At 41.7% G+C, this 288,358-nt stretch overlaps 3 protein-coding genes and 1 non-coding gene across 9 annotated transcripts; all 4 read right to left on the bottom strand.

Annotated features, from left to right (window-relative positions):
* Window positions 1-27,011: 27,011 nt before the first annotated feature.
* CD1H11orf96 (chromosome D1 C11orf96 homolog) lies at window positions 27,012-28,323 on the bottom strand. The gene has a single exon (XM_045485035.1). The coding sequence runs from the start codon at window positions 27,966-27,968 to the stop codon at window positions 27,597-27,599; it is 372 nt and encodes a 123-aa protein (XP_045340991.1). The 5' UTR covers window positions 27,969-28,323; the 3' UTR covers window positions 27,012-27,596.
* Window positions 28,324-48,722: 20,399 nt separating this feature from the next.
* ALKBH3 (alkB homolog 3, alpha-ketoglutarate dependent dioxygenase) lies at window positions 48,723-82,334 on the bottom strand. Of its 6 annotated transcripts, none has more exons than XM_045485029.1 (11): window positions 82,061-82,189; window positions 80,810-80,958; window positions 80,400-80,503; window positions 78,914-78,948; window positions 75,537-75,584; window positions 74,053-74,156; window positions 72,465-72,553; window positions 68,675-68,731; window positions 67,134-67,343; window positions 49,820-49,918; window positions 48,723-49,086 (listed from the first exon to the last, which is right to left on the bottom strand). In XM_045485029.1, the coding sequence occupies exons 2-11, from the start codon at window positions 80,886-80,888 to the stop codon at window positions 48,994-48,996; spliced, it is 918 nt and encodes a 305-aa protein (XP_045340985.1). In that variant the 5' UTR covers window positions 80,889-80,958; window positions 82,061-82,189; the 3' UTR covers window positions 48,723-48,993. The 6 variants fall into 6 exon arrangements, with proteins under 6 accessions (XP_045340985.1, XP_045340987.1, XP_045340986.1 ...); XM_045485032.1 differs by having other exon boundaries at window positions 48,975-49,086; window positions 49,820-49,940; window positions 82,061-82,190; XM_045485031.1 differs by lacking the exon at window positions 68,675-68,731 and having other exon boundaries at window positions 82,061-82,334.
* Window positions 82,335-96,693: 14,359 nt separating this feature from the next.
* On the bottom strand, window positions 96,694-264,549 carry HSD17B12 (hydroxysteroid 17-beta dehydrogenase 12). The gene is made up of 11 exons (XM_045485027.1): window positions 264,116-264,549; window positions 204,151-204,197; window positions 200,980-201,055; window positions 158,167-158,274; window positions 142,493-142,557; window positions 141,383-141,427; window positions 122,982-123,016; window positions 115,275-115,356; window positions 113,145-113,210; window positions 98,345-98,494; window positions 96,694-97,958 (listed from the first exon to the last, which is right to left on the bottom strand). The coding sequence occupies exons 1-11, from the start codon at window positions 264,273-264,275 to the stop codon at window positions 97,854-97,856; spliced, it is 939 nt and encodes a 312-aa protein (XP_045340983.1). The 5' UTR covers window positions 264,276-264,549; the 3' UTR covers window positions 96,694-97,853.
* Window positions 128,502-128,607, bottom strand: LOC123602788. Its single transcript, XR_006714559.1, has one exon. It is a non-coding gene; the product is annotated as a U6 spliceosomal RNA (small nuclear RNA).
* Window positions 264,550-288,358: the final 23,809 nt, after the last annotated feature.

Here is a 288,358-nt window from a genome sequence, read left to right as displayed (position 1 = left end):
TGGTGGCTTGAAACAACACAAATGTATCATCTTAGAATTTGGAAGGAGGTCAGAAGTCTACAATAGGTCTCACTGGGCTAAAGTCAAGGTGCTGGCACAGCTGTCTTCCTTTCAGGAGGCTTAAGGGAAAATCCACTTCCTAATCCTTTCTGCCTTCCAGAGCTGCCCTGTCCTTGGCTGGTGGCCTCCACCAGCATCTACAAAGCGAGCAAAGGCCAATGGTGTCTTTACACGATGCCTGTTCCTTGGTTCTCATTCTTCTGCTCCCCTTTTCCCATGTCAAGACCCTGCCGTTACATTGGGCTATTTAGGTAATCCAGGATAATCTCTTTATTTCGAAGTCATCTGATTAGCATCCTTACTTCCATCTGCAGCCTTAATTCCCCTTTGTCATGGAACAGAACATATTCTTCACAGGCTCTGGGGATAAGGTCCTAGACATTTGGTTGAAGGGGGTACATTACTCTGCCTACCACGCTTAGGGAGGCAGTGACTTCAAGGAGCCACCAAACTCGGGGTCTGGTTTTCACCCACCCAGTGGAGAAACTGACTCATCCTGACGACAATGCCCAAGAGACTGATTCCTAGGCCGGGAACATCAATGATCTGTCACAGTTGGAAGCATGCCTGTCCTGGTCCTGATAGGTCAGAAAGACCCAGCATGAGGATTATTTACCCAAAGCTATTTATGGTTACTTTACAAAAGTAGTATCTGCTCACGCAAAATAAACATTATAGAAGCATGTGACTGCAATGCACCGTAATGCATTCATTGGAACAAGCCTCACAGTCTCAGCAGGCACACAGCTGGCCCTCTTTTCCCAATCTTCCCTGTAGTCCTGTGTGGCCATGTGACACGTTCTGGCCAATGAGGACACACAGGGGGGTGAAGGCCACTGCTTGCAAGCCTGGCCCCGGGAAGCCTCCTCCTGGGACGCCCTATACGGAAAATGGCAGCACTCGGGATGGATCTGGAATTCTGCATCACTGCTTGGAGGAGAGAAGTGCATGGGTCGGGACACCTGCTTTTGACTTGGAGCCAGAGATGAAGTTCTACTGTGTAGACTTTGCCAGACCTGCCAGTTTTTCATACTAGCTACTATTAACAAATACTTAGACATTTAAGTTTTGTTAAATCTTTCAGAATGACTTATACTGGGCAAATATAAAGCATATACCTTTGGGACAAATACTGAAACCGTACCTTGATATAAATGCTATTTTGTAACCTGTTCTTTTCACTTAGCAGTACACCAAGGGCATCTTTCAGTACATGTAGATCTACTTAGTTGTGTGTGTGTTTTTTTAACAGCTTTATTACAGTAAAATTGATATACAAAGAACTGCACATATTTAAAGTGTACAATTTGAGGAGTTTGGAAACATGCAAACACCTGTGTAACAATTAAAGTAATAGACATACCCAGCACCTCCCAGAGTTCCCTTTGTCGCACGCGCGCGCGTGTGTGTGTGTGTGTGTGTGTGTGTGTGTGTGTGTGTACCTGACATGAGATCTACCCTGTTAACAAATTGTGAAGTGGACAAAGCTGTGCTGTTAATTCTAGACACTATTGCTTCTCAGATGTTTGGTTAAGAGTAAGTGTATCTACTTAGTTTTTTTTAATGGCATCAAATTTCTTGGTGTAGGGCTGCCCTGGAATGTCCTTTGCCAATCCCCCCCCCCCATGGATGTTTCAAATGATTATAGCTATTTGACATTATGAATAACACACTACAGACTTTGCTGCACATACATCTTTGCACAGCCTCGTGCGGCTTTCCGGAGGCGATGTTCCTACAAGGAGAGCTGCCAGGATCAAAGACCGGCTCATATACCCATTGTGAAGGGTTATCATCAAATTGCCTTCCCCCAAGTTTGTACCAGCATCAACTCTAATGAATAGTGAATGGAGGTGCCTGTTTTCTCAAACCCTTGCCAATACTATGTGCCATCAAGCAGTTTCACCTCTGCCAACTTGTCAGATAAGAAATGGCAGCTTATTTCTCTTGGCATGCCTTACAGTGCCTCGTTTGAAATAAGATGTATTGGTGGTTTGTATTTCTGCTTTCCTCATGAGGCATTTTGGTGAGCACAGTATCAATGTGGGGAATGGGGTGGCCCTGAGGGACATCCATGCCATGAAACACTCAAAGGACTATCCCTAACACAGCATGGAGCCCACATCTGGTGGCAACATGTTCATGGATGCTTACAGAAGGGTAAAGAATGCCACATCCTCCCTTTGGGCTTGTGACACCAATTAACGAATAATTATTAAATGCCTATCATATACTAAGCACTAGTTATGCGCTGGGGATACAGAGGAGACTAAGAAATAGCCATTTCTTCACTCCTTCCTTTCTTAAACATGATGATTTTGTTCATCCTTCATGCAGCACTGTGCTGGCTCCTTCCCCATTCCGCAGGGGGTGGGTCCCTGACTGTTCTGTGTATTCAGCATAATCTCATTCCCCAGGCCATGTGACTAGCTGGGGTATGAACATGTGATGTAATTCCAGCCAATGGAACGTCTGGGGATATCTGATAGGGGGCTTTTGAGGAGGTTTTCTTTGTGCCTAAAAAGACACCTAAGGCTCCATCCTGCCTGGAGCTGCTGCATCTTGGCACCATGAGGGGAGCGAGGCCAAAAGGATGAGCTGATTGCCCGAATATAGCGGAGGGGAAAGAGGAAGGTTTTTGGGGACTTAGATGCCATTCCTGAGTCACTGAATTAACCAGTCCTCAACATCTGTGATGAGACAATAAACAGTCCCTCCTAATCAACCACTGTATATTGACTCTTCTGTTACTTGCAACTGAAAACAAACTTTATAGCAGTTAAACCCTCATGCAGTGAGGCAAGGATTCAAAGGGCAGACTTGGACTCTGAAGGATGAGTTGGAATCTGCCCCAAGAAGAGGGTTCCAGGCACACAGAGTTGTAGGCACCTGTGCATGATGTGTTTCACGACTCAGAAGAGGCTGAATCCAGCTGGCAAGAGGACTGCTAAGAGATGGGAGTGGAGGTAGGATAGGGTTGGCATGAAGGGTTGTGTGAACCGTCGTAAAAAGCTTGAACTTTATTAGGGGTGCCTGGGTGGCTCAGTCGGTTGAGTGTCCGACTTCAGCTCAGGTCATGATCTCATAGTTCATGGGTTCAAGCCCCGCATCAGGCTCTGTGCTGACCGCTTGCTCAGAGCCTGGAGCCTGCTTCAGATTCTGTGTCTCCCTCTCTCTGCCCCTCCCTTGCTCATGCTTTGTCTCACTCTGTTTCTCAAAAATAAATAAATGTAAAAAAAAAAATTTTTTTTAAAGCTTGAACTTTATCCTGAGGATACTGGGGAGCTGTTGAAGGTTCTGACGTGGCCATCTTTGCATTCGCTACAGCTGGAAGGAGGGATGGGAGGACTAAGGGTAGAAGCCGTGGGGGCCAGTCAAAAAGCTGCTTTCACCCACTTTGCCTTGGATTTCCCTGGCTTCCTTCTCGGCGTGGTGGTGGCTTCTCTCGCCTTCTGCGCTCATGTTGCTGGAGAAAAGCTCTCCAACTCAGAAGGACTGACATTGCCTCCTGGGTGCCAGGCTCTGCCAGGAGACCCAGTCTTGCTCCTCCAGACATTCAAAGACCAGTAGATGCAACCCAAGTGTCTGTCCACCAACAGACGAATGGATAAACAAAACGTGGTGAACACATACAGTGAGAAAGGGCATTCTGACACCGGCTCCAGCCTGGATAAATCCTGAAGGCATTACGCTAACTGAAGCCAGTCACAAAAGGACAAATACTATACGAATCCTCTAATATAAAGTTCCTAGAGTTGTCAAATTTATGAAAATAGAATAGTGGCTGCCAGAGGCTGAAGGGAGAGGAGGGAATGGAGAGTTAGTGTTTAATAGGTACAGAGTTTCAATTTGGGGACATGAAAAAATTCTAGAGATGGCTGGTGGTGATGAATGCACAATGTGAATACACTTAATGCCATTGAATGGTATACTTAAAATAGTTAAAGGATAACTTTCATGTTATGTATATTTTACCCCAATAAAAAATGATTTTTAAAGCCAATAGAGTAGGCTAAATCTAGTAGCAATGGCTACCACATAAATGATGACAGAGAAGAGAGGAAAGTTTCCAGTGAGAAAAATACCAACAAGGAAAAGGAAACAATGGTCAATAAGTGTAGATTTTGAAAGGAGAAATGGTTCAGCAGATGTGGGGAAGGTGAACTCACGTTGACTGAACAACTGCACACCAGGCTCTGGGCTGTTCCCACACCCTAGATGTTCTCTCATGGATAACATGGATTCCTCACCAAGAAGTTTCAGTTCTAGTTTATTCCCATTTTACAGATGAGGACACAGAGGTTCAGAGACTTGAAGTGGCTTTCCCAAGATCCTCCTGTGAACAGACAGTGGCCTTGGCTCTGGAATTCAGGAGGCAGAAGGCATGCCTCTACGCCAGCCTCTAGAAAGCCAGTGGTCTGGCTTGGTGAGAGCACAGAGCTGTGGTAGAAAGTAGCGAAGAGGCTGGAAAGGCAGATTAGGCGTCTTGAATGCCAGGGTAGGTGTCTGTACCGAATTCGGTAGACAATTTGGGAATGGTTGAAGGTTTGGATCCAGAAGGCTGCACTGAATTAATTAGGACTTACATCATTTTTATTTTTAATTTTTTAATTTTTTTTAGGACTTGCATCTTTAGGTTAAGTGCTGATCTTCCCTATTAAATACAGGTGCTGGCTGAAAAGGTAAGGTTTTTAAGAACTGGCACTCTACCGACCTGTTGCTAAAGATGCACGTATTTAAACTATTATTTATTATTTGGGGGGGGGGGCGGGGAGAGGGGCAGAAGGAGAGAGAGTACTAAGCAGGCTCCACGCTCAGCACAACCCTGGGATCATGACCTGAGCTGAAATCACGAGTTGGACCCTCAACCGACTATGCCACCCAGGCGCTCCTAGAGATGCACGCACTTAGAAGACCCTTTGAGGGGCTCAGCCAGTGGCTGCTTTACGTTTTGTCTGCAGCACTTGGCCCCCTTCCTCTCCAATACCGCTTTTGTGCCTCCTCCCCGCACTCCTTGTTTCTCTTGGCAGGCAAAGCAAGCCCAATGAAGCAGAGCTGGCCCAGGCAAGCCTTGGCCTTAGAGGCCCTTAAACCGTAGGCTGATGCTGAAAGGGAGGAGGAAGCTGAGAGAAGGTATGGGGCCCAGCTCTGCTTAACACACTAAGGCCTGGCTTGGGTTGGAACAGGTCAAAACAGCCTTTTGGGATGACAGCCCCTGCCCTCTGCCAAAGCCTGCCGAAACAAGTTAGGTGTGAACAAGGGACTTCGAAATACCACCCATCATCTATAGCTAAGGCAGGATTGACACACACAAAAGGCATCTCCCTGCTGTCCGTGCAATTCATGCTGCCTTCCCACCCAGACACACGCCCGCCTTACTTAAAAGCAGCCACCAGCTTGAGAATGACTCACTGGAGTATAACAACCTTCCCTTTGGAGGTGACTCAAGGAGATCCACGAGATTAGTAACCTGAGCCAGAGTTGATACCAAATACTGCCTGTGAACTGGAAGCACATCTGGGCATTGCAATATCTACCAGATCATTTTGTTCCCTTAAAAAAAAAAAAAATGACTTCTGACTCTTAATTCTGCATCATTTCAAAGATACAGAAAATAGGAAAAACAGCAACCTCCACACCCCACCACCTGGATGAAACAGATTTAACATTTTTATCATAGGAAGAAAGCAGTATAAATACAGTTAAAAGCTCACCCCTACTTTGACCTCTCGCACCTCCATCTGGTGCCAAGACACATACCCACACGTAAATTAGTCTTTCACTTCCAGTGTGCAGACACATACTAATAAATAGCATCCTCTGCGATTCTGTGGATCTACGTGTGCTGGAGGCATCCATTTGTGTCTCAATCACTCCATGTCATGTATTTGCAGTGTATCCATGTGGAAATGTACATCCAGCTCGAACTCATTCATTTCTGACTACCGATTAGCTCTTTGTTCTGTGATTGTGATGACAGTCATGTTACATGATGCAACCTTTGACAAAGGTTTGAGCCACTGAAGGGTGACAGGGTTGTCTTCATCTTGTTTTGTTTTGTTTTGTTTTGTTCCCTTACTTCTATAGCATGCAATCCACATCTTGTGCGTGTTTCTTTACTTACTGGTGAGCAAGTTTCTCCACAGACACCGAAGAATAGAACTGTTAGGTCATAGTGCAACAACCATTTTCAATTTTAGCAGGTATTACAAAATCCTCTCTGACATGAGTGCACCCATTTACAGACTCACCTGCAACTGTTATTAGAGTATTTTGGCCACCCTGATGGATGTGAAATTTCATTGTTGTTGTAATTTGCCTGTTTTGATTTCTAGTGAGGTCAAGCATCTTTTCAGTAAAGTTGCCAGATAAAACACAGGAAGCCCAGGACATATGTGGTGCATCTTTTAACTTGATATATGAGATATCTTTTGGGTTTTTAAAAATTTCAATATAGTCATAAAGACATAAAGACATTTCTTCTATGTTTTCTGCTAAAAAAAGGTCTTAAATCTGTCTGAAATTTATAACTACATGTGGTGTGAGTTAGTAACTTAGCTTTATGTTTTTCCATATGGATAGCCATTTTCTCCAACAGAATATATTAAATTGCCCATACTTTCCTCACTGATTTGTAATGTCTCCCTACTGATTCTATACTCCCATACTTATGTGGGTCTGTTTCTAGGTCCTCAATTCCATTCCCCTAAAAGACAGTGCTTAGCAATTTTTGCTTTAATAAATACTAGTATAGGATTATTTCTCCATTTTTCTCCAAAATTATCTTTGCTCTTCTAAGCCAATTACTCTTCAATATGAATTTTTCTCCAATCTGATAGCAAAGATTCATTTACAGATATAAAAATATTATCAGTGCACCCGAAAGCCTCTTTCTTTTGTTTCCAGAGCGTGGTAAGGACCATGAAGTGCTCTTCTGGCACAGAGGCTCAGAAACTAGACTATATGTTCCAGTTCTCACCTCTGTCCCTTTCTAGTCTCTGACTTTGAACTTAATGTGTTTGCCCTGTTTCCACATCTTAAAATGGGGATGAAAAATAGAATCTATCTCATAGGGTCATTATGAGGGTTAAATAAGTTAACACATCTGCAGAGCTTTACTTATCATTAGGTAATTAGTAAGCACAGAATTAATGTAACTAAAGGCTTAAGCTTTGACGGCAGGCTGCCTGGGATGGAATCACTCTCATCATTCATTCATCAACAAAACAAAAACTAACTCTTGGGTGAAATACAACACAGAGAGGAATTAAAGCAAAGGTACATTGTGTCCTATGTACAACAGTTATAAAGCAAACACCCATAAGATCACTATCCAGCAGAGAGATTGACCATTGTTGGCAACCGTTAACTCCCCCGACCAGTCCTTATGGCAGCCCCTCTTTTCATCTATCCCAGAAATGAGCACCTGCAGCCTGCTACTGTAATCAAGATGGTGATCCTTCTTTTTTTTTTTTAAAAAAAATCTTATTTTAGTTTTGAGAGAGAGCGAGAGCGAGAGCGTGCGTGGGGGAGGGGCAGAGAGAGAGGGAAATACAGGATCTGAAGTGCACTTGGCATGCTGATAGGAGCCCCATGTGGAGCTCCAACCCACCAACTGGGACATCATGATCTGAGCCCAGGAGCCGAAGTGGTTGCTCAATAGACTGAGCCACCCAGGTGCCCCAAGATGGTGATCCTTCTTTTAATTGCCATCTGGATTTCTATTAGTCTCTGCTTTTTGTTTTAAAACCTACTTTATCTGATAGTCATATAACCATGCCCACTATTCTTTATCTTTTAGTTCTTTACATGGGATTGTTTTTTTATTCTTTTAGTTTTACAGGATACATTAAATATTTGGTATTGGAGGTTTCTCATGCCAGGGCATATCATGTAGTCTTTTCTCTATGACACTGGGCTTCAACGACTAGTGTGAGTCAGTGTTCCTTTGGGTGGATGGACACTTGTGAAAGAGAAAAACTCCTTTTAGAGGTTGTGACTTAGCATTATTGAGGTAGAGCCCACGAGTCTGCATTAACCAGCTCCCTCAGTGATTCTGCTCCAGAGAAACCCCACTCATGGGTATTCTCCTCCTGGTCCTGACTCATTGCTTGGGTTTTAAGTGACTTTTTTCTTTGAATTGATATTCACCCTTTATTTGGCCCTGTTGGTACACCTGATACAGAAACTCCTTTCTTGTGCCCGTCAGTGACAGCACATCACCTGTGCCCTAGGGTATGTCTCCTCCTCTGCTGGGTTTAGTCTCAATCTTCTATTACCAGCTGGGTCTGGACTTCATGGGAGGCATAAGACAGTCTTCCCAGAAAGGTCTCTTGTGGTCACCTGCAGAATTGCGCAGCCAAGGATAGCTGTCAATTTTAGATGGCTTCTAAGGCCCCTCCTGGTATTGCCATGACTCACCAGAAACACCTCAATTATGTAAATTTCAAAACCAAGTATTAGAAATATATATAGCTCCATTTTCCTGAGAACTAAATACTACCCAGAGTCCTTCTGGAAACCCAGAAGCCCAGAGCTACTTCCTTGGGGCTGGGAATCTGAACACTGAGGTAAAGGGCAGTGGGGGACACAAGTCACAAAGGTGGAATGGGCTTGGGTCCTAGCTCTGTTCCTTGCCTGGTGTGGGCTTCTGGAAACAGGTCCTTTCTTTCTCTGAACCATCAAAAGTGCCTTCATCCTTTCTTTATTTTATTTTTTATTTGAGAGAGAGAGAGAGAAGAGAGAGGGTGCAAGTTGGGGAGGGGCAGAGGGCGAGAGAGAGCCGATCTTAAGCAGGCTCCCCGCCCAGCACAGAACCCAACTCAGGGCTCAATCCTATGCCCGGGATCATGACCTGAGCTGAAATCAAGAGTCAGCTGCTCCAGAGACTAAGCTCCCCAGGCGCACCCCCACTTTTTTTTTTAATGTTAGAAGAGTACCTTCATTCTCTATAGCTGAGGACATTCTCTATTGCAGGACTCTGGGGAAGAGTCAGGAGGAGAGTAGATGAGAGAGGAAAAGGCTGTAGTCATTCATACCTTTGACATGTATTTACTGAGCATCTACTGTCTGTCAGATTGGCCCAGCAGACACAATGACAACCCCTGTTTTCAGGGGGCTTACAGTTTATCAGGGTAGACAGACATGAACTGACTAATCAAATAAATAACTGAGGCTGTGACAGTGATCGGTGCTAAGAAGCAGAAGGTCCAGCGGTCAAAGTCATGGACGCATGTAGGCACAGGGAGCTCACTGTCCAGGAGCACTGGTGAGGGCTAGGACCCAGAGCTGCTGCCTGTGAGGCGCTGGCTGGTTGGGGGAAGGCAGCGGTAGCAGGACTGGAGGAAGGCAGCACAGAGGCCAGAAGGGTGAGGATAGGAAAGGACTGCTCGGGTCCACAAGGTGACACCCAGGGAGCCAGGTGGGAAGGACTCCTCAGGGTCTGGACCTTCACACCTTGCACGATGCCATCAGTGTGACATCCCTTTTCATCCTCAATCTGTTGCAACCCTTTCCGTTATGACTTCATCAGTGTACCTGCCTCACTCTCCTGACAGGTGTAAGGGGGCAACACGTCACAGTGGTCGGAGCTCAGGCTCTGGAGCAAATTGACTCAGTTTCAGTCTTGCATCTACTGCGTATCGCCTGTGTGACCTTGGGCAAAATGCTCCGTCTCTCTCAGCCTTGGTTTCCTCTTTTGTGGAATAAGGAAAGAGTACTCCTTACCTCACAGGATCAGTATAATGAATTAACGTGTGTCAAAGTTTGTAGAATGGGGTAAGTGGGGAACAAATATCAGCTATTAATGTTCATGGTGCTCTAAGCACTTTGTGCGCAATAGCTCAACTCACTTCTTGCAAAAACCCTACGATAGTTACTATTATTACTGACACTTTATACATAAGTGTTCTATCGTTCGTTAAAAAAAATATGTTAAGTTTAGAGAACAGATGGTTCCAGGGGAGATGGGTGAAATATGTGAAGGGGCTTAAGAGTCCACTTACCACAGCGAGCACTGAGCAGTGTAGACGCTTGTTGAATCACTATGTTGTACACCTGAAGCTAATGTAACACTGCCTGTTAACTACACTAGAATCAAAATAAGAGAACAAAAATATGTTAGGTGCCGTGCTAGGAGCTAGGATTGGCAATGAGCAAAACAAACAGAGGCCCTGCTCTTTGATGCCAGAAGAACAGTTAATACGCTAGTGGGCTCCCGCGGACCAGGCCTGGGACGGTTTGAGCCCCCACATAAATAACAGTAACAATTATAAGAAGTTGAATAAAACAGAGATTCGTGAGTCCATACTGATACAAATGCATGCGTGCACAAATAAAGGTGTGTGGGGGGGATTCTTTGTTATGTTAGAATAGCAACTAATGAATGCAGAGGAAATGGCGGAGTTTTTGCTTTTTGTCTTTGTTTTTGTCTTTTTTTTTTTTTTTTTTTTGGCAAATATCATAGTAGAAACTGATTCAGGTAAGAATTGTTAATGAATGCTAAAACCACAGGGTGAAGTTTGATGAGGAATGAGGTATTTACCTGCTCTCAAAATAGTTATTAATTACAATGAAGAAAATTCTTTTCTTTCTAAGTAAACTGAAGCTTTATTTTATTTGTTTAGTTTTTATGTAAATTCCAGTTAGCGGGACGTCTGGCTGGCTCCCTCGGTCGGTAGAGCATGTGACTCTTAATCTTGGGGTTGTGGGTTCCAGACCCCCCATGTTGGGTGTACAGATTACTTAGAAATAAAATCTCGGGGTGCCTGGGTGGCTCAGTTGGTTAAGCGTCCGGTTCTTGATTTTGGCTCAGGTCATGATCTCACAGTTTGTGAGATCGAGACCTGCTTGGGATTCTCTCCCTCCCTCTCTCTATCTGCCCCACCCCCACTCACACTTTCGCATGCTCTCATGTGCTCTCTCTCGCAAAATAAACTCTAAAAAAAAAATAAAATCTTTGAAAACATTTAATTCCAGTTACTTCACATACAGTGTGATATTAGTTTCAGGTGTACAATGTAGTGATTCAACACTCTGTCTCTCTCTTTTTTCCCCCCCATGCTCATTTGTCTTAAAATCTTGTCTTTGTGGTAGAAAATCCGGGCTGACGCCACCTTAACCAAGTGATTAAAGTTAACATCACCAGTGAGGGACAAACCGCCACTGCGTGCCTCCTGGTGTGATGTGCTGAGAAGGACACAGTATCTCCTTTGTGGTATTCCCGCCACATTTAATCATGAAGGAACCGCAGACAAACTCAGATTTAGGGACATTCTACAAAATAACCGGTTTATACTCTTCAAAGATGTTAAGATCATGAAAGACAAAGGCAGACTGAAGAACTTATTCCAGGTAAGAAACCTGACAGCTAAGTGCTACGTGCAATTCTGGATCTGGAACCAAAAAAAAAAAAAAAAAAAAAAAAGTTTCTCTTCTTTGCTATAAAGGACCTTATTGGGACAATTGGAAAAAATATGAATGTCTATCAATTACATCATAGTATCACATTTATATTAATTTCCTGAATTTGAGAACTGCATGGGAGTCATGAAAGACAATGTCCTTGTTTTTAGGTACACACACAAAAAGGCACTATAGGGTGAAGGAACTCCATATTTGCATCTCTCATATGGTCCAGAAAATAATAATAGTAATGTGTGTGTGTGCATGTGTGTGTGTGTGTGTGTGTGTGTGTGTACAGATAGATAGATAAATCAATTGATAAAGTGATAAAGGAAATGTAAAATGTGGACACTTGGGGAATCTGGGTTAAGTACATACAGAAGTTCTTTGTACTATTTTTATACCTTTTTTCCCCAAATATGAAATTATTCAAAAATTAAAAGCTATCAAAAAATCAAGGAAAACTTCACCCCTGCCCCATGTCTGTTTTGGGGAGGGGTGAGGGGGTGGAGGGGAGGGGAGGGAAATGAGACCCGGTGGGCAGAACAGGCTAATCTGCCCAGGTGGCTGTGCCTCTCTGTAGACGGAGCTGTTTCCGGCTGGCTGGGGAAGGTGCTGACAGCCAGAAACATTATTCCTGGCCCTTGTCCAGTGCGGGGAGGAAAAAGTGAGAGGAAACAGTGAAAGCTCCGGAGGGCTGAGGGGCTGGCGCCAGGAGCAGAGGCGTGGGGCAGGAGGTGGGGTCCTGGCGGGATCTGTGAGCCAGTAGGGCTTGCTGGGGACCAGGGATTTGCTGCCCCAGGACTCTCTCCCACCGCAGGGGAAGGGTAAGGAGGGACTGGAAAGAAGACAAAGGAAACAACTAACCTTCTCGAGGCAACCAACCTACTATCTGCCAAGCACTGTTCTGGGTGGTTTACGTTTATTACCTCACTAATCCTCACGGAAAGTTTTAACATAACCTTTGTTATTATTCCCATGTTAGAGATGAGGAAATAGAGGCTCAGAGAGGTAAGGACAGAGATTCTGTTTAGGGTAGGACGGTGGCATAGAGATGGTTTCTGATTTTTGTGCCGAGCAACAACAACAACAACAACAAAGCTGGTTAAAATAAGACTTTAAAAAATTAAATGGGTGCCTGGGTAGCTCAGTCGGTTAAGTGCCAACTTTGGCTCAGGTCATGATCTCGTGGTCGGTGAGTTTAGAGCCCCACATTGGGCTCTCTGCTGTCAGCACAAGAGCCCGCTTTGGATCTTTTGTCTCCCTTTCTCTTTGCTCCTCCCCTGCTGGTTCTCTCTCTCTCTTCTAAATAATGAAATAAACTTAAAAATTTGTTAAAAAAATTAATCAGTGATCTGGCAAGAAAGTATAGAACACTCAGAAGCCAAAATACAGGTGAAATCAGGTACCCAAAGAGGTGGGCAGGGAAGGAGGTCGCCTTTCACCTTGAGAGCATTTGTCTGATCATGTGAACCTTGGCTTTGTTTCTTACGGGCTGATAAAGATGAGAAACAGGGGCCAGCCCAAGGTGGAAGACTAATGGAAGACCCAGCCCCACACAAAGCTGACCTCCATCCGGAGAAGGGGAACCAGGAGCAACCTGCACCCTTCCGCCATCATCGCCACCAAAACCTACAAAGGGATCTTAGCACTGAGTTAAGGGGAAAAGCATTTTCCTTAAGAATTCATAACCCCTAGGGGCGCCTGGGTGGCGCAGTCGGTTAAGCGTCCGACTTCAGCCAGGTCACGATCTCGCGGTCCGTGAGTTCGAGCCCCGCGTCGGGCTCTGGGCTGATGGCTCAGAGCCTGGAGCCTGTTTCCGATTCTGTGTCTCCCTCTCTCTCTGCCCCTCCCCCGTTCATGCTCTGTCTCTCTCTGTCCCCAAAATAAATAAACGTTGAAAAAAAAAATTTTAAAAAGAATTCATAACCCCTTGGGGCACCTGGGTGGCTCAGTTGGTTAAGTGACCGACTTCGACTCAGATCACAATCACTGTTCATGAATTTGAGCCCCGTGTTGGGCTCTATGCTGACAGCTCCGAGCCTGGAGCCTGTTTCAGATTCTGTGTCTCCCTCTCTCTCTCTCTGCCCCTCCCTTGTTCACACACACACACACTCTCTCTGTCTCAAAACACACATTAAAAAATTAAAAAAAAAAAAAAAAAAAAAAGAATTCAATACCCCAAATGGGCTATCAGTCGTTTTGAAGCCTGAATTCACATTCCCTGGTTAAACTAAAACATCTCAAGCTCAAATTCTAGATATAAGTATCCCCCCCTCCAGGGATTTTGGGATGGACTTAACAGCAGGAAGCATCAAATTTCCTCTTCTTTCCCGGATGTTCAACAAGCGAAAAGGTAAACAGAAAAAATAATGCCATCTCCATTATATAAACCGCATATTCAAAAATATACAAAGACTGGTGAAAATAAAGATTTCACACCAAAGCCATGAGAGTGAAGTACAACAGGAATTGGTTGGTGGGGACTGGGGGGGAGGTGAATAAATAGCAGGTTAGCCCAGGAGTGGTCAATTTCAAAGAACTCTGGCCAAAATATTTTACCTTTAGCCAAAGGCTGAGTCTAAAGATGAGTCACTCAACCTCAGCACTGCTGGCACTTGGGGTCCATAATTCTTTGTTGTAGGGTGTTCAGCAGCATCCCTGGGTTCTACCCACTAGAGGCCAGTACCATCAAGACCCACTCTAGACTGTGGAACCAAAAATGTCTTCAGACATTGCTAAATATCCTTTAAGGGGGGAAATTGCCCTTAGTTGAGGACCAGCGACCTAAAATAATGAACCCAGGTCCCCTGTATACAGCATGGGCTACAGATCTGAGAAGCAAGGGTAGAAATAGAAAAGCCTCACTGTAGGTGGTGGGAGGTGGGGTGAGGCAACCAGCGTGCAGAGCAAATAGTACAATAGCCCAATGGCGGCAGATGTCAGAAAGAGCCAGCAAAATTACGCTCCCTGGAAGAACCTTCCACAAATATCTGGGGCATGAAAATCCAACTCATTTCATGGCACATAATTTTTTAAATGGAGTTAGCCCAAAATCAATGCAAAGGTGCTAAGAAAAAGGGTGGGAAAGGTCAGCAAAGCTTAACAGATGGAGTTACCACAGACCAGATGAAAGTCTGAGGGCCCCTGGGGGGCTCCGTTGGTTGTGTGTTTGACTTCGGCGCAGGTCACGATCTCAGGGTTCATGAGCTCAAGCCCTGCTCTGTGCTGACAGCCTGGTTCGAATTCTGTATCTTCCTCTCTCTCTGCCCCTCCCCCACTTGTGCTCTGTCTCTGTCTCTCTCTCGAAAATAAAAAAATATTTAAAAAATAATAAAAAAAAGAATAGATGAAAAGTCTGACCAAAGTCTTCTATGAATGAACAAATTTTACTAAAACGATTACCTCTGAGGGAAGATCACGAACCAGATATAGAACGACTCAAGGAAGAGACAGCTATGCAATGGGAGGAGACGAAATGAGAACTGGAAGAAGGGAGAGATGAGAGAAAACAAAATAATTTCAGAAATGAGGATGCAGATGGGAGGAGGGCTTAGACACAACACGATAAAAATGGAGGACAGACCTAGGAACGTGAATAAAATGAGACAAAATGGAAAAAAGTGTGTGTTTTAAATGAGAGAGAAAATGATAGATATTATAAAAAGACAAAAGAGAGCCAATATATGCATAATTGGAGCCTCTGGACATGAAAAACAAAGCAATGAAATACAATGAATACTTAATAGAAATGAGGGAAACGTTCTTGAAATAAAATATTTGAATCTAGGTGAAGGATACTATGTGTGTCAGAGAAACTGGACTGAGGACAGTCAATTCCAAGACTCTCCTGATAACATTATCAGACTTTAGAGATAAAGAAAACAGCCTTTGAGCAGCCAGGCCAAACAAACAAACAAAAATCAGAAACCAAATCTGGTCACTCACACAGGAATAAAATTGAGCCAGCCCCACCAATACTCAAGGGCAAACACTCATGGGATATAAGGAAAAAAAGTGTCAGCCAAAGGATTTGCTATGCCATTAAGCTGTCCCTCAAGTATAAAAGCTACAAACAAACATTGTTAGACATGCAAGAACTCAGGGAGTAATGTGTGCACGGACCCTTCTTGAGAAAACTACCAGAGAACCAATTTAGATCACCAAGAGGTGACTGGGGAACCCACAGCAAAAGGACGGCCAGGAGAAAGCGCTGAAGATACTAAAATGTAGAGCAAAGACAAAAGGAGATGTGGACATCTGAGTGTAAATCTGTACAGGCTGAGATCATGTAAACACATCTAATACAAAGTGAGAGGGGAAAGTAGAAAGAAGACGACACAAGAGAACGTCCCTAGACAGCCCTGTCTGTCTGTGGTAGTTAGGAGTTAAAGAACACCATCGAAAGCTGAGAAATAAAACAATAGAAGTATATTTAATATAGCATATTTAATAATACAAAGTTAAACATGTATAGAGCTCATTTTGCATCGTGTTGAAGAAAGGGATGGGGGGATGGGAAAACGTGTGCCAATTTTTCATTGCTCGTTCCTGGACGTTATTAGAGACTGCCTAGTCAAGTAGGGAACTGAGGTCGCTATACAATGTTATAATTATAACAGTAAACACGAGAAAAATAGAAAGAAGCCTTCCTACATAAGAATCTTCATTGCTCTGGCTAGGACTTTCAGTGCAATGTTGAATGGAAGTGGCGGGAGGAGGCACTCCTGTTTTGTTCCTGATCTCAGGGTAAACTTCCATTCTAGACCATTAGGTATGGTGTTAGCTGTGGGTTTTCCATAAATGTCTCATATCGTGTTGAGGAAGTTCCTTTTATTCCTAGTTGCTAAGTGTTCTTAGCATGAAAATATGTAGGATTGGTTGAACCACCCTTGCATTCCTGAGATATATTTCATTTGGTCATGGTGTATAATTCTTTCAATATGCCGCTGGATTCTGTTTGTTAGCATTTTGTTGAGGATTTTTGCATCTATATTCATAAGGGATACTGGTATGTAGTCTTCTTTTCTCATGGTTTCTTTGTCTGGCTTTGGTAGCAAAGTAATACAGGCCTCATCAAATGAGTTAGGAAGCGTTCTTTTGTCTTCTAATTTTTGGAAGATTTTGAGCAGTATTGGTGTTAACTCTTTAACTGTTTGGTAGAATTTACCAGTGAAGCCATCTGGCCCAAGACTTTTCTTTGTTGGACAGTTTCTGATTAGTGATTCAATCTCTTTATTTGTTATAGGTCTGTATTTAACTAATTTTAAATAAACATATATATATATATACATATATATGTGTGTGTATATATATATATATATATATATATATATATATATTTCTTCAGATTAAATCTCAAAATAAAATCCAACTCTCCATGGTGTGCAAGAGACATACCTAATACAAACTCAAGAGGCTGAAACTGAAAGACAAGCAAAGGCAAACCAGGCAAATAAAAAATAATAATAATGATTAGCCGAAGTCATGATTTAAGTAGCCAGCAGGTGCAATTCAGTCTAAAGAGAATTAAGCACAGTGAAAAGCAGCTGTTATGTGCCACTCAAATGCAGCTATAACTATGAATATCTGTGCAGCAGACAACCCAGTAGCTACATTCACCAGAATTAATCACAGCGCGGCAAGGAAAATCAGAGCACGTGAGTAGCAGGAGATTTGAACTCATCTCTCACGGCGGATCAATGGACCAAAGAGCAGGGGTAGTGTAAGTAAGAGAGCTCTGCTGTAATACAAAAGACCTGCAGCACGGTACCTGAGAGAAGAAAGAACTTTATTTTCTCTCCTGGAACAGTCCAGGATGGTAGATAGCCCTGCTCATGCAGTGGTTCAGGGACCTAAGTTCCTTCCCAGCTGTGGCTCCATCATCCCCGAAGATCATGCCATCCTTTGCTTGCTGGACGCTAACCACCACTACAGACCCAGCTTGATCCTAGCAGGAGGAAGGCGAGATTATAGAGCTAGCACACCCATAACCTCAGGCCTGGGTTCTGAAGCGGCAAATATTACTCGCACGCACGTTTTATTGGAGAAAATTTGTCATTGGACAAAACTAAATCCAAGGAATGAGGTGGGCTGGGAGTGACCTAGCCTCATGCCTAGGACAGAGGATGGAACGGCCCTTAGGGCATCACTACCAATGTATGGCCACTAAACACCTGAGTGTGCTCATTCCCTCACGGGTGGGACACACTCAACCTGTCTCCATGAGGGACACTCAAAGTTACTGTACCTTTGAGTGATGCACAGACCTCTCTGCCAGGTTCAGATGTGGTTCCTTGTGGTCTAACGACCTGTAGGCTAAAAGACAATTCATTTGTTCCACCGACCTGACCAATAGACAAGAGCGAAGCAGAGAAAAATAAGACTGCAATACATACTGGCTACAGAAGACAGAGCACGGGCAATACACAGCAGTCCTGGGCAGGAACTGTGATGACTCTGCCCTGGGAGTGGAAGTGCAAGCCGCTCTGGTTTTGTCCTCTGGAAGATTCTCCCTTGTCTTCCATCCTCATCGGAAGTGGGTGTCAGAAAATACGTCTTCCGTGGGGTTGTTTTGGGGCCTAAACAATTATGGGCTTTTAAAAAAATATTTATTTATTTTTGAAGGTGGGGGAAGGGCAGAGGGAGAGGGCGTGAGAGAGAATCTCAAGCAGGCTCCACACCATCCGCACAGAGCCCAACATGGGGCTCAAACCCACAAACTGTGAGATCATGACTTGAGCCGAAACCAAGAGTCCAACGCTTAAGTGACTGAGCTACCCAGGCGCCTCAACAATTATGGGCTTTTGTGATTTCTTTGGAAAAACAATTCCCTGGATGATTTATTAGGGATCAGAGTTTATTTGCTTCCTGTCCCGTTCCTGAGCCACTCCCATCCTCCCCCACCCCCACTGCTGGAACACGTTTGGGGTGGGAAGCTGATGTCCCCACCCCAGTCAGGAGAATGGGACATTTTTCTGGGTCCGATTAGTGAAGAACACCCTCTCACTCTGCTGCGGGTTGAGAGTGAGGCCTCGCTGATACGAAGAGACCCAGCAGGAATGCAACGGTTTAAGGAAGACAGGAGTTCCTTTCTCTCTCAGCTAACGGTCCTTCTTGAGTCTACATTTCACCTCCATAGGCAGCTCAGTGTCATGAGGTTCCCAGGCCTTATGCTCATGCGTGGTCAACGACGGCCTGCAGGCATGCCTACATTCTTCTGGGAAGAACAAGAGGGCCATGCCCACAGTCCGAAAGCCTAGGCCTAGCATGGTATGCATTGCTTGTTTGCTTATTCCAGAAAACTTGGGCACGTGGCCACACTCATTGCAAAGGAGGACAAGAGACAAATCTCTTGTCCTCCTTTGCAATGAGTGTGTTCCCACAATAGAACACACTGCCCCCTTTCCAAGGAGGTCAATTCCAAACTCCATATGGCTACACTCCAGGTCAAAGTGCGGTTTATCTTGGAGAAGGGAAGTCCTCTCCAGAGCCACATATGGTTCCTCATGGCCCAGGGAGATGTAAACTGCCAGATAGCTCCCCTGTCCCCCCAACTACCACCCCAGCTGCCCCCTCCCCACACACCCAAATACAGTGGTGGACAGGAATGGGGAAACCACAATAAAAACTCCCACGTGGAGGCACCTGGGTGGCTCAGTCGGTTAAGCGTCCGACTTTGGCTCAGGTCATGATCTCAGGGTTTGTGGGTTTCAGCCCCACGTTAGGCTCTGTCCTGACAGCTCAGAGCAAGGAGGCTGCTTCAGATTCTGTGTCTCCCCCTCTCTCTGTTCCTCCCCTGTTCACACTCTCTTTCTCTTTCTCTCTCGCAAAAATAAATAAACATTAAAAAAAAAACCTTCCATGTAGAAAAAGGAAGAGAAACACTCAAAAGTCATTAGTCCATACATGAAGATGCTCAATATCACTCATCATCAGGGGAATGCAAATTAAAAATCAAAAATCAAAATCACATCTGTCAGAATGGCTAAAATCAAAACACAAGAAACAGTAAGTATTGGCGAGGATATGGAGTAAAAGGAACCCTTTCGCACTGCTGGTGGGAATGCAAACTGCTGCAGCCAATGTGGAAAACAGTCTGGAGGTTCCCTAAAAAATTAAAAACAGAACTACCCTAGGATCCAGTAATTGCACTACTGAACATTTACTTAAAAAATGCAAAAACGCTAATTCAAAGGGATACACATATCCCTACCTTTATAGCAGCATTATTTACAATAGCCAAGATAAGGAAGCAGCCCTAGTGTCCATCAATCGATGAACGGATAAAGGAGAGGTGGTACATGTAGACAATGGAATATTACTCAGTCGTAAAAAAAAAAAAAAAAAAAAGAATGAAATCTGTCCATTTGCAAGAAAATGGAGAGAGCTAGAAAGTATAATGCTAAGTGAAATAAGTCAGTCAGAGAAAGACAAATACCATATGATTTCACTCATATGTGCAATTTAAGAAACACAACAAGCAAAGGAAAAAGAGAGAGAGAGAAACCAAGAAACAGACTCTTCTTTTTTTTTTAATGTTTATTCTTTTTTCTAGAAACAGAGTGTGAGAGGGGAAGGGGCAGAGAGAGGGAGACACCGAATCCAAAGCAGGCTCCAGGCTCTGAGCTGTCAGCACAGATTCTGATGCAGGGCTCGAACCCACAAACCGTGAGATCGTGACCTGAGCTGAAGTCGGACGCTTAACTGACTGAGCCACCCAGGCGCCCCAAGAAACAGACTCTTAACTATAGAGGAACACACTGGTGGTTACAGAGGGGAGGTGGAGGGATGAGTGAAATAGGTGATGGGGTTAAGGAGTGCACTTGTGATGATCCCCAGGTGATGTATGGAATTGCTGAATCACTACATTGTATGCTTGAATCCAACATAACACTGTATGTTAACTATACTGGAATTAAAATTAAAAAAAAAAAAAAGAAGTCACTGGTTCACTGCAAATTGTTTTGACAACTGGTGAGGAGTTGCTCTGACAGATGAAGCTAATATGGTCAACCCAGTTCTGGAAAATTCTCCTTTCCCCATCATCCTCTGTGGCCACTTCTGAAGTGAGGGTTAAAAGGTCTGACATCCTTGGGGCTCAAACAATCCTAATCACCAGTCAAATCCTACTTTCCTTGGCAATTTCCTCAAAAGATTTCTGGTCTAGGTGCTTCTAGCTAGTTCCAGGTGCCAATAACCACACCCCAAGATGTTTTCTCAGCAGTGTTCTGAAGGCTGCTTTATTACTTTGTTTCCTGCTCTGCCCCAGCTCACTTTCATTTGGGCTACACAGGGGGATTCTAAAACAATAAGTCTGAGTGGGAAGACAATACCCTTAACCTAACCTCGCTTCAGGGCTGGATCCTGTTCTGGGGCTCCTGGGTAGTGTTCCAGAAAGACTCTGAGCTACAACAACTTATCTCCTTTTATGAAGGTTACAGAGGGTGGTGGATTTCACCTCTCAGGCACCACGTTTTTAGATACTCTCTATTCCTTTCCAGTTCTCCTGTGTCTTTCTTTTCTTTCTTTCTTTTTCTTTCTTTCTTTCTTTCTTTCTTTCTTTCTTTCTTTCTTTCTTTCTTTCTTTCTTTCTTTCTTTCTTTCTTTCTTTTTCTTTCTTTCTATGTTTATTTTTGAAGGAGAGAGAGACAGAGTGTGAGGGGGGAAGGGACAGAGAGAGAGGGAGACACAGAATCCTAAGCAGGCTCCAAGCTCCGACCTGTCAGCACAGAGCCAAATGTGGGGCTTGAACTCACGGGCTATGAGATCATGATCTGAGCTGAAGTCGGACGCTTAACCGACTGAGCCACCCAAGTGCCCCTCTCACGTCTTTCTTTAATAATTTGCTGAAAGCCACAAAGAACAACAACCAACATCTACTAATATTCCACTTCTTTCCAACCACCTTCTCTAGAGCTGTGGGCTCAGCCAATATATGTCCAAAGCGTCATAAAAACTATTTTATCAGATGCTTTCCCAAGGCATAACAAGAGTCTCCAACTTTCCAGCGTGCAATACCTGTACCCTTCCCACCTGCAGCAAAACCATGAGGTCAATGACTCATATTTTAGGGCTTCTGTTAAAACAGTAATAATAAACTGCCAGTAATTTTTTTTTTTTTTTTTTTATTCAGGGTAAGGGAAGGCTGCTATAATAATGAGATCCAATAATCATTTAGTGACTCAAAGAAGAGAGAAATGTGTTTCTTTCACACGTAATAGTCTATGATGACCATTCCAGATTGGCAGGCTGTTGGTTTCCACAAGGTCATCCAGGAGCCTGGGGTGTTTCTCTGCCATCCTGTAGGCCATTGGCCTTGGCAGCTTGATCACCACTGGGTTACAGACACATCCATGTCCCTACTTGTGGGAAGGGGAAGGGAAGGCACGGGGGTGGTGGCAGAATACATCTTAAGGCCAAGGCCTGGGAGAAACACACTTCTGCTCCCAATATATGCCATTGGCAAAAACGGAATCCCATGGAGAGACCTATGTGCACGAGCGTCTGGGACAAGGAGTTTGGCCATGTGTCCTGGAGGAAGGGGAAAATCAGTATTGGTGGAGACTTAGCAGTCTCTGCCAGGGGCCTGGGAGTTGAATGGGCAGGTGGTCATTATGAGTCACGTGGCCTTAAGTATAAGCTGAGAGGACATTTGTCTCTGTGGGAGGCCCTGGCCCTCCTGCCCTGGGCACAGGCCACAACATGCCCATTGCCAATCCAGAACACTGGGCCAGCAGACCACCATGACGCACGTTTGCTTGGGAAATTTGGCCATATCCAAAATGTACTCTACACTACTCTCTAAAATGACGCCCACCATCCTGTGCCAGTAGGTGCCTGAGAGACGCATGGCAGCCTCAGGAACCTGCTGGGGGATGGAAGGGTGGGCTAGCCGGGGGGTCTCCAAGAAGCAGACATCAAGGTGTGAGATTGAGTGTGCAATGATGTCATTAGGAGACACGCACGTGTGAAATGGACTGGAGAGGGAGACAGAGAAGGCCTGGGGGAGGCAGCAGGGCAGGCAGAGGACGTATGGAAAGGTAACTGTGGCCATCCAAGAAAGCCTCAGTAGAGCCACTGGGAAATCATTGAGCCAAAGTCGGCCAACAAAGAGACTGTGTCTGCTGGGAACCATTCTGCCCCAGTGCCCAGGTGCACATGGTCATCGGTGGGGAGCCGCTCGTGGGAGGCATGGGATGGATTTCAAAGCCAGGGCTGCCCTGCACAGGTCATTTACACCCCCCTGTCATAGGATGTCTGACAAGGCCCATTCTCATGGCTGCCACAGGGGAGTGGGGGCTACAGAAAGAACTAGGATTCACATTCTAGTCAGAGCACAACATTTAAAAATTCTGGAATGAAAAAATATATATATGAACATACACACACACACACATCTATCTATCTATCTATCTATCTATCTATCTATCTATCTATCCTGGATTGAAACCATGCTCACCACTGATAAGCTGTGTGGCATTGGGCAAGAAACTTAATTCCTCTGATCCTTATTAGTTTCCTCATCTGTAACATGCCTGGGAAATGTTATCAGCATGAGAGTAGAGAACCCACAGGAGATGCTCACTAAATGGTGGCCTTTATCCCCTCCCCATTTGCCCAGAGCTCAGCGGATCTAGGGGCTATTCCACATGCACTCCCTGAGGGAGGAATCCCAAGTCCCGATGCTGACCTTGATTCCCTGGGACAGAAGACAGCCCCTCCCTCCAAACCCCATACCGAGTGGGCCCAGAGTTAGCACCGAGTGGGCTGCAGAGGCCAAGCTGGCTTATAAACCAATCCAAGAAGCACTCTGATAGATATCTCCCCCAAGGCCAAAGAGAAATATCTAGAAAAGACTGAGGGCCAGGGCTGGGATGGCCACTTGTTACCTCCTCGGGGCTCTGGCTTGTTTGAAAACTCATCCCTCAGGCTAGGACTGTGGGCTGAGGCCCAGGTGGGGAAGGGAAAGAAGGAGGCGGCTCCTTGGACAGGCCTGTAAATCCCAGCGGTAGACGGCAGGCACATGCCTGCTCTACAGGTCCGGAAAGGCTCCCGCTCTCTGGTTTCTCTCCTTCAGTGCCCGCTCTCCAGAGAGCACTTTCTCTCTTGCCTTCCCTCCCTCCTACTCTCTGTGGCGCCCCTCTCCTGCTTTCTTCTCTCTCTCCAGTGGTGGCTCTGATTCTTCTCCATCTCTTGACACCTTCGGGGTCCTGAGTTTGTACCTCTCTGTACATCCCCCTCTCTCTGGGTCTCTGAGTTTCTCTGTCTCCCCCAGGGGCCTCATTCCTCTCTGTTTCTCATGCTCTCTTGTTCCCTCAGCCCTGGTTCTCTCCCTCTCTTTCCTCCTCTTCCACCCTTTGGCCTCCCAGCCCAGCCACTTCCTTGGAGCTGTGTGCTGCCTTGGAATGCCTTCAAGGCACAAAGGAGCAGCTGAGCTCCCGAAGTTCTATAGGGACCTTGGAATCGGACCCCTATCTCCCATCTGCCCTCTTTCTTCCTCTGTGCAGGGTAGACATGTTGAAAACGAGACAGTGCCCCCAGTGCAGCCCAGGGTCCATGGCACCCCAGACCCAGCCTGCTCCCTCTAATAACACAGCATCCCAACCTCCCCCTCCCTCACCCACCCCTCTCTGTATCACTGCCTCTTCCAAACTTCTCTCTATATTCCTTAGAACTCACTGCTAGTTACAGGCAATACTAAGAAACTGGGACAAACAGGACATCATTTTTATACCAGAGTGAGAAATTGGCTTAATTAAATGTGGAGTATCTATTCAACAGAACTTCATAAAAACTATGATGTAAACCCATATATACTGATATTATTATTATTATTATTATTATTATTATTATTATTATTTTAATTTAGGGTTTAAAGCATTTTTAAAATTTATTTTTATTTTTTAGAGAGGGAGAGAGAGTGTGAGCCAGTGGGGGAGAGGGACAGAGGGAGGGAGAGAGAGAGAAAGAGAGAGAGAGAGGGAGAGAGAGAGAGAATCTCAAGCAGGCTCCATGCTCAGCATGGAGCCCCACACCGGGGGCTAGATCTCAAGACTGTGGGATCACGACCTGAGCCAAAATCAAGAGTCAGTGGCTCAACCAAGCCACCGAGGCACCACATACATACATACTGATATTAAATACAAATCCAGGTAAGCCAAAAGCAGATTTAAAATAGTATTTAGGGGGCACCTGGGTGACTCAGTTGGGTAAGCGTCCAACTTGGACTCAGGTCATGATCTCATGGTTGGTGGGTTTGAGCCCCCTGCCGGGCTCTGTGCTGACAGCTCAGAGCCTGAAGCCTGCTAGGGACTCTGCGTCTCCCTTTCTCTCTGCCCCTCCCCCGCTCATGCCGGCTCTTTCTCGCTCTCAAAAACAAATAAACATTAACAAAAATAGTATTTAGGACATAAACTCATTTTGTAGAAGAAAATACATATGCATAATGTCCAAAATAACATATTTATTTCAGGGTGGTGGCAGTGGCTTGTTTTGTATTGTAATGAACAAACAAAACGAACCAGGATTTAGGCAAGATGGGTGCCAATCTTCCTCACTGCCTCTTTATTGATTTTAACCCAACAAATATTTCTGAAGAGCAGAGACTAGGGCGATCCGATATGCAACAGATCCTACAACAACCCCACACATTGACCAGGGAGACCCAAGGAGACCCTTCAGGTAGGTCTTCAGCTCAGGCAGGGGTTGAAGGCGAACAGAAGAGGCTCCCTGTGGCAAAGTTACTGGAGCTGCCTAGCTAGGATCTCAAGCCTGAAGGGTATGAACCGCACCCAGGAAGGCTTGGGGCACTCACCACTGGGAGAGCAAAACAGGACCTACTGCTAAACACCTAAGATAAGACGGGGGAGGAGGATGAGGACACAGAATAGGGTCCCGTGTGGGTGTGGTTCTAAGCTTCAGCCACCCTCCCCCTACCCCAAGGAGCTCAAACCAGCTTAGCCATGACAGCTGCAGAGACTGGAATAAAAGCCTGGCTACCTCCCCAGGTTGAGGCCTTTGAAGTTAAGGAACCCCAGCACAGTGAAACTGTGGCTGAGGACTGCAATAGGCCATTAGTCCCCATGGGTCAGGCACCTCCAAAGACCCCAGCCCCCAACGTCCTGAGCAGGCTTCCTCCCTCTGAGACAGATGGGAGGGCATTCTTCCAGGCCCTTTGGGTTCTATTTTTGTTTGTTTCATTTCCTCTTCTCTTTTCTTTTTCTTTTCTCTTCTTTTCTTTTTTCTTTTCTTTTCCTCCCTCCCTCCCTCTCTCCCCCCTCCCCCCCTCCCCCCTCCCCCACCTCCCTTCCTCCCTTCCTCCCTTCCTTCCTCTCTCATTTTCTGCAGAGTCCAATGCTAGGGAGAGATACGCACTTCAAATGCCCTGCGGGGCCGAGCTGAGCATCAGCCCCCACCACCAGAGGGCCCCCGAGCACAGAAACTGGCAATCTCCAGAGAGAGGGGTAGGAACAGCACTCAAACTCTCTGCGTGTCTCTGAACTACTCTGCCTAGGGTTTGGCCATGGTGGGTCAGCTCTGAAGTGACCCTGGAGGGGTTGACTGGGTGGGGGCCCCAAGCGTGGGGGCCTGCCCTTCTCAACTGAATGTTGTTTATTACACAGATCGCCACCTACTGCCAGGTGATAGTGTTATATGCTGCTAACCCAGAGGGTTTAGGGTGTACACAGAAGCGCAGGGCAGCTGCTGGAGAGCACTGGAAAGGGACTCGGTGTGATAGAAAGAGCACCGGATGCGGAGTCCAGACAGAGGACTGCGACGCCACTACTTTCCATGTGACCTCTCCCTCTCCGCTAAGTTTGTTTTCTCATCTGTAGACAGAGGGGGTGCGGTGGTACCCAAGCGCCCTTCAGACTCGGACCAAAGCCATGCCCCACCCTCCTTGAAGAACGCTGAAGAGGGCATAGGAGGCTGGAGAAAGGGACCAAGGAACCGAAACGGCCGCGGTTGGCTGGGACAGTGCTGGGGTGCCCGGCACTGCGCTGAATCAGCGCGGCGGACGCGAGGCCTGCGCTGGGCGCTCTCGCCCAGCCCCGGCGTTACGCGCAGCACTCTGTCGGTCCCACCACCCAAATATCCCAGCCTAGGTCTCCCACTGATGGCTCGGGTATGTCCCCACCCGTCGCCCGGAAGGGGAACCGAGTGAATGGGGTCTCCTTCGGTGAATGCGGGCCGATGACCCTGCCCCCGGCCTCGCTGAGTGGTCAACTGCACCAAGGAAGGTTCTCTCTGTCCTCACAGCGCTGACCTTCGCCGAGCCAGCGGCTACACTCCATCCCGGACGCCAGCGACCGAGAACAGACCAGGGAGGCAGCAGCGCTCTGGGCCAGGTGTGGATCGACTTGGGGAGGCGGGTAATGGCCCGAGGCACCGTGGGCGAGACCTCGTTCCGGCGACTGAAGCTTGTGGGGCTACCTCCACCGGGGATCCCTGCCCCCCCCCCATTCCAGCCACATCCTTCTCCCACCTCCCCCAGTCTTGGGAGCCTGGTCCCCGAAGGTTCAAGAAGTCAAGAGCCTGGAGAAATGCACTGTGCAAATATATTGACTTTATTTGTCTCCGTTCGGGAGCCTCACAGACATATCCAAGTAAAAAGATCGTTAAATAAACGCCGTCAGCCATCGCAATGCAAAAATAAATATCCATCCTCCGGCCGCAGCAGCAGCTGCGCTGCGCCCCAAGTCCCATCGGCCGCGCCTAACAATTATAAAAGTGTTCAGCGAGAGTGTGTTGGCGTGAGTGTGAACGGGTGTGCGCTGGGGGGCACGGTGGAGCGGCGTGCAAAATCGGAGTTGCAAACCATCGGACAAGGGCGTGGAGCGGCCCTCCGGGAAGCCCTGGCGACCCGGGGTCGACTCAGCGCGGGCGCGCCTCCCGCACACACTCACAGCAGAGTCCGTACTGGGAAGAGTTAAAAAATAAACATTTACAAGGGCAAAGAAAGCAGCCCCCCTCCCCGGCACCCTCGCGTGCTCGGGCCCCGGACGAGCGCAGCGCGGGGCGCACCGAGCAGTTCGCGGCCGCGCGAGAGGTCCCGGTCCTCGCGGGTCCCCGGAGTGCGGGGCGCCGGTCCTCTGGGGCTTCGTTCTCGGTCCCCGGGCGGGCGGCGCCCCTCACAGGGCCGAGTCGGAGTCGCTGGAGTCCAGGCTGTTCCTCAGTTTGCAGCTGCTGAGCTGCTCCCTCTGCAGCGACAGGCTCTGCGTGCTGCGGCGCAGGCACTCCAGGCTCTGCAGGAACGACTTCTTGGCCTTTTCCTCCTCCATGGGGGACACCCCTTCCTCCTCCACCTCCTGGATCTCGTCGAAGGTCACCGGCTGCGTCTTGAAGCGGGACTGGCGCGGCCGCCGCAGCCGGCCCTTGCCCTTGGACAGCTTGGCGGGCCGCACGGGCTGCGGGAACTCGTCCGCCAGGCACACGAAGTGCGGCATCACCGCCTGGTAGCTGGAGCAGATGCCCATCAGCTCGCCGGGCTTGGCGGCCGCCATGGCGCCGCCCGCGTCTCCGGGGCCGGGCGGCGGGGCGCCGGGGCTCTCGGGGGGCGGCCGCTGCGCCGGGGCCCCCCGGGAGGCAGCAGCCTGGGGCTCGCCGGGCGGGGGATCCAAATCTGCTGCGGGGTGGCGGCGGCCCTCGCGGGCCCGGGTCAGCGTTCCTCGGGAGGGCGGGCGGGCGGGCCCGTCGGGGGGCGCGGGGCTCGGCGCGCGCTGCTGGGCTGCGCTCCCGGGCGCTCGCCGCCGCGGCTGTCACCGTCTGCCCCGCGGCGGCCCGGCCCGCCGCTTATATAGCCCGCTCCTGCCCACACGGCCGCGAGCTCGGATGACAGCGAATGCCATTTAAAGCGTGCGCGCCCCGCGCCCTTCCGCCTGACGTCGCCCCGCCGCTCTGGGAAAGTAACGGCCCTTTCCCCGGCGCCGCCCGCCCCCAGCCAACCCGGCTCCGGAAGGCAGGCCCCGCCCGCGGGGTTCCGGGAGCATCCGAGGCCCCGGGAGCACGCGGCTGGGCGGGGTGGCCGGAGAGCAGGCAGGAGCCCTCGGATCGGCCCCGCTGGGCTGCCACTGGCCGTCCCGGGATCCCCAAGTTCGTGCCGACAGTGGTGGCCGCGGCGGCGCAGGTGCCCATCCCCCTCTGTGATCCCAAATGCACACACTCAGAGACGCTAATGATTCCGCCGCGGGTTCTGTGTTGGGCGCATGGTGGAGGCAGTTCCCAGCCCTCCTCGCAGCTGGGAGAGAGCCGGGCGCGGGGAGCGCCCGGGCGCCTGGTTCCCCAGAACTGAGTTCGGAGAACGGGTTGGGTTTCTTCTCTGGATCCTTGCCACCCCCTCCCCAGACAGACACAAATGCATACACACACAAACACGCAGGGAGGCATTCACGTAGAAAAGTACACCCTGATGATCCCATCCCAGTTCTTCCCTCCCCTAGCTGTCTTCTGTCTCCTCACAACCCCACCCCCAAGTCCCTCGGGCACCAGCCCCCTATTCATGCTCAGAAGAATGACACTTGCATAGGCACTAATAACAGCGATAATAACTACAATCTGGAGAGCTTCACTCCAAGCCAGCCAGTGAGCTTCGTTTTACATATATTATCCTATTTAATCTTCATAATAGCCCTGTGCGGTAATTGGTATTCTCCCAACTTTACATATGAGATAGTGGAGGCACAGAGAGGGTAAGTAACTGGTCTTCTAGTAACTGATGGAACCAGGCAGCACGGACTGCACAGTCCATACTAATATAGACCCTTGCTAAAGGAGAGTACTCACCTGTGCCCCCTAGGGCTTCTGAGAGCAAGTCCCCTAGTTTTCCTGACTCCCAAGAAGAAACTGAGCACTGCCCCAGACTACATGGGCCTCAAGTATGGCAGGCACAGAGCAGAGCTCCCCATCACCATCTTCCCCACAGGTGCCCAGCAAGGCTCACAGGGCCGCTGGGAAAGGAGGGAATCCATGGCTTTGGTCTCCATTCCTTCTACAGCCATTCAACAAAGATTCACTAAGGACCTCCTGTGTACCAGCTCAGGATAGTCCGTGTCCTCACGAAAGTTACATTCCAGTGGGAGGGACAGACAGTAAGCACCTCAACCAGAACATGTACTTGGGTGGTGTGATAGGGACGCAGATGGAGAAATGTGCAGAAGGGGTGGCCAGGAAAGGCTTCTCAGAGTGGGTGATATTTAAGGTGACCCTAAGGGACAATAATAACACTGCTAATATGCTTAATATGTGCCGTGCTCTGAGTACTTTTTACGCATTAACACATTTAATGTGTTTAACTATTGTATTTAATCCTCTCAACAACCTTGGATAACAAGCACTTTTCTTATTGCCATTTACAGATAGAAAAACTTACCCAAGGTCACGCAGCTAGTAAGCAGCAGATTTGAGATTCAAACTCAGGTGACTTAGCTCCTAAGCCCTCACTCCTATCTTACACGGAAGCCCTTTGCCCTGTGGCATACGAAGAAGGAACCAGAGTGTGACCAAGTGAGAGGAGAGCGTTTCAGGCAAAGGGAACCCTAGTGCAAAGGCACTAACTAGGGCAGGAAAGAGCTTGGCTTATTCAGGGAACACTGAGAAAGCCCCGTGTGGCTAAAGCAGAGTGGGTGAGGGCAATGAGAAGAAGGGATGGTCACAGAAGGCCTGGACAGCCATGTTAAGGTTAAGGAGACAACATTTTATTCTTTTTTTTTTTTTTAAACAGCATTTTATTCTAAGGGTAATGGTAAGGCACTGAAGAGTTTGGGGCAGGCAAGCTACATACTCCATGTTTTTTTTTAATTTCATGTTTATTTGTTTTTAAGGGAGAGAAAGAGTGTGAGTGGGGGAAGGACAGAAAGACAGGGAGACACAGAATCCCAAGCAGGCTCCAGGGTCTGAGCTGCCAGCACAGAGCCCGACACGGGGCTCGAACCCACAAACCGCAAGATCATGACCTGAGCCAAAGTTGGACGCTCAACCGACTGAGCCACCCAGGCGCCCCTCCAATTCATGTTATTAAAAGCTCATTCTGGCTGCCATGTAACGTGTGGACTGGAGAGGGGTGGGGAAGAAGCAGGGAGCCCACTCGCTTACAAGATTGTTACATCACCCCCAGATACAAGACACCGAAGACATGGATTGGGTGAAGACAGTGGGCATGTAGGGAACCGGTCAGATTGGGGATTTGTCTGAGGAGAGGATGAGAGTACTTGCTGATGGATTAGATGGGACAGTGGGAGGGATCAAGGTTGACTTTAATGGATTTGGCCCGAGCAATGCTCATATCAGAACTGTATTATGTGAGAGAAAAGTCAATTTATATAATCTTAAGGCCACTATATCTGGGATTTGCTTTTAACAGCAACTTAGCAGTATACTCTAATACAGAAACTAGTAACAGGAATGCAAAGCTGCCATGTGTAAAAACCCTAAAATATGTGGCACTGGCTCAGCCAACAGGTGGTAAGCAATACGGAAACAATTAGTGAGGATGGAACGTTGGTGACCCTTTTTACACTATGACAAAACATTTATTGAAAACATTACCTGTGCTAATTTGGAAGACGGACCACATGCCTGCTGAGCCTGTATTTCTAGAAAAATAGTTGGAAAGAGCTAAAAACATTTGCACATGTTGGCTGCCCAGTGATGCTTTGAGCAAGACGCTACAGGAAAGAGATGGGCTCATTTGCGAGAAGAGATGAACAGAGGAGGAAATAATACAGAAAACTGCTGTTGTCAGGGTTGGAAAAACCAGCTGTTGTTGTCCAAGGAGCAGGAGATCAGACTGTTGTGGCTTGCAGCCTCTCTTAAAGCCTGTCTGTTAGGCCGAACGCTAGGCCGGCAAAGGGATCAGCCCTGTAGCGAAGTATTACGTTAGCACTGTTGCCTTGTCATTCAAGTCTATTACTTCAGATGCCCTTAGGATAACTTTCATTTAAAATGAGAAAGAGATGAGTTGGGCAAGGCAGACAGACTTAATAACTCTGACAAGAAAGGAGCTCTAAGGTGTGGTTGCTGGCCCATGGAACTGACTAGAAGCAGACAGACGTCCTAGGTTTTTGAAGGAACTATTATTACCAACAAAGTTGCAAGGCTGGACTTCAAAAGCCCTTGATTGTTACAGCCCAGATATGTGCTCAAAGAAAACAGACTTTCAATACGCTGTCGGGTGGTAGTGAAGAGTAATAAACAAGAAGGAACTTGCTAGGGGCAAAGCCAAGGATCAGGGAGACACCGGACATGGGTATTGCCCCAGAGAACCTCCCCCACCACCAAGACAGGGAAGTGCTCACGGTTCTAGAAGGGACTGTGGCAGAGACTGCTAGCTGTCCACCCAGCTGGGTCACATTTCCCAGCTTCCCTTCCAGCTGAGGCGGGGCCAAGTGTCTAAACTCTCAAGTGTGGAATGTGAGCAGAAGTCAACTTCTGCCCCAATTTGCGTAAGAGGAGAATCCTGCCCCATGCTTCCATGTTTTTCCGCACACAGACTGGAAGACTAATCACCAGACAGACCCTGGATGCTTCGTGTTAGTCTAGATCCCTAATGACCCTGTCAGGCACAGCTATCTACCAACCTGAAACACTTCCCTTGGAGCTATTATATGAGAAAGCAGTCAACTGAATATTTTTAAACTTCTCTAATTTCAGGTCTCTATTATATCGACTCAGCATTGTCTTAACCAAGACAGCCATTAGACATCCAAGTGGAGAGGTCAAGCGGGACACTGGGAGAACTCAGGGGAGAGGTGAGGGACGGAGGGGACAGTTTGGGAGTCTTCAGGGGACAGATGGGAAAGTGTGGGAAAGCCCACTTTCCAGAGAAAGAAGGGTTGGGACCAGTCAAGGGCTCGGAGAAGCAATGTCCAGCAGTGTAAAAGGGAAACCAGGAGAACATGTCAAAATGCAAGAGAAGGATGTTTCTAGAAGGAGGGAGAAGATTACAATGGGAGTCCAGAGACAGGTCCTAGCCTGGCTCTCCCAGAGCTTCCTGTGTGGCCTTGGGCAAGCCACTGTGTGCTCTGCACTGCAGAGGCCTCAGCTCAAAGCTGCCTCGTCAGAGCAGCCTTCCCTGGCCACCCTATTTAAGGTTGTCCCTCAGTCACTCTACACCACTAACTAAAAGGCCTTCTCACTTGTTTGTCCCCCTCATCAGCGTGGTCTGCCTTCCCCGCTGGACTAGACTGCCAGTCTCTGTCTTTCCCCAGCAGCCAGGCCAGTGCTCCAGGTTCCTCCTGAGGAACTTCTAGAGGAACTAGAGCACCACCCTGTTCCTCTTCTCCTCATGACCTCTGCCCCCACGGCTCCTGGCAATCAGCAAGGGGGCAACGTCATCTCCACCAGGGCTTCTTCCCAACACACACACAGCTCCTCCAGACCCCAAATTCCCATGCCAGGGACTGGGGTACCCTAGGTCACTCCTCTCAGCTTCCCTGGATAGAAGACTCCCCTAGCCCCAGCCCCAGGGAGGTTAAAGTAGGAAAGGAGGCCTGTGCTTCACAGCAATGGTCCCAGGTTAACAACGACATCAGCCCTCTTTGCTTCCACTCTGTCTGGAAGTCTGGCTTTGGGCCCTGCTCACAGGGGGCTTCCAGGAAGAGAAAGGAGGGTGGAGAGATGGCCCTCCCCCCAAGGATGGAATCTGGGCTCCCACATGACCTAGATTCCTCTGTTCTACCACTGAACCCCTGCCTCCCCCATCCACCGCTCTCTACCTCTCAGGATGTCTTGAGGACCAACCCCAGGCCTCGGTGGCCTTTTCAGATGTTCTGTGTCCTTCTAGATCCACAGGAGTCAGCCAAGGGCCACTGTCAGGTCAGGAGAACACAAAACTAGATACTAACCCCACTCCGCCCTGAGCTCATTCTGTGACCTTGAGCAGGTCACACTCTCTGAGATGCCTTTATTTGCACCTCGACGCATAAGCTACGCTGCTGGGAGTCCACAATTAGTGTATGGAAAGCACCTAGCACAGTGCCCACCCATCCTGTCTTAAGCATGAAATACAAGTTGCTTTTGTTTTCATTATCTCATACTCAAACCTCCCCAGCCCCCAACATGATTGAGAAGAGGAGGGAAAGGCACCAAGGAGCTCTTGCTCCAGAGGGCATGTGAGGGTTTGAGTGACTTATGCTCTCTGCCTGACTCACAATGTCAAGGGGAAAGCCAGACAGAGCAATGGCAAGCCCTCTAAGTAACTAAGCAATGTCTCCACTGTCAGGTGTTACTGCCAGTGCCCAAAGGTGGCCCTAGGGTGTTATCTGGGGATATCGGCCTCTTTCAACAGAACCTCCACCCCCTATCTACCTTCCTCCAAGGGTGCATGGGGTGCACGGGGTGAGAGAACCAGTGAGAACTGCATGTGTGAAGGAGGGGTGTGCAGATCTGGGGGTCCTGGAGGCCTGCCCAGGAATCAGGGCCTGGGGTCTGTTGCCCTCTGGGCCTTGCTGAGTTTGCTGGGTCAGTGTTGGCTTTCCAGGACAATCTAAATTACCTCCCCCTGGCTAAGTGGGGCAGAGGGTAGTCATTAAAGGGGATGAAGGATGGTTCCTTTTCTTGGTAGGCCTGTAGACCTGGGATTACAGAGGGACATAGAAATGTCACCTGTTGAACATTTACAGATATGTAATTTACAGAACGTGTCTGGCATTCTGCCAATGGTGCTTTGCAAGAGCCTTACCTAAATCATGCCCATGGCGTCCTTTAAGGGGGAGCCTAGTTATCATCCCCGTTTTACAGATGAGGACTCAGGGTGCTTTGTAGCTTGCCAGGGTCCCGCTCAGTGCTAAGTCGGGTCGACTCAAAGTCGGGTCTGCCTGACCTAGAAATCAGTGCTCATCATTTGGACCACCGCATCTCACTGTCCCCCTGATGTGATGTGAGCAGCACTGGACCAGTCAGACGTGTGGGATGTGGTATCAGCTCCATCACCCATGTACTGTGGCCTTGAACCAGTCGCTTCCCACCTCCCGCCTTAATTTCCCTATCTGTGAAGTGAGGAAGCAGACTCATTGACTGGGGGCCTGTCCAGTTCTGACATTTTAGAATCCTCCAGGGCATCAGGGATGAGGTGGCCCATTCAGAAGAAGGAGATGCTTCCTCTTGAGCCAGAGAGTGGCAAACGGCCCAGGCTAAGGCTGCGGGGGAAGGCTCTCTTCCATGGTGGGGGTTGCTGGGGGAGCAGATGGGGCAGGAAGATGGTAGCAGACGGGGGAGGGGCTTCTGCCACCACCTCCTCCACCTCCCCCGCCCACACTTTGGCTTTTGGGCAGAGCCTGGGTTTAAAAAAAGCAGCCACCAGTTCTTCAGCTATTAACAGGGCTTTGTTTCCAAGGCAGCCTGCAGTACCCCAGCCCGGGTCAGATGGGAGCAGGGATGCCAAGTCTGGCTGGGGATGCAGAGAGGCAGAGCAAAGCGGAAAGAACCAGCTTGGGGCAGTTCTGTTCACAGATGCTCCTCTGCTTCCTGGGGTTCAGGGGACAAGAGGGTCAGGCCCCTTCCTGTGACTGGTTTGCCACCCTGGCACAGACCGATTGCCAGCTAGAAGCCTCGGTCAGGTGGCTCTCCCCCTAGACTCACACAGAAGTCTACCCAGAGTTGATCTCAGTCCTCCAAGGGCCGAATGAGGCGATATTATTCCAGATGTTGCTGTTTGGGTCAATCTGCACTATGGGTGTATTCGGCCCAGCCACTGTGTGTGTGTGTGTGTGTGTGTGTGTGTGTGTGTGTGTACAAACGTGTGTGCGTGCATCCAGGTGTGTGTAGGTGGGGGAAGGGTCAACAAAAACACAACCTCTGTGGCAGGACCTTTCTTGCCTCCTGACCCCACCCCTCACCTCTAGCTAGTGCCCATTCTGCCCCCCAGCAAGCCTTCCATACAAAGCCTGTGACTTCAGCATCCTACCAACTGCTTCTGCCTCACTCAGAATTAGCACTTCGTCTGGTACGAGTGTGAGCATAAAAGTGTTTTGATAATTTTGCTGGAGGGTTGCCATGACAATCCCCAGCGAGCTCCAAGAGGGGGTGTCAGTGTGCACGGGAGGGAGGGAGAGAGAGAGGGAGAGAAAGAGAGCCCGAGAGACACAGAGAGGGAGAGACAGAGAGAGCAGGGAGAGGATCCAGGGAGACCCCCCAGTGAGATCCCCAAGGCAGACCTTCAGCCTTCAGCACCCACACCCCAGTGGCCCCATTCATGCCACAATGAGCTCACGATCTAAATCTGGGCCTCACTGTAGACAGTGCAATGGGATACCAGCTGCCGGCAGGCTGGCTGCCAGAGCTGGCATGGCAGGGCTGGTCCCACTGGTCCCACCGCGGGAGGCACCCCGGCACCCTCCACTCCCAGGATGAGTCCCCGGGAATAGCAGGCTGGAGTGGAGGCAGGGAGACACTGCCTCAGGGACTCAGAGCCCAGGGAAGTCTCCCAAGAATCATGGCCAGCCTGTGGGCCTGGCTCTGCTGATATGGGTAATGGGAGCACACTTCCCTGCCAGGGCCTGCTTCCTGGCACAGCTTGGACGGTCCAGAGTCTGTGGCTTTTTCTCGTGTGCTTTCTTGAAGGCCTGAGTGTCCCTCTCCAAGGACCACTGGTCTGAGAACCACTACATGGGTAAGGATGAAATCCCACACAATCTGTGGCCCTTTAGCTTTGCAGAGCAGTTTTTTCCTCCCTGTGGCTAAGGCAGGGATATTTCTGCTATCTCTTGAGATGAGGTCATAGAGACCCAGAAAGGGGCGGGAACTAGACCAAGTGCACATAGCAAGTAGCAACGTGGAGGCAGAGTCAGGATGGAACCCAGTCCTGGCCTTTACTTGGCCTCACTGTCCTCAGGGAAGACAGGTTTTCTGGAATGGGTCTCTTTGGCATTATCCCTTCACATATGGACTGGGAAACTGAGGCCCAGAGACATCCCCAGCTAGTAAGCGTAAAGCCAGGGCTTGCAGCCTCAGATCCTAGGAAGTTTCACTGCCTCTAGTGAACCACGAGCCAGCACCATGCGCTGTCTAAAATAAGCCTCAGGGACTCATTTATGTTCCAAGGTTAAAGTGCCAGCCTCTGCCTTGGAAGGAGAGTCTTCTGGTTATTGCCAAAACAGAGCAGAGGGCAGCGGGAGCTGGCCAGGAACACAGAGGCAAGGAGGTCAGAGGTTCTCCCAGGCACCATCAAGTCCCAGCTGCATAAGGAAGTCTTGCGAAGGGCCTCCCATCCTCTGCTATTGGAGCCGTGCAGCCTTGGGCAAGTCACTTTGGCTGTCGGAGCCGCAGTTTCTGTAGCTATCGAGAGCCAAGGTGCACAGGAGCCCTCAAAGGAACTGCTTTCCAAGCTCTGGGAACTGCAGTCTCAGATGACAGAAGTATCCTGATGCCTGTCTCCAGCCTGGCTTAAAGCTACTTTTCAATTATTTACCAGCATGGAGGGAGGGGTTGGGCACCAAGAAAGTGCTGTGGGCTCTGAAGACACCCTGCAAAGATGACTTTCCTGCAGCCTTGGTAATAGGCAACAGCATGCAAATAAGCCAACAGCTTCTCAAGACTTCTCAAAACTACCCTCGTTCTGGTATTTGCTAGCAAGTTCTTCTCACTACTCTGTGATAGTGGAAGCCTCGTGCCTGCCCCATCCTTCTCCCTGACCAAACTAGATGATTTATTAAAACATACTGAGGTTAAACTAGCCCTGTAGGAGGGTGAATTTTTTTTTTTTTTTTTTTTTTTTTTTTAATTTTTTTTTTCAACGTTTATTTATTTTTGGGACAGAGAGAGACAGAGCATGAACGGGGGAGGGGCAGAGAGAGAGGGAGACACAGAATCGGAAACAGGCTCCAGGCTCTGAGCCATCAGCCCAGAGCCTGACGCGGGGCTCGAACTCACGGACGGCAAGATCGTGACCTGGCTGAAGTCGGACGCTTAACCGACTGCGCCACCCAGGCGCCCCAGGAGGGTGAATTTTTAAACAGATTCCAAGAAATCAGTGTTGAAAAGATGCCCTTCCGTGTAATGTGTTTTGAGCCTGGCCTTGAGACAGGGCACACCATCAGCCTTGTAAACAGCTGCTGGCCCATTCTGGGGGCCCAGAGAGTCTGTTGTCCTCAAGCCCTGCCTATCTTCTTCTTCAGACACTGCCTCAGGCTTCCCAGTAGACACGAGATGCCTGCGGGGCGCCAGTCTCTTTGCATACTTTGGACATGTCACAAACACAAAGCACATTGAACCTATCACTGCAGCCTCATGCTTATCCTCTGAGATAGGTGTTATGATCTCCAAGCTTCAGATGAGGCAACAGGCTCAGAGATGTTCAGGAACTTTCCCAAGGCCACACAGCCAGGCAGAGACAGAGCTGGGATTTGCTCCCAGGTCTATGAGTTGCTAAACCTCTTCTCATCTATCAGTCATTCCCATGACAGTGGCTCCTGAACGTGACCAGGGAAGGGCTCAGTGGGAGGAGGGCCAGGGTGAAGAGGGTTGGGCCCAGAGAAGAGCCTGGTACTCTAACTGGGACAGGCTCTACTCCCCAACATTTGGTGTCCTGTGGGCCAAGCAGTAGAGCTGGGTGGGGGAAGGAGGGGAGGGTGGGTGACATCCAAACCCACTCCTTTGGAGATGCAGAAGGCCTGGGAGCCCTTCCCCACTCACGATGCCCCAGCATGTGAGACACAGCGGCGGTGCACAGGCAGACAGTGGATGAGCCAGGACCTCACGTGGTGAACTGAGGTGGGAGGCGCCCAGAGCAGCACACTCCAGCACCACAGCCTCACGACGACGCCTGCAAAGATGACTTTCCTGCATCTCTTGATGACGCCAGTCAAGAGTCTCTGGCACCCGAGACTTGAAACCACTGTTCGCAGATACAGAGAAGAAAACCACAAAGGCTCGGCTGATGAGGGTCGTGAGGCCAGAGGAAATGGAACAGAACTGCAGGCTGCCAGAGGAGAAAGGAATCTTCCAGATGAACTGGGGCAGTGTTTTGAGACCAAGAGGCGTGACTCATTGGTGGGCCATGCCAACAGCTAGAGGGCCATGACCAGTATTTAAAAAAAAATTTTTTTTAATGTTTTTATTTATGTATTTTTTTATATTTTATTAAAGCTTATTTATTTTTGACACAGAGAGTGAGCGAGCGTGAGCTAGGGAGGGGCAGAGAGAGAGGGAGACACAGAATCTGAAGCAGGCTCCAAACTCCGAGCTGTCAGCACAGAGCCTGATGCGGGGCTTGCACTCACGAGACGTGAGATCATGACCTGGGCCGAAGTTGGACGCTTAACCAACCAACTGAGCCATACAGGCACCCCTGTTTTTATTTATTTTTGAGAGACAGAGAGAGAAAGAGGCAGACATAGAATCCAAAGCAGGCTCCCAGGCTCCAAGCTGTCAGCACAGAGCCCAATGCGGGGCTCAAACCCATAAACCATAAGATCATGACCTGAGCCAAAGTTGGACGCTTACCCGACTGAGCCACCAAGGTGCCCCCAAGACCAGCATTTTTTAATGATATACAACAGAACAAAAAACATCAGAGTAAACACATGTAATAAAGTACTGTTTCATGAAGCTTTAGTTTTTAAACAGGGAGTGTGTGCGTGTGTGTGTGTGTATGGGTGTGCACTTTTTTTTTTTTACCATGGGCTTTGGTCAAAAAGCTATAAAAAACATTGTTGGTTCAATCCCTGTATTCTGCAGATGGGAAAGTGGGGCCAAGGGTAGGAAAAGGCTTGGCCCAGGGGCCAGAGACAGGACGGGAACCCAGTCTCCTGACGGTTGGACACTACTTGCCCAGTACCCACAGGCTGTCTGTCCAAGGCCTGATTCCTTGCTCGTCTTTCAACCTTAGACACCCTCAGCCTTGGCCACTCTTATCCTATGTTGTTCCCAGGCTAGAGTAGAAGAATCTGTGGCTTCATGTGGGACTGCTGTGACAGGACATCCTCAGGCTCTCCTTCCTCTAGGCTGGTCCTACTCTGGCTCTTTCCCTGCCTCCTTTCATCCCCCAACTACCCCTCTGTGGGAACACTCCAGAACCAGGGCCCTTTCCACACTCTCTCTCACCTGCCTCCACAGAGACCCCTAAGCAGCCATCACCCCAGTCTCTCTTGGCCATGCTGGGCCTGTCGCCCCCGAGGCCTTGTCCTAGACCCGTCTACACATAAGTCATCCTACCTCCACTGGCAGTGAGATCTGCCCCAAGCCCACTGCGAGCCCCTGCCCACCCCGCCCCCAGGGTGAAAGACTTTCCTTCACATCTATACACTATTTGGTAATAGTTGCCCTAGAGATACACATCACACTCAGTTCTTACAACAATCCTGTTTTATAGGTGGAAAAACTCAGGCCAAGAGACTTGCCGAAGATCACACAGCTGTCTGTGGAGGAGCCTGCTCTAGAAGCAGGTCTGTATGACACCAAAATGTACACCTTTGGCACTACCCTGCCTGGCTGATTCCTGGCGGACTGTCCCCCAGAGCATCCCGGGTTGAGGGGAAGACGGCAGCAAGGGGATAGGGGAAGTATCTCTCACCTCACACTGCAATGAGGAAAGGCAGCATCCACGCTTCTCCTGACCCCCTTCCCTTCCCCAGGAGGGTGGCAGGGACTTCTCTGATAGGAAAGCTTAGAGGAAGGAAATGGGGAATCTCCTTCCTTGCAGGCTTGGGGAGGGTGGGGGGAGGTGGCAGCTAGCAGGGACAGCCTGCTGTACTGTTTCCCGAACAGGGTGCCCCAAGTGCCCAGGGTGCCCCTAGACTTGGTGAAGGAGTAGCAAGAAGTCTGCCCATCAAGGTCTCCCATCTAGCTTTCTCAGTTAAGAACGCTGCTATTTTGACCTCACAGCTGAGTCCTCTGTTTCTCTTTTGCTTCAGCACTCATGGCGAGAAAGGGTGTTATCAGCACCAGAAAACCCAACGTCTTTTCTCCTCACCACTCCCAGGGGTACCCACCAGGCCACACACGTCAATCTCTCTGCTTGGGCTCCTGCCCCACAGGTCTTCCCACCTCCGGCCCCATGCTCTCACTCCCTCCTGGTAAATGCAATTTTTCCCAGCCCTCCATGGCTCCCAGGCCTCTCTCACTGTCTCTCCTCCAGCTCACACTCCAGCTAGACAAGCCCTGGACACAAGCTACCTAGGAACCCTAGGACGCCCCCACGCCTGCTCAAGAGCCTTCAGGCTGTCATTTCACAGTCCTCCTTCCCATCCTGCAAGTGCTCCCTCCACTGGGCAGCCCTTCCTGACCACCACCCCAAATTACATCTCGTGCTCCTCCAAGCCCTGCAGTACTCATTGTCAGGGCCCCTTGTTTTGCACCGTCACTGAGGTTTTCCAGGTGTGTGTCTTGTTTTCTCAACAAATGACACAAAATATAACCTTGATGCTAATGCTGGCTACAATGTACTGAGTGCTCACTTGCTCTGTGCAGGGCACAGACGGCGTGGCTTCTCTTTCGGGGAGAGAAGCTCTATAGGATACTGAGTGCAGGGCCTGGCACATTACTGGTGCTCAAAGCACAGCATGAGCTCAGATATGCTCCAACACCAATGGTAGGAGGAGAAGTTGGTGTAACCTTTGTGGAAAGCCATTTACATTATAGATTCAAGGCCTTAAAAATATGCACAGCCTTCCAAATCCCAGCCAGGACGCCACTTTTAGGAATGTATTCTAAGAAACAATAATAGATGTGCACAAAGGTTTAGCCACAGGACAGAAGCGTAAGTGGAGGGGTGGTGCTTCTGTTTCCTGAATTGTTAAATGGGGATAAAAATAGTTCCTAGTCCATGGGCTGCTGTGAGGGTTAATAAATCATGAGTTAATATACATAAAGCATTTAATACAGTGCCTGACACCATACTTAGGCTCTATAAAAATGTTACCTGTTCTTTTTATTTGAATTGAGGTCTGAATGAGGCCAAATCCTGGGCTCTTAGCTACACCACCACCCTGCCTCCCACCATCCACTCTCCTGATTTCCAAAACCAACAGAACAGTTACTAATACTAGCAAAAACCACCCCAATACCAACAACAATCTAAATATCCAACATAGTGGGTCTGGTTACATAATACCACAAGCACATACAATACTATGCAGCCATTCAAAACCATGTTATGGAACAGTAATTAATGTCATGCACTAATGTTCATCTTAGATAGGAGAAGGCTAACGAGTTCGGTATGAAGCTTTTTTTCTTAAAGTATACAAATATGTGGAAAAAATACACTGCAAAACATGAAGAGCTGTTCTCTCTGGTCGTAAAGTTAATAATGATTTTCCTTTTTCTTTTTATCTTTTCTTTTCAATTTCTTGCAAACAACACATATTCCTTCAGGAATAAAAACTAATTCTGAGGAAGAAATTCAAAGCCCTGCCGGCTTACTTCTATCTGTAATGGAAAGGATTGTGTCCTCCTTTTATATACTCCCCACTGCATCTAATAAACAATCCGTGGACATAAAAGCCCTAGTCTTGAACAGAATTCCAAACTGGCAATCTTGTTTAATCTTCCAGGCCGAGGCGTTCTGTACGGAATTTAGAAACTGCCGGCAAGGACAAGATAACAATGTGACCGGCGGGGTGCGTCTGGGCCTGGTTGGTGACCCGCTCGCTGGGCTGGGAAAGCTCGAACGCTGCCCCAGGGGGAAGAGGTGGTGGAATCGGGCTGGGGGCCGGGGACGGTGCATTAGGAGACCAGTCACCCGGGGAGCATGTGGTGGGGCTGCAGAGAGTCAGCAGAGCCTTGATGGGAGGCCACTTTGGCATCTGGGAGCTCTCGTCAGCTTGGTCTAAAGAACTTCCCAGGAGACACTTAAGTGCAGCTGGATCTTAATATGCTCAGCCTCGCTCACAGACCATTTCATTTCGCCACTCCTCCCAAGCAGGGCCTCTGGGCCTCCCCTCGCTGACTGCAACAGAGGTGTGGGCACCCAGGGAGCCTGCTGAGAGGAAGGGAGGGACCACAGGGCCACTGGGCAGCCACCCCACGCCAGGGTCAGGGCTGGGCTGAACGTTCTACTTAAGACAATTACGTTACTGAGCACATTACTGTCAGGAGTGTTGCATTCATGATCTCGGCCCTCACGAGACCTGGCAGAGGTGGTCTTCTGTGTCTGCTGTGCCACTGAGGGAACTGACGCTTGGGGGCTCACTGACTGGTCCAAGGCGTCTCGGCTATAAAGGGGAGAGTGACACTAAAGCGGAGGCTCTCTGGCGGCAATTCCGACAGATGTGGAGGCTGCGGCAGGAGTGGGGGTGTCGCGGCTGCTCTCTAATTCCCCCCACCCCTGCAGGCAGCGCTGTAAGTGGAGGCACACCCCCTTGCAAGGCCAGATCCAGGCCGGTCTCACTGGAAGTTGCCCTCAGCACTTGGTGCAGAGCTCGGCTCGCAGTATTTTCGGCAGGAGGAGGCTCCCTGAAGCTGCAGCAGGGATCCTTGCCATGAATCGAGCCACCTGGCTGGTGCGGCACCGACACCGCCAGGACCACTCCTCGGAGGGCTGAGCCCAACGGGCACTGTGACTTTCTGGGCTGTGCCCATGTTCCCTCTTGTCACCAGGTGCTGCTTTTAGCTAGAAATCTGAGAGAAGGCCACAGAACCTCTGAGTGGTAGAAAGAACAACGGCCTACGCACTTGATACGTCTTCATGCCTGTTCTGCCTCACTCCCTGGGTGCCTCTGGGATGAGCACCTCTGCAACTTAGTTTCCTCATCTGTCCAATGGGGAGAGCAGCTCCTAACTTACAGCCTCGGAGTACTCTGTGAGACCGAGGGCAAGGCGTGCATGTGAGCTCACTTGCTCTCCTCTCTGGCCACCTGCACCCAGCGCAGGGCAGGAGGCTGCAGGCAGAGGCAGACTGGGGGAGAGGGAGGGCAGTGAGAGGGAAGCCACACACCCACACTCCCCCGTGATTTCTACCTCTAGGCTAGCTGTCTTCCTTTCCCCTTCACTGCAGGTGAATGGAGACTAAAAGCTATCAGAGAGAGGGTGCAGGGAAGAAATTGGGGGTTGGTTAATCCCTTAGACAAGTTCAGAGGAAACATTCCAGGAGAGTTTTCTCTAACCAACAAGGGTGCAGGAAGACACTTCAGAGTCCTGCCTGGGTGGTCTGCAGCCTGAATACCCCTGGGCCAGAATTTGCGAAGCATCCCCCATCCCCATGGCATCCTTCATCCACCCATACCAGAAACATTCTTTAGGCAGGGAGGATACAGCCCTCAAACCACAATTGTTTTTGGAGGGTGTGGATTCCCATCCTAGGGCCCCACCCATGCCCATTCTCAAGTACAGACAAGAAAGGCAGGACAAGAGCCACTGTTGTGGACAAACTTGGTCATCACAGCACCTGCAGAAGGGCCTGGGGCATGCCTTCTCAGGGCGAGGCAGCCCTACAGTCTCTGCCACTTGCTGCAGCAGGAAACCTTCGGGCCACATCTAGCAGGAGGGTGCGTGCATCCTGATGGCCTTTCCAGGGGCATCTGGATCATCACAGGCGCTGTGTGGCAGGTGCTTGTCACAGTGCGTTTGCCCACGCCTTTCCTGCCGTGGGCGGCTAATTGCAACCTGATCACCCAGCCCCTCTTGAGAGCCCCATGCTGGCCCACACTTCCTCCTGGCATCTCTACAGTGCTTCCAGGTGAAGGCACCAAGAAAGCCCCAGCCCTAGGAGACACTGACTGCGGCTCTTCCCCCCATGCCTGGAGCCAGGGTCGAGGTGGGGGAAGCCCAAAGACAACACAGAAGGCTAGCTGACAATTAGCCCTGCAGGCCTTTTCCAGCCCACCCTGGGACACCAGGTATCAGGATCTGACCAATCTTCTAGGTACACTTTTCCCTATCTGGTTAAAAAACAAAACCACCACCTCATTAGGATTGCATTTAGGAAGAAATCAGAATTAGGGACGTAGTAGGCCCAACACAGTATATACACATACATGCACACATACACATACAGTCTGCACACTCCCTTCTGGGTTTCACCTTTCAACTTTCCTTCCCATTCAGAAACTTATAATTTGTGTCCAGAGTTAAAAGCTAGTGGGGTCAGAGGCCAGGGTCCTGCCTGAACATGCCCACAAATTCTGGAGGCCCCACGAGAAGAGGGACCGTCCCTGGTGTTCAGGGGGTGTGACATCACCCGTACAATGAGGGGGAGTGACAGCACAGACATAACTGTAATGACAACGCTGTCACACATACGTTGGTCGGCTCTGAGTCGGCTTATCTAAGAAAGCAATCTCTCTGGTGATGCAGGCTACAAATGTCCTGCCTAACTTGTCCTGTTTTCCTACACGGCTCTCTGACACTGGGCTCCTCGCCCAGCTCTAACACTAAAAAAATAGCCCAACATGGGGCTCTGTTCACAGGCTGGAAAGGCACTTCTAAATGGGCGTAGCAACTAAGCCAGCTGGAAAAGGCACCCTCGGTCTGTGTTCTGCTCTAATAAACAAACATCGATGCCATTTCCCCAATGACCCTCAGACACGGGAATCACCATATTTAAGAATGGATTCCAGGAGCACAAAACTGACAGGGATCTCCTGTGAGAGTTCTTTCCAAAGAGATAATGGGGAGGAGCGATGGGGACGGCTGCAGACTAAGTCCTCCTGAGGAGAGCATGTGGGTGGAACCAGGTAGAGGTTACGATTTAAACAAACAGAATGCATCACTATTGAAACATCCGGCTTTTTCGAAGGCATTGTTAAGAAAAATAAAGCCATCGAGACTTTAGATTCAACACTTTACAAGTACTATGACCAGAAAAGGCAAAGCGGGTCTTAGATAATCTGCAGCCAAGTAAAAGCTGCCAAAATTCAAGAAAGAAATATTCCCAGCAGGGCAGGCACCCTTCATGTGTCAGGGACTTCTCTCAGGTCCCCCAACCGGGGCATTCTGCTCAGTGCAGAACCCACTCAGCTCTTGAGGGGTTTGCCATGACACAGTTCAGGAGACGGTGCCACACACTGACCAGGCCCAGAGAGACCTGCCACGCACGAGGAAGAGGTCATATCAGCCATGGAGGCCACAGAACGCGAGCACCACGAGGAAATGTCAGGTTTGTGAGCCGTGATCCGAACTTATGAGCAACGGTCAATGCCGTTTGAGTTAGTGGCTTAGTCAACAATGCGGATCGCGATTTCAGTACTAAGGATACCATCTGAGGCTGGGGGTACAGTGTTCTGAGGCAAGTTCTGTGCTCTGAGGCAAGCTGCCTGTTGTGAAGACATCTTTGTATTTTATTTTTATTTTTTGAAGTTTATTTTGAGAGAGAGAGAGAGAGCGAGCATGAGCTGGGGAGGGGCAGAGAGAGAGAGAGAGACAGGATCCCAAGCAGGCTCCACACTGCGAGCGCAGAGCCCAGCAAGGGCTTTGAACTCACAAACCATGAGATAACAACCTGAGCCGAAACCAAGAGTCAGCCACTTAATTGACTGAACCACCCAGGCGGGAGCCCCCTGTCAAGACATTTTTAGTGTACAACCTGACCCGTTTCTTTGGGCTGTCTGCTGACTGGAGTACGGCTGTCGGGAAGTATCATGAAGAAGCCTGATGCTGAGTTTGGGCATCATTCAGAGCCCTCAGCTGGACTCACAGGTTAGAGTGAAGAGTGGAAGGGACCATGCATCTACCTCAAGAGTTTCCTGGGATACGACCAAGAAACATTGTTCTGGGTCACTTGGCAGGAAGGTTGGATGAGAATTACCTAAATTGCCAGAAATTGGGTTCTGTCCCCCCAAAAAGAGCTTCCCTAGTTAAACGGCCAATTATTAGTCCAGTTGGCAGGACGGTTTCTGACCAGGAGCTGCTAGTAGTGAAGAGAGATGAGCTACAGATGCCTGCCTTCACGTACCGGAATGCCAGAGGACAAACAGGGTGGCCTGGCAGTCAGCTCTGCCAGCAGGGGACCAGGGCGAGCTGGGTGGCCAGCTGTGCAGGGGCAGGCCCTGAGGCTCCGGCTCCCAGGGATGCCCAGTAAACTATTCAGCCTAAATTCATGACGGCACAGGAAAAAGCACACAGTTTAAGGATTCACCTGTGGTTGGAATTCTGCTTCTGCTGCTTACAAGTCCTATTAAATCACTTAACCCTTCTTGGGGGCTCAGCTGCCTGGTCTCTACAATGGAAATAGTATGTCTTTCTTGCAGGGCTGTGGGGAGGATTAGGGATTATGTATAAAAAGCTCCCAGGACAGTGCCTAGCAGGTTATTAAAGCTCAAAAAAAGGGAAGCAAAAAACTAAAGCTGTTTTTCTTCATGCCATGTTGTTACATTTGCTTCCTCTTGCTTTATAAGTAATGTCGGCAAAGTAGTTTTCCCCCTAGTTCCTAGTTAAGATCTACGGCCAGGAAAATACAGCAACAAGTTGGCACAGTGACTGAGCAACCTTTGCCAGGTTCTGGAATTCCCGTCCCAGTCCTAAACCCTATACTTTAACTCTACGGCAAGTACCTACCTTCTCATTTCAAAAGGGACATTATCTTAGTGGTAAAAAAAAAAAAAAAAAAAAGGCAGTTCTAGCACTCTCGCACTGGACAGCAAGCAACAAAAGTTAAGACTGCTGCTCTCAGATGAAGAAGCCCAGGTGGTGGCCCAGGCTGTCAGCTGTCGAGTAGGAATTCATTTCCCTGACAGACATGGCAGTGATGAGTGAAGAGATCAAATCTGCAGCTGACGCAAGGGGAGATCATGACCCATTAGGAGGGATGCCGTAAGGCTGGGAACCATCTGCCAGTTCTTTCGTTTGTGGGAATGGAAGAGGAATTTCCCAATGTCATGCATCAAACTCAAAACCAAAGCTGGCTGTACCACCCTGGCCAGATTTTGTTTAATAAGAAAAAAGCTAGGAGGGGCGCCTGGGTGGCTCAGTCGGTTGAGTGTCCGACTTCGGCTCAGGTCACGATCTCTCGGTCTGTGAGTTTGAGCCTCGCGTCGGGCTCTGTGCTGACAGCTGAGCCTGGAGCCTGCTTCAGATTCTGTGTCTCCCTCTCTCTCTGCCCCTCCCCCGTTCATGCTCTGTCTCTCTCTGTCCCAAAAATAAATAAACATTAAAAAAAAATTTTTTTTTTAAAGAAAAAAGCTAGGGATCAGAGGTTTTATTTTATTTTTACGGTGATTTGTATTTCCCTCACTGAAAAGCGCGTTATAATGCCCAGATTTTATAAAGCACTTAGTGTTTTTTACAAAAAGGAGCCATCCACATGTGAAACATTTAAAAAATGGGGTGGGGAGAACCCCAACGCAAGAAGCCAGAAAGACTGTCAAAGAAGAGGGCCTGGCCAGGCCCGGTATTACATCTGAGTTGCGGGGAAGAGCCTGCCCAGTCTTTGGCACTTCACCAAAATCACAGAGGCCATAAATCTTGGAAACAAGATCAAAAGCAAGAAGGCTCTGTAAATTTTCCCCACAGGCAGCTAGGGAAACTCTAATTCTCTTGCCCTGTTTTCATCCATTTTCTTTCTTTCAAGTATCTCTCCATATCTTGTTTGGAATCAGTCTGGCACAGTGCTCCTAAGTCAACAGGTCAAGAAGACATGTGACTTTATGATGCAATAAAGGGCAGCCACTCTGTTCTGTTTGGGGAACCTGGTGACATCATGGACTAAGCGCTGAATCTCGGGAACTTGTGTCTAAGACAGCACTGAGTCAGAAGAAAATTTTCATCATAGGGCCCCTGGAACTCAAAGTAAAGACAACTATTAGGTAACTGAGTCTATCCCCGTAGGACGGCTCCCGCTTCTATCTGGGTTCAAATGACTCAAGTTATTCTCTAGGGGAAATTCATCTATGTGGGACAGCTGTCACCAGCAGGACATTTGCTGTTCTTCAGCCTAAATTTCTCATGACATCACTCACCTACTTCCGCCTTTGAGGGACAGTTTTCTCTCATGTGACAAGTACCCAGGCGGCTGCCTGAAGATGGCTGGGCGAGAGAACATGGCCTCCACTCTTCGTTCAGAGGCCGGTAACCTGTCTGTGTCCCAGGAAAGAGACTCAATTAAATAAAGTGCTCCCAGAGCAGGCAGCTTTCCATGACAAAAGCACACAAGCCAAGATGCTGAGGAGTCAGGGCAGCCTTCCACAAAGCTCTGAGAAGCCACCTCTGCTTGGGTCTCAGCAGCTGTGGGCCTGCGGGGGCTCCGGAGTCGCGGACACATATTTGTGGCTCTATTTCACCAAGTCACAAGGAATGAACACGTGCGGATTTACCCTGGAGGCAAAGCACATTCACGTTTCTTCCAGTGAAGCAGGGAGGGCAAGAGAAAAACTGCTTACGGACAAAATCACTCGTGAGCACAGCCACAGCAGTTTTTAATTTGCCTAAAGAACATATCGTGTACGATTTCAGGATGTGAGCAGGGAGCACTGTCCCCACAGTACGCATACTGTGAATGGGAGAGGCCAGCTGTCGTTTAACAGGACTCCAAGCTGGGAAGCAACCCACACCCTCACCCTCCAAGCAGCTGCACCGCGAGATCAGCTGGACCAGCCTCTGGAAGTCTCTTCAGGGTGGGAGTCTCAGCTCAGTCTCAGCAGAGCTCCTCACAAAGACCGCCCGTCACCAGCGCGCCCCTCTGGGGTCTGGATAAACTGTCCGAAAGGTCAGGTTTATTCTCGGTTCTCTGGAGTGGTACTCTTTGGGCACTCGATGCTAAATGGAAACACAGACAACTCTGACATAAACACATTTATGAGGAGACGGACCCCCGTCCCGCGACCCCCGTAAATACCAATGAGCTCTTGGAAGTCTTGCGGAGAAAGGTTTTCTTCTTTGAAGAACACTTCCCCCACCACCATTGCTCTGATTGGCCAGCACCCTCGCAGTGAAGTATTTTCACCTCTTCTACCTGTTCTTCCTCTCAGCTTCCTGCCATTTCCCCCAATCTCCTAAAACAGCATGTAAATGGCTGAGACCAAAGACAGGCGTGAAATTCCACTCTCGTGCCAAGTGCTCTTACGTGAACCTGCACACCTTAAACATGACCTTGCTTTACGGTCTGGCCTGAGCCGTGGAGCTGTGCGGCCCAAGGTGATGTGCTAGCCACTGGCTACCTGATGCTATTCAAACTTAAGTCCTTCCACACACTAGCCACATTTCAAGAGATGAAGAATAGTCGTGTGTGTCTAGAGGCTACTACATGGGGACTTAAGAGATGCAGAACTTTTCTGCTGTCACAGAAAGTTCTGCTGCATATTGCTGCCGCAGAGGTCCGTTCTGATTGTCAGTAGCATCAAAACTCCTTGCTAATGACATCACTCTACCGCCTCTCGCTCACAATAAAAGCACCTTGCTTTTCACCACATCTGTTACAGAAATTAACAATCACAAGCTGTCAGGACACTGCCTCCATAGGAGTGAATCCAAATCACTTGCATGTTCTCACCTGCCAGTCAGCCTGCGTAGCTCCTTCCATGATTAACAAGGTCCCATGATCCAAGGGTATCTTCACTCTTTCCACATAGGTGTAGTCTCCATTCTCTTCCTAGAAAACAGCATTCATTGCACTACATTTTTTGTGGTGTGATCAAGACGCAACAGAAGCTGACGATGGTCAAGAAATGCAAACCTCTACTCAGCTAGACTATAGGGGCTCGTATACTGGTTCTGTCACTTGGCAGCTGTTTGGCCTTAGGCAAGCTGTGTCACCGTCGGTACCTTAATTTACTCATCTGTAGAATGGGGATGATGACAGGACCTGCCACACAGGGCTGTTATGAGCCTCCACCGATCGAATATGTGTAAATTCCTTGGAGACTGGCACATATTAAGTACAGTATAAGTGCCAGCTATTATTATCAGCATCTAAAATGCAGAACAGCCCATTCTGACCTGTGAAGAAATTAAGTCATTCATATGAGAACTCCTTACATCTGCTTTATGCCATGCTCTGTGTTCTGACATAGTGTGGAAAACAAGGCTTTTAAACAAGATGTGGTGTGATGAGTTCTCACTGCTTTTTCAGAAGTTATGATAATTCATTAATTGGTACTAGATAATTCATTAATTGTTAAACTAGTCACAACTCTTCCTATAGCTCCTCTGGTGTCTTGGAGATACATTCTTGTTTCTTTCCAGAATAGTCAGCAGCAGGATTTTCTTAAAGAAGGGAGCTCTGGCTTGACCAGAACAGTGTTGCAAACTGAGACTGGCTATTTAAGCCTGAGAGCATAGATCACAACACTTCGGATACAAATGCCTTGTATTCACATTGCCCCTCTCTTCCAGAGAGCTCAAAGTCCATTCATGTCCAGTCCTCTGATGGAAGCTTCACAGAGTGGCCTGCGCAACAGCCAACAGGTGGGGGTCACTCTTCCTTCGCAGCCGACAAAGGGGTGCGTTTAACAACTTCCATGCTCACAGCAACGAAGAGCTTATCAAGAGCTGAGACCCAACCTTTCTGATCTTTCCACTTCCGTTCTGGGCAGATCCACCCATTCATCTGCTTCACTTCGGATGCAAGGGACTGCATTTAGGTTGCTGCAGGATTGATTTCACTGCAATACTGTGTTTATGTTTATTATTGCAGGAGTGCTTCGGAGAATGTAACTATTTACAATGATTTCCTTCAGGAAAATCAAAATCAAAACAATAATGAACTTGCATAAACAGTTTAAGTTCTAGGTCCCAACCCTTGGCAGTGACTTTGTCGAGCACAGTCATAACTTTTCCAGGCAGAAGATAAAAGCAATGTTTAAACATAACTTTTGGTTTCAGTGATTGATTTTAATTGTGCCTGCCACCTTTTCTTTTTCAGTAGCAAGTAAGCGTGAAGCATTAACCTCTGACCTGTCAGCCAATCAGAGAGCAGTGGGAAGGTGACCCTGTTGTCGGGTGGCCCAGCTGCATCTCAGAAAAGCTGAGCGGCTCTCTATAAAAAAGGATTCCAACCACAAATGTATGTCCTACTGGAGAAAAGGTATCAGAAGGGAGTGCATCGGCCATGAGATTAGAGGGCTCAGGGCTCCTTGATTTGGGCTGTAAAGTCAGTTGCCAAATCAAGATTCAACACAGCTAGGAGCAGACCTCTTGCCCTGTACAGGAGGAGTGCCTACACACAGGGAGTGCAGCAGAATCTTTGTCTATAACTCAAGCACAGACACAAGGACAGGGCAGAAAAATGAAGTAGAGAGGAAAGACACTGAGCCAGACACAAAGACAATTCTGAGACGAAGATCTCTTAGAACAGTAAAAACATTATTAGGGAAGAGGGAGTACCAAGGCCAATGGAAGAGACGGGGTGAGCACTGTAATTCTGCCTGGAAACGTGCACCGGGAATAGACGTAACAAGTGAGTGAGAATTCCAGACGCAAGGGGAAAATACCAGCACTGACAGAAAGTGATATTCAACAGAGCCACGTTTCACTTAATGTTCCTAAGATCTGAATTTTTCAGATGAGAAAAAGCCTCAAGTTGATTTTAAATACACTACCTCCAATATAACCTTTAGTTGTACATAAAAGCAGAAGGGGGTGATCCTTCACTTGCGATGGAGCTACTATTTTTTTTTTAATGTTTATTTATTTTGAGAGATTGAGAGTGCGAGCAGTGGAGGGGCAGAGAGAGAGAGAGAGAGAGACAGAGAATCCCAAGCAGGCTCTGCACTGTCTGTACTGAGCCTGACACAGGGCTTGATCTCAAGACCGTGAGATCAGGACCCAAACCGACATCAAGAGTCAGCTGCTTAACCGACTGAGTCACCCAGGTGTCCCGGGGATGGAGTTACTCTTTTTTTTTTTTAACGTTTACTTTTTGAGAGAGACAGAGTGTGAGTGGGGGAGGGGCAGAGAGAGAGGGAGACACAGAATCTGAAGCAGGCTCCAGGCTCTGAGCCGTCAGCACAGAGCCTGACGCGGGGCTTGAACTCACAGACCGCGAGATCACGACCTGAGCCGAAGTCGGACGCTCAACCAACTGAGCCACCCAGGCGCCCCATGGAGCTACTCTTAATCAGTCTCCGAAAGAGACAATGATACCCAGTGCACCCAGTGAAAGAGGTGATGTCATTACTTTGCTGGTTGTTATTTATTCCTTCCAATCCCTTGGCTCAGAAAACACATTCCTAATTTGCGGAAGGAGATAGAAAAGAGGGCAAGGGGTTCTACCAAAGCAACACAGAGCTCACAAACGCTTTCTTCTTTTCTTGAGGCCAGAGTGCCAGCAGACCCCAGAGCCACTCTTTAACTTAACCAAGACACGCAGAGACTTCTTCCAGTCAGGAAGCACGTGAAAGGCCAGTGGAGCTCACGCGGCAGTGCATAAAGGCACAAATTGATAAATGGATAAGCAACACTGGAAGCACCAGTCAGACTGTTTAGACCATTAGGCATGGTAAAGTTACCAAAACAATGGTTCTGTAACCCTTTTGATTTACTTAGGTCTTTTTTCGAGACAAAAGAAAAAAAAAAAGAAAACACCCCTAAAAAAAAACCATGGCATAGGATAAAATTTTCCATCCCTGACCCTGGTGAAAAGAGGCTTTTTAGAGGCGCTGGCTGGCTCAGTCAGTAGAGTATGCGACTCTTGAACTCAGGGTTGTGAGTTCAAGCCCCACAATGGACACAGAGCTTACTTAAAAAAAGAGGCGTTTAGGGTTATAATCAGTCTACAAGGTGGGTTTTGTTGTTGATGATTTGGTTTTCCACCCACTCAAAACTTCACAAGCAGATAAAGCAAAAAATATATACTTCTATATTAATTATGATCAACACTCTCCCTCCATCCTTGCCAAGCACAGCCAGTTTATCCGAACACTTGATTAGGATTCCCAAGGTCTTCTGGGCCCTCCCAAAGTTCTACAATCTCACCTCCACCTCCTGACACAAGCCTCCCTAGTTTCCTTTAGAAAAATGGTATTTAGGGGAAAAAATCTGGGTGTATTTATCATTCTATCATTACTAACTATCCAACAGACAGGAAACCGCAACATTTTTTTTTCCATTGGAAAGGTTAAGTTCACATTTTACAAGCTCTATATAGAGTTTTCATGGAATCGCTCCTTTCTCATCCTAATTAGAAATTATAAGCAACCATCAATGCTTGAAAATCAGCAGCAGCATAGTTTTTCTTCCTATTGTAAGAGTAACACAAGTTCACTGAAGTAAACGACACACTTGTGAATTACTGGTTCAATGTCTGCCTTCCTACTCTCTGATAAGTTCTATAAAGAGGATTATGTGGGGGCGCCTGGGTGGCGCAGTCGGTTAAGCGTCCGACTTCAGCCAGGTCACGATCTCGCGGTCCGTGAGTTCGAGCCCCGCGTCGGGCTCTGGGCTGATGGCTCAGAGCCTGGAGCCTGTTTCCGATTCTGTGTCTCCCTCTCTCTCTGCCCCTCCCCCGTTCATGCTCTGTCTCTCTCTGTCCCAAAAATAAATAAACGTTGAAAAAAAAAAATTAAAAAAAAAAAAAGAGGATTATGTGGTCTTGCCCTTTTGAAATATGCTATCACACATATCAATAAATATGGGAATGACTGAGGAAAAGTACCAGGAAAACATAATCCTATTACCCAGAATTCATGCAATGCATGCTCAGGAAACACTGTATAAATATAATTACGCACTTTACATTTTTATCATTATATTGTGAGCATGTGTTTACATCTTAAAGGTACAGTATTCGCAAATGTGGTTCTATAATATTCCTTTATATGAACATATCTTTCCTTCTTCAAACTCACAAATATTTTTTGACCACCTATATTGTGTCAGGCACTGTGCCTAATGCTAAGAATATAGCAGTAAGGAACCTACTATTAGACACTGAGATTTTAATATGCCGGTACTGATAAGAAAAAAAAAAAGAGAAAAGAAAGGGAGAGAAAGAAAGGAAAGAAGGACGGATGGATGGATGGATGGAAGGAAGGAAGGAAGGAAGGAAGGAAGGGAGGAAGAAAGAAGGAAGGAAGGAAGGAAAGAAGGAAGGAAAGAAGGGAGGGAAGGAGGGAGGCAGGTAGGCAGGCTACTGCAAGTAGATCCTGGGCAAAACATTTCTGGGTGTTTTTCTAAGGATATATTGTCAAAAGTGGAATTACTGGATCCTTAAAGCAGTTTGATTTGTTGTACCAAAATGCTTTCTTAAGAAGGTTGTGGAAATTTCTAATTCCATCAGGAAAATAGGGCAGTACTTATCCTCCCCTAAAAAATTTAGGGGGAAAATGACAACTCATTATTCAAACAGAGAGTTCTTTAATTACTAACCGAGTCCAACACTTTTTCACATGTCTATTTGCTGTTTGCATTTATTCTGTTGTGAACTCTCTGCTCACGTTCTTTGTCCATTGTTCTACAGGATGTTGTATTTTTCTTACTGATCTGTAACCACAGATAGTGAGATATTTACCCTTTGTCATAGTTTCTGCAAATATTTTTCTCATTTGCTATTTGTCCCTTAACTGTGTTTATGATATTTAATGTAGAGTAGCTCAAAAACTTTTAGAGTCAACTCTGACCTTTCTTTGGCTCTCCTTCATGGTTTTTATGCTTAGAAAGTCTTTTCTCATCCTGAGGGAAGTTAAACATACAACTACATTTCCTTTTTGGTTAATAAAAAAAAAAAAAAAAAAAAAAAGTCTACATTTTTTTAGATTTAACTCTTTAATCTACCTGGAATTTGGTGCTTTTATTTCCCCCAGGCTTCTTTTTATAAGTTTCCAAATACTTTTGGATAGGATCAACCACAGTGTATGCTGCCCAGGGGCCAGGCATGTCAGGAACTATGTGTATGTCATTGCTAATGCTCATTACAACCCTGTGAAGGAGGTGATATTGCCCATTTTATCTTAAGCAAAAGGAGCTAGAGGGAAAGCACATCTCTAAGGCAGAAGACTGACAGGAGGCAGGCAGGGCTAGTATTTGAATTTAGATCTGCCGGACTCTAAAGCTTCTATTCCTTCCACTGTGCTCTCCGAAGTGATCTCTACTCCTTTTGGAATTCTGTAATATCTCCCGTTCTAATTACAAGGCACAGGACTGAACCGCAAGGGTCACAAACAGCAGCAGGCAGCATAAATGAGGAGTGGCGGTAGGACACAAGACAGTGGGGAGTGGGGAGCGGGGGCCACGGAGAACCGGAGAGCACGGGCCTGCACACAGGTGTAGCCACTCCGCAGCTCCAGCTCACCATTGCCTCAGGGTTGTCTGATTTTCTGGGTTTTCCAGGGAAGATGAGAAATGGGATTTTTTATGAAAAATCTCCCGAGTTATAAATTTTGGCAAGTAATACAATTTCTTTTCAAACGCTGGGCAGCATAAGCGAGTCTGAGAACCAGATTCACCTCAGGAGCGGCCCAGCTGTGCTGCTGATGGACCCATCGCCTGACCCCTTTTATGCCCACATCTCGTCATTCTACCTAGCCCGGAAGCTCCCGAGCAAGGCCGATCTGCTGGGCTTCTTTGATCCTGCTTCGCCATTCCACATGGTAGTGCTTGACAGAAAGCTCAGGACACACATGTCACTTCAGGCACACATTCTTAATTTCAGCGACCCAACTCAAGGAGAAAAGGCCCTTGAAAGCAGAATATAGTTCCGAGTTAGTGGTCTGAGTCTACAGTGAGACCTTTGATTCTTCAAGTGATCCCGATCCTGGTAAGTCGATGAGCTATTTATGTGAAAATTTTCCATCATTTTACCAAGAAGATGCTGATAAAACCAAACACAAATGAGCAGAAAGGACAAAGTGGGGGCCCGCAACCTGTTTCTCATTTTCCGAGCTCTCAGGAAGCCCTTGACATGCAGTAACTATGATTAGTTTCTGCACTGGAGGCTTCAAGGCTACAGTGGGCCCTTGAATCCCGGAGAGGAGCACATTAATGAGAAGTCAGAGAGCGAGCGCAAGGGAGAGCAGAGAGATGACCTCGCACAATGGGGCGATCACACAGGGAACAGCAAGACACCAGGGCAGACTGGCCACAGATTATGTAAAGATTTGACAGTCTGGCTAAGGAACTGACATTTTATCTTTTGTTCCAGTAGGAGCAAATAAAGGCTTCTGAGTTGGAAAACAAAGCGATGAAAGCAGTGAGCTCAATCTTGGCTCTGTGCTCTTCTTTTGCTCTGAATGATGACGTGCAATTCCATAGCTTTCCATATTATCTACATTACTAGTTCTAACTCAATTCAACAGTTGTCTGAGCCACACTGCCTAAGTGATTTAACAGGATGCTTCAGCCACCTCATTTGTACAACAGGGATAATAGTGGTATCGACTCCATGGGATTCCTGGAAGACTGAATATAAAGCACTTAGAACAGGGCCAGGCACAGAGTCAACACTACACATTTGTTATTTATCATCATCACTTTCCTGTTGTTATTCTGACAATTTCCAGATGACGTCTCCAGCACAGGCCTGTCATCTGAACCACAGACCTATACAGCCAATGGCCTACTTCCCACTGGAAGTCTCAGGCTTCTTCAACCTAGCATGTAGAAGAAGAACTCTTAACTCCATTTATGAATCCTCCTTCAACAAGACCACAATCAAATGCAAAAGTCCCTGCTCCTCCTCCTCCGAGGAGCTACCCACCAACTGCTCAAGCCATGAACCTAGGAGTCACTCTCGATTCTTACCCTTACCTCTAAAGTAGAAATGCAAGTTTTATTGGTTCACCTTCAAAATCATGCCTCAAGTTCATCCTCTTCTCTTCATCCCCACTGCCACCACCTTAGTCCAAACCAGCAGTACCACAGAGTCTCCCACTTTCTATTTAAGTTGTGACCGCTGCTCTTTGTTCATTTGATTGTAGTCCAGCTCCTATGACCTCCATGAGAAAGGCCCCATACTTGTCATATTCACTGCTATATCCCCAGATTTGAGCATAGCACCTGACACATAGTAGGTGCTCAGTTAATAATTGTGGGACAGAGAAGAGAGGAGATAGAGATAGAGAGAGAGAGTGACCTATTCCTGAAAATAGCTGGCATCTGGGCATCAAATAGAACTGGGAGAGAAAAGATTGAAATTAAAAGACATTTCAGAGCCTTAGGTATGTGGTAAAAAGAGCCTGGGATAAAGATGGCCACTAGGAGAGGGATTCAAGAACAAATTAAGAAGATCTGGGAATTAAAACAATTAAGAGAACAGGAAAGAACTAAAAATAACTTACACGTGAACCTGACCAAGAGAACAGTGATATCGTGAACATAAATGGACTTATTAGCAGATGGAACTGTGGAGTTTTCTGAGAGAACAATAAATCTGATTTTACATTTTCAGGTCAAGCCACATGTGCTATTATAGGTGGCAATGTCCTGTGAATATGTACATGTAATGTATAAATGAGATAAAAGTCAAAGCTGGAGGTAAGAGATTCAGAAGTCACTCCACCAAAGGAACAGTTGAAGCCATAAGAGCAAGTGAAATCTTGTTTATTAACTTATATAACCAACACACACACACACACACACACACACACACACACATACACACACACAAAATGCTAAATCCTGGAGACATAATAAGACAGAAACTGACCTTGCCCATATGGCATTTACAATTATTGCCAGTTTATAATCTCCTAAAAACTCATATAAACAAAGATAACAGAATCAAAGATAATCTTGTATATCCACACTTTAGAGGCTGAATGTAAAGGAAAAACCTTTAAAAAGGTACGGAAATAGCAATGAGAAAAGTGTGAGAATAGGAAAGGAAAAGGGAGCTAAGAAATGGCCGAGTTTCCAGCAGTGAGGTGATGGATACGGTATTACAAGGAAGAACAGAATGACAATCGAGAAAAGGCTTTTTTGGACAATGGTATCTGTATATTAGCAAAGTGGTGGGGTGGATCTATAGAACAGGTGTTTTAACAGTGAGTTAAGTTGTAAGGAAAGGGAAACTGCAGACATAGAAAACTTACTCCCGAATTTGTACTTCAAGAGCAAGTAAACAAACCCCAAACCACCCCAGGTGTAAGAAAGAAAGCCTGCAGAGTCAAGCACAGGGTTTTCTCAAGATGGTAACAGATATAAAGAGATTTCCCCAGCTTTCTGGTCCAAGGATCAGATACATGGTAGAACTGATTGACAAGTATGATTAAGGCTTTTTTGCAGACTGAAATGATTATTGAAAACTGAATGTTAGCCCATGTTACAGCCGCTTAACCTGCTGAGGGCCAGTTGTCCATTTACTTGCCCTTTCTCCCAACTTACGACTATGCCAATAAAGTTTCCCTCTCTGCTTTTTTAAAGATTTTTTTTCGGCTTGTTTTCCCAATCAAATTGTGGTGTTCCTTTGCCTTTGAGAACCTGGCTGGCTTCTAGACTGCTTCATGGATCACCTAAACTTGCAGCTGTATTTGGAATACGAAACTGTTCCTACAGTGTTGATACAAGAACACAGCTGGACTTACTGTTCACAGTGGTAACATTTTTTAATATTATTTTTTATGGAAAGAGAATAAAGCTAGGACCCGACAATGTCATCTCTAGTTATTCTGCTGACTCAAACCACGCTTTAAATGATGGCATCCTCAATATTGATCTGAAATACATTACTTTAAAAAGAAAAGCAGCTCTTTCTGAAATAAGATCTGCTAAAAGTAAAAGGCTGCTGGAAGAGCACAGATCTGAAATCGCCAAGATTATCTATTCAAAACCGGTTTTAAACTCCTTTGCCAGATACAAATCTTTGGGTGTTTACCCAACTCTTTCCTGATTTTTGGTACTGATTTACCATGGAAGGTTCTGATGAGGTGAGTGAGAATACGAAGTAAGCATGAGGGACTGGTATGGGCAATCAATCACCCTATACCAGGGATGACCAGTGATCTCAATAGTTCAGTAAGACCTCCCGACCTCTTGCTTGGGAGGTCTGGGCAATTGTTCAATGCAACGGAGGCTCTCTCTGCAGGCATCTAAAACTTAGCACTGTACATCAGACTAGCATGAGAACTCTTGCCTTTCCTTCTGGACTGGACAGACACACTGAAAGGCAAATGGAGTGAAATGCCTGCTGACAGCGTTTGTTGTTCAGCTTTGTTGTTGACATAGTACTGGGGGGTAGCATGGGGGCAAGAAGGTACTGAATTTCGGCAAAAATAAACATGGCTTTACACTTACTGTTACAGTCATTCTAGAGACACTGAATGTGCATTTAAAATCAGAAGACTTCATGAAATGATGATTCCGTTCTTGGTAATATATTTCCAAGAAATGCAACTTAAACTGCTATCTTGAAAGAGCTCCCCCACCCCCAAGACTGTAGAAACAGAAACTAATGTTCTCCTTCCTCTAAGAGCATATGAGGACAAATTCCACCATGTCTGACATCCAGCTGACCTCAGTCACTAGCAAAAGTGCAGGGTTCTCTAGTCATCCATTAAAACAAGACAACTCATTCCCAACCCGTTCCTGGACATCACCTGATCAGACACAACTCCCCCTTTCCCACCACCTCCCCAAACTCTCTCCTTCCTGCCCCTGTGCACTATGTCCTCTGGAATTCCCAGTCAGTGATGAGCAAACACCCTTAGATCCCCAACCTCATGTGCTCTGAACGTTCCCTTGACTTGCCTGTCTTAATTGAAACCTAGCCATCTCTAGGATTTCAAATCTCTGAAGACTTCTCATGTGGAAAGTGATCTTGTCTGTCCCATCCAGAGAGCCAGGAGATAATCCACATTAACACTTTCAGACCACTATTGCCATACCTCTCTTAAAAATCCCTGCTCCAGGGGCGACTGCGGGGCTCAACAGGTTGAGCGTCCGACTTCGGCTCAGGTCATGATCTCGCGGTTTGTGAATTGGAGCCCTGCGTTGGGCTCTGTACTGACAGCTCGGAGCCTGGAGCCCGCTTCGGATTCTGTGTTTCCTTCTCTCTCTGCCCATCCCCTGCTTGTGTTCTGTCTCTGTCTCTCAAAAATAAATAAATAAGTAAATGTAAAAAAAAAAAAAAAAAAAAATCCCTGTTCCTCTGAGCTCATGTCATTGACCTGGCCACCTCTGTCCTTCTCTGCCTTGGTCCCAGGTATGCACAAGGTATAAAAAGTTCTTAACTGGTCTCCTAGCTTCCATTCTTGCTCCTTTTTAGTCCAGGCTCCACCCAGCAGCAACTTACTTTTATAAAATTATCCATCAGATCATGTCATTCTTCTCCTTAACACATTTCCATGGCTTCCTGATGTACTTAAAATCTGCTCCTTCCTGAGGCTCCTGAGCCTCTGCATGATCTGGCCCCTGTCTACTCTCCCCATCTTATCACCTGCTCTGCTCCTCGCTTGCTCACTCTGCTCTGGTGTAGGGCCTCCTTCTCCTTCTTCAAACTCACTAAGCTCTCTTCTGCCCAGCTAAGCAGTCATCTACCATGAAAACTGCACTTGGGAAAGAGGAGAACATCAGCAGAAGGGTTAGGAATAGTTTTTATGAGTATGGCAAAGGGAGGAAAAAATTCTCACATTGGGACACTGTTTTAAAAAGACAAGTTTGGAAGCAGACCCCATTCCTAATCACATGCAAATTTGATGAATCACTTTGGAAAAGGTTGTTCTCCCAAGACTAAAAGGACCATTGGCGGCACTATAAAACTAGATGGTCCTTGGCAAAAAGTGAATTCTTCCCAGTGGCAGTGAGGGTATGGATTCCAACTGAGACAAGGCCCCAAGGCAGCAAATGATGATTCCAACTCTTAGGGGATTTCAAGTCTGAAGATAATTCAGTCTTACTAAAACTACTTAGCTTTATCTGCTCAAACATGCACATTTTTATCTACCCACCCACTCACTCACTCACTCTCTCCAAACCACTAACTAGCCCTAGAGAAAGCAGCTCAAAAACTCAGTCACCATTCCCGTTCCACAGGCCACTTCACCCTCTGCGAGTCTCCCTTCTGCTCCATTTCACAGGCCAAGGGAATCTTGGGATTTTGGTTTCACTACTACTCATTTCCTTTTCCAATTTTCCACATCTGGAAAGTCACTGTGGCATCTACTATTCTTTTTTTTTTTTTTTTTTTTTTTTCTCAACGTTTATTTATTTTTGGGACAGAGAGAGACAGAGCATGAACGGGGGAGGGGCAGAGAGAGAGGGAGACACAGAATCGGAAACAGGCTCCAGGCTCTGAGCCATCAGCCCAGAGCCTGATGCGGGGCTCGAACTCACAGACAGCGAGATCGTGACCTGGCTGAAGTCGGACGCTTAACCGACTGCGCCACCCAGGCGCCCCTGGCATCTACTATTCTTAACAGCTTAAAAATTCACTGATTATTGCAAAAACTTTCATAGTGCCTTTCATGGGGTAACTTTTCTATTGCTCTGATAAAGTAGCTACCAATCATCACCCCATTTGCAAAAAAAAAAGAGATATAAATGAGGAAGATAGGTGCTTTTTACCATCAGTGACAGATACAAAAAATAAAAACTGACTTTCTAGACTTCATTTAGGGATATATTGAAAGAACAATGATTATTAACAATTTCTTTCCAGTATTTCTTGTAACTCCTCAGAATAGATGCTGTAATCCGAAGAGGGGCTGATTAAGAAATATGGATGACTGGGGGCACCTGGGTGGCTCAGTGGATTGACTGCCCGACTCTTGATATCGGCTCAGGTCATGACCTTATGGTTTGTGGGCGCGAGTCCTGCATGGGGTTCCATGCTGAGCACGGAGCCTGCTTGAGATTCTCTGTCTCTCTCTGTCCTTTCCCCATTCGTATTCTCGCTCTCTCACTCTCAAAATAAATAAAGTTAAAAAAAAAAAAAAAAGCAATATGGATGACTGGGCCAGCAGCAGTGGGGTGCTAAAGCGGAGGTTCAGTTACCGCTCCATGAAATACTGCACAGTGTAATTTAGTCACCTTTCAAATTTAAGCTAGTCAGTATTACAGTATTTTGGATTCTAAGATCTTCATTTCTTCTGAGGTTCTGGAAAAATATCAGTATTTATGACCAAACTGACCTTTTCATACTCCACTCTTCCCAGTAGTGGGCAAAAAATCAATTAGCAAGATAGGTAGTAGGAACTCCAATTCACTGGGGACTCTCAGAGCCTCCACCATAGGAAGTGGTTTTTACAACCATCTCTTCTGGTGCTACAAATAAGGTTCACATTCTTCAGAAGGTGTTAGAGAGAGAAGTGGCTACAGAAATGGTGAACTTGCCTCAACTCAATCACCCTGAGGTGGATATTTTTTAGGATTCAGCTGATCAAAGACAGAGCTTATCCATACATAATGTGCTACAAAAACAAGGCTTTTGGCATCTAAACCTCCAGCACATCACAAACTTCCTGCTATTATCTAATATCCCCCCAACTCAGCCATCACTGTTTCCATGGTAACCGACAGAGAAATAGCAGCCTGCCAAATGGCTTTTGTGGTTCCTTTTCTGGCTTGTTTTTCAGTATAGAATTAAAGCTAGCTGGGAAAAGAACGAGACTAATCTTTACAGCAGGGACACGATGCATTTTGGAAAGTACAACTAGGTTTGGGACAAGGAGTGTAGACAAACTTTAATGAGCCCAGCTTGATAGAATAAAAAAAGGTTCTTGGTTTCTAAAAAATGTCTACTCAAGTATATTTGGTAAGCTTTCTGTCTTGAGATAGTATATCCTGATATTGTCTGGAAGACAGATATGGTGCCATCCACTCTGTCTTTAACTGAATTAACAAAAGAACGGATGGGATGAATGGAACGGCAAGATCAAGCAAGTCTACCATGCCCCCAGGTACCTTGTTACCATTAAAGGAAATGTAAGTTACTCTGAAATCAAACCGAACGGGCAGGAGTTGCCTGACTTGGACTAGAGGACAGTGAAGAAGGATCTCTTCGGAGAGAAATGTCTGTCCTGGGGATGATGCATGCATGAAGCTGACTGAGCCAACTGTATGAATCAGAGGGGCCCTCATACTTAGGAAAACAAAGATCTCCTCACCATCTCGGCACAGGGAGAAATTGTGAGGAATGCAATGTGTAGAACTGGGGCAGCTTTCAGAAGAGCAGCAGCTACAGAGATCTGCCTAAAGTGCCAGACTGCACAACAAACAGCTGCTGCAGGGGTGGAGGAGACTGAATGTTTAAAAAAAAAAAAAAAAAGAAAAAGTGGCCCAAAACATATGCTTTTCTGTCTCGAAACTGCATACTTGAATAAAGTACACAAAAATCTTATGATTCTTCTATGTCATTTCCAGATGAGAAACTCTGACTCAAGTCAACCAGGTATTTAGATTCCCTTCTGATAGGTTAAAATGAACTGGATTTTGACAAGAGATGCCCTCCCACAACCTCTAACATTCCGAATGTCTTGTTGACAGACATGAAAATTACAACCTACAGTGGCATACTAAGTTAGGTTCCTAAGAGTTTCCTGACAGAAAGTCAGACTCCTACAAATTCTACACAGAAGACTAACGTAATTTATGCTTTTTAATTTATGCTTTTACCTTGAGTTGTATGAATCATGAGTCATGTTCTCAGAGCTCTCACTGGAGTTTAGAAAGAAAAGTAGACACAGATTTGCAATAACCACTTCCTTTCAATCCTTCAGAAAAGAGATCATTATAATAAGATAAAGATGATGCACCCTAAGGCTGTCAACTCAAAGAAAGGCTTCTGTGCACTTCTAGTTTAGCTAGATTTGTGGAGCCCTGAATTTTTTGAAATCTATGTTAAAAAACTTGAACAAGTCTTTCCAAAAGTTTAAACTTGGGTCTTGTTTACCCAAGAATGGAACTTACAGGTTCTGGGGGAAAAAAGCCATTTTTAAATAAACTGGGTTCAGTAATGCATGATTATAATTCCCAATATATTAACCTTCAATTTTCCCATAAAAAAACCTTTTTTTTAATGTTTTTATTTATTTTTGAAGGAGAGAGAGATAGAGCATGAGCAGGGGAGGAGCAGAGAGAGAGAGGGAGACCCAGAATCTGAAGCAGGCTCCAGGCTCTGAGCTGTCAGCACAGAGCCCGATGCGGGGCTCGAACTCACGAACTGTGAGATCATGACCTGGGCCGAAGTCGGACGCTTAACTGACTGAGCCACCCAGGCACCCTTCAATTTTCCCATTAAAAAAAATTTTTTTTTAAATATTTATTTATTTTGGACAGAGAGAGACAGAGCATGAGCAGGGGAGGAGCAGAGAGAGAGAGGGAGACCCAGAATCTGAAGCAGGCTCCAGGCTCCAAGCTGTCAGCACAGAGCACGATGTGGGGCCTGAACTCACAAACCGCGAGGTCATGACCTGAGCTGAAGTCGGATGCTCAACTGACTGAGCCACCCAGGCGCCCCCCCCCCCACCTTTTTAAAAAATTTGTTTTAATATGTATTCAATTTTCCTATTTTAAACAAAAGCCAGAATTGAAAGGACATGCAATTACTTCAAAATTAATCATAATTACGATGACGCAGGAAGCCAAAACTGATTACAGTCAATAGTCTGAGGTGAGGCATTGACACCTTTATATTTCTTCCCAAATCTGTTTTCTCAGCCAACTTTAAGATCTCAGACGAATTTTCTTACTTATTAGGTCTATATTTTTATCAAATCTGCCATCATGAGTGTAGTGCGGATTCTCTTGCTACTAGCAATTACAGGGACTTTACCACATCTTTAGTATTTCGTGACCTGTGCTTTCACTACCCTCATCAAAATAAACTGTAAGACTTCAGAAGATAAACCTTCAGTATGGGCCATCTCCCTCAAATAGAGATCTTTATTCCAAATGGTTGCTTTCAGACACAAGGCTGTGTGGTAGTTGCATTACCCATCTACTCGTTAACCTATAATGTAAGTGAGCCTTATTACCAAGAAATAGCTCTTGATGGCCACGAATAATGTTTTTATATGCGAAAATGAAGACCTTCAGTTGCCTGGAGGGGAAATGGAATGGGAATATTCTGGGCACAAGAACACTGCTAATGCTTAATGACTGGAAACTGCTTCTACAGTAAAACTAATTATCCAGAAAGCATGCTTTGGGAATCCTTAAGCTTCAAATCTGTAAATAGGCCACAAGTGTTTTTAAGAAGGGGGTGGTGTGTATGTGTATGTGAATGTATGTGTGCAAAGAAACAGTGATTGCACAAGTAACTACCTGGCAACAAAGAAAATACCTGTAAGGCTGCAAGTGAGGATTATCCCAAACATCATGCTGGCTCTACCAGCGGACGTGCCACTCGGAGAGATGGAAGAGTGACTTCCACAGGAAGGCACAGCACCAGGAGGGAAAAGACAACTTCATCTTACTCAATTACTGCTACAGCCAGATCCCGGGACCAGGCTTGACAAAAAGTTGGTGTGGTTATGTCCGGCTTGAGAAGAGGATCTGAACTTAAAAATGAAACATGTGGTGTTCCTCTGCTATTCACATAACAGGAGCCTTACCAAGGGCAGGATGAATTATTCATGTAATTTATCTGACTGGGTTTTCACCGAGTAGAAGGCCGCATATAAAAGCATAACTATATCCAAAGAGAGTATGGCAAAGGTTGAGTCGTCTGCTTCTCAAGTGGTACTCCCCCTGGTATAGGAGAAGGCTAATCAATCACCAATGAAACTGGGAAGGCCAGTCAAACTGCTCAGAAGCAACTTCACTCAATACATCACTGGCAATTGACAATCCCCTGCTAGCACAGACCAAAGAAACAAAGCAAAGAAAACCTAATCAAGGGAAATTATACCAACAAAAGCTGCCTAATGGCATAAATGCAAAATAACACAATATGCTTCAAAATACCATGCTTGGAAACCGAAATACATGTCAGGAAAGCAGCCCAGTCCATTAACTATGTTCTTAGAGGAAGCATATCTGATGAAGAACAGACATGAGCACTGGCAGGCTAATAATTATTTGGTCTGGATTAGGTCATATTCTAAACACAGCCTTATAAGCCTTTCCACACTGACTGGCTCTGGTTTACTGTTATAAACTAAATGACTGGGAACCTTGGTAAGAGAAAGACACAAAGATAATAAGATCATTTGGTAGAGGTTTGCTCTTTTCTTTAAGTTTCTACTACCTTTCTACCTATCTTAATCCTAGGGTCTTATACTTTTTTTGATTTAAGAAAGTCAAAACTCCTAGTGTCCCTGAAATATCCTGTAACATACGTAAAACCCGGGACGGAAAACTAAAGTTATTATGTTTAGTTACTGCTTCTCTCCCTGAATTTGGACAACCATCTCTGAGAATTTGGCTTGAACTTCATCTTTCTGAGAGAATTACAGGTTCATCTGTATTTCAGAAGATGGTTAAGAAGGCAGTGAGGATGCTCACGATGTTCCCTTCCAGAAAGGTGGCAACACTGCCATGGAGAAGACTTACAATGAAGCCTTCCTCAGGGGCGTCTTCCTCATGCCTTCTTCCTTTCCAGTCTTGTACCTCCCAGCTCGAGTCTTCCCTTTATAACCCCTCCTTCACAGCACTTATCATAATTTCAGTCATTTCAGTAATTAGTAACATCTGTCTATTCCCTGTATCCATGAGGACAGGAGCTATCTCTGTTCTTTCCACCAAAGGAAATGAGCCCCCGAAGCCTGGCACATGGCAAGCAATTTCTGTTGGATAAGTGAATGAATGAATAAATGGCCACTCTGGGAGACAAAAGGTAACCATGGGGTAGGCGATCAGTTGAACATGTTTCAACAACAAAACATGTACTCTTACCCTCTAAACCTGAAAAACAGCAGCTTTTAAGAACTCTACTTTTTTCACAGAATATTAGAAGGCAGGAAGAACATGAAAAAAAAAAAAGAGAGAATACTCACTGGTGGGGGCTTCCTTCTCATCTCAAAAGTGCGTGTGGCACCAAAACTCAGCGAAGCAATGATGGGACATCTCCCTAGCGACGGTTCATCGTCACTATGCCAGTCAACACTGTCTTTCTCATTTCGGTAAAGGTTGCAGAGCAAGGAGTTGAAGGTGTGGCCAGTGTTCTTTTCAATCTGGTCCTTCAGTGTGAGCAGCACAGGATGCCACTGCAATCATCAGGCCAAGAGAAGGGACAGCCACATGTAAAACAGAAAGTGCAAAGTCAGTCTTAAATCAACAGGGCCATGGAATAAGCAAAACACACTTGGAATGCAATAACCAATGGCAAGAGGAATAGTTTAATTCCCTCCCATTATTTCTATTTTGAAGCAAATTGACCTCTATCATTTTATTAAGGTACTAAAATTTGGTACAGCACTATCATGAGGACCAAGCCTTTCTACCCATCTCAACTGTTCTGTGTTAAATACATGACCCCAAAAAGAAGCAAGTATCATTATATTCAGGGCAGTCACCTCAGTGAGTCATTAAGAAGGCGAGTGGAATAGTCTGGGCTCTGCCGCCATGGCTGATGGGTTGCCAGGTAGTTGGCAGATACAGACCGAAGTCTGAGGAATCAAACAACTTCTCTGCTGGGTGGCTCTCTGTTCATTCGATTTCTATTTTATCATGAATGACAGAATTGCTTTTAAAAAAGGTATTTAATATTTCCAGAGTGGCTATCTTCCTAAAAACAGAACCTAGAAGGAAAAAACATTGTACAGAATGGAATCATGACGTGGCCTTGATAAATACATGGGCTGTGAACTACATACAGTTTAAACAGATTCCACAGCCCTGTCTCCTGAGCACCCAGTTCTCGTATGTAGTTTATATCTGGAACACAGTCTTGCCACATATACTACAGGAAGCTATGACCCCTGACCTTATGCTGTACCTGGGGAGTTACAATCAGCATGGCTGTATTAGTTGTTAGAATTCTGTCCTTTCTCCAAGAAATCCCAAGTGCATTACAGAGCTTCCTTTATGACAGTGGTTCTCACACCACTATCAAAAATGATTGAGGACCCCCAAAGAACCTGTTTATACGGGCTGCAGCTATGATGTTTATCATGTTAAAAATTAAAACTAAAAAAATTAAACTATTGGTTAATTCATTAAAAAAAATACAAACCCATTATATGTTAATACAAATATTATCTTATGAAAAATAACTGTATCTTCCAATACAAAAAAAAATGGCAGGAAAAGTGGCACGGTTTTGCATATATCTTTAATGTTTGTTTCAAGAGAATTGATTCTCCTATCTGCTTCTGCATTCTATCTGTTACAATATGTTGTTTTTGTTGAAGTATATGAAGAAAATTGGCTTCACACGGATATGTAGTTAGAAAATGGAGGAGTCTTTTCCAGCCTTTCCAAATAACTGTGGATATTCTTTGATATTACACCAAAACTCAACAAGTACTGATTTCTTAAAGGTTAGTTACAGTGTGGAATCTGAAACCATATCAATAAACTTCTCATATTCTCTTACATTTAAATCCACTGGGCCAGACTGCACTTTGAATGAGTCTTTTAATCTTGCATGATTCTGTAATATCAAGTATTGGTCATGTGGAAAATATTGATCCAATGAGTAATGCAGATCTCCTGCTGACACATTTCATTATACGATATAAAAAATCATATCCGTTAATATTACCAATGATCTCATCAGAAAAGTCTAAGTAATAGGAAGAGGTCAGGCTCAAAGTGACAGATATGACTTTTTCCAAATTAGTAATTTCGCTTGGAAACTCAACTTTTATAAGTAACAAATCATATGTACTGTTCCCCTTGAAGTGACAGTCACTTCATTCATTTACGTCTGCCAAATACTCAAGTCTGAATAACTACAGTTTGTCTGTTAGTTGTTCTTCCAAATAAATGTGGTCCATGATAAAAGCAGATAGTTCAGCTATAGCTTAAACAATCACACAAGTGTTTTTCCTTGACAACCATTATACTTGGCTTTGTAGCAGGAGTGCTTTATGCATACTTTCCATTTCATCAAACTATTAAAGAGATGAACTCAAATATTGAGACTTAATAAAAGTAGTAATGTTTACTGCTTCGAGGAACATTCTTAAATGAAATCAGCTTTTTTTTTCTTAAACTGGAAGTGCATGGTGGGGAAGAATACTGTGATTACTCATAATAGTCTGGCGACAACACCCTGATTCATGCTAAGGTACCAACAGTTCTATCCACCATTACTTTTGTATCGTCAACGCAAATTAGACACAGTGAAAGTGTCACGTATCATATAGTTTTAGTATTATTACAGAGATAGTTTTGACCTGTGGACTCCCCAAAAGGATTTAGTGGACCCTTCCAGGTATCCACAGAGTCTACTTTAAAAACTCTACTTTAAAGAATCCCTTCAAAGTCATGTTCAATGTATTGCAGTGAAGGAATACATGTTCAGCAAGGCAAGCATAATATTCTAAGTATATCCCATGGCTACTGTCAGGTAAAACTGCCAAGGAATCACTCAGCTTTGCTGTGATGTAGAAATTGTGGTAAACTGGGGTTCCTTATTATGGATATGAACATTACATTCTAAGCAGAGGATTTTTTAAAATAAACAACGACAACAACAAACCAAACTCACATCAGTGAAACATAAATGTTATTAAACTAACCTATGTTCAAGAGAATAAATGTCAAAGTGAAATTCCATAATAATGTTAGCAAGCTGTATTTCCTATTTGTTTTATGGCTATTATCTTCACGGAGATAAAGATCAGATGCTAGAATTATACACTTAGCAAGAAAAACAAGAAAGTAAAAGAGGAAGATAGCTTTTCTGCAATGTGACTGGGAAACTAATTAGCACTTCCCTGACTTGCTTAGGGACTGAGCACTGTGATAACTCCAAGTTTGCATTATGTTTCTAAGTGGGTATATATTTTTACTGGCTATTTTTGGTGGTGAAGTAAGGAGAAAAAAGGGGATAATGAACTAGAGGATTAATTTAGACTCTCCAACCAATACTCTATATACAGATCCCTCAGAACTGAATGTCTAAATTAAAATTCAGCATCATCTCACCGTTCAGTGAAGGCATTCTATCCTTAAAAGACATTTGAGGAAAAGAGTATGAGAAAATATGAATCACAGAAGTAAAAGGACCTATTCAGTGGATTTCAAAGTGTTTTGCACAGTCCTAGGTACCACAGAGGTGTCTCTCTGGGATTATGGGAGGACAGAAGAAAAGGTCAAGCTGGGGGGACCCCAGCCAGTCAAGGCACTCCTTGGTTTTCACACATCAGGTTCATATAAGATTTAGGTCAAAAAAGACTAAAGGAAGTTTAATAACCTCTGACTGAATTTGCCTCTGTGCTTTGGGTTATTAAGCTTGAGGTAATAATAATTTTTAAAGTTAAAATTAAACAAGAACCCCCAACACACACATATACCCTTAAAAAAAACCTATGAAAAGAGGCATCTCTTTTGATTTTGTTCAAGATGGGATATAAACAAACTAAATCTGTTAGCAGTAAATACAAAGTTATAAGCCAGCCAAATTCAAATTAAAGAATTCTAATTTGACAACCTTAACATCTAACAAAAAAGCTTGCTTCAATAAATTAGGGTATGTACACGTAGATTATGGAATATTATGTAGCTATTAAATATGATGTAAAAGACTATTCAATGATATATGTTAAGGATATAGTTAAATGAAATGCAGTACACCTAAATGCTATTTTTATAGAAAAACTCTATATATTTACCTAAAAAAAAAAAAAAAAGACTGGAGCCAAACATTAGGTGGAAGAATTATCCAAAATTTTAATATTCTTCATGCTTATCTGTAGTTTCTAAATTTCCAATAATAAATTCATATTACATACATTATAAGAAAAAGACTGTCATTAAAAAATTCTTTTGAAGGGTTGTCAAAAAGTCCTCAAAGCGTAAGCAGCCATTCTATCAGGATATCTCATGTGCCTTATGTTTATTCTAAAGCAGTGGTTCTCAGCCAAGGGTAATTCTGCCCCCCTCTCCGCCCGCCCCCAGCAGATGCCTGGCAATGTTTGGAGTCGTTTCTGTTGTCACAACTGGGTGAAGAGTGCTTCTGGCATCTACTGGGTACAAGTCACGGATACTGCTAAACATCCCGCGACGTACAGGACAGCCCAACAACAAAGAATTACCCAGCCCAAAATGTCAGTAACACCAAGGTTGAGAAATCCTGTTTTAAAAGATGAGCTAAAATGATGACAAAGAACTTCTTCCCTAGAGCCTGTTTAATCCTCAACTTCTCTGCTATGGCTGTTGACAAGAAGGTAAATTAATTCTGACAGAAACGTGGCCAGCCATCTGTTGGATTGATCTAATTTCGTTCTCTTCATGTTTCCAAATCAACCTCAGATATAAAGGGTCTCAGCCTTTCCCTGGGTCACATTCTAAATGCAGCCCTACAAACAAAAGCATGCAGCTATCTCCTTATGTGAGAAAGCCACCTCCCCACTCCCATCCCCATCAATGTTCTGTCCCTGAACATGTTAGTAAAGTGGTAGTTTATTACAACAAATTACTAGAAGCTCTAAAATGTGTCATATTTCTATGTATCCCAAAGCCATTAAGCAAAACTCCATTTTCTTCAAAGTCTCTTTCAATAAAGCATAAAATTATTTGCCAAAGGGCAAGATTCCAGGAACTAAACAGGGAGCTATTTCTTGGACCTTAACTCTATCCTTTGGACAAGCTTAATTTATATACTAGAATCTCTTTGTCTACTGTCATGGAAACTTTTAAAAACAAAAGATGTGAAATAAGAAATAAGCCAAAGCAATGATAAGATGTAAGTCTAAGAACTACAGCCACAGAATGAGTACAAAGTCAACAAGAAAAATACCAGATTTTTTCACAAATGGCAAAAGAGCCTGAGAAATGGAAGGAGATGTTCTGACCTCACTGGCCAGTCCTAAGAACTTGGCTCCACAGCAAACGTGTACAAGGATGTACACAGAAGGCTATGGCCAGAAAAGCTGGGGGAAGGGAGGGATGTGAAGAAATGGTTCCTCTTCCTGAAATCCTTGAGTCTGGTTCCAGTTTATTCTAGTTCCAATTTTTTTCTCATCCTCAGAGTTTATCTCTAGATCAAAAAGCACATCAAGAGTAACAAGCACAAAGACTCAGTGTTTGAACCCAGAGGATTTTTTAAACTAGGAACCATGCAACTTTGCAAGCTATTTTATAGTACTGTTATTTTATAGTACTCTACATTTATAGTACACAGTCCATAAAACCATACCAACAACATTCCAACATACGTGAGCATTTGGTTCCATAGTGATTCTTGAATAAGTGTAAGGAAGTTCTCCATACCATGCTGTAAGTCTTGGTTGCTTGTAAGTTACATCTGAGAAAGAAAATACAGGGCCTTTGAAATGGTTTAACGCTATTTAAGGTGTACCTACTGAGCACCATGCAATGTGCAAGAAGCTATGAGAAATACAAAGGCAGAGTAAAGATGGGCTCTGACCCACGGTTCCACCTTGAGGACACGGGATTTCAGGAGAAGAATGGGTAAGAGCTCAAAGAAAGAAGACAAGAGAAGGTATGTTGGCAGAAACCATATTGGCAAAGCTCTGAGAGTACGTGTGACTCGTTTGCATCAGTGATGACATACACAAGGGTGGAGTCACACTTCAGAAAGGTTCAGATTAGAGAAGGTCTAAAAAGCAGGATATGGAGTCTGAACCCTCATAGGCAGGAATCTGTGGCACCAACATCCATATAAGAAACAAGATAAACTGTTCATCCATGTGCCACCTTTTGATTTTGATGAAGAAAAAAGTGCTCTGACCAACCATAGCATGTAGCTGACTGTCGTCAGAAGTTTTTGATGTTCAACGTATTTAGTAGGGGCTTATCCACAATCTACTATTTTTTCCCACAATTGATATCAATTGCTACAATAAGAACAATAATTATAAAGGCAGCTAACATTCACTGAGGGCTTACTGTGTATGCACCAGTCATTCTACTAAGCACTTATCATGCATTACCTCCCTTAATTATCACAACATAGGTATTATCATTAGTCCATTTTACAGACCAGAAAACCAAGAATTGGAAAACTATGTAACTGTAATTTGCCTAAAATTGACAATTACTTGAATGACAAAGCCAGCAATCAAAGCCAAGTCTGCCACTGCTGTGGAATCTCTGGGAGTTAGGAGAAAAAGCAGACTCCTATTCTGACTTCCAAGTCCCACAAATGAAGCCAGTATACTCTGCCTCTTTCTTTACAGAAAATCTGAATTCACACAATGTGCCCGACAGGAAATTTTACGCTAGGGCATAGACGCCCTCCAGTGGACACCTCTGGTCCAGCAGCTGTGCTGCTTGTGGGTGACCACGGAGGAGCAGGCTCCGAGTCCTGTCATCTTTACAAGTTCAGGAGAGTACAAATGCTGAAATGGAAAGACACTGGACTGTTCTACTGAAACTAAAATGAGGATAAAAAGCTGGCAATAAGGATCATACAAGAACATATGCCGAACAGATTTGGAAAAAAGAAAGCTCTGGAGGTTTCTATGAAGAAAGAGGTAAGCTGTCACTATTGGAAGAAATAATGTAGCAAACAAACTCAAAAAGATAGAAGTATGTCAAGCACAGGTCAGCCAAACCACATATCCTCTGGTTCCTTGAACTCCCGCCTCCTGGCTCCTGCCCTGTTCTCTGACCTCTGGGCCTTCCACCTGCTCTGTCATCTGCCTCGAACACTCTTCCCTGTCCCTTTTGGCTGGCAAATCCCTACTCTTCTGTTTAATTAAGACTGGCCGTGGTGAAAGAAGCAACGTTGTCTCTAGAGAGACCAAGTGGCGACAAGGGCCATCTCAGACACGTGCTTACCCTCTCTGATGCCGGTCCTCTGTTTCCAGGGAACAACCTCACAAAGTTGTTCCAATACCCAGTCGGCTTCTTTCAGGTCAACAAAGCCAGGATACAAACACACCCTTGATGAAGAAAGAACCATTATTAACTAAAGAACACAGAAAAGACGGGCTAGTCTCTAACCACTAGTGAAGTCAGTTAATTTGGATGCTTCCTTTCATGGGTAGATGAACTCATCTTGCCATACCTCCCACGGCAAGCAGGACATGATGTTCCAGATGTGAAACAAACTTTCACGTTAAGACAAGTAAGAGGCAATAAAGGAAAAAGAACGCATGAGGGCTTTTACAGACACACTTCAAATACTGCTCCCCTACCACTTGCTGTGAAACTTTGGGTAAATTACTTAACTTCTATGAACGCTAGTTTCTCTTACCTGTAACACAAAAATGATATCCCCCTCACAGGCTCACTGTGAAAAGTAAACTAACAAAATGCCTGGCCCCGTGTTATTCTAACAATTGGTTGTCTTCTGAGACTATGTCAGTTGTGCGGAAAACGATCATTTATGACTGTATCAAAATAAACACTTCCAAATGAGGGTTCTTTCTGTCACTGAATATATACTTATTTCATTAATGCCAAGTCAGCTCAAAATCATTTTGGATATCCTTCTTTGTTCTGAAAGCCCTTGGAACATTCTGTCAAACTTCACTCTTTGAAGGTGTCTTTGATTTTTTCAGAGCCAAAACGCACCTGAAGTCATACCTGTTTAACAATGAGATGCGACCAAAATAATGCAACTGGTTTTCTTGTGTGACTGCTAAACTTGCTTTAAAAGAGATTCTGAAGCTCTTTCTAAGCAATTCATTTAGATATGCAAGTTCTGATATATTTATTTTAAATGGCCATTCAAAATAAATTATTTTATAGTGACTTAGCAAACTCATGCATTAAGGGGATGCTTCCAAAATTTTCATTTTAATAATGATTAATGCCTACTATACCCTAAATTGCACATGCTTTAACTTTAATGAAATCTACCTTAATGTAGATTAAGATATTAACTTACTCATGTAGATTAAAGATTAACATAATGTAACACATATAAAAATATATGTAGTAATATGATTAACGCGATAATAAATGAAGTGATATATATAATGTAATATAATAGTAATAAAATGGAGCATTCAAAGAACAGAAGTAGAGGCTAGGTCACCTGTAATTTTAAGTTACTATGTGGTACTAGGAGAAAGTACTTAATCTCCCTGGGTCTCATTTTCTCACCTGAAAAATTGCAGAATAGTTACTACACCTGACAGAGAGGCTATGAAAATGTTTTGGAGTCAGAAATGTTATATAAAAAGAGATATTACCAAAGTCTCACTCCCCAAGATTTTCAGAGGCAGAAGTTACCTATCTCAAGTAAGGGAGTAGAACATTTTAAGAGACTATTAACTGAAAAATAATTATGAACTTTCCAGGGAGGATTCACTTACCTAGATACGCCTGTGGGTGACACGCTGATATCATACACACCTTCTCTGCTACATAAATCAAGAAAACAGACTCATTGGGATCAGGCAAAATAATGCACTCCACCCAGTGGAAGGGCTGTGCTTTGCAGTTCCCAAACTCCTGATCACCAGAATGATTTCACAACGAGGGTGCACTATGAGGGAGGCCTAACCCCACCTTCTTCCACCAGCGAGACGAAGAGTAAGATGGAGGCAGACCACTGATGTCACTGGGAATTGAATCCTGATGGAATCAGGCCATGGAGACAAAAACTGAGATAAAATAAATTCTGATTCTACCCCTCTGTATGTCATCCACAATTGAGGCTGCTATGGTCCAGAAATCTATCACACGAAGGGGTACCAAACAGCACATCCCTTTGGAGACCCTGGAATAGGTGCATTTAACAGGAAGCAAGTCCATCTCAGGGCTATGAGCTGCTGTTGCTTTCAGATACATGTCTAATGAGGTTCCTGCCTGATTAAAAAAGGTTCCCCACCAACTTTTCAAGGGTCCCGTGATGTGGCTCCACTTCCTGACAGCTCCCACCCGCTCGTGATCCTCCCATTGCTATTTGGAATCTCCTGAATACACTACCGTATTTCTTTTTTTTTTTTATATTAATTTTTTTTTTCAACGTTTATTTATTTTTGGGACAGAGAGAGACAGAGCATGAACGGGGGAGGGGCAGAGAGAGAGGGAGATACAGAATCGGAAACAGGCTCCAGGCTCTGAGCCATCAGCCCAGAGCCCGACGCGGGGCTCGAACTCACAGACCGCGAGATCGTGACCTGGCTGAAGTCGGACGCTTAACCTACTGCGCCACCCAGGAGCCCCTACACTACTGTATTTCTAATCCTGCTTTTCTACAAGCTGGAATACCCCCTCGCCTTCCTCCGTCATCTGGCACCCGCAATCCAACCCACCCGAGCTTTGGTCCCACAGAAAATTCTAATTCACCCTTCAAAATCTCAGCTCAGTCTCACCTCCTGTAGCGCTTTCCTGACCATTAATCCACCCAAATAATGTTAACCATCTCATTCTCCATGCTACCAGTAGACCTTACTATAAGTCTACTGTTTCAAGATATACACTACTGCAATTTACCTTATTACATGTGTATTTCATTTACAAGACTGTGGGCTACTGACGGGCAAGCAATGGGTTACCGTTGTTTCCCAGTGCCTAGAACATAGTAGATGGGCAATAAAAAGCTCAGAACTTAACCAAATGTGCAAAAGTACAAAACTGTTCCAGATGTGCAAGGTGGTGAGGTCCACTGTGAGAAAACAGACACCCGGACTGCATAGGTTCCTATGCCAGAATAATGGTGTCAGATCCTCCCAGACAGGGGTAAGTTACAGAAAATAATATAAAGGGACAGTGTTCACATCACCCTCTGCCATGCGAGCCAGAAGTTCATGATCTGTGAGCTGGGCTCTCAGGCAGATTGTGCAAGCCCCTCTGAGCCGAAATGTAGGCAGGGTTATTGTCACATACATTTATCAGGTCTCTAAATGAGCGGCCTATAGTTTCCCATAGTGTGAACACAATGTTTCAGTATGATATATTTGGGGCCACATTAAGAAACTGGCTCAGTTCAAATGTGGGTGACATTTCTGGTTATCAGATAAAAATCTAACATAGCTAACTTTACATAACCAGAATTAACAAATGCTGGGATCAAACAGGAAGTTTTGTAATTTTGCTATGACCTGAATATTCACAACTGCCCATTTTTTCAGCCTGCATGTCCCACATGTACCTCCTAATAGGTTTCATGGTTTTGTTTCTTCTCTTTATCACCAATGGAGGCAATGTCACATTGGTACTTACAAACAATCAAATACTGTTAGAGCCACCACACTCTGCCTTAAGTGACTATGTGGTCCAAATCCTAATATCACAGACAAGGAAACTAAAGTCCTGAGAAATGGCCTTAACTTACCTAAGGACTCGTTACATAGCTAACTAGTGGTAAGGCCACAACTTTGATACCCTCTTTCAAAGTATGATGACCTCGTGTTAGTTTCACATTTTTCTAAGCTATACAAGTCGACCTGCAAATAGCCAAACAGACTAACAGACTGTTCATGAGCAATAACATGCAAACGCTAATTTGTTAAAATAAAAGGATGCTTGGGGCGCCTGGATGGCTCAGTCGGTTAAGCGTCTGACACAATCTCGCAGTCTGTCAGTTTGAGTCCCACGTCGGGCTCTGTGCTGACAGCTCAGAGCCTGGAACCTGCTTCGGATTCTGTGTCTCCCTCTCTCTCTGTCCCTTCCCCACTCACACTGTCTCTCTTCCTCAAAAATAAATAAACATTAAAAAAAAATACATAAGTAAATAAATAAATAAAAGGAAGCTTTCTACTGGCAATTTACGTACATCAGATGGAAACTGAAAAGCAGGAAAAGAGAAGTCAAAGCATCTTTCGTTAATTTTGGAAAAGAATGTTTTATATACTGATCAGTATAAGAGGAATTATAAATTAAAGAGGTTATTTTATATACAGATCAATTTAAGAATTTAAACTGCTCTGGAACAAGTAAGTAAACATTTAAAGCCCTCTAGATTTCTAACAGCTTTCATAAGCATTGCTAGTCGAACAGTACCTAACTAAAGTCTTCTCAAATATCCAGGTTTTAATGACTAGGAAAAAACCTCCCTGTCTTTTTTTTCTTTTTTTAAGTAGGCTCCACAGCCAGCATGGAGCCCAACATGGGGCTTGAACTCACGAACCTGAGATCAAGACCTGAGCTGAGGGGCGCCTGGGTGGCGCAGTCGGTTAAGCGTCCGACTTCAGCCAGGTCATGATCTCGCGGTCTGTGAGTTCGAGCCCTGCGTCAGGCTATGGGCTGATGGCTCAGAGCCTGGAGCCTGTTTCCGATTCTGTGTCTCCCTCTCTCTCTGCCCCTCCCCCGTTCATGCTCTGTCTCTCTCTGTCCCAAAAATAAATAAACGTTGAAAAAAAAAAAAAAAAAAAAAGACCTGAGCTGAGATCAAGAGGTGGACACTCAACCAACGGAACCATCCAGCTGCCCCCACTCTGTCTCTACCTAGAAGGTATTTTCACTTACTGTCTGCAGATATCTTAGTGAAACAGGGTCAAGAAACCTACACAAGTCAGAGATCAACGTACAGGCATCTTATGGCATTTTCCACACCATTAACAAATTGTGAAAGGTTTCCCAAAAGACCAAGTTTAAAGATGTCTAAGATACAAATACCCCAGCCTAAAATTAAGACAGTAATTGGGCCATTAGCTTCCTTCCAGCTGGAAAAAAACTGGGTGAGTTATCTGGGCTCTCCATTTTACTGTGGGCAAAAAATACAGAATGGCAGCAAATTACTTACTCAATCACTCGTGGCTCTGGGGCTCTGCGTACTACCTGCAAGGAACAGGCAGATTTTACTTCTGGAATGATCCCTAATCCTCAGAAAGACTTATCTGCAGGATTATCATATCCTCTCATTACTGGTAAAAATAAATCAAGTTTAAAACTATCCTTTTTTATTCCAAGCTCTTACTATGCCACTAGAGACCCGTGTCTGCTTTTCTTAGAACTACTTCACAGTTACTAGTGGGGCAAGAAAAAATAATAAAAGTAGAATCAATCCATTTTCCAAGCACCCAGTAATTCTGGAAAAATCTTTCCAGGAGATTTTTTTTTTAATGTTTATTTATTTTTGAGAGAGAGAGAGAGACATGGCATAAGCGGGGGAGGGGCAGAGAGAGAGGGAGACACAGAATCTGAAGCAGGCTCCAGGCTCTGAGCTGTCAGCACACAGCCCAACAAGGGGCTCGAACTCATGAGCTGTGAGATCATGACCTGAGCTGAAGTCAGACGCTCACCGACTGAGCCACCAGGCGGCCCAGGATATTTTTAAAAATAGAAGATACATGAAGAAATAAGTCTTAATCGTTATTTTTACAAGCACTACTAAAGCAAAATGCCTGATTTTTAATAACATGTTCCCATGCTATTAAAAAACAGTGAATCTTCACTATTTCCTACAACTTTTCCCCCATGGGGAAAAAAAGCTAAAAAATCAGGCATTGTAGTAGTTGAAAATTTCAATCCAATTCCAGAGACACCTGCTACACTAGTACTAAAGACAGCAAGGGTTTAGGACTGTTAGAACTCAGACAACCAGGGCACATGGGTGGCTCGGTTCAGTTGAGCGTCTGACTTCAGCCAAGGTCACAATTTCACAGTTGGTAGGTTTGAGTCCCCTGCCGGGCTTTGCACTGACTATGCAGAGCCTGCTTAGGATTCCGTCTCCCTCTCTCTCTCTGCTTATTCCTTGCTCATGCATACGTATTCATTCTCTCTCTCTCTCTCTCTCAAAAATAAACATTAAAAAAAAAAAGGGGGCCCCTCGGTGGTTCAGTTGGTTAAGCATCTGATTCTGGATTTTGGCTCAGGTCATGATCTCCCAGTTCGTGGGATCAAGCCCCACAGAGCCTGCTTGGGGTTCTCTCCCTCTCTCCCTCTCTCTATGCCTCTCCCTGCTCACTCTCTCTCTCAAAATAAATAAATAAACATTAAAAAAAAAGTACTCCGATAACCAACGTAAGCACTAGTCATGCAAGCACTAGTCATGGTATAACCTCCTTGCCCCCAAAGTGGGAACTTTATACAGCCATGAGTTGGGAGCAGACTATAAAGAAATCTTCAGATACACTAAGGAGCTGATAGTCCACATTTCATTATTATTATTATATGCCTTGCATGCTCCTTTTATTAGTGAATGTATTCAGTCACTATTTGAGGATCTACTGTGTGACTACAGCTTTTACAAGCAAACCTCTTAGTGTTGTGAGAGAAAAAGAATTTACCTCCTGGGGTTCTCTGAATACGAACTGTCTATCCAAAAGATGATGCTCCTTGTTTGTCCAGGTCTGACCAGGCCTCTGGTGGAGATGGCTCTTAGCAGTGGTAGCTAAAGTAAGGCAAGAACAGACTTAAATTAGACTCCAAAATGTCTGCTCTACTGAGCAAGAGTCAAGAGAGTCTACTTGAAGATAATCTATATTACATCTAGAAATTAATTAGTAAAGTCTGTCGAAGACCCCAAAACACACACTGTAAGGTTTGAGAGCAGGCACTAACTATGAGGAATACTAAATATCAACCCTCAATAAAAGATCGCCATCAAGAAAATCAAAGTACCAGCTACGTTTTAAATAATTCCTTAACATCAACTGAAATGCAGGTGCATTCACACAAGGTCCCCACAGGTTCTTGCCTGGCTGAGTAGTGGCCTGGCTCTTAGCAGGGCCAGCCCAGGCTCCCTGCACTCGGGCTCGCCGTCTTTTGTCTTCCATGTTGACCAAACAGGCTTCTGCTCTTAGCTTTCAGAACATTTCATTCCTGATTAAAACCATCCAATGGTATCTGCTTAAAAAAAAAAAAAAAAGGAAAATGCTTTTAGTTAGGATTATGAGAGCGCAGACTACCTAAGGGAATAATTATAATCCTTTCAAGCTCAATAGCAGAGATTCTACATCAAAACCACTTTTTTGGCATTTTTGCCAATGAAATTTTAGCTCACAGCCCACATACAGGAGCACAGGTACAAAAAGACAAAAACGGGGAGATTCACAGCACATGTTCTGAACCTATGATCCATTTCTTTACTGATCTAAGAAGGCTTCACATCCCAAGTTCTCAAATGTTACCAGCTCATTTTATGACTTACTTAGCCCACCAATTTCCAGACCTTCCCAGATCTTCCGAGCTGAGATGGGCCCAGGAATCTGTACATTTAACAAATTTCCCCAGGTGGGTAAGGGCGTGTAGCTCCTTCTCATTTAATAGGTGGGGAGACGACGGAGACTGCCATCTGCCCAAAAAGAGTTCATGGCAGAGTCAAATACTAACCCTCCACTCCCACCAGATGTGTAGAGGAAGTTTGTATTTTCTCTCAACTGAGACCATAAAAGCTCTTAACACGACCACTGCTCTGTTCACAGGGGAGTAATATTATGTGCCAGGGGACAGCTGTTGAAAATAACAGATTTCGGAGCTTCATCCTAGACCCAATGATTTTGTGGCGTCCCAGAAACTGTTTAACTAACCCCACCTTCCACCCTGGGATTCTTTACCCCATAGAAAGCTTGAGAACCCTGCAGAAGGCAAACAAACAAACAAAAAAACCAAAACACGAGGGCTCTGGCGCCAGCCTGGCTCGCTCTGAACCTAAATCTATCAGTTCCCAGCTGCATGACCTGTGTCAGATGACTTCACCTTTCCGCGCCTCAGTTTCTTCCTCTGTTAAGAGGGGAACCAATACCTCTCTCACCGCTGAAAAAGGCTGGTCCTCAAGAAGAGTGCGCAACTTTCCCTATTATTAGACTCTTCTCTTCCAGGAGCCCCGGGATGCGGTCCCAGAGGTAGGCCGGGAAGGGTCCTCGGGGGACGGTCCCCACACCCCCAGGCACCGAGCGGGGGGCCGGGTTGCCACAGCAGCAGCGGAGCCGGGCGCGCAGGTACAAACCTGCTCGGTCCCGAGGCGAACCCGCCGTCCCGGAGCCGCTCCGCCGCCTGCGCTTGGGGAACCTTTAGGGTGCAGCACCGACTCCAACAGCTCGCAACCACGGGCCGCGGCGTCAGGCATTTCCTCTTGACGTCACGCGCCGCCGCCGCCGCTTCCGGCGCCATCCGCCAGAGGCCGGGCAGCTTCGCGATCCCTGCGCAGGGAGGGCCGGGTCGCTAAAGGCGCCGGTGGGCGGGCCGGGATTGGACGGGAGCACAGATTGAAGGTGGTGTGGAGCCCGGTGAGGAGTGGGGCGTGGTGAGGGTGGGAAAGAAGGCGTGTTTGCCAGGCCCAGGTCCCGCTGGACATAGTCCCCCCTTCACCCCCCCCCCCCCCCCCCGCCTCCGAAAGCCAAACTGCAGAAGTCTAAGCTCCAGCGTCCTTGGTCTATACGGAGTGACAGGGTACCTGCGGGGCTGGTGGAAGGGCGACAGGGTTGGGAAACCAGGTAGTGACGTGCTAAGTAGTAGGATTTGAATTCTACCCTGAAAGCTCTGGAGAATGTAACATGCACTTCCTTTGTGCCCCCATTGCAGCCTGTGCACACTTCCATCAATAACACAAAGAGGCATGGGACCACACCTTCTCCGTGACTCTCCACTGCTAACCAAATTTTGCTTGAGTTAACAGACCTCAGTTTCAGTCCAGACGACACCATTTACTAGATGTATAATCTACGGCGAATTCTCCATTTCTTTATGAAATTGGCATAGCTCTTGTTGGGAGGGCTAAATGTGGTAATGCATTTAAAGAATTTAGCAGGATGCTTGAAACACAGTAGAAATTCAATTGATACTAAGAGTGTCTTCTCTTCACCCCATCTGAGTTTTTAAGAAGCATCTTTAAACTGGCCATGTTAAACCATGTGTCTTACACTGTGAAAATAGCAAACGTAGCACCGAACTGACTGTTTTGTGTGGCTTATTCTCTAAGACCTACCAAATAGTAGTCACTGTGGAAGTCTTTGAAATAAGACTTGTATTATATACTGCTGACCTAGAGAAGTTCAGTGTACCCCACCAATCTAATCTTCACAGCACCCATCATTCTTTGTTATACTTTGTGACAATGAAGGAAAATGATTTATCCTAGAACTGAAAGGAGAGAAAAGTGGTAAGGCCAGACTATAATTTTTACCTTTTTTTTTTTTTTTTTTTTGGTCCCCATCAACCAGTAATTTGTCAGTGTCTGTTTCTGGTTCAGGAACCTTGGCTGTGTCTTCTAAATTTTTTTTTTTCAACGTTTATTTATTTTTGGGACAGAGAGAGACAGAGCATGAACGGGGAAGGGTCAGAGAGAGGGAGACACAGAATCGGAAACAGGCTCCAGGCTCTGAGCCATCAGCCCAGAGCCCGACGCGGGGCTCGAACTCACGGACGGCGAGATCGTGACCTGGCTGAAGTCGGACGCTTAACCGACTGCGCCACCCAGGCGCCCCGGCTGTGTCTTCTAAAGAATGCCATTCTTTCTTTTCAATGATTATGGTTTTGGAACAGGAACAAAGAAGTTTGGATTGAGGAGTCCCTAAAAGTAGTGATTAACACATCTTCAGCCTCCAAGTTGAACATTTCTCAAAAATCAATCTACGGCCTGCTTGCTTCCAAAATAACTGCATTTTTAACAATCACCTGCATTTTTACCAAGTGCTCAAGGTGATGCGAATGCAGAGAAAGTTTAGAAACCTTTAGGATGCATGTCAGTTGACAAATCATTCCCGTTTGTCTGACACTAAGAGGTCTTCCAGGAGATAGGACTTTAAGTGCTAAAGGCAGGACAGTACCGGGCAACTGAGATGGCTGGTTACCCTAAATACGTGAGATTATATAGCATTAGAAAGATGTTCTTTTGAATCTTACTCCCTGGGTTTCCCCCATTTCTATTTGCAGTATTTGTGTTTTCATCAGGGGGTGGTGGTGGAGACCGTGGGAGAGGGAATGAAAGCGAGGTGCGATGCCAGTTATCAGCCCACTCATTCTCAGCTCCAAACCCATCCTCCAGAACCCTGCTTGCAATCCTGGAACATTTCTCCCTTGCAGTTTGGTCTGACGTTAAGCGTCAACAGTAGAGGGTGCTGGAGGGACATTAGAGGAGGAAGTGGTTCTTCCTGATTCCAGAGTGCTCCTCCCAGATGGCTGGGCAATGCAGAGCAGCCAACGGTGTTTGGCATCTCTTTGTGGGCTGGACTGGAATGTTAGTGGCATTTACAGCCTTGTTAAGTTCCTCTTGTGAAGTTAAGGCATCGATTGGGAAGGAATGGGATCCCCAAATCTGAAATAGTGACATCTACTTGGACTGACATTCTTGAACACCCAAGTCACCCTGAACCTCCCTGGGCAGGGGCAGTAGCTTGCTCTCCTGTGTCTGAGGAGGCTTTTGCTTGAAAACCCTGTGAAACGCTCACCTGGAGCAGATAACTTGAAAAATGCAGCCTAGATCTTAACTGTGGGGGGTGCTTCCACAGTTGTGCCTTCCTTGGTGGTTGTGTATGTGTGTGTGTTGTGTGCACGCACACCTGCCCGGACCTAGATGTGGTAGTGGCTGTTCCCTATATCTACTGTTTTCTGTATTCTTATTACTTTCCTTTCCCCTTGTAGGTGATACCCTATAACGATTATTTTTTTCCCCTGAATTATACTGTATAGTTTCTGTCTCCCATTCGATTCCTAACTGTTACAGTGTGGTTGTGATATCAGGGGTTGGGAGCAATAGCGGGCAAGTGGCTGGCTCCAGAGTTGGTCTCGAACTGTAAGTAATCATTTTGGCTCTCATTTGGTCTCCCTTGCTCTCCCTGGCCCTTTACTCTTGTGCCGCTCTCTTGTTTCCCTTCACCTGAGACAGCCTTCCCAAAATTGCAGATCGGTTGTGCCGATCTGGTCGCCTTGCCTCTACTCTGAAACCAGCATTTCAGAGTATGGTTGGAAGACCATCTGCATCAGAGTTGCTAAGGGATGCTTGTTAAAAATGAAGATAAAAGGGGCACCTGGGTGGCTCAGTTGGTTGAGCATCTGACTTCAGCTCAGGTCATGATCTCACGGTTCTTGAGTTCGAGCCCTGCATCAGGCTCTATGCTGACAGCTCAGAGCCTGGAGCTTGCTTCGGATTCTGTGTCTCCCTCTCTCTCTGCTTCTCCCCTACTTGCGCTGTCTCTCTCTCAAAAACAAATAAACATTGTAAAAAAAATTTGTAAGTGAAGATTCCAGGCTGCCTATCAAGATTGTGGCTTAGGTCTGGGGCAGGACCTAGCACCTTGCATATTTAACAGTGCCTTGTTTCATTTTCCAAGAACCTGCCAGAGCGCAGCCTTTCCTAACTGCCTGCTTTCTGCAGGTGACCACTTTTTACTCAACAGATACCTCATCCCTTGGATGGCAAAACTGATAGATGCTTTAAGTGCTGGTAGCCCTTACCAGAATGATTCTGAGCGAGCTACACACTGCACCTATTTTCAGTCGCTGATTTTCACACCAGACTCTTGCCAAACATTGCCTGTTTCGATCATATGCTGCTCGTGGAGTGCCTGCTGCGAATTCCGGAGGAAATCCAATCCAAGGAAAATAACGGCACATCATGCTAATAGCTCTCAGCGAAGGTACTGTGTAGAGAAATTCCCGGCCCGTGTCTCACTGCCAGAGGCTTAGCGGTTCCCAGCTGGAGGGAGGAAGGTGGGGCAGGACCTGCCAACTGCAGCGTGGTGGCTTGGAGGCTTTCAAGTCTCCACCAACTCTAAACAAGTGTTGAGGAAGACAGGATGCTTCCCCAGACTCTACACAGGAACTGCTCCCATTTGACGCCCAGCACAAGGGCAGATGCTGCTCGAGATAAAATCTTCCAGTAAGCCATAGTGTATGCTGTGAGGAACAATTAAAGAACAATATAATTGGAGGGGAAATTGTGGAGAGCGGACAAAAATCCGGGACAGGAGAGGTCACTGGAGGTTACAGTCATCAGTGAAGGCTTTAAGGCAAATAGGGAGTTATGTCAGAAGTTTTGTTTGTTTGGGGCGCCTGGGTGGCTCAGTTGGTTAAGCGTCTGACTTCGACTCAGGCCATGATCTCAAAGTTCATGAGTTTGAGTCCTGTCGGGCTCTGTGCTGACAGCTTGGAGCCTGGAGCCTGCTTCGGATTCTCCCTGTCTCTCTGCCCCTCCCCCACTCGCACTCTGTGTGTGTGTGTCTCTCTCAAAAATAAATATTAAAAAAATTTTTTTAACAAAAAATGTTTTGTTTGTTTTTTAGTTTATTTACTGATTTTTGAGAGACAGAGTGTGAGTGGGGGAGGGACAGAGAGAGAGAGGGAGAAAGAGAATCCTAAGCAGGCTCCGTTCTGTAAGTGCAGAGCCTGATGTGGGGCTCAATCTCAGGAACCTTGAGATCATGACATGCGCTGAACTCAAGAGCCGGATGCTTAACCAACTGAGCCACCCAGGCACCCCATGTCAGTCTCACACAGTATGGAGCATTCCGTGGCTGAAAGATAGTGATAGTCCTATTAATCCTAAAAAGAGTAGTGGATTTTCTTTCTAAAAAGAAATCATTTTACACATCTGATTTCTAAGTAATAGCATATAATATTAACACTTCCTGAGGGCATGTCAAGGGATACTGTAGTTATATGCATACACTGATCCAATTTTCTAACTATTAGTCTCATTGACAAAGGAAAAAACTGAACCATATGCTACATGAGGCCACGATGCCACTTCTCTGCAAATACGTGGCAGAAGGAAAGCCAAATTAGGAAAGACAGGACTATTCCTAGAATGATATATGGAGCCATTTCCTGGGGCCTAATAGCTGGGTTCTTTTAGAGACTTTAAAAGTGAAGGACTGGTAGCAATGTAATCCATCAGACCCTAGATTTTAAATTGTTCTTGATGACTTTATCTAGATGGTTTAGCAGATTCTCCTTTAGCGTCACGGAGTTCTCCGAGCCGTGTGAACCACATTATTTCAAGTGTATGAACTGTGATGTCAGGTAAGGCTTTATTCAAATGTCAGCCTCACTACTTCCTTGGTGGGTAACTTCAGATATCTGGGTCATATCAAGACACAAATGTAGGGGCATCTGGGTGGCTCCATCGGTTAAGTGTCTGACTTTGGCTCAGGTCATGATCCCGCAGTTGACGAGTTCGAGCCCCGCATCGGGCTCTGTGCTGACAGCTCAGAGCCTGGAGCCTGCTTCAGATTCTGTGCGTCTCTCTCTCTCTGCTCTGCCCCCCCCCCAAAATAAACAAACATTTAAAAAAAATACACAGTGGTTACCGTTGTCATATTTGATACAAGACTGTCATGGGAACTTAACCTAGTGGAGTAATCTCCCCATTGTGTGCTGAGTCTTGTGTTGGCTGGGAGTTCTGACTTGGATTTGATTCAGCTGGTGCATCAGCAGCTGGTGGTTGGCTGATCTAGACTGGCCTAGACCCCGTGTGCTGTCTCATCCATGAATAAGCTCACCAGGCATGTTCCAACGGTGCTGTCAGGGGAGGTGTGGACAAACACACAAGACCTCTTAAGGTCTAGGCTTTGAAGTGGCACAAAACCACATTTATTGGCCAAAGCAAGCTAGCCCAGGTTCAAGGAGTGGGGAAATAGACCTCACCTCTTGATGGAGTTGTTGCAAAGTCACGTTGCAAAGAGCGTGGATACTGGGAGTAGAATATTGGAGCGACTTTTGCAATCACTCTACCACACTAAGTGAAGGGGTGCACTGGCGAGACTGAAAGAGGGCTCCTGTGGGAATAGAGAAAGAGGGGTGCTTTGCAATGGAGTAGAAAGAACTCAGACCAGGCAGGCCTTGAGAGGCATAATAAGCATTCAATGTTTATATATGGTATGAAGCCTAGGATCAACATTTACATTCCTTCTCTTCCTTTCCATCTTACAGAACACTTTGAAACTGTTGAGTCCATTTGTTTTTCGTGTGTGCCTAAGGCAGGGATTGTTTTCTTTCAAGTGATCAGGATGCTGATAAGCAAATATGCAACAAAAGCATATTTCTAAAGTAATTTAAAAGCACCTGAAATATTAAGTTAATGACTTGTGGAGTCTTTCCCCTCATGTCTTAGAAATAAATGATCCACTTTTTAGAAGCAAATTCATTATGTAGAAAAAGCACAAAAACTAAACTGATGGGTCTAGGTTGTCCTTTGCTCTGAAAGAACCAAAGACAGCATAGCTGTTAAAAAAAAAAAAAAAAAAAAAAAAAAAGTATTCATATGAGGTTCTCCTTAAAGCTTTTCCTTAGGTTATGTAGTGCTTGGTGGTCAAACGCAGCCAACATCTGCACCAGGGTGGGTGCACGGATGAAAAACATAATAAGCCCAAGTTATTCTCATGCATGGAATAACACTAGATAAATGGGCATGTTAAAAATTGGTCTTAAATCTTTCAGACCTCTAAAACCACTTGCTAGGAAGCACATTTTTAAGGTGGAGTTTGAAAGGATTTTTCCATGCTTGCCCTGTTGTTCTCCTAGGGGCAGAACAGTGGCTTTGCAGAAGTGATCTAGTCAGTGGTACAGTAGGTAGGAGACAGACTCAATGTATTGGAAGCACAGAGTTTCCATTTCTAGAAATCAGGTTGGAGATCCTAAAGGCTGTTTGCCACAAAATACTTACAAATGAAAGATAAATCACTCTTTTCAGGGGCGCTTGGGTGGCTCTTAAGAGTTTGACTTCAGCTCAGGTTATGATCTTGATCTCACGGTGGGTGAGTTCGAGCCCCACATCGGTCTCTCCGCTGTCAGCGCAGAGCCCACTTGGCATCCTGTCTCCCTCTTTCTCTCCCCTTCCCCAGAGCACATGCTCTCTCTCTTCCCCAGAGCACATGCTCTCTCTCTCTCAAAAATAAACATTAGGGGCGCCTGGGTGGCGCAGTCGGTTAAGCGTCCGACTTCAGCCAGGTCACTATCTCGCGGTCCGTGAGTTTGAGCCCCGCGTCGGGCTCTGGGCTGATGGCTCAGAGCCTGGAGCCTGTTTCCGATTCTGTGTCTCCCTCTCTCTCTGCCCCTCCCCCGTTCATGCTCTGTCTCTCTCTGTCCCAAAAATAAATAAACGTTGAAAAAAAATTTTTTTTTAATAAATAAATAAATAAATAAATAAACATTAAAACACACACACACACACTCTTCAATAAATGAATTTGCCTGCCTGTGTGAAAGAAATTTCCTCTGAGACTAGGAATAATGTGGGAACCAGAGTCCAGAGTAAGCTGGGACACATACATCTCCTTCCTGGTGGCCTTAACTGCTTGGATATTCCTGGGAGAGGAGGGTAGATGGCTTGGGACAGAATGGTGACGAAGCTGGTTGAAGGGGAGTGTGGCAGAGACCTTCTGCATAAAGCAGGACCCAGGGAGGACTCCATACTCAGAGAAAGGATGAACTGGGGCTGTGGGGTGTGACAGAAGAGAAATCTCACAGAGGCCAACAACAAGAAAACTTTTTTTGTTTTGGCCTTAACTCAGGATGGAAAAAAGTCACCCCTGAGAATTCAAGGCCACTAGCCTAACTTTACATAGGGGCTGAATTAACACCATTTACACAAACCCCCTGGCCTTTTCCCCAAACCCAAGAACAACAAAAACCCCAAAACTGCACAAAGTAGGAATTTTAAGGCAGATGAAAACTGGTAGTGCCCCCATGTCTAATACAAACACAAATCCCACCAGGCAAATTTACACTCAATAAGGCCTTGAATAATTCCCATACAGTTCTAGTGACCATAAACACACGTGTACACACACACACACACATGCACACACACACACACACACACACACACACACAAATCATGGAAAATACAGGGAACTAAAGCACCATTAGCAAGAGTCAGCAGAAACAGTAGAAATATCTACAAAAAAATTGTTGGATTATTGGGAACTATTAGATACACAATATAAGGATGCTTAACATTTAAATAAATACAAGCATTAATTCAAAATCATCAAAAAATGCAAAGCTATTTTTGAAGAACCAAATGTAACAACGAAAACTAAAACCTCAGTGAAGACACTACTTTGCGGGGGCGGGGGGGGGGGGACATGTTAGTAGCAAGCAATTACTCCATTGTACATAGAAAATAAACAAGTACATGAGTTTTGTTTTTCTTTGAAGACTCTAGAGATCTGTGATACAATGGGCTTAACTAAAATGATAAAGAACCCTGGTCAAGTACGTTGGCCATGTTTTTCTCTGGGGACATTTTCTAAGTGCAAGAGCTGAGGATTGGGCTTGTTAAAGGCAGTGGCATTTCTATGAGGCGAAGGAGAATCCAACAGACCTTTTGGCAGCCATCAGGATGGCATGATGGATTGGAATCTGGAGGAACCCCCAAATGCAAGAGTTTGCCCTTTGAGACATTTGCTGAGTATTAGAACAACAGAAGGGAGAGGAAGGGACTGAGAAGACAAGGTGAAACCTTCTATAGTCTTACTGTGCTTAAAAAATAAAGTTCTGAGGAGGAAGAGCCCACAAGAAGCATGTGACAGGTTTCATCCCGCTGACATTTGGAACTGCAGGGGCACTGAGTCTAATAAAGAGGCAACCTAGCCTTAGCTCAGGCTCAATACCTGTTTGGATTGGAGTAATCAGTTCTCACCCTATCCAACAGGGAAGAGGCAAACCCTCTCTGGAGAATAACACTGACTTCAGTCTTAATGGTTCTTTTATATGGAATGTCTGGCATACAAAAAAAAAGGAAAAAATTATGGGACCTGCAAGGATGCAGAAAAATGTGACTGATCATCAAAAGAAAAAAATAAGAAGACCCATGGATGATCCACATGCAGGAGGAAGCAGATAAGAACTTTAAAACTATTATGAAGACTTATAAAAACAGAGGAAAGGAAGGTGAAAAAGGTAGATTTTCAACAGATAATTGGAATTTACATGAAAGATACATAGAAAAATAGTAAAATGATTGAAAACTAAATACTACTAAATACTAACCAAAATAAAGCAGAGAGAGCTAGTTGGGTACTGCAGAAAACAGGCTTTAAGGCAAAAAGCATTACTAATGAGATTGTCACTACATGACCAAAAAAGAGTCCAACTCACCAGAAAGGCATGATTCTAACTTTATTCATGTAACAAGATAGCCTCAAAATGTATGAAGCAAGAGCTGATAAAGCAGGGGAATCTGACAATCATCATTACAGTGAGGGAATTCAAAACACTTCTCTCAGCTATTGACAGGTCAGGCAAACAAACGTTAGCAAAGATGTGGAAGATTTGGATTCAGTTAACAAGCTTAATTTAATGGACATATATAGAAGATAACAATTAGTAAATAAACATTTTTCTAAAGCACGTATGGTATGTTTTAAAAATTGGCCATAGACATAAAATACATCTCATATCTGAGAATAGTAATAAAAAGTTGACATTTTTATTTTTTTTCTATGGCTGCTGGAACATTACCATAAACCCGGTGGCTTAAAACAAGATTACTCCCTCACAGTTCTGGAGGCCAGAAGTCCAAAGCCAGGTGCTAGGCCAAAATCAAAATGTTGGCTGGACCCTGAATGCTCTAGAACCTCTGGGGAATAATCCATTCCGGGCCTCTAACAGTTTCTGGTGGCCAGTGGCATTCCTTGACTTGTGGCTGCAACATTGCAATCTCTGCCTCTGGGGTCACACTGCTGTCTCCTCTTCTGTGTGTTATCTTCCTTCTACTAAGGATATCTAGGATTCCATGGGGCCCATCTGGATAATCTCATCTCATCTCAAGACCCTCCATTAACCTACAAAGACCTCTTTCCACATAAGATAATAGCATTTACAGGGTACAGGGATTTGGACCTGGTTATCTTTGGGGACCATTATTCAGCCACTACAACAGGTGTGTGTGTGTGTGTGTGTGTGTGTGTGTGTGTGTATGTATGTGTATGTGTATATATATATATATTTGTAAAATATGCCAGGCTAGATTCTGAGTACTTTAAAAATATGAATTCATGCTCACCAACAATCCACAAGATAGGTGCTGTTACTATTCCGTTTTCAGAAGGCAAAACTGAAGTTGAGAATGGTTCCGACTTGCCCAAGCTGTGTCGTACTCACATGTTCTTTGACCACAATGCAATTATTTAGAAATCAGTAACAAAAATTTAACTTTTGTATTCTGAAACAATTTCAGATTTATAGGAAATCTGCAAAGCAGTACAAAGAATTCCCAATACTACCTTTCACCTAGATTCTTTCAACGTTAACATTTTAACACATTTGCTTTATCGTTTTCTGTATACATGATTTTTTATGAACCTTTTAACGTTGCAAATATAATGTCCCATTATCCCTAAATACTCTAGTGTGTATTTTCTTTTTTTTTTAATGGTTTATTTATTTTTGAGAGACAGAGAGAGAGAGAGACAGAGAGAGAGAGAGAGGGTGCGTGAGTGGGGGAGGGGCAGAGAGAGAGGGAGACACAGCATCCGAAGCAGGCTCCATGCTGAGCTGTCAGCACAGAGTCTGAAGTGGGGCTTGAACCCACGAACTGTGAGATCATGACCTGAGCTGAAGTCAGATGTTTAACCGACTGAGCCACCCAGGCTCCCCTCTAGTGTGCATTTTCTTAAAAACCACGGGCTTTTCCTTGAATAGCCACAGTACAATGATCCACCTCAGGAAATTCACATTGATACAATGCTATTATATATTCTACAGACCTTACTTAAACCTCACCCATTGTCTCAAAAATTTCTTAATCAAGATTCAATCCAAGATCATGTAACATTTACTTGTGACATTTCTTCAATCTTCTTTAATCTGAAGGTTTTGACAAATATAAGCTGGTTATACTGTGAAATATCCCTCAATTTTTCTGATATTTCTACTTGATTAGGTTCAGATTATAAATTTTTGGCAGGAATACCACATAAGTGACATAGTATCTTCAGTCCATGATATCACAATGCACAAAATGTAAAGTTGTCTTATTAATGATGATACCAACACAAGCTCTTCAAAAAGGAAATAGCATTTATAAAAACTTGAATTTGTGCTTTTAAAAACATTTCTAGGGGCGCCTGGGTGGCTCAGTCAGTTAAGCGTTCAACTTCGGCTCATGTCTTGATCTCACTGTTCCTGAGTTCAAGCCCCACGTCAGGCTCTGTGCTGACAGCTCAGAGCCTGGAGCCTGCTTCGGATTCTGTGTCTCCTTCTCACTCTCTGCCCCTCTCCCACTCGCACTCAGTCTCTCTCTCTCTCTCTCTCTCTCTCTCAAGAATAAACATTAAAAAGTAAAAATAGGGGCGCCTGGGTGGCACAGTCGGTTAAGCGTCCGACTTCAGCCAGGTCACGATCTCGTGGTCCGTGAGTTCGAGCCCCGCGTCGGGCTCTGGGCTGATGGCTCAGAGCCTGGAGCCTGTTTCCGATTCTGTGTCTCCCTCTCTCTCTGCCCCTCCCCCGTTCATGCTCTGTCTCTCTCTGTCCCAAAAAAAATAAATAAACGTTGAAAAAAAAAAAAAGTAAAAATAAAAACATTTCTAAACAATTCATAGGTCAAAGAAGTCTTAATGTAAATTTCAATATTAGCACTCAAAAAAATGTGTATATACATGTTTATGTATACACACACACACACAAATTGTGGAATGTAGCAAAAGATAATTAAACCTGGAACAGTAGATGTTTATGTCAGAATAGAAAAAAAGATTAAACCTGAATGAAATGTTCAATTTATGAAATAAGAAAAATAACAGAATAAACTGCCAAAAATCAGGAGACCATAAAGTGAAAAGGGCAGAGAGGATCAACAAAGCCAAAAGATAGTTCTTTAAAAACTAATAAAGGGGGTGCCTGGGTAGCTTAGTCAGTTAAGCATCTGACTTTGGCTCGGGTCATGATCTCACAGTTCATGGGTTGAGTTCAAGCCCCACATTGGGCTCTCTGCACTGACAGTGCGGAGCCTGCTTGGGATTCTCTGTCTCTCCTTCTCTCTCTGTTCCTCCCCTGCTCACATGCTCACTCTCTCTCAAAAATTAATACATAAACATTAAAAAAACTAATAAAGGAGACAAATTTCTAGCAAAATGGTCAAGGAAAAGAAAATGAGAGGACACAAAGATTATTGGTAAAGGAAAGAGAAAGCTTAAAAAATACAAAGATACCTTGAATTACATTATGTTAATAAATCTGGGGGGGGGGGAATATGAGTAAATGTTTAGAAATAATTTTTTTTTCAAAATTAACTCAAGAAAAAGTATAAAGCTTGAGTTGTCTTATTTACCATTAAAGCAACATAATCGGTAGTTAAGAATCCTCCCACAAATAAATACTAGGGCCAGATGGTTTTATAAGCTTTGACGGAAAAAGATCGCTCCAATCTTTTACAGAGTCTTCCAGAGCACAGTAAAATAAGCAACGCGTCCCAGCTCATTTAATGAACTTGTAACACTGATATGAAAGCCAGACAAGTAGGAGAAAGATTGCAAAGCAATGTTCTCAATAGAGATGCAAAAATTCCAAATAAAATACCAGCAAATTGAATTCAGCAATACAAAGATCGTGAATTATAACCAAGAACGAAAAGGTGATTTTATGGTAGAAAGTCGTAACTAACCCAGATCTCTGAAATCTTCAAGGAAGAGTTCACCTAGCATACACTTTGAGCATATGTATGCACTCCTAGCTATTCTTGGAACATACCAGGCACACGCTCTCCTTGGGTTCTTTGCACAGGCTGGTCTGCCTGATATGCCCTTCTCCCACATAGCTGAAAGGCTTCCCCAGGACTGTTCAAATGCCACCTTTCTCCACGGCCTACCATGAGTACCTTATTTAAATTCACAAGCCTCCCACTCTTACCCTACATACGTGGATTCCCCCTCCTCCTTACCTTGCTTCATGTTCCCCCCATAGCATAAAGCACTTATACTATGTTATTATTTTTCTTTATTTGCCTGTTTTCTAACCTGTCTCCCTAATTTGCTCGCCTCCCCTTCCCCCCGTTCACATGGAAGCTCTACAGGGGCAAGAGTTTTTGTCTGCTTTGTTCACTATAGTTTCTCTGGCATCCAGAAGAGCACATGGTTAGTGCTCAATAAACGCACACAACAGTATGTCTAGAAACTTTTGTAATTAGGAAGACAAGCCTGCCTCACATCCTTTTGTCCTACCCATTTTGCTTGCTTTTCAGTGACACATGTAAAAAAGGAGAGTGAACAAGCTGTAATATGCCATCATCACATCAACATTGATGTAATATGTTTATGTACATGCTACACAGTGTTCCATTAGTAGATGTCTCCATATAACCCTCAACAGAAATACATTACACAAGGGAACTTAAATTGTGTCCACATTTATAAGTTTTCATCATGAGAGGAGTATCAAAGTACAAAGTAGTGAGTCCTTAAAAAATTTTTTTAAATTGAATTAGTTTCCAACATATTCAATAAAAAGCTCTGATGATTTCTTTTGATGCTGGTAAACTCCAGAGAAGGTAGCAGAACCCAGGACCATCTCAACCTCAGGTAATTTTTGGTGTCAACAGACTTAAACACTTAGAGTGCTACTTAAAGTTCATTTCATTGTCATCACAATAAAGCTCTCTCACACCACATAGACACCGTCTGTGTGGTGTCGCACTAATGTTCGCGCCCTAGAAAATTCAGTGCTATCGGATTTTCTTGCACTAAGTATCAAATGAGACGGCCTCCTTCATTTAGGACAGGACCACATCTGAGGAAGTTGAGAATGATCAGAACATCTGTATTCATTCCCAGTGCACGTGGGATGAGCACAAAGACAAATGAGAATGGCAACGTCATCATGTGTGTAGGGCAGTTCCTCCCGTGCCCCCCGCCCCACCCCCGTGCTACCATGTGGGAACAATGAAGAACAGGAAATGAAAATCTGGCTCACTGTGTGGTGAGGTGATTCTATCTGAATCTACATGTCTCTTTTATTCTCCTTTTTTCGGGTTCAGACCTTACCTGGCACATATCAGACTATAATATCAAGTTGATATAAAGTTAGGTCTAAAAATTGTGCTCTGCTATTTTGAAAGTTTGGAATACGGTGGTTTCTCTTTTCATGAGCTTTTTCTTTCCATGTGCCTGGAAACAGACTTTCATGCACTTATCTGCAAACCTGAGTGTCAAATATAAGAGATACTGGTTGCCAAGTTGAAGTAGCAAAAGCTATAGCTTCAGAAGTTTTGAGATTGCTAAGGGATTTCCTAATCAGAATGCAACTATTTTCTAACTCGGACAGAAGAGGAAGTATTTTGTACGCTTGTAAATCAATCCCTTCCCGGTTCTACCAACTCTCCACTGAAAGCTATCACCTGCAACCATTAACCAACCAATGTGTAAAATAAAATATTGCCCAGGTCACTGTGGCTTCACCTTTCTACAACAAAAGGAGAGCAAAAAAGGCAGTGTGTTTTTCATAAAATTAAGTTAATTCAATTTAAATGATTCTGAGATTATGTTCTTACTATTTTTGGTACTAAAATGCCTTTTCGACTATATAATGATGCTAACAGCAGATAGCACTTTGGATCTTCCTGTTTTTATTTTACGTCCTCAGCTGGCAAAATTAAAAGCTAGAAATGCCTAAACACTGCAATTTACTTTTTTTTTTTTTTTTTGTGACAAATCTCCTAGTGCTTAAAACTCAGAGCCTAAGAACCACAGCCTTGGTAAAGACCTATCTTCTGTATTGCATGTTTCACAATATTGAATTATTTCTTGATGATTTCCTTCAAACAAGTTATGGAGCAGGATAAAAGTAAGTCTCAATTTATATTAAGCCAGTGTAAAAACAGCCTTAATTTCGAGTATGAAAGAAATAATTTTTTCAATCAACACCATGGTTCTATCACCTTTTATTAAAACTAATCATATTGCTATCAATAGGGTATCAGTTTAAAACTACAAGGCCACTTCTCTGTTATCATTACTGTTGTGGGAATAGCGTGTGGTCACATATGTGAGCAGTATTGGTGCAGTGCAGAAACAGAAGAGGCTGGGGACAAGCAAGCCACTTTCCCGGATAACGGTTTTAGTGACACCATAAGCGGCTGCCCATCTCAGTGTACTTTCTGGTCCATTTACCTTTATAAATAATACCATATAGCCTTCAGTATTTACACGCATTTAAACTGAAAAGAAATATGTATCAGAGGAAAGCATATTTTAGCAGGCTTCATGTGTCAAAAAGAACTGCTTATTTCATGTCTTATTTTTATGTGATCAGCTACCTTTGAGCATAAAAAGTTCCATATAAATGTACAAGCCGGGACATACTTTTAGAAAACCTTCTAGTGATGTATATTGCAATATGTCCTCCCATAAGTGAATAATTCAGCTCCACTCCCCCGAAGTGTTTAAAAAAAAAGGGGGGGGGGGGAGCTGGCCATTACTTTTTAAAGTATATTTCAGAGAAAATACAAAGATCATCATCGTTGGCATTTTGGCCAGACGAAACCACTGAAGCATTACGTCTGTCTCTGTCGTTCTGTGATTTGCTACAATCATGTTCCTTCCCATTACACTGTTCTTGCTAGTATTAGTTCTATGTCCATTTGATATGAGCATTTATATTAAACTTCAAAATAACTCCTGGTAGTATCCAGAATATATGTCTGGAATTCCTGAAAGCAACTTCTGCTCTCCTCCCAATTATGACAACATTTAGCCTTATTAGTAATTGATAAATGACAACCGCAGATTTTGGAGAGGGGGGTGTCTTGCTGTAATCCTGTGTAGGTTGGTGCACCCAGCCAAGCTACTCAGAGCAGTTATCAATGCTTAATTCTTCTTGGCTTTCTTCAGATAGCGAGCCCGCGTGGATTTGCCCATATTCGTGGTTATTTTAAAATACAGCCAGGTAGGCATGACTGAAATTATCGAGCCCTAGGGAAAGAAATGGGGAGATAGGTAATTACAGCCTATAATTTGAGCTAACTTAAAGCATCTGATCTTATGTTTTACTTTATTGTTGTTTTCTTTGTAGGTAACTTCTAAAATAAAACCACGCTGACAGCGTGGAACCTGCTTGGGATTCTCTCTCTCCCCGCTCTCTCTCTCTGCACCTCCCTGGCTTGTGCACACACCCACACCCACACACACTCTCTCTATCTCTCAAAATAAATAAACTTAAAAACAAAACACAACACAGATGCCTTGTTAGTAAGTCTAGACAATGCATATATGCTAATACATCACATGCTATTTTGTGACTCAGTGGGAATGAAAACCCCACAGCAAACTACTGATTTGAGACTTGAAAATCTACATACCATAAGAGAATGGATCAGGTATCCAGTGGTTCGGGACTGCAAGCCCACCGTTTTAATCGCAGACTTCACGAAGGTCTCTGCAGAGGGCGTATCCAGAGTGGGCTTTCGGATTTTAGACAGCTTCGTAGCTATGAAGAATGGCAGGACACTCTAGAAAGGCAACAGCCCCCGCCCCCCAAAAAAACACACTGGTAATTAGGAAAGCAACTAATCCAGAATCTAATGACGCCTGATTGCTCTCAGTGGCACAAACGCAGAAACCTTTTGGTGAAATCTAAAGTGTGTATCTTGAGAGAGAGAAGCACATGGAAAGCCAGCTTGAGAGGATACATGACAGATAAAGTAAATTGTAACAAGGCAATCTATCAATGAAACAATATGAGACCGAAAAAGTATTAAATATAAGCAGAAGTAAACGTCTGTGAACCTTTCAAAAGAAGGCAATGAACAAATCTAGAGGGCAGAGATTCCAGATAGGATACTCTTTCTACTCTGAATTGAGCACCATTACAAAATCACCAAGTAGATTTTTGACATCTGATCCTCCTCAAGAGATGATGCTAATTGTCTTCACAATTTGTGGTTCATTAAGATGGTTCTACCAGCTTTGGTCCCTCTAAACTAAGCATTTCCCTTTCTCAGCCGTTGACAACCACTCTTCTTCCCTAGTTTATTATCATTCTGCATCTGAGCTTTATAAACTTTGCTACTAATAAGACAGGGCCACCTCGCCTTTTCTTTCTTTTGTTCTTTGTGGGGGAGACACTATGACCATATGGCAACAGCTTGGGTAAGCAAGGGACACTTGATGGGGGTGGTGTGGGATGACAGGTCTGAATACTACCTGTTAGAAGAACTTAACTAGTGTCAGGTTCTCTACTGCTTATGTTTGATACATTTGGACAGGATCCAACATAGAATATAAAGGAACCCTATTACAATGGTACTGAGTCATGATGCAAAAGGACCCTTGTAGCTTGAAGTAACTTGGGCTTGTCTCTTCACCAAAGAGGGAATGTATTCTGTTTATCACACATGCATGAGAGGAAAGAGTACAAATTACAATGATACTTCTATTAAACAAAAGGATCCAACACCTGGTGGTCAAAATAAAAAACTTTACTAGAGGTACAGAAGTAAAATTGAGATGTGCACTAAGTAAACTAACGTCCCCAAAGTACCTCCATACCTGGGCAGACTTTGATTAGGTGACTCTTGGTTTTTGAGAATTTGTTTGTCACTATCCACCTATCTCCCACTTACGGAGCAAAAATATTTTGTCAAAAAGGCCTTTACTTTTAAAGCCATATTGCAGCAAGGATACAGTATATGAGAGCACAAACCGAAGAGAGATCTCAGACTAACACAGTATGAAATGTTTGCTGAGGCTCATACAACGGATAAGGAAAGAAAACGTTGTTCACCAAGCTGAGTAGCAAAAGCAAAGCAAAAGAAAGCATATGCACTGTGCTCTGTCTCAAATAATGAAGGCGCATAAGCAAGCCATGTCACATCTCTGTCTCGGGTTTCCTGGTTACAGAAAAGTAAAGATCAAAAACACTTTCCCATTTACAGATCACAAGCCTGCCAAGGATACCATAAAGTTTTAAGTGCCTCAGGATGAATATGGTCTGATAATCATACCTCCCGATTACACAATGAGATTATCACCCTCCCTCTCTCTGTAGATACATGGCAGAAATCGGACTAGTTTGATCTTGCAGAAGAATTAAGTCGCACTGCCTGGCTGAACCACTTGATGGCAGCACAAGTTAGCTCACCATTCAGATAACCCATCCAGATAGCCTAGGGAGCCCCCCAGCTCCAGAGGTGGAGACAGGAGACACATGCCTAGGAATCCCAACTTAATCAATGTTCTTCCAGTAAAGAAATGCAAATCCAATTCTGGAAAGGGTATTTATTAATTTCTGACAGTGGTTTAAAGTCAAGGCAATTAACGTGGGCTGGCAGAAGATGCAAAGGATTCAGAGATGAAATAACTTTAGAGCTCCGTCTTAAATAAAGTCGAGGAGTTTGCCAGGTAAACAAACAAGTGGAGAGTGTTTCAGGTACTGAGAATAGCAGGGGCAGAGAAAAGGAGAGAGAGAGAGAGAGAGAGAGAATGGGCGTGATGTTCTCAGGGAGCTGGGAGCTGTGCAGTGCGGTTCAAGTGTTGGAATTGTGTGAGGCAGGGGCAGGAGGAAAGCTACACTCAACAGAAAACTAAACCCAAGCACTGGACAGTAGTGATTTCTAGAGCACAAACCCTAAGAAAACATGGCGTTAATCACCACTCTATTGCCAGTACTTAGAGCAGACCTAGCACACAGGAGGGGCGCACAGATTTCCTGAGTGACTTAGCAACAGAATACCTCAGTGTGCACAGCACTGAAGAACTGTAGTGGGGTCCCCTTCCACTGCTGCAGTCCAGAAAATTAATTATACCAGAAAGTTGACAGTGTTAATATGAGAGGTTAGACCAAAATTTTAGATATTCTGAAGCTTAAGCAAGATCATCTATCTAAACCAAGATAAATGTATAGGTCTAGTTACTTGCCAAGAATTTAAAAAGGATATTTCAAAATGCTCAGCATCACTCATCATCAGGGAAATACAAATCAAAACCACAATGGGATACCACCTCACACCTGGCAGAATGGCTAACATTAACAACTCAGGCAACAACAGATGTTGGCGAGGATGCGGAGGAAGAGGATCTCTTTTGCACTGATGGTGGCAATGCAAGCTGGCGCAGCCACTCTGGAAATCAGTATGGAGGTTCCTCAAAAAGTTGAAAATAGAACTACCCTATGACCCAGCAAATTGCACAACTAGGTATTTATCCAAGGGATACAGGTATGCTGTTTTGAAAGGGTACATGCACCCCAATGTTTATAGCAGCACTATCGACAATAGCCAAAGTATGGAAAGAGCCCGAATGTCCATCGATGGATGAATGGATAAAAAAGATGTGGTGTATATATCCAATGGAGTATTACTCAGCAATCAAAAAGAATGAAATCTTGCCGTTTGCAACCACATGGATGGAACTAGAGGGTATTATGCTAAGCAAAATTAGTCAGAGAAAGACAAATATATGACTTCATTCATATGAGGAATTTAAGATACAAAACAGATGAACACAAGGGAAGGGAAGCAAAAATAATATAAAAACAGGGAGGGAGACAAAACATAAGAGACTCTTAAATATGGAGAATAAACAGAGGGTTACAGGAGGGGTTGTGGGAAGGGGGATGGGCTAAATGGGTAAGGGGCATTAAGGAATCTACTCCTGAAATCATTGTTGCACTATACGCTAACTTGGATGTAAATTTAAAAAATAAATTAAAAAAATAAAAAGGATATTTCAAGTTATTGTAAAAGAAATGTAACTCAAAATGTCATCTAGGTCCCTCCTTAAAAACTTCAACAAAAACACAATAAACAAGGGGGCGCGTGGGTGGCTAAGTTGGTTAAGCATTCAACTTCAGCTCAGGTCATGATCTCACAGTTCATGAGTTTGAGCCCCACGTCGGGGTCTGTGCTGACAGCTGGGAGCCTGGAGCCTGCTTCGGATTCTGTGTCTCCCTCTCTCTCTGCCCCTCCCCCGTTCACATTCCCTCTCTCTCTCTCTTAAAACAACAACAACAGCAACAACAAAAACAAAAGAAACCCCAAACAATAATTAATCCATTTTCCTGTCTACTCATGCAAACATTACAGTGAACTGGTCGAGTGTACTCACCCTTCTATAGTTAGTATTTTGGGCAGAACAAATTTTACAACTTGCTTAAGCTCAAAACTTTGCCACTATAAACACTACTCCTTGGAAACAACCTGGGTCTTCACAGCCATAGGTGCAGGCAAGTGCCCTGGTCTTCCAACTTAGAATCCCAAAGGGAAAATAACTAACTAGGCCATAAAGCAAAGCTGTTGATGTTTTGTCCTTATTCAGCCTGTTTACAAGAAAAAAAAAATCCCTGAAGACAACTTGGTATCCCTTTTCTCATGCACTGGAGTAGCTTGCTTAGGTAATTTGGTCTTTACAAGACAATTTAGGGGGCCTTGCTCAGAATAGGAAGGAAGGCCACTGGAACTTCATATCATGGAGTAACGGAAAGATGGAGACCAACACTGTGTGGCAGATATTCAAGAATCAACTACTGAACCTTGTAATTTCAGGTGATAAAGTATCTCTCATACCGTCACCCGTGTACTAAACACGTCTTCTTGAATTTATTTATTTATTTTTTTTAATTTTTTTTCAACGTTTATTTATTTTTGGGGGGACAGAGAGAGACAGAGCATGAACGGGGGAGGGGCAGAGAGAGAGGGAGACACAGAATCGGAAACAGGCTCCAGGCTCTGAGCCATCAGCCCAGAGCCTGATGCGGGGCTCAAACTCACGGACCGCGAGATCGTGACCTGAGCTTAAGTCGGACGCTTAACCGACTGCGCCACCCAGGCGCCCCAACGTCTTCTTGAATTTAAAAATGACCAGAACAGGGGCACCTGGGTGGCGCAGTCGGTTAAGCATCTGACTTTGGTTCAGGTCATGATCTCATGGTTTCTGGGTTCAAGCCCCGCGTCGGGCTCTGTGCTGAGAGCTCAGAGCCTGGAGCCTGCTTCAGCCTCTGTGTCTCCCTCTCTCTTTGCAGCCTCCCTGCTCATGCTCTGCCTCTCTCTCTCTCTCAAAAATAAATAAACATTTAAAAAATTAATAATAAATGAGTAAAAACGACCGGAACAACTCACAACCATGCTTTGGCAAACATGGATCCAGAGGGCACCGGGCTCCAGTCTATTTGCACAATATGGAATTCTAGACACGATGTCTCATCTGCCTTTTAGGAGTATTACGTTCGACAGTGTGACTGGCTCACATTCTTAAGGCAGAGGCTGTGGCTCCTATGAGGCATTTTAGAGAATCTTTTCTCCTTACATCTGTGTATTCATCTTCCATTTCAGGATCTGATATCCTCCAGAAGATCTAACTCTATACTTAGATCCTAGCTTTGGAGTTTGTGTTATTTTACTTGCAGACCATGAGATGAGCATTTCCACAAAAAGGCTGTTGCTTTTTACCTGGACTTCCTAGAAAATGTTAGGGAAAAGGAATCACTCTGATGATGCAGAGATCCCTGACTACATGGCATTGAGCGAAGGCCTCACAGTAACATTACCTATAAACCTTAACACCTAAGCCCCATATGAAGGGGTTAAAATGTTGTATGTTCTGTACAAAGAAAATCCTCCCCCTTTTTTTTAAAGTTTATTTATTATGAAAGAGAGAGAGAGCAAGCAGGAGAGGGACAGAAAGAGAGGTGGTGGGGGGAGGGAGGGAGAGGGAGAGGGGGAGGGAGGGAGAGAGAGAGAGAGAGAGAGAGAGAGAGAGAGAGAGAGAGAGAGAAAATCAAGCAGGCCCTGCACTGTTAGCATGGAGCCCAATGCAGGGCTCGAACTTGTAAACTGTGTGATCATGACCTGAGCCGAAACCAAGAGTTGGACCTTAACTGACTGAGCCACCCAGGTGCCCCTGTACAAAGAAAATAACTTGATAAACACTGACTGTCTGATAATCTTACAAATGGCCTATTTCTGAATATGTGGAATTTATATGTTAACATTCATAGAACAAAAGGAGAAACAGAGTAATATCACAAAAAGCATTTATTTAACAACAAATATTTCCTGAGCACCTGGCAGGACACTGTTTTAGGCAGTGGAATATGGTTGTGAACAAAAGGAAAGTCCCTAATCTTACAGAGCTCACATCTAGGGCGGGGGTGGGGACCCACAGACTACAAACAGTAAAAAATGTATGCTATATTGGGAGGTAATAAAAAAAAGGAAAAAGAAAAGTAAACTTGAGTAGTGACAGAGGTGACAGCAGCTGTTCCTGTAGGTGACCAAGAAAGACCTCTCTGATGTGGTGACAAAGATGTCAATCTTTGCTTATATGAGCTAGCAAAAAGGCGATCTGGGTAAAGATCCTTTTAGACTGAAAGAACAGCAAGTGCAAAGGCCCTGAGGTGGACATGTGCTTGGAGTGTTTGAGGAACTTCGAGGGGACCAGAGATATAGCGGCGTGGGGAGGGGTTGGGAGGGGGCGAGATAATGTGGAACGTCTGAAATCAGAACATGGTAGGTCCTAAGAATTCATGCTTTTACTCTGAGAGAAATGAAAAGCCACGGGAGAATTTTTTTTAGTAGAGAGGTAAAATGTCCTTGATTTAGCTTTAAAGAGATGACTGTGACTGCTGGGAGCAGACTGGGGCTACAGGCAAGGATGGGAGTAGGGAGGCTGAGGAGGAAGGGACTACAGAATGTCTAGGGCAAGAGATCGTGACAGCTTAAATTACTGGTAGCAGTGGTGGTCACAAGAAGTGGTCAGATAGTGGATAAACCGAAGTTGGTAGGATTTCCCATTGGAATGAATTTGAAATATGAGAGAAAGAGGCAGCAGGGTATGAGGTGGGAGAACGTCAGTGTTGAAACCAGACAGCCTTGACCACATACCAGGTGTCTGATCTTGACCAAAATACTGAGACTCAGTTTCTTCCTTTGCAACTGGGGGAGACAGCATCTTCCTTACTGTGCTATTGTGAGGATTAAATAAAATACTGTCAGGTAAAGAATGTGGAATTTGAACCCTGGTATGTATTTGCAATTACTTTCTAAGTTTTAGAATATGTATATTTTTCAGGATAAATTTAGAAAGAAAAACTTGGCTGAATTTTTATAGCTTGTAAGGATGCCGTATTTATAAAGAATGACTATTGAGGTAACCACCTGGATGTGTCAGTTGTTTCTGGACTTACTACCTCTTACGTTTTAAAATTATTGCCCCTTAAGTTTTTACTTCTTGTGAGGCAACACTGTTTTAAGGGGCCAAGCAAAAAAGATGTTACCGATGACAAACATGGAGAGTCACCTGGCTGGAAGGGACTGGAGACCACGGATCCCAACAGGACTAATGTTACTGTTCTTACGCCATTTCTCAAAGTTGGTGCAATTGACCAGATATGATTATCTCCTGGGAGAATTATATTGCTTTATAGTTCTATTTAGATTCCATCTGCACTAACAAAGACACACTCCATTACCTTCTTTTATTGGCATTGGCAATTAAAAAGAAGAATGGATGAAGAATTCTGTTTTCAATCCCAATAGCCACTTCTTAGTATTTGGCTTGCTAGCTCTTTGAAGCCCAGCATATCCATATGATTACTCTAAGCTATAAAATATTTAACAGAATTTAAAAGAGGAAATATCTTCTTTCATTTAAAAAAAAAAAACTTGAATTTTGTCTTCTCCCTCATCTCTATGTTTCTTATTTATTTTCTAAATTTATTCTGATTACTACATTTAGCTGAATTAACAAAGCCACCAACTCTTATCACCCAAGAGGACCAAAGCACTGGAAGGTGGTAACTTAAGAGAAGGGGGCCAGGTGAATGTCCCCATTATGGTTAAGTTCACCTCGAAACGGAGCATTCTTCTGCAATTTCCTGCTAAAAAAAAAAAAAGAAAGAAAGAAAACCCATTTCATTTTCAGGCCAGCTGAAACCTGCAACTGTCTTCTCTGGGTTTAGTGGTCTCAACCTGTGTCCTCGTTTGTCCTCTGATAACGAGACAGGTAAACTGAACCCTAAGGGATGGCTTTAGAGACTTGGCTTCCCAGGAGGAGGACTGTTATGGTGCAGAGAAACAGAAAGAACACAGACTCCAGAGTGATTCGAACCCAGGCTACAAATCCAGAGCTCAGTAAATTCCCCGCACTCGCCAACGTTCTTGAACACGTCACCCTTCTCTAGTTTCTTCGTAGCGCTTATCACTCTGCAAGGTCATCCCATTCATGTATTTGTTTACTTGTTTATTGTCTGTCTCCCCACTAAACCTAAGTTCTACCACACCCATCTGTCTCTGTCTTTTTGCCACTGTATCCCCAATTACCAGACTACTAGGCACACTCTAAATATTTCTTGATTGAAGAAACGTGGCACACAATATATACCTCTAGTTTTGGACCTGCTATCCCTCGTCTTTGTAATGTGCTTTCACGATCTGTCTTCTCGTTGTGTGTGTGCCTTGAGCCTTGAGGACAGGGTGTGTCTGATTCACCTTTGCTGCCTCCCTGCCTAGCTAAGGACCTGTCAAATAGCAGGCATTCGCTGTCTGACAAACTGGACTGACCTTAGGCGAGTGACATGACTCCTCTTGATTCTTAGTTTCCTATTTGTCAAATGGACCTAGGTTAATGTCCACTTCAAATAAGATAACAAAATGGTTGAAAACTTGGAGCATATTGTAGATATTCAAAACATGCAAATGTCTTTCTTCTTCACACTTGAGTGTCATTTCAGTTTCCAGTGTTCTTACATATGCCCCATCCTTTGTCCCCATTTGCCAGAAGGGGAGGCTAAGGCTCAAAGTAATGAAGCAGCTTTCTGTAGGTCAGATGACCACTGACTGGCGATATCAGAACTAAAACCTTGGTTTGCTGATGCCAAGCCCAGCGTCCCTTCCTCACTGCCCTTAAGCATACCAGTCAGTAATTAACGTGATCTGTATAAAACCATGGCCTGGGGCACCTGGATGGCTCAGTCGGTGAAGCGTCCGACTTCGGCTCAGGTCATGATCTCAGGGTTCCTGAGTTTGAGCCCTGCATCCGTCCTCCTCTTGCACTCTCTCTCTCAAAGTAAATAAAAAACATTAAAAAAACAAAACAAAACCAACAAACAAAAAACCATGGCTTGGATTGAGGAAGCTGTGACTTCTTGCTTCGAAATGACCAAATATCCAGACAGGGCTTCATGAATTCCTTAGCATCAAAAACCCCTTTCATACGGCAGGTTTGCGAGGCATCACCACAGGATGCTAACTCTAGGGGCAACTGTGATAGGGTGCAGGGTATCTGCGTGGTCTTACAGTGTCTCCCCACAGGTTGCTTATTAGTGCAAGGGAAAAAGACAGTAACTATACAGCAGAGAAAGTGGGTAACACCTTGACTGAAGCAACAAAATCAACACCAGCGGTGAAGGACAGATGGATATTGTGTGTCCCTAGATGTGAGTCCCTGAGAAAGATACAAACTCACATGTATAATTTTGGCTAGGAAAGCATAACGTGAATCCAACCATGAGGAAACATCAGATACATGCCAAATAAGGAATGTTCGATCAAAAAGAGCAGGAGAAATACGGTGCTCTTCAAAAATGTCAATGTCACAAAGGCAAAGAAAGGCCGTGGACATATTCCAGATTCAAGGAAACTAAGGAGACAGAACAACTATGTACTATGTCATACCCGATAATGTAGATGGAATTCTTTACTGGAGGATAAAAAATGCTATAAGGATTATTAAGGAGTCAAAAACTGGAATACAGATCGTAGATTAGATAAAAATGTTACATCCGTGTTAACTCTGAAGTGGATAACTGCGTTGTGGTTACACAAAAGGATATCCTTATTCTCTGGAAATGCACACTGAAGTATTCAGAGGTAAAGAACCATGATGCATGCAACTTACCTTTCAATAATAAAGCAAACAGTAAAATGCATAACGTTAAGTGACTCTGGGTAAAGGGGATTGGAGTGTCCTTTGTATTATTCTCTGACAACTTTTCTGTAGATCTGAAATTATTTCTGAATAGAAAGTTTTCAAAAAAACAAGAAGCTTTGTGAAGATTTTCCAGAAGAAGAGTTCAAGAAGGTGGCTGTCCTGGTCTTAGCTATTTCTTACGCTTTTTCAGCATCCATGGCTAGTTGGTACATGGCATACAGAAGGAGCTGGTCCTGGGGCCCATCAACTAGCCGGTCAGATCACTTCGGATTTTGCCCTTTGAAAGAGTTAAGCATAATTCTGACTGGGCTTTAATTACAGGACAATAATGAGAACAGATAGTCCTCACCAACAGAGCACGCTTTTGATAAGGTTGACTCAAGAATGAACTTCTTACCCTCAATTCAAAACTCAAAAGCATAGATGGAATTTATCAGGTCCCAAATTCACCTTTTTTTCATTTATTGTCTCTACTGTTCATTTGCCTTTCCGGAAAATGCTTATTTAATGGCAAATCTGAATTCATGGAAGGAAATGTTAAATGCTCTCACAAAATTATAGGAAAGAAAAGAGCAAAAAATATGAATAAGGAATTAATATAAAAAAGCTAAATTCAAAAAACAGACTCTCTTCCTCTCCCTAAAGAACAATCTAATATATATTCACACAGAGGTAGACCTGAAAAGACAGCTTTCCTCCCAAGGATTAGAAGAAACTGAAATTTGGCGACATGGCATTAGCCCGGAAACCCTCTAGATACAGAGGTTGACAATTCAAGACCAGAGGCATATGGCAGCAAGAGAAGAAGCTCAAAAAAGCCCTTAAAACGAATGTCTGTGTATCGCAAAGCATGGCCATGTACAACCAGAGTCTCCCGTGATACCAAGCAAAAGGCAGGTCCCTAGTATGCCCCCAATTACATGTGCCATTAGCAACACAGAGGCAAACAAACAAACAAACAAAAATCCAGATCTCAAGAATACATTGAAGCAGGAGGGTGGGCGGGGGGGGGGGAGAGCAGGAGGGGGCCAGAGCGTATCAGGCTGAAGTATATAATAAAAAATAGGAGGGCAGAAGGAAAGGCACGTCGCATGCTGACATTCGCTTTCCCAGGGCTGGTGAAGTGTGGCCTGAGCCCTGAACGACGGATACGGGTCACAGGCTCTGGGAGATGGGGAGATGGGGAGATGGGGAGATGGGGCGTGAAGAGGGAAAGGCGTGCCTGCAGAGAAGGCAGTCCTGGACCCTGCTGAGGGCAGAGCAGGTCCCGGGCAGCACAACGTCCACTCTGGCGATGGCCCCGTGGAGCCTGGATTCAATCCTGAACCTTGCGGGCAGCCACGGGAGGACTATGAAGGAAGCAACATCGCCTGCCTAGGATTTTAGCAAGATCACCCAGCAAACAGTACGTGGGATGGAGTGGAAGAGGAAATCGTTGATAAACACTCCTGGGCCAAAAAAATGTGCAGACATAAAACGGCACCGATGAAAAACCAACAATTTTTAACTCAGCTCCATTTAGACCAGATGTCTTTGTCCCTTTGGTCAGAACGAGTACAAGATTCTGTTCCATCTACTTCAGCATTCTGATGTGCTCGCACAGAAATGACAACTGTACTTTCTGTCACAAACATGTGAGTTTTTATTTTTTCACCAGATTCACACTGCATTTAAACCTTGATTGAATCTATTTGAAATGATCAATGAAATTACATAATTGATATTCATTCCTGGGGAAAAACAAGTTTATCAAAGTTAAATATTTCAAAAAACAAATGCTAATGTGTTTTTGCAGTAGCTTCTAGACACAGCAGATTAATAGGCAGAGAATATGGAGAAAAGATCTTTGAGGCAAGCAAGCTGTGGGAATGAGAGAGGAGGCAGTCTTGTCTGTTCAGAGAATTTTAGAAACCGCTCATCTGTGCTCACAGAGTGGAATATTCCCTTTTGTCATTCAAACACTTCCAGCTTCCGGCCTTGCTGCCTGATGGTCACCCGCCAATGGATCTGTAAGATTTCTGCTTAGTCTCAGTAGGTGTTTAAAAATTACTAAATTAATAACTTGATGACAACCGATTCCTCAGCATGAGAAAATGGCACAACACTGTGTGGCATGTGGCACCTTACCTCCCATGGATACTCTACTGGTTTCCTTGTTACCAAAATATACCACATTCTACACAGCAGATTTCAGCTATGAGCACTGACATGACAGGGTCAAGGAGGGAAGAGGGAGTATGGCAGTTGGGTATAAAATTCAGGATTCTCGAAAACCCTGTCTTCCTCCTCAGTGTACCCGACATTTATGGGAAGCTGCAAATCAAAATAACACCACAGGGCTAGGACATCTAAGGACTACTTGGGCGAGACCCCAGGTCAGGGTATAGAAGTAGCAGACTGTAAGATGGTCCCGGAAGATGAGGAAACATTCATCTAATCTTCCCTTAACTACCACTCCCTCTCACTGTGGGTGACTGAGCTACTATATCCACTCATAGAAGAAGAGGGTTTAGAAGCTAGATTCAGACAACACTTTAGGGATCTTTTTCTTTTTTCTTTAATATGAAATTTCTTGTCAAATTGGTTTCCATACAACACCCAGTGCTCATCCCAACAGGTGCCCTCCTCAATGCCTATCACCCACCCTCCCCTCCCTCCCACCCATCACTTAGGGATCCTGACTGTCTAAAGATCCAAGGGAGCAAATGGAACTAGGCAGCCAATCACATTCTGATTCCATAACTCCCTGAGCATAGAAGGATCCAATGTGTTCAATGCTGTCCTAAAGGCCTCGAGGAAGGAGGCCACTGATGAAGAACAATGGCTTTTGGTGCCAAACAGACTTGGATTTGAGTCCTGGTTCAACATGGATGGGTGGCTTAACCTAACTCCAATTTCCATAAATTTAAAGAAGATGATAATCACACCACCTTATGAAGTCGTTATGAGATGAAATGAAATAAATGGATGCATATAAAGGGCTTAGCCCTGTGCCTGAAAGTAACGCCTCAACTACTAGCTATTAGATGTTTGATCATCTGGGGCTTTGGAATGCAAAAATCTAAATACTAGGCTTGTAGTAAGGAAGCCATGAAGAACAATGGGGTGTGTGAACCAGTAGGGACAGGTCGTGGGCAGGAGCAGGAAAGGGGGAAGAATTGCAAGCCTCTCCCAGGACATTGTTGAAAACGTGCCTAAGCATGGAAATACTGTGAGCCATTACTTCTTTGTGTTGAACAATAGCTGATTGGAGACAGATACTCATGAAAACTCCTACATTTGCTTCCTTTCATATTTTGTATTGTATGTTCACAGCTCTGTATCTCTTAGCTATATGATCAAATCAAAGGTCTCTACAAAAATTAACTCAAATTGGATCAAAGGCCTAAATGCAAAAGCTAAAACTATAAAACTCTTAAAACAAAACACAGGGGGAAGCTTCATGACATGGGATTTGGCAATGATTTCTTGGATAGGACACCAAAAGCACAGGCAATGAAGGAAAAAATGGATAAACTGACTACATCACAATTAAAAACTTTTGTGCATCAAAGGACACTATCCATAGAGTGAAAAGGCAACCCACAGAGTGGAAGAAAATATCTACAATCCATATATCTAATAAAGGATTAATATCCAGAATATATAAAGTACTCCTACAATTCAAAAATCAAAAGCAAGCAACCCAATTAAAAAAGGGTGAAAGACTTGAATAGCCGTTTCTCCAAAGAATATATAAAATGGCCAATAAGCGGCTGAAAAGGTGCTCAACGTCACTAGTCATTGGGGAAATGCAAATCAAAACCACAGTGAAAGACCACTTCCTACCCATTAGGACCTCTATTATTTAAAAACAAAAACAGAACAGAAAATAAGTATTGGCAAGGATATGAAAAAATTGGGAGCCCTGGGGGGCATTGCTGTGGGAGTATAAAATATGTAAGCTACTATGGAAAAAAGGCAGTTCAGAGAATAGAAATATAGATATAAATAAAATTACCACCTGATCCAGTGACTCCACTTCTGGGGACATATGTACAAGAACTGAAAGCAGGGTCTCAAAAAGACAGGCGTACCCCTCACATTCACAGCCACATTATTCACAGCAGCCAAAAGGTGAGCGCAAGCTGAATGTCCAACAACATATGAATGAACAAACACAATGTGGTGTATACATACCGTGTAATTTTATTCAGCCTTAAAAAGGAAGGAAAGTCTGACACATGCTCTACAACATGGATGAACCCTGAAGATGTTATACGAAGTGCGATAAGCCAGACATAGAAAGACAAATACTGTACGATTCCACCCATAAGAGGTACCTACACTAGTCTGATTCAGAGAGACAGAGAGTAGGACGGAGGTTGTCCAGGGCTGGGAGAGGGGGAAGTGAGGCGTGACTGTTTAATAAACACGTTATTTCAGTTTTGGAAGATGAAAAGTTCTGGAGAGGATGGTGCTAACGGCCGCACAACAATGTGAATGTACTTAATGCCACTGAAACAAATACCTGAACGTGATTGAAATGCTATTTTCTGTTATGGACTTTTACCACAATTAAAAAAAAAAAAGTTAGGGGCGCCTGGGTGGCGCAGTCGGTTAAGCGTCCGACTTCAGCCAGGTCACGATCTCGCGGTCCGTGAGTTTGAGCCCCGCGTCGGGCTCTGGGCTGATGGCTCAGAGCCTGGAGCCTGTTTCCGATTCTGTGTCTCCCTCTCTCTCTGCCCCTCCCCCGTTCATGCTCTGTCTCTCTCTGTCTCAAAAATAAACGTTAAAAAAAAAAATTAAAAAAAAAAAAAAGTTAAAACTCACTACCACACCTAAGGCATCCTGGTACACGCGGTCGTCCTTGCTCTGCACAGAGTGAGTTTTACTCAGCCCTCCACCTTCCCCCGTGGTTATTACCCAGTGGCTCTGGGAACACAGTCACCACACGCCTTGAACACCTGGCAGCTAAGAGATACGGATGGTCTAATTTTCTCAAAATAAAACTGTAAAAAAATAAAACCGTGCGTTTAGTTCTACTTTAAGTACCCCTACTTAAGAATTCTAGGGGATAACTTTTTTAAAATCTAGACTTAAAGTGCATAAAAGAAAAAGAAATCATGTCTTTAATGGTGTGCTAACGTCACACTTTCCTGAGGAATGTGATTTTCTTTCGTTGCCAAGACAGCAACAGTTGCTGTGGAAACCACACAAAAACAGGGATATGCAACTGAAACATACCCCACTCACCTGCACAAAGATGCCCTTGCTCCTGTACTCCTCATGGAGGCACCGAGAGAAGAAATCCACAAAAGCCTGGGATGGGGTGGGAGTGGGAAGGAAACACACACATTACACCAATCGGCCTGATTTGTAGCCATGGCAACAAAAATAACAAACTAACCATTTAACACTCGAGTTCCTAATCATTCTTTTTATTTCACATACAGAAGAGACCTTAAAAAAAAACACCTCAAAACCTCAAGTCGTTTTTATCTGCCACTAAATTAAGTATTCTCTTACCAACTAGAATCTCCAGATCAAATTGTGACTTAACCAGAAAAGGGTCTTCTCTTTCCTTTTTTCAGAAAATGACTTTCCAAGAACTATTTTATTATATAACAAAGGACACATTCCTCCTCCCCACTTGCCATTCAAACAGAAACACAATATGAATTCCGTTCAACTCTCCTCTATAGGGATTTTGTTGTCAGTAAAGAAAAGAAAAGAGCAAGCTTCCTCTTGGTCCTTGGGGATGGCAAGATCCAAGAAGCGTACGGATGAATGTGACAGCCCATCTTCTTCTGCTAGTACAACTTTAAATCTATTTGTAAAATATAATGTACCATCTTTCAAGTATGGACTCAACCTCAGGCTTAAAACGCCAAGTATCAATGATGACTCTTCGAGGCTCCCAACTAATAACAGTCTTGTGGCCACATGGAGCAGAACAGGTGAGAAGCTAGAGTTCAACAATTACTTCAGGAAACAGGGTGTTCATTTGAAACCTCCCTCCTGTATGTTTCAGATACAGAAAGCAAGTAGATTGCAGGAGTGGGGCGTGGAGCCAAGCTTTTTCAAAACAGTAGTCACTGTTCATGATTTTCCCGTGGACAAAGGGCCAAATGAAAAAGAAAGCAGTTTTGCTCTGTTCCTTCTCTGACATATCGCAAGTTCTTAGAGTATTAGATCGTGCTCATTTTTCCCTAAAAGCTAGTTTAACTTGAGCGTCTCAATGGTCATTTTCATTTCAGGGATGTATCCTGTGCCTCAACAATGTATATAAAGATGCTATGGACCTGGAGGCAGCAGGAAATGTATTCTAAATGATTTTTCCTACTAGTAATGTGAACAGGTGAATGGTGATAGTGTATAAAATTATGACATCTTACAGAGAGTTCTAGAAAATTCTTGTCTCACTCCAGAAGTGACAATTCATATCTATGAATTCTGAATAATGTGGCAAAATGCTCACACTCTCATCCAGGCTTATCTTGCGCCTACTATGTGTATTTCTATCCTGACCGGCTGCAAATTCTTCCACTAAGCTCTGCAGAGTGGCAACTTTTGCTGGATGGAGTGGACTCTCATTCATGGACCAAATCCTCAATCATTAACATCGTGTTCTGATCAACTGATCTAACTGGCCCAGACCAGCTCTCTCTCTCTCTGGGACGTAGAAACACAGGCATACCGCACTTCCTTGCATTTCACTTTACTGTACTTCACAAGTGCCGTATTCTTTACAAAATCGAAGGTTTATGGCAACCCTGCCTCAAGCAAATCATCGGCACCACCTTTCCAACAGCATCTGCTCACTTCCTGTCTTTGTGTCATATTTTGGTGGTTCTCCTAATATTTCAGTCTTTATTATTGTATGTGTTATGGTGATCTGTGTTCAGTGATTACCACATGTTGAAAGCTCAGATGACGTCATTTTCTAGCAATAAAGTATTTTTAATTAAAATATGTGCACTGCTTCTCTAGACATAACGCTATTGCACACTTAATAGACTACAGTATAAACGTAGCTTTTTTTTTTTTTTTCACCTTGACCCTAGTGTAAACATAATTTTTATATGCACTGGAAAACTAAAACACTCATTTGACTTGCTTTATTGTGATGATTCACTCTATTACGGGGGTCGGGAACCAAGCTGGTAATAACTCTGAGGTATGCCTGTACCAGTTTCAAAACCAGTCGACTACTAGGAGAAAAGAGCATCTGTGGATCGGAGATCACGGTGCCCCATTCCTTTTCTTCCCAGTCCATTTGAAAACAGCCAAGAACAGAACTTCAAGAAGCTCCCACGCTTATTTCTCAGACCGAAAAGTATTCCTCATTCTCATTCTGACATGATTCACTAAAAAATTGTTCACCTTGGTCGCAGAGTACACGGCCAACAGTGGAACAGGGACTAGGCCGCTGGCAGAGGAGATGTTCAGAATGGCCCCTTTCGATCTAAAAAGGAAAATGCACCAAGTCAACAGAATGAAATCGTACACGCAACCATTTGTAAATTACAGATTGAGATACAGAACTACCTGAAACAGAAGAACATAGCTGTTTTTCTAGCACACATCACTCCTTGCCTTTCATCAGCACATGATACACTCGGTCAGTGAATGAGGCATAACTCAATCAACTAAAAATAGCTCCTGTTTGCAATTAGCTCATTTCTGTTTTAGCAATCCAGGGCATGACCAGATCAGAGCTACAGTCTCCTGGAGTTAATCTCTCCTGTCTGAGGTCTTCTCTGGCCACATCACCAAGAATCCTCATTCTTGGAAATGCTCTCATAATCTTCTGATGCCTTTATTCTGGCGTATCATCCATCACATACTACCTTACTGTAGTATTTAATCACTGTATGTGTATACATGCTTTTCTCCCTCAACAAAACCATAAGCTTCTGGACACCATAGCCCTTGTCTTACACTTTTCCTCAAAACCTCCTGCACAGTCATGAGCATGTAACAGGTACTTAACGAAACCTCCTGGCAATGAGTGAACAGTTATGTGCTGCCCTCCTACTTCCTCTAGGTTGTAGATATTCAGGCACTAAACAAAGAGCTGACTGAAAAGTCATGTGACTCTACAGGAGATCAAACCATATTCTCTGCCAAAGGGCAAAGGGCAATTCTACAGTAACTCCTAGAGATTACTGAAAACTAAAAGTCAGAAAGTTACCAGGAATTACTAATTTCATTAATGAATGAATATTAATCAGAGAAAAGCAATGCTGTAAATACACTAGTTGTTAGCAAGTACATAAGGGTTGGGTAACATGTGGAATTAGGGTTTTAGGAATTTTAAACAGAATTAACAACCAACTCCTCCTCTCCAAACACATTCCTCCCAGAGGAAGGAACAGGGGGCGGGGGGGGGGGGGGGGGGCGCGCTGCCAGTCCCCTCCAGCCACTGCAAACAACCCTACCTACTTCCTATCCTCCCAGTGAGGTTCCTTTTCTTCCACACAGATTCTCACTGTTCTCTGTCTGAGTTTACCTCCCCCAAGATCTATTTTTTCAGTATTTTTTTTTAAAAAAGGACTATACAGACCCTTTTTATGCAAAATAATAAAAGAAACATGATTAAATGGCATCTAAGTTATTTTAGACACAAATCTGAAAAGAAATAATCCCCAAAGGTCACCCAGTCCATCTGCCAGCCTCTAGGCGAGATGCCACTTCAACCATCAAACAGAAGTCTGGACCCTCCGTTTACTGTGTCGCTGGAAACAAGGTGTCTTTGGTTTTAGATTTTGAACTGAAGTGCTTATTAGTAATATTCCTAAGCAATGAAATCCGCTCACATTTTGGTCACAGAAATCAAATGTCAAATCTAAAAACGTTATATTAGGGTTTTCAAGAAAGTTGGAAATATTTAGTCAATGTATTGGTTGTATCATTCTTGTGTGTTTTGCTTGTGTCTCAGAGACAGAAAAAGCCTTTTCGTTTTAAAATTGATAAGAGAGTAAGAGTGTCTATCAGGAGTTAGAACCCTATCACCCGAAGATAAAAAACCAGTAATTAGCAACGACTATCTAAGATTTTGATTTTATCTATATTTGTGAGAAACTCCTTTGATCAAATTTGACTAAAAGCCACTTTGGCTACTGGAGACTTTTAATGGAGAATTAATTTATGATGTTTAGAACATCTTTATCTTTTCAGGGTGTTAAAAATGTTCTCAAATTAGATTCTGGTGACGGTTGCACAGCTCTGTGAACATACTAGAAACCACCAAATTGTATACGTTAAGTGGGTGGGTTTTAGGGTATGTGAAACATATCTCAATAAATCTGTAAAAGAAAAAGAGAGAGAGAAGTCTCTTTATGATATATTGTAATGTGTCACCTTTAAACTCAGAGAGTGTCCCAATCAAGTGCATGCTAAGAGAGCTATGGTATCTTACACATCCCAGAATGCTTCCTGAGAAGTAACCCCAGATCCCAACAAGTTGCACCCCCTTCCTGAGCCCTATGCATCCTTCTAGCTTTTAGGTAGCATTTTCCTTTAACTTCTCATACAACCAGGAACTGCTACGGCCTCACTCACTCAGAGCAAACGAAGAAAGAAGCTAGTTGCAGATGATGTTGTTTTTCACCAAAGCTGTAGTATATCACTGTTGTTTTCACCTGGATTATGTGCTCCCTTATACTTAGATTGGCTGGAGTGATTACATGTGCCCTTGAACAAAAATCTTATATTTTTTTTATTTCGTTCCTCACAAATGAGATACAACCTAAAAGTCTTCCAAAATTAAAGTTTAACGTTATCAAATATATTTTAAAAATTAAATCTGGATCTCATCAAAACACACTCTTAAGACTTCACTCACCAAAGCCATGATTTCAATCCAGGAAAATGTGTTTAAAGACAGTAAAAACTTCTTTCCCGTTTTCAAAAATAATAGACTAATAGTCAAATATGTCACAATTGTGCAGGGATGCTCCTTTAATTGTTTACTCCTTGAGGCAACTAACATCTTTGTTTCGCCAATAATATACACTGATTAAAATTTCTGGGAGGTAGAGTTAGTTTGAATTCATGAAAAGTCAGAATTTGAGGGAACGTTATTCAAAACAAAGTATTTGCACTCTAGCATGTATTAAACAACCCCAAGACCAACAAAGTCTCGAGCAAGAATGCACTAGACCTCAGGAAATACAATGATGACATTTATAATTGTATCATAATGACAGCAGTGAGACACCTCTCTACGAAAACTCTGTGCTAACGAGAAGCACACGGTGTTTGTCTAGCAAAAACCTTCCTCCCACACCCACACCCACAACAGCACAGAATTCTCTCTTTCTCTCCAAGGGTAATAATATTCAACTGAGTTTTGTCTGAATCATAAACAACACGCGGGAGGAGCCGTCTTAATCCTTGTACTGTATACAGTATCTATCCTTCATGTAGAGATGGGGATGAACATTTGGGGCTGCGAGGCACAAAGGACTCGTCTTTAAAATCAACTACTTTGTCTGGCTCTAATCCTCCATCTAAGCAGAATTAGTGACGTCAAACCAGTTTCCATGGCACAGGCCGACTCACGACAGCTCTGTTATATCAAGCAGAAGGACAAAATGGGCTGCGCTTAATTGCACACGAAAACAAACATAAAACTGAACCTTAGTTAATCTCTCATTTTCCGGGGACTTGGGGAACAATTCTAAGATTGGAAGGTACATTAACAATATTTGCTGAAGTTCCATAATGAAGACTCATGTTGCTCATACTTCATACTTTCAGTTTGTTATGACAAACATCCACATAAACAAGTCAAGTAATATTTTCTGTGATATAACATTCTTCATTCATCACACTGGCTTACTTGCTAACAGCCACACGATGGTGTCTCAGTGGTACAAATTACTGAGGGCCCACCAGAACTAAAATACTGCAAAAACAAAGCAGAAACACCACTGCTGATAAGGAAGCACCTTTTCATAGAAATATATTCTCTTCAATTACTAGCCCTTTCACAAGCCAAACATTAAACTCACCCAACCCTATAAAATTCAGCATCTTGTAATTACAGCTTCCTGCAGCTATGCTGTCTGGTAGAATTCCCTCAGACCTGTGAAAGCCCCATCCTAATACTCTCCTTCATTGTCACTTGGATAAAAAAAATTGCCAAGCAGTGGCACCTGGGTGGCTCAGTCAGTTAAAAGTCCAACTTCGGCTCAGGTCATGATCTCATGGTTCGTGGGCTCAACCCCTGCATCGGGCTCTGTGCTGACCTTGTGGAATCTGCTTGGGACTCTCCCGCTCTCTCTCTCTCTCTCTCTCTCTCAAAATAAATAAACTTAAAAAAACAATTGCCAAGCCTTTATTTTCCTATAAATGCTCCACTACTCCATCAGACTGTTGCAGTATCCTTGTCTACAGCTCTATGAAACTACTACTGCCATAGAGGAAGTGATAGGTCTCCTTTGAATAAGTCACTGATTTCCACCTTCCTCAGGTACCTTCTGCTCCGCAATGCAGGGGAGAGAGACAGGGAGGTGTTACGTGCTACCATGAAGAAGTGGGACACGGGGTTGACTCCAATGGAGGGAACTAACTGTACTCAGAGAGTTTGACGACAGGCAAGGGAGATTGTGCAAAAAAGACTCCATGATGCTTCTTCCTATTTCCATTTCTTATCAAGGAGTGCATAAATGTACTCCGGAGAGCCATAATTTTTTTTTTTTTTTTTAAGCTTAAACACAACACTGAAATTGGTAAAGACAATTCACTAAGAGACTCTCAAGAAAACTAAGAAACATATCAAAACAGAGTCCTTGGTCAGAAAAGAATCCTGGAACAGAGGGGTCAGACATATAATTAGAACCAGCAATCCAAATACATTATACAAATCCTGCTTTGCTGGAGAAAGTTTGCAAACATTTACCACATGAAAGAGAACTGCCTGCCCTAAAACACCATAACATGTCATAATTCCACCTTAAGCAATACAGTATGAAAGGGGCTATTTTTAGCTTTTCCATGGTTGTTATGGCAACCACCTCCTGGCTCCAGCTATACACAATGTTTATAATTCCAGAGAAATGGAAAGAGCAAGTTTCCTCTATAATGTAATTATGCACTTTCTACTTCTATGGTAATAATACCTTAGTTTAATTATAGATACTTGTTTAGTGATAGTCAGTTGGCCCTAGGCTATAGTTCTAGAGGGTTTGGAAAATCTCATACATCAGAGGTAGAATCAGTGAAAGGGGAAAACAACAACAACAACAAAGGATCTTTATAAAGGACTCTGCTGTTACTGAATGGAAATAAGAATCCCATGGAAACCAACCATAGGAAATACGCCATTTGAGGCTGGTGTAAAGGGCAGGGTATAATAAAATCATTTATATTGTGTAAGTAAGAAGGCTTTCAGATGATTGTTTACCTTGGAGTTATTCCTCTCCTCTTGGGCACACGGCTAACAACATTTCTGGCCTCCTCTGCAGTTAGCTGTAGCCGGTGACTGAGTTCTGGGCAACGGGATGTTGGCGGAAGGGATGGACACTACTTCCAGGCCTGGCCCGTGAAACCTCCCGTAAAATCACCCTTATTCTCTCTTCCTTCATCTGCTGGCTGGATGCAGAAAACGCAGTGGAGAACTGCAAGACCCAAGGGAAGAGCAGCCCTGCATGGAAGGAGCCTGAGATAATGCCTGGGTAGAGCACAGCCCCAACCCCTGATACACACCGGCTGTGTATGAGAGCGGTGGTCTCTTACAGCCTGCCCTAATTAATACAACTAGTAACTCCTTTAGTTCAAGGGGACAGAGCTATTCCCTCTCCTAACCAAAACTAGTGATTCATAAAGTCCACTTACGTTTCTTACTAGTTCTTGGCAAATGCCACATTCACCCTATGGTGTCGGTTTCAGCCCATAGACTACGATGGCTTTCCACCAGATCATTTCTCAACCTTGGCGTAAAATCCACTTGATTTCCTAAAGGCAAAGATCCAGTTCATCTTCTGTACACGCCATGATACACTTTACTCAGGTCCTCTTCTTTGCATTGTTTTTATCTAATGCTTCAGCTCTAAATGTGGTCATGGCTGCCTAGGTCTATAAAGATAGGGGTGAAGTTCCTAGCACCCTATGTCTGTATCCTTTACTAATTATGAAGGTTCACAGCACTCCATCTCTTTGGGACTCACTTTCTATCTATCAAATAAGGGTGGCTGGTTTCAATTCATTTAGAGTACTAAAATTCCATGACTATATAAATCCATTGTGATCTGCAAAAGTATTTCACAACCATTATCTTTTTTTTTTAATGTTTATTTATTTTTGAGAGAGAGATGGGGCATGAAGTGGCAAAGAGAGGGGAACAGAGGGTCTGAAGCAAGCTCTATGTCGACAGCAGAGCCTGATGGAGGGCTTGAATTCACAGATTGTGAGATCATGACCTGAGCCGAAGTTGGACGCTTAACTGACTGAGCCATCAAGGTGCCTCCATTATCTCTTTTCAAACAGATGTCACCAAAATCCTTAATTCCTTAAAAATTCCTTTTATAACACTACTGTGGTTTCTAAGTATTTCTTTCTTAAAGCATGGACTTATTATCCTAAACTAATGTCAACTCACTTGCAGATGTCAAAAGTGCATTAAGATGATGGCCGAAATTCATCCCTCCTCAGTCCTACTCTGTCGACCCCAATTCTCTGCCATCTCCTAAGGTTTTGTCTGGTTTGACTACTGTCTGTCACTTCCATATCTGACCATTAGGGGCACACTCCCACTGTCAATCAACACAAAGCAGTCTGAAGGTTTTAAAGAGAATTTTTACTAAAGGAATTAAAACACACCAGACTTCAAGGGCGCCTGGGTGACTTGGGCGGTTAAGCTTCCAACTCTTGGTTTCAATTCAGGTCATGATCTCACGGTTTGTGAGAGGGAGCCCCATGTCAGGCCATGAGCTGACAGTGCAGAGCCTGCTTGGGATCCTCTCTCCCCCTCTCTCCAAATAAATAAACATTAAAAAATATATGTACCAAATCTCATATAAAATGGAGTTACAAAAAAACCCTGCTAAGACACAGTTTCTCAACCAGTCTCTGTAGATGCCAAACAAAATGGATTCCTAACCTTGTTTCCTCCTTCATACAACAGGAGGTTATCAAAGTTAAATGAGTTAACACTTCCTCAGCACAACACTTGGCATACAATAGGTGCTCAATAAACAGTAGCTGTAAACCCTGCCGGCAGTTGGTCATAGAGTTTCTTCACAGAAATAGGGTCTTTGGGCTCTGCCCTTTTCCAAGCCGTGATTCCTTTGGATCTCTTCCAAACTCAAAGCTCTTTTGCAGAGGAAGGATGACTGTGAAGTCCTAAATTTAGCAAATGATCAAGCTTGCTCAAGATGCAAGCCCAGATCTTTTCAACGGGTTTTCTTTGAAAGCCTAGACATCATTCAGGCCTTTCCAAGGGAGAGACAGAGCTTAATTACAATTTTACACTTCCTGCTATTTCAAGAAGAACTCTACAACACATTTCTCAATGAAAATGAAGACACCTAGCATATCCTAGTGGAACTCAACTCAAACTAGGACACAGATGGGGCTCCAAGGTGTGGGTTTCTGCTCCAAGGTGGGTCTGATATCTTATAACCATTTTATAACATGCCTAAGTTCCCTATATATCCTTTCACCCATTAAGAACTAAAAAACTAGGAGATGGGGTCTTGCTTTGTGAAACTCCTCTGATTTTAGTTCTGAGAGCATATAGCTTTAAGAAGGCATTCCCGGGAATGCCCCAGGAATTCTATCCACCCCCTCAGAATAGCAGTCAATTGAGTTAGTGATGGTGACTCAGGCAGACTTTTTAATCCTGATCTAAAGGAACCACCACAACCCTGGAGAGGGAAATAAAAAGGGAATCGAGTGGAAAAGGCCTCCACCACCAGATGACTCATGCTCCACCGTGTGACTCGCCCAGCACGTTACTCTGTTGCTAAGACATGGGGGACAGGTTCATTAGTCACTTTAATGAATTTTGCAAAGAAAGGATTCTCCCTATAAATAATCATGAGCTCTGTCTCTCTGGTGCTTGTGTGTGAGCTTGTGACTCACCTTTCCACCATGCCAGGCAGCACCAATCGTGTCATCTGCAAAAGAGAAAACAAAACCTTCGTGATGGCTGAGGATGCAAGCAACAGATAAAGAGTGAAGGAAGCTACGCCCTCAAAACAGAAGGGGATCACTAAACCAGGCCCCACTCGACAGACAGCAATTTATTTTATACGCTCTATATAATTTGGCTGTGGTAACAGTACATAAAAAGGAAATCAGGGGCGCCTGGGTGGCGCAGTCGGTTGGGCGTCCGACTTCAGCCAGGTCACGATCTCGCGGTCTGTGAGTTCGAGCCCCGCGTCGGGCTCTGGGCTGATGGCTCGGAGCCTGGAGCCTGTTTCCGATTCTGTGTCTCCCTCTCTCTCTGCCCCTCCCCCGTTCATGCTCTGTCTCTCTCTGTCCCAAAAATAAATAAATGTTGAAAAAAAAATTTAAAAAAAAAAAGGAAATCAGATGAAATTACTGGAGATAACACTGGGAATACTTTCAGTAAACTTGGCGAAAATGGGCCTTGCCTGAAAAGTAACACTGGCACAGAGATCTTCAAATAATTAAGGGCCTATGGTGAAATCAGGACTCCCAAAACACACTCCTGGAAAAAAATATCCGTTATGGAAAGAAATATCTGCCAACCAAGATTACTGACGATTTCTAACTTAAAAGCTCAAATGACCTTTTCCTATCAAAAAAGCGTTTAGAAGAATGCTGTCAACTGACAGCAAATGTTAAGTGTATCCTCACATTCATTCCCCTTGTTGGTCTAGCTAGTTGTGAGGAAAACTCATCCTTAACAACAACAAAAAAAAGACACCTGCATTTTTAAAGGGTGCCATAATTGTTGATTAAATACATATAATATGAGAGAGAAGCTACTTCTAAACTGTGTTTTAAGATATCATGAACTGGGGTGCCTGGGTGGCTCAGTCGGTTAAGCATCCGACTTCAGCTCAGGTCATGATCTCATGGTTAACAGGTTCGAGCCCCACATCAGGCTCTGTGCTGACAGCTCAGAGCCTGGAGCCTGCTTCAGATTCTGTGTCTCCCTCTCTCTCTGCCCCTTGCCCACTCATGCTCTGTCTCTCATTCTCTCTCTCTCTCAAAAATAAATACATTAAAAAAAATTCTTTTTTAAGATATTATTAACTAGGGGCGCCTGGGTGGCTCAGTTGGTTAAGCGTCTGACTTCGGCTCAGGTCATGATCTCACGGTTCGTGAGTTCAAGTGACGCGCTGGCAGCTCGGAGCCTGGAGCCTGCTTCGGATTCTGTGTCTCCCTGTCTCTCTGCCCCTCCCCCGCTCATGTTCTCTCTCTCTCTCTCTCTCTCTCTCTCTCTCTCTCTGTCAAAAATAAATAAACATTAAAAAAAATTTTTTTTAAAGATATTATTGGGGCGCCTGGGTGGCGCAGTCGGTTAAGCGTCCGACTTCAGCCAGGTCACGATCTCGCGGTCTGTGAGTTCGAGCCCCGCGTCGGGCTCTGGGCTGATGGCTCAGAGCCTGGAGCCTGTTTCCGATTCTGTGTCTCCCTCTCTCTCTGCCCCTCCCCCGTTCATGCTCTGTCTCTCTCTGTCCCAAAAATAAATAAACGTTGAAAAAAAAAAATTAAAAAAAAAAAAAAAAAAAAAAAAAAAGATATTATTAACTAAGAAAAGTTAAGACATCCACTGGCTTGGTCAAGGCCACGTCACAGTTTAAGACTGAGCTTAGAATGTGAATTCTGGATTCCCAGATATCATCAAATTTCTTTTTTTTTTTATTTTAAATCTTTATTTGAGAGAGAGAGAGAGTATGAATGGGAGATGGGCAGAGACAGAGGGAGACACAGAATCTGAAGCAGGCTCCATAGCTGCTGTCAGCACAGAGTCTGACGCAGGGCTTGAACATGAACTGCGAAACCATGACCTGAGCCGAAGTCAGATGCTTCACCGACTGAGCCACCCAGGTGCCCGGGACGTCATCAATTTTCTAAGAAACAAACGCTGCTTTGTCACATGCTTTGCATACATGCCAAACACAGGAATTTTAAGCTTTTTATCTTGAATACTCCTATGTCTTAACGAAAACAGTACTTCGATAAGAAAGTAAATTTTTTCCTAGCAACATTTTGAAGAAAGGAAATGTATTCAGCTTTACAAAGGTAAAATCTGCAGCACTCCTCAAACTGACACTGTATCATGAAAGACAGACTGACACAGCGCCAACTTTGAAACAAAGAAGTGTCTTCAAAGCCTAGGGGAATCATTTTGACAGAAGGTTTTGGATTTGGCCGAATCTTCTGGCCCAGATAAAAAAAGAAATGCTAAAAAAGAGTTTGGTCTAAAGCATTCCACATCTCCCTCCTTCTTACATACAAGTCTACGTTTTTCGTATTAAACTTGTCTTGATAAAATGGGGGGGGGTGAGGGGATGTGCCCAGTGACTACATCCTATAGAACAAGATGTGACTAGAAGTAACATATGCAACTTCTTGGCCATGCCCTTAAAGGAAAGAAAACTACACGTCCTCCTCCTTGTCCTCCTCCTTACCGGTTCCTCCTCTTGAGGGTTAGAATGTTGATGTGGTGGGAGGAGCCAAAAGAACCCATTTGAACCTCAAAATGAGAGCTGTGTGATAACGGTGGCAGAGCAAAGAGATAAAGAGGCAGAACCCCTGATGCCTGGAGAACTACGATGCCCTACCTTGATTACCTATCCAGCTTTTTATCTGAGAGAAAAATAAATTTCTATCTTGTTTAGGCCACTACAAGGACTCTGTTACAGCGGCCAAACCCTATTCTAACTCATAGAGTTGACCACTTATGTTGATAGAGACCAAGCAGTGTTAACATTTTAAGACTTAAAGATGAAACAATTCCCTTGGGCACCTGGGTGGCTCAGTCAGTTAAGCATCTGACTTCAGGTCAGGTCATGATCTCACAGTTCATGAGTTCAAGCCCCACACTGGGCTCCATGCTGACAGCCCAGAGCCTGGAGCCTACTGTGGATACTGCGTCTCCCTCTCTCTCTCTCTCTCTCTGCCCCTCGCCTATTCACACACTCTCTCTCTCTCTCAAAAATAAATAAACCTTAAAGAAATTTTTATAAAAAGATGAAACAATTCCCAAAGCAAACTCACCCAGAGATTATGCTGAGCCCAAATGGCCTCCGCTACTTTGTAATTTTTACAACACAGTCCTGTTTCTTCGCTTTTCTAGGTTTGCTGACCCAACTGAGGATATGCCCACGGGGCCTCAAACCAAACTGGATGGGGCCAAGTCAAAAAAAACGCTGATTTCAGGGTTGATCTTTTCCACAGTATACTCACCTCCTCTCTTTTCAGATTAAACGACTCTTCCAACTTGCTTACGCGTTTCCTAAGATTTCTCTTTTTATGGTACCCCATAGTAATTGCTCAAAATACAGCTACTGAACGTTTAGGCCAAATGTGCTACACAGTCAGGCCCAAGTTCATATCCCAGCCCTTTCCCTTAACTAGCAGTGTGACGTCAAATTAGCTTCCTTCTCGTCTGCGGAGTCCATATGTGTTATTAAATAAAGAAGGCGTCTCCATTACATGTTATTATATTCTGAATCTCAAATGAGGTATTGTATATAATGGACCCGGCACAGAGCTCGGCACAGAGCAAGCCTCTGAAGAGAAATCAGCATCCCTTATTGCCAGCATGCACTATTCTTTCATGATGCAGCACCACTAGGTATCGGGGCCTCCTTTAAGCATGTGGTGCCCTACACAGTTCAAAGCCACAAACAGTGACCCATTTTGAGGTCATCAAATTCAACCCACGACACAAGTTTCCAGATAGTTCTGTCAGTATTTAAAAATACTTCTGTCAGGATCCTCTTGGAATTGTTCTAAAATTGGATTTAGTGACAACTGCACAACTCTGTGAATTCATTTACCATTCAATTGTACACTTAAAGTCGGTGAATTATATGGCTTATAAAATTATCCCTCAATAAGGCTTTGAAAAGAATCTTCATCTTATGGATAAGAGTTAAAGATATGGAATCACAAAATACACTGGATGTTACTTTATCAAACCCAGGAGAAAAAAAGAGCTCCTAAAATGTTCTATGCATATCAACTTGTGGTCTGAGCAACATGAAGTAATAAAGAGACATTCTCCCACTTGGTCGAGGCCATGTTCTTTACTCAAACCTGGGGCTGGCCAATAGGGGTGCACTACCTAGGAGGAGCACAGACACACATATAAACAAATCATTACAAGACGCACTCTGAGTGTAAGGACAGAGGGCATTAATGCTTAGGAGCAAGACTCATCATGTCTGGGGTATCAGGTCGAGCTTCCCAGATTACATTTCAGTTAAGTTCTGAAAGAATAAACAGGAATTCATCAGGAGGAAAAAATATTCTAGCCAAAGGAATAGAATACAAAAAGGCAAACGGCTGTAAGAAACTACAATCTTTGCTACAGACCTGAGGCCTTCAAAAAAGCCTTTTGTTGAATGGAGCTTTTTATAAAGGAAAGCATGCACATCCAACATGTTATATATGTCATTCAATCTCCATATTATACCACATCATGGACAGCTTCCCATGCTAGTATAAATGGATGTTCTTCAGGCATATTAACCGTTGTGGAGTATTTTGTGATAAGGATTGATTATATGCATTTCTAGCAACATCTGAAAACATTTATTTAGCACATTTCATCAGGGACCATAACGCTTAGCTAATGTAAGAGGTCCCCCAAGCAGTCTGTGGAGAGAAGCTATCATTCAGTCCTCTAAGTCCTGAGACCACCAGAATCAGAATGAGTAAGAAGACTGATAATAAACACGCTCCCACCCAAGGGCATGAATATATGTGCGTGTGCATGTGCACACATCTATGTAACAGGAAATGAGACCTGTTAACTGAAGAGTAGCTAAGTGGAGTTCAGTTCATAGGGGTAGCCACTGACTGTTTAGCCTTCCGACACAAAAGGAGAGAAGAAGGGATAGGATTTGTGGGCAGTGATCTACCCGGAAAACTACCAGGAAAAGTCTACAAAATCTGTGGATGGATTCTTTTATTCTGACCAGGGATCTCAGAACCATCTGACTATTACCTAGTGGTTGTGCACAGTTTTATAGTTCAATTAAGATTTTTTTTCTATGACATAAATTTATACTCTTAAATATAATCCAATAAGAAATACCACTTTGGCTGGGATATTAAAGAAATATAAATGCGTGCATTGGGAGCTGTTTTTTTCCTTACACTACGTACATATCATACATTAAATGTTTTCTTTCTGAATGGCAATAGTTATCCATAATCGGAGACCAAATAAAACCCCATTTGATAGAATCTTACTTACAAAACCACATTAATAGCTAAACACTAAATGTTTTCTGGATGATCTTCAATGTATGGACACATTCAAAATATACCCTCCCGCTCCCAGCTTTATTAAGATAGAACCGACATAGAACATTTTATTAGTTTAAGCTGTACAACATTAACAATTCGATAGATGTAGATACTGCAAAAGGATTACCGCAATAAGTTACCATCAAAATTATGGAACGCTGCAAGCATTTCTGGGTCACCTTGCATATGGGCCATGCTAATCTTCTCCACATCATTCCAACTTTAGGATTTGTGCTGCCGAAGAGAGCTCCAAAATGTATTCTTTAAAGATGTGAGCTAACACTCAACAAGTTTAAATAATTTAGCACAAAGACAAAGGAAAAAACAGTGTGTTCGATGTCTAGCTATTAAAGGGCCAGAAATATTTGTTGGATGCTCACTGACCAAATAATCCCTCAGGTCCTCTCGGGAAAAAGTTCAATTCTTTTTAGAAAAATTCTTTTGCATTGTTCGTTGGCTTCTCCTCTTAAATTCTGGCTCTAAACTATTTCTCCTTGCCACACAATGGACCAGCTTTTTGACCTGCCAAATAGTAACAACCCTGGAAAGCTTGAGAAAGGTTAACTTGAAACCTGCATGCTTTTATAGCACTGATTAACACCTCATTCTATACTTAAATTCTCTTCTAATCGGATTATAAGTCATGATAAATTCAACGTCAAGCCTTCTTTGGCTGCATATGTGTACACAAATAACAATACAAATAAGCAGAGAAGCTTCCCTATGTTCACATCAAATTGCATTCTCTTTGACATCAAGTTTTACACAGGATATTTTAACTAAGCTATTAGTACTCTCATTTTACTTTGTATGCATCAATTGGTATCTTGATATCTGGTTATTTATACCATGTACCAGCGTTTCTGTGAAATCTCACTATCTATCTGAACTCCATTTCACAGCTCACAAGCTGTTTCTGGAGTTAACTCAATATGCTAATTTTAGGCCATCTGCAGGTGATAATTGCTGTACCAGGAAATTTTTTTGTTCCTCTTAAGATACTGCTTAAATAAGGTTACCATAACTTGTGCGTTCAGTGGTTAAGAATATTAGAAAAGTAGCAGTAAACATGATTTTTGGACTTGTTTGTGTCTGGGTTGAAGTTATTTCCAAAAGTATACAGCAAACAATTTAAATTTAATTTTTGTCTAAAAAGTGGCAAAAGTTGCTGCAGTAGTACCTCTATAGCAATGAAAGCTTCAAATCTTTGCGGAAAAAACAAGCATTTCCTATTTATATATATATTTTTAGTGACAGTTTCATTAATCCTCACCACAAAAAAAAAAAAAAAGTCCCAGAAGCCTAAAGTCAAAGGAAGAAAGGTCAATATATATTATATGGCACCTAGATATTGCATCACTCTGTGTGCCAGCTGCCCATAGAGTATACAAATACACAAAGATACACAAAGAAAAGTTAAGATAAATGAAAAGTCTTTAGCAATGCCAGCTCAATTTAGAATTCCTTCTGGGCATACCACACATTCATTTTCAAGATGAGCACTGGGTGTTGTATGTAAGCCAACTGGACAATAAATTGTATCTTCAAAAAAAGAGTGAAATATTTATTGGTACTTATTACCACAGCTATGTATATTCTGGCCGGGAAATAAATAAGGGGCTGATTTAGCTTATAAACCATCAAAATCTGTTTCATTAGATCATTTAGTTGAGATACCTGACTTAAAAATGCATTGGCGGGCCTAAAAAAAAAATTTTTTCTGAAAATGTTACATTAAAATATAACCATCTTAGTGTTATAAATACTGCTCACATTTTTGGCAATTACGTGCACTGCTTTTGTAATTAGAAAAGCCCCTACAATTAATACTATTTCTAAAAGAAATTAGAATGAATAATTTTTTCTTCTCTTTCACTTCTCTGGCATCAGTAATCAAGAGCTTATATAAGGAACTTTATTTTATACGCAATAGTCAATTTAGGTTTTCCTGCGTTTTAGTTTATCATGAAAACTTGTAACACAGCAAATTACACAAATTATGCAAATTCTCTTACAAGCAAGTGATTTATTTTTACAATCAAATAATTTTTGTCTCATGTAACCTCTGGCATTCAGTCAGTTTCTACAGAGAACAGTACAAAGAAAATACTACCGCATTATGCTCAAAAAAGACAACCAAAAACCCAAATGGAAAGATTAAAATTCAAGATAACTTCGTAAAATAAGACAACAAATACTGTCCCTTGTACCTACCATTATATATAAATAGAATTTAAAGTGTAACAACTTAACCCTAGAATCTGGGCAAAGTCCCAAGAATCCAGGCTATTCGTATAAATAATTAGGACACCACAGATAGCCACTCTGTCCACATCTGCCCATCTTCTTACCCCAGAGACACCTGCTTGGAGTAAACAGGATCTAAGTTCAAGCAAGTGAAACATGAACCCATAAAATTAGAAGGAAGCCGATACAAATGCCTTATACAAGTTTTCAACTGGAATCATTAACAGCAATTTACAAAATCCATAGTCTGATCGTGAAAAGAACCACATAAAGTAACAATAATGTTACGCCAGCCCTCTTTGGGAGAAATGAGGGTGACTCACTGGAAGTCATGCTGGAGTGGCATGGCACACTTTTCCTTTAGAAGCTGTCATGTGAGCTCTGTCATACTGAGAATACAACTTCATTAGAAATTCTTTGAATCTCACCTATATGGCTAATGGAATATTTACTGCACAGGGGGTGAAAAGCTTAATTAGGTAAAAATTTTCAAGTGCTTTGAGATCTCCAAGTATTGTTTGATTTTCCTCTTTGGTAATGTTTTAAGTCTTTGTGGAAGGGTAGGTAAGAGCCCTCCTTGCCATTCTCCCGCCCCCACCACATACTACTTAGCCTGAAATTCAACCCCCATTTTTCCTTTTGTAGTCAATTGTTTTGATACATGTTAAAATAATGGAACTAAAGAAAAATAAAAGAACTTTCCAGAACAGAGGGGTGCATGCCAATGGATAATAACATAATCAAAAGCCATAATCTACAAATCCTGAAAAAATTAAAAAGCACATATACACAGCATACACTGCTTTTCCAAGTTTGGCATGTTACAATTTGCTAAGAGTTTCCATTCCTTAAAATTTCGCCCAAATAAGCTGACTTCTCAAAAAGTGACAATTTTAGGAGAAAAATAATTTCTGAAGTTCTCAAAGAGATTTTTTAAAAAGATTTTATTTTTAAAGTATCTCTACAGCTAACGTGGGGCTCAAACTCACAACCCTGAGATCAAGAGTTGCACACTCCACTGACTGAGCCAGCCAGGCACCCCTTCAAGGAGATTTTTACATTTTCACCCCAAAATAAGGCATTTCTCACATAAACCAGCTTTGCTTTGAACTGGAAAGAACCTTAGAAACAATCTACAACTCCTCGCTTTTCACACAAAGAGTGGTCCTCATGCAGTTAGGCAAAACCATCATTTTGCAGTTATGCTCAAAGCAGCCTGTTACCAGGAGACCCTAAGAGCCAAATGTACCCAATTATTTGAAAATTGTTAGGAGCATAATGACAGCAGCTCTCAAAATGGATGAAAAGACTCTAGGCACTAACTTGGAATGTCTTCATCTAGAAAAGCCCCAAGTGGGGGGTCAGAGCTGAGAGTCATACTCTTCCTTCCTACAAGTTATTAATTTCCCAATGTTGTTAACTTAAATTCTTGGGGCTGGGTGGAGGAATACATTCTTAACATAATGCCTAAATTAAATACAATTAGATGGCTGCACAGAGATTCCTCTTCTCCAGGATTTCCAGATTAACAGAGGGCTCCCTCTACTGGTACCATGTCACACGCCAAAGGCAAATCCAGGTAAGGAAAAGAAAACCAACGCTTCTGTGCTTCTCATCAATCCAAACATTTATTATCTACACCATGGGCCGGGCACAGCACTATACCCTCCTGGCTGAGCCACATACAGTGAATATATACTGGCATTAACAGGAAAAAAACAGCTTTTCAAAAGCAGGCAAAGCACACCAAGTGCTCTGATTTCAGATAATCATAGGGATGGAAGAGACCGATTTAGTTAAAACCGTTCTAATCCTTCGAGTCCATGAAGCAGGTTTTCAGTTGGAGTAGACTGAATATCTGGGGTTGCCTGTACAGGGGGGTACAAACTCAAATGCCTGGAAGGATTGGGCAACATATACGAGCACAGTGAGTTGGGGAGCAGGGCCGGGTGGGGACGGTGGCGACCTGGAGAGGGCAGGCCTCATTACCCAGCACACTCACCTGCTGGCCACTCTGCCCTCCCCACTTATACTGTCATGCCACACTTCAGGTCTGCGTTACCTCATCTTCAGACTTTCCCCCAAGAGAAACTAGAAATGTGGGTGTGAAATGTCCCAATTAAAAAAAAAAAAATTTTGGGGGGCGCCTGGGTGGCGCAGTCGGTTAAGCGTCCGACTTCAGCCAGGTCACGATCTCGCAGTCCGTGAGTTCGAGCCCCGCGTCGGGCTCTGAGCTGATGGCTCAGAGCCTGGAGCCTGTTTCCGATTCTGTGTCTCCCTCTCTCTCTGCCCCTCCCCCGTTCATGCTCTGTCTCTCTCTGTCCCAAAAATAAATAAAAACGTTGAAAAAAAAAAAATTAAAAAAAAAAAAAATTTTTTTAACGTCTATTTAATTTTGAGAGGGAGAGACCAAGCAGGAGTGGGGAGGGGCAGAGAAAGAGGTGGAGAGGGGCAGAGAAAGAATCCAAAGCAGGCTGCAGGCTCTGAGCTGTCAGCACAGAGTCTGATGCGGGGCTCGAACCTACAAACTGCGAGACCATGTCCTGAGCCTAAGTCAGCCGCTTTACCAACTGAGCCACCCAGGCGTCCCTGAATTGTCCCAATTTTGAAACGTGCGCTAAGTGAAATACGTTGGTAGGGCATGTGCAGCCCAGACTACTCGTTTGAGCCTTCGGCCTAGAATCAGAAGGGAACTCCCCTTTTGCCCATTCCACTGCTGGCGGGTCCAAAGGGTATAAAGTTCTCATGATTTCCTTCAGTATAAACATCCATAATTGATCTACGTCCAGCCTTTTAGGGCCACATACAGTAAGTGGGTTGCTTATTCCCAAAGAAAGAAGATTTTCACTTTTTAACTCACTCACTTATATAAAAGCATTTGCTGCACACCTGCCATAGGTGAGGCCCAGGGCTAGGGAACAGCAGAGAACAAAAAGAACACGGTACCAACACTCATGGGGCTCACAAATTGCAGAGAGGCACTACACCGAAAATGAGCTGCTGAGGGAAGGGAAGATGTGCAGTGCGCAGTGAAACTGTGTGGCCGAGAGACCAGGCCTAGTCTCGAAGGCTCCCTACCAGCCCCCGAGGACAGAACACTGTGGGGGCGAACTGAAGGATGAGTAGCATAAGTGGGAGACGAGGGAGCTTCCACGGACAGGGAACTGCCTGAAGGGACATGAGGTGCAAGAGACCCAAGGTGCTTTGACCTGAATGCAGGGAAGTAGAGGGAGACAGACCAGAGGTGGAACTGGAGAGGTGGGCAGCATCCACATCAAGTAGGTCGTTCCCTATAGGTCACACCAAGGAGTTAGGACTTGAGGGAAAGAAATCACTGAAGGATCTCACAGTGGTGTGATATGTCCTAATGCAAAGTAACACTCTGGTTGGGGCACGGAGACTGGACTAGAGGGAGACAAGCTGTTTCGAAAAGGCTGGTGGGGCTATTCTAGTAGTTCCCAATGAAAGGGGTAGGGGCTTGGAATTTGGAAGGCATCACTGGGCATGAAAATAAGTGAGCTGATTTGCGAAATACTAAGGAGGTAGAATTAACTGGCATTGGGGTGTGTGTGTGCGTGTGTGTGTGTGTGGTTGCGCGCACGTGTGTGTGTGTGTGTGTGTGTGTGTGTGTGTGTGTGTGTGTGATGTCATGCTTCCTTTCTCCATGCTAAACATCTCTAATTCTTTCAGCCACTCCTAATAAGACATGATTTCAAGCCCCCTCTTTGGTTGAGTGAAGGAAAAACTAAATTCTGATGCCCTGCTTAAGACTTCTCCCCTCATCTTGGAGTGCCTGGGTGGCTCAGTCAGTTAACATCCGACTCCGGCTCAGGTCATGATCTCGTGGTTTGTGAGTTCGAGCCCCATGTCGGGCTCTGTGCTGACAGCTCAGAGCTGGAGGCTACTCTGGATTCTGTGTCTCCCTCTCTCTCTGCCCCTCCTCCACTCATGCTCTGTCTCTGCCTCTCAAAAATAAATAAAAATATTAAAAACTGTATTAAAAAAAAAAAAAAAAAAGGACTTCTCCCCAACCCCAAATAAAACAAACAAAACTTACTGTATAATTTCTCACTGTAAGTAGAGGTTGTTAATAAATTCTATTCTGGGTCACACCCCACCCACTTTCTTCTTTGCTCTAAAAGAGGTAGTAATAAAGAAGGTCGAAATGTCCTCTCCACTTGTCAGAATGGTAGACTGGAAATTTCCAAAGGGATTGAGGTATAGGCAGGGCCCCTACCTACTGTCCACCTTCTTCACAAATGCCAGTGGCAGCTTCAGGACCCACTACCATCAGAAGAAATGGTTTTCCCACCCTTAGGTAAGAACTGCAAGTAGTTTAGGGAATACTGTTTGGGTAGTGTTCATCTGAAAAGGAGTAAAGTGTCTTAAGGTCCTAAAACTGTCATTAAAGGCATCAAAAAACTGTCAGGCCTACAGAAGGAAGGGAACTCCAAATCAAACAAGTGATCTCAAATCAGAAACAAACAATGCGAGCAAGATCTGCTTTAGAACTGGTCTTTGAATTGTGGGGAGCTCGGTGTCCTGCCTGTTTGAAATCGGACTCATACTGATCTGTCTCTGGAGTCGCGGGACTTCTCCCGTTTCCTATTATTTCCCCCAGAGTAATCAACAGTACTACAACAATTTCATGTGCAAACTCTCAGTATTCAGAGATGGAAAGCCCTCCAGGCACAAAACTGCAACTGTTTTAGAAGAGTCTGGTTCAATGTCTGGAGGCTTAATTATCTCTAAACTTGGCGATTTCTGGTCCGAAGGTCATCGTTCTGGAGGAGAAATAAGACTTATCTTAGATTTTAGTCACAGCGCATCTCAAATCACAAAAGGAAAAGCCCCGGCTAGTAGGACCTCTCTTCCGAGCTCTTGAGGCTGATCTACCTGCCATGTTGGTCAATTAGATAGAACTTCCACACCACTCACTGCCCTCCTCGCCTTGGCACTTACGCGCTCTGCGGAGAACAAGGACAGGACTAAATTTATCCCTGAAGGATGTGAAAGCAAAACTGTAAGGCAAGCAACAAGCCTTCTAAACACCTCTTGGGTGACCTCAACTAACAGTTTTATGTCTGGTGAAGGGAAAGTCGAGTTAAGCAGGACTTAGACAATGGCCTGGGAGAGGTGACTGGACTCTATGATTACACATCAAGGGTCTATAGTCAAAAGTATTCTGGCCCAGTTATTCTTCTGGGCCCCTCACCACCACTGCATCTGGTGATGACCCGTAATTTCTCTGGTCAGGATATTTCACTTCTCTTATTCCTCTGTCGGGATGTGGAACTTATGTGACTTTTTATAATCACCTGACCTACTAACACAGGAGCACACGGTTCACATGATAATCCCGGACCTGACGCATCCAGGTCATTCAATGCCTGTGAGGTGGCACAGGACCTACAACAAGATGCTGGGGCCTCACCCAACAAACATCTCCAGATTAGGGGAACAAACCCAGGGTCACAGGGTTATACTGATTTCACTCCTCTTTCCTGGCATGCTTCTCAAGTCAGGCGTCCCTATCGAGCGGTTTGGCGAGGAGGCAAAACTTGGACCAGCACTGATGAGAAGAAGCTGTTTTCTTTCTGGTATAAACTATTTTCAATACATTTATTATGACATTAGGCAGCAGACACCCATGCCCTAGTTCCCCTGATGTCCAGCCACTATAAAATCTTCGAAGACTCTACAGCCAGACCAATTTTCATCTTCTTTTAAGTTACCCCGGGGCTCCGAACATAGTCACATTTCTACAGGAAATGTAGCCCTGGCCCTGGCAACATAACACAGTCAACTAAAGCGCAATAGGCCCAATTCATCAAAATACACCATAGGGCAAATCACAGCAGCATAGAAGAACACTGAGCCTGGGAGCCTCACACAGAAAACCTTATCCAGGTGAATGCCCTTTCTTCAGTAGACAGAAAATCAACTCATATACCATAAACACATATGGCCACTCTGCCACTAGAACCACCTTTCTAAAACGTGTATCAGATGACACCTTACTTTTCTGCTCAAAGGCTCTCCATCCCTCTTAGCCCACTGCCCAAGCTCGTGCACAATCATGTCCTAACTCATCTTTCTGGCCGCTGACTGGTTACCCAGTGCACACCACTCACCTCTGCCTCCTCGAGTCAAACCATTCTCACACCTGAACACTCACTAGTCATCTATGCAACAGAGATGCCAACCACACGGATCCTGTCTGCAGCACAACAAAGACCACTTGGCCACCCTCCGGATGCTATTCATTCCGTGGTGAATAAAGCAAGAGTTTTGAACTGTTTTTCCACTAAAAGTGCACATCACAAAGGTACAGGAAGGTTCGTATTTACTCTAAAGATAAAATAAAGGATGACTATTCAGCTTAATGTACAAGTGTTTTAAAATTTTTTTTAATGTTTATTTATTTCAGAGAGAGAGAGAGAGTGACAGACAGACAGATAGAAAGAACACAAAAGGAAGAGGGGCAGAGACAGAGAGGGAGACACAGAATCCAAAACAGACTCCAGGCTCTGAGCTGTCAGCGCAGAGCCCAACGCAGGACTTGAACCCACAAGCCGCAAGATCATGACCTGAATCGAGGTTGGACGCTCAACCGACTGAGCCACCCAGGCGCTCCAGTGTTTTGAATAGCAAACGTCCTTAGTGCTTTGTAAATGGGATGTGATTTGCAAAAATCAGGCTTACAGACATGGTAAGCCCAAACCCAGTTCCTGTGGCGGTGACACTTCCCACCAATATGGTTCACCATATGATATGCTATGACATGTTTAATAAGTTAGCATTTGTCTCCCTGACTCATTTCGTGGTTGAACAAGTACGTATGCCAATGTGGAAAGACAAAGTAGAAAAAGAAGAAGGAAGAAGAGGGAGAAGCATTTCATAATCTGTCGAGATGTTAGGACTGGTGCCGCACATTCTTATTTCACAGTTATTTAAAAAAACCTGAGAGGTACTCTACAGTGCTGTTGGATTTGTGCTGCTCTTTCGGCACTGACCCCCTGCCTACTTGTCTTCAAGCAGAGCATGAGGTGACCACCACCACACGTGTTGCTCTGGCTCAGAAGCTATTTGAAGGATGCAGTGTGTGGCCGTGAAACACAGCAAGCTGACTGGTTCTCACAGGTCAAGGTCAAGACCCTGGGCTTTTACCGTTAGTATTCAGTAGACTGCCAGCCAAAAATGCATGTCTTGGGAGACAGAGGAGGCCGTGTTTTTTTAATATCAAGGCATATAAACATGGAAGCACTGACAAGCAGAAGGCTACAGGAGAAAATACTACTGTATCTAGAGTAAAAATTATATATGGCTTATCTGACAAAGGGGTTAAAATTTTCAGGAGACTGGGGCGCCTGGGTGGCTCAGTCGCTTAAGCAAGACTTTGGCTCAGGTCATGATCTCGCCGTTCCCAAGTTCGAGCCCCACATCGGTCTCTGTGCTGACAGCTCAGAGCCAGGAGACTGTTTCAGATTCTGTGTCTCCCTCTCTCTTTCTTTCTTTTTAAAAAAAAATTTTTTTTTAATGTTTATTTATTATTGAGAGACAGAGAGAGATAGAGCATGAGCATGGGAGGCGCAGAGAGAGGAGGAGACACTGAATCCGAAGCAGGCTCCAGGCTCTGAGCTGTCAGCACAGAGCCCAACTCAGGGCTCAAACTCACAAACTGTGAGATCATGACCTGAGCTGACGTCAGACGCTTAACCGACTGACCCACCCAGGCGTCCCTCCCTGTCTCTTTCTGCCCCTTCCCCACTCACACTCCGTCTCTCTCAAAAATAAACATTAAAAATTTTTTCATAAAAAAAAATTTCAGGATATTAATTTGTAGCTAATATTAACACTTCTATAAAATAAAATTTAAACACTTCAATATACTTTTCATCATTAACTCATTAAAATATATTAGGAAATACATGTACACAGTTGTAACAACTCATTATTTTTAGGCATTTGGCCAAATGTGCTAGAAAATATTATCAAAACAGTAGCACACAGGGGCGCCTGGGTGGCGCAGTCGGTTAAGCGTCCGACTTCAGCCAGGTCACGATCTCACGGTCCGTGAGTTCGTGCCCCACGTCGGGCTCTGGGCTCATGGCTCAGAGCCTGGAGCCTACTTCCGATTCTGTGTCTCCCTCTCTCTCTGCCCCTCCCCCGTTCATGCTCTGTCTCTCTCTGTCCCAAAAATAAATAAACGTTGAAAAAAAAAATAAAAAAAATAAAAAAAATAAAAAAAAAAAACAGTAGCACACAACAGTCATTTCAAGAGGCAAAACCACAAAGTATATTAATTATAGACCAGAATGTTAGTTTTGATCAAAAAACTTTGCCTACGGGGGCGCCTGGATGGCTCAGTCGGTTAAGCGTCCGACTTCAGCTCAGGTCATGATCTCACAGTCAGTGAGTTCGAGCTCTGCGTCGGGCTCTGTGCTGACCGCTCAGAGCCTGGGGCCTGTTTCCGATTCTGTGTCTCCCTCTCTCTCTGACCCTCCCCCGTTCATGCTCTGTCTTTCTCTGTCTCAAAAATAAACGTTAAAAAAAAAAAAAAAAAGCTTTGCCTACTAACGAATAAACTCAGAGTTGCACACAGATACTAAACATCTTTATCAGCTCTGAGAATAATAGTAACATTCTTGAAGGCCCTCACTAGGAGCTGGGTACATTACCTTATTTAATTCCCAAAACAACTCTGTGAGGTAAAGAGATTAACACCCTCAATTTTACACACGAAAAATGGAAGCACAGCGGGCAAGTAATCTGTTCTGGGTCAAACAACTAGTAAACTGTAGAGTTATTTAATTGACTTGAAACCTCATACAGATTATTGTCCAACGACAACACTTACACAGGTATGCCAAGAGAAATAGCCTTAAAACTATACAGATATATTCATATCAACCATGGTTTAAAAGCATTCGTTTTGTGTTTGGGGGGTTCTTGCTCCAAATCTACTTAAAGATTGTTAGTAGTTTACCTCACTTAAACTGAATCTTAAGTAAGAAAACAACTCTGGCTAAAAACAATAATGGAAAAGATACACTGATTGTTTTCTTTTATAAAATTATTTGTCATATTATAATATAATTCAGATGAGGTGCCTTTAAGTAGCAAGCTACCAAATGTTACACGGTACGTATGCAGGGATGATGAAGGTTTTGTTTTGGTAACTGGTTTACATGAACCAACATGTTGTTCAAATCATATAAAACCACACAATAACTGAATTAACTAAGTACCTGAAATGCAACATGTGTAGTATCCAGGGAGAAGCACAGCCATACGTGAAGAGGTGGACAAGGCATAAGATTTTAGGGCCCTTGGACTTGAAATCAAGCATGACATCACTTCTCAGGGCATGAAGACATAAAGAGAATTTTTCTTTAAACATTCACAACAGAGAAAATGATCAAGACTGTGCCATCAGCTGAAAACTAGTAATTAAGTTCTTATTTATATTTATCTGGTTAACTCTAATAGATTTGAGTTAAATATTTTTTTATTTCCTTAAACTCGAAGAGTTACTAAACACGGATTTGGCTTTTCTGTCAGTACAACGGTCCCCCTCACCTGTGGTTTCACCTTCCAAGGTTTCAGTTGCCCACAGTCAACCGAGGTCAACTGTGGTCTGCAAGCAGATGATCCTCCTTCAGACACAATGTCAGAAGGTCAAGAGCAGCCTAACACCCGGTCACAGTGCCTACGTCCTCCCCCTCAGTTCATCGCAGCATGTGGGCATTTTATCATTCCACGTCCTCACCAGAAGGGTGAGTACAGCACAGTAAGATATTCTGGGAGAGACCACATTCACCTAACTTTTATTACAGCATTATCATTATAATTGTTCTATTTTATTGTTAGTTATTGTTAACCTCTTACTGAGCCTAATTTAGAAGTGAAACTTTATCAGGGGCATGTACGGATAGCAAAAAATAGTGTATATAGGGTTCGATGGCATCTGGGGCTTCAGGCATCTGCCGGAAGTCTTGGAACATATCCCCGGTGAATAAGAGGGACACTGCTGTGTGTTCAAATCTGAAGCTTCTGACGTTGCCTATGCAAATTCTGTCTCGGGCAATGTTTTTTGCTAGGCTATTGTGCGGAATCAAGGTATGGTATCAATGACTGCTAACATATAAGGAAAAGTAGTGCTCAGATGCTCATATTTGCTACTTATTCCCCGCCTCCCACTATTTTTTTTTCTTTGCTGCCTGTTCTTCCTTTTAGCACATATTAGCTATGGTGTCTTTTCTAGGCACATACAAGTAACACGACTTTAATGCATGCCTACCAACTAGAAGCCAGAGTAATTTTTATGTGTGGCTAATAAAAATCGTTCCCATTACTTTTAGCCCCATACTGCCACACAATGCTTTCCCACAACATTTCATTCACCTGCTTACAATGTGTTACAGGGGATACGAAAAAATGGAAATAATTTATCAGTGAAGAACCGTGTGTAGATGAAAACTTTGTAAAAATCCATCTTCAGCCTAAGTTCGTTTGTGTAGTCCCAGGGGCTACTGCACTGTTTGCACAGAGGAGGCATTTCATAAATGTTCAATTGTTCAAAAGCAAAATTACACAGAAACTTGTTTGGTCTTCAGCTCTTTCTACACCCCCAAAACATAAGGAAATAAGACTGCCTTCATCAGGGATACGTATTTACATGGAAAGAAGAGATGACTAATGTGAACAAACTGGTCGTGAGTTTTTAAATAGAATGAACCAAAAAAGGATGACATATTTATAAAAAAGCTGCTTACCTTACAAACAGAAAGAACATTAACATTTATCAGTTTCTTGATGGTCTGTAAAACAAATATGGACAATTTTATATACCTCTGATCATGGAAGTAACCATATTAGATACATACATACATGATCTAGCAAACCACAGAAAGTTTCCCCAGATACAGTAGAGACACAGGAAAATGGCAGGAGTTGGGGTACAAAGGCAGATTTTGTTTTATTCTCAGTGCTACAACACTTTTCTACCAAAAGTAACAATTCATGCTAAAATGCAAAATCCAAGGTAGATGTGTAAGAAAAATCTGAAAGCAAAAGACACTAAATCTAAAAGAAATATGCTATTTTCTTTCTGCTAATATTGAAAGGAGAAATTATTGAATCTAAGATTTTCATTCAAGGATATGCTTTTCTAATTTTTATTAAAGAATTACGCACGGCGGTGCCTGGGTGGCTCAGTTGGTTAAGCGTCCAACTCTTGATTTCAGCTCAGGTCATGATCTCACGGTTTGTGAGTTTGAGTCCCACATCAGGCTCTGCGCTGACAGTGCGGAGCCTGTTTGGGATTTTCTCTCTCCCTCTGTCTCTGCCTCTCCACCTCCCCCAGACACGTGCTCTCAAAAATAAACAAACATAAAAAAAAAAAAAAAAAGATTTATGCCTGCCTCAAGAATATAGCTTTCATTTTGGTAAGTTTACCTGAATCAACCATATTGCTGTATATTAACATATTTATGATTTCTAAATTGAAGTTTATAATCCTGATACTTAAAACAGAGCTATTTTGATATAATAAATATAGAAATAAGGTTAACAAGATGAGCTACTACTGAACTTTGTACTATACTAATGAGGTTATAAACATCTTCTCGTTCAATCCTTCTAAGATCCCTATGAAGGCACCTATTTTGTGGATGTGGGAATGGACATCCATCTTGTGGATGTGGGATGGTGGGATCACCCCCAAGGTAACTCAGGGAACAAGACAAGCCACAGTGCAAACCCCGGGCAGCTGGACTCAAGTGCTCACAGTGTGAACCATTATACCATACTGCCTTGCCAATATTCACATGCTCTCCTTTTGTTACCATACTATTAAAAAAAAAAAAAAAAAAAAAAAGACTTACATTGTCCAAGTCAGGAATGTCCAGAAAGTATTCAGGATACTCATATGACACTCCCACATTGTTCACTGAAATAAGACAAGATCATTAGCTGGCTAACGTAAACTACATTTTATACATTTATTGAAATAAGGAGATTAATAATATCAAGACTAAAGTGATACATACAATGAAATCAAATACTGTTTATGACTGGAGTAATCTTTCCCACACTTTTCCACCCAAAATCTATCGGTATTTGTATAGTTCAAATGTCTTCCTCATTAAACCCTTCCTGAACCTACCATCCAACCCCCCCTATAAAGGGACTTTCTCTTTGCTTTAATTTCCATAGCCCCTTGGAGTGTGTATTCTGCCTCTGTGATAGTTATTTGTAGACATCGCTTGATCCCTCTCTAGACTTACATTTTCATAATGGAGTAGAGAGAGTGAAGGGTATTGCAGCGTAGGGGACCAGAAACCTGCATTCTACTAGAAACGGAAAACATGTGACTAGGGATAAGTCACGTATGAGACGCATCTCAGTTTCTTCATCTCTAACACGAGAGCTTGTTTAATCATTCAGCAAATATCTGCCATATGCCTACATACAAGACATGCACTAGAAACTAGAAACACCAGAAAGAAAAAGGCAATCTTTGGCATCATGGTGCATACTGTGTTGTAGGAAGAGAAAGACACTGAACAAAAAGAATAAAACATTTATTTCATTACAAAGTACACTGTGCCATGGGAGCCTACGCCTGGGGTCTGACATCATTCAGGGAGTGAGGGAAGACTTCTTCGTGGAGGCCGAGAGTAGGTTCAGACTAAATGTCTCCAATGAACCATCCGTCCCTACCAGACCATAAGCCCTGAAAATCAAGATCATGTCCTTATCTTTCTATATCCTCCCTCCTCGGTCACCTCACCTAAGGCTGGGACTACAGGACAACTGAGAAGCCAAGAAGAAATTTATATACGATTAGGTACATGACTAATACTCAGATATCCTATGGTTCTCCCTAGCTCTGGAAAGACAAACCCAGAATAAGGAACGTTTGTAGGAATATATAAAATACCTCGGAATTTATTTTAATTAATAATGAAATGGATAATCTCTATCTACATTTAATCACTACAACAACCCTACTAGGTAGTTCCTATTACTATCTCCCTTTTACATAGTAAGAAACCAAAGTTCACAGCGTTTAAATAATTTGCCAAAGGACATAGAGCAAAGTAAGACTGGGACTCCAACTCTGGAAATTTGACTTCAGAGGCTGGGCTCTTAACCAGCATATTAAAGCTGCATATGCCTTCACCCAGTATTCACTTCAGAAAAAAATATCAGCAGTAATTGGGTAAAAAAAGAAATCTGGTAGCCATGTTTAATAAAACTGGAGTATTAGAAAAGAAAGGTTTTGGTAGTAAAAAGATGGTGAAATTACTATCCGTCTGCTAAAACTCAGAAGGCATTGTGCCAAATAAACCTGGTAACAGTAGCAGTAACTCTTTCAGTAGACTAACAAAATTAGTGGTGTGAAATAACTCAATAAGGGTTCTATAGTTAGCAGTAAGCCAGTCACTTGAGGCTGTGAGTCTCAAGATTCTACCTGCACAACTTGGTCGGGATGGACGAAACAAAATCACTGAAAATTATCTGAAAATCAGAAAGCAAAGAACAGTGGCAAAGCAAATTGTACGTAATTACAACGTATGCTCTTGTGAACAAGGATTATATCTAAACATAATTAATAACCACAGGTCCAAATCTATTTGTAATTTATTCAACAGGTTCTCTACCCACCAGAGGTTCAAGGAATCGATTTTATACAGACCTTTAACAATTAAGGCTAAACTAGTTAAAGGTGAGGCATTATGTGCCCTTGACTTTGCTTTACCCATGGATAGAATTATAAAGGATGAATAACTCACAGCCTAAGAGAAACAACAACTAAAGTATCTGTTAAAATGCTACAAATAAATAAAATATTTGTTACAAAGTCAGCTTAAAATAGACTCTTCAAGGAAAGGTTTTGCCAAATTGTAATGTTCTTCAGGATTGAAGAAAAATTCTGACACTCACAGCCAACTCCATTTCCCCTCACTCTCCTAGATCTAGAATACCTTTTTTAGTTTTCTTTGTAGCCAATGGAAATACTAATACTCCAGTTCAAAGTGCTGAAGAAAACTGGATAGTGTAATTATAAATGTTTTATTCACATTTTTTTAAAGACTTGATGCTTTTTTAGGAGTTAATTTATTTTGAGACAGTGTGTGTGCACAAGAAAGGGAGAGGCAGAGAGAGGGAAACAGAGAATCTCAAGCAGGTTCCACACTGTCAGCGCGGAGCCTGATGTGGGCTCAATCTCTCGAACCATGAGATCACGACCTGAGCTGAAACCAAGAGTCGGATGCTTAACCAACTGAGCCACCCTGGCACCCCCAAATCTTTTAAAATCCAGATTGTGTGTGTGGGTGTGTGTGTTGTGTATGTGTGTGTGTGTGTGTGTGTTGTGTGTGTGTGTTTAATCTGGGAACTCCATAAACAGTACACTTGATTTAGTAATTTCAACATGTACTGCACATACAAAGTTGAGCTAAGGAAGCCCACAAAAAACTAAGCAAGCAGGGCAATGTCACTCTGATTAAGGTACTAACAATGGACAATCTTCCGATCTGTTTCTAATTGAGCAAAGGGAGCCATCAAAACTACATACTCACACAATGAAAATGTGAACATCTATTTAATATAGTTCTAAAAAAAAAAAAATGTTCAACACTTTAGCCCAAAGAAATAGAATCATGCATAAGGGCCATGTTATTATAACCAAAAACATACACAGCAAAAAAAATGTTAAAGCTGGAACAGATCTTTCAGAGCATCAAGCCCAATTTTATGAGGGGAAGTACATTACAAGGTCAGACTGGCAATTTGTCCTATTCCAGGGCTTAGGACTCTAAAATCCCTTCCTGTTTTGTTAGTTGCGCCTTTTGCTTGTGAAATATTCACTACCCGTAATCTCTCCACGGTTGGTAATCACTTTAGAGTGCTATTATTTAAGAGTACAGAGAAAAACAACTGTTGCTCTCAAATAGCTATTTCCATAAACTGCACAATAGTGCACCTTTTGAAAAAGGCAACCCCGCTGCAATTTTATTTTGAGACATTAGGTGGCAGCAATAACCAAACGGCGGGCGGAAAGCTTTAAGGGAATTGGAAAAGGAAGAAAACAGGCTTTGGGTAGGAGTGAAGGATGGAAATATTTCCATTATAATGTAATCTCGTTAAGAATCGGTGCGTGCAATGCCAATATTACAGAATTCATTATAGAATTCACCAAACTAAACAGTGCCACAAGTGGTTCCAAAAGTATTCAGATAGTTGAAAATCGCTTCTAAATGGTAGCGTTTTAAATTGGCATTAAATATCTGTTTATTAGTCAGGGTCGCTTTTTTTTTTTTTTTTTTAATTTCCTCAAGTAAGACACGAGAGACAAATTTTAAATTTTTTATTCAGTGACCCACAAAAACCTTTCACTGGCATAAAAGACACTGTGTCTTTCCAAAAACAAAGGATGCCCATGTCATCTCAGAATTCCAACTAGGACTTCAACAATCACCACAGGATCATGAACAGATAGGCAATCTTTCCTGTCAGCTTCTCATTGGAGTGCTAAGATAAGAAAAGTTCAAGAGAAGAGATGAGGCAAACAGAGAGCAGAGGTCACAAAAGACCAAGAACAAGGGCAGGGTAATTGGAAAAAGAAGGACGCGGTGGTGAAAGGAGCAATTCTAAAAGAGCTGGCCCTCGCTGGAAAGAACAGTCAATGCCTGGTGCTCAGCAGTGCCCTCCCACACCCCCATGCAGAACTTCTGAAAACACCAATACTGATAAAGTATTGTATTATAAAGACTCAAAATCCAGAGTAATTCTGAAATGTTATGTAGATATTCTGTATCATATGATTGCTAAAAATCACTTCCACATCTCTCATACTTAAAAAGGACATACACAAGATTTCTGTTTCTTCTAAATTCATTTGCCGCTGTTTCTGACCTTACCAAACTTCGAATCATTTATTAAAACCATCTGCTTTTGAGATAGTGATGTCATTAGAAAATCAGATATTTGGTATCTGGGTTGGGCATGAGGGAGGAAAATACACTAAGTTACTAGAAAATGAAAATCTACTTGAAGAAACAGTGATAACCAATACAGGTGACCACACACAAAACACCTTCAACCTGCTTTTTTTAGATTAATCAGAGGCTTAAGAAATTAAGGTAATATAAAAATACATCATCTAATGGTTGGGCTTCCCAGTAGATGTCAAATAATGTAAAGTATTCCCGATTTCCCACTCATCATATCAAAGTACAGATGTTAAGGTAATTTCAGTCACATTTATAGTGATACAGACTAATCCAGTCCAAGCACTCAAATTAAAGACTAGAGAAATGGAAAACCTATTATAGTTCATTAATAAAATGGATTCGAAAAAAAATGCTGCCACTTCATCCCTTTTCAAAACAAACTGAGTTTTTTTGAATGCAGACTTCAGGAATAGCATATAAGCCAAAAGCAGGTAGAAACTTCTCCCGTCTTAAGCTTTTGAACTCACAGGGTCCAACAGACCCAAGTTTCAGTCCTAGCTCTACTACTACGAGCTCCTGACAAGAGGCAAGTGATTTCACCCCAGTGAGCCTCGGTTTTCTCAACGTCCTTATATATAAAACAGGGCTAATAATTTAAGAAATGATAGGCATCAAATCTTTAACCCAATTCCTGGAACATATCAGTACGTTAATCAGTGGAAGAGGAAGAGTGTTTATTTTTGGGTGATCATTTCTTCTTCTTCTTCTTCTTCGTTTTTAGTTTATTTATTTTGAGAGAGAGAGCAAGCAGGAAAGGGGCAGAGAGAGAGAGAGAGAGAGAGAGAGAGAGAGAGAATCCCAAGCAAGCTCTGCACTGTCAGTGCAGAACCCAATGCAGAGCTCACAAACTATGAGATCACGGCCTGAGCCAAAATCAAGAGTTGGACACATAACTGACTGAGCCACCCAGGTGCCCCTGTGTGGTCATTAATTCAACAGGTACTTCCTGAACCACTCTGTACCCAACACTATTCTAGGTGCTGGGATGCAGCAGGAGAGGCAAAGTCCCTGCTTTTATCATATGTGCACAGCAGCAAAGTGGAGAGATCCTGTGGAAACAGCCAGAATAACTGCTCGTACTGATTAAGGGTATCCCAGTTGTTCCTCTACCCTCTATTTCTTTCAAGTAGATCTAGTCTGACAGTCTATAGAGAGTTTGCAAAGTGAGGCAAAGAAAATTCCTTCTTTGCCTTATTTAACATATTGCTGTAGCTAGCACATGTTCATACTCTGACAGATGATATTTGGAACACCATGTAAAACATTTTGCAAACTTTACAGTTTTCATACACTTGTGAGTAGCAATTTCTAAATAAAAGAGAGTTTACAAGGCTTTAAATTTGCAGTGCCTTTAATCAGAAATTGAAAAGTTAAGACTGAGTCAGAAGCAACACAACAGAACACTTTATTTCTACTGTTTAATTATAAATTGCTATGTGATCCTCATTACAAAACTAGGTAAGATCTGCCATCCATAAACTCAGAAGAGAGGAGGAAAGAAGGATGACAGGAGGTTGGTGGTTAAATCTGAGCGAATGGGAGGAACATTCGTCAACTTCATGCATTACGGTTCTGTTTACATTTCTGAGATCACAGCTAATTACCCAGTTTTAAGTTAAAGGTTCTGCTTTAATTAATACCGTTAGTGGTTTTCAAGTGAAAGGAGATACATTTGAATTCTAAGTCTTATTCTCACTTTAGAAATCCAATCTCATCCAACACATCTAATGGAATTATACGGCACTATACTTAGTCTGATAATGTTCCTGATGAGTCTCCTAGTCTTAAAAAAATAAATAAATAAATAAATAAAAATCCATGTATCTATTCCACTCGCTGTGATTGGCGACCCCAGGCTTTGGCCTCATTCAACACAAAGGAGGGCACTGGTGCCAGGGATCCACAGGTCCACTTGACTCTCCACTTGGACTTCTCATAGCTCTCTCAAGCTTCACATATCCCAAAGTGAAATCATCATTTTCTTTACAGAATTTTCTCCTGATCTAGGGTTTCTTGTCTTAGGTAAACAGCACAGAGATGCTCAAGTCAGAACCTGCAAATTGCAAACCACTACTTGTATAATCCTGGACAATATTTAACCTCCTTAAGTCTGTTTCGTGTCCTAAAATGGGCACAAAAGCAGTAATGTCTACTTTATAGTACTGCTGAGGATTGCATGAGATTTGTTAGCATGGTGTCTGGCATATAAAAGCACTTGGGGATGTTGGCAATAATGACTGGACACCCCAAACAACTGCTATTGTTATTAATCAGTGCTTCTATCAGACAAAACCTCTGATGAGGACCCTCTCTCAATAGACCCTGGTCCTGCTTCTACTTCCTAAACATCTCTGTAGTCAGGCTACTTCTAACCATTCCCAGTGCCTGCATCCTAATGTAACCACTGTCATCTTATGTGTCATTGCTGAAAGAAGCTTACTGGTTTCCTTTTATCAATTCCTGCCCTCTTCCACTTGAAGTCAGAATAATCTCTCTAAAATGATGTCAATTTACTGCTTAAAACTCTACAATGTCTATACTCTCTTTCCAGTAGAGCCCAAACCTATTAACCTGATTTTCTAAGCCTTTCGTGAGCTGGCCCTGGTTATCTCCTGACTGGCCACTGTCCCCTTTGCAGTCCGTGCTCTAGATTTACAGTTCTTCCATCAGTTCCTCCAACCTGTCAAGCACATTCACCTCCAGCCTTTTCTTCTACCTAGAAACCCTTCCCACATCTCTTCTCCCAGGGTTAATCAGCCTTTAGGGCTCACTTTAAATATTACTTTCTCAGAGACCATCTCTGACACCCTCAGCTTTCTCAGTAACATATTCTTTCATTACATTCACAGCTTGTTCAATAGCTGTCTTCCATAAAAGCAGATTGAGTATCAGTTTTATATACTGCTGTATCTCTGGAATTTTACGTGTTGAATGAATTAGTACATGAATCAATCAACAAACAGAAAGGAAAGGTGCCCTATAATAAAATATTTGTCTGGTCTTTGTCCCAGATTTCTGGGGTAGAGGTTCTAAACCCTTGCTATTTCCAAGATGATAGGAGTTTCTTTGTAATTCATGGTGGGCCTTTTTTTTTTTTTTAAGCTTTATTTATTTAAGTAATCTCTACACTCAATGTAGGGCTTGAACTCATGACCCTGAGACCAAGAGTCACATGCTCTGCCTGCTCTACTGACTGAGCTAGCCAGGTTGGTTGGCCTTTGGATCACAACTGAGATTATGCTAATGAGATGAATCAGGATGGGGCTTGGTCACCAAAGAGACCAAACTGTGTGACTAGGAGGCTAAGGCCTTGAGCCAACCCAACCTGCGAAAAGGGAGAGGGACTAGAAACTAAGTTCAGTCACATAGCCAAAGATTCAATTAATCATGTCTACATAATGAAACTCCAATAAAAATTCTGGACACTGAGCTTTCTGGTTGGTGAACATTAAGCACAGGGAGGGGGTTCACCTTAACCCCACAGAGAGGCACAGAGTTCAGAACCCTCTCAGATCTTGCCCTATGGGTCTCTTTATTTGGCTAGTATTAATTCCTATCCTTCATAATAAAACTCTACTTGTGAGTATAGTGCTCTCCTAGTTCTGTAAGATGTTCTAGCAAATTATCAAACCTGAAGGGGTGATGGGAACCCCCAAATTTGTAGCCCGTTGGTCAGAAGTGCAGGTGGCCTGGAGACTGCTACATTTGAACTAAGGGCAGTCTTGCTGGGGACTATGCCCTGAACTTGTGGAGTGCACATTAACTCTGGGCGGTTAGGGACAAAATTGGATTGCATTACAAAAGGGAAGTTTTGGAAGTGTCTTAAACCCATAAATCATATCCTGATGTAATAGGCAAACGACCATCTGTGCTATCATCCCATCATGTTCCTGTAAGCCTTTCCTGTATACTTAAGCTAATAGCCTCTGCCCTTTCTTGGGCGTGAGCCATTTTATATCTGAGCTATGGGGGCAGGTGGTGGTATTTCCAAACATGAAAATTTATCTTTGGTACTCTCTCAACTAACTTTCTCTTGCCCTTCTATTCTTCCTCCCTTTCACAACACCCCACTGACCAACCTACCACTACAGTTTCCTCTTTTTTGTTGTTTTTTTAAGATTTTAAGTAATCTCTACAGTTGAACATGGGGCTTGAGGACTCAGGGGACCCTGAGATCAAGAGTCACACACTCTACTGACTAAGCCAGCTGTACCCTTCTACAGTTTCCTCTTTAAGTCTCCTCCTTTCCATTTCAAAATGATTTTTTCACGTCTTTCACTAACTACAACAGCCATTTCCTGCAGGTGACTAATCCATCAAGGTCATAAACTAAATGGACTAATCCCAATAAGATGTAAATGAAGATGTCACTGGCCCTTTCAGAGACATTTTAAAAGTCAACTTAAAGCTAATTTCTAATTGGTAAAGTTCCTGAAGAGAGCAAGAAGTTAAGAAGTAGCTTTATAAATTTCTAAATCCTCTGAAGAAGCAAGACTCTTCTACGTGTAACTTCCTTAGTCAGCTGGGACTGGGAAGCTACACAACTCTTAACAAGTTCCTTCCTTCCCAGCGGTCCTGAAGAATTTTCCACAACCCAGTTCCTACAGGCCTTGGCTGTCTCTCCTCAGCCTATACCTATTTCTCTTCCTTTGATATATTGGGGACTTATATTGAACTATAAGGAAGTCACCTCTGGATTCCAACCCAAATAACCTAGGAGTTTGCCATTTGGAAGCTAACTGGCCCTTTCCCTGAGTAGTGAATAATATTCTTGGGCCTTCTGTTGAGAAGTTTTAAAGACTTAAGTATAAACAGAGATAGAGTAGACTGATCTTAACTATTCATCTCTGCTCAAACCATATTTGAGGATAAATATTCTCAACATTTGACCATTCTCTATCGTATAACATTCTGGAAAATACTAGGTTTTAGAGGAGAAAAATGGAACACATGCCTCCAAAGCACTACCCATAAACTATAAGGTTGCATGGGCAAAGATAACAAAAAGATATCTTTGCATTTGGCTGAGGAGAAAGGAAGGACACAAATTAAAAGAACATATCCCATCAAATATATAAGCGGAGCAAGTATTCACTTAAAATGGCATGGGGAGAAAAAGAAGGGTAAGTTCTATTCTAGCTTTTGCAGTCAATCATTTTTGCAATTAATTGACTTTTATTATCTCTATTATTGTTGGCTACATACTATTATCTATACTGTTATTTATACTATTGCTATTGTCTGTACTGTGTCTATACAATTTTTAATATTACGCTATTAAAATGATGCCTCTTCAGAAAATTATGGCACTGCATGCACATAGGAAAAGGTCAATAGGTAATAAACACTCCTGAATACACTAAGCCAGCACAGCGTCCCATCAGCCTGTACCAACTAATTCTCTTGATTCTGCAACTTACACAAAGCATGACAGTATGCATGGAGAAGACCTTGATAGCGTCTGGCATGGTGAGATTCTTGGTCTAGGACGCATTAAGAGCTTGAATAAAGCTGTGATTGATTTTTTTTTAATGATTCACAAATGAGGTAGCTGTTTTTTCCATGAAGACCTTTTTATGTTTTCTTCTAGGACAAAGAATGTCACTTTTTAAAGGTTAAAAAAAAGTCATAGTAGTGGAATTTGAAAACAGTGTTGTCTGTGGCATACTTCAAATCCAAGGCTACTCTTTTGGCCTTGGTAAATTACGCCTCCTGCGAAGTGTTATGCCAAGTCCTCCAAACCAACAGTGGAGCACACATGAGAATCTCTCCTGAGGAAGCAAGCAAGTAAGCATTGTAGCATTTGCATTTTGTTAACCCGATTGTTTGCTTATTCAAAGCAGTATTGATGTCATTTTCTCTAAATAGTTGAAGTTTTTTAAGCTTTCTCAAATCTGTGTTTCTTGGCATTTGCCTGAAAGAAGACAGCAGATGCTTACTTATTTTACATAACAGAGTTAAGAATCCAACTTCTCAACCTTAAGCATTTATAGTCTATCAAGTTACTGTGACCTTTCAGTATAAATTCAAACAATTCATGGCCATTTTCTTCCCACTTATCTTACCGAAAACTTGATGTTTCTTTCATGACAAAGGGCTTTAGCATTTTCCTTTGAAATTCTGACAATGCTAATTTTCTTTATTAAGCACTGACTATATACTTTGGTGGTTAATGCTATTCAAACAAATGGAGTATACCTTGGTGATTTATTTTTCCTTTAACATTCCCAGTTTCATTAATACTCAGTAGAAAAAATTCCTTTCTACGCCTTCATATAGATTGCTAGGTCTTACCAGAAGTCCATCTACATGTTTATTATTTTAGCAAATGTAAGAAAGGTGAGGCCATGACATTACACGAAGGAGGAAGGAGAATAAATGGGATTATTTCCTCCTTATGAGACAGAGGTTAGGGTATGTGGGATCTGGGTGGGGAGGAAAGAGGGAGGAAGGTGAAGAAGATATATACCCAGGGAATTATAAAAAAAAAAAAAGGAAACGGGGGCACCTGGGTGGCTCAGTTGGTTAAGCGTCTGACTTCGGCCCAGGTCACGATCTCACAGTTCATGGGTTCAAGACCTGTGTTGGGCTCTGTGCTGACAGCTCGGAGCCTGGAGCCTGCTTCAGATTCTGTGTCTCCCTCTCTCTCTACCCCTCCCCCACTCACACTGTGTGTGTGTGTGTCTCTCTCTCTTTCCAAAATAAACATTTAAAAATATTTTTTAAAAGAAAAAAAATACATAAAAAGAAAACATAAACATTAGATTCCTCCCCCAACAACAGGTTCTACGATACAACCTGTTCTACACTAGAGAACGAACTGTAAGATTAGAGTTGAAATATGACCTAGTGATAAAATGTAGCTCATAAAGTGTTTATTTATATTTATATTTATATTTATATATTTATATTTATAAGGTGTTTTAGTAGTTCCCTCCAAAACCTTGACAAAATTACGATGCAATCTAAGTCTATCTGCTAATAATTGTCAATAATTATGTACACCTTATGATTAAGGAGACAGTTGTAATAGAGTAGGAAGAAAACGAAACACTCAGCCAGTTAATAAGATAATGTACGTGAAGATGGTGAAAGGATTATGCAAACATAAGCTACAATTATTTTTATCATCGATTTGTCACCAAATAGAAATTTATGCATGTAAGTTGTGTGTGTGTGTGTGTGTGTGTGTGTGTGTATGCCAATAAGTAATCAATCAGTTTAACTGCAGTGTAACTTTAAAGCGGGGTTTCTCAGCCTCAGCACTACTAAGATTTTAGGTGATGTCCTTGCTGTGGGAGTCTGTCCGTGTGTTGTAGGATGTTTAGCAGATTCCCTGACCCGCTAGACCTGACCCACTAGGGGCTACTAGAAATTCTTCCACCTCCTCCCTCAATTAGTCACCATTAGAAATGTCTCTGGACAATGCCAGACAATGCAAAATTGCTCCTGGCTGAAAACCCTGTTAAAGCCTAAGAAAAATGCAAAAATGATGGCTCACCCACACAAACTGAGGATGAGAGACAGCCAGTATGAACTGGAAGCAAAGATGTCCCTCACTGGGCACAATATGGCTACTGAACACTTAAAACGTGGCTAATCAGAAATGAGAAATGTTGCAAGTGTAACATATGTAGGAAAGGAAGACGTAGTATGAGAAAAAGAATGCAAACGATTTCAATAACTTTTTATATGGATTACACGCTAAGGTGATATTTTGGATATGGAGGGCTAAAATAAAATACATTACCAAAATGAACTTTATCTGTTACTGTTTACTTTTTTTAAATGTGGCTACTAGAGAAGCTAAAATGACACACTGGCTCATGTTATATTTCTATATTTCTATCAGACAAGGGCTGAACTTGAGCGAAAACTATCCCTCCTTCACACTAATATTCTAAGCAGCCTTTCTTTGATGACAGGGAAGGGAACTCAAAAGAGCTCTGTCCTCAGTTTTTTCCTTACATTCTCTATATTCGCCTTGGATGAGCTCTAGTCTCAATGTTTCAATGAGATTACTATTTACAGATAACTAATCTCCAAACTCTATCTCCTGTTCATAGCTCAACTAAAACCTAGATCCAGGGTACCTGGCTGGCTAAGTTGGTAGAGCATGGGACTCCTGATGTCAGCATCATGAATTTGGGCCCCACATTAGCTGTAGACATTATTTAAAAAATAAACTTAAAAAAAAAAAAGAGACAGAGAGAACCCTACTTTAAATAAATAAGTAAATAAATAAATCAATCCTAGATCCATATATCCAACTATCAACTTAACAACCCCACTTGGGCATCCTGGATGAACCCCAAACTTAAATGATCCTCATCCCAAACAAGATTCCTTCAGGATTCCTCATTTTAGTAAATGGCCCCATTGACCAGGTTCTCAGGCCAGAAACCTGAAAGTCATCCATGAGTGCTCTCTTCTTCATCCCCCTTGCAATCTCTCACAAAATTCTGCTTCATTTACTTCCTAATATTTCTGGAATCCTCCTTTCTCCCACCCCACGGCCTAGGCCAAGTCACCATTACTGTGCCCTATATCAACTCCCTCTTGCCCTTTATACTCTTACTACACCATACCCTGCCCTTCTCAAAAGTGCTGTCTTTCCTACTAGAACATTATACTACATGAAGTCAGGCGCTTTCTTGTTTGTTGCTATGTCTCTGGTTCTTTGACGAAAAAATGAATGAAAGCATAAAGAGGGTACAAACTGCTACCTTACAGGTTGCAATTTACTAAGGAGCTGGACTGTAAGAACAAGGGTTCCATTAGCATATGAGGCCTGGAAAATATCAGTCTTTATGTCTAAATACAGACTTAGGTGTAGACACAAGTCCTAGGGTTCCAGAAGTCGGGAAATGTGCTTGGGCACCACATGCCCTGTACTCTCATCCTTCACAGATCTCTCTACTGTGCCTAAACTCACACTGTAAACTCTCTATATGTTGGGTCAGGAAAGAACAGCTGAGAGTGCCTTTTATAATCCTCCAGCCCTCCGGGAAAATGATGCCTGACATTTCCCATCTTCATCACCATTGTCTCAGAGTATCTATAGTTTCAAAGTTACCCAGTGAAAAGCAGCTAAAAGTTATACAAAGCTTTAAACAATCATGAACTATTTCTGAAAGAAAATTATTCTCCAAGAATAGAAGTTCAAGACAAATCTCTTCTCATTAGGGATCCTCAATCTATCTCTGTGCCTAAGCCAGCCTTCATTCCCCTATCCATGTACAACTAGTTTGAAAGGATGGAGAATGGACCATGGCCGTGTCTATCCTAACTAGTAAGTTACAGCTGCTGCTGATTAGGAAGTTTGAAATGACAAGAATTTTATAGATGTTAGTGGTGTTCTGGGTATTCCAGAACTGGGCTAAGAAGGAGGAACTTGTAAAAGATTCCAGGCAATGTATGTATTTAGAGAAGAACATGTAGACACATGGGCAAAAACCACACCCATGTCTCCATTCACCTTTTGCCATGGGCTCTCCTATAAGTGGGAGAGTAGTGGTGTGGGTAGGCAGGGTGTGGTGTTATGTGATAGGGACCAGGCAGGAGCTGAAGCACAGCACATCAAGGCCAGGGTGAATTGCAGGTCCAAGGGCACTACATAGGCTACATATATGTAACTCTTTTCTTTTATTGTCTTATCCAGAAATTATATAAAAGACCACTCTTACAGTATGAGGAGGGGAGGTGGGGTCTCAACTAAAGAAAGGTTAGGAAACTTTTTTTTAAGTTTATTTATTTATTTATTTATTTTGAGAGAGAGAGAGAGAGACAGAGAGAGAGTGAGAGAGAGCACAAGCACACATGCAGGGCTGAGGGGCAGAAAGAGAGGGAGATAGAGAATCTCAAGCAGGCTCTGTGCCGTCAGCTCAGAGTCGGATGTGGGGCTCAATCAGAGCTTCTGACTCTTGATTTAGGCTCAGGTCATGATCTCATGGTTTGTGGAATTGAGGCATGAGTAGGGCTCTGAGCTGACAGTGTGGAGACTGCTTGGGATTCTCTCTTTACCTCTCTCTCTGCCCCTCACCCCCGTGTGTGTGCTTGTGCTCTCTCTCTCTCAAAAATAAATAGACTTAAAAAATTTTTTTTAATGTTTGTTTGTTTGTTTGTTTGTTTATTTATTTATTTATTTTAAATAGGAACACACCTTTTTATTTATTTTTGAGACAGAGAGAGACAGAGCATGAACGGGGAAGGGGCAGATAGAGAGGGAGACACAGAATCGGAAGCAGGCTCCAGACTCTGAGCCATCAGCCCGGAGCCCAACGCGGGGCTCAAACCCACAGACCGCGAGATCGTGACCTGAGCTGAAGTCGGACGCTTAACCGACTGAGCCACCCAGGCACCCCAATGTTTATTTCTTTTTGAGAGAGAGAGAAACAGAGTGTGAGCAAGAGAGGGGCAGAGAGAGAGAGAGGGAGACACAGAATCTGAAGCAGGCTCCAGGCTCCAACCTGTCACAATAGAGCCCAACATGGGGCTCAAACTCATGAGCTGCGAGATCATGACCTGAGCCGAAGTCAGCTACCCAACCGACTGAGCCACCCAGGCACCAAGACTTTTTTTTTTTAATTATTTTCTCTTCATTTTTTCTCCTCTGATAACCCCCAGAAGAAAATGATGACAATTACCAACCAGGCTCACACCAATTTAGGCAGTGGGATAAAGAAATTTGGCAAAGAAGCAAAGCTTTTCTGCACTAGATGTTCTGTGTCTTTCTGGAAATGACTCAAAAAGTGATGAGTACCTTCACAGAGCCCATTTTTTACCCTTAAAATGTGGTGACTCTTTTCCATAATATGTTCAACACTTGCCCTATCTTAGCAAAAGCATCTTTTTTTAGTAATTAATAAGAGCAAGGTAGCCAAGATATAACAAAATGAAGTAGCAGACTTGGAAAAAACAAATAGAGGGCAGAATCCTGACTTTACTACTTGGTCTTCACATGACCTTAGGCAAGACTCTCAGCCACATATTCTCAGCTGGGGTGATCCATCCCAATGGTACAAAAACTGGCTCAGGGAGTGGGTAGTGTAAGATCTTATTCTTTGTCTGTTAAGGCACAGATATACACACAGTACATAAATAAGACATACTTCATGAGAGGGAAGATTAGGAGAAAGTAATGTCTAAAAGGGCTCTTTGGGTGAGAGAAGGGTGGTAACAAACAAAAGGTTGAGAAACACTTCCCTTGGCCTCCATTTCCCCACCTGTCAAAATGGGTATTACCCACCTTAAAGAATTATTATGACAGAATCATATCTAAATACATACAAAGAGAATGAGAGACAGAAAATAGAGAAAACAAGCAAAATTGTAAAATAGTCATTAAAATAGAAAACACAAAGACCTAAATGTATATAGATTAATGCCATCTAATAATCAATTGTATAACAAGACCGTTTTCTTCTCACTACTCATTTTACCAACTGAATACCTAATCCAAAAAGAAAATGTACAATCATAGTAGAAGTCAATTAGTAAATGTAAGAAGAATCTATAAATGCGACAAAGATACAAACCTAAAACACCAATTTTCAGGCCTGCCAAGCTTGTTTTAATTTTATCATAAATATCTTCTGATGCAAAGTCAACAGCAATGGTCATTGTTTCCACCTTGAATTTTTCTCCTAAGGAAAAAAAAACACAAATGGAGAGAGAGAGGGAGAATTACAACATGACAATTAAGATGAAAACAACTGATGACATTATCTTTTCAAACCCCTTTCCCTGTCCAATTCGATATGAAATTTAGACCAGGATAATTTTAAGCAATCATGAGACCATCTAAGAGATGATATAGAGTCAACACAATAATTCTGCAATAAAAATTCCAATGTTGTTACAGAGCTGGCTGACTGCTCCTTAATCAGTTCTTCCTCTATAAATCAGTAATGACTCCTTTTTAGACCTGTAGGTACAAATAATAAAACATGTAGGGCACCTGGGTGGCTCAGTCGGTTGGGCGGCCGACTATAGCTCAGGTCATGATCTTGTGGTCTGTGAGTTCAAGCCCTGCATCGGGGTTTGTGCTGAGAGCTCAGAGCCTGGAGCCTGCTTCCGATTCTGTGTCTCCCCCTTGCTCTGCCCCTTCCCTGCTTGCTCTCTGTCTCTCTCAAAATTAATAAACAATAAAAAAATAAAAAACAAATAATAAAACATGATTCGTATCATAATGTTATATACTGTTTAAATATCACTGGTTTTGTGATTTTAATTGCAAACAATGCTTCATAATTTCAGGAAGGAGGATTTATATTCCAAAATGTTTTAAAGTGTGATATATAAAAGTCCATCTTATTAGGGCACCTGGTGGCTCAGTCGGTTAAGCATCTGACTTTGGCCCAGGTCCTGTCTCGTGGTTCATGAGTTTGAGCCCCTCATTGGACTTGCTGATGACAGCTCAGAGCCTGGAGTGTGCTTTGGATTCTGTATCTCCTCTCTCTGCCCCTCCTCTGCTTGCTCTCTCTTTAGAAAATAAATAAACATTAAAAAAAAAAAAAAGTACATCTTCTTAAAATGGAAATAAAATTAATATGATCGTAATGGAATTTAGAGGCTTGGTTAATAGTTAATAGCCACTACATTAAAGAATCCACACAAAACGCACAATAATACAGCTGCAAAGTGACATGAGAAAAGACCTCACTCAGTTTTCTACTTTGTACAGGACTACTGAGGTACAAACAGAGCTCATGAAAATAACAGATTGAGAAATGAGACTCTGGAGAACCTGACCTTACTGAGGTAATGCAGAATTTTACTTCTGCCCTCACTCCTGAGCCCATTTGAGAAGATGGCATGGACTGTGAGGCCCCCCCAGGCACGGGTGCCAATTTTACTTTCATACATATTTGCTACATGGCTTTGAGCCATTTGCTAAATGGCTTTGCGAGTCACATTTCCTCCATGAGCCTCACTCAGCAACCTCTCCCGAAAATGAAGGTGAGGCTACCCAGCTTAAGATTCGAGGCTCATGTGGTATCTAGTGATATACAAGAGGCACTCCATAAATGTTGGTCCCCTGTCTCCTCCACTAACCCTGTTCTCACTTCACTTAGTGAAGTTCAGGTAACCAAGAATGTTTACTCTTTGGAACTTGATGAGAATCCAAAAGAATTTAAAAATCCTGCTTCCAAAAAAATAGATTTTTCTTCATTTGAAGTTGATGCTGGCTCATCACAGAGTATGCAACATTGATCCACACAGGTCACCGTTCTTGATCCACCACTGAAGAGCTGGTTCACGAGAGATCAGTTTCTTAGTCTCAAGGAAGTATTGACCTTAGGTAGGAACCCATGAACAAACTAGAGATGAGAATATCTGACCTACAAAATATCGTATCTGGTGTTAAAGGCACACTTACTATTCCAATATAAATGAGTTATTATATGTGTTCATGTAATGGAGAGCCACATACACAGTTGTCATTTTATAATAGCTGGTTCAACAGGTCTTATTATAAATGGTTCCCAGGATTTATCACCAGAAAGTAAAGAACACTGCCCTTATTAGAGCCACAGATTCACAAGAAAAAAAGAGCCAAATCAAAAGGCTGAAGGATACCTTTTATTAAATGTAAAACTTTATTCAGGAATAAAATAAGATAAACTTACCTATTTATTTTGAGAAAAGCAAAGTATGTTTCCACACCAGTGCTATATACTGACATTTAGGAAAATTCTCTCCAGTAATAAAAGCCACCTCACAACCCCTGAATCAAATTTACTCTTTTAAATCTCACAGGATTTGGGGAATGTACTTATAACATAGAGTCTTATTATAGATGGGCTGCTAAAAATATTCAGAGACCCTTTTGGAAAGAATGTCATTTTATTTAATAAGAACCCTCAAGTAAGCTTTTCTTTGTACTCACGCTAGGATAAGCAAAATGGCTTCTGATGCAAGTTTTTCAAGGTAAATACAATTTTGAACTTGACCCTGAATTACCCTGAATCATGTCCTACTCCAGTTAACACTGCTGTTCTTCTCCTGGGCTCCACTGCCTCCATGGTGAGCTTCTTCTGCAAAGTAGGTCTGCTCACATCTCCCCCCCACCCCACCCCACCCCCACCAAACCCCCAGAGCTCCAGCTGGCTTACAAACCTTACAGTGAGGGTCACAGTCAGCCGCGATAGCCTAACACTGCTTTGAACTCACCTCCACCTCCCTATTCTCCTGGGTGTCCCCAGTTCTAGCTGCACAGGCCCCAAGCAAGTCTTTAAACTCCCCAAACACACTCATGGCTTTTGCACTTACGGTTCCCTCTGCCTAGAATGCTCTTCTGCATCCCTGTGTCTGTTGGATCTTTAGGCAAATGTTACCTCTTCATGGAAACCCTCCTTGACTACCTTTAAAAAAAAATGCAACCGGGGCGCCTGGGTGGCGCAGTCGGTTAAGCGCCGACTTCAGCCAGGTCACGATCTCGCGGTCCGTGAGTTCGAGCCCCGCGTCGGGCTCTGGGCTGATGGCTCAGAGCCTGGAGCCTGTTTCTGATTCTGTGTCTCCCTCTCTCTCTGCCCCTCCCCCGTTCATGCTCTGTCTCTCTCTGTCCCAAAAATAAAATATAAATGTTGAAAAAAAAAAATTAAAAAAAAAAAATGCAACCACTCCTCCACTAGCACCCCCGGTCCCCCTTCCCAGCTTTATTTCATTCCATGGCACTTAACCACCCATCCTCTAATACACTATGTATCTTAATAATACCTGTATTTGCTATCATCTCTCCCCCTCCCCCCAGCCCCACATTAAGCTTTGTAAAGACAAGAACTTGGGTCTATTTTGTTCAGTTGCTCAACAGTATCACAAAGGATCCAGGGTCTTTCCTCCCTCCTCTCTTATTCCCTTAGGCTGGCTCCCCTCCTGGTTTCACGAAAGCCACTGCCCTTCCAAACATCCCATACAAACAGCAACGTGCAGTGGCAGAAATGCGACATCCTGTTACATGTCCCTTCTGGAGAGTGAGGAAAATTTCCCCAGAGTCCAGCAAACTCCCCTCACATTTCCTTTCCAGGATTATGCGATATGCATGCTCTTGACCGGGCCCATGGACAGGCTTTAAGGATTCCATGCACCATCCCCACTACCACCGCCAAGTTGTGTTGGAGAGAAAGAGCAGCATGCACATAAGACTAGGACGGGACAGGGGCCCAGGCAATCAGAAGAGAATTATGAGGAGTATTCTAAAAGCTGAGGTGGGAGGTAGCTGGCTTCCTGAAGGAACTGGGGAACTAAATCTAGGCATCTCCCCACTTCCCATCACCTACCAGCCCTCATCTGACCCCGCCAACAGAAATCACACAGATGAACAAACATCCTCTAATTTGAGGAGGTAATAAAGCACCTGGAACAGATGTGGGTACCATATACACATAATACAACCTTCATTTCCTCCTTCACCACCTCCCTAAACCCAGGCTCTTCATAAGACCACCAGTCCACACCACTCAGCAACAGCCCACTGCTAGGGAAGAATAAGAACTGTATCAAAGCCTCTGGAGAGGTACTTGTGAGTACTCTGATCCTCGGCCAGCACAAAGGCACAAGGGATGACAGCTGGGTAATAAGTTAAAATCAATACCCTATAAGTGTAGGATAAAGGTACACAAACAAATGAATTTGGATGTTGCAATGGAAAAACATAGGCACTCAACTGCCCCTTCCAGGAAATTCTGGTTGCCCTTGGCTATTGGAGTATCATCAGCAGAGAGCTTTCAGGTGTCAGCCCCTTCAGGGATTGCCTCGGCTTCACAGAGCTGCCTGGACTGAGATCATGCCTTTCCCATGATGTCCACATATGACTGATAGAGGTGGGAGTATAAAGCCATTGGACCACTTGTACATATCAGCTTCTGACTCCAAAATCATAGTCTGTTTATTGTCCTATTTTCTATTCTTTCATAATGCCCTAGTTATAATTATACTAGCTTTAAAACAAGTTTTAATATTTCTAGTGGTACAATGCTCCTTCATTACTATTCTTTTTCAAAAGTTTATTGGTTATCCTTACTTGTTTAGTCAGTTTTCACTGGGGTTACATTAAACGTTTCAATTAAATTTATGAAGGATGACAATGTGGCATTCCCTCCAGGCTCTCCATTTACTCAGTGTCTCACAGTAAAATCTTGTGGTTGTAAATTGTTAAAGAAATTAAAGAACTAAAGAATGCCATTATTAGAATATTACACACTGTTAATGCAAAGATACTCAATACTGTTGATAATTCCTACTGCCAAACCACTTGGTATTTCAAACTGGGTAGGCTGGCATCCTGCCACTTACAATTGTGGCCACATACAATCATGCCCTCCTCCCTTTTTTCAGATTGGAATGATTCTGGGATGGTCTTGGCCCACTATTTCTCAGCCTAGTGGCAGAGACCAAAAACTAAGAAGCAAAAAGCTGACAAGTGGTATGAGCTGCTCAAGGCAGTCAACTCACCAGAAATGGAGGCTGAAAATCAGCTCTGGCTTGTGGGAAATGAAGCTAAGAAATAGCTGGGTTGATAACATTATTCCCTTTTTATTTACCAGTCCACCGAAAGCCATCCAACCACAATTGTGGAATCAGAGAAAAAAAATATTGCTTGTAACTACAAACCTATATAATAATGAGCGTCCTCACTGTCTGAAACCATTCCGTTACTTCCAAGCATGGGTGCCGTGCTCCTCCAGTCACATGGTTACTCAGAGGATTGTAAATTAGTGTAGGGTCAAGTCCGGAATTGACAGAGAAGGAACTGCACATATAAGTAGTCTCAAGATGCTGCTAAACCCTCTCAATATTAAAACTATCACATTATTAGGTTCACATCTTAAAAGGTCACGAAACATATTCAGAATAGTCTTATGTTTAACATCCTTCTAAGTCTGGCCATCATTATTTTCATTTTGCTCAACAGATTCACATCTCTTAAATAATCTTTCCCTAAGGATAATTGTATAGGTCTCAGAAAGACTGGTCTTGGGGCGCCTGGGTGGCTCAGTTGGTTAAGCATCCAACTCTTGGTTTCAGATCAGGTCATGATCCCTCGATTCATGACATGGAGCCCTGCGTGGGGCTCTGCAGTGATAGTGTGGAGCCTGCTTAGGAGTCTCTCTCTCCCCCCCCCCCCCTTTCTGCTCCTCCCCTGCTCACGCTCTATTTCTCTCTCTCTCTCAAAATAAATAAATAAACATTAAAAAAAAAAAAAAAAAAGGAAAGACTTGTCTCATTTTTCCCCTGGGTATCGGGATAGTGGGTCTGCGAATGCTAGCAAAGAGGTCTAATCTACATAAACTCATGTATTATTTATAATTTTTTCTATTAATAAAACCAAAAATAATATATTGGTTCTCTTTTGTCCCTACATCTGCTCCAAATAAACAATCTGCTATTCTCCTAAGTTTCAGGCACTTTCCATTATGAAACTCTTGTTGCATTCACCCTTCCCCATCTTTTCCATATTATAAATTTCATCATTTAAGATTCCAGTTGTGGGGCATCTGGGTGGCTCAGTCAGTTGAGCGTGGGACACTTGACCTCAGCTCAGGTCATGAGCTCGCAGTTGTGGGATCCAGCCCTGCAGTATCAGGCTCCACACTAAGCAAGCAGTCTGCTTCAGATTCTCTCTCCCTTGCTCTCTGCCCGCCTCCCCTCGCACGTGCATGCACACTCATTCGCATGCTCTCTCTCTCTCTCACAAAATAAACATAAAAAAAAAAAAAAGACTCAAGTTGTGCCACCAGCCCTGTGTACTGTCTTTTCATGATTCCCATTTCTTCCAAGGTAAAGCTATTTACTCTCTCAGCTGTGTTCCTAAAGACCTTCTAAACTTAGTAAACTTAGCATAATGTATTGTGCAAACAGTCTATTTCCTAACAAACATGGATCATTCTCTGTCACCTTTGTATATACAGCACCTAGCACAATGCCTGGAGCATAACAGAGGTGACTCAAATGTTTGCTGAGTGAGTAAATACATCCAGGCTGATACAGCTGGTTTATTAAAATCACGGGGTGCCTGGGTGGCTCAGTTGGTTAAGTGGCCAACTTCGGCTCAGGTCATGATCTCGCAGTTTGTAAGTTCAAGTCCCACGTTGGGCCCTGTGCTGACAGCTCAAAGCCTGGAGCCTGCTTCGGATTCTGTGTCTCCCTCTCTCTTTGACCTTCCCCAGCTCACACTGTCTCTGTCTCTCTTGAAAATAAATGTTAAAAAAAATTTTTTTTAAAATAAAATCATCTTTTCAGTACTTCTTAAACTCTTCCCTATAGAAATAAAACTGTAGGGTGGTAAGAGATGTCCATTATGAGACATAATAACATACAGGACTTACTATTAGGCATTATAAAGCATTAAGATAAATTGAGAAACAAGTCCATTCCTCTGTCCTGCATGGGTCGGATTATAATTCTCATAGAGACAGAAACATTTTAGAGTTGTATGAAACCATCCAGTCCCATCTAAAAAAAAAAAAAAAAAAAAGTACTTCCGGGAGCTTAACTCGGCACAGAGATGAAGGTCGAAGATATTTTAGTCATGGACCACTCTCCCTATCCCATCCTGAAAAAGATAATTAGGGGAGAGGAGCGACTCTTGAGGAAATAGTACTATATTCAATGCCTACCAATTTTAGCTCCTTAAATCTAAATTCATTAAATGCAGTTTATAACCATAAAAATACACTCCATGTTTTGAAGAACCTCTCCATTTTCACATAAAATGTTTTAGAGTAGTTAGAAATGTAAAAAGTACCAGAAGTCTTTTGTACTTTCTGAATTTGAAGGGGAAAACAAAGAACAAAATATCCCCTAAATTCTACTTCCCTCCTTTTGCTATTTTCCTTTCTTCCCCCAGGCCTTATCATCTCCCTCTTCCCTTACCCCTCAGGGTGAGATATCTCCCCAAAGAGAAAGCCTCCCTTAGGTAGCTATGGAGAAAAGGTGATAGTGCCTTAGAAGGGAATAATTCATCTGACTCCATTTTTAAAGACCCACTTAATTATAATTATCAGAGATGTTACACAAATAATGGTACATTTCTTTTTTTCATTGTCCTTGAAAACATTCTCATGATCATTTTAATCTCATAAGAAGAGACCCACTTTGAGTCAAATAAAAAAAATTCATCATAGCATCATCAAGATTCCATCCCAAACCAAGTATTTCTTTATTTTAAGCCAAGGTTATTATATTTTATTCATTATAGGCTATTTAACTAGAACAACCATCTGTAATAAATAAAAACCATATATCATGCAAATTTATTTTACTGATAGCACATGAATAGATTCCATTCTTTTGAAAGCTCTGAGTTATACACTTGGTTCAAATAATGTAGACCCTTCGACAAGGCACCTTTGAAGAAATTTTCAAATAAGGATGTTTATTTTCCACACTCAAGGAAAAGAAAAAGGCCTGCCAATGGAAACATTTGAATTTTATGTTTTGAGGTGAGAAAAATGCAAAAGATATTCCTAACATTACTAAAGATTCCCAGATGATGTAGCCAATACTATGTAAGCAGAGTGTTATGGGCTGCAGGTTTGTGCCCCCAAATTCATATGTTGAAGGCCTACCTCCCAGTGCGATGGCATCTGGAGGTAGGACCTTTGGCAGGTAACTAAGGTAACTAGGTTTAGGTGAGGTCTTGAGGGTGAGGTTCTCATGATGGGAGTAGAGTCCTCATAAGAAGAGGAAGACAGAGGGGTGCCTGGGTGGCTCAGTCAGTTAAGCGTCTGACTTCAGCTCAGGTCATGATCTTGCAGTCCATTTGTTCAAGCCCCACATTGGGTCTGTGCTGAAGCTTGGAGCCTGGAGCCTGCTTCGGATTCTGTGTCTCCCTCTCTCTAAAGCTTGTGCTTGGTCTCTCTCAAAAATAACACAATTTTAAAAAAAGAAGAGGAAGACAGAGAGCTCTCTCCCCACATGCATGCACCAAGGAAAGGCCATGTGGGGACACAGTGAGAGGGCAGCCATCTAACAAGCCAAGAAGCAGGCCCTCACCAGGAACTGAAACTGACAGGACCTTGATCTTGGACTTCCCAGCCTTTAGAATTGTGAGAAATAAATGCACGTTGTTTGAGATACCCAGACTATTAGGGGTGCCTGGGTGGTTGAGTCAGTTAAACGTCCAATTTCAGCTCAGGTCATGATCTCACGGTTCATGGGTTTGAGCCCGGTGTCAGGCTCTGTGCTGACAGCTCAGAGCCTGGAGCCTGCTTTGGATTTTGTGTCTCCTTCTCTTTCTGCCCCTCCCTCGCTCATGCTCTTGTCTTTCTTGCTCAAGAACAAACATTAAAAAAAAATACACACATACACACACACACAGACTATGATATTTTGTTATGGCAGCCTGAGTTGACCAAAACAGAATTTGTTCAACAAAGCGTGGGATGCAGTTAGAAGCTCTGGACCTGAGAACCACCTCAGCCACTTGTTGGCTGAGGGCCCTTCACTCAAGCCTTTTAACCTGCAGGAATTCCCTTTCCTACAAGAAATAACACTCACCCTGCAGAGTTCTTGCGAGTACATGAGAATGTGTTTTACAAACCAGTAAAGTCTACAAATGTTATCTTTTTTTATATCTGCCAACATTGACAAAGACAACCACATCACATACAGTTGTTTTCCCTAAATGGCATAGGCTGCCATAGGCATTTTCTGTATCATTCATTTTTTCTCCTTTGCATCAGCTGCATAGCTGTTTTCAAACTGCACATGCACATCCCACCCTACTTTAAAAAGTGACCGAGTTATTAGCATATTATTCACGGAATCACTGGTCATGATACGCTATTTTTAGCAATGCCTTTGGTGCCCAAGTATTTCCTTGACCCAATCTGCCTGTAATTAACCTTTGAATTACGTTTTATCTGTTCCAAAATGCAGATTTATACTCGTGTTTTGTCTTTGAAATCAAGATGCCATACAAGTTACGGCATGCCAGTTTAATCGGTGGTTTTTCTATCTTAATGCTTAGAAGCTGCACCATGGTTTCATGACCACTACCACATCAGATGTGATGAAAGAACCCTAGGACCCTGCTGACAATCCAGCCTTTCTGTAATGTCACAAAGTGAACCAAGGATGGCTTCCAAAAGCAAGATCCTCTGGTATGCCTGTGCTTGTAACAATCCTCCACCACCACCACCAGTCAAGAAGGCAGGAGATTTCCGACTCTAAACTAAGACCCAAAAACCTTAGCACTCTGCTCATTCATGTGGTCAGGGGCCATAAGCATTTGATTTCAGACAACTCCTCTCACTCCCTACGTTGTCAGATAGGAGAGCAGCGTCCGTATCTGGGATTTTCTTTGCCACCATATCCTCAGAACCCAACAACACCTGATTCACAATAGGTGCTGAACAGATATGTTTTGACTAAGCAAATTCATGAAGTACACCCTGAATAGTCTCCCCATGTCAGACTTTACTCCGAGTATAACAGATCCTCTCAAACAGGCTGTATTTGGTGCAAGAGATATGCGTGAACCCAACTGATGTTCTAATAAATAGGAACAAAGAGCAACAGAAGGAAGCAACTCACTCTTGCAGAGTGGGGCTTTAAATAGGACATTTGTGTTGAGTCCTTGTGTAGGAACTGGCCATGCAAAGAAGTGGGAGAAAGAAGCAGGCAGAGGTACAAAATGGAGGAAAGGAAAAGCATGTTTTCAGAACCCCTGTGGCTGGAGTATGTCATGCACAGGGAGAAGAGGAAAGAAAATACCCTGTAGAAGGAAGCTGGTAGAGGACTTATGTGCCAAGATAACAAACAGGACTAATGACATAATTTGTGGGGCCCCCTGTTCAAAAATTATTAAGAATTTCAAGATGGCAAGAGCAGAGCATTAAACCAAGTGTGGGCCCCTCTAAGGGGCAGGTAGGGGAGGTGCTATGAAAATGTAGAGGCCACACACCTATGAAGGCAGCCGTATAATAAGGCTATTAAACTGGAAAGTGACAAGATCACACTTGTATCTCAGGAAGGAAATGCTAGTGGCAGAGGACAGGACACACAGCCCGCTATAAGAAAGTGGCAGGCGGCAAGGAGAGAACACAGCAGCTGGTGCTTTAGTCCCATGAGAAAGGAGGCCCCCAAGGAGAGAGGCAGGCCGGCTGGGAGAGACTTCTGAGTTAGAGTCTGATTAGACACGCAGCTCTAGGGAGAGAGGACACAATGGTTTTATTCATTTGCTTTAGAAATCTGGTTAATAAACTATCCCACCTCAGAGCTAAAAGAGTCTTCATAGATTTCCGTCAGAGGCACCGTCCTTGTAATTATGTCTCACCATTTTTTAAAATCATAAAAAAAAAATTGTTTGTTTTTTAGTTAATCAAGTTTTTTCTTGAGGTAGCTTACTTCTCTTTGTTGGCTTGAAAAATGAAATTATTACCAATGAGATTTGGGCCAGAGTTGACCAATTTTCCATGCAGGATAGCTGTGAACTAAAAACCAAGTCGGCAAAGCAAGAGAGATATATGTGTAACCCACCACACATTCCTCCTTTCATCTTTCAAAAAGAAAGATCACGAAAATGAATTAGAAGTCAAGTATCACACAGTACCTTTCTTCTAAAAATTGATTGAGCTACTGTTTTTTTTTGTTTTTTGTTTTTGTTTTTTTTTAAGTAACTACTTTTTATTTTAACCTGTCACTCTGTTCTCATGAGATTCCATTCTGGTTTTGTGAAATCGTGCCACAGGAAAAAAGTATTCTTTTCAAGATCTGGGTCTCTCATTTTGGTATTTAGAAAAAGGAAGCTTAACAGTTGCTTTTGTTTCTTAACAACAACAAAAAAAGAACTTTTGAAAAAATTACCATAAAATTTAAAATATCAGCTATTGAAATGAATATTTACTTTATGGCAATTAACACTTTGAAGATAAATATAGTTCAACAACATTTTGCCAAGAGTAGAACCATCTTTTCTGTTCAGCACACACACACAAAAACCCCTCTTCATTTAAATTGTTAAAAGAACATAGTTTTCACATATTAAACCAAAATGAAAGCAAAAAATGCCTGATTTAGAGTCTCCTTTTAATACTAAGGATAAACACTTGGCACAAATCAGCCTGAGTCTAAGATGCCCTAAAGAACCCAAAGATACCATGTAAAAAATGCATAGGGTTGCAGTTGATATTCTACCAACTAAACAGGAGGAATAACTATTAGAGTTATCAATGACTGAACATCAGCTACCTGCCAAGAACTCCAAGTGGCATTACATCATTTAATCTGCATAAGAACGTACCGCTATATTGCCGAAACTTGCAAATGATTATTCCCATAAATTTCAGTTTTCAACATCCAAAAGGCAATTTTTAATTTTGAAATAATTTCAAGCAGAGGAAAGTAGCAAACAGTGCACAAGTAAGTTTCTTTCCTGAACCATGTCAGATTCAGTTGCTAACAAGATGTCATCCATCACCCATAAATACTTCCATATAGTGGTTCTCAAAGCGTGGTCCATGATTTTATGGGTCCCTGAGAGTCAAAAATACTCAGACGTTAATTATCTGTAAGCTTCAGTGATGGCACAAAAGCAATGGTGGGTGAAAGTGCTAAAACCTTAACGTGAATTAAAGCAGTGACACCTCATGATATCCTTCACATACCTGTAGTAAGAAAGAAAAAGTCAGTTTTGTTTAAGAATGTCCCTTGAGGGGCGCCTGGGTGGCACAGTCCCTTAAGCAACCAACATCAGCTCAGGTCATGATCTGCTTTGGATTCTATGTCTCCCTCTCTCTCTGTCCCTCCCCGACACGCATGCGTGCATGAACTCTCTCTTTCTCTCTCTCTCTCAAAATAAACATTAAAAAAAAAAAAAAAAAAAAGAATATACCTTAGCAGTAAAACCACTAATTTTATTAAATCTCTACCCTTGAGTACACATCTTTTTAATGTGTTGTGTGACAAAAAGTATGCATAACACATTTTCTCTGTGTACAGGTGTCTTGGGGAGAAGCATTTGTGCAATTGAGTCGTGCAAACTGAATCAGGCCGTTTTCATACTGTACCATTTTACACGAAAGAATGGACATAAAAACTATGCTTATTCAGATTTGGCAGACATTTTAAAAAATGAAGTGAGTTTGTCACTTTAAGAAAAACAACCAACAGGGGCATTAAGGGTGGTTCAGTCAGTTAAGCGTCTCTTGAGTTCGGCTCAGGTCATGATTTCAAGTTTCTTGAGATCCAGCACAAAGCCTGCTTGGGATTCTCTCTCTCTGCCCCTCCCCTGGCTCGTGCGTGATCTCTCTCTCAACATAAGTAAAAAAGAAAAGAAAAGAAAATCAACAGTATTTGTCGCCCATGATAAAATTTGAGCTTTTAAATGAAAATCAGAATTTTGGAAAACTTGTAGCTACCTTCATGTGCTTGAGAGAGACGATTTTAAGGGTAAGATTGGGATGGGAATGAGATTAATAGGTGTGATTTTTATTTGTGCTGGGTCAACATTTATGACATGTGTAAAACTCAGGAACCAGTTTTGTCTGATTTTGGTCACTACACACAGTTACTAAATTATAATAGATAAAAGATCTACTCAAAGTGCGAGGTAGACAAATGGATTTCAAAGTAACTGAGTCTGAAAATACATTGATACGTTTTCAGACTCCACATTGCAGCTAACTTTTAAGAAACCTCCACTTAAGGAGTTCTGATGTAGTATCAAAGAAGAATATCCAATATCTTTTTTGGATATCCAAAAAAGGATATCCAATTACCTCAAGAGGCTATTGAAATCACTTCCTATTTTCCAACTACATTACCATGTAAAGCCAGATTTTCTTCTACTTTAACCAAACTAACATCACAGCAGACTAAATGCAGGAGATATGCAAATGTAACTAACTCCTTTCTACTGTGCTACATATTAAAGAGATTTGCAACCATGTAAAACAACTCCACTCTGGTCACTGAATTTTGTTTTGTTTCAGAACATATAGTTATTTTTCCTGCTTAAAAATGTTATATGAATATGTAATGGGTTTACTGTTATTCTTACATGAATTAAATAATCTTTTAATTAGTCAGTTTGAATTTGTAGTACAACCAGCATTGAGAACTCTGTCCCACATAAACAAAAGCTCTTTGGGGCCCTCAATATATTAAGAGTGTAAAGGCGTCCTGAAACTAAGAAGTTTATGAACATTGCTTTCATATGTATTTCCTACAAAGATAGTCTCCTAAATAGGATAGCCATCAAAATCAGGAAATTAACATTGATGCATTACTGCCTTCTAGTCCTCAGAACCTGATCAAATTTTACCAACTGCTCCAACAATGTCCTTTACAGGAAAAGGATCCAAATCAGAACCAGTCGTCACATTTAGCTGCCATGTCTGTGTGGCCTCTTCTAATCTGGAACAGTTTTTCAGTCTTCTCTTGACCTTTATTCATTCTCTTGACTGTGACACTTTGAAGATTACAGGCCAATTACTTTGTAGAGTATCCCTCAACTTAAGTGTGTGTTTCCGCACGATTACATTTAGACTATGCATCCTCGGCAGGACTATCACAGAAGTGAAGTTGTGTTTCCCACTGCATCCTATCAGGTGGTACACAGTTCTAATTGTCCCACTACTGATGAAGATAACTTTGATCTCTTATTAAGGTGGTGCCTGCCAGGCTCCTCCCCTGTAGAGTTACTATTTTTCCCTTTGTAATGAACAAGTATTTTGCTATTCTGTAGGGAGATACCTTGAGAATATATAAAATCCCATTTATTCCTTTTTGTAAATTTAAATATACGTTCACATACAGTGTTACATTAGTTTCAGGTTACAATATAATGATCCAACAATTCTGTACATTTCTCATTGCTCATTGAGATAGATATACTTTTTTTTTTTTTTTTAAGTTTGTTTACTTATTTTGAGACAGAGAGAGAACAAGCACAAGTAGGGGAGGGGCAGAGAGAGAGAGAGGGAGAAAGAGAATCCCAAGCCCCCTGGGGGGCTCAATCTCATGAACCATGAGATCATGACCTGAGTGGAAATCAAGAGTCAAATGTTTAACCAATTGAGCCACTCAGGTGCCCCAAGATAAGTCTACTCTTAAGAGATACTCCAGACTCAGCTTCTATTCTCTCTGCCCCAGCCCTGAACTACCCATTTCTCCAAGGAGCCCTGGATCCTTTATTAAAAAACCTATCTGGAAACCAAGATCTGGGTGCTGTGTTTGGTACAGTTGGGGTGGTGCTGCTCCCAGGAAAGACCATATATAAAGCCTAGGCAACCAACTTTGGCAGTGTAACAGGCACTGACTCTGAGTTGTCAGCACAGAGCCCAATGCAGGGCTCAAACCCATGAACCTTGAGACCATGACCTGAGCCCAAGTCAGATGCTCAACTGACTAAGCCACCCAAGCACCCCTGAGAGATACTTTTATCCCGTAGCCAAAGATGAGGTAGGGAGGCCTTGGGGTTCCTCTCCAGAGTTCAGAACATTATAAATCATCTTAGATACTAAACACACAAATGTCTTTGACACATACCATGTAATAAAGGCTGATAAAATACTATAAGTTAAGGTTCAGTTTCAGAAGGGATAGCTTTGTGGCCTTCACTTGGTAGCCAGAAATGTAAATAGTAAATAAATATCTGAGTTTTGTAGGGGCAAAACACACTCTTAGTTACTTACTGAGCTTCATGCTAAACATACAAAGACAACTCCGTACTTTGACCAAAGCCACTTCCGGAAAGTGTGCCAAACAGATATTGAAAAGTAAAGCTGGTTTGTCTACAGAAACCATTTATAATTGGAATTTCTGTCACTAAAATCAATCATAGCTAAGACCAATAATATACTATATACACAAACATATAATACCACTAGCCTCTATAATAATTTAAAACGGTAAAATTATGTTCCCAAATACTGATTGTTTTGAGGACCCAATTTACTGTAAACTATGTGTATGTGTATATATGTATATGTGTGTGGATGGCATATAAAAATGTAATTCTCATATATATTTGGCCTTAAAACACATTAGTCAGTCCCACTTATCTTAATATACAGTAAAACTGCCTTCTTAGGATTTAGGAGAATGATCTGGATAGCACAGGTCTTTAAAAAAGAAGTTCAAGGAGGTATAACCAAAACCTCTCTTATATTAACAAATTTCCCTCTGGCTGACAGAAACAGTGTCCCTTCCACTGCCCTTACAGTGGCCTCAAAGTACTGCCATAGGAGCTCAACAGATATCATTACAATAAAGGCAAAACTGAGGGGTTTCCTCGGTACTCACAAAAAAAATGAACGAGGATTGATATTAATTAGACCGTAATGCCAATACACATGGGCTGGATGGGAGTAGTTATCAGAGGAGGCCCTGGATTCCCGAAAACCGTAGGCAGACTATTCTGTACGTACAGAGGCCCCTTGAACATGGGTTGAACAGCACAGGTCCACTTACACACGGATTTTTTATCACACTATAAATGCATTTTCTCTCCTTTATGGCTTTCTGATACCATTTTCCCTTCTCTAGCTTATTTTATTATAAAAACAGAGTATATAATGTATTTAACTTCCGGCCAAGAGGGGATCAGTTAAGTTTTTAAGGAGCCAAAAGCTACACATGAGTTTCTGATTGTGTGTGGGGTCAGCATCCCACACCACATTGTTCACTGGCCAACTGTATATACACATATTTTGATAGGGTAAGTTTTTTATCATTTGGATTCACAAAAAGTTCCATGACCCTCAAAAGAGTGAAAATTTGTGGTTTAACAACTCCTCAGAAATAACAACTCTAACTGGTCTGGGCTGTAATCCTGCAGACCTTTTTTGATGCATTATCTATATATGTTATATACACACAAAGCTGGTTCATAAGTTTAATATTTGTCGTATGTGGGGTTTTTGTTATCTATTTTTTTTTTAATAAAAGAGCGCTTTCTCTAAATATGCTACTCTGCAACTTGCTTTTTTTCACTAAAGATAGCCTTCCATATCAATACGTAGAGGTAACTTTTTTTTTTTTTTTTTAAGAGCACAAGCAGGGGAGGGGCAGAGAGAGACGGAGACACAGAATCTGAAGCAGGCTCCAGGCTCCCAGCTGTCAGCAGAGAGCCCAACGCGGGGCTTGAACTCATGAGCTGTGAGATCATGACCTGAGCTGAAGTTGGACACCCAACCGACTGAGCCACCCAGGCACCCCGATAGACATTTTTAATTACACAGGATAGCTGGGCCATAATTTATTTAACCGGTCATTCAAAACACAGTACGAGCAGGCACAGATCAAAGGAAGAATTCATTGCACCAAAGAAGGGGAGTGTATCATGGTAAGTTATAAAAGAAATCCAGAATGCCAATGAATTCAGGAGAAATTTTATAGGTCACCAAGACCTTATTGAAAACAAAAAACAAACAAATAAAACATAATGAAAAAGACAAATAAGGATGGAGAAATTACAAGATGCTTATATGTTGCCACCAACACCAAAAGCAGTTTGACCAAAACCAGTTATGGGTGCAACTAAGACCATGCTCCTCACATATACCCCCTCTTCCAGGACCCCTCCCCGTGCCAAAGGTATGATAAGAGAAGAGGAACAAAACACATAATCAAAAAAAGTAAGCAAAATTAGTCATAATCCAAGGCAGGGCTCCATGTAGTCTAGTTAAGCCCCCCTTGGGGAAAGGTCTGGGGAAGAATCTGACAAAGGCTGTATTACAGGCAACAAAGACATAAAGTCACAAAAGGAGAGATTTGAGTAATGTATTAAAGAGCCATACTGAGCCAAAGCATTCAAGAGTATTTGTGGACACTGGTCACTATTTTACCCCCGGCTGCAGTTTTAATCATCCATACCAAGGCCTGGAAGGAATCACTGACCAGGAAGAGAAGCTCACGTTCTTGACGCCCTGTGAATAAGCTGATCTGATAACACAGAGCAATCATGCTCTTTCTATCTCCTGTGAGGCTTGGGCCCTATCTTTGCTCAAAGAGGACCCTGGAATAGAAGTCACTGACAGACATTCAAATAACTTCTCATTTTTCACTTCCATAAGCAACACTGTGAATGTCCTGCATATAAATCTTTGTGCAGTTACCAGAGTTCTTCTGTAGAATAAACTTCTAGAAGTAGAAAAGTCCGATCAAAGGATGTGTGTGTGTTTATAGATCGAGTACAGGAGAAAAAGGGAATCAACTTTCACTTTTTATACTTCTATACAGTTTAAATTTTTTTTTAATGTTTATTTTTGAGAGAGACAGAGACAGAGCTTGAGCCAGGGAGGGGCAGAGGGAGAGGGAGACACAGAATCCGAAGCAGGCTCCAGGCTCCAAGCTGTCAGCACAGAGCCCAACATGGGGCTCGAACCCACGGACAGTGAGTTCATGACCTGAGCCGAAGTCGGACGCCCAACCTACTGAGCCACCCAGGCGCCCCTACTTCTATACAGTTTAAATTAACTAGTTGATTAATTTCAGAAACTAAGTAGTACTTTTGTCCTTTGAGAAGAAAAAAATGCTTCCTTGGGTCAAGATCCCCTCCCAGGCCTACAAGAACTATAAAGAGAGCCAGGCTGCACATAGCAAAATACATAAAGAAACAAAGTGCTGATCAGAAGCCAGAGGAGTTGCTGGAGAGACCTGGATGGAAGAAAAATGAGTCACTGAGGTAGGTCTTGCAAATGTTCATCCAAGAACTGGCTGGGGAACTGGCCAGAGGCATCAAATGCTTAGGTCTCCCCACAGGTTGCTCCTCTCCTGGAAATAAACATGCCAGACCCCCTCACGTGATACTCCTCACCACACATGCTCTCTGGCAATAGACGGCCTGCTCGTGAGGGGAGCCTCTGGTTTTACTATGGCTTCCTTCATACATCTGCCACAGGGAGCAGTTATACTGGTAAGTATTGCAGCCTGCACCGCCATTACACTTCTTTTAAAAAAAAAAAAACCAAAACTGGGCATTCAGTTTTAACATCCTACTAAACTTGATTTCGGGCAAGTTTTCCCTTAAAAGGCATATTCACCCTTGAGCGTGCCAACAAAAGCAGGTTTCAGGGCCTGCAAATTCATATGTCAGTTCCTAAATCTTGGTCGGTTCTCCAGGAGTTCCCTTTTGAACGTAATAGTGTGGAGTTTAAGCTTTTAGTCTTGGACACCGAGATTCTTGGGCTCTCTCTCTGGCCCCCTCCCAAGACAGTGGCCTCTGGCAGCAATCGCTAACACATCACTACTGGCCACACAGGGTATGTGGTCCCCTCACGAGGCTGGCGGCCCTACATTTAGATCCAAATTTTTGTGAGGAACAGAAAAATAAAATTTTCAGTTTTAGAATCACTCTTGCCTTGCTGAAGACTGCCACTACATTTATCTGATAAATTTACTTCTGAAACTCTCACTGTATTAGTATCCAGCAACATGGCCGTGAACACTTTGATTCTGGCCAATCTCCTTTTGTTTACAAATAATTCAAATCTGGAGAGTCTCATAGACTCATAATGGTAAAAAGCATATCTTCCAAAGTTTGTTTTTAAAAGGCAGTTGATGCTACGGACATTCATTCCCTCACTAGACAAATTTTTAGTGAGTATTTGCTACTATGGGTCAGGCATTGTTAAAGGTACTGGGGACATCAGCCATTACCCAAACCAAGTTGCTAGCCTTGGAGCACAGAGTCTATCTGGGGGAGAAAGTAATGAAACAAGTAAAAATATAATGTGTCAGAGGGCGCTTGGTGGCTCACTGAGTTAAAGCGTCCGACTTCGGCTCAGGTCACGATCTTGCAGTTACTGCGTTCGAGCCCCGTGTTGGGCTCTGTGCTGACAGCTCGGAGCCTGGAGCCTGCTTCCAATTCTGTGTCTCCCTTTCTCTCTGCACATTCCCTGCTCACACTCTGTCTCTCTCTCTCTCAAACACAAATAAACATGAAAAAATTTTTTAAATATAATGTGTCAGATTTGGTAATAAATGCCATCAAGAAAATATGAAGCAAGGCAAGGGGGATAAGGAATGAAAGAACAACAATTCTTCAAAAAGGAAATGCCCATTTCAAATTGGTTAAACTGGTACATCATTCTGTTTAAATTCCTGTGTCAAATCCTAGTGTCCAACAAATCTGTCCTATCACAGGTAATTAAGGGATCAAATTACACAACTGATTAAATGCTGAGTCCTTAAGAGGTGAATTTTATTTATTTGCTTGTGCTATACTTTTCAATTATTTCTAAGCAAAAAAAAAAAAAAGTGTTGAAAATTTTCAATTGAAAATGTCATAATTTAATGTAAAATATAAAACATAATGTGCCTATCTTAATAAACCCCATGTCTCTATATATGTATTTTCAGTCAAATTTTTAGGAAGTCTAACCAGTAGCCTTGAGGAAATCAAGGGACAGATCCTTTAGGATTTGTTAGCCAACTTCTGGGGGTCATTGAACTGGTTTCTCAGAGAATATCCTTCTTCAGTAACACAACATTTTACCTTTTAAAATTTGGTATGTATGTATTTATTTACTTATTCATTTAGTTAAGTAAGCTCTACGCCCAACATGGGGCTTGAACTCACGACCCCGAGATCAAGCGTCGCATGCTCTACCAACTGAGCTAGCCAGGTGCCCCATATCCATTTAACTTTATAAGCTTCAACAAAGACCACAGCATCACTGCCGTGAAAAATTACCTGGAAAAGTAAGGGCCAATGTCTTTTCTCTCCCTTTTTTACGCTCTTATTCCTTGTTATCAAATGCCATAAGCACACAAGAATTAAGAGCTTTGAAAGTACATCAGATTTCATTGGGAAGTCATGAAAAGTACTTCACTGTAGAGAGTTTTGTTTAAAAAAAAAAAAAAGCACTGGGTGTTCTACATAAGTGATGAAAGGCTAAATCCTACACCTGAAACTAGTATTACACTGTATGTTAATTAACTGGAATTTAAATAAAAACTTGGAAGGAAAAAAAAAGCAGCAGAGAAGCATCTACCTCTTCCTTAGGAAGATTAAGACAATATATAAGATGATATCCTTATGTGTGATTATGTCATCTGTATGATGTGTACAAATGCAACATATAAGAATAGCACACACAGGAGACGATACCTTGCACAGCAGACGGTATATGAGGCAATGGAACACGGAGAAAGGGAGTGAGGAGGGGACAGGGGAAAGGGAGCGAGTAGGTCACCTGTATCCTGCTACCGATATCTCCCATGAAACTACAGAGATGCTAACCTTTATTATGTTCTCAAACGTCTGAGTCAGCAAAATTATTCTGCAAATGTCAATGGATTCCAACAATTTTTAAAGTGGCAGCCAATTAGGATCAGAAAATTTTCCTTATCAGTAGGTACTAGAGGCCAGGATGATGAAAAACAGAAAGATGAACAAAATTCAGTAATTTGCTTCAAGCATCCTGCCCACAGGGAAAGCAGCAGTGGATCGTGAGGAAGACATTTTGCGGATTGCCCCGGGTAAAGAGCAGTTCAAGTTCTCATTTTGCCCCAAGAAAACAATTAACATATTCTATCTGGAAAGGCAAAGACTGAAAGTTAAGCTTTCCCCTACGTTCAAAAATGTCTCAAGTATATTACCTTGTTTGATCTTCAGAACTAACAGCTAAATGATATAGAGCAGATATTATCACCATCACAGAGAGAAATATACCTGTCCTACACAGAGTACAACAGGCAACCAGGTGTCTCCAGTAACAAAGATTTTCAGTGGAAGACCCAAGATGGATCCAGGTCGCCTAATGACTGATCTACCCTCACAGCATCATGTTCTGGTAACAATTCTTGGTATTTAATACAGCAGTCAAGATAAAAGCAATTCTGTCAGTTTATTTCACATTCTAAAATGGAACATTCTTTAAAAAGTCTGGATTCCAGCTCACGTAAGAAGCTTAATAATCCTTAATCATTCAGATCCATTAATTATTAATGTGTACAGGGGCACCTGGGTGGCTCAGTCAGTTGAGCGTCTGGCTCTTCATTTTGGCCCAGGTCATGATCTCACAGTTCGTGAGTGTGAGCCCCATATCAGGCTCTATGCTGACAGTGTGGAACCTGCTTGAGATTCTCTCTGTCCCTCTCTCTGCCCCTCTCCTCTCTCTCTCAAAATAAATAAATAAACATTAAAAAATTATTAATGCTTACAACAAAACTTAATAAATACCTATTAGTTTTTCCTTAGAGTTTTTAGTGCCCACAAAGATTATATATACTCCTGCTATGTCCTCCTCACTGCTTTAAGCAGCTCTCATTTGTCATCCACACATTTAAAAGTAGATAAAGGTAAAATGAAAAATAATAAATTCCATCTCATGATTGTGAATGTAAGGTAAACTGTAAATTCTGAAGGTTAAAAAGTTCAAGATGAATGTCATTAATTAAATTACCAAGTTTTAAAATATTCCATATCTTTTTAAAACTGAATCAAGAAAAATAAGCTTTCCACAATACTTCATGGAGCTTTCAGCAAATGCTTTATTTACAGACTCTAAAAACAATTTTACACCAAAGAGATTAGAAAAGGAACATTAATATTAGTTCGCAATACAGGGAAAAAAATCTGCCTTTTTAATAAAACAAGTTTTAATATACATTATGTGAGTAACTGTTATATGTATATATAACTGTGTGGGGGTATGTATATACCTATCAGCTTTTTAATCTAGGGGAAAAGATAAAAAGAGAACTTGAAGAAATTAATTTCTGAGTTGCCCATAAAAGTGGATTTATGAAGCAGAACATCATAGTAGAATGTACACCTTGTGGTCATGTGGGACAGAAAAGAAGCTTTAAAAAAGCATCCATTCAATTACTTGTTCAAAGAGCCCTCTGGATAGGAGTGATCACACAAGGCAGTGTACTCTGTACCTGGGCTCCCTGGGGCCAAACCCCAGTTCTGTCACTCCTTAGCAACGTGACCCTATTAGTTTTCTATCGCTGCATCAAAAATTACCACGGACTTAGCTGTTTAAAACAACATACGTTCATCATCTCGGTTTCTGTAGGTCAAGAATGCAGTCTTGGTATTACCTGGGTCCTTTGCTCAGGGTCTCAGAGGGCTGCGATCTCATCTGAGGCTCAGACTCCATTTTTAAACCCGATTGTTGTTTGCTGACAGGATTCTATTCCTTGCAGTTGTAAAACTGGGGACCTCTCTCCTCGAGGCCACCTGCCGTTCCCTGCGACACGCCCTCCCCACAACACAGCAGTGTGCTTCTTCAAGGCCAAAAGAAGACCATTTCTGATGCTTTGAATCTCTAACCTCAGGAAAGACTTGAGTAGGTTTCTAAAGAGCTCACCTGATTAGGTCAGCCGGCCAAAGATAATCTCCCTTTTGATGAACTCCAACTCAACTGATGACAGACCATATATGGTATCTGTAAACTCACTTCATCTTTGCCATATAATGTCACCTAACCACAAGAATGTCATCCATTATATCAACGAGTCCTGCCTACACTCAAGAGGAAGGGGTTGCATGGGATGTGTACACCATGGGGCAGGAATCTTCAGGAGCATCTTAGAATTTAATTCTGCTTACCGCAGACAATTACCCCTCTGTATCTTACGTGTACCTTCTCTCAAATGAGGATAACAGAAGTTCCAGTCTCAGAGAGTTGTTCAATGATTCAATGAGTTGATTTCTACAAAGCTCTTAAAGCAGTCCCCAGCACATGTAATCATTTTAGAAATAATGGCTCAATAAAAATAAAGAAATGAGAACACTGGCCCATGAGTTGTTGGATCTTCAACTTTGGCCCCAATTAAGGCTAAGTTGAGGGGCGCCTGGGTGGCTCAGTCGGTTGAGTGTCTGACTTTGGCTCAGGTCATGATCTCACAGTTTGTGGGTTCGAGCCCCGCATCAGGCTCTGTGCTGACCACTTGCTCAGAGCTTGGAGCCTGCTTCAGATTCTGTGTCTCCTTCACTCTCTGCCCCTCCCCCACTCAGGCTTTGTCTCACTCTTGTTTCTCAAAAATAAATAAATGTATAAAAAATTAAAAAAATAAAAAGACTAAGTTGATATAAAATTGCAAAGTCTTCTATAAGTCATCTTAGTTTCCTTTTCAAATTCTTTTTTTTAATTAAAAAAATTTGTTATTGTTAATATTTATTTTTGAGAGGGAGTGAGTATATATGTGAGCATGAGCAGGGAAGGGGCAGAGAGAGAGGGAGACACAGAACCCGAAGCAGGGTCCAGGCTCTGAGCTGTCAGCACAGAGTCCAGTGTGGGGCTCGAACCCACGAACCTGAGATCATGACCTAAGCTGAAGTCAGACGCCTAACTGACTGAGCCACCCAGGCGCCCCTCAAATTTTCTTTATCATTATTTTTTTGTTAAAAATTGTTTAAGTTTATTTATTTATTTTCAGAGAGAGAGAGAGAGCGAGCACAAGCGGGGTGAGGGCAGAAAGAGAGAGACACCAAGAGGCTCTGTACTGTCAGCACAGAGCCCAATGTGGAGCTGAAGCTCACGAACTGTGAGACCATGACCTGAGCCAAGATCAAGAGTTGGAGGCTTAACCAACGGAGCCACCCAGGTGCCCCTCAAACCTTTTTCTAATTTTTTTTTTAATGTTTATTTATTTTTGAGACAGAGAGAGAAAGACAGAGCTTGAGCAGGGGAGGAGCCAAGAGAGAGGGAGACAAGAATCTGAAGCAGGCTCCAGGCTCCGAGCTGTCAGCACAGAGCCCGACACGGGGATCAAACTCATGAACTGCAAGATCATGACCTGAGCTGAAGTTGGACACTTAACCGACTGAGCCACTCAGGCACCCCTCAAATTCTTTTAATGTAACTGGAAAATACGGCACCCCAGGCTTGCACTGCCACACAAGCAGTAGCAATAAGTTAGAGCTGTCATCTATACGTGGGGAGGAGTTCTGCAGTTCTCCAGACCTCACCACTCCTTCTTGCCTCACCCCAGCCTCCCTGATTCATTTCCATAGCTGCCTGGTCTCTATAAGCATATGCATTTCTGACTGGAAATCTAAACTGATCCCTTTCAGCCTATGCCAAGTGTACAAGATAAAGGCAGAAAAGACAGGCATATCGTAAAATAGGTTTTTTGAAAAATATTAAATGTTAAGCTTAAAAAAATAAAAGGACGAAGAGCAAAAAATACACTTCCCATGCCATTTTTTAAAAGCCAAAGGGGAATAAGCTAAGGAATCCAAATGCAGACATCAAAGAGAAACATTTTGTAGGCAACATGTAACAACAAAAGTTTGAGATTTAAACTTACTCCTTCCAGGAGTATGAACAACTTACACTGCATATGGATCTGGGGTCGCAGTGGTATGTCATGATAGGTGCGTCAGACAGAATAAAGGTACCACTCTGGATTCCGAGAGTAAGGGAAGCTGTGTGTGTATGGGAAATCTCTGTACCTTCTGTTCAATTTTGCTACGAACCTACAACAGCTCAAAAAAATAAAGTTTACTTTAAAAAATAGATAAATCAACTACAAAATACTTTTAAAATTGTAGTGAGACAAAAAATTCCTCCTCAAAATAATGTCTTGAAAATATCTTCTTTCTCCCCAAATCATTCATAAGAACCTGACGATTTAAAATTCACTCACTAGAAGAGCAGAAACAGTTCACGGTCCCACAATGCTTTGTTCTATTCAAGAAAAAAAGTAACCATTCCTATGGATTTATTCTCCATTCACAGAGGATCACAAGCTAGTATGCAGGATATTTTACTTGCTTTCAAAAATATGTTAATATCCCTAAAAGTCTGTACTACAATACTTGATTTCCTTCATTTACCATAAGCAGCTGCATTGTATAAAAGTCCCAGAGGCAATGCTGCTGTGTAAGATGATGCTGTAAGGAATATTAAGCCCTTCTTGTAGAAATCACCATGTAATTGTGCAGGAGAAAATTCAATTAATAACGCTTTAGCACTGTGTGCGAAAGGGTGACAGAAACAAGACCAAGCGAAAGAAATAACAAAAATATTTAAACTCACCGTTTGATTATGATGGTACAAGTTAACTTACATAAACACGCATATCTATTCTTATTCCTACATTTTCAAGAATGAACTTTTAAGAGAAAACGGGTGAACGGGGATCTTACAACTGCTTATTTTCCATTTAAGGCAGTATTTTTACAGCATAGTCTCCAATACCCTTAACATGATTTTTTAAATGTACTTTACACACTTGGAACCATGCCAACTGAGGGCAAACTGCCAGGTAAACTGACTTCTAAAATTTTTGCATGTTAAAAAATTTTATAGCAGTTATGTAAAAAGGTTGGACATTCAGCTTTCAAAGTATAGATACGTTTAGGTTTAAAATTCATACATCGTACCAAAAGCTATGACAAAAATAGTCCGCAGTCTCTTTAGACAGTTTTTGTTTTGTTTGTGACATGGCAGTAACAGAAGGACATAAGGTCTAGGTACTAATTCCAAGTATTTGCAACATTATCTTAAGAAATGTATTTGTTAGAAACAGCAATGTTTTACGTATGACAAAGAGCCTCTCACTATGTCTCAAGTCCACTTACAGGTAGAGATCCAAAAGAAATACTCAAAAACTGGAAACAACCCAAATGTCCATCAACAGTGGAACAGATAACGAAATTGCGGTATATTCACAAAGGAATGAAAATAAACGAACTACAGTTTTTTGCCATTTCCGTAATGTTACTTATGAAAATCCCATCCAGGTCTTCAGAGCACATGTACGTGCATTTCTGTTGGATCTATATATTATATACTGAACTGAAGAAGCCAAAACTCAAAACAATACACAGTATGTTATGCAATGTATATAAAATCCAAAGGAGCCACTAAATTATAATATTAGACATTAGTTAATATTAGATAATATCAAAAATTTAGGTAAAATTAAAATTAAGAAATCCAGGGGGGAAAGAAGGAATAGTAATTCGGAGGGAACACCGTGATTTCCTCCATTTTGTGTTTGCTCACTCACTGTATGTATATAGTTCTCCTACATCTGTAAGTTTATATTGTATTAACATTGATAGGTATGTTTCTGAGACAAAACCAAAATTAATGGGGAATATTTATGAAATAGAAATATACCATACTAGAAGAAATTCATTTGACTTGACAATGAGGCCTCTCCATGTAACAAAAGGGTCTACATGTCCTGCAAGTGTTCTACAATGCCTTGCAAATGAAACAGAATTTCTCTCTAGAAGTGCTTAGAAAGACTGTGAAGGATAACAGAGGTAGCAAACTGAAATGTCTTTGGGGCCAAGCATGTTACTCAAGTTTGCAGAGAGCCTAATAAAAGTATATGTGCGTGCACTACGTGAGCGGGGACGGGCTGGGCCAAACTTGACAGCGCAGGCCCCACCTAAAAGGGCAAATGGTTCTCAGCACCAACTGAGTGCTGCCCTACATGAATGCTGGGCCCAGAGTTAACAGATCATTTGGAATTTTAAAAGAAGACATAAATTAAGATTTACGTGATCAAGTGAAATATGCTTATTTTGTAAAACAAAAAGCAGCCCCCTCCCCCCCCCAAAAAAAACGTGTCTAAAGGGTCCCTGTGAAAGACATCAGAGAAGAATGTTATGGGAACAAGGCCTTAAGAACCAGCAAGAGACTGGTAACTGAGACATCAGCAAAACGTTGCTCTTGGAGAAGAGGACATTTCTTTCTGTGAGGAGGATGAAAGGCTAGGCATCTGGAGACACATGCTGAGTAAAATAGCTCCTTTGTTAGAAGGGAACAGTAAGGACTGACCAAGAAGGTACAGGGAGAAATCTATGGCAATGGTTCTCAAACTTCACTGCAATAAACCCATTTATCAAAAGGATGCAAAACTCAACGTACAAAACTGATCAAAGGAGAGTGGCCAACCCTGTAGCAGTAGGAAAGCCGGGTCCCACCTACCTGGCTGCTGGTCCAACATCCAGCCACACAAACCAGTACTAGAAGACACCCAAAGGATGAATAAAGGCCTTCCAGAATTGGGGAGTGACAGCACCGTCCCCCACGCAAGTCAGAAATGGGAACCAAAAACACCACTTTGAGGAATTCAAGACTGGAAAACAACGTGTACATTCAAGGCACCTTGGGATTCTGGATTAATACCATAAGGATAACTTGTGGGAGAGGGGCATGAATAATTAGAAAGAACACAAGGAAATACCACATAGCAGTAGAAGCAAAACTAGACCTGAGTTGATGACCTAAAACTGAAGATCAGTTTTATTGCCTACGGTGGAGTCTTAGGGAACCTAGCCAGCCTGTCCTCAGAATTGTTCTAAGGATCAACATTGGATACTTATTTCATCACTTATTTTTTTTTTAATTTATTTATTTTGAAAGAGAGAGAGTACGCGCACAAGCAGAGGAGGCACAGAGAGAAGAAGAGACGAAATCCCAAGCAGGCTCTGTGCCATCAGTGCAGAGCCCCATGCAGGTCTTGAACTCACGTACAGTGAGATGATGACCTGAGTCGAGATCAAGAGTCGGACACTTAACTGACTGAGCCACCCAGTCGCCCCTATTTCATCACTTATTACAGGAAATATCTCAACTATTATTGGAAGATTATTTGTTTTTTTTAACTTTTTTTTTAATGTTTATTCATTTCTGAGAGACAGAGAGAGCATAAGCAGGGGTGGGGCAGAGAGAGAGAGAGAGAGAGAGAGAGAGAGAGAGAGAGAGAGACACAGAATCTGAAGCAGGCTCCAGGCTCTGAGCTGTCAGCCCAGAGCCCGACGCGGGGCTCAAACTCAAGAACTGTGAGATCATGACCTGAGCTGAAGTTGGACGCTTAACTCACTGAGCCACCCAGGCACCTCTGGAAAATTACTTGTTTTTAATCAAAGCTTGTGTTAGCATAAATAGACCATTTTATGTAGTTATGTTAGGATTTTACTAACTCCAAATCATCTTTAAGTATCCACTTGAACATGGCTACGTCTTAAAAAGTGAAAAGGAATATGCCCATTTTAATAAAAATGCTCACAAATCCTAAAATTGGTCCAATGATAATAACTGTAGTAAGTAACTGCATTTAAACACAGTCACGATGCAACTTGAGTTTAGTTTGTTTTTTATTCCCTTGATGCTATATATGTAACTGTGATATCACGTTCTGGGGATGTTTACCTCCCCCCAAATTATCATTTAGTTCCCCAGCTACAATATTTAAAGCACAAATTAAGGGCATGGGGTAATAGAGAACATAGTAGAAGAAGCCAAAGACTCTGTTCACGTCAGTCATTTACTAGGTATGACTTGGTTTTCAGACTTGGTTTCCATATTTAAAAAGTGAAGGGCTTAGTCTATCAGTTCCTGAATAGGAATGACCTTTAACATCATGTATGGTTTCTGGGTATGGGTATGGTTTCTGAACTACACATGTCTAAACATGATGCTAAGTGTTCCACAAAAATGAGTATACTTATTTGTGGCTTAATATTTATATCAGTTATTAGAGTGATTACATTTTAGATTTTACACAGCTCTATAGCATTAAACAGAATGGAAGTACAATAAAAGCTGATTCTACATCAACATACTAGTAGCCTGCTGTCATTAGATATTAATTCCATTGGTTTTTCTTAACAGTAAAGGAATAGAGTAATTCAAAATTTATGAAATTTCTTGTTGGTTTTAATGGACTCCTCTTTGTTTCTACTATTAGATATAGCATGGAGTCATTTAAATTAGTGCTTTGTAGTTAAAGATTTGTAAATGGTAGCATGTAACAAACTGTGCATTTAATCAGTAATGGTACAACAAGATTATCAAAACAGTGGAAACTGACAAGAAAATCTGTAACTTTATTTGATGGAAGAATCAAGTTAAGTGAACCTTTTCCATAAAACTCTCAGAAGTACTTTCTCTCCATGATGAAAAGGGAAGCAATCCCTAAATAAAAGTACTGAAGAACTTAATAAATACATCCAAAGAATATGCCTTTCTATGAATTCTTTTATACTTTAAGTCTGTACCCCAAATTACAATTATCCACTTAGAATAACAACTAATAATCTGAAAATGGGAGGAGAAACACTAATCATCTACTTAAATGGGACTCTTTTCCGAACACCTTGGTCCCGCATTTCCTCAACCAAAAAAAAGGTTTGCTTTTTTTTTTTATATATATAGAAGTTACTGAACCATCAATAATCCAATTGGAAAGACCACTTACTGTTTTAAAGAAATCATGCAAACATAAGCCAATGTTTTAATTAAGAGGTAGAGCTAGTGTCTGGCCATGGTGCAGTACACTCCCACATGCCTAATGCCAGCTGTAGAACAGCAACACTCAAGCAGCTGCGGTAATTGGAGATGCAGATCAACACATGCTAATTTGGCTGGGCCAACTAATTGGTAGGTATGCTACATTTCTAACAAAATATCCACCCATATTACAGATGTTGTTCTCTATCAGCAAAAACGACTGGTAACAAACAGTAATGAAGTTGAAATAAGGTACACTCGGTGAAATTGTTTAGTTGGAAAGCTTTACGGTGGGATCCCACATTAGCTTAGAAAACCACTTGTGCCAAAATTGGAACAGAAACTAAGTTTCAAAAGTATCTTTCAGTGTAAGATTAAGAATATTAAGAGGTTTCACAGTAGCTCTTCAGTCACCAAAATAACACTGGTTAGTGGACACATCCCCCTTAACCATGCCATGCCCAGTGCAGAAATGCAAAAATTTTTGTCCTGTTCTTTCTTTAAAGCCTAATGCAGACCAAACAACATTTATAGACATGTGCAAAGATAATAATTACATTTACCAGGAAATCTATAATGGTAAAAAGGAGGGGGTACGGGGTTCTTCTGTTTCCAGCCATGATGGTGTAATAAAGACTAGATCTACTCCATCACCTTAATCTAAAAAAAAAAAGAAAAACAAAAAAAGGACAAAATATATGAAACAATGGTTTTCTGTCCCTGGAAGACAGATAGTTCAGGACAGCAATACTCAAGAGAAGGGAAACAAAAGAGGTGAGCTCTAAGGCTGCCCTAACTTACTGCCTAGAGATTTTCTACACCAGAATAGAGATGAGCAGTTCCCCCCAGTTGAGGAAACAGATTTGAGCATGTGAGGAAGACAGAGCCCCTAGAATTTACCAGAGGACTGAGAGAGCATGAGCCAGACCAACAGCAAGAAAAACATGAGTAAAACAAGATCAAGAGTGGGGCTCCTGGCTGGATCAGTCAATGGAGTGTGCAACTCTTGGTCTTGGAGTTGTGGGTTCGAGCCTCAAGTTGGGTGTAGACATTACCTGAAAATAAAATCTTTAAAAAAACAAAAAACAAAGACAAACAACACAAGAGCACACCATATTCTGTAATCCTCCCTTATTCACAGTATTGCTTTCCATGGTTTGAGTTAGCCACAATCAACTATGGTCTGGAAGCAGATGATTCTCCTTCTGATGAATCGTCAAAAGGTCCATAGTAGCCTAATGCTAGGTCACAATGCCTACGCCATTATCTCATCTCTTGCCATCTCATCATGTAGGCATTTTATCACCTCGGATTGTCACAAGAAGAGTGAGTCCAGTACAATAAAATATTTTGAGAGAAAGACTGCATTCATATAACTTCTGTTGTTGTAATTATTCTTTGTTGTAAATCTCTTAATTGCACCTAATTTATAAATTAAACTTTATCATAAGTAAGTATATATAGAAAAAAACAGAGTATGTACTGGGTCCAGTATGATCTGTGGTTTCAGACATCCACTATGGGTCTTGGAACATATCTACCACAAACAAGGGGGGCTGCCGTATGTTCAAAAAGGAACAGCATGAAAATTTTTAAAAGATATAAGGGAAATACAAAAATGCCCTAAAATTTTATATTGAGACAAAAATAATGTCTAGATTAAAAAAAATAATAATCCTAACAGCAAGTTAGACACTAAACAAAGAAAGCTTAGTGAATGTGAACACACAGCAATAGACACTCTCTAAAATGAAATACAAAGAGAAAAGAGACCAAAAACAAAAACAAAAAAAGAAAGAAGACAACAATCAGTTAAGCTGATAGACAAGTTTAATCCATTTAATATATGTATAAGTGGATTCCTACAAAGAGAGTGAAGGATAGAAAAAGTATTTGATGGCCCCAATTTCTCCAAATATAGTGAAAACTATAAACCCATAAATTTCAACTGAATAAACTCCAAAAAGGTAAACATGAAGAAAAGTACACCAAGGGACAAATTACTTACAGCCAGTGATAAGAGAACAATCTTAAAAGTGAAAGACAAAAAAAAAAAAAAAAAGAAGAAAGAAAGTGTCTTACATACAAAACAGATGAACATAAGGGAAGGGAAGCAAAAATAATAGAAAAACAGGGAGGGGGACAAAACATAAGAAACTCTTAAATATAGAGAAAAAACAGAAGGTTGCTGGAAGGGTTGTGGGAGGAGGATGGGCTAAATGGTTAAGAACCATTAAGGAATCTACTCCTGAAATCATTGTTGCACCATATTCTAACTAACTTGGATATAAATTTAAAAATAAATTATTAATAATAAAAGTGTCTTACACAAGGTGGTAAAAAAGATAGGAATGACAGCCAACTTCTCAAAAACATGACAGGCCAGAATGCAGCAAAGCAAAGTACTAAACGGGAAAAAAAGAATCGGCCATCTTAAGATTTTATACCCAGAGAAAATACATTTCAAAAATAAAGGTTTTTGTTCAGACTTACAAAAAGAATTCATCACTAGGAGACCAGTACTACAAGAAATATAAAAGGAGGTCTTTCAGACAGGGAAAAAACAAAAAACAAAAAACCCCCACAAGATTCTTGACTTAATTATGTATGTATACAAAGGAATGAAGAGCAGAAAATATTGTGTGTAAATACAGAAGACTTTAAAAATAAATTTAATTCTCGTTAAAATATAGCTATTTATAGCAAAAATAATGTTATACAATTCATAACATACACAGAAATAAAACACAAAAGGGAATGAAAGTACACTGTCATTAGGTTCTCATGCTCTACATAAAGTAGTAGCTGATTGTGACAAGCTAAAGATACATACTACAAAGTCTAAAGCAATCACTCAAAACAAAGAGAAAAGATGCACAGCCAATAGCCAAAGAAGGAAATAATATGAAATGATAAAAAACATACTATTAATTTAAACATAGGCAGAAAAAAACAAAACAAGGGAAAAAGAACAGACAAGATGACCAGAAAACGAAGAGTAAATGGGTAGATCTTAACCCAATCCTATCAACAATAACATTAGATGCAAATGGTCTGAGAACCCTGATTAATAAGTCATCAAATTGGATTTTTTTTAAAAGACCAAACCTACGCTGTCTACAAAAAACTTACTTTAAATAGAAAGCACATATTTGTTAAAAGTAAAGGCAGAAATATATATACCATGCTAAAACTAATCAAAAGAAAAATAAAGTTGATTTCAGTGCAAATAATATTACCAAGAATAAAGAAGGTGATTTCATAATGATAAAGGAATGAATTCATCAAGAGAACATAACATCCTTAAATGTTAATGTATCTAAAAACAAAGAAATAGACACACAGAGACAGATAAATCCATAATTCTACTTGGAGATTTCAACTCCCCTTTCACAGTAACTGATAAGGGCAAGTAGACAGAAAAATCAATGGAGATACAGATTTGAACAATACTGTCAACCAAGAGTTCTATGTTTTAAAAAGCCTCTTCTGAGTAGCTTATGGATACTAATCAGTGCTCCCTTAAATCTGAGAAGAGAAAATTCAAGAACTGCCAGACAAGGACAAAAACTTCTAATGCTTTAAGTGTGCCGGAAATTTCAGAAAAATCATTCTCACAGAAAAGGCTGGCTTGAGCAGTAGAGTTAAAAAATTCAAACAGACACTTGGCTAGCAAGTAATAGTTATTTTTAAATGCTCTAATAAACTTTTGAAGTACTTTTAATAATTGGTAAATAAGAATTATATAAGAATCCAAGATGTATATAAAAGTCCTAATTAAGGTAAACCTTTGGCCAAATTAGAACTGGTTCTATCATTGTAATTTTTAAAGTGGCTATGTCTTCTCTCCGATCATATCACAGACTGAAACATAATGCCACTCTAACATTTCATTCATTGAACTTTTATATTTTCCACATAGGTTTTATCAGTTAGCTATATTATCACTGCTTCCACCAACTAAAATTATGAGAATTGGTGTCTTTTATGACTCTTCTAAACTTCAGACAATGCTGAAGTAACATCATTTGATGTTACTCTTCATGTCCCCTGTATAAAAGTTTCAAATGTCATCTCTCTGACGAACTTGGTATCAATAATGATCGTATTGTTCTGCATTGTCAACTTAAATAAAACTTCTATTCTTAATTAATCCTAAGATACTATACTAATATAGTGAGTTAAAGAAAGAGACATCTTTGTTACCTGGACCACTTCTAAAGACCAAAAAAAATTTTTTTTGGTTTATTTTTTTTTAATATGAAATTTATTGTCACATTGGTTTCCACACAACACCCAGAGCTCCTCCTAACAAGCGCCCTCCTCAATACCCATCACCCACCCACCCCCGCCCCCCCACTCCCCATCAACCCTCAGTTTATTCTCAGTTTTTAAGACTCTAAAGACTAACATTCTTAAAGAAGACTCCAATTGGGATGGCAAAGTCAAAGTGGTAGGTGAATTTTCTTATAATGTAATAACAGACATAAAGTTAATACATTTTAAGCTTCAGGTGAAAGTGTTAACTTTATATGTGTAAGTGTATAAAACGTATTAAAATCAACAAAGAAAGCTTATGAATTAAATAGTTTGAAACCAGTTGTTGAGAAGAAACTTGATCTTTGATAATATAGTCTTCTCTTAATGAGAAAGCTGTAAGAAAAAAAATATTCTGTACCTCCAGTAGGCAGCCTGGCCAACATAGGTTCCTTATCTCCCTCAAACACTCTCACTTTCTAACAGCCTGTTAACTTTTTAAGCTTTTGTGTTGACTTTTGTCATGCCCTTGAATCATTTTATTTTTAACAAAAGTTTCTCATTTCTAAAAAAGCTGAATTTCCTAATAATTATTGTTTCTTGTGGCTATGTTTTATTTTAATTCCTGTCACTCTAAACCAAGACTCTAATCATTTCTTATCTTGGACACCTATGACCTATACTTATATTCTGCTATAATCTCTAGTCTGCTGGCAACTCTTTATGCTACTACCTTCATAAATTTGGGCCACAAAATGAAACACAGTAAAACTGATTAAGACATAAGGTATATTTTATATACCAAAACTATCATTGGTATTTCCCAGATAGTCACTAGGTAGCACTACTGAGCAGAGAGGGTATTGGGAAAAAAAGTAAATTCTTCCTATCTTTAATTAGCTCAGCTGTCTTATGAGAGCTGCCCTGTTTATCAAGCCCAAAACATGGGCAGAGCCCAGATGTGACTAAAAATGAATATTATTCAACATGTGTACTTGCCAGGATAGACAGAAACATATTCATGATCCTGTGTATACAGACTGGCCACACAACTATGAACAAAGTGATACCTAAGATTATGTTTCTTTTATTTTTTTATTTTTTAATGCTTTTATTTATTTTTGAGAGACAGAGAGATGGAGCGAGTAGGGGAAGGGCATAGAAAGAGAGAGAGAGAGAGAGAGAGAGAGAGAGAGACACAGAATCTGAAGTAGGCTCCATGCTCTGAGTTCTCAGCACAGAGCCCAACACAGGACTCTAACTAGCCGTGAGATCATGATCTGAGCTGAAATCAGATTCAACTGAGCCACCCAAGAGTCCCAAGATTATGTTTCTAAGTATAAAATATTCTTGCTAATTGGTGGCAATTTTAAAACATACTTTATAGAAGTCCCTGGAGATTTATCGATGCCTTTAGTGTCCATCATTAGGATCCTGCCGTAAGGAAAATCGTGGACTAAATCATCAATTAGCTCTATATTATACCAGAGTAGTATTCTATTCTGTTGCTGTTAATTACTGTAATAAATGAACCAGAGACCATCATTCCTATTAACAGGTGGTTCCTACGTTTCCTTCAAGTTTGCCAAAAGCTAGAGGCCCAAAAGCTGGAGGTCAGAAAATAGTCTTTAGGAAGGAACATCCAAAGAATAGCCTCAGCAGAGGCCTTTTGAGTGCACCTGACTGTCACTGATGCCGTAAAAAAAAAAAAAAAAAAAAAAAAATCAACTCCTGTGTCGGACTTCCTTCCCAGTGTAACCTGACACTGCCACCAAGCTCAGACTATGAACAGATTATACCAGGAAACCGAGTCAGTACCTATAGGACTCTTTTATTTGAAAATCAGATACAAGCATGCTTTTGGCCCAAGGTCCAATAGAACAAGAATTAATTTTGCAGCTGAATGAAATAGTGGTTTTGAGAAAATAGCTTTCTTTCTTCATTTTTCATTACCCCTCTTTGGTGACTGGCTGTCCTTGGGCAAACGGGAATGAAATGAATGGTTTGAATGATATGTTGATGGTATTCAACTCTTGGAATGGTATGCTGCTCCTACTGATCCCTCAGAAATCAGGAAAAATATTCTCTGAAAAACCTTACTATAGTTCATAACTGTAGCAGATTGTATTTTCCAGATCCAGATTTTATTTTCCAAAAATATCTCCCTTCTCACACGTTCTTTTCCAACATTACCTTGTCTCTCTTTCCTCAAGAGGTGGAGTCTATTCCTCTCACCTTGAATCTGGGCAGGCTCATGTCTGCTTTGACCAATAGAATATGGCAAAAAAGGGGCGCCTGGGTGGCGCAGTCGGTTAAGCGTCCGACTTCAGCCAGGTCACGATCTCGCGGTCCGTGAGTTCGAGCCCCGCGTCAGGCTCTGGGCTGATGGCTCAGAGCCTGGAGCCTGTTTCCGATTCTGTGTCTCCCTCTCTCTGCCCCTCCCCCGTTCATGCTCTGTCTCTCTCTGTCCCAAAAATAAATAAACGTTGAAAAAAATTAAAAAAAAAAAAAAAAAAAAAAAGAATATGGCAAAAAAAGTAATGCTGTATGAATTCTGAGAGTAGGTCACAAAAAGATATCAGCTTCTGCCTCATTGTCTTGGCACATTCACTGAGGGATGATAGTTCCCCTGTGGGGAGTCCAACTCCCCTGATCTGGCCATGTTAGAGAGGCTATGCAAAGGCACTTCAGTCAACAGTCCCAGCTGAATCTGGCTTTCCAGTCATTCCCTATCACGGCCCCAGCCTTGTGAGAGAAGCCATCTTAAATCTTTTGGACCAGCCTCTCCACTAGCTGAGTATCACTTAGGGAACTCAGTAATGCCATGAGAAACAAAAGAATATGTCCCCCAAGTCCTGGTAAAACTGATCAGCAGAATTTTTGAGCACCTTATAATGGTTATTATTTCACATTGATAAGTTTGAGGTAGTTGTTATGCAGCCATAGCAACTGCAACATAAACTATGTAATTGTTAGGTAAATTTAAAGATGGAAATTGTATAGAAGATACAACACATATTAATTGGCCCTGCCTGCAAAACTAATCAGAACAATGGTCAGAGAGTACCTTACACGGCAAGGTAATTATTTGCATAGGCTCAGTAAGAATCTATCCTTCTGGGACGCCTGGGTAGCTCAGTCAGTTACGTGTCTGACTCTTGGTTTCAGCTCAGGTCATGATCTCGAGGTTCTTGAATTCAAGCCCCACGTCTGGCTCTGCAGTGGCAGCACAGAGCCTGCTTGGGATTCTCTCTCTCTCCTTCTCTGTCTGCCCCTCCCTCCCTCAACACTAGCATGTGCACGAACTCTTTCTGATCTCAAAATAAATAAACTTAAAAAAAAAAAAAAAAGAATCTATCCTTCTTCCTGCAAGGATATAATTAGATGAGACAAATTTGTAACCATGACCATGCCAGAAATGTTTCATTTAACGGTAAATCTCATTTAATTAGGCATGACAAGCTCACTAGTAAGAACAATAATTACACTCCAATATGCAGAAACAATGCTTCAAAGCAACTATCCTGGTACCTGCTCGATGGCTTGTGGAATCTCAGTGTTATGGGTAGTAAAGAATGTCACTTTCTGCAAACGCTGACGAATTTGGGGATCTTGGAGTAGTAGGGTACCTCCACAATCATAAGTACCACAGGCAAAAACCAATGCAGGCAAACAGGCTGCTTTTGGGTTCCTAATGGTTCCTTAGCTTAGATTTTGTGAACTGTAAGGGCAATAAAAATATTTCTGGTACTATAGAAGTGACAGAAAAATATATATGACTAGGGGCTACGTGCTAAGATTAACTCTCTGATCTTAACATCATGTGATTTTGGTTTAATTAAACATGAAAGTTAAAAAGGTTAACTAGTACCTTGTCCCTACAAAAATGAAATAAGCTAAATATAACAAAGCATCATATTAATAGTACTGCTAGTACATCAAGAAATTGTAAAACAAACATTTGGTGAAATCTACACTTAACTATACAGATTTGATCATAGGTTAAGATATGAAAAAGTGAAACTGATATATTTTTTTTTTTACCTTACCCTATTCCTCTGTGACTACAGACCAGTAAGATTTACATTTCTAAAAGGTTTACATTTCAAGAGATCATGGAATTACATGGCAATCCCAAAGCTTTGCACCCTGACATAAGTTAACAAAAAAAAAAGAGAAACACCGTATCTGTTTTTTTTTAATCAAAAACAGAGATGTGTGGTTTTTAAAACCTGAAGCTGATTAAACTGTACACAATCAGAATTACCAACTGCCACATAAGAATAGGAACTGTAAATATCACCATCTCTTTATTCTGTGAGCCACTAGGTTGTTCTGAAAGCTAGTCTTCTTTGCATTGTGCTTTACTGCAAATAAAAATTACCTCAGAGCTCAAAAATTAGGAGTTTTCTTTCCTTGGACAAATCAAACTTGACAAAAATACTGAATATGTTAATAATCCTGGCCAACAAAGATAACAAAATAAGCTTATTATATATGTGTTGACTCTCAGCCTGTATTAATTCAACGGGTGACAGGTATCCTTACAAAGAAGTGTAATTTCATCTAAGCAGTAGATCCTGAGAAAGCATTTACCCATTGTTGGCAAAACATTTAGTTCCCTACTAAATTATATATAACCCTTTGAAAATTTTTTCTGAACAACTCTGATATGTAGGCTGTCCTCCACACTCACGAGGAATTGCTTCTAAAGAAACAGGATCCCAGGGGCGCCTGGGTGGCTCAGTCGGTTGAGCATCCAACTTCGGCTCAGGTCATGACCTCACGGTTTGTGAGTTCAGGCCCCACATCATGCTCTGTGCTGACAGCTTGGAGCCTGGAGCCTGCTTCAGATTCTGTGTCTCCTTCTCTCTCTGCCCCTCCCCCACTTGTGCTCTGTCTCTCTCTATCAAAAATAATTAAATGTAAAAAAAAAATAATTTTTTTTTAAAAAAGAAACAGAATCCCCAAGTTTACATAACAACAGTGGAGAGTCAGAAGGTGATAGGAGCCCAGAAGAGGTCCCTAATTTTTCTCAATTGGTACGTGGTTTCTTTTTCAATCTCCTCCTTTCCTCTTTTCTTCTTTCAATCACATAGGGAAGGAGGATGAGTTTAACCTCCTGGAGTGAATGTAAGAGTTGGACTAGACGAGACAAGTTAGCCTAGTTAAACTAACTTGCTTGACTTAGGTTTCCTGATTGAAGTCAGACAGATGCAGAAATGGTATCAGGAGTGGGATCCCCAAAAACAGACTTCAAAGGACTTTGGTATTGGTTTGATTTGATCCATAATGCCACATCACCATTAATCAAATTAATGCTGGCTACGGATTATAACAAAGTATCCGCTGAAGAAATGCCTTAAGGGACCAAGGGGCTGTCACATTTGAGTTGGGCAGAAATGAGTACAAAGATTGTGGTATGGCATGGTTTCTGAATGCACTGAAGCACTCACTGAAAGAAAATGACAAGCTTGGGTCTTTAAACGTTCAGCTCCCATTTATGAACAGAGAACCAGAGAACTTCAATGGCAGCCCGAATAAAAACCTTGATGTCTTACAGCCACAGAGCTCACCTTGCTCACATCAGATTTAACTGTGCCAGTTGCACAATTACAATGTAAGCTGACCTCCACAGACTCACCATGTCTCATGCATGAAACTGAAAGCACTGAGCAAGACTTGGGATGGGGATTATCTGGGTGAACTCAGCTGAAGCCAAGGATCTTGAACCCCCAAGCTATTCTGAGCCTCCCTTGCCAGTGGAAATAGAAATAGCCTGCTCTCCTGTGTCTGAAGAGATTACCTTTCCCCTGGGTTGAAGAACCTGCGCTTATCTCACGATAACTCTAAGGGCAGTTTCCTTGCAGAAGAATTCCTCTTCTCCTCACGATCAAGATCTCTACTGTTACTCATAACAGGGTAAACTCACAGCATTCTTTGGGGAGTAAGTATAAAGTCTGGTCCATAAAGTAATAACTTATACACAAAAATAATAGCAAAAGTTGGCTAATTTGTGTTGGTAGATACCTAGGAAATCTGTGTGAGAATGATTCTAAGAGTGTTAGATCAAGGAAAACATAATATAATGCCAGATTGGGATATTTTTTAAAAAACAAATCACTTACCAGAGATTTAATGGTTATCACGTACAACTAGAAGGGGCTCTAAGAGTTAATTTTGCTGGCTGATTGGAACTTGGACCCATGACAGCCCTCCATTTAGTAAGACTGGGAAGCTGCAACTGCCCCGTCATAATGCCGAGGCAGAAACCCAATGGCTTAAGAAAACAGGTATGTTGGAGTGGTTTTATCATGTGCAACTTGCACATACAACCCATCCACCATGATACTCTGTAAGAGGGCCCAGTGGATTCTCTGTTCACTAAGGCTCCAGCTTCATAACTGAAGTGCCATTATATGGGCAAAAGGTTATTAGTCTGGCCCTTTAACACCCCAACAGTCACAGAATTCACCACGTTGCTACAAAGGTAAGAACCTCTCCATTTTCTCCCCTTGGTTTCTTCTATGGCACTATTACAAACTCCAAGTATTTAATTTATTTGTCTGGTTTGTTTTGGTTTATTCGTTTTTTTACCTATTTTTTTTCCCTCTGTCTCCCCCTCTAGCACATAAGTTCCATGAAAGCAGGGCTGCCTCTATCATGTTCACCACTCTATGCTGACTGCCTAGCACAGTACCTGGTGCATTGGCATTCAATAAGGACGTGTTGAAGGCATAAATAGTTGGTCTTTGTCCACATTAAATTCTGGTCCTCCTTTCTCATGGAATAGATATGTTCACAAAAACACTATCCTCCCAAAGAGAAGATTTACATGTGAGTTAAAAACTAGCACAGGCATCTATAATCTCCTCTTTGTATTTCTTCAGCTTAGAACGGACGACCTGGTCTGCTGATACCACCGCTTTCATTAACTTATATGATGCCTAGAAAAACATAATAAAGGTCAATTCAGTGTGTCACCATCTGTCCCTTCATGAGAATGTTTGAACAGGAGCCTGTCTTTATCCAGAACCACATCTCTGACCTCAGTCACATGTCACCTCATATCACAAGTTGATAAATTCCCAAATATCATTAAAGTATACTTCTGACTCATTGAGCAATTCTTGTACAGGCTGGAGCACTTTCCAAAAGACTGTCATGAGGTAGCTTTTACTTGTTTCAAGTAGATGATGGATTCATTCAGATCACAGCATTTCAAAATTCAACATGCCCTTTAATCGAAGGTTCTATTTTCCACCTATGAACCTTTACTTCCAGCATCCAGTAGATGCTTTCATTAGCAGCCAATTTTACCCACACACATGCACAAACACATTTTTATCACTACAAGAGTTAAGTATATACCTGATCACAAGCAACTAAGAGAGAAACAGTATTAAGATCTAGGCAATATGTTAAGTTCAACTACTATCTAAATTAACTGCCTCTGGCTCACTAGTATCATGGCTTACTTCGAATTCACACCTTAGCAAAACTGCAAAATACTGTATGCCTTGGACCTTCAGGGTTGTGTTTACATAGTTCAAACCTTCAAAGCTAAAATCCTTAGATGCCAAAGATGTAAAGATCTGTGCTCCCAGCAGGGTTTAAAACAAACAAACAAACAAAAAGATTAAAAAAAAAAAAAAGACTTAACATACTTACACACAATGTTATACGTCAATTATCTCAATAAAGCTGAAAAAAAAAATACAGCAGAATGCCTCTCTCATCTGAAAGAACTGGACCAGTTTGTTAGTTGGCTACTCACAGAAGTTAGTTAAAGCAGGAATCCTAGAGAATGATAAATATACATGTAACCATTTTATTTCATTTAAACTGTGTATAAATGTAATTCATTCACCCATTCTCTGTGCAGGACCCCTGCCTTACATCTGAACTGAGATCTGCTGACTGGTATTCCAGTCTTTCCTGCAGAACCCATGCCGGTAATGCATCATTTATGACTGCAGTTTTCAGTTCCTTTAAAGTGCAGCAAAAATTTCAACACATATGAAACAATCGGAGAGCAAATTTCTTACTTTTTATCATTTTCCGCCATTATTTTGCATTTGTCTTGTTCACTGCTAATTTGACAGGTAATTTTGGAAAGAACTCTCTTTTCTCACTATTTTTCACAGCATTCAAATTAGTTTTCGTAGAAACAACTCCCCTTTTTAATACAAATATTGCATCAGTTTGCAGAACATTAAATGATAAATGTATTCTGCATAGTTTGTGGACAAACTCAGCTGACTCTTAAAGCAAGTAATTTGACTTGTGGGGGTAAAAGTGCACCAGCATCACACTGAGAAGCCTATGGGCTACAAACAGCACACTGGGAACACCAGTCAGTATGTTCTCCCAAGGAAACGGACAGTACGGCTTAATCCACCTGCTTGGTTAATTAAACGTCAGTTCAGAATCTTTGCTGTATGGTAATTCAGGTCTTAAGCATAGCTGGCTAAGAAGAAAGCTCCAAAGATTCCTTCCCATATGTAGATAGGCTGCCTTTTATATTTTTCTTCAATTATATATGATATACATTAGAGATAACAATGTCAAAGAGTAAAAAAAAAAAAAAAAAAAAAAAAAAAAAAAAAGCACAAGAATACTGAAATAAAGGCAACAGAAAAGGAATTCAGGTATTTAAGTAGAACGTGATAAAATACTCAGAGATTCTGATTCCTAACAGCAACTAATTGAGTCAGTAAAACACGTTTTAAGGAAATTTTAACAGTCCCATATGAATTTGAAAAAAACTGATGACCCCATTTTAAAACATCCCTTCAACAACATAAGAAAAAAGCTTTCTGAGCTATAAATAAATGTCAGTGCTAGATACCTACATGAAAACATTCAACTTAGATTACTGTATTCCTTTTGTAAACATGAAAGCAGGAGAGGGTGTAAGGAGAAACTTACTTATTTCACTGGAAACTTGATTCAGTTTATCCTGTGATCTGCTGATAAGAACAATCTTCATTCCATGTTTTGCTAACTGAAAACAATAAAAAAAAAAAAAAACACTGAAGAGTTGAATCACCTGTATATTTCATTAAAAGACAGAAATCAGATATATTCTCATTTTAAGAAAACCTGATAATATGATATACCTAACCAAAAAACCAATAAACCCAAGTTGTAATGAATGGACAAACCAAATGAAGACACTACAAAAGGATTCCCCACAGGGCTATCTTTCTAGATTAAGCAAGTACATAAATGTCAAAGGATCTCAGAAGGAGTAAGACTTTTACTTTTCATTTTGCACCTACCTACACTGCTTTAAGTTTTTTAAAATCATAAATATCTATTACTTCTATAATTTAAAAGCTAGCTTTAAAAAAGATTTTGTTTTGGACTGGATACATAAAGATTGGAAGACTGGCAAAGAAAACTACAGTTAAAATGTTATAAATTCCTAAAACTAGAAGAAATTCTTAAAATTTTATTTAGGCATCATGTTTTGTGGACAACAAAGGTAAACTGAGGTAGTTGATTGGATAAAATAAAGTATTTCCTGAAAACACCTTCTGTGTGTATACACAGAACTATGTAAGTGCTATATAGAATGAGTAGGATTTATAGGAATGTGGTTTCTAAATAGACAAGCAGAGGAAAAATACACTGATACATACGAAACGTTTTAGTGAACTATTCCAAACCGTATATAAATGAGCAATAAATCAGATATTTAAACTAAAAGTAATTTAGTAAACTAATATTCCAGTCTTGAATCCTAAAGTCAGTTTTTATTAAGTAGTGAGCAGTTTTGCAAATGAGAAAATATGGAAAAACATTTTTTATTAAAATAACAAGGGTTAATAATAATTTGCTAAATTAATCTGCTATAAAACCACTAAAGAACCTGAGTCCATGCTTACAATTAAAAAAAAAATTAACAAAGGAGGAAAGACAAATAAGAGCTCTTAATTATAGAAAAGAAGCATCTAGTAAATGTAGAAGGAAAGATACTATTACAAAAATTACCAATTTTTTCACAACCATGGTAATAACTAATTTAGGAAAAAACTGTCAATGGATGTTAAATCCACTGGACAAAAGACTGTTGGGAAACGGATATTTTTTTCATACAGTCTCAAAGTATCATCCCACAGATTCTATATTAATTACAAAGGGGAAGAAGTACCCTCATAACAGAGAATGGTGGTAGACAGCATGTTAATAAATGATTTATCTTAACATAATAATGGGACAAGAGAGTTCTTGTACCTCCTGATAAAATGAACTCAGAAAGATAAAATATCATCTGGGTAGCATTCCTACTAAAAAATGTCTAACCTGAGCTAATCATGAGGAAACATCAGACAAACTGAGAAATCTGCAAAACAACTGGCCTGTATTTTTCAAAAATGCCATTGTTATAAAAAAAATTTTTTTTAAAGCTAGGAAACTCTTCTAGTCAAAAGACATGACACCTAAATGCAATGTATGATCCTTAACTGAATCTTGAAACCAAAAAGAGCTATAAACCTGGCTGGTTCAATTGTAAGAGCATGTTAACTCTTGATCTCGGGGTCATGAGTTCAAGCCCCACATTGGGTGTAGAGAGTACTTAAATAAACAAATGAATAAATAAATAAAAAGAGCTATAAAGACCATTACTGAAACAATTTGGGAAACTTGCATATATAGGTTTTATATAATAGCATATCAAGTTAAACTTCCTGTGTGTGACCAATGCACCGTGGTTATAAGGTTGAACGTTCCTAGTTCTTAGAAGATGCATGCTGAAATCTTTAAGGGTGAGTTGTTAGGATGTCTGCAACTCACAAATGGTCCCGGCAAACAATATTAACTTAAAAATATCCATAATAGTAAATGAAAGTTAAATGTGACAAAATGTTAATAACTGGTGAATGCAGGTGAAAGGTACAGGGTATTTGTTGTATTCTTCTTGCAACCTTCCTGGAGTTTTGACACTCGAAATAAAAACCTGGGACAACAAAAGGAGATTGGAAAAAAAAAAAAAAAAAAACAACTCTTTGGGAATGACAAATGAGAAATCCAGTGGATCTGCCAGGATCGTCATCACAACTGGGCCATATCATTAGCTTTGGCTGCCTTAGTGGAACTAGAAGGCAGGGAAGCTTGTCTTAAAAGAGTACTATCAACGCTCCTGCTTTGTACAGTCGTCCTCATCCCATCATGGTCCCTATCCTTTCATGACATTCAAGAGAACTTGAGAACTCTTTGCCTATATCTGTCAGTATCTTTCTGTCAATTACAGTCCTTATTAAAAAAATGATGCAATGGGGGCACCTGGGTGGCTCAGTCGGTTGAGCATCAGACTTTGGCTCAGGTCATGATCTCTCAGTTCATGAGTTTGAGCCCCACGTTGGGCTCTGTGCTGACAGCTCGGAGCCTGGAGCCTGCTTTGGATTCTGTGTCTCCCTCTCCCTCTCTCTGACACTCCCCTGCTAATGCTCTGCCTCTCAAAATGAATAAACTTAAAAAAAAAAAAAAAACAATGATGCCATGGACTAGCCTAGAAATAAAACTACTCTATAATAGTAAATCCACCTATTGGAAAATAGTTCAAAACAACTGACTTTAAAACTAAGGACTGTCCAGGGCACCTGGGTGGCTCAGTCAGTTAAGCGGCTGACTCTTGATTTCAGCTCAGGTCGTGATGCCACAGTTTGTGAGTTCAAGCCCCGCATCCGGCTCTGCACTCACAGGGCAGAGCCTGCTTGGGATTCTCTCTCTCCCCCTCTCCCTTTGCCCTCCCCAATGCTCTTTTTCTCTCAAAATAAATGAATAAACATTTTTTTAAAAAATAAACAAATAAAACTAAGGACTGTCCATAATCATGCAATATAAAATAAAATTACACTACATTTTTCCCAACATACTGGGATAGAAAGTTTTATACTCACTTTTGCACAAAAATTTATTTTAAAACTGTCTTTGCTTAAGCAAACATGGTGTTTCTGATTACAAAGTGTATGTATTGTACTATGCAACATTATATTTGTTTTTAACTTCAAACATCAAAACTACTGTAAGAGACCATCCCATATTTGTTCTTATATTTTTAAGCCAAAAAGAAAGGTCTTGAAAATTACCTACCTCTTCTGCATATGACTTCCCAATTCCATCAGTACTACCTGTGACAACTGAGAAAAGAAAAAAACAGTTTAGGTGAAGAAGTACAACGAAGAACCAATCATCGTGAGGACCCATCAGTTACTTATACACAAGAAGACCTGTGTAATACTTTGATATAAAAGATGCAGCCACACCAGTGGTTCAAATTTAAGACTGAATACCCACCACAATGGCTAAAATTTGAAAGACTGCAATACCAAGTATTGACATGGTTGTGCAGCAACTGGAACTTTCACATATTGTTGGTGGCACTGGAAACTGATACAATCATTCTGAGAAAAAAAATATTTGGCATTATGTCCAGAACTAAACATGTGCCTACCCTATGACCTAGCAATTCCCAAGAGGTATGAATGCATCGTGTCTGCCAAAAGAATGCCCATGATCTCTTTATTTATGCATAACAGGTAACCATACCCAACTACTGATCTACAAGAGAGTAAGGAAGTAAACCGAGGTATGTTCATATAATGGGATACTAAATAGCAATAAAAAAGAACTATTGATTTACACGAAACATGCACAAACCTCCCACATATTATGTTAAGTGAAAAAAGTCTGACATAAAAGTATACAAACTGCTGTGGTTCCATTTATTAAGGTTTAAAAAAAAAAAGGTAAAACTAATCTGTGATGACGAAAGTCAGAATATTGGTCACATCTGGGTAAGGGGGTAGATGACAAGAAAGGGGCATGAAGGGACCTCTAGGGTGGAAGATATATCCTGTATTTTGATTTGGGTACCTGAGTGTGTAAAAATTCACTTCAAAAATGTATACTTAAGCACATATTACTATCCCTGTTACACCTTAATAAACTCAATTTTTCAAAATTATGGGCAACCAAAAATTTGATTTCTTCTATGGGAAAGTATATTTCCCTTCATCATGGTATCTTCTCTCTGAAATACTGGAATGATGTTTGTTACAAACTCAGAGCATTGCCATCTACTCCAAAGTGTTAGGGATGTGCCTCAATTGGTTTTCTTTTCTTTTTTTTTTTTTGTATGTTTGTCTATTTATTTTAATGTTTATTTATTTTGAGAAAGAGGGAGAGAATGGGGGGGGAGGGGCAGAGAGAGAGGGAGACAGAGGATCCAAAGCGGGCTCTGTGCTGTCAGCACAGAGCCCGATATGGAGCTCAAATTCACTAACTGAGATCATAACCTGAGCCGAAGTTGGACGCTTAACCAACTGGGTCACCCAGGCTCCCCTAAATGTTTATTTATTTTTTAGTGAGAGAGAGAACATGCTCTTGCACAAGCAGGGGAGGGATAGATTTTTAGCTGAAACATACATATTTCAAAAGAATACAGATGACAGTGGAGCGCATGTGTGTGTGTGTGCATAAGTGTATGTGTGCTTTTAAATTGCCAACCCCACACTTATCTAAACCGGCATATCTATCATACTTTACTCTTTTTTAATGTTTATTTATTTGGGGGGGAGGGGCAGTGAGAGAGGGGGACAGAGGATCGATCTGAAGCAGGCTCTGTGCTGACAGCAGAGAGCCTGATGCAGGGCTTGAACTCACAAACCATGAGATCATGACCTGAGCCGAAGTCGGACCCTTAACCAACTGAGCCACCCAGCTGGCCCTATCATACTTTAAAAGTCCTGGAAAGCCCAGAATATTGGAAGGACTAGAGATTATAAAATTTGCCTAATGGATATCAAGTCTTCCTTTTCCAGAGTCTCTGGTTTTGGAGTTTATAGTAGATACTGTTAGAGCACCAACCACATACGCCCCTTCCAGCACAAAGGTTCTCAGTCAACCCCCGACTAGGAGTGTTATCTGCTGAGCACCAACCAAGAACTGTCCTCAGACAAAGAAAGCTGCCTTGCCCAAGGTTATAGCCCCTCCCCTGGGCAGTATGTCTAATGACTGGTCCACGCTTGGGGACAAAGGTCTGACTCCTTTACTTCACTTAGGCATCTCTGAAGGGCTATGCAAGGTTCAGAAATTCCCATGGGATCAGCTGTGACCTCTGCTACACTTGCGTCACAGTTGCACATCTGCCTGTCCTATTCTGCTTCTGGTGCTTCCGTACAGAGGTTATTCCTGAGTGTACCCCCCAATGCACCCCCATGCACACACATTTCAATCAATGTCCGAGTGTTTCCTGATGAACTACTGAGCCTGCAGTCAAGCCTCTTCTTTTTTACATAATTGTATGTAGATTGAAGCAATACATGAACTTAGTTTGAAAAAGAAAATAGTTACAAAAGGTTTAAAGTGAAAAACAGCAGTACCTCACCCCACCCTTCTGCATCATAGCACCACATTCTGCTCCAGCTCCAGAAGTAACCATTTTCATCGTTTCAGTTGGTTTTCCTTATGTTATCATCCTTGTTCTAAATCCTGTGCTCCACACTGTTATCTCCTGATCCATTAATTTTTATATTACTTATTACAGTTGATGAGAACTCCCATTCCCCTTTGTTTTCCCCCTCCTTCTAATGAAGTTATATCACAAGGTTCTGTCAATAGTCAGTGTGCACATTATTATAATAATGCACCTCAATTCTGACATAAACCAGAGGACATGGGCCCTAGCAAAGCTGCCCACACTTTAGGCATCAGCCACAAGTTTAGACATCCCAACAGGCATCCATACTCTAACTAACTGACTATAAAATTAAGGGTTCCCACAACTCCTCAGGTTCAGCAATTCACTAAACAAGTCACAGAACTCAGGACAACTTCACAACTTGTAATTACAGTTTTTAAATAAAGGATACAAATCAGAACCAACCAAATGCATAGCCACATGGGGTGAGGTCTAGGAGGGTCCTGAATGTAGAGCTTCCATGCCTTGCCTGAATCAGGGCATTTTACCCTCACAGCACATCAATGTGTTCACCAGTTAGGAAGCTACATCAAACTTCAGTGTCCAGAGTTTTTACTGGGTTTCATTACAAAGGCATGGTTGACCGAATCATGGACCATGTCACTGAACTCAACCTCCAACCCCCCTTCCCTCCCCAGAGGTTGGAAGGTTGAGCTGATATCATCAAATGACTCAAATCTCCAATCTTCTAATCAATGGTTGGTCTTTCTGGCATGACCAGCCCCCATCTTGAAGCTATCTAGGTCCTACCATGGGTTATCTCATTGGCATAAAGTATCAGGGCCAATTGTGAATAACAAAGACAATCCTATCATTCAGGAAAATCCAAGGACTTAGATTCTCCCCAGCAGAAACCAGGGATGAAGGCTTTTCATATTCTTTATTATACAACAATTACTGTGGTTAGATAAATATAATATTCACTACTGAAGCAAATAGTATAGTATAATTACCTTTCCCTTCTTGGTCAACATTTTTCTTTTCCTGTAGTTAAAACTGCCTTTTTCTTCCATTTCCATAGTTTTCTTTTTAAAATTTCCCCCATTTTCTAACAGTCTCTCGATACAATTTTCCACACAATCAATCCCATGAATGTGTTCCATTCTTTTTTTTTCCCCTTAGAGATTACTTCCCTTGAGCCCTCCAGCTTTTATCCTGCTCCTCCTTGGAATGGCTACTCTGCTGCACAGCTATTATTCTAGAACCTAACCATGAGAATTCCCTTGGCCTCTCTCTCCTATGTTGAAGCTCTTGTTTTCTAGATCTTGTTCTAGTCTCTCATTAGGAAGCACACCCACCAGAAGCTTTCCAACAATGGATACATGAAGACACATTTTTGTAAACATTTTTGTAAATATTTTTTTTATTTTAGACTTACCAAAAAAAAAGTGAAGATAATACAGGGTGATCCCTATACTCCAAGTCAGTTTCTCCTATTCCTAACATCTTATATTTGTCCCAATTCATCAATGAATACTGGTACATTACAGTAGTCCCCTCTTTTCCACCAGGGATACATTCCAAGACCCCCAGTGATGCCTGAAACTGTGGATAATACCACATCCTATATACACTATGGTTTTTCCTATAAATACATACCTATGATAAAGTTCAACTTATGAATTGGGCATAGTAAGAGATTAAAAACTTAACAATAAAATAGAACAATTCTAACATACCATAATAACAGCTATACCAATGTGTTCTCTCTTTCACAATACCTTATTGTACTGTACCCACCCTTCTTCTTCTTGTGATATGTGAGATGATAAAAGGTCCACGTGATGAAGTGAGGTGAATGATGTAGGCATTAGGACATAGTGTCAAGCTACTACTGACCTTCTGACAATATGGCAGGAGGATCACCTGCTTCCAGACCACAGTTGACGCAGGTAATTGAAACAGTGAAGAGCAAAATCTCAAATAAGAGGGGGGACAGGGTGCCTGTGTGGCTCAGTTGGTTAAGCTTCTGACTCTTGACTTCAGCTCGGGTCATGATCTCATGGTTTGTGGATTCGAGCCCTGAGTTGGGTTCTATGCACAGCACAGCCTGCATCAGATTCTCCCTTTCTCTCTGTCCCTCCCCTACTCACAATCTGTCTCTTTCAAAATACATACATACATATATACATAAAAGAAGGGGGGCTACTATATTATTAACAAAAGCCTGTATCTTTTTCAGATATTCTTGTTACTGAATGTCCTTCTGTTCTACAATGCCATCCAGAATATCCTATTTAGTTGTCATGTTTCTTCATGTGACAATTTAAGAGACAGTTTTTTGACAGTTTAGGAGAAACTTTCTGATTGTATTTTTTTTTTAAGTCTATATATTCTAACTTCACACATAATAGTTCAACTGGGTATAAAATTCTCAGCAGGAAATAATTTTTAACAAAAATATTGAAGACAATTCTCCACTGTCTTCCAGCACCAATAATGTTTAATATGTGTTTCACTATTCTGAGTTCAGATCATTTGTAAGTACCAGCTTTTTTGTCATGGAGCTTTTAGAATTATCATTTAATCTTTAACACTCTGTCATGATCATGTATCTTGTGCTAGATACTAGTGGGCCTTAAAATCCATGATCTTCAATTCTGGCAATTCTCTTCCATTAATTCTTGGATAATTTCCTCACCACTTCTCTTTCTACACCACTTCTCTTTCTACAGTTCTTATTAATCAGGGGCACATGGGTGGCTCAGTCAGTTAAGTGTCGACTTCAGCTCAGGTCATGATCTCATGGTTCATATGTTCAAGCCCCACATCGGGCTCTGTGCTGACAACTTGGAGCCTGGAGCCTGCTTCAAATTCCCTCTCTCTCTGCCCCTCCCCCATTTGCCTCTGTCTCTCAAAAATGAATAAACATTTAAAAAAAAACGTACAATTCTTATTAATCAGAATTTAGATTTTTTTAAAATGTTTAGTTATTTATTTTTGAGAGAGAGCACATGTCCACAGGTATGTGAGCAGGGGAGGGGCACAGAGAGGTTGAGAGAATCCCAAGCAGGCTCCACATGGAGCCTGACATGGGACTTAAACCTACAAACCATGAGATCATGACATGAGCTGAAATCAAGAGCCAGATGCTTAACCAATTGAGCCACCCAGGCACGCCTAATAAGAATTTAGATTTAACAGTTTCTCTATTAATCATACTTTTCTTTTTGTCCTGCTTCCTTGGAAATTTCTTCAGTTTTATCTTCCAAACTTTCTATTATATGACTTTTAAATTTTAGGGGTCAAATTTTTAATTTTGAAGAGCTCTCCTCTATTCTGATTGCTTGTACCTTTTTTTTTAAAGAGCATCTTGTTCTTATCATAAACCCATTATCTTCTCTTATCTCTGAGGATATTAATTATATTTTATTTATATACAGTTGGTCCTCAAACAACAGGGGTTTGAACTGCACAAGTTCACTTATATACAGATTTTTTTTTATACAAAGACACTATAATACGGTAAATGTATTTTCCTTTCCTTATGATTTTTTAAAATTTTTCTAGAGAGAGAGCATGCAAGCACTTGTATGCATGCAAGCAGGAGAGGGAAAGAGAATCTCAAGCAGGCTCCATGCCCAGCACAGAGCCTGATGCAGGGCTCGATCCCATGAACCAAGAGATCATGACTTGAGTCAAAATCAAGAGTCAGGTAATTAACCAATTGAGCCACCCAGGCACCCCCCGCCCATCCTTAAGATTTTCTTAAAAACATTTTCTCCTCTCTAGCTGAGTGTAAGAATATAGTCAGCTAATCCACATAATATCAAAAATATGTTAATCAACTGTTGTTATCAGTAGGGCTTCCAGTCAACAGCAGGCTATTAGTAATTAAGTTATTGGGGAGTCAGAAGTTACACGCAGGCTCTCGACTGCACAGGGCCCCTAATTCCCACGTTGTTCAAGGGTCAACTACATTTATATTTTCTTCTACTCCTTATATTCTGTTTCCTCTACTTTCCTTTTGACTGATTTGGTTGTCTCATCTTGGAAGCATTAATATAGCAATTAGCGTGCACATGTGGGGTGATTACACTTTTAGCCTCACTCTAAGGTAATCAAAGGACAAACGACCTTTTTTATTAGGGATTCCATAAAAGTATTTGTCTTTTCTGAGACCCTTCAATATCTCTTAAGAAGCATTTCCCATTTTAAATCTTTTGGCTGCTGGGTAGTTTGCAGATTTTTTACTCAACCCCTGTTCTCAGTCAGGTATCTCACCTCTGCCTTCTGTTGTGCCCAATTTTCCTGAGTCTCAAGCACATTTGGCTCAGTGCCCTTCCCCACCCCTGTCTTTTGAAGTACCTGACACTTCCAACTGCTGTGCTTTTCTGGGATCCAAAAGCAAATCTGTATGCTTCCTGCTTCCTAATGGTGGACTGTCTGTGAGCACTCTGTGGTCTCCGCTCTCTGAAGTCAGTTACCACTCTTCCACCTTCATTTGTGCTGACTGGGCAATGAGGGATTCCAGAAGTTCCCTAGTTTCATCAAAATGGAGCTCTCTTTTTCTCATTCTCCTAATTCTTAGAGAGGATTTCCAAGAAATAAAAGGCTAGAAATATAGCAATTTGGTCATTTTAAAACTGTAAGTTACCCAAGTTTCCTCTTAAACATATTATACTAAAAGTAGACTAACTTTAATTGAGAACAAGATACTAAACACTCTTCTCAAAAAAAATTTGGCTTTATGCTCCCAGCAAGAATTTTTTTCCTATCATCTTCTTCTATTGACTATCAAATTTAAATCAAATTAACAGTTTTTAGAAACTATTATGTGCACAGCTATAGAGACTACAACAATGTAGAAGATCCACTCTATTAGGTGTTCAATAAGTCATCCATTCCACAGTTAGGACTTCAAATATTAAGCAGAAACAATATGACTTTAAATAGTGCAAATATTAAAAACATAGCCTGATTTTTTAGATAGACGATAATATCATTTTTCTATATTCTAATAATTAAAATCAAATCTAGACTTGCATAGTTATACATGAGCCAAATATGACCTCACAAGTACATTTTTTTTCTGAGAAAATTGTAAAGTATAAAAATCATTTTTATGGGCACAAAGAAGTAAAAAATAAAGTTGGAAATTCACAGGCTCCCTTAGTCATCCCGGTAAGCACCGCTATAGTTCTACAATAATCTGTCACCTACAATGGCCAGGCAATGGGGGATCAGCGATCATTTCTATCAAAGGAAATGACAAATTCTTTAGTTCTCTATGTCATATGATAGGTAAGTGTTCGAACGACATACAAACATGACTCAGTCATGTCAAATTTCAATCATAAACATTTTATGCAATGCAAAAAGAGAACTTTATTTATTTAAGACACAGGCAATGGAGACAAGGATCATCCTGCTGCTTTTACTCTGAAAGATCCATTCTTAGCTTTAAAGCTACATATCTTCCAACAGTAGCAGCAGAGGTAGCCGCTGGTAGTTGGGACAGAAAAATCCCCTAATCGACTTCATTAATTTTTTACTTTTATAAAATAATAGTGTGATTCTCACTATTAAGATGATACCATATTGTCTGGGGAGTCGACTCATCATCATTAATTTTAGGAAGCTAATCAAAGCATACCATATCTTAAATCAAAAGTCTTTTAGCATTGCTTCTGGGGCATTGGGAAAAAACATGAAATAGATTATTTTTTTATCCTTCTTACTGTTGATATTTTTTGCCCATGTGCATGTCCTCCCTTTTTAACAAAGAAGTGCTTTCCCACCATGAATAGAAAGATGGTGTAAATTGAGAGAGCAGACTCTTTATCTATTCCAGTTTACCAAAAATCAGTGTAGCATTGCTTAACCCTACTTCCAAAGGTCACTTAACATGTGCTCGCGCTCTATCTCCCAAAAATAAATAAATAAAATTTAAAAGATTAAAAAAAAAAAAAAACAGATTTCTTAAAAATAAAATTTAATCGAAAACTTACTTGATTACTATTTACTGAATTACTTGGTTATTGTAAAAGACCACCAGTTTCAATTAATATAAACAGAATATTAGTGTAAAACATGTATATACATAACAATTAAAAAAATTTTTTTAATTCATCAATGTAGTACCTAAGATCATCTTTTGGTCTATCTTTTGGGAAACATTTGATATAAGCACTAACCACCCCGAAATACCTACCACCCTGCAATGGAAACCAAAGAAGCAAAGAGCAACTCCCAAATCATTCATATTTGCAGTCTTGCTTGGGTTTTGTTGGGTTTCTTAAAATGAAAGCCACAATGAAATAAGGCACAAAGTAGAGAAACAACCCCAGGGACCCATCTTTCTCATGTGATATGCACATCTGGGCCAGAGTCCAGTTAGCAACGGTCTCCCCTTCCTTCTTTGCTACAACTATGGCCTGGAACGTAGACCCTACTTCCCAAAGTCCCCAGCAGCCAGGTGTGGGTGGCCATGTGATTAGATTCTGGAAATAAGATGCAAACAGGAACACGAGGGTCTTTGAGAAAGGCTGCTTATAGGAAGCTTACTGGCCAATTCCCAAGTGATGGCTGTAAGTCCAGCGGTCTTGAATCACAAGTAACTTTGAGGGTAGAAGACGGGCTAAGATGAAGGGACATACTCACAGGAATCAAGGTTCCTGAGGACTCCATGGAATTACCATGCCATTTTTTTTTTTTAACTAATCATTTCCTTTTTTACTGCTTCCCACAGAGAATCAAACATACACAGAAATTCTAGTCTCCTTTAAACTGGGTGAAAAACTTGTCTTGTTAAAGTTACGATTATAGGCACAGAAAAGCAAGAGTAAGCTGTCAATAAAGTTAATTATTAAACCAAAATATTTATTATTCACATGATTACAAGAATATGTGCTCAAGATACCTCATTCATATTCTCCAGTTAATTCTCACAATAGCTATCACTCCAACCTAAGCTATCATTCCAACATATACAGACTCGTCCAACGACCCTTTCAGTCCTTTCTCACTCAATTCATACCCTACATAGTTAAGAATTCTCTTTCTCAAACACCATTTTTATGATCTCATTCTTCTGTCAAGAAGTGATAATGTTTCCCTATTGCCAATTATATAAAACCTGAAACACAAATCCATTCGCTTCTCCCCACTGCCACCACCCGGGGCTACCATCATTCATCTCTCACAATAACTACTCCAGCAGTCTACTAAATCATTCACCTGCTCCCATTCCTATTCCTCTTCAATTCACCGCAAAGTGATCCCTCCAAAGGGCAAATCTGACATCACTTCCCTGCCTAAAACTAGTCAATGGCTTCCCACTGTCCCTATTCTTCATAAGGTCTTCCATGGGCTTATCTTATGTCCACTACTTTCCTCCTACCACTCACTGCCCTGGACATGCTGAAATGTTTCCAGTTCCTCCAAGGTACCAAGCTCTCTCTCACAACTGTTGTTCTAGTCCCAATTTCACTTCAACCAGCGTCTCCCTCCCATCCTTGAGGTCTTCACTTGAACACCTCCTCTCCCATTAAGCCTTCCTTCTACACTAACAGAATCTCATAGCTTTCTGCCCTCACAGCACTCGGTACTTCCCCCCTTCATGACATTCATCACAAAGGTTTACATAAGGGTCTGTCTGGGTCACCCAGTCTAACTGCTAGCACAGTGCCTGGCAACAAGTATATGATTAATGAGGTTTTGCTGGATGAATGAATGAGTGAATGAATGAAAAAAAATTATGAATGGAAAACCAGCCTCTTAGGATACTATCCACTGTTTTGTCAACTCTTTTTTTAGAAATAAGGTGGAATCGCCTACTATACACAACCCCATATATTCCATAGCACCTCTCAACATCAAGAATCAGTGATCTAAAATGAAATTTAAGAAATTTAACAGAGAGAAATTTAACTTTATTTATGATGAATCTGTAGATACACATTTTCTGTAGATGAATCTGAGGCTGTCTTTGAAAAGAGATGATTTTCAATGGCAGAGAACTACTTCATTCATAATGTGCCAGAGGGGATACGATGTGAACAAATCCAAAGCAGGATTAAGGGGGAGGGGAGATGAACCATTTTGGTTTAGTAAAAGGCATGGCAAATTACCAAAGTGGTGACAATTCACTGTTCTTGTCATTAAGATTTGCTTCTTCGATTAACACTGAATGTCCTCAGATTCCATTTTGCTATGGAGTGAGTGGCAAAGTTAGTTTGCAACAATACACAGAAAAAAGCTACAGGTATCACCCATAACCCTTTTGTGAGAGTATGTATGATGGCCAGAACTGAGGTAGAGGAAGAAGGGAGAGGGAAATGGGAGATTAAAAAAAAAAGGTTTCTGTCTTCATATATAAATATAACACCAGAACCCAAATTTGCAAGCCTTTGTGAAGATGGAAACTGACAACTATAAAGAATATCCCAAGTTGGCATCCAGAAGTGTCTAGCTTGTTACAGATTATATAAAATACTGGCAACTGACCAGAACTCAGCTTCCAGATTTTATACAGTCAACAAAAATACTTTAGTTTGTGTAGGTTAAAAATATTCTACTCTTTTTGTCCTCAACTTGCTAAGAACAGATATTTTTAGTAAGAACCAAATCAACCTTATCAAAATCAAACATCAAAAATAGACTAGAGGAACACTGGAAGCAAATACGCTATTTTTAGCTCTTCTGACTATTCTCTGCCACGACCCACCAAATTCTGACTGCACAGCCCATGCATAAGCACTTAGTTATTCTAGGCAGGTTCCTTCTCCTTACGCTTTTTTTTTTTTTTTTTTTTCCCTCCCTGAACACCTGAATGCAGAAAACACTCAATTGATTAAAGATTAATACTGCCGCAAACCATGACAGCTGCCTTTCCTCTGAGTGCTTTTGGGGGATGGGAAGAAGAGAAAATGGCAGAGAGCTTGCATCAGTATTCCTCTTGGGGATCTATTACATGGAAAGAAAATTGCTATTTCAATTCCCTTTTGTTGCTAAAAATAGCAGTCTCAATTGATTCAAGCAAACCGGGAAGGGCTTAGCAGTGCTGAATTTAGAAACCACTGAAGTCCCAAAGAGCAAATGCTAACGTAGTCTAACACATGCCAGCTCATATTTAACAAAGAACAAAGAGAAGCATGCAGGCTGCAGGTTAATAAAACGGTGGCAACTTCCTGCATTTTTATCCAAGAGAGGCAGTGAGAGGGATGCAAAATAAGACAACTATAACAGTCTCCTAACCATGTTTTAATAAAAAATAATTTTACAGGAAAAATAATCAGATTATGCAGTAACCCAGATAGTGTGGGCATTTCCCACAACCCTGTGGGGCTCAATCTCCTGAACACAGAGTACATTACTACAGAAAGAAAATGCACAGCTCCCAAAGGTGCTATCCCAATAGAGCCGCCCCTTTTCTCACTCAGTTGGCCCACCAGGGAGAGAGGTCCTCTCTCACCCCTCCTTCCTCTTCCTATCTTGACCCAACCAGACACTGCAGACAGAGTTTATCACTTAAAAAAACTAACAAACAGGAAAACCAAAATAAAACAACATTCAAAGTACCTTGGTTCAGGACAGAGAAAAAGGAGAAACTGAAGCAAAATCTGGTTAAGGCAGCTAATCCCGTGGGTGAACTTCCTGGCAAGACCTTACTTATATCTCTTGTGGTGGCACCTCAACCCCAAAATATCTTCTGCCTGACTTTTGCACTTGCTTGGTTAACTGAAAACCTTTCCAGCTAATGATTCATTTCAGTTAATGTTACATCCTCTGTAAAAATGCAAACCCTGTGTAAGAATTAAAAGGCTATTAATCCTTATGTCTCAGCGAATCAGTGCATTCAGAGGGCTTTGTGGTTTCCTTTGGGAATACCCAAAGTGGGAAGGGAACGTGGAAAGGGTATCATGAGTGTGGGAATTCTGACCGGGAACAGAGAAGTTACCACTCCTGGATCATAAACCTAGGAAGACACCACAGTGGGGTGGAGGCCAAGGGCAGGCTGCCCCCAAACGTGCCACTTTGGCATATTGATTATTTTTTTAAAAGTTACTGAAGAAACAGCTGGTGCAGGGACACTCAGACCCTCCCCTGTCCCTCTGAGAACAGGAAATAAATTTCCCACATGAAAGTTACCCTCCCTGCAAGAAGAAATAAAAAGACATCCTTATCACCAGACAGGAACTTTAAAACCAAGAAAGCTGTAGAAACAGACCTGTTACTTTTTTACTATCTCAGCCCAAATTCTGTTTACAATTCCATACTGGTTAAAGCTCCCAAACATGTTTTCTTTATCCCAACAATTCCTCACAAATATAATTGTCTCTTTGACCAAAAAGTATAAACACTGCCTGCCTTGGTCATTTCTTTGGGTCTCAATTTCAATACTGGGCCTCCAAGTACATGTAATAAAACACTGAGTTTTTTCTCCTGTTAAACTATCTCATGTAAATTAAATTATTAGCTCAGATGGAAGACCTCCAAGGTAGAACAATTTTTCCTTACCTACAGTGGAAGGACTTGAGACTTTTGCTATTTTCGTACAAAATCAGCGTGTGAAGTGGTTAAGAACATGAGTGGGAGGAAGGGGGGCAGGGCACCTGGGTGGCTCAGTCTTTAAGCGTGGGACTCTTGGTTTGGGCTCAGGTCATGATTTGTGAGATCAAGCCAGCCCCGCACTGGGCTCTGTGCTGCCAGCATGGAGTCTGCTTGGGATTCCCTCTCCCTCTCTCTCTCTCTCTCTCTCTCTCTCTCTGCCCTTTCCCCCACTCATGCATGCACTTGCTTTCTCTCTCTCTCTCTCAAAAAAAAAAAAAGAAAAAAAAAAAGAACATGGGCAGAAAAATCAGACCACATTCAAAGTTCAAGTCCAGGTTCAAATCCCAACTCTGCTATCTATCAGAGGCTAGTCTCGATTTCTATATTTGTAAAGTGAAGACAATGACTATGGGACAGATAGTATAGTATTGTAAAAAAGTAATAAAATAATCTTTATAATAGTACTCATCATTCAAGATTGTTTGAGAGTGAAACAGGATACATAATACAATGTACTTAACACACAACTTGAGACATACTAAATTCCCAATAAATGTTAGCAACAGACAAGAAACACTAGAAAGTGAAAGTATAGAAAGAAAACTAAATAAGCAACTAAAGTTAGCTATGACACTAAAAGTACAAACAACAAAAGAAAAATAGGCAAGGTGGACTTCACCAAAACTAAAACTTCTTAGGCGCTCAGTCCATGGAGTGTGTGACTTTTTTTTTTTTTTAATTTTTTTTTTAATGTTTATTTATTTCTGAGAGAGAGAGAGACAGTGTAAATGGAAGAGGGACAGAGAGGGAGACACAGAATCTGAAGCAGGCTCCAGGCTCTGAGCTGTCAGCACAGAGCCTGATGTGGGACTCAAACTCACAGACTGCAAGATCATGACCTGAGCTGAAGTTGGATGCCCAACTGACCCATTAACCAGGTGCCCCTGGAGTGTGTGACTCTTGATCTCAAGGTCCGGAGTTCAAGTCCCACGTTGGATTCAGAGATTACTTAAAAATAAAATCTTAAAACAACAACAACAACAAAAAAAAAAAAACCTAAGACTTCTTGAACATCAAAGGACCATATCAAGAGAGTGAAAAGACAAACCGAAGAATGGGAGAATATGTTAATCATAGCTCTAATAAGGGTCCAGATTCAGAATATATAAAGAACTCCTAACTACTCAACAATAAGAAGACAACTCCATATTAAAATGGGCAAAGGATTTCCAGAGATATCTACCCAAAGAAGGTACACTAATGACCAACAAGCACAGGAAAAAATGTTCAGCATCATTAGGGAAATGCAAATCAAAACTATAATGACAAACTAGTTTAGCCATAATTATTTTAAAGTGAAAATGGAAAATAACAAGTGCTGGTGAGGATGTGGAAAAACTGGAGCCCTACTACATGCTGTAGGAATGTAAAAAGGTACGGTTGCTGAGGAAAACAGTTCAGTGGTTCTTCAAAAGGATAAACATGGAATTCCCATGTGACACCATACTTCCTCTTCTACATATATGGTCAAAAGAACTGAAATCAAGTATTCAAACAGAAACTTGTACATGAATGTTTGTAGCAGTGCTATTCACAATAGCCAAAAGGTGGAAATGATTAAATGCCCATCAACTGGTAAATGGATAAACCCCATGTGGTATACCCATATCATGAAATATTATTCAGCCATGAAAAGGAATTTAGTGCTGACACATGTTAAAATATGGATGAACCATATATATGAACATTATAGTAAGTGAAAGAAGCCAGGTACAAAGATCACAAGCTGTATGATTCCATTTATATGAAATATCCAGAATAGGTAAATCCACAGAGAAAGAAAGATTAGTGGTTGCCAGGAACAGGAGAAAGAGGGACAGGGAGTGACTGCTCAGTGGGTATGGTGTTTCCTTTCGATGTGATAAGAATGTCTTGAAACTAGGTAGAAGTGATGGTTGTACATTGTGAAGGTACTAAATCTCACTGAATTGTACACTTGAAAATGGTTCATGGTTCATTTTATGATATGAGAATTTTACCTCAATTAAAAAAAAAACCAAAACCCTCTTTCAAAAGTTAGTAAAGATTAGCTTTTTACCACAGGCTAGACCAGAAAAACAAATTGCTATTTCTCTTGTTGTACCATCCCTTGAATTTAGGAAGCAAAACTCCAATCGGTACAGCATTCAATTTACACAACAGGATACAGAGGAACCTGAGTTTGGACTGCTCCTATGAGTAGAACAGCCCCTTTCCATGTATCTAATACTGAGTACCTAATATGTGCCAAACACAGTAGCAAGCACTTTACAGACACTATCTGAATGTCCCCAGCACTCTACTGAGCACAATTAGTAGCTGCCCCAGCAACTAAATGAGGCTTACAGTAAATAACAGCTTATTATAGCATCTAATTTTACAAATAAACCATCCCAAGAGAGCTTAAGTGACTTGCATATGGTCACACCACCCTAAGTCTAACTGCCAGAACATTAACCCACTATACAACAGAACGTGAATTATAAACCTGGAACTATCTACAACACTCACATTAGCAATAATGCACAGTGCATACACAAATACTCCAAAGAGTCGTTCCTCATTAATCTGATCATGCAGAATCCAACTTTATTTTTCATTATTCCTTAACCAGCCTCTTGGCCCAAGCCCGTCTGCCTGATGTTTCCCAGAAAGAACATGCTATGGAATCAGCTCTATGTTGTGCCCAAGTCAACCCTCATATAGAGAATGGCAATTCTCTGCACTCCCCACTGCCATCAGCCACCTTTCAATCACCTGAGCTTCTAAGCCTTACAGACCACAACAGTCATTAAGTCTGGCTATGTGGCCTCTGGGATATCAAAACCCTGACCATTCTCCTATTAGTAGAAGCTAAATAATGTGTACAAGTTTAAAACAACTAGAAGCAGCAAAGAAACAGAACTAAAGTTCCCTGACTTTTTGGCCAGTTCTTAATCCTAATCATTAATCAGATAAAGGAAAAAGTTGATCCTATAGTTATGACATTCTTATTTCTGATATGTTATGTAATCCGTGCTGTCAGCACAGAGCCAGACGTGGGGCTCATGCATTGCAAGATCATGACCTGAGCCAAAATCAAGACTCAGACACTTTCTGACTGAGCCACCCAGGTGCCCCATGGCTTTTTCTTTTTAATGTGGATGGACTAGCTAACATTCAAATGATACCTGCCCTGTCTATACAACTGTTTTATGTTTCAACATAAACCATCACATTCCCTTTACTCCCATGTAAGAAATTTACATCTCATAAATGCCTGTAGGCTTGAAGTTACTTAAACAAGTCCAAATTGGAACAGTCCTATAGCTCAAAATAAGAAATATTAGCTTTTGCCATATCTTATGATTGTACACGTTCAACTGGTAGAGTAATAACTAAATCCAACATTTCCTTAGCTTATAAACAGTATGCAAACACACTAGTAGGACAATAGCACTTAGAGTGTCCTTGAAATCTAGAACTCAGGCCTGATAAAAGTGAGAGTTGTAAGGAGATCTACTTGGTAATTCCAACAATTAACTTCTGAATGGTACAAATCTATACACACCTAGGTAGATAAGTATCCAGGGAGGGTGTAGATTATTTGGCTTGTTTCAACTTAACTCATACAGTTTAAGCTTTTAACAATATTCTTCAGATAAGAAGTCAGTAAAATCCTTCAGAACAAGAGACTTGGATTTCACTCACTCTGATGAATAAGTCCCTCCCCACTAAGAAGTTATGCTGCTTTTAAGCCACTAGGCTTGGGGCGCCTGGGTGGCTCAGTCGGTTAAGCATCCGACTTCGGCTCAGGTCGTGATCTCACAGTCCGCGAGTTCGAGCCCCGCGTCGGGCTCTGGGCTGACAGCTCAGAGCCTGGAGCATGCTTCACATTCTGTGTCTCCCTCTCTCTCTGCCCCTTCCCTGCTCATGCTCTGTCTCTGTCTCAAAAATAAATAAACATTTAAAAAAAATTAAAAAAAAAAAAAAAGCCACTAGGCTTATCACAGTAACACTACAATAAAGTCATAATTTGAGCCAGAGTCTCCTAGTGAATACTTTCTTCCTCAAGGCATTAAATACTTCCATAAAGGCCTAAACGGTAATGCTTCAGTCAAAGAAGCCTCACCACCTTCCTCGGTAGGTTATATGTAAGAAATCAAGTTCATCTACTTGTCATGCCTAACTTAGGTCTGGTCAAGAACTTCAGAACAGCCACCCCAAAAGACAGTCTGATATATACCTTGAACTCACAACTTCAAGATCAAGAGTAGCATGCTCTACCGACTGAACCAGCCAAGCACTCCTCAACAACAAATTTGAGGAAGAAAATGAAGAAATCTAATCTATTCTCTCCAAGGTCTTTTTTTCCCCCCTCATCCTGGAAGAGCCAAAACCATGGAAGCACAATTCCTGCCTGTCAGACAACATCTGGCTGATCCTCATTCTACTTTTTAGGAAAACCCAATGCTGCCAATGTAATTATGCTCAGCAACTCACGCCTATCACATTTTTCAAAATGAACACTCAATGAGATACATTTCCAACAGGATCTTTTAAAGGAGCTTTGTGCAATCCACTACTATTTTTCTCAGTTACAGAGATTAGATTCTACATAAAATAGTGGTGAGTTGACCAGCAGTTGGGAAACCTATGATCTAGTCCTGGCTCTGCTAGCTAAGTGTCCCTGGACCAGTAAATAACATTTCTGAGCCTCACTTCCAGCATCTCTTAAAGTGTAGTAACATTAAATGAATGGCCAAGACTCTGATCCCATACCTGTGATGAATATAAAGTTATAGCAGTAACTTCTCTCTCAACTTTAATTTCTGGAACAAACATCCAGAAACTTTAGAAACATTGTAAGTTGGGGCTCCTGGGTGACTCAGTCAATTAAGCATCCAACTCTTGATTCTGGCTCAGATCATGATTCCAGGGTCATGAGATCGAGCCACATGTTGGGCTCTATGCTGGGAACAGAGCCTGCTTAAGATTCTCTCTCTCCCTCTGCCCCTCCCTCACTTGCGTGCTCTCTCAAGAAAGAAAGAAAGAAAGAAAGAAAGAAAGAAAGAAAGAAAGAAAGAAAGAAAGAAAGAAAAGAAAAGAAAGGAAAGGAAAGGAAAGGAAAAGAAAAGAAAAACAAAGTGTAAGTGAAGTCAGAGCTGTGATTTACTGAAAATAATTGAGGGGTGCCTGGGTGGCTCAGTTGGTTAAGCATCCGGCTTCGCCTCAGGTCATGATCTCCCAGTCTTTGGGTTCGAGCCTCTTGTCTGGCTCTGTGCTAACAGTTCAAAGCCTGGAGCCTGCTTCAGATTCTGTGACTCCCTCTCTCTCTGCTCCTCCCCTGCTCACGCTCTGTCTCTCTCTCTCTCTCAAAAATAAACATTAAAAAAAATGTTTTTTTAAAAAGAAAATGATCAAATACACCTATAGCTAGCTCATTGTCAGAAATTCAAGGGAGAAAGAACGTGAATTACTAAATTAAAAAAAAAAACTTTTTTTTTTTTTTTTTTTAGAGAGAGTGTCCAAGCAAGTGCAAGAGAGGGTCAGAAGGGGGTGGGGGGTGGTGGTGAGGATCTTAAGCAGGCTCTACACTCAGCACACAGCCCAATGTGGGGCTCAATCTCATGACTCTGAGATCATGACCTGGGCCAAAATCAAGTTTGTTGCTTAATGGGCTGAGCTACCCAGGCACACTCCCCCCAACAATCTTTCAATTATTTTGAACTTTTCTTCCACAGATCTTTAACATGAAAGGTAGAAAACTTGAGGTCTGTTTCTAGAATTTGTATTTTACCTGTGAACCCCTGGGTGGGAGCTAAAAACCAGTGAAATAATTTTCTCCTTGCCATTTGAAGCCTACTTCATTCAAGTTCATGGATAACCTACTACTCTAGACATAGCTAGACTGCAGCATGAAGGAATCAAAAGAAGCATATTCTCCTTCCTTCAAGATGCTACTTCTTAAAAACAGATCTTCCAGGGGCACCTGGGTGGCTCAGTTGGTTAAGCACCCAACTCTCAATCTCAGCTCAGGTCATTATCTCACATTTCGTGAGACTGAGCCCAGCTTTAGGCTCTGCGCTGACAGCATGGAGCATGCTTGGGATTCTTTCTCTCCCTCTCTCTGCCCCTTCCCTGCTTGTGCACGCTCTTTAAATAAATAAATAAATATATGAACTTTAAAAAGAAAAAAACCCACTCATTGATAACTACATGGTTCTGAAAAAAAAAACAAAAAACAACTCTAACAAAAATCTGATTGATCTAAAATGCAATCATATGTTCTTTCAGTGGTCTTTATTCATTACTCACATCTCTTTTTATTCTAAAAAAGGAACTATAGAAAGTCACTGGTCTAGTTAAAGTTCCCATAACTTTTTCAAATGTAAATTATTTAACAGAGTTTGATTACCTGACCTAGACTGAAAGAATAAGGTGTCTGATGCCTTAGGTTAAAGTCATCTTGTTTACTGACCTACTCACCTACCTTGCAGGTATGCTGAAGGATAACACTATTCTGCTATTTAATGTTTTGAAAACACCTTCAATTCTTCATAAGATTAGGACACTGCTGAATTTACAAGTTTCAGTATTCTATTGGGTTTTATTAGATGTTTTGCTTAATTGGTTGTTGCTCCTTAAGATACAAGGGCATCTGAAGCAATTCTTTAAATGTCATGCGCCTTTCCATGCCATCTGCTGGCCCTTACTAACTTAATGCTCCAATGCCTTTCCTTTTCGGTTTTTCAGAATGAACGTGACATTTAAGATGCTGGTATACTGCAGCAATATTTGCAAGAGCAAAATTGAAACCATTCAACACCAAAGAACCACTAAATAAATTATAATACATAAAGAATATATAGAGAGTGTATATAGTGTATATATAGTGTGTATGTATATATATATATAGCATAAATGGTATATAATTATGGCATATATGGGAATATATAGTATACCTATATTCATATTATATGTAGAATATCTATATTATATATTATAGTACATCAATACAATGGAAACACAATGCAGCTATCAAACATTATAGCACCAAAGAACAGCTGACAGTAAAAGGTGTCTATAATATATTGTTTGGTGAGGACAAATTAGAGCAAAGTTGTATAGAGCAAAATTGACCATATTTGTTTTAACAATGTTTATTTCTCCTGAAGACCTTTAGTTGGAATTTCTAATGACCATTATCTAATGATGAGCCAAAAGAATTTTGCCAAAAATCTAGCTTATAAATAAGCCAATTCCCAGATGCAACAGGAGTAACAAGTCCAGTTACCATCTTTTGTATAAAAAAAAGATTTATATACACACATATGTGTATGTTTGTATGCACACCGGAGAAGGTCTAAAAAGTCTAAAAGCTCAAACATAGACCAAAACGTTGATGGGAGTTACCTCAGAGGTTAAGTAATTTTTCTTTACTTGGAGGCATTTCTATTTTTTAATAATAACTAACGGTATTTCTTAATTCTTTATAAAGTTTAAAATTAAAATAAAATTACATTCTGTAAATGCTAACTTAACCAGAATAAGGAAGCTCCTATACGGTAACCGCCACGGTGAGGTGGTATGTTTCACTAGTTAGCATTTAAAGCCGAGAACAGAAAAGCACTTGATAAGCTCAGGCTTTCCAGAAATGAAACAAACAAAAAAAAGCACTAGATCTACCCTACTACTTCTGCAAAAATGGACAGCCACTGCCCACTGTACACGTACTGCCTGCTTCAATCCACCTCTCCTGACCGGAGAGTAAGAGGTACAAAACACAAAGCACAGAGAGACAGGACTGATCAAAGAAAGGATAAAAGGGCCGCAGGGGGAATTACTGTGGGTTTCTACTGCTTCACCCTAATAGCAAGTACTTGAAGAAAGAGTTGTAAAACAGCATTAAGAGATGGGGGTTTGTTCTATGAGGGTAATTTACACCAACAAAGTGACTTGTAATCATGAGTTACTCCTCCAGCATCCGAAAGATTCACATAGTCTCAAAGTTTACATAAAGTTCCTTCTAAACTGGGTCTTCACTGGAGTCTTCCAGTCAGATTTTATTTAAATACAAAGGGTCACTTTGGGAGACTTAGCAGATACCATCTAAGAATATTCAGGGCAACATCTACTGAGAAATAATCAGGACCACTGTAATATTTTACACTGAATCTGTTGTCTGATAGAATCTACTTATTCCTTCCAACAAGGGCTTCTCAATCCAACAGGACGAGCAAGGCCACCCTCGGCTTCAGCAGGACTCTTGGTCTGTAACAAGCCTCATATACTATCTGTCCCCTTCACTGAGAATGAGCATGATATTATATCATGACCAAGTCCTCAATGTAAAATATATTTAAGTAGGTTTACCCTCAAAGTAATAGCTGTGGCTTCACATTTATATACTTACTATATAAATAAAATCTGTTCTTTGAATCATTATGTAAAGCAAATTCCCCTCACCCACCAATTAACTTAGAAGTCTAAAGAATCTTTGTAATGCAAACATCCCCCCACCCAACTTTAGTTATTTCTGTAAATTTATATTTTCCTTACACCAAGTTTTCTTAAGAGTGGACCACACCTGTATTCTGACAGGCTGGCAGCTTCTAATTTGGGACACAATGTGTAGAAGAAACCAGATGGAAATTTTAATAGACAGGCCATGCATATCATAACATTTGTTCTTATAAGGGTTTTTCAGATACTACCTATTATGTGCTTAATCTTGGAAACTCAGTCCATCAGACTGCCAATAATGAAGCTGGGAAATTCCTCTTTCATTCAAAGGATAACCTAAAGTAGAGAATCAAACAAAAAAAGGATATCCTCTCCATGAGCAAAGGACTCTAATGGTACCTGTTGAGTAAGGTATATTCTTGGGCCTTAGCACTGGGAAGCCTGTGTCAGAAGCAGGACAGAGCTCTGGACCAAATCACATCCAAAAGTAAGCCTCAGTCAGAGCGGCAGAAAATCAGGGGAAAGTGTGTTCATATGAGCCATCACAGGCCGACACAGACTCTCAATTTCTCCTTCCTTCCTCTGCTCAGGCTTTGGGGATTCTGTCTGCTTCCACTTCTGTCAGTATTACTCCCACCTACCCCATCCCCTCTTGTCCTCACAGACAAATAACCCTGGTCTGAGTTACTTCACTAGCTCAATTCACTCATCCATAAAATGGCAACAATAAAAGTACCTAACTCCCAGAGTAAGATGGAAGTATGGATATCAAATCCTTGCAACAGTTCCTGGCACACAATTAGCACGACGTTAAGTGTCAGCCATTGCGTGTTATTATTACTGTTGTTTAGAAGAGCATTGTATATTAGTATCCGTATTTGTTTTAACTATCCGGTCGCTAGTTGTAATATACAGTGAGAATAAAAACAACAACATGGGAAACTTTTTTAAATTTAGAAATCTTACACAAATCTTATCTTATATTCTTGGTTCCTGACTACTTTGCTGACTAACCGCACTCTCACCCCAAGTCCATTTTGAGGATGGCACCTCCATCCTTTCTCATATTTATACCTCTATTGTGCCTTTCTCCTACTGAGCTTTCATTTATTAAAACTCAATTGTTCTCTTGTGGCCTAATTAAATGGGTTCTCCTTTCCAAAGCTTTTTGAGGCCCACCATTTAATACACTAATAACTTACATTTTCGTTTTGTTTATTTTGCCTCTCCCCTCAATTAGAATATAAGCTTCCTGAGAATACGGACTGTTAAACTTTATTTATAGTTGAATCCCTGTGCCTAGAATGGTACCTGGCACATAGATTTTCAATATTGTTAAATGCTGACTGTTCAATCTGGCCTACCCCAAACTTATCAAATAAATCTCTGTTTAAATCACCATACTCAGGTGTTCTGTTACTTATGGCTGGATATATTCCTTTTTTTTCATTATTTTTTTGTTTATTTTAGAGAGAGAGAGAGACAGAACGCGAGGGGTGGAGAGGCAGAGTGCGACAGAGACACAGAATCCCAAGCAGGGTCCCGGCTCCGACCTGTCAAGCACCCAAGAACTACGAGATCGTGACCTGAGCGCAAGTCCCACGGTTAACCAACTGAGCCACCAGGCGCCCCTTAAATGCTTTTTTTATGTAAGCTTATTTATTTTTGAAAGAGAGAGAGTACAAGTGGGGAAGGGGCAGAGAGATAGGAGACAGAGAATCTCGAGCAGGCTCTGCGCTGTCAGCACAGAGCCCAATGTGGAGCTCAAACTTGTGAACCACGAGATCATGACCTGAGCCAAAGTTGAGTCGGACCCTTAACCTATTGAGCCTCCCAGGCTCCCTGAATACATTCCTGACTGTTAAAGCACTATAGAATACCTGTAAAATATTTGTTACTATCCCTGCTAGTATTATTACTGTTATTATGAATTAACTAGTATGTATTACGTGCTTACTATGTTCTAGATATGATATTCCATATTTTTACATATTACTAAATAAGCATCATCTTTTTTAACCTTTACAGTAAGTTTTGAGGTACATACCAATTTTACAGATGAAGAAACTGAGGCTCAGAGAAGCTAAAACAACTTGCTCAAGGTAACACAGATAAGAAATGATGAGCACAAGTTGTAAACCCAAGTTTCTGGCACTACTTCTAGTAAAAAGTGCCTACACTTTTTACCTAGTACCATACTGCTACGTCTGTGAAATATCCATAAATACGTCTTCTCTCCTTAAAATAACTAAGCTCTACAAGGTAGGAATCCTATTTTCCAAGCCCTGCCATCCACCAAAGCAATTAATGTGTTAGCCCCTTAAATATCTACTCTGCAAACATTTGTTTGCATGGACAAGTGAACACCAAACCTGCTTTGGAAAACTGAACCTTTATAAAAATGAGATGTAAATATACACTATTAAAAAATTAATTTACTATATTTATGAGTTGCCCCTTGCTTTCTTTTGATTGCAGGGATTCTCCTGTTGTGATTGTATTTGCCACTCAAGGATCTAGAATAAAAATAAGGGGAGTCTCCTAACTAATTAAGTGATTGGTGTTGTACGTATTTAGAGATAATGACAGATTTATTTCCAATGCAAGCCAGTAGGCTCTCTGCCACATGGTAACCCCTAGGCCCTTATGCAGCCATGGCTCATACAAAATAATGCCAGTCTCTAGCTGGGTGAGACACACACACACACACACACACACACACACACACACGCCCTGCATACACATACATACATAAAACAGCGTATTTGGAGAAGCCAAAGCCAAAAGCTGAACGGACCCATGAAAAGAGCCTACAATGCATGCGTTTCTCTTTTCCTCACCTTCAACTCAGTGATCTACAACAGTTTCCCATGACAGACAATAAGTAGAGATGTGTAAGCAGCTGCAGATAGCTGAATGAATTGTGTGATGCTGAAAATCTGTGAATTGAAGTATCTAATACATGAACTGAACTAAAAAACATTCTCCTCCTCCAAATAGTTGTATGAACAAGTCAAAGGGAAAAGAAAGAAATTGGAAAGAGAATGAGACAAAGAACAAAATCTGGTCTGTGTGACACATTTATAAAACTGATGGCCTGTCAGCGAGACACTGATGAATATTTTTGCAGGATAAAAATGGCAACCCAGTGTCTAAAAATAAACCACTGTTCTGCAGACCTGTCTGGTTCAGCTACACCACTGGAATACAAACACTCTCACTCACTAGTACATTCTGACTCAAGGTTTCACAAAGAAAGAAAAACTGAACATTTTGTTAGCAAGAGAAGATACTTTACACTGTTTTAAATCAGTTACGTTCTCTGTACAATATACATCTGAATTTAAGTTCAAATGATTTTCATTTACTAAAAAGAGGTAAAATAAATGGTAATAGCAATAAAGCATTAACTCATCTTATATAAAAGATTTTCCTCCCAAGCCAATTACAGTAAAACAGAGTGGTATTATAGCTATCTCGTGATAATATCCTAAAGTCACAATCTAAAAATAAAATTATAAATTATGTCTAAGCCAGGCTGGTTTGAATGGCAGATCTAGTCAAAATGCTATGTCCAAATGACTCTGGTGATGGGGTGAAAAGCTATTATCTCATTTTGCAGCTGAATTCTATAATGAAAAGCTGTGGGCTACAATGCAAAAGCAAATTTCTGTCCTTCTCAAGCAGCTCTTCAATTCATCAAGTCCATTCACCTTACTCCATCCTGCCTTATGTGCTATGATTCTGGTCTTAGCTAAATGGTAGTTTCAACTTTAAGAGTTACAAACCTCTGGGAAGCTCTCCCAGAACATTTAGATTACTATCATGCCACTATTTTTTAATGGTAAAGATAAATTCATTCTCCATAACAATATGACATGAATAATATTTACACTCGATACTTGATAACCACACACACCCAGCTGGCATAAATAGGAAAACAAAAAACAAAAAAACAGATCAACATTTCAGGGACCAGTGACATTTTCACAACACAGTACCAACACCACCTAATTCTTAATGGTATTCAGTTGTCCTACTCATTGCACACTAAATAGTTACACACTGAATAAATACATCCTCTGGTACACATCAATGTACTCCCTCCATGGCAGTTCACATCTCAATCTAAATAAGAGCAAAGTTTCTTAATGAAAAAACATGCATGTATAACGAACCATAAAATAAAAACAATTTCAACTTCAGGAGTTTTCCTTATCATTGATCTTATTGTCATAATAGGCATCACAAACTTAGTAATGGTCAAAATAAAACTCTTGATACTCATTTCAAGCTTGATTCTCTGTCGGAATTCCCCTTGGGCTCATCAATTCATTCCACTGATCAAGCCAAAAGCCTCATAGTCAGCTTTGAGTCCTTTCTTCCCCACATTCTGTAGCTAACCCATCCCCAAGACCTGTCTACTCTCTCTCAAGTACATACCATATACGAGCACTCCTCATTCCCTAAAGTACTGCTCCCTAGGTTCAATGCTCCATCATTCGTATCTAACCTAGATGACCGTAAGGCTCCTTAATGTCCACCCTTGGCCCCTATAGTTTATTCACCACACAGCAGCCAGAGTCATCTTTATAAAAAGTAAATGACATCACATCACTACCCCTCTTGAATTCCTCCAGTGACTTTCCATTACTCAGAATAAAATCCAAAGATCTTCCCACGTCCTACAGGATCTTTCATGATCTCATCCACACTCACTTCTTTTACTAACCATTTCCCCCTTGCACGCTGTCTACTTACTCATGTAGCTCAGCCAAAGGTCTTGCCTTTTATCAAACACATCAAGCCCAGTCCCACAGTGGGTCTTTTACTTGCTTTTCCCTGTCTATAACACTCTTAGCCCAGCGCTTCAGAAGACTGGCTCCTTCTTATCACAAAGTCCTCCACTCAACATGTCTTCAGAGAGGCCTTTGACTCACATACCAGTTACCTTCTATCCTCTTTATCCTTGCTTTATTCCACTAGAGCACATATCACCATTAGTGATTATATTATGTATGGGTCTAGTTGATTATTGTCAATCTTCCCCTACTGTAAGTTCTGTATCTGTCTTATACATCACTGTATCCCCTAAAAATCTTAGTGTATAAATCAATCATCTACAGAACAGAGAATACAAACTCAAATACCTATAGAAGCCAGACAGATAATATGAATAAAGCAGGCAATTTCCAGCTAATGTGGAAATGCAGGCCTAATATAATTGCTTGCTATTTTTCACGAGAGGTCAGATACACAAACTTCTAGATGAAATCTTCCAAATGTTTAATGTTGACAATTTATTGGGCCTTCTTTTTTTTAATTAAAACTCTGTACCAAATATTGCCAAATAAACCATGTCTGTAAACCAGATACATACAAAGGCCATCATTCTTAAATTTAGACTTATTCAATGTGACAGATTATTCTGAAGAACAGTCCCTCCCATTCTGCATGTCCTTTTACAAGGTACAACTGTCATTCCTCCTATCAACAGAGGTAATCTATTTTCCCCTCTCTTTGGTTATATGGCTTGCTTTGATTTACTTGCTTTGTTTCTTCTGACCTAGGCCTTTGGAGGTCTTGCAGTCATGTAAGGAAGTCCAGCAATAACCACTAAAGGATGAGAGAGTATGTGGAGATCCAAGACCCCAAAGATGAGAGAGGCCATCTGAGATCCTTTAGTCTCCACCAATACTCCAAAAGCAGCACTAGACCCCACACATGTGAGAAGATATTTTGAATCCACCATCAAAGCCATCTACGCTGACTCCATATGGTACCAAGGGGAGCCATCCCAGCTAGCCCTGCCCAAATTCCTGACTGACAAAATTGTGGGGAGAAATGAAATGATTGCTGTTTTTGGTGGGTTGTGTGTGTGTGTGTGTGTGTTTATGGGGTAGGGGAGGGGAGAGGAGCAGAAGGAGAGAGAGAGACAAAGTGGGGAAGAAGGATAGAAGGGGAGAGACAGAGAATGAGAGCAAGCAAGACAGAGAGAATGAATCTTAAGCAGGCTCCATGCTCAGAGCAGGGCCCCACACAGGACTCGTTTCCACAAGCCTGGGATTATGACCTAAGCTGAAATCAAGAGTCAGACACTCAACTGACTGAGCCACTCAGGCGTCCCAAAATGACTGCTGTCTTAAGCAATTATATTTTGCAGTAGTTTCTCAGTAACAGCTCACTGAGACAGAAATGGATACCCAAAAGTGAGGTGCCAAAAACAAAAACCTGAAATATGCAGCATTTGTTTGGGACCAAGTGGCAGGTGGAGGCTGGAAAAGTGGCATGTAGAGTGTCAGCCAGGTTATACAGCAGTGGGATGCTAGGCAAGGATGTTGCCCGCAATAATGTGAAAGACCGACTATTTACCTAACCAACTGGTGGATCTGGCTAAAGATATCTCCAGGTAGAATGTTGTAAGAGCCATCTGGCTTCTTCTGAATGCATGTCATAAAATACAGGAAGAGAGAAATAAAGATCTGTGTAATTTTCAAGCAGAACCTAAAGATACAGAGGGCACGAGACAGTCTTGCCACCCAGCATAATATTCTCAAATTAAGAAATGGCCTCAGGGTAAATATCAAATCAAGAGTTTGTCCATAAAATCTTTTGTTGAGACATTGGAAAGATTTAAGCATTGCCCAACAAACCCTCTCACCTATATAAAGGTACTTCTAAGAATCTTGAGGACTTTATCTTATAACAGTCTAATTGCTCCAAAGCATAGAGAAGTCGGCCTTGGCACGGAATTATAGATGTTGCTTTGGGGGCATGGAATCAACCCCCAGTAAGATTCATAGAAAACTCTCGATGTTTTTAAGAAAATGACAGTGCTAAAAGTACCACAAAGTTGGATTAAAAGAGACATAAATCATTCAAAATGAAAAAAAAGTATCTGAGGGGTTGCGACTTCACACAGAGAGGAAGTAGGCTGAAAAGGTACTCAGCTGCAAAATGACTCATTTCTTATTTAAAAAAAGAAAAAAACAACAAAACAAAACAGCACAGAAGAGAGCCAAGAGCAGAGGGTACAACGAATGGCCTCAAGAAACAATACATTAGGAAATAAGTCAAGAGCAAAACTTTCTTACTACTCTCATGATTCTCAGTGTGTGTCATAAAAGAACTGGTAACATATGTCCAGCTGGGTTTCAAAATTGCTATGGACCAGTGACACCTACGTTCCTCGAGTATCTATTGTGGTATTCCCATCCCTGTCTCACCACTGGATGCTGGGTGTGGGCAGATGAGGTGGAAGGGTAGGCAACTTTGTCGTTTGGTTCACGGATTTCTAGATCAGAAGCTGCCTAAGCATCTGTGCCTGAGAAACTTCATGTGCATCTGGACTTTACTTAAATGATACAATCCTGGACTTCAAGTTGATGCCATAATGAGATAAAACTTCTGGGGGAGGGGAAGTGTTTTCTGTGTGTGGAAGAGGTGTGACTTGTATATATACTCAGTGAGCTGGCTATAGTAGAATATTTCCAAAAGCAGCTGCAAAAATACCTCCCATCTTATGCCACCTTGCAACAGGAATATGCCATTCTTCCATCATAAGGCAGAATCTCTTCTCCTCTGTCCGATTCTGGGCTGCTCCTATGACTTGCTTTGACCAAAAGAATGTGACAGAAGTGACACTGTATGACTTCCAGGTCAAGGCCTTAAGATATCCTGCAATTTCTGTTTTCACCTTCTCAGAACAACGTCCATGCCATGGAAGGACAGCTCAGTGACGTCTAGTGAATGACGAGTGACCCTATGGAGAGGCTACATGGAGAACTAAGGCTCCCCAGTCAACAACTAGTACCAAGACCCCATACAAGGAGGTGAAGTCATCTTGAATCTTCAAGCCACAGTGGGGCTGCCTCAGCCACCGTCATGTGGAATAGAGAAAAACTGTCTCTACTGAGCCCTGCCCAAATTCCTGATCCACAAATCATCAGCAATAATATGTTTGGTTGTTTTTCTAAGCCACTGAGCTTTAGAACAGCTTATTATATAGCAATAGGTAACAGAAACATTGGGACAAAGGCCAGTCTGAAGTATGGAAATGTCTAAATGTTCCAGTTTTGAAAAAACACATGTTTAATACTTTTAAAGATTCACAGTGACTTTTAAAATAACCTAGGATTCACTTCTTCATTCACCACAAATATTTACTGAGCATCTAGTATGTGTCAGGCACTGTTCTGGGCCCTGCAAAAAAAGCCATGAATTAAAGCCCCATAAAGCTTAGTGAGAACAAGGAGCGGCCTTTAGGGATCTGCTTTAACAACGGAAGTGATTTTTAATTAGCCCATCAATATTCTAAGTAAGTGTTTGCCAAATAACTAAATCTAGTTTTAACTTTCTCCTTGAAATTGTTACTTGAATGTTTTATCACTGTACCAGGAGCTATTTTTAGCCCAGCCCTTCTTCAGACTGAACTAGAAGAAAAACAAGGTCAAGATGATATAAGAACACGAGTAAATTTTGTGCACCTGAGTTTTCAGATATCTTCCGTGTACTAAATTTATTCCCTGACTTAGAACATTAGCACTTTCACACCTTTGCCCCTGCTGTCTCCTCTTCCTGGAGTGCCCTTCCCTTGCCTTCTCCACCTGGAGGAGTCCTGCTGCCCTCATCAATCACCCCCACCCCAGGTGCTTCTGCTCTCTCGATGAATCCCATGCATACATATAGTAGTCCCCCAACACAGAGCCCCAGCAGATGCCTGAAACCACAGACTGTATCAAACCTTATACGTACTGTATTTTTTCCTATATATCCATGCCTCTGATAAAGTTTCATTTGTAAATTAGGCACATTAAGAGATTAACAATGATAACTAATAGTAAGATGGGACATTTTAACAATATACTGTAATAATTTATGTGAATCTGGTCTCTCTCTCAAAATATCTTACTGTACTCACTCTTCCTGTGATGAGATGATAAAATGCCTACGTGATAAAGATGAAGTGTTTGACAGTTATATCCAAAGGAGAATCCTCTGCTTCCAGAACCACAATTGACCACAAGTAACTGAAACCAGAGAAAGCTAGAGAATTGTACCGCATAGTATCAGGCACACCATATTATAATTTCTTGTGGTTTTTGTTTAATTGCCCCTGCTATAAATTCCCTGCTTCTCCAGGGAAGTGACTGTTCTTCCAGTCCCAACCTTGATACTTACATGTAATAGTAAGTAATAAATGTCTGTTGAATGAATGAATGTTAAAACTTTGATGAAATCATTGTTCTCTCATCTGTAACAAGGGGCTAATAATCCAGGCACAAGATGAAATTGCAACTGCCTGGGGAACTCTAAAGCATTATTCAAATTTTTTATCATTATTTACCAGACATGAGCACAAATGTCCTCTTTCCAATCCTCAAGTTTACTCTCAAAATAGGAAGACTTGCCACACTTAAGGACGTTCAGAAAAGCATACCAACTCCCAGATAAAGTTCCTGCGCAGGTACATATGAATTTTGGTTTGTTGTTTCTTTTTTTGTGTAATCAGTCACTCCATTTTGCGGTCACCTATTCTATCCTAGGTAGCTGTATTTTAATTCAAAAGCACCAGGAAAACAAAAACAAAAACAAAAACAAACCTTTGGGTTTTGAGACACACCCAAAGGGCAAATGCAATTTAATGTGTGGGTTTTAAGAGTCACAAGATCTTAGTTAGACCTATTTAAGTCTATTTAGACTTACCAGCTTCGTTTTCAGGACATAATTCCTCCTCTTTTTGCATAAATATAGTTATTTGAAAGTAAGGTTACAGTATCCCAGACAACATTATAAAAATGCAGAGGACTGAATGGCTATGCACACATACTGTGAGAGTCATAATTCAAACCCTGATCCATCTATCACCTAGCAGAGGCACTTTAAATCGACACTGTCCAACACCATAGCCACTGGCCATACATGGCTGTTAATTTAACTTAAATTAAAAGTAGATAAAATTAAAAATTCAGTTCCTCAGTTGCACTAGCCATATTTCAAATGCCCAAAAGCCACATGTAGTTGGTGGCTGCCAAGGACGGCACAGACACAGAACATTTCCAGCATCACAGAAAGTTCTATTGGACAACACTGCCTTAAATGAAAGGAACACAGTTTCAAACCAAACTGCTGAGAGAAATCTTCCAATATGGCTTTCAGCTCCCAGTAATGAAAACAGTGTGATATTTCAGAAGAAATGTTAAACAGAGGGGCACAGTCTGGGGAAAAGGAAATACATCATTTTGTTCACAGGTTGAGAGGATGCAAAGTTTCCATTAAAATTCATCCTTTAAAATGACTAATATTCCAATTAAGAACAATTCATTTTGTTTAGTATACTACTCTCCTTGTAACACAGACCTTTTTCTTAACCTACATCTTCAACATCACCACCTCTAGAATTTGAATGAAGGGAGCCATACTCTAAAAGCCTTCCCATCCTGAAAGTCTGATCATTTTCTTCAAATTAATATACCACACTATAGTTTTAAAGTATTCTACCTGCTAAGAGATGGAAGGCATATGTTATTTGGGACCCTAACAGCTAAATGCTAATTCTCTGAAACCTAACGTTAGCATACACTTTTGAACGGCTTCTTTCTAAAGATAAAATAAACATCTCTGCAAATTTACCCAAAATTAAAAGATAACAAATTTATCCAGTAATAAAACTTACATTTCATAATGATGAAATAGGTCTTTTCATTTGAAATATTAAACAAGCATTCAAAAGTGGGATCCAGGGCACCTGGATGGCTCAGTTGAGCGTCCGACTTCAGCTCAAGTCACCATCTCACGGTTCACCTTCAGCTCAAGTCATGATCTCACAGTTCGTGAGTTCGAGCCCCGAATTGGGCTTGCTGCTATCAGCACAGAGCCCACTTAGCATCCTCTATCTCACTCTCTCTCTGCCCCACCCCCCGCTCATTCTCTCTCTCTCAAAAATAAATAAACACTAAAAAAAAAATGGGATCCAAAGATAGTTTTGATAAAGTGCACAAATTCGGTGGAACTTTCGAAGAATTTCAAAGCACATGGTAAATTATTTACCCAACTAAACAACAACAACTAAGTATCTTTGCTATGAAGTCTCCTGGGAAGCAAGCTATATGCCTATGTTCAAGTAACTATATTAAAACCCAGAGAAAACTCAATTTTAATGAGGATCATCAGTACAAACTGTCAGAAAGTGTTCGGTGCTCATCAGCACCCTCAAGAGTTCAGTTATTACAGTTACTACAGATCTTAAAACATAGTAATTCGTTATTTAAAATAAAAGGGATAAAATAGAGGTAAACAATTTTTAAGAAACATAAATCCACATTCATATTATTACCTTTTTAAACTTTAATGTTCATTTATTTATTTTGAGAGAGAGAGAGGATGCAAAGGAGGGGCAGAGAGAGAGGGAGACACAGAATCCCAAGCAGGCTCTGCGCCTTCAGCACAGAGCCCAATGCAGGGCTCAAACTCATGAACTGTGAGATCAAGACTTGAGCCAAAATCAAGAGTCGGATGCTTAACCGGATGCTTAACCGACTGAGTCGCCCAGATGCCCCAATCACGTTCATATTATAATTTTCCTTCAAATATTTCAAAATTCACCTCTAAAAGTCCACATATCATGCTTTTATTTTTAATTTTTTTTTTAATGTTTATTCATTTTTGAAAGACAGAGAGAGACAAAGTACAAGCAGGGGTGGGGCAGAGAGAGAGGGGGACACAGAATCTGAAGCAGGCTCCAGGCTCTGAGCTGTCAGCAGAGCCCGATGTGGGGCTCAGAACTCACGAACGGTGAGATCATGACCAGAGCCAAAACCAGACACTCAACCAACCGAGCCACCCAGGCGCCCCATATCATGCTTTTTTTTTTTTTTAACTTCAGTTTGGCAGTATCTCTTTAAGAAACTTATGTTGTTCTGCAAGATGGTTCAAATGAAAGACACTATGCCTTTGAAACCTTACTATGCAAAGATCCTTGCTTAAAAGCTTATAAATTTATTAAGGTTTTTAATCATGTATTTGTATTTCTAATTGTCCTCCTTATGCCTAAATCTTAGGACCACTCTAAATATAGAAAGGTTTATATAATACATAGTCACTTAAAATAAGATAAAGAAGAAAGCTTCTATTTCTTGGACATATAGAAAAATTCAAATGACAACAATTTGTGGTAAGGACAATTGGCCCAAATTTTGTAAGTGTCAAGAAAAAGAAAGCCTGTGTTTACTGTTTCTCAGAGGTTACTCACTATTTTAGTGAAACATACCTCCAATTTGCACCAAGCACAAAACTACTATCAAATGTTTTACATTCCTGCTTCAACTAAGTAATCTAGTTCTCCCTCCCTTCCGCTGACAGAGACAGAGGAAGCCTGCAGGCACAATGTGCACATCATCATGCAGCAAAATTCAGCACCCGCTAACTCTGGTTCCAATGCCCAGCCCAGACCTGCACGTGTACCAGCCCGTGTTCTGAGCATGAGCCACTGCAACGCTCTCAGGGGCTCAGACGTGTGCAATCGCCATTCCCATAGACACCAAGAGACCACATAAGAGGCCAGGAGTCACAGCAAAGACAGCAGCCCTTTCTACTTAGAAAACAGGAAAGTAGTGGTCAATTTGCAATTTTCTGAGTGCTATAATCATTCACAGGTGCTGCATCAAAATGTTTCTTGTTTATACCCACTAAATTAATGTGGGATTTTCTTTTGTCTTCAAAAATTAAAAATATAAAAAGTCATCATCTGAGTTCATTCTAGGGGAAGAACAAAAAGCCAATTACTCCCTACTCTCAACTCTTACCAGACTTGCCGAACGTTTCATACACTGAATACGTCATTATGGAGGGCACAAAACACAGCAACACACTGAATCAGCTACTTTGTGAAAGGCAATTATGTCAAAGCACTGCTAATAAATCCCTCTATGGATCTTCAAAAAACTCACGGAGTACTCATGCATAATATTCTTGCTTATGGTGAGTGAAAACAACCTCTTTTATGTAGAAAATTGTTATGCAGCTTGGATCTTACCTGGATGCGTTACATCCTCTCCTCCCTGCTGCTTTTATTACTTGGGCTATTTCATTGCCCTGTGTTTTCTCCACTGGAGGGCACAGTTAGCTAAAAGAAAATTTGGTGAAACCTAATTTGGTCTGTTCTACAGTTCCAGAAAAAGTATAGGTGAGAAGAGGTTAAAGCTGCTCTCAAAAAGGATCTTTCAGTAATATATCTGAATTTCATTTATCTCTGTTCTCCTTGAAAACCATTATAAAAGATAATCACTAATTGGCTAACAGCAAAGACAGAAAAAAAACTTTGTTCCAAACACCACTACCTACAAACTATACTTAAAAGATAAGATGGGCAGTAAAAAATGAATTTAAAAAAGAGTGGAAATGAGCCACTCTAGGTACAGAATAACCCAAAGAAAAAGTGCAAACAGAAATTCTCCTCTTCAACAAGAGTATGCACAGCTACTAGAGTCCCAACAAGGCATCGCCAAGGAAATGGAGTGTTGCATCACTTGGTTCTTTTGCTATAACATAAATCATATGCTCAGCAAAAATACTTGTTTTTATTTTCTATTTTTGCATTATCACTTTAGAGATAAGCCAATGGGAGATGCTATTTGGCAATTCATTCAAAGTCCCCCCCCCCCTTTTTTTTTTTTACAAACCTAAGCAATCATACGGGTGTGGTGCAAAATATTTTCAATACATTTAGAAAAAAGACTAGTAGGGGCGCCTGGGTGGCGCAGTCGGTTAAGCGTCCGACTTCAGCCAGGTCACGATCTCGCGGTCCGTGGGTTCGAGCCCCGCGTCGGGCTCTGGGCTGATGGCTCAGAGCCTGGAGCCTGTTTCCGATTCTGTGTCTCCCTCTCTCTCTGCCCCTCCCCCGTTCATGCTCTGTCTCTCTCTGTCCCAAAAATAAATAAACGTTGAAAAAAAAAAAAAGAAAAGAAAAGAAAAAAGACTAGTAAAGAGACATATAAACCTAGATAAAATCAATAAATGTACAGTTTTCAGAGGAGCTCATAAAACTTTGGTCTTTTGTTGTTTTAACATTACTTGTGAATAAAACTGTTATTAAACTTCAACTTACCAGTAAGGTTTCTAAGCTTTTATTGTGTTGAAAGTATTGTGATAGAGGATACTCTACAGATATTACCCAGGGCATCATGATTATTATTAGGTCAACTAACAAAATATTTTAACTTTGTTTTTTCTTACAGTCCAAGTTAATTTTTTTTAAAGCAGCAAATGGGGCAAAATAACTTGGGTGGGTTTAAGTCTTCAAAAAGATCATCTAAAGATCACGGTTTTTTTTTTTCTTTTTAAAAAAAATTTTTAACGTTTCTTTATTATTGAAAAACAGAGAGAGACAGAGCATGAGCTTGGAAGGGGCAGAAAGAAGGGGAGACAATGAATCAGAAGCAGGCTCCAGGCTCGGAGCTGTCAGCGCAGAGCCAGACGCGGGGCTGGTGGGGCTGGAATTCACAAATCATGACCTGAGCTGAAGTCGGGTCGCTCAACCAACTGAGCCACCCAGGTGCGCCTAAAGATCACGTATTTTTTTTTTTTATATGAAATTTATTGTCAAATTGGTTTCCATACAACACCCAGTGCTCATCCCAACAGGTGCCCTCCTCAATACCCATCACCCACCCTCCCCCCCACCCCCCATCAACCCATCAACCCTCAGTTTGTTCTCAGTTTTTTGGGGTTTTTTTCAACGTTTATTTATTTTGGGGACAGAGAGAGACAGAGCATGAACGGGGGAGGGGCAGAGAGAGAGGGAGACACAGAATCGGAAGCAGGCTCCAGGCTGTGAGCCATCAGCCCAGAGCCTGACGCAGGGCTCGAACTCACGGACCGCGAGATGGTGACCGGGCTGAGGTCGGACGCTTAACCGACTGCGCCACCCAGGTGCCCCAGTTTGTTCTTGGTTTTTAAGAGTCTCTTATGCTTTGGCTCTCTCCCACTCTAACCTGTTTTTTTTTTTTTTTTTTTTTTTTTCCTTCCCCTCCCCCATGGGTTTCCGCTAAGTTTCTCAGGATCCACATAAGAGTGAAAACATATGGTATCTGTCTTTCTCTGTATGGCTTATTTCACTTAGCATCACACTCTCCAGTTCCATCCACGTTGCTACAAAGGGCCATATTTCGTTCTTTCTCATTGCCATGTAGTACTCCATTGTGTATATAAACCACAATTTCTTTCTCCATTCATCAGTTGATGGACATTTAGGCTCTTTCCACAATTTGGCTATTGTTGAGAGTGCTGCTATAAACATTGGGGTACGAGTGCCCCTATGCATCAGTACTCCTGTATCCCTTGGGTAAATTCCTAGCAGTGCTATTGCTGGGTCATAGGGTAGGTCTATTTTTAATTTTCTCAGGAACCTCCACACTGTTTTCCAGAGTGGCTGCACCAATTTGCATTCCCACCAACAGTGCAAGAGGGTTCCCGTTTCTCCACATCCTCTCCAGCATCTATAGTCTCCTGATTTGTTCATTTTGGCCACTCTGACTGGCGTGAGGTGATATCTGAGTGTGGTTTTGATTTGTATTTCCCTGATGAGGAGCGACGTTGAGCATCTTTTCATGTGCCTGTTGGCCATCCGGATGTCTTCTTTAGAGAAGTGTCTATTCATGTTTTCTGCCCATTTCTTCACTGGGTTATTTGTTTTTCGGGTGTGGAGTTTGGTGAGCTCTTTATAGATTTTGGATACTAGCCCTTTGTCCGATATGTCATTTGCAAATATCTTTTCCCATTCCGTTGGTTGCCTTTTGGTTTTGTTGGTTGTTTCCTTTGCTGTGCAGAAGGTTTTTATCTTCATAAGGTCCCAGTAATTCATTTTTGCTTTTAATTCCCTTGCCTTTGGGGATGTGTCGAGTAAGAGATTGCTGCGGCTGAGGTCAGAGAGGTCTTTTTCTGCTTTCTCCTCTAGGGTTTTGATGGTTTCCTGTCTCACATTCAGGTCCTTTATCCATTTTGAGTTTATTTTTGTGAATGGTGTGAGAAAGTGGTCTAGTTTCAACCTTCTGCATGTTGCTGTCCAGTTCTCCCAGCACCATTTGTTAAAGAGACTGTCTTTTTTCCATTGGATGTTCTTTCCTGCTTTGTCAAAGATTAGTTGGCCATATGTTTGTGGGTCTAGTTCTGGGGTTTCTATTCTATTCCATTGGTCTATGTGTCTGTTTTTGTGCCATATTTATGTTATTTTAAAAGTGACTCACCAAAAAAACAAAACAAAACAAAAGTCCCAGCTAGGGTCTTCAACAGAATTCACTGGCAGCCAGACCCACCTCTGCAGTTCTAAGAGAAGAAGGAATTCCATTTGCCTTATAACACAGCTCCCAATCCTCCTCCCTATTTATTCAAATCACCACTATCCGTTAAAAAGAGTATTCTAGACAGAGGAATAAGTTAGTGCAAAGCTTGTGCTGGAGACGCACAAAGAACAGCAAGGAGGACATTACGGTTGGGTGAAAAGAGAAAATTCCATTCAGGTCTGAGTTCGAATGTCACCTTACTGGGAAAATCTTGCCTAACCCCCCTATGTAAGGAGACACAAACTTCCCTCCATCCTCCTCAGTAATGCTCTATTTTCTACCTTGCTTTATTCTTCTTCTTAGTACATCTCTCACCACCAGACTTACCAAATATTTACTTGTGTATTGTTCATCTTTCCTATTCCAAGGCAAGCTCCATGAGAGCCAAGACTTTGCCCATTTTGTTCACTGCTATACCCCCTGCACACTGCAAAGTGTCTGGCACACCAAAGGTGAACAAGTATTTGTACATTTGTACATTGAAAGAGCTCGAGAATAGAGGATACAGTCTCCCTGATGGTATCTTATCCTTGATGATCTAACCACAAAATAGGTCATGATATAGATATAGATATAGATATAGATATAGATATAGATATAGATACATAGATAGATATAGATAGATAGATAGATAGATAGATAGATAGATAGATAGATAGATATTGTGAGCTGAAGTTGGATGCTCAGCTGTTTGAGCCACCCAGGTGCCCTGAAAAATGGAATTTATTATCTCAAATTAACAGGAAGTATAAGGCACCTCCACAGTAAGTACATTCAGAAGCTCAGTGACAGCATCAAATCCCAGGTGCTTGCCATCTTTCTGTTCTGCGGTCCTCATGTGTTGGTTCTTTCCCCAGTTTGTACCCTCTGGTCCCAAGGATGGCCGCAGGCCTTCGCATCCTTATATAACACCTCTCCTTCTGCCTCTTTTTACTGAGGAGGAAAGCCTTCTCAGAAGCCCTCCTTCCAGCAGATCACCTCTTACATCTCACTGGCCAGAACCTCGTTACATGCCTATTCCTAAACTAACCTCCAGCAAGGGGAAAACAATCAGCAAGATAAGCTTAAATTACCCAAGACTGGGCCCCCGGGGCCGAGGAGGGAGCCAACCTCCCCTGAAGTATATGGTTATCCAGTATTTATACAAAATTAGGATTCCGTCAACAAGCAACGAACCACATCTGCCCCCAAGTCCTCCAAATGCTGTACTCACTCTGTACTGACCATGTGGAAACCATCTCCTATTTGGTAGATTAGAATTAAATTATGAAGAGATTAATGCATACTTTAACACAAACATAAACTCATGAGGTCCATTCAATATTTAGTCAGTCACCTGTATCTTTTTAATGTTAAAATACTGAAAACAGGCCAACACCTCAACCCCGAGAGGTGGCAGAGCCTCTGCCCCCTATGGAAGATTACAACAGGCATCAACTTATGCCTCAGATTTGCCGAACTTCTTTTTATTTCTCCAGGAATTAGCTCCTTCTCTCTTTTCCTTGGGCTTATTTTGTTTTGTTTAAGGAGAAAGAAACCAAGAGTAACTAGTCTGATGGCAAATATAGCTAAGCTGGTGCCCTCCTCTACTCTGGCAATACCAATGGAGCACACACTTCAAACGCATGTCTTTGCCCAAGGACTTAAGTGGCTGAAGCCAGCAACACCCAAGTGCACAGAAGACAGAAGTTCTATCAAATTAATGTTCCTCCCCACCAACGGCCCTCAACCAGTGACTAATGGCCATTGGTGTATAAATATCCGAGCTCCCTGGCCCTGCAGGTGAAGTAACTCTGAAACTTGAGTTCTGCACTAGCTCCAGAGTTCTGTGGTAGGATTAGGTTCTAGTTCACCACAGTGCTTGATAAAATGCCCCCTTTACTGGCTGTGTTCCCTTCCCTGTCTCACTCCCTACTGGGGTTTCTCGGGATCACCTTCCAAATAAACTGACTGCACCTGAGAATCCCTGTCCCTCAACATCTGCTTCTGAGACAACTCAAAGACAGGAGTGCAAAAGGAGAGAAAAGCAAATGTTTCCAGTTGTAGCAATATCAACAAATAAATTGTCAAAAAAAATTAACTCACAATTTTCAAAGAAGCAATGTATTTCTGAAGCAAGTATTATTAAAAGATTTGGATATTGATATATAGTCCTAAATTTTGCTATATTTTACTTTTTTTTTTTTTTTTTTTAAATTTTTTTTTTTTTCAACGTTTTTATTTATTTTTGGGACAGAGAGAGACAGAGCATGAACGGGGGAGGGTCAGAGAGAGGGAGACACAGAATCGGAAACAGGCTCCAGGCTCTGAGCCATCAGCCCAGAGCCCGACGCGGGGCTCGAACTCACGGACCGCGAGATCGTGACCTGGCTGAAGTCGGACGCTCAACCGACTGCGCCACCCAGGCGCCCCTAAATTTTGCTATATTTTAAAAAATTAGATTCCAAGTACATTCTGGAAAATATGCCCTCATTTCAAAGATAATACCTTTGCTATAGAGATCTAAAAGGTACTGCTTTGTCATCAACCTTATAATTCATAAGAATCTAGCTGAAATAAAGATGAGAACAATAGAAAATCTTTCACTGAAGAAAAAAAGAACTCTCTAAATATCTTTAAGCCTAAAACAGGAACAGTGGGGTATTGAGTAAGAAATGACGGGAACTTATAATCACCTCTTATAATAATGCTTATAATACAATAATGGGACTTTAAACAGTTATGTCAAGCTTGAAAGTCTTCCAATTATGTCACAGTTGAAATAACACTTTGCTACCAATAATTTAACTATATCCTTAATCCACTGTAGCTAATCATAGCTTTTGTATATATTAAAAATAAAGTTGAAGCTGAAGGTATTTCTTTAAAATTAACACAGTTCGTGGGGCGCCTGGGTGACTCAGTCGGTTAAGGGTCCAACTTTGGCTCAGGTCATGATCTCACTGTCTGTGAGTTCCAGCCCTGCATGGGGCTCCATGCTGACGGCTCAGAACCTGGAGCCTGCCACAGATTCTGTGTCTCCCTCTCTGTCTGCCCCTCCCCTGCCCATGCTCTGTCTCTGTCTCTCTCTCAAAAATAAATAAACATTAAAAAAAAATTTAATAAAAGAAACTAACACAATTCGTGGTTAAATTAGTTTTACTTTTTAAAAAAACTTTTTAAGTTTATTTATTTGAAAGAGAGAGAGAAACAGAGCACATGAGCGAGGGAGAGAATGAGAGAGAGAGAGGCCGGGGAGAGAGAGAATCCCAAGCAGGCTCTGAGCTGTCAGCACAGAAACTGATGTGGGGCTCAAACTCACGAACTGTGAGATCATGACCTGAGCCAAAGTCAAGAGCCAGATGCTTACCTGCCTGAGCCACCCAGGCTCCCACTCCAAATTAGTTTCACTTTAAATACAGAAACCAAGCTTATGTTCTAACAAAGTTGTAAAAAAATTTTTTTTGTTTTAGGTACATTCTAAAATTGACATATGTTAGATAATATTAGATAATCACATCAGAAGAGACTCAGGTGTTGATCACGACAAAGTTGCAATAAATCTCAAAATAAATCTCGGAAGCAACTTGAACCTCACACAAACAATTTAATCAACTTCTGGAGCAATTCTATTTCTAGATTTCTAATTGAAAACGGAAGAGGGAAAAAGGCCCAATGTCTAATATGTATAAAATGCTTTGTACTTTCTACAAAGAGGATTCAGAGAGAGATTCAACTTCTCTGAACATAAAGTGGGTATTTTTAGACATATTTGAGAGATGAAATAGAATAGCTGACCCAAGATTCCACAGCCAGTAAGTGTCAAAGGTGAGAAGGTGGACTATGAACTCAGGTCTTCTGTTAAGTTTAATACACTGTCCACTACACTTCCCGGCTTTTCTGCCGAAAAGGAAACAGCCAACATTCACTGAACTAAGGCACAAAGTGCTACATGGGCCACACTCCCTCAAACCGTTCAAAAATACTATGCTACCTTTCCTAAGATATTACATGCTGAGTCTCCAAACTTTCCTATAGCACAAACTGTATGAAAACTATAGAATGACAGCTAAACCAAAGGACTTCAGTAAAGAACTCACAACATTAGGCTCAGCCTGGTCCTAATCTGTTGCAAGATTGCCTGACATCCACACAGAACCTGTAAGAAATCAACCTCATTATTCCCCCCTCAAAGTCTGCTCCTTCTCTTGTGTTTCCAACATCAGTGACTAGTGGCATCATCTGCCCAGAGTCCAGACGTGTCACAATCCTTCTGGATTTTGCCGTCTCCTTCTCCCCCACGACCTATTTATGGTGAAGGCCCGTGACTTGCACCTCCTCTCTCTGATTCCCTGTCTCAGTCCCTGCCCCCAGTATCTTAAATTTTTTTTTTTTCAACGTTTATTTATTTTGGGGACAGAGACAGACAGAGCATGAACGGGGGAGGGGCAGAGAGAGAGGGAGACACAGAATCGGAAACAGGCTCCAGGCTCTGAGCCATCAGCCCAGAGCCTGACGCGGGGCTCAAACTCACGGACCGCGAGATCGTGACCTGGCTGAAGTCGGACGCTTAACCGACTGCGCCACCCAGGCGCCCCTGCCCCCAGTATCTTAACCCAAACCACCCCCACCACCAACAACAACAACAACCGGTCTCCTGCGGGCCTCCTACATCCTGAGTTGCTCCCTTCACATCCATTCTCCAAAATTTCAGCTGTCCAAACTATAAATTTGATCATGACACTCTACTGCTTGAAATCTTTCAATGACTTCCCAAGGCCCTTAGGATACTAAACCCTCACCAGAGCCTCAAGGTCCTTTATGACTGCTACCCCCACCCCGCCCATTTCTCCAGCCTTACCTCTTGCCTCTCTCCTCCAGGACGTTCGGCCCAAACTTCCTGAATGTTCAGTCCCTTGGCTGGAAATGCTCCCTGGTCCTCCAGCCGCCCTCACCTGCTCATCTCTAATTCATCAGTATAGTTTGCATAGTGGTTAACAGTAAGTTCAGGGGACAGTTCAAATCCTGGATCTTTCTCCACTTACTAGCTATGTGTCTTTAAGCAAATCGCTTTCCCTCTATTAACTTAGCTTTCTTTCAGTAAAATGGGGATATGAATAGGACCTACCTTATTGGATTATACGAGGATTAAGTAAATTCGTTGAGGTATTTAGAAAAGTATCTGGGGATGGGGCGCCTGGGTGGCGCAGTCGGTTAAGCGTCCGACTTCAGCCAGGTCACGATCTCGCGGTCCGTGAGTTCGAGCCCCGCGTTGGGCTCTGGGCTGATGGCTCAGAGCCTGGAGCCTGTTTCCGATTCTGTGTCTCCCTCTCTCTCTGCCCCTCCCCCGTTCATGCTCTGTCTCTCTCTGTCCCAAAAATAAATAAACGTTGAAAAAAAAAAAAATTAAAAAAAAAAGAAAAGTATCTGGGGTTCCCCATAATGAGTTATGCGATTGTTAAAGTTACATTTTTTCTGTCATGGGCAGCTTTGAATTTACAGCTCTTAAAAACCCCTAAAAGGACACAAAAAAAAATTTAATGGGGAAAAAAAAAAAGTATCTGGGACATAGATTTTTCATAAGTATTATGTCTTATTACCATTAACATCATCGTCTTCCTTCTCTTTTTCTTCCATACTTTGGATTAAACATTATTTCTTCCAGAAAACCTTCTCTAAGCCCTTTCTGGAGCTGCTTATGTAATGATCCGTGTCCTCTGCTAGACCAATGGAGACAGAGACTACGGCATTCCTGATCACCACTATATTCCCATACTCAGTACTGAGTCTGGCCCATAGCCAACTAAGATGGAAATTCCTTCTGATTAAACCTAAACCCATTTTCCTTCTTCATCATTTGGAGAACTTAACATTTTTTAAAAAGAGAAAAAAATAATTAGAACATCCTCTCTAGTCTCTTGGCCCTTTAAAACTCAATACTGGGGCACCTGGGCGGCTCAGTCAATTGAGCATCTGACTCTTAATTTCGGCTCAGGTCATGATCTCACAGTTCATGGAATCATTCTTGGGATTGTCTCTAACCCTCCCTCCACTCACGCACGCGTGCCCTCTCTCTCTCTCTCTCTCAAAATAAATGAAGTTTTTAAAAAAGAACCATCGATATGTATCACTTACATTAATTTCATAGTAAAGATAATTTTTTTAAATCTACCTATAAAGAAAGAAAGCAGATTTAAAGGTTTCTTTTCTCTAAATGTTATAAAAATAAACTACAAAAAAAGTCACTAAAAAAATAGTATCACAAACAGAAAAAAAGAAAATTATTATTCTCTCAATTCTTTATAGTTAAGCTTCCAAAGTCTTCAGCTATCCTTCTATGGTCCTACTTAAACCAAAAGCAACTTCTATTATTTGCATCTACCAAAAAAGCATTCTTATTAACACTCCTATTCTCACCCCAAATCTCCAATTAGTAAAGACTGGGAAATTCTGAATGTGCTGCTTGTGGTTCTCATTGTATAGCAACATATTTAAGTTCCAAGTGTTTTATTTTTTTCCGAATCTATTTCAAATGCAGAAACACAGAAATAGCCTAAAATAGAATCTCCATTCACTGTCAAAACTATTAGTAAATATTTAGTACAGAAATTGCCGAAGTTTTAACACTATTATAAATCAAGCCCTGGTACAGAGAATAGACATCTGGCTAAAAAGCCTGCGTGTCTAAGTCCCCTGTCTTCTTTTAGGGCTAGCCTGACCATAGTCCAGTGTTTCCCGAAATGCATGATCTTAAGAATCCTCTTTATTTGTTAAAAATACATTTGCCCACATTCTTTTCATAGAGATTTTGATTTAGTAGGTCTATAGCGAAGACCTACAGTCCTTATTTTTAACAAGCACATCCAGTTATTCTTGTGATCCATGGGAGTTTGGATACCACCGTGGCATAAACAGACCTTTCACGTTTAGACAACGTCTGAGGAAGTCTCCAACGTATAAGCTCTTGTACAGGTATTCCAACTTGCCTTAAAAATCATTATCAGGAACTTTGGCAGGCAAGTGGAAAGAACATGGAGGCTGGAGCCAGAAAACCTAGATTCAATTTCTTCTGTCATTGACTGTAACCCCGACGTCGGTCACTGTATCTCCCCCTGATTCTGGCATATTATGTAGAAATAACAAAACCAACCCTAACCTGCTTCGCAGGGATGTTGTGGAAACCATCTGAGAATACTTGCAAAATCACTTTGCAAATTAATATGTCATCATTACAGTAAAATTTCATTAATTCAGCCTCCTCTAATTCAGAATGTGTGAACACTATTGTCTAACCCACTGTGGTTTTTTTTCACATTATCTATAAAGAGATCATCACCTCCTTTCACATGACAGGCAAAGAGAGGTATTGGAAAACACAGATAAGCAGCAGTTCCCTGTTCCATAGCAAAATTATTAGACTGAATGCGCAAGATTAGGAAAGCTTGTTTACTGCATTAGCTCTGTTTATGTGACAAGTCTGGAGGTTCAGCTATCATTAAAGCAAGCTTGGCAATATTTCTACTGGAGTTAGCTTGGTCGTGAGCAGTTAATGCCAGTCATTACAATAAAACCAATCTGGAGAATGAGTTTTCTACATACTAGGAATGTTAAGGGAGCACTAAAACTAGCATTTAAACTTCTAAAAGATACTGTAGCCTTTCCTGGCCACCTTGAGGAACACATACTAAAACAATACAATATTTCCTTGGCAATTCAGTGTCATCAACATAATCTGTAGTTGGGGGTATTAAGCACAGCTGAGACAGTAGGTAAGAGATGTGGATCAACTCACTCAGCTTACACCATTGTATTTAATGAGAAAGTTACCCCAGTCTTAATGACTGTGAAAGGGTGTACCAAGAGCATGACATAATGGCACCCTTGATGGGTAGAGGTGCATGTCATTTCTTCAAGAGGTCGGGCACTTGGACAGTGAGGGCTGTTTTTGCCCCATACCAGTTGCTGAATATATAAAGAAGTCCAATTCTGCCCACATCCTTGTTGTCAGCACCGACCACCCTGACAAATCCCTTCTACTCTACATCTCTCCTGCCACCGTTTTAGCTCAGTCTACCACGGATGAGTCCGCCATTCTCTGCCCTTTGCCACCGACGTGCCTTGCCTGACCATTCTCTAACTGGATGTATGATCTTGAGCAAGTCATTACCTCTTTCAGAACATTTCCCTAAGAGTTCAACTGAAGAGGTCACCCTCTTCAATAGCCCTTCTGGTTTCATCACTCCATCATTGTTCTCTTCTGCTTCCTGATGACATTCCAATTTTCTTAAGTTTCTCACAAAATGACTGAGTAAAGTTTTGTAAAAATTATCAACCAACAGTCATATTCATTTCTTTCCATGAGGCAAATAAACTACATATCCAACACACTCTGTGGAACTTTCTAGAAGTTATTGGCTATACATATTTACCAATCAATGACTTTCCCACCCAAGAGGTTTTCCAGGGAATTTGGTTCAATGTCTCCAACAATTTAAAAAGTCTAAGTGTTTAGAAGGTTTGGGCACATTTTAGCAGGACTTCAAAATAACATATCCTAGAGTTCTTTTTTCACTAATTCACTCAACCTTACCAATTAGCAAGATTTTGCCAAAACTTTAATTGGAAAAGTCTTTCTTCCTAAAAGAAAATCTATTTCCAAGAATTCTGTAAAGATTTGGAGATGAACAATACATATATTATTAAAATTCCATTAATAGTTCAGTGTTTATTACATGTGGCAGAGTGGTTGGTTTCCTGTAACAATTTCCTAAAACCACAGATGAAAAAAGGTTAGCTTATTACCAATTCTACTTAAGGACATCTTTTTGATCTCACTGCATTTCACACTTTCAAACTGTTATCCAGGCCCTGCTGTAATATAATAATTCTATAACCATTCTTTATCTAACCAGCCTTGGTTTAATTTCAATCTAGATTTTTAGGTGTGTGTCACTTGAAATTTTAAAGCAAAAAAGAAAAATGGGGGTGCCTCGGTGGCTCAGTTGGTTAAGCGTCCAACTCTCGACTTTGTCTCAGGCCATGATCTCCTGAACTATGAGTTCGAGCCCTGTGTTGGGCTCTATGCTGACAGTCTTTGGATTCTCTCTCTCTCTTGCTGCCCCTCCCCTACTCACTACCTCACTCTCTATCTCTCTCAAAATAAACTTAAAAAAAAATGGGGCACCTATTTTGGCTCAGTTGGTTAAGCATCCGACTTTGGCTCAGATCATGATCTGCCCCTCATCAGGTTCCGTGCTGACAGCTCAGAGCCTGGAACCTACTTCAGATTCTGTCTCCCTCTGTCCCTCTCCCACTTGCACTCTGTCTCAAAAATAAACATTAAAAAAAATTTTTTTAAGCAAAAAACAAATATGGTGTGCACATTTTGCAAAAAAAATACAAAACCCAAGCAAAACACCCCACCCCCAACTGAAATACGCCAGAACCTCAAGGAAAAAATATTCACTCACCAAATATTACTTATTGTGCACTATGCAGGGGCTTATAGTTTAGAACAAATGAGGTATTGCATATGCATGTGTGTGTATACACAAATGACTAATAAGGCAAAATGGGGAAAAGCCCACAAGATAGAAAACAAGCACTATCAGGGCTCCAAAAGTACACTTCCACCTGGGCAGCCAGAAAAATTCATAATCTGGCCTCTGAAAAGTGGGTAGAATTTCACACAGAGGAAGAGTGAGGAAGGGTGTGTAATAGGAAGAGAAAGAGCACTCCTAGCAGAGTGAGATCAACATTCAACAACCAATGAAACTACTACATGTCCCTGCACAAAGACACAGAAGCAGAAAGAATATTCAAGGACAGGCATGTCTAGGACACAGTAAGTCATTTGGAGATGCATCCAAGAAAAGATGCAGAAAGGGCCACATTATGAAATGAGACCAGAAATAGACATAAGAACATGATGAAAAAGGGCTAAGCAGCTTGGTATCTGTGTAGACATTAGGTAACTTGAAGTTTTTGAGTAAGGTGTACCAGGTAACTTGTTTCGAGATTTTGGGGGAAGATGAAACTTGCAACACACCACCATAGGGAGGTGATACATCAAGGAACCTGGAGAAAAGTACGGATGGGAGAGAGCCTGTGCTGGTAGATTCAGTGTGATGGCACTCTCCTAGCTAGAGGGGGAAAGGAGTGTGATTCTAAGACGTGAGGTGAAGGAGCAGGCTGGCCACTTGCTGCATTTGACCCCCTGGAGTAATTTACTTGGTCCACAGAGTACACTTGAGAAATGTGCCTCAGTCTTAAAAAATTAAGAAACTTTTGGGGCGCCTGGGTGGTGCAGTCGGTTAAGCGTCCGACTTCAGCCAGGTCACGATCTCGCGGTCCGTGAGTTCGAGCCCCGCGTCAGGCTCTGGGCTGATGGCTCAGGGCCTGGAGCCTGTTTCTGATTCTGTGTCTCCCTCTCTCTCTGCCCCTCCCCCGTTCATGCTCTGTCTCTCTCTGTCCCAAAAATAAATAAACGTTGAAAAAAAAAAATTAAGAAACTTTCTATTTGAAAATTGCTATCTGGGGCTTCTCAGGAAGAATCCAAGGGGACAGGGCCAATGTTACTGACAGGTAACAACTGGAGGAGGAGTCTATGCCATGAATGATCTCTGGGACGATACCCACACATGCATTATGCATTTACACCTGGTCCACTTCACTCATTTACTTAACCTGCTAGAGACATTTGAATTTGCCATCCTGATTTAGTGGCTGGGTGACTCTAAAATTAGCAAAAATAAGGATGTCCAGAACAAGCAAGACAGAGCAAAGAAGCTGAATTTTAGACATGCTAGGATTGAGATCTTTGATAACCATCCCGAAGGGAATATGCAGTAAATTATTATGAAAACTCTGGGAAAAAGAAGGTGGATATAGATGGGAAGAAGAATTACCCCCACAAGTAAAAGTGACAGCTGATATAACAACAGTATCACCTAACATTTATATAGCATTTGGTAAATAAATGCCAAAGACTGTCCTAAGTATTTCACACCTATTAACTCATGTAATCATCATATCAAACCTATTATTATCCCGATTTGACAGAAGAGAAAACTGAGGCACACAGAAGTCAGCATGATGTAGTTTGTAACTGGCAGAGTTGGGGTTCAAAAGCAGGTTGTCTAATTCCAGAGTCTATATTGGGAGAACTTCTTCCTGAAATTATAATCTATATTTTGGTTTTATACTAAATAATCTCATTTTACGTCCATCAACTTATGAATGGATAAAGAAATTGTGGTTTATATACACAATGGCATATGTGCAATGAGAATGTGCCACTACGTGGCAATGAGAAAGAATGAAATATGGCCCTTTGTAGCAACGTGGATGGAATTGGAGAGTGTGATGCTAAGTGAAATAAGCCATACAGAGAAAGACAGATACCATATGTTTTCACTCTTATGTAGATCCTGAGAAACTTAACAGAAGACCATGGGGGAGGGGAAGGAGAAAAAAAAAAAAAAAAGAGGTTAGAGTGGGAGACAGCCAAAGCATAAGAGACTCTTAAAAACTGAGAACAAACTGAGGGTTGATGGGGGTGGAAGGGAGAGGAGGGTAGGTGATGGGCATTGAAGAGGGCATCTTTTGGGATGAGTACTGGGTGTTGTATGGAAACTAATCTGACAATAAATTTCATATATTAAAAAAAAAACAAATAAATAAATAAATAAATAATTTCATTTTAGAGATTGGGAAACTGTTAATATTTCTTACATTTATAACTAATCACTTAAGAGAATAGAGAAAGAAAATATAATTCCCCCACCAAGTTCATTAACCCTCAGTCTCAACAATACTGGAAAACCTTACTTAATAGATATTTTTATCCATTCAACCAATATATATCAGCATTTACTATGTGTGGGCACTGTTCTAGGTGCCTGAGATACACAAGTGAACAAAAAAGACAGACTTTGGTCCTTCATGGCGCTTCCATTCAAAAAAGGAGTAGGCAGACAAGAAACATCATAAATGAGCAAAGTATACAACATGGGAGATAGTGACAAGTGCTATGAAAAAGGACAAGGACAGCAGGGTAATGGGGATCAGAAGTGGGGTCAGGGACAGAGGATTGTGAGTTTAAAGGCAGGAGGAAGGTAAGAGTTAGCCATGTGGATATGGGCAGGGGCGGAGGGGTGGACATTCCAGGAGGAATGACTAACCAAAGGCTCTAAGGCAGCAGTGCCAAACACATCCAAGGAAGTGAGTTCAAGGAAGCGTGTTCAAGCAGGAAGTGAAAGTGACTGGGAGGGAGACAGAGAGAAAGAGGAAAAGTAGGCAGAAATGAGGTCAGAGATAAAAGAAGCCAGAAGGCAGGTGGTTGAAAGCCTTGTCAACCACAGAAGTTTTTAATAGGAACAGGATGAAAAGCCAGGGGAGGGATCTGAGTACAGGATCACATGATTCAACATGAGCTTTTCAAGGATCACTCTGGCTGTTGTAGAAGAATCGACTGTAGGGGGATGCCAATGTTGGATTAGAGAGACAGGAGGCCGCTATTTTATCAAGATAAGAGATTTCAGTGGCTTACACCAGAGTGTAGAAGGGACTGGATTCTAGATATTCTTAAGTTAAAGTCAATGAGCTTTCCTAACAGACTGTATGTGGGGTGAGAGAAGAAGAGTCAAAGATAATTTTAAGGTCTTTACAAACTCAGTGGAAAAGTTGTACATAACTGAATCTTCCTAAACCTTTGTATCTGAGGTTCACTAAGGGGAGCCAGATTTCAAGGAAGCACTTGGTAAATCTTTTCACAAAGCCAGAAATCTTCCTCTCATGGCACTAATCTCCTCTTAACTGATCAGTTCATAACTTCATATTTCTAATAGTTTACCAGCTGAGTGAACTACATTATTCTTGGCTTCAATAATCCTTCTTCATCAAATAAGAGTAATGTATACAAATAAAAGATGTCACTACAACCTCATTCACAACTCACTTCATTGTCATAATACTCCTGAAAAGTATCAGCCCCATTTGATAGATGAAGAAAGTTATTCTCAGAGGTTAACTATCTTTGCCCAATGTCAAATATTTTATTTATTTTTTAATGTTCATTTATTTTGAGAGAGAGGCACGTGTGTGAGCGGGGGAGAGGCAGAGAGCGGGAAAGAGAATTCCAAGCAGGGCTCCATGCTGTCAGCACAGTGCGATCTCCTGAACTGAACCAGGAGGTCAGGATCTGAGCTGAAATCAAGAATTAGACGTTTAAAAATAAATAAATGCTAAAAAAAAAAAAAATTTTTTTTTTAAAAAGGGGGGGGGGGCGCCTGGGTGGCTCTGTCGGTTGGGCATCCGACTTCAGCTCAGGTCATGATCTCGCCATTCGTGAGTTCCAGCCCCACATCGGACTCTGTGCTGACAGCTCAGAGCCTGGAGCCTGCTTCAGATTCTGTGTCTCCCTCTCTCTCTGCTCCTCCCCTGCTCATACTCTGCCTCTCTCTGTCTCTCAAAAATATATAAACGTTAAAAAAAAAGTTAGACGCTTAACCGACTGACCCACCCAGGCACCCCAACTTCAAACATTTTAGCCACTAGCAAAGCTTACCCTTGCTATTCTGATTCCAAAGCCAATGGTCCCCTTATCACTACTGTTAACCCATGTAATACTCTTGAGATAGTCATTGTTCTAAATCTTAAGTCTGCTAGCCCTTCCTCCCTTGCCCCACTGACTAGATCATTTAAATAGAAGTAACTTCACTTAATGGTGGTAAAGATGAACTCTGCAGAAACTGGATAGTCTCCCTGGAACTGCCAGTCAGAGACAGGGCAAACCCACTGTTTCACTAGACAAAATGAGTAAATAAAACACAGCATTCCCTCTGGTGCTGGATTTATGGCAGGCTTCTCAGCTACCACACCATGGTTTTATGGACTGACCTCAAAAAAGCAGTAGCCCAGTTTCAGAGTTCATTCAACAACCCTATCACCCAGTCCCTGGTAAGAGCAGAACTTCCTACACCATGGTGATTAGATATTTTCTCCCAGGGAAGAAATGGTCTCTGAAAGATGATAATCAGGAATGAATGGCACAAGAGTAGTCACCCACACTCTAAAGTATGAATTTGCATTTTGGGTTTGTTTGGGTTTTTTAAGGCAATTTTGACTGAGGTGATCTGAATAACTTGCACTGGTCCATCTCTATGGCAATGCAACAGTGTCAGGAAGGTCATAGAAACAAGGAATTCTGTTTAAAGTTGCAATCCACAACATTACCCTTGTGCTTAAAATCCCTTCAATTGTTCTCCCTGACCTTCGCGTAGATTCAGTAGCCCCGCTTGCCGGCCCAATCTCCCCCTCTCCACTCCATCTTGCATCGTGCCCACCCGTTCTCGGCTCTAGTCACTCAGGCCTTGTTTCACGCAAGCCGCCCAACATCCTGCCTCAGGAGCCAAACACCTGCTGTTCCTTCTGCTCCTGCTGCTACTCTTCCCTTCCCTTCAGATCTCAGCTCCCTCATCACGTCCCCAGGGCAGCTCTCTTGGGCCTCACTCACAAGCTCTCACAGAACCAAGCAGGTCTTCTTTATCACTTAACAGCACAATTTGTTCATCTGATTGCTGTTCACCAGCCCGTTGGTCTATTCCAAGGTCCATGGACAGCACTCAACAGTATTTGTGGTTGTGGATGGACAAATGAATATATCAAACTCTCCACCAAGCACAGTGAAGGCTCTGCTTACCCAGCCTCCCAACATTAACCTCCATCTATCCCAGAAGATGGATGAAAACTGCTATATTTTTATTTTCACTAAATATGAGAAGAGAAATGGAATAAAGGATCCACTGTGCTATAGATTGAATTTGTGTGGTAAGGACCAAATTTATGTGGAAATTCTAATTCCCAATGTGACAGCATTAGGAGGGGGGGCCTTTGGGAGATGAGTGCGTCATGAGGGTAAAGCCTAATGAATGGGATTAGTGCTCTTATAAGAGAGACTCTGGAGGATTCCCTGGCCCTTCTGCCATGTGATGACACAGTCTATGGTGTCTATAGATGCCATCTAGTCTACAGCATTTTTGTTACAGCAGCTCAAGTGAAAAAGATACGCTATTTTAATTTTTTTTTATTTTTTGAGAGACAGGGGGAGAGAGAGAGAGCAGGGAAGGGGCAGAGAGAGAGGGAGAGAGAACCCCAAGAAGGCTCTGTGCTATCAGCTCCAAGGAGCTGCAAGGCTCCAACTCACAAACTATGAGATCATGACCTGAGCCAAAATCAAGAGTCGAATGCTGAACCGACTAAGCCATCCAGTTACCCCAAGGTACACTATTTTTAAAAAGTGTTTTTTTAACTTATCCTTCTCTACAAATGGCATTTGATGGCATGGGAACTGATCTATTCAAATCCACTTACCCATGTATTCTAAACTTATAAATCTCACTATTTAAATCTTTCAGCACATTTTTTTCAGAAACTGAAAGAAATAAATTATCTTCAATTCAACCAAGCAAAACAATGAAAAAAAAATAGTTTTGAAGCTCAATAATCTCAGTTGCAACAACAATGATAATCTTCTTTCTTTTTTTTTTTTTTTTTTTTAATTTTTTTTTTCAACGTTTATTTATTTTTGGGACAGAGAGAGACAGAGCATGAACGGGGGAGGGGCAGAGAGAGAGGGAGACACAGAATCAGAAACAGGCTCCAGGCTGTGAGCCATCAGCCCAGAGCCTGACACGGGGCTCGAATTCACGGACGGCGAGATCGTGACCTGGCTGAAGTCGGACGCTCAACCGACTGCGCCACCCAGGCGCCCCGATGATAATCTTCTTTCTGAAGATTATCTTTCTGTGGTCACCCGGTTATCAACTTTTTTTTTTTTAAGGTTATTTTGAAAGAGAGACAGAGACAGAGACAGAGACAGAGAACATGAGCAGGGGAGGGGCAGAGAGAGAGAAAGAGACAGAATCCCAAGCAAGCTCTGCATTGTCAGCGCAAAGCCCGACGCGGGGCTCAGTCTCAAGAATCGTGAGGTCATGACCTCAGCCTAAATCAAGAGTCAGACACTTAACTGACTGAGCCATGCAGGCGCCCCAGATATTAACTTTTTCTTACCAAGACTTACCTTGTCAATTAGCTCAAGTAATTAGTACATAATGCTAGTGAGGCTAATAAGATTACTAATAATGTTATCAGCCTTTGTGTGTCAGGCACTGTACTATCTGTTTTACATAGAATAAGTATTCCCATTTACCCTTCAAAAGAATCCTATGAAACAGGCACGCACTATTATCCTCATTTTGCAGATGAGGAAAGTGAGGCTCAGAGATGTTTACTACTCTCCTCAATGTTACACACTGCTCGTGAGTAGAGAAGCTAAAATTCAAGTCTAGGTGTGAGCCTCCAAGGGTTCAGGTTTGACCTCTAAATAGGAAACTTTAACACTGCATAAAAAAAGGGGGGAGGGGGAGAAAGAAGGAAGAAAAAAAGAGGGGGGCAGGGCGATAGTGAGGGCTAATGGGAGGGTGTGGGGAAAAGATATTCTAGCTCAGAGTACAGAGGTTGAATTTCTAACTCCAGAAAACCTTCTTTGGTTTCTCCTCCAAGTAAGACCAAGGCATGCTCTCAGCCTGACTCTCCTCCGCCTCTGCTTCCTCTCACACAGCTCTAGCACAACATCTTTAAGGCAGCCCTGCTAACTCCAATCTGGAAACCTTGTTCCATTTAGGCCCATGGACTCCCTTTTTGGAGCTAATTTGCAGAACGAACAAATACCTTCCAGAACTATTATGTTGTTTCTCTGCCCTCCTTCACCTGCCCTGCTTTAAAACAAAAAACAAACAAAATTGGGTTCTTAAAAAACATGGCACGACTGTGAACAACATCAGCTCACCAGCAAGAACAGGTATACTCAAGTCTCCTGAATGTCAACAGGAAGCATATTACATGTATCAAGCTGGACTTCCAGAGCATCACTGAATCCATCGGAGAACACCAGAGTAATAAACAGAAAATAAACAGCATCTGAGGTCCGATCCACCCATAGTGATGGCAGTCAAACGCTTTGCTTTATTAAGGCGCCTGACTGCCTTTCCAGTGTTTTTTCATGGAGCAACAAGATTCACGGTTATAAATCTGAAGAAAATCCTGAGCTACTTGATTCTAAAACGTTCTACCCTAGTCTACAATGCTTCCAGAGATACCAAGCATGTGCAAATTTGAAAGTGTGCCTTCAATTAAAAGCAATGTGTTCTGGGGTACCTGCCTGCCTCGGTCGGTAGAGCATGTGACTCTTGATCTCAGGGTCAAGATTACTTAAAAATAAAAGCTTCAAGAATTATTTAATAAAAAGCAATATATGCCTAGGATATAAAGGAAGCCACCCCCAAGTACTTACTCATGCAGTGTGTAAACCAATCACCAACACGCAAACACGTGCACTGCAGAATGGACAACTTGGCTTCAAATCCTGATCTTCTCTCACTAGCTATGAAACCATAGACAAGGGAAGTCATTTACCTAAGCCTCTGTTTCTTCCTCTGTACACCGGGGATAACAGAGCATAGCTCAGAGACAGATTAAATATAGACTATGTCAAGTGCCTGGAACACTTCAAGCATTCAATGGTATTTATTTTTTCTGGGATTGCCAATCGAAATAATTAACATTTCATACATAATTCCTCAAATGATGTGATACCGCAAAGCCTAAGAAAGGGACCTACTGTCAACAGACCCTAGTTACTCAAGCAGCCTTCAACCACTGGAGGTAACTAGACCAATCCTGTGTAGTTACCCACTGTAAAAACAGAAATTATGCATCACACCTGATTTTCAGAATCCTTTGATTCTTGGAGCTTGGCTAAACAAAGCCAGTTTTGATGAATGGCTTTTCTACAAAAGAACCCCACCAACCCATAACCTTTCTAAGTCTTCACTGTCCACTAAATTAGGAAAACCTTGGAATATTACAGGGCCAAATGGAGTTCCATCAGCATCCAAAGCTGCAAAATCTCAGGGATCTGCTAATATAGATGTGCAGACAGCAAAATGCAGAGGTAAAAACCCTTTGCAAAATCTAAACTCACTCCACAGAATAGAATAGTATTCAGCAATGATAAGAAATGAAGCACTGAAATATGCCACAACATGGGTGAACCTTGAAAACACTGTGCTAAATGAAAGGCAGTCACAAAATACTTCATATTGTAGGATCCCATTTATATGAAATATCCAGAATAAGTAAATGCATATAGACAGAAAGTAGATTAGTGGTTGACTAGGGCTTGAAGGGGTGAGGGTTGGGGGGTGACACCTAACAGGTATAGGTTTTCTTTTAAGGAGGATGAAAACATTCCAAACTTAAATTATAATGGTTATATTCACAACCTGTGAATATAATAAAAATATTGAACTATACACTTTAAATGGGTAACTTGTATGGTATGAATTATATCTCTATGAAGTTATTTTTTAAATCTCACTGGTTAGTGGATCCTTTATTCTTTTTTTTTTTTTTTTTCTTCTAATGTTTGTTTATTTTTGAGAAAGAGAGAGTGTAAGCAGGGGAGGAGGAGAGAGGGAGGGAGACACAGATTCCGAAGCAGGCTCCAGGCTCCGAGCTGTCAGCACAGAGCCTGATGCAGGGCTCAAACTCTCCAACCAGGAGATCATGACCTGAGCTGATGTCGGCTGCTTAACCCACTGAGCCACCCAGGCGCCCCAGTGGATCCTTTATTCTTTGCTGTTGCAGCAATATCCTCTCCATTAAAAACTAAACACAAGAGCTCAGAGTGTGGTCGTGGGTTGAAAGTTATGAAGTATCTTGGCTTTAGAAGCATACTTACCTTGCCTTTCCATCTATCACCTCCACTTTATTTCAATATCAATCATTTTAGATGAATTGTATGATGGAAACTGCTTAAATAAATGCAAAATGTATCTATGCTTAAACCAAAGCCTACAGATTACATTCTTTATTCCTCCACAGCAACTACTGTTCTCTCCTTTATTTAGTACAAACTGACCACTTTTGTTAGCAATCTTCTTCTGATTATTTGCAACAGTGACCTTCCAACAACTAAAGCTCCACTTTCACAGGAGTTCTTTGTTCTCCTAAGAGATACAAGTATCGCATAACAATGACAGGCAATATTGGCAAAACCCTCTTCGCAGGTCCTAGTGAAATCAGCACAATTCCTAACTCGGGTGGAAATGGTACTGGAAAAGAAGCAGGGAAAAGAGATGACCTAACTCACAAAGGAGATAGATTAGAGTGTGGGCCAAGTAATGGATGGTCTTAAGACCCTAACTAGGAATATGTGATCTGAAATATTTTTACTAATTGCAAAGAATACCTGCTTTCGAGTTTTTACAAACTTTCAGGGTTTGTTTATTTCTTGTTGAGATATAATGACATAAAACATTATATTAGTTTCAAGTATACAAATCACGATTCGACAGTTGTATATATTGTGAAATGATCGCCACAATAAGTCTAAGTAACATCCATCACCATAATAGTTACAGAATTTTTTTCTTGTGGTGACAACTTTTTTTTTTTTTTTTAAGTAAGCTCTATGCCCAACGTGGAGCTTGAACTCATGATCCCAAAATCAAGAGTCACATGTTCTATCGACTGAGCCAGCCAGGCACCCCTTGCTGTGAGAACTTTCAAGATTTAATCTGTTGGCAACTTTCAGATTTCCAGTAAAGTATTATTAACTATAGTTGCCATGCTATACATACGATGTATTTATTTTTCCAAGCTTTTGTTTTTAAATTTAGAAAAGCTATGTGATCAATGCACCAGTTACTATAGGAAAAGACAAAAAAAAAAAAAAAATTGGGACCCACACTCCCTCCCCTTCAGATTCTAAAATCTGAGAAATTAAACATACTCACACGAAGGGACTTACGAACAACAAGAATAAAAACATATTATCAACTCAGTGCACATTACTACATAATACTTAAAATATTTAATAGGTTATGGAGAGGAAGATGTTAAATGTTAGTACCAGAAAGTAGATAATGCCTCCATAATACGGCCTGCTAACACCACTTATTCAAAGAAGGCTGCACAGGATTAAGATACCCATTTTATAGGGGAAAAACTTATTAGTACTATTTACGCACAAAAATTAATTCCAAAATCATAACTTTGGTTGAAAAAATTATCTAATTTTAATCTGTGTAACCCTAATTATTCAAGTGTCATCTCTGCTGCTTTCTTTGTCAAATTATTGCAGTTCATCCCTCCAACTCATACAAATAACCTGTTTAAGATGAGCTACTCTTAATTTTGTTTCTCAAAGATTCCCTGAATTTGGAGAGGTAAAGGAAATATTTTAAGATCCAGGCCACAACATACATGTAATGCTACAAATAATAACTTGATCATTTCTTCTGCATAAGTACTTGAAAAAGAGATTTTTCTAACAATCCAAGGTAGACTGAACTCAACAAAGTGTCACTTAGACACTATGATCCTTTCAGTTATATCCCAGTGTTCTGGTTCAAATTTCACTTCTAAATCTTTTAAACATTTCCTTCAATTTATCAAATATCCTTCCTCTGGAACCAAATCTTTTCAATACTTTTACTGTAAACTCATATATAGATGACTTTGATCATTAGAATTATTAGACACCAGGGTCATTTTAGTTAAAAAAAAATTATTAACATTACTCTTTGCTTACAAATCACAAAACTTCATCTTGATATAGAATTTCCTAATGCATTGGAATCTTGTGTAACTATTTCAAAAGTTCACAAGCAAGTTTTCCAAACAACAATCAAGAAATTGGGCAAGTCAATTGCAAAATCATAAACTTTATTATAATCAACTTGAGCACTTCACTTGTTTTTCAAGGAATATGAAAAAACACTAAGTGATTTTTTAAAAATAAGTACTATAATGTGAATAGCTGCTTCACATCATGGACAGAACTCATACAAATCTATTCCTACTTGAGATGTGCTCTGTTTATGTGGCTGTCCCAAAAGGTTAATTTCTTACATCTTATGTTTACATGTTTTTGAATGAATAAAGACTATGTTGTTACATTATTTGTCTACCTTACTTGAGCCTAGTCTGAAGGCAAACCCCTAACTATCCCAAAATTCAATAAAATGCTCGGTCAAGTGAACATTCAATCATAAACCAGCAGAATAAATCGTTACAGAGAACAACCATAGCACACTACTTGGTTTAAAAAAAAAACAAAACAAAACAAAACCCAGAGGCGCCGCTGACTTGGCTGAGGGTCAGACTCTTCATGTCGGCTCAGGTCCTGATCCCAGAGTCGTGGCTCACAGGTAGGATCAGAGTCAGAGTCAGGCTCAGCGCTGGGTGTGTGGCCTGCTTAAGATTCTCTCTCCCTCCCTCTGCCCCTCCCCGCTCGTGCTCTCTTTTTCTAAAATAAATTTAAAAAAATTTTTTTTAAAGTTTAAGCCCAAAGAAATGAAAAATACAGAAACAAAAAACATAGAAAAAAAGCCAGTGCACAACTTCCCTGCAGGTAATTTTCCCAACTTCTCCAATCCGACCTTTCTCTCTCATTTTTAAAATCCTCCAACTGAATGGAACTAGATCCATGTGCTTAGCTCTTAGTGGGAATACTTTTTGCTACAAATGTTCTTCTGCAAAAAGTATTTCTGATTGCTAGAAAGCAAGTTACCGTTTTGCAGAAGCAATACTTATGTTGCACATTAAGACTCCAGAAAAGTTTAAGGAGAATTTTTTTAAAAAATTGCAAATGATACGAAATAGGCCGAATCCAAGTAACTAGAGAGAGGTAAGGTTCCAAAAAGCAGAAAGACTTCTGAAATTCTATGTCCTTCTCGTCCACCCTCCCCCCCAAAAAAGTCAACAAAATGCTTTCATCGTCAGCACGGGGCCATTATTCAGGTCAAGCGAAAAACTTTACTTTAAAAACACTCATTAGGGGCTAATGAAGGTGGCGTACACCGTGACTGGGGAGGCAGCAAGGTGACTGACTCCGGGCCATGAACCAGGAATGGCTTAAAGGACACAAGCCCCTGGCAGTTCCGGCCAGATTCCTCCCGCACCCACCAAGTGGCACTTCAGATTTCGCTGAGCTGGGCCAACAACGTTATTAAGTATTTAAAACCTCTACAAGTCTAGGCAAGCCAGTAGCTTACTAATGGGGTCAGGGGGGTACGCGGGACGCAGGAGCTTCAGGAAGGACAGGGGACCTGGAAAGGGGAAGGCCCGGCGCTGGTCACCACCCGCCAGGCCCCGGCCCGGAGCAGCGCGAGCCGCCGCAGAGGCGAAGGGGCCGGCGGCGCTGGACTGCACTCACCTGCCCATTCTCCGAGCTCGGGTCCGACCCCTACCTCGTGACTCAAACCCCAGACCCGAAGGGCCGTGAAGAGCGAGCACGAGATGCGCAGGGCCAGGTAGGCCACGGTGCCTGCGCCCACCCAGTACAGGAAGCCAGCGGCAGGAAGAGCGCTCTCCATGGCTTTCAACTAGGCCTTACTACCTTCGTGAATGAAAAAAACGAATGAATGAATCCAGGAAGAAGCGCCTGCTCGTGACGGTGAGGACGACACTAACAGGCGCTGCTCCTGCGCCTCTTTCGGCCTAAACCCCGCCCACGGCGCCATATCCGTGCCGCCATTGGTGGTCTAGCGTTCCGTCTCTGCTTAGTGCGTCAGCCATTGGCTGATTCCAGTTTCGCTACCCCGCCCATGTCCCCCCTGGCGTGCCCCCGGCCGCGTTTCCGTTCTAAGACTGCTGATCGTTCGCCTGCCAATCAAGCTTCAGCCCCGCCCAGCGCGCCACCACGCCCCCAGGATTCCGCCAGAGGGCGGCGTGTCTCACCCCACCAATTCGCCCAGGTCTCTCATTGGCTGCAGCAGTCCTCACGACTACGGAAGACAGCGCTCCGATTGGCCAGTGAGACAGCCTCGTTTGAGCTCGGGATTTAGGAGGGAATGGGGTCTGAGAAGCCAAGAGTGAATGGAAAGGTGGTAGTAAGAAGTGGGCGTGGAGTCATGGTTTTATTTTCACCTCTTTATTAAACACTTCTTTTTCATTGTTAAATGTGCCGTTATTGTTCCCATAAACTTTTCCGAATAAAGGCTTGCATCTCCCGTTTCTATGCCTTCCACCCAGCGCATCTTCCCTCAGGTTACAGGCACTTACTGTGGACCTTCTAAATGCTCCCTTCCGCCCTGAGCATTAAACAGCACAGTTCCCAAGGTCTTGGAGATCAAAGCAAATAACTACACGGACTCAAACAACTATAATGCACAGTGGCAGAAGAGCTGTAAGATGAATGAAAAATGGAGGAACACAGCTTGATGAATAAGTAGTTTGGGGAAGGGACTCCTTGTTTAACTGGACCTTAAAGGACAATAGAGATTTTTCTTTTATTCTCTTTTTAATTTACATTTTCTGTGAGGAGAGATGGGTGCGAGGGGACACAAAAGTGTGCAGTCCTAGTAGAGATAAGAAAACTACCTCAGCAAAGTTAAGTATAAGAAATTGTGTAATGCAATAAAGAAATTGTGTAATGCAACTCTCATCGCCCCATCAAGAGTTGTTTCCTTTTCTGGCATGGATTTGAGTTCACGTAAGACACCTAAAATTTTTCCTAACCAGTAGAGACTGCTGATTCAAGACTGGAGATTTTCTTTTTTTTTTTTTTTTCTTAAAAAAAGGCAGGAATTTAAGGGTAATAATTCTGAGGGTCAACGGTTAACTTGAAGTAAAGGTCATAATTTTCTAATATTTAGTTTAAGAGCCTTCTCTCTCCCTGCCCAACCACACCCTCCCACTCTTTTTCTACTCTCTTATAAAAGTATAACCTTAAGGCTGCTACTGTTTTTTATAAACCGTCAACTGAATTCAGCCAAGGGATTTGAGCAGGCACATTTTATATTAATTGAATTTGATATCTTTGGCTGAGGCTGCCTGTCCAATTCAGTGAAATCCCACCATTCCTCCCCCTCAGCCTCTCCCTTTTGCCAAAGTCTTCATGTGCCATATAGCCGCAAATGTATATATTCTGATTCATCATGGCTCATCTGCTAAGGGCCCTCCAAATATTCATGCTCCTTAGAATAGGGCAGAAGGGGGGCACCTGGGCAGATCAGTAGGTTTCAACTCGAGTCATGATCTCACAATCTGTGAGGTGGAGCCCTGAGTCCAGCCCCACCTTGGGCTCCACGCTGGATTCTCTCTCCTTCTATCAAAATAAATAAACTTAAAAATTTTGTATTAAAAAATAGAATAGGGCATTAGGAGGGAAAGAGAGGTATAAACTAATAATACAGGGGCACATGGCTGGCTCAGTAGGAAGAGCGTGTGACTCTTTTTTTTTTATGTTTATTTATTTTTGAGAGACAGTGAGCGTGGGGGAGGGGCAGAGAGAGAGGGAGACACGAATCCAAAGCAGGCTCCAGGTTCCTAGCTGTCAGTCAGCACAGAGCCCAACACCGGGCTAGAACTCACAAACCATGAGATCATAACCTGAGCTGAAGTCGGATGCTTCACCGGCTGAGCCCCCCGGGCGCGCCATGAGAGTGTGTGACTCTTGATCTCAGGGTTGTAAGTTTGAGCCCCACATTGGGTATAGAGATTATTTTAAAATCTTAAAAAAAATAAACTGACAATGTGTACTTTTGATGCATTTGTATGTCTGTCTATGACCCCCACTAGAACTTAAAATTATTGCGAACACGATGTTGTGAATCCATAGAATGTAGAACAGTGCCTGGATCCTAGAGACACTCTAGGATGTGTCAAATAAATGGAAGTGAAGATTCATTCATTCAACAAATATTATGTCCTTATGTACCGGAAACTGAGCTAGGTACTGGATATACAATAGTGAGCAAATGGTCAATTGTTAGTCCTCATCCTGCTCTACCATTCGACAATGGGTAACCACTGTTATCCTCAACAGCTGATCCCTCCCAGAATCCTTAAGTGGCCCCTCATCATGCTGGCCTCTATATGATGCAGTGCCCTTGGGCTCAGACCCCAGGTCTCTTTATTTCTCTCCGCAGTCTCCCTACATGATTTTATCCCATCCCTTGGTTTTAAATATCAACTGTAAGTTGATGAATTCCTAATGTCTCTAGGCAGGCTCAACTTCTGCTCAGAGGTGTATATAAACATGTAATCTCTACCTGCCTACTCAACATCTTCATTCAGATGTAAAATAAAAATAGACACCTCAGGGGTGCCTGGTTGGCTCAGTTGGTTAAGCATCCAACTTCAGCTCAGGTCATGATCTCACAGTTTGTGAGTTCAAGCCCTGTGTCGGGCTCTGTGCTGACAGCTGAGAGCCTGGAGCCTGCTTCGGATTCTGTGTCTCTCTCTCTCCGCCCCTCCCCTGCCCACTCTCTGTCTCTTTCTCTCTTTCTCTCTCTCTCAAAAATAAATAAACATTGAAAACAAATTTTTTTAAATAAACATCTCAAGGGAAACGTGTTCAAAGCGGAATCCATCCCCATCACACACACACACACACACACACACACACACACACCTCGTCTTTTCTTCCAATCTGTTAAAGGCACCACTATTTACTGGCTTTCTAAGGTGTAAAACCTAGGGGTCAACCTAGATTTTTTTTCTTTGCATTTCATTCCCATCTTCAATTCTTCAACAAGTCTTGTTCACACTATCTCCAAAATATATCTTGACTGATCACTACTCCCCACTTCTGCTACTAACAACCTAATCCAAACGACAAGCATTTCTTACCTGGAATATGGGAATAGCCTCCTCCTAACTGGTCTCCCTGAATCTGTCTCTGTGCAACTTGAGTGGGTTTTTTTCCCCCAGTAGATTAGATATCATTTTTTCTGCTCAAATCCCTTCAATGACTTTATAAATCAGATTAAAAACAAAATCCTCCAAGACTCGTTTTTCTGCCCTCACCTCTCCAGCAGCATCGATCACGCTCTCCTGTGTTCACTTGATTCCAGCCACACCTCTTGCATTTCCTCAAATAAGTCAAGTTCACTGCAGTCTCAGAGCAGTTCTATTTCCTGTTCTCTTCCCAGAACCTCTTACCCTCTATCTCCTAAAGCTCACTTCTTTATATTATTTGGGCTTCTGTTCACACGATCTCCCACTTAAAGTGGTTTTCTCTGATGGACCTACATGAATAGACCAAATAGCCTCCTCTCCTTTGCCCCATCACTACTTATCTTTTTACCCTAATTTATTTTCCTTATAACACTTAATGCTTTCAAAGTGTTTGATTACTTGGGTTTTGTCCATCTTCCCAGTAACGTAAGATCATGAAGACAATAACCTTTTCTTGTTCACCACTGTATGTTCACCTAAGATGTGCATCTAAGAGTAACTGACACTTGGTAGGTATGCAATAAATACCCATGGAGTGAATGAATGACGAATAAATGAAAATAGCTGGAGAGGCAGACATTAAGTACATTTCCAATTGATTATATGATAAAAATTGTAATGAGTACAAAGAAGAAAAGAATAGGGCTTAAGGAAAGAGATAAAGGGAGGACCTAATTTTCATGGGAAGAGAAGACTGCCCAGAAAGGTCTAAGGAAGTGACTTTTGAGCTGGGATCTAAGGTTAAGTAGAAATAAACTTGGCAGAGGAAGGCCGGGTAGAGGAAAGGAGAGAGCAATAAATACCCACTAAGGGTTTGGTTGTGATTTTGAAGAACACACACATGTGCCTCCAGGACCTACCACAGCAACTGACATAAAAATAAACAGACAATAAAAAATAATTGTTGATTTTGGATTTTTTTTAATAAACAAGGACAGGTACCATAGAAATTGACTTTTGGGGCACCTGGCTTGCTCAATAAGTTAGGTGTCCAACTTGAGCTCGGGTCATGATCTCACAGTTGGTGAGTTCGAGCCCCGTGTCGGGCTCTGTGCTGACAGCTCAGGGCCTGGAGCCTGCTTTGAATTCTATGTCTCCCTTGCTCTCTGCCTCTCCACTGCTCACACTCCGTCTGTCTGTCTCTCTCTCAAAAATAAATTTAAAAAAGAAAAAAAAAGTAAAAAAAGAAATTGACTTTCTACTGTTGTTAGAATTCATATTGAGTATGGTATTTTTACTGAGGGAATGTTGAAGACTGAAACCACCTCATTTTGGTAGCCATTTTTTTTTTCCTATAATGTCTGAGCAATTAACAGGAATAATCTTCATTAAAAATGCACACATTTATTCTGATCACCTCAGCATTTTATAAATATTAACTATTCTATTGACTAGAAGAACAGTAGCACCACAGAGTGAAATGATCTATGCCAGAGTAAGCCCTTTGGGTTCCAGATGGTTATAGACTTTTGGAATTGAACAGCAGTCCTTTGTCTATGGATAAATTTTATGAACCACTTAAAAACTCTAATGCATACAGGAACCCTTAATGATGGTCTACTCCTATTCAGCAGTATTCTATGCTAAAATTTAATGTACAGACCAGGGTTTCCAGAGATTTGCAGAGCCATCCTAACCAAACATATGGAACCATTAATAACTTTCCAAAGAGGAAGGAGTACTATAAAACTTCAGGCGTTGGTGTCAGATAAACCTGGGACCAGATCCCAACTCCACCTCTTATTGGCTGTATGATCTTGTACAGATTTAGCTACTAAGCATTAAAATTTTACAACAGTGAAATGGGACAAGACCATATAAGCATTTAGCAGTGATTGGCAGAGAGGCATTAAGTGTTCAGTGGGGTAGGTACTATTCTTACCCCATTTTACAGATGAGGAAAATGAGGCTTAAAACATTTCAGTAACCTTCCTATGGACGTATAGAGAGTAAGTGGCAGAATTGGGATTTCAGCTAAAAAGGTGTGGTTATGAAATTGTGTCTCAATAACTAGCTCAGAGAAGGCAACATAAAAAAAATGATTAACAGAGAGTAGAAGAGTTTCTAGAAATAATTGGCCATTTTACAAGTAACATACTCAGACACAACCACATTAAATTTCAGTCTCATTTATTTCAAAGACTTAGAGTTCAGAACAGTCTTTAATCTGGAGAAAATGTGAATCAACAACATTGAATCATATTAGTATACAGATGGTCCCATTTAATTTTAAATTCATTTTCAGTATTTCTGTAAATTGAGTTTCAGATCAAATTTTCATGATGAAATCAGGAGTAGTTCAATACAATGAAAGAAAATTCCATAATTAGGAAATTTCATAGAAGCTAGGAATTTTTAAGAATACCATGACAACAAAGCTGAATCCTTCATTTGGCCATGTAATAAAACTTACGTATTTTTAACAGTTCTGTCTTCTTCTATTTCATCTTCATTTAAGCATAGCTCAAAACATTGCACTTAATCTCTCCTTTAAATTCAGGTGAGAAGGTGTTCAATCCTAGAATTTAAAAAAAAAAAGTGCATGATGAACTAACACATTTAAAAGAAACTGAATTTTGGGGGCACCTGGGTATCTCAGTTGATTGGATGACTGACTTCGGCCTAAGTCATGATCTCCCCATTCCCAAGTTCAAGCCCTGTGTCGGGCTCTGTGCTGACAGCTCAGAGCCTAGAGCCTGTTTCAGATTCTGTGTCTCCCTCTCTCTCTCTGCCCTTCCCCCCGTTCGTATTGTCTTGCTGTCTCAAAAATAAATAAACATTAAAATTTTGATAAAAGAAACTAAATTTTTTGGCATGAGAAATTGGGAGATTTCCAACAGGTTAATATTTAATTTCTTTAAAAAATAATATTACCATAAGACATGCACATTCACATTTATTGTGCCGCAATACTGCATTAGCATTTTCAAACTCGACTTCACATACATTATTATCCCATTCGAATGTCATGGTAGCACTGCCATTTTTCCAACAAGGAAAAAAACGCACGAAGATGAACTCTTGCCTAAAAAAACTAAAGCCAGTCATTTTGAAACAAGTGATTAAAACATATGTTTTAATGTTATTTTTTAGTTTCAAAAGCTCACAGAAGTATATAAAGTGAAAAAGTAGCCCACTCCATTTCTGATCCCCACAGATGGCACCTGGCAACTTGGAGTGCGTTCTTCCATTTCTTTTTCCACGTAAATATAAAGCTATATGATATATACGACATACACACACTTTTTAAAATTTTTTTAAGTTTATTTTGAGCGAGAGAGAGAGAGCATGAGCAGAGAAAGGGCAGAGAGAGAGAGAGAGAATCCCAAGTGAACTCTCTACTCTCAGCACAGAGCCTGACGTGGGGTTCAAATTCACAAATGGTGAGATCATGACCTGAGCCCAAATCAAGAGTCAGATGCTTAACCAACTGAGCCATCTACATGCCCCTGCACACACGTTTTTTAAAGTAAAAACTGTAATCATACAAACATACTCCAACAACTTTCTTTCTCCACTCAATATACCATCAAAACTACCATGGTGAGTGGTGCCTAGCTGGCTCAGGCATAAAAGCATGTGACTTTTTTTTTTTTTTCTTAATGTTTATTTATTTATTTTCAGAGAGAGAAAGTGTGAGCAGGGGAAGGCAGAGAGAGAGAGAGAGACAGAGCGAATTCCAAGCAGGCTCCGCACTGTCAGCGCAGAGCCCAATAGAACCCAGAAGAGCCCTATGCAGGGCTCGATCTCATGAATTGTGAGATGATGACCTGAGCCAAACTCAAGCATCTGAGGCTTAACCCACTGAGCCACCCAGTTGTCCTATGAGCATGCAACTCTTGTTCTTGGAGTTGTGAGTTCCATCCCCACATTGGGTATAGAGATTACTTAAATAAACAAATACACTTTAAAAAAAAATACCATGGTGAAAACTTGACATATCAATATTGTGCATTAACTGGATTTCTTTATTGCACCAACAGATCTATTAATCACTCCAACAACCTTACCCCCTCTTTCACTTAAAATAAATTAGTGCCATGGTGAACAAATCAATTCAAAATTAAGTGAAAAGGAAAATAAACAATATACTTCGTCAATATCATACTTTCAGCCAAAAATAACATAACATTAGACGGTAATACAAGCAAACTAAAGCAAAGAACATTAGGGAATTTCAGGGGAAGTTTTTCTTCCTCTGAATGCTTTAGCAATGGACTCAGGATTTGCTATCTTTACTCATGTTTTTTCTAAAATTTTTAGCTACTTTAATATTTATTACCTTTGCCTAGTTTTCTTTCTTCCTCTTATGATATTTGTAAATATATTTGACACAGGAGCGCCTGGCTGGCCCTGTCAGTAGAGCATGCAACTTTTGATCTTGGGGTCATGAATTCAAGTCCCACATCGGGTGCAGAAATTACATACTTGATACACGCAAAAGATTACATGAAATACATAAGTTAGTTATAAATCATAATATAATGAAAAACTATAAACTCACCATCCAACTCAAGAACCAAAAAACTAAGAACATATATAGACATATACATACATGTAAATAATTAATCACAAATTTATATGAATTAATAATATATTGTTCACTTTTGCTGATTTTTGAGATCTATTGAAAACCATAATACAGTAGGGTACGCAATCTTGATATTCCCTCCAGGACCAAGACATTTATTTGCAGAGTTCTAGTTGCTGAGTTCCAGTTGTGTTCCTCTATGGAATTGTTCTTGGCTGAAGGGAGCTTCTTTTCCCCTTTCACATGGGCAGGCTGCACCCAATGCCTAGTTAAAGCAGAAATACAAATGCCTGGCCCACTTATCCCAACTATGGACATCTGTGAGGCCATCCTACCTTCAGAGCCCTGTGTGGCATCATCCCAGGCTTCTGTTACTCCTGCGTCACAGTTCAACTTCTCCCTCAGCTTAATCCCAATTCCCTTCCTCCCTTACTGATGCTGTTTCCCAGAGTACTCCATAAATAAATCCCCTGCAAGCAAATCTCAGTCTCAGAGTCTGTTTCCTGGGAAACCTGACTATATGGGTTTGTGTCCCCCAAAAGATATGCTGAAATCCTAACTCCCCTCACCCCCACCTATGAATGTGGCCTTATTTGGAAATAGGGTCTTGGCAGATGTAATCAAATTAAGATAAGGTGAGACTAAATTAGGGTGGGCCTTAAATCCAATGACTGTATCCTTATGTGGACAGGGAGATTTGGAGTTAGAGAGACGGAGGAAAGAAGGTCCTATGAGCTGGAGAATGTAGTGGTATAGCCACAAACTGAAAAATGTTAAGGATTGCCAACAACCACCAGAAAACAGAAGAGGCAAGGAAGAATTCTTCCCTAGAGTCTTCAGAAGGAGTATGACCCTACCCATACCTTGATTTTAGACTTCTAGCCAACAGACTGAGAGAGAATTAATTTTTATTCTTTAAAGCCACCTAGTTTATCAATCTGCATTGTAGCCCTAAAGAAACTCATCTATAGACCTATGAACTGTACTTGGGTAGTCGTCTGGGACTTGCTTTTTTACTCAACATCACGTTTCTAAGAATTATCCATGTTGTTTACTATAGCTGTAGTTCTCGATTTCTTTTTTCTTCCATGTCAGTGGCAGTATCTCATCAGAGACATATTGATAATATATACATGAAAAACTATTCTTTCTAAAATGATTATGCTCCTGTTTCAGGGTCCAGTCTTTTTGTTTCTGTTCATTTTATTTATTTCCATTTTTTGAAATAATTTCTATATAAGTTTTAATATTCATTACATAACTACCTTTGTATGTGTAAGTGTGTGTTAGGCAAAACATCGATACTCCCCACACTTAAGGAGATCCACATACTAACTACTGGAACCTGTGAATGCTACTTTATAGGACAACGTATTGTGATGATATGACTAAGTTAAGGACCTCGAGATGGGGAGATTTTCCAGGTGAGCTTAACCTAAGAACATGGGTTCTTAAAATTGGAGAACCTGTCACAACTTTGGTCAGAAAAGGAGATACAGCCATGGGAGAATGGTCAGAGACCTGCAGTGATGCTGGCTGGAAGAAGGAGGAAGGGGTCAGTGACCCAAAGAATGTGGGCAGCCTCTAGAAGCTGAAAAGAAGCAAGGAGACAAACTCTTCCCTACAATCTCTGAAAGGAACATTTTAACTTTAGTCCGGTGAGTTCTTTCTGGTAATCCTAACCTAAAGAATTGTCAGATATTAAGTGTGTGTTGCTTTAAGTCACTAATTTGTGGGAATTTGTAACAGCAACAATAGAAAACTAATACTGTGCATGGATATATCCTAAGGAAGTGTACCTGACTCTGGCCCCTGCCCTCTCTTGTTACTGAGCTCAAAGCCATAAGGGCCTACCCTATGGTCTTCAAAAGCACCAAAGTTCATCCTACAGTATCCATACTTAAACTCCATAAAGGTCTATTTTTTTCATTCACCAATGTAGTCCTGATAAATGTACAGTAGGCTCTCAATAAGCATTCATTAAGTGAACCAATGGATTATTGGGTTGTTTTGTTTTTGTTTTGTTTTGTTTTGTTTTGTTTTGTTTTGTTTTGTTGAGAGAGAGAGAGAGGTGTGCGAGGGGGGTAGAGGGGCAGAGGGAGAGAGAGAGAGAGAGAGAGAGAGAGAGAGAGAGAGAATCTTAAGCACACTCTACACTTAGCATGGAGCCTGAAACAGGGCTTGGTCCCACAACCTTGGGATCATGAATTGAGCTGAAATTGAGAGTTGGACACTCAATGGACTGAGCCGCCCAGGCACCCCTGAATGGATTACTGTTGAAGAAAAGAGTAAATATTAGTGGCAGGGAGCAATAACTTCCAGTTGAAAAAATCAGTCACCACTTAACAAACTATATAGCTTGGGGTGCCTGGGTGGTTCAGTCGGTTAAGCATCTGACTTCAGCTCAGGACATGATCTTGCAGATCACTAGTTCAAGCCCTGCGTCGGACTCTGTGCTGACAGCTCAGAGTCTGGAGCCTGCTTCGGATTTAGTGTCTCCCTCTCTCTCTTTCTGCCTGGCCCCTGCTCATGCTCTGTCTGTCTCTCTCAAAATAATAATAGTAATAATTAAAAAATTTTAAACTATATAGCTTGTCTGTTGGCTCTATTTTTCTCTTCAGTTATAACTCATGGAGTTTTCCTATATAGAACCAAGAACCGAAATTGTGAAACAATGGAAAGAGCCACGTTTTATTGTCCCAGCTGCCCGAAACTAGTTTGTTTGCTGTCTGCAGTGGGAAAAGCAAGCTGTTAAAAGTAGTGAACTATCAGTTACTATTTGTCATCCCAGGTAGGCCATGTAGTAAGTCTCCAACTTCATTGCCACCTCTTACTCAAGAATGATGGGATCTTTGGAAAACTATCTCATGTTACCCAGTTTATATATAGGACGTGGAAAAAAATCAAAATACCTGTTACACTTCTCTGAGATAGATATCGTTAGTGGCCTATGTTCACTTTATCTATATAGGGCATCTAAACAGATTTCCCTATCTCTAGTGCCCTTCTAGTTTTCTTTATTTTGCATTATGAGAATTTTAAGAAGCTTCCTCAAATCGTCTTTGAAACAAGGTAAAATGGTGGAGAAATAAGCGGCCTGCCTTTCCTAACACCCCAGTATTGAGGTTAACTGAGGGAGAAGCATGCCTAGTGGCCATAGGGCTAAAGCACTAGCTGGACTGCTGTGTAAGAGCAGTAGGGAGGGGAGGGAGGTGACGCCTCAGGCAGCTGCTGGCTGCATGCAACCACAAAACCTCCTTGGTGTACAATGAACTACTTTTATTTCTCACTCCCAAGTCCGTGGGTAGACTAGGGTTTGGCTGATACAGGCTGGCATCAGCTGGGCTTTGCTCCCAGCCATGGGCTGGGCTTACGTCTGCTCTGTTTCTCAATCATCTGGGATCACCCAGGTCAGAAAATAACTCTGGAGAACTCATTATCATATATATTGCAAAATATTTCATCAACAGAATCTTCTTTTCCAGTAGTAGAAGGAAAAAAACAAGCCCTTAGTTGTGTGACCTTGGATAATTCTGGTATTTAGTAAGCTCACATGTAAAATGGGAATGACAAATAATGCCCACCCTTCAGAGAAGGTAGAGATGACAACCAAGAAATCCCTAGGGACCTACTAGATTTATCTGTCTACTAGTGAGTGGTAAATGGACTATTGCTTTACCTCATCCTCGTCAATAGTAGTTATTGTTAAACTTTTTTCTCTGTCAATTCTACAAGTGAAAAAAAAAGTTATCTCATTTCCAAATATGTTTTCCAACACCACCAAGCAATTAAATGAACTCAATTTGGATGCTATGTGGTGATGGCATTAGGTCCCAGGAGACCACTCCCCATTCAGATACCAGTCCCAAGTCCAGGTTGTCCCCTGTGCTTCTGACCAACTGGCTGTAACTGGAGGTTCCCAAGACTCCCTCCTGGGGTTCTATTAATTTGTAGAACAGCTCACAGAACTCAGGAAAACAGTTTATTTACTAGGTTACCAGTTTATTAGGAAAGGATAGAAGTCAGGAACAGCCGGGTGGAAAACACACATAGGGGAAGATAAGATATGTGGGAAGGGACGTGGTGCCTCAGTGCCCTCTCTAGACATGCCACCCTCCCAGCACATCCACAGGGTCAGCAACCTGGAAGATCCCTGAACCCCATACTATTGGGTTTCTTATGAAAGTTTCATTACTTAGGCACAATTGATTAAACCATTGGCCATTGGCAATTGATTCAACCTCCAGCCCCTGTCTTCTCTCCAGAGGTAGGGTGAGGGATGGGACTGAAAGTTCCAACCCCCTAATGCCAGTTGGCTCCCCTGACAACTAGCCCCATTCCTAAGGGTTCTTCAAAACTCACTTCATTAACATAAACTTAGACGTGGCTGAAAGGGCCTGTTATGAACAACAATACACTCCTTTCACCTTTATGACTATGGCGTTATTTCAGGAACTGATCACATAAGGCCAAATATTATGACAAAAGAGGCTCCCATTGCTCCTTTTCCTTAGGAAATTCCAAGGGCTTGGGGAGCTCTGAGCCAATAAGAGTGGATAGAGACCAAATATGTGTTTCTCACCATAAATCACAATATTACACATTGTCCTAATTTGCATGTTTTTGAGACTGAAGTTTTCTTCATATGCTTTTTTGCCATTTATACATTTCTCTTGCACACTGCTTGCTCACACCTTTTGCTCACTTAGTATATTCCTCTTTTTCCTAGTGATTTATAAAAGCCTATTACAAGGTTATTTGTATAAGATTACTAAACCTTTTAGAAATGCATTTACCTTTTTGTTGCAGATAATTTCAAACATATAAAAATGTAGCCGGGATAATATAATAAACTCCTATGTATAATGAACTCTCATCACTATCAACTCATGCCCAATCTTGTTTATACAACTATCCACTTCTCCTTTCCTATATTATGTTTTAAAGTAATCTTATGCCCAATGTGGGGTTCAAACTCATGGCCCTGAGATCAAGAGTCGCATGCTCTGGGGTGCCTAGGTGGCTCAGTCAGTTAAGTGTCCCACTCTTGATTCCGGCTCAGGTCGTGATCCGAAGGTTCATGAGTTCAAGCCCCACACTGTAAGTGTAGAGCCTGCTTGGATTCTCTCTTTCTCTGCCCCTCGCCCACTGGCACACTCTCTCCCTCTCTCAAAATTAAATAAATAAACTTAAAAAAAAAAAAAAGAGTCACATGTTCCATCTACTGAGCCAGTGGGGTGCCCACTCTCCTGAATTATTTTGAAGCAAATCACAGAAAACGTAATCATTTTACCTATAAATATTTCTGCATGTACCTCTTAAATTATAAGGGGCTCTTTAAAAAATTGATTTTTAATTTATTTATTTAAATTCAAGTTTGGGGCACCTGGGTGGCGCAGTCGGTTAAGCGTCCGACTTCAGCCAGGTCACGATCTTGCCGTCCGTGAGTTCGAGCCCCGCGTCGGGCTCTGGGCTGATGGCTCTGAGCCTGGAGCCTGTTTCCGATTCTGTGTCTCCCTCTCTCTCTGCCCCTCCCCCGTTCATGCTCTGTCTCTCTCTGTCCCAAAAATAAATAAATAAACGTTGAAAAAAAAATTAAAAAAAAAATAAATTCAAGTTAGTTAACATATAGTGTATTATTGGTTTCAAGAGTAGAACCCAGTGATTCATCACTTATATATAACACTGGATACTCATCCCAACAAGCATAAGGGGATTTTTTTTTTTAAAAACAAAACTGTAATACCATTATTCCACTTAAAAAATTAACAGTATTCTTACCATCAAATATTCCCAACTTTTTGTCTTATTAATGTCTTTTAAAATTATTTTGTTTATTTATTTAAGTTTATTTATTTTGAGAGAGACAAGAGAGCGTGAGCAGGGGAGGAACAGAGAGAGGAGAGAGAATCCCAAGCAGGCTTCCTGCTCAGTGCAGGGTAGGGTGTGGGGCTTGATCCTACAACCCTCAGATCATGCCCTGAGCCAAAATCAAGAGTTGCACTTAACGACTAAACCACCCAGGTGCCCCACAAATAGACCTTTTTTAAAAAAAGACATTAAGGGGTGCCTGAGTGGCTCAGGTCAGTTAAGTGCCCGGCTCTTGATTTCGGCTCAGGTCACTATCTCTCGGTTTGTGGGTTCAAGCCCCACAATGAGCTCTGTGCTGACTGTGCGAAGCCTGCTTGGGATTCTCTCTCTCTCGCTCTCTCTCTGCCCCTTCCCCGCTTGCACTCTCACTCTCTCTCAAAAGAAATAAACTATTAAAAAAATGGTCTGTTGGCAATTGTTAATATGACTAATGTGCTTTTGTTTGAAGTACCTCTAAATCATATATTCCTGAAATCACACACCACTTACTTGTTTTACTCTTTCAAAGTTTCCAGCATATATCTGTGAAAATGAACAAAGGAGGGGCGCCGGGGGTGGCTCAGTCGGTTGAGCAGCGGACTTCGGCTCAGGTCATGATCTCCCTGTCAGTGAGTTCAAGCCGGGCGACAAGCTCTGTGCTGACAGCTCAGAGCCTGGAGCCTGTTTCAGATTCTGTGTCTCCCTCTCTGTGACCCTCCCCCGTTCATGCTCTGTCTCCCTCTGTCTCAAAAATAAATAAACGTTAAAAAAAATTAATAAAACAAAAAAAGAAAATGAACAAAGGAAACCTCATTGACAATGGAGTTGGGACACCATGAAGGGGGAGCGCTCCCATGCACACCGCTGGTAGCTGCCTACACAAACATCAAGAAGGAAGGTCTCCTTCTGCCCCAGGAACAACACACTCCCCACCCCTTGCAGCCAATGAGAAATCACCACAACCTCAAACTTGTGTTCTTCTCCAGTGACTTTTCCTCCCTAACAACCCTCCTCAATTTCTTTGTAAAGCCTAATAAAAGCTTACCTTCCCTTTGTCTCTTTGGACTTGCCCCTGGTTTTTCCAGGTGCCTTGTCCCGAACTGCATGCAATTCCTTGACTATTCCCAAATAAATTCGTTTTGTTAACAACTGGCCATTTTATTTTTAAAGGTGACATACATAGAAGATTCATCAAGTTGAGAACATGATGGACAAGAAAAGCTAGCGAGAAAGTGGGATTCATGAAAAAGAAATACATGTTTGCTTTAAGCCAGCTGCAAAAATCAGTAGTTAGCTTAGCAATACAAAGAACCACTGAAAAGGGAGTTGTGAAAAACAGATGGAAAATCAGTAACTAGACTCACCACAAACAATCAACAGAAATACACACAAACAGTCTATTTAGGAAACAGCATTCTACTTTCTGAATACCAAAGAGTAAAAAGAGAGAGAGAGAGAAAGAGAGAGAAAGAATACGTGAATATAGTAAAGGTGAAATAGCTTCCTTCTTCGAGCACAAAGGTTGTGGTCTCGATTAATAGCTGGATGCAATGCAAACAAGTACTCGTGGTTCCGGCATACCTGTCTTAGGTGAAATTCAGAGAGAAAGAAAATGCATGGGTATAAATGACAATAGCTCTCTGACACCAATCATCTGGAAATGAAACACTGACACCCTAGTTTAAATTAGGGAGAAATGACCTTTACGCAAGACATGAGCAGTTTTGGGGCTCTGTTTTCTGTTACCAATCCATACATTGTCTTAGATATTTCTCCGTACGAATTGCCTTAGCTATAACTATATTCCACATTTCACTATATATGTATATGTGTGTTTGGTGAAGATATGAATGGACACTTTGTAAGTTCCTTAACGTAGGTCTCTTTCTTGGCCTAGACTTGTACAGACACCAAAGGGCCCACTTGTAATATTTTCACAAGTCCCTCCTAAAAAGGTACTCATTCATCATTTGATGAATGAGATACTTTAATCATTTAAATGGGAATGTTAAAAAATATTTGCTTTCTAAAACCAAGAATATTTCTTATTCCCACAAAATTTTAACAAACTGGGCTTAACATAAAAGAAGATCCTGTTTATAAAAAATCCAATTAATCGCAAACTTACAGACAAAACAAAAAAAAATTGTGGACAAGATTATAATTTTTGAGTACAGGGTCACAAGTGTATACAAAACATGCTTGAAATGTTTGAATGCTACCACTAACATTTTCTTACTTTACTCTAAAAAAGTGAACAGATACTGAAACATATATCCAATTTTGTTTCATTTTTTTTTTAAGATTTTTATTTCTTGGGGCGCCTGGGTGGCTCAGTCGGTTAAGTGTCCAATCCTTGGTTTGGTTCAGGTCATGATCTCACAGTTTGTGGGTTCAAGCCCTGCATCAGGCTCTGTGCTAACAGGGTGGAGCCTGCTTGGGATTTTCTCTTCCCCTCTCTCTGTCCCTCCTGCTCTCTCTCTCTCTCTCTCTCCAAATAAATAAAATAAACTTAAAAAAATAAAGATTTTTATTTCTTAAGTAATCTCTACACCCAATGTGGGGCTTGAATTTACAACCCCAAGAAGCGCATGCTCTACCGAGACAGCCAGGCACCCCCAAATACATCTAATTTTAGATATTTCCTTGATGTTCTAGGGCCTGTCAAAGTTGGAGATACAAAACTGGAGATCTCTGAGTTGATCTACTCTTTCAATTATGAAATGAAAATTTCAGGACACCAAGAGAGAGACCAATCAAAAGATTTCAAAGGCCCTTTATTCCCTATTGAGTTTATCTGTTCAAACACTATTGAGTTTATCTGTTTTACCTTCCCTCCCTGCCTCAAGGTGGGGATATTCAGTACTCCAAGTCATCCTGAATTTCTGCTCTGGGGCTGCTCAACCAGCACATGGGACATTTTACCTGCAGGCTATAGGTAAGATGAGATATTCTGATCCTTGCCATACCCCAGGAAATATATTGTAGGTCTGTGTCTAATTAATCTCATTTCAACTCTCTTCTGATTTTAGATACAGATGGATAACTATCCTCATAAACTAATTTAAGGAGTTTGTTGTTGTTTTTTTTATATAAAATCAAAGCTAAGGGTATCAGCTTGAGGATTTGTAAATATTAGTCAATATCCTTCAGGGTGCATATAATCCCTGTTTTATAATAAAAAGAAATAGTGAACTTGGCCTATCTTGTTGCTAAAGAACATTGGTCTAAATGTTTCATCTCTCCCATTTCCAAGGAGAAGAAGAAAACATATATGGAGGTAGCAGATTTTCAAATCTCACTTGCATAATATCACAAAAATCCCACTCGCACCTCATTTATCAATGACATAGTGAAAAACGTTTCACTCTATTAACTTCCAGTTTTAAAATAAAAACAGAAGTAAAAAACTAGAGCACATACTGTACTGTAATATGCCTTTTTATGTAAAATAGCACACATTTCTCCAACTCCTATTTTCTATATAATTTTTAATGGCTTGATAGATTCCCTGTATGAATCACAGACAGATCTAAACAATATTCTACTCCTGGGCATTTAGGTTGTTTCAAGTGTTTAGCTATTATAAAAAATGTTGAAATGAACGCTCTAGTATGTTTTAAACACATCTCAGATTATTTCTTTATATTAAATTCTTAGAAACGCAATTACTAAGTTAAGAAGCATGAGCACTTTGCTTTTTCCTCAGTCCACCTTATTGAGGCATATTTAAATGCAATTCACAGATTTTAAGTGTTTGATGACTTTTGATAAATAGGTAGAGTTGCATTAACTACCATGATCAAGATACACATTTCCTCATGCTTTATAGTCAATCCCCTCCCTGATCCTTCCTCCATTGTAACCAATGGTTTTCTTTACTATTGCTCTAGATTTTTCTTTTCTAGAAATGCATATAAATGGAATGATACAGTATATTTTGTGTCTGGCTTCTCCGTTAGCATAATGCCCTTGAGATTGAGCCATGGTGCGATATTGGTAGTCTATCCCTTTTCATTCCTGAGTAGTATTCCATTTGGTTTTCCATTCTTCAGTTGATGAACATTTGACTTTCCAGTTTTTGACTATTATGAATAAAGCAGCTATGAATGTTCACATACAAGTCTTTGTGTGGACATATGCCTTTATTTCCCTTGACTAAATACTACTGAGGAGTGGAATTATGGATTACATGGTAAATGTTTAATTTTATAAGAAACTGACAAGGTTTTCCAAAGTGGCTATATCATTTTGCACTGAGTGTTCACCACCACTTAGTACTGTCAGTCTTTTTCATTTAGTGGGTATATAGTGGTAACTCAATGTGGCTTTAATTAGCATTTCTCTGAAGAGTAAAGATAATGAGCATCTTTTCATGTGCTTATTGGATAGTCATTTCTTTTCTGTGAAGTGTCTGTTAGAGTCTTGTAGGGGATTTGAGGGACTTGGGGACTGATCAAGGAAAAAGATAAGAACAGAAGCAGTAACATAGGAGCTTTATTGGGCAGCACTTGGACAGAGTTGCATGAGTCTTCAGGGTTGAATGAAGTCTCTCACAGCTTGAGACTGTCTGGAGGCTGACAGTGAGGGGGTCACCATCCAAAAAGGGAGGAAGGCAAGGGAACTCCTAGAGGAGAGGGAAATTGGACAGGGAGCTTACATATCTAGGTGATATGCTCCAGCACTATAGTAGGGCAACTCTGTGTCAGAGCTTGGAAAGTCAGCAGCAATGGTTTGGGGCCTTTATGGCCCACAGCCTATCTTATTGATTGCCAGCAGAGTAGAATTAGGTTACCTGGAGTGTGCAAAGCAGGCAGGTTCTAAATGGCTAAAAATCAACTTGTTTGGGCTATTTTGTAAATAATGAGATGTGTAAAATTTTGAGTTTGGCATTAGTGGGCTTTTAGCTAAAAGATCTCAGACTGTAGTAAAGAAATAAACTTGGAGCCAATACACAAAGACCATCTTTTAATTGTTCATTCTTTTTTTAATGTTTGTTTATTTTTGAGAGAGAGAGAGAGAGAGAGAGAGCGAGCATGGGCAGGAGAGAGGCACCAAGAGGAGTCACAGAATCTGAAGCAGGCTCCAGGCTCTGAGTTGAGCCCAACGTGGGGCTCAAATCCATGAGCCACAAGATCATGACCTAAGCCAAAGTCAGACAATCAACTGACTGAGCCACCCAGGTGTCCCACCCAGATTGCTCATTCTTTTAAAAAGGTTGTCTGTCTTCTCATTACTGAGTTCTAAGAGTTCTTTATATATCCTGAAGAGGAATCCTTCATCAGAAGTGTTGCAAATATTTTTTCCCAGTCTATGGATTGTCATTTTATTTCTTAATAGTGTATTTTGAAAAGGAAGTTTTTTTCATTTTAATGAAACCCAATTTATCTACTTTTTTCAACTTTAAAAAATTTTACTTTTAAGTAATCTCTACACCCAACATAGGGCAAGAACTCACAACCCTGAGATCAAGAGTCACATGCTTTACCTACTGAGCCTGCACAGCACCTCTATTTATCAACTTTTTAAAATGCTTCCTATTTTCTGTCTTATCTAAGAAATCTTTGCATTACCTAAATCACCAAGATTTTCCTTTTGTTTTGCCTAGAAGTTTTCTCTCTTATGTTTACGTTTGTAACCCATTTCAAGTTAATTTTTGTATATAGTATGAGGCTAGGAATAAGGATCATCATTTTACATACTGGATATCCAACCGTTCCTACACCACTTATTGAAAAATTATTTTTCCCTACTGACTTACCTCATCAATTTCATTGAAAATCACTTGATGATATATGTGTACACCTCAACTTTGTTTTGTCCCATTGATTTATATCTCTATCATTATTAAAATGACATTGTCTACATTACTATAAAGTAAGTCTTGAAATCAGATAGAGTAGGTCTTCTTTGTCTTGTCTTAGCTACTTTAGAGTCTTTGCATTTCCTTATAAAGTTAGCCTGCTGAACTCTGTAAAAATAATTTAAAAGCCTACTGGTGTTTTGATTGGGATTTCTTTGGATCTATAGATCAATTTGAAGAGAGGTGAAATCTTAACAATATTGAGTCTCCCAATCCATGAACATGGTATTTCTCCCATTATTTTGATATTCTTTAGTTTCTCCCAGCAGTGTTTTAGTTTCCACTTATGGGTCTTACACATACTTTGTTAGATATATCCCTATTTTGTTTGCTATTTAAATGGTTTTGTTTTCTAAATTTCATCTTACAGTTGTTGCTAGGACATAAGCATCTTTAAGGCTCTTTGCACTGTCATTTAAAAGGTCATACCAATTTATATATCCAATGAAATAGGAGATTGCCTGTTTGACCACACTTTTGTATGTACTGTTCTCATTTAAAGTTTTTTCCCCCTAAGTGTGGCAGATTTAATATAGTTCTACTCTTTCAGTTTACTCTTTTGGACTCTTGGAGAATTATAATCTTCTCCTCTTGGGCAGAGTAGGTATTGTTGGACCTCGGGCACAGAACATTTGCTCATACACATTGCTTTAGGGCACACTATCATCATTGGCCTTTAATTTCTTTTACATCATTCCCCATGCCTTCTCCCACTATGGGCAACTTTTTTCTTCTTCTTAGGAAACCATTCCAATGCGTTTGACACAGGTTTTTTAATATTTTCTTGAAGACACTTTTGTGCCCATGTGTCTTAAATTTATACAAATGGAATTATGTTATAGACTAGTTTGTTACTTTCATGAAACTGTATTTTTAAAACATGCATATGTGGTAGATATATGTAGTCCTTTGCTTCTATCTAATGCATAACTGTATGTATATGCCTCCACTGTATTTTACCTATTCTTATCAATGGTTAAGAAACCCAGATTAGCTTGAAATTTCTGCCACCAAAAAACCAATGTGACTAATATCCTCATATTTGTTCCTTTAAAGACCTGTGCAAGACACCTTGAGGACATATACCCAGAAACAATTTATTAATATCTACATTAAATTTTGCCAGACTGCTCTCCAGAATGGCTCTAACATTTTACCCTAAGCAACAGTGTATGAGAGTTCCTACTCATCCCCATCCCCATCAGCAATGACATTATCCATCTTTCTAATTTTTGTTAGTCTATTGGGTATAAAGAGATATTTTATTGTGGCTTTAATCTGAACCTCTCTCATTACTGGTGAGTTTGAGCATATCTTTCTATGTCATTAGCCTGTTCATATCCTTGGTGCATTTTTCTATTGAGGCTCTTAGTTTTGTTTGATGATCTAGGCATTCCTTGTTGTACTAGTAAATACTAATTCCTTGACAGTCTTAGTGAATATATTCTCCTACACTGCTACCTATTTTTAAAATTATGAAATCATTTTTTCCCACTATTTCCCCACATATCTATTGACACAAAACAAAGCACCCAAAACCACAGAGGCTTAAAACAAACCATTTTATTTGCTCATGATTTTATGGGTCAAAAATTGGGAAGTGCTCTACTGGACGGTTCATCCGATTGACACAGCAACAGACATGGCAAGTGGGGCTGGAGGATCCATTTCCAAAATGTCTTCTTCACTTACAGGTCTGGTCCCCTGATGCTCTTTGGCCTCTCCAATAGATGTTGTATCCTCCAGGCCTTATTAAATGACTTTGGCTTTCTCACAACATAGTGATTTCAGGGTAATTGCATCTGTCACATAGTGGCTGGCTTCCAAAAAGCAGGAAGAAATTGTCAGGCCATGTAAGACCAACACCTGGAACTGGCATATCATCCATTCTACCACATTCTCTTGGTCTAAGCAGTGAAAGGGCCTACCCAAAATTAAGGAAGTGGAGAAATACCACCTTCTGATAACACTGTGACAATATCACATTGCAGAAGAGCAGCCAGCTGGGAGATATTGTTGTGGTCATCTTTGGAAAACACATGATGTATTGACAGTTTTATTTTTTTCTTTTGTGAACTGTCAAACCATGGCTTAAACTTTCTATCTTTCTTACTGACTTATAAAACTCTTTATATTACATATCTCGAACCTTTGCATTTCTAAAAATTTTGCTCTTTCCAAGTTTTCCTCCTCAGGTAGAAGATTATAAGTCAGTTTCATTTACTTTACTATTAGTTTTCTTTTAAAATCTTGTGTTAGAATGCAAAAAAAAAAAAAAAACGTATCTCAAAAAAATATATAGAATCTTATCAAGGAATAAGCCATTTCACAGATATCTTAAAATTAACTCTATTATATTATAAATTCAAATTCTACAATTATAACAAAGAGTACACAAAAGTTTAAAATCATTGAGGTCTTCATTTTAACTAATACAATGGGCCTTTTCTTTCCATCTTATAAACTGCACATACTCTATACTTTTGGTTAATACTAAAGGAATAAGTTGGCCACTCTTTTAATACAACTTCACTGAAAATATGGTTCCCACTCCCTCAAAAAAAATTCTTTAAAAAACAATTTAAGGGGCGCCTGGGTGGCTCAGTCGGTTAAGCAGCCGACTTCGGCTCAGGTCATGATCTCACGGTCAGTGAGTTCAAGCCCCACGTCAAGCTCTGTGCTGACAGCTCAGAGCCTGGAGCCTGTTTCAGATTCTGTGTCTCCCTCTCTGTGACCCTCCCCCGTTCATGCTCTGTCTCTCTGTCTCAAAAATAAATAAACGTTAAAAAAATAAAAATAAAAATAAAAAAACAATTTAAAATCCAGAAACATGGATTTGAGTTTTTTTAAACCATGAAGGCAGTTTACAAATAATTTTTTAGACTAGTAAACATACACAACTGCTCTCTTCTATTCTTTTACATTAAAAAATGTCTTCTTAAATGGTCTTAATAAAAAGTTCACAAATATGTATTTCGTGAGAGTGTCAGGCATGAAGTAATACTGTCTTCAAGTAAACTTGTCTGAAAATGACAAATCATGCATCTCTTCATTAATGACAGAAAAGGTTTATGACAGAAAAGGAAACGAAAGCCACACGTCCTAGTTTTTTTGTAAGTCAAATTCTGGCACTTGGTGCTGAGGTTTGAGGAAGCGATTAACTCATTTTTTCACGGAATATAGAAACACAGCATGTATAGCATTTTAGTTATAAAAATGTAATATGACAATAATGCTTTATTAAAAGATTTAGTTTGTGATATGTCCAGTACAGATTTCTTTGAATTTATGTTGAGATTCATTGGCCTTGAGATTGTTAAGTATGTATCTTTCACCAAATTGGAGAAGTTTTCTGCTGCTGTTTCTTCAGATGTTTTTTGCTGTCTTACTCTTTCTCTTCTCCTTTTGGGATTCACATGAATGTTAGACCTTGTGATATTGTCCATTGCCTCTGTTCATTTATTTTTTTCTATCATTTTCCATTCTATTCATCAGATTGTATAATTTCTATTCTAGCTTCAAGTTCGCTCTTTTCTTCATTATCTCCATTCTGCAATTGACCGCCTCCAGGGAATTTGGGGTTTTATTTTAGTTATTGTATTTTTTAGTCCTAAAATCTTATTTTGTTTCATATATATACACACACACACACACTATAATCTTATCTCTCTTCTGAGACTCCTTTTTTTTTTTTCCAAGAATATTCTTCTTGACTTCTTAAAGCATGGATATTTTGAATATTATGACTATTTTAGAGAAAAAATGGTTTTAAAAGTTGAAACAAATAATTTGTTTAAAAAAATTCCAAAAAAACCCAAAACGTCTTTTAAGTTCTAGAACTACAAAAAGCATACTGAGGGAGAAAGTTGAACAAAAAGAAAAATAAGGAAGGCAGAGGACAAAGCAAAATGATCTCATATGGTTTCTTGAAGCTTTAAATACAGGTAGAGTTCTTGTTTTGTTTTGTCTAGCTAGAATTCTTGCAGTGGCAGGACATATGCATATGATCTTTTTTTCTTTCCAATGGTAGATGAAGTAATATACTTTTAAGTTTATTTTTGAGAGAGAGTACATGTGCACATGCAAGCAGGAGAGGGACAGAGAGACAGAGGGGACAGAGAATCCAAAGCAGGCTCTGCATTGACAACAGAGAACCTGACACGGGGCTCAAACTCACAAACCATGAGATCATGACCTGAGCCGTAGGAAGCTTAATCAGCCAAGCCACCCAGACACCCCAATGAAGTAACTAGATACAACCTTTTGAGGTAACTGTTGGTATGCTGTGACTTGCCTATAAAAATCATATGATTAGTAACCTGTCTTCAAGAAATAAGGCCCAGCAGAGCAGAAATAATGTATCCTGTCCTGGAAATATATGTAGGAAGAAGCAGAAAATAAAATTCACCAAAAGGCATGAAAAATTTTTAAAAATTTTCTCCTTCTTTCGAAGCCATATTATCCTCCAAAAG

Source organism: Leopardus geoffroyi, chromosome D1 (assembly GCF_018350155.1).
Source record: "Leopardus geoffroyi isolate Oge1 chromosome D1, O.geoffroyi_Oge1_pat1.0, whole genome shotgun sequence".
In the NCBI taxonomy this organism is placed as follows: domain Eukaryota; kingdom Metazoa; phylum Chordata; class Mammalia; order Carnivora; family Felidae; genus Leopardus; species Leopardus geoffroyi.
Note: the sequence above shows the minus strand (reverse complement) of the source record. Positions and strands in the feature narration are given on the sequence as shown.

Coding starts and splice junctions, on each gene's coding strand:
- CD1H11orf96 (XM_045485035.1), bottom strand. CDS start 27,968: ATGGCGGCCGCCAAGCCCGGCGAGCTGATGGGCATCTGCTCCAGCTAC.
- ALKBH3 (XM_045485029.1), bottom strand. CDS start 80,888: ATGGAAGACAAAAGACGGCGAGCCCGAGTGCAGGGAGCCTGGGCTGGC. Junction 78,949..80,399: donor TATTCAGAGAACCCCAGGAG/GTAAATTCTTTT, acceptor TGTTCCTTGCAG/GTAGTACGCAGAGCCCCAGA. Junction 75,585..78,913: donor CCAGAGCCACGAGTGATTGA/GTAAGTAATTTG, acceptor TGATTTATGTAG/CAGAGAAGGTGTGTATGATA.
- HSD17B12 (XM_045485027.1), bottom strand. CDS start 264,275: ATGGAGAGCGCTCTTCCTGCCGCTGGCTTCCTGTACTGGGTGGGCGCA. Junction 158,275..200,979: donor TCAAGTTTCCAGTGAAATAA/GTAAGTTTCTCC, acceptor TTTTTTCCTTAG/GAGAAAAATTCAAGGTGGAA. Junction 115,357..122,981: donor CTGCCTGGCATGGTGGAAAG/GTGAGTCACAAG, acceptor TTTCCTTTTTAG/ATCGAAAGGGGCCATTCTGA.